Here is a 288,358-nt window from a genome sequence, read left to right on the forward strand (position 1 = left end):
TCTACAAGGTCATCCCTCAGCCTCCAATGCTCCACAGAAAATAGCCCCAGCTTATTCAGCCTCTCCCTGTAGCTCAAACCCTCCAACTCTGGCAACATCCTTGTAAATCTTTTCTGAACCCTTTCAAATTTCACAACATCCTTCCTATAGCAGGGAAACCAGCACTGCATGCAATATTCCAATAGTGGCTTAACCAATGTCCTGTAAAACTGCAACATGACCTCCGAACTCCAATACTCAATGCACTGACCAAGAAAGGCAAGCATACTAGACACCTTCATCACTATCCTGTCTGTCTGTGACTTCACTATTAAGAAACTATGAACTTGCACTCACTCCAAGGTCTCTTTGTTTAGCTACAGTTGCCAGGACCTCACCATTTCGGAACTTCGGAGAACTAGGAAGAAGGCTGAAAAGCAGGATGTCCAGGGTAGTTATCTCCGGTTTGCTTCCAGTTCCTCGGGCTGGTGAGGCCAGAAACAGGGAGATAATGGACTTGAACGTGTGGCTGGGGAACTGGTGCAGGAAGCAAGGATTTAAATTCTTGGATCACTAGGGTATGTTTTGTGGTAAGCATACATTATACAAGAGAGACGGTTTGCACCTTAATAGGTTAGGGACCAGCATTCTGGCAGGCAGGCTTACTACTGCAACACAGCTATGTTTAAACCAAGTAGCTGGGGGGAGGGGACAAACTGCATGTTTAAGAAGGAAATTGAAGAGAAAGTTAGAACAAGGGAAGTCAAGAAAGACAACCGTATCAATGAGGCAGAAAACTCAAAAAGGGATCATTAGCAGAGGGATTGAATTCAAGAGTCGTGAAGTGATGTTGCAGCTGTACAGGACTTTGGTTAGGCCACAGTTGGAGTACTGTGTGCAGTTCTGGTCGCCTCACTTTAGGAAAGATGTGGAAGCTTTGGAGAGGGTGCAGAGAAGATTTACCAGGAAGTTGCCTGGAATGGAGAGTAGGTCGTACGAGGATAGGTTGAGAGTTCTCGGCCTTTTCTTGTTGGAACGGCGAAGGATGAGGGGTGACTTGATAGAGGTTTATAAGATGATCAGAGAAATAGATAGAGTAGACAGTCAGAAACTTTTTCCCCGGGTACAACACAGTGTTACAAGGGGACATAAATTTAAGGTGAAGGGTGGAAGGTACAGGGGAGATGTCAGGGGTGGGTTCTTTACCCAGAGAGTGGTGGGGGCATGGAATGCGCTGCCCGTGGGAGTGGTAGAGTCAGAATCATTGGCGGCCTTTAAGCGGCATTTGGATAGGTACATGGATGGGTGCTTAATCTAGGTTAGAAGTTCGGCACAACATCGTGGGCCGAAGGGCCTGTTCTGTGCTGTATTGTTCTATGTTCTATGTTCTATGTTCTATGCTGTAAGGTTGAGTGAAATAGGAGTTGATGGGAAGGGTGAGGGCAGTAACAAATTAAAAATACTATATATGAATGCATGAAGCATTAGAAATAAGATGGATGAGTTTGAGGCTTTTTTGGAAATTGGCAGATACGATGTTGTGGGGATAACTGAGACATGGCTTCAAGTGGACAGGGCCTGGGAAATGAATATTCAAGGCTACACATGCTATTGTAAGGACAGACTGATGGGCAGAGGGGGTGGGGTGGCCATGTTGGTTCTGTCCCTTGTGAAGGAGGACCTAGAATCAGGGGATGTAGAGTCAGTATGGATAGAGCTGAGAAATTCTAAGGGTATAAAGCCCCTCTTGGGAGTTATCTACAGGCCCCCAAACAGTAGTCTGCATGTCGGATGTAAATTGAATCAGGAGCTGAAATTGGCCTGTTGCAAAGATGTTACTACAGTTGCTATGAGGGATTTCAACATGCAGGTAGACTGGGAGAATCAGGATGGTATTGGACCTCAAGAAAGAGACTTTGTGGAGTGCCTCTGAGATGGATTCTTAGAACAGCTGGTGCTGGAGCCTACCACGGAGAAGGCAATTCTGGATCTGGTATTGTGCAACAAACCAGAATTGATCAAGGACCTCGAAGTGAAGGAGCCATTGGGCAGTAGTGACCATAATATAATAAACTTCAATCTGCAATTTGAGAAGGAGAGGGTAAAATCGGAAGTGACAATATTTCTGTTGAATAAAGGGAACTATGGAGCTATGAGGGAGGAGCTGGCCAAAGTTCAATGGTGCAATGCCTTAGCAGGGATGACAGTGGAGGAACAATGGCAGATATTTCGGTGTATAATGCAGAAGATGCAGGATCAGTTCATTCCAAAAAGGAAGAAAGATCCTAAGAGGAGGCAGGGGTAGCCATGGCTGACGAGGGAAGTTAAGAAACATATAAAGTTAAAAGAGAAAAAGTATAACATAGCAAGGATAAGTGGGAAAACGGAGGACTGGGAAGCTTTTAAAGAACAACAGAGGATTACTAAGAAGGAAATACGCAGAGAAAAAATTAGGTACGAAGGTCAACTGGCCAAAAATATAAAGGAGGATGGTAAAAGCTTTTATAGGTATGTGAAAGGCAAAAAAATGCTTAAGACTAAAATTGGGCCCTTGAAGACAGAAACAGGGGAATATATTACAGGAACAAAGAAATGGCAGAAGAATTGAATTGGTACTTCAGATTTGTATTCACTGGGGAAGACACAAGCAATCTCTCTGAGGTAACAGTGGCTGAAGGACCTGAACTAAAGGGAATTTATATTTGCCAGGAATTGGTGTTGGAGAGACTGTTAGGTCTGAAGGTTGATAAGTCTCCGGGGCCTGATGGTCTACATCCCAGGGTACTGAAGGAGGTGGCTCGAGAAATCATGGATGCGTTGGTGATTATTTTCCAGAGTTCGATAGATTCGGGATCAGTTCCTGCGGATTGGAAGGTGGCTAATGTTGTACTACTTTTTAAGAAAGGTGGGAGAGAGAAAGCAGGAAATTATAGACCAGTTTGTCTGACTTCAGTGTTGGGAAAGATGCTGGAGTCTATTAGAAAGGATGAAATTGCGACACATCTGGGTAGTAGTAACAGGATAGGTCAGAGTCAGCATGGATTTATGAAGGTGAAATCATGCTTGACTAATCTTCTGGAATTTTTTGAGGATGTAACTCTGAAGATGGATGAGGGAGATCTAGTAGATGTAGTGTACCTGGACTTTCAGAAAGCTTTTGATAAAGTCCCACATCGGAGATTAGTGAGCAAAATTAGGGCGCATAGTATTGGGGGCAAAGCACTAACTTGGATTGAAAGTTGGTTGGCTGACAGGAAACAAGGAGTAGTGATAAATGGCTCCATTTTGAAATGGCAGGCAGTGACCAATGGGGTATCGCAGGGATCAGTGCTGGGACCGCAGCTTTTTACAATATATATTAATGATATAGAAGATGGTATTAGTAATAACATTAGCAAATTTGCTGATGATACTAAGCTGGGTAGCAGGGTGAAATGTGAAGAGGATGTTAGGAGATTACAGGGTGACCTGGACAGGTTAGGTGAGTGGTCAGATGCATGGCAGATGCAGTTTAATGTGGATAAATGTATGGTTATCCACTTTGGTGGCAAGAACAGGAAGGCAGATTACAACCTAAATGGAATCAATTTAGGTAAAGCAGCTGTACAAAGAGATCTGGGTGTTCTTGCACACCAGTCAATGGAGGTAAGCATACAGGTACAGCAGGTAGTGAAGAAGGCTAATAGCATGCTGGCCTTCATAACAAGAGGGATTGAGTATAGAAGCAAAGAGGTTCTTCTGCAGCTGTACAGGGCCCTGGTGAGACCACACCTTGAGTATTGTGTGCAGTTCTGGTCTCCAAATTTGAGGAAAGACATTCTGGCTATTGAGGGAGTGCAGCGTAGGTTCACGAGGTCAATTCCTGGAATGGTGGGATTACCTTACACTGAAAGACTGGAGCGACTGGGCTTGTATACCCTTGAGTTTAGAAGACTGAGAGGGGGTCTGATTGAGACATATAAGATTATTAAAGGATTGGACACTCTGGAGGCAGGAAACATGTTTCCGCTGATGGGTGAGTGCCGAACCAGAGGACACAGCTTAAAAATACGGGGTAGACCATTTAGGACAGAGATGAGGAGGAACTTCTTCACCCAGAGAGTAGTGGCTGTGTGGAATGCTCTGCCCCAGAGGGCAGTGGAGGCCCAGTCTCTGGATTCATTTTAGAAAGAGTTGGATAGAGCTCTCAAAGATAGTGGAATCAAGAGCTATGGAGATAAGGCAGGAACAGGATTCTGATTAAGGATGATTAGCCATGATCATATTGAATGGTGGTGCAGGCTCGATGGGCAGAATGGCCTACTCCTGCACCTATTGTCTATTGTCTATTGTCTATTGTCTATTTAGTGTATAAGTCCTGTCCTGATTTGCTTTTCTAAGATGCAGCATCTCACATTTATCTAAATTAAACCCCATCTGCCACTCCCCAGCCCATTGGCCCATCTGTTCAAGATCACATTGTACTCTCAGGTGACCTTCTGCACTGTCCACTACACTTCCAATTTTGATGTCACCTGCAAACCTATCAACTATACCTCCTATGTTCACATCCAAATCATTTATATAAATGACGAAAGCAGTGAACTCAGCACTGATCCTTGTGGCACTCCACTGGTCATAGGCGTCCAGTCTGAAAAGCAACACTCCACCATCACCCTCTGTCTCCTACCTTTGAGTCAATTCTGTATCCAAATAGCTAGTTCTCCCTGAATGGTATGAGATCTAACCTTGCTAACCAGTCTACAATGAGCAATCTTGTTGAATGTCTTAGTTAAGTCCATATTAATTACATTCACCACTCTGTCCTCATCAATCTTCTTCATACTTCTTCAAAAAATTCAATCAAGTTTGTGAGACATGATTTCCCATGCACAAAGCCATGTTGATTATCTTTAATCAGTCCTTTCCTTTCCAAATACATGTGCATCCTGTCTCTCAAGATTTCCTCCAACAACTTACCCATCACCTATGTCAGGCTCACTGGTCTATAGTTCCCTGACCTTTCCTTACCACCTTTCTTTAACAGTGGCACCATGTTAGCCAACCTCCAGTCTTCTGGCACTTTACCTGTGACTATCGATGATACAAATATCTTAGTAAAGAGCTGAGCAAAACTTCTCTAGCTTCCTACAGAGTTCTAATGTACAGCTGATCAGGTTGATTTGCTTTAATTTATCACTGTCACGTGACATGAGGTATAGAGAAAAGTGTTTGTCTTATGTGCTTTATAGGCAGATCATACAATACAAGTGCATCAGGGTAACAGAGCAGAGTGCAGAATATAGTGTTAAAGTTGTCAAGAAGATGCAGAGAGAAATCATCATTAAGACTTGAGAGGTCCATTGAAAAATCTGATAATGGCAGGGAAGAAGCTGTTCTTGAATCTGTTCATAGGTGTATTCAAACGTTTATACGGAAAGGGTGGAAGAGAGTATAAATGGGATGGGAGGGGTCTTTGGTTATGTTGGTTGCTTTCCTAATACAGAAGGAAGTATAGATGAAGCCAATGGATGGGAGGCTGGTTTGTGTGATGGAATGGGCTGTGTCCATTACTCTCTGTAGTTTTTGTGGTCTTGGGAAGAGCAGTTGCCAGACCAAGCTATGATGCATCCAGATACGAGTCTTTCTATGGTGCATCTTTAAAAGTTTGTCTGAGTTGTTATGGACAGGCTGAATTTCCTTTACCTCCTAAGGAAGTAGAGGCTTTATTTTGCTTTCTTGACTGTAGCATCAACGTGGGGGGACCAGGACAGATTGTTGGGAGAAAGTGAGGAATGCAGATGCTGGAGATCAGAGCTGAAAAATGTGTTGCTGGAAAAGCACAGCAGGTCAGGCAGCATCGAAAGATCAGGAGAATCAATGTTTCGGGCATAAGCCCTTTCCTGAAGAAGGGCTTATGCCTGAAAAGTTGATTCTCTTGATCTTTGGATGCTGCCTGACCTGCTGTGCTTTTCCAGCAACACATTTTTCAGCTCAGGACAGATTGTTGGTGATCATCACTCCGAGGAACTTGACACTCTTGACCATGTCCACTTCAGCACCACTGATGCAGACAGATGCATGCCCTCCACTCCGATGCCTGAAGTCAATGACCAGCTCCTTCATTTTGATGACGTTAACGGAAAGATTGTTGGCTTTACACCATTCTGCTAAGCAATCAATCTCTTTCCTGTCCTCCATCTTGTCTTCGTTTGAGATCTAATCTACAATGTGGTGTTGTCAGCAAACTTGTAAATGGAGTTAGTGTGGAATTTGGCAACACAGTTGTGAGTGTATAAGGAATATAGCTGGGGCTGAGTATGCAGCCTTGAGGATTATCGTGGAGGAGGTGTTATCTATTCTTACTGACTGTGGTCAGTAGGTCAGGAAGTTGAGAATCCAGTTACAGAGGGGGATGCAAAGACCTAGGTCTTGGCTTTTGGAGATGAGTTTGTTTGGAATTATGGTGATGAAGGTAGAGCTGTAGTAAATGATTAGGGGTTTGACATAGGTATCATTGTTTTGTCAGATGTTCCAATGAGATGGTGTCTGCTATGGACCTATTGGGCCAGTAGATGAATTGTAAACTAAGTATGTTTTAAATGTTGTAATTATACTCATCTCCAATACTTCTCTGGCAGCTCATTCCATATGTGCATCACCTTCTGTGTAAAAAAGTTGCCCCTGAGGTCCCTTTTATATCTTTCCCCTCTCACATTAAACATATTCCCTCCAGTTTTAGACTACCCTACTTTGGGAGAAAAGATCTTAGCTTTCACCCTATCCATGTCGTTCATGATTTCATAAACTTCTATAAGCACACCCCTCAGTCCCTGACACTGCAGGAAAAAACGTTTTAAGGAGAGTCTCCAGATAACCATTCAAGTCTGTGACTTTTCATCAGAACAAAGAACATAGAACATAGAACAATACAGCACAGAACAGGCCCTTCGGCCCACGATGTTGTGCCGAACTTCTATCCTAGATTAAGCACCCATCCATGTACCCACCCACCCATCCAAATGCTGCTTAAAGGTCGCCAATGATTCTGACTCTATCACTCCCACGGGCAGGGCATTCCATGCCCCCACCACTTTCTGGATAAAGAACCCACCCCTGACATCTCCCCTATACCTTCCACCCTTCACCTTAAAATTATGTCTCCTTGTAACACTCTGTTGTACCCGGGGAAAAAGTTTCTGACTGTCTACTCTATCTATTCCTCTGATCATCTTATAAACCTCTATCAAGTCACCCCTCATCCTTCGCCGTTCCAACGAGAAAAGGCCGAGAACTCTCAACCTATCCTCGTACGACCTATTCTCCATTCCACGCAACATCCTGGTAAATCTTCTCTGCACCCTCTCCAAAGCTTCCACATCTTTCCTAAAGTGAGGCGACCAGAACTGCACACAGTACTCCAACTGTGGCCGAACCAAAGTCCTGTACAGCTGCAACATCACTTCACGACTCTTGAATTCAATCCCTCTGCTAATGAACAGTTCTAAGGCTCCAGCCTCTCCTTATAGCTGGTAGACAGGATAGTGAAGAAGGCGTTTGGTATGCTTTCCTTTGTTGGTCAGTGTATTGACTACAGGAATTGGGAGGTTATGTTGCAGCTGTACAGGACATTGGTTAGGCCACTTGTGGAATATTGTGTGCAATTCTGGTCTCTCTCCTATTGGAAGGATGATTTGAAACTTGAAAGGGTTCAGAAAAGATTTAAAAGGATGGTTGCCAGGGTTGGAGGATTTGAGCTGTAGGGAGAGATTGAATAGGCTAGGGCTGTTTTCCCTGGAGCGTCGGAGGCTGAGAGGTGAACTTATAGAGGTTTACAAAATCATGAGGGGCATGGATAGGGTAAATAGACAAGGTCTTTTTCCTGGGGTAGGTGAGTCCAGAACTTGAGGCAACTTATTCACACAGAGGGTGGCATGTCTACGGAATGAGCTGCCAGAGGAAGTGATGGAGGTTGGTACAATTACAACATTTAAAAGGCATCTGGATGGGTATATGAATAGGAGGGTTTAGAGAGATATGGGCCAAGTGTTGGCAAATTGGACTAGTTTAGGTTAGGATATCTGGTCGGCATGAATGTGTTGGACCAAAGGGTCTGCTTCGGTGCTGTACATCTCTTTGACTCTATAACTGCACTGATAAAAAAAGTCCAGACCTAAGTGGCTACTTGTTTCTTTTGACACAGAAGCTGCCAAGCACTTTTGAGATATCGATGACCAAGTAACAGGTAAGTACAATGTTCCAAGTGATAATACATCCTTTGTTCACAGTAATTTTGAAATATTTGCAGTTGCAATTCTTCATTACAGTTAATTGAAAAGCAATTGAATTTACTTGCAATAAATTCTGCTGCTCTTCAATGAGATGGTAGCTGAGAATTCTGGCTTCAGGTGGCAGTTTCTCACCAGATTCCTGTAATTATGGAGTAGAGAAGAACACTGACATTTCTGTACATGACCGTTCTGTAAAGAGGCACAGGTCATCCTGAACATGATGTGATATGCAATTCAAGCCTTCACTCATAAATCCAAGACCGTTGGTTGATTAGTGATGTTCATCAATACAATTGGAGCATGATCACTCCATGGGCAGATGCCTAGGACCTTTTCAAGTTAGAAACATAGAAAATAGAAGCAGCAATAAGCTGCTTAGAACTTCATGCTCATTCTGTCATTCAACATGACTGCGCCTGATCAACCAACACAAACCCCAAATCTGGTGTCATTTCACATTGCCTCAACCAGCCACTCCATAAAGCAACCACTCCAAGTGATGCAGGCTAACTATTCAAAGAAAATAACAAAGTTTGCTGCCTTATTTATCTCAATTTCATATTTTGCCATAAATTTAGTTCAGTGTTTATTTCACGTTTTTTGCATGAAAGTAACGTTTTGATGACTAGTAGTCCATTGTTTAATGCTTGTGAAGTATGCATTCACAACTATGGCAGTAGTTCTGACAACCATTAATCTACTGCAAATTATTTGCAGAAATATACACTGCCTTAACTGAAAAAGCAAAGGTGACATGAGAGCCAGTGATACTTAACACAGAAGGGCCATAACCTGGCTGACAAGGCGATATTACAGAATTGTTTTCTGTTGTATGACATGAATTTGAGTTCAAAATAAACTTATGGAGGGGAAGGTAATATCAAGGACTGTCTTCAGGTTTAGGCTTCTTTAAAACACTATTTATTACATGTTAAGATTAAATACCACAACACATGGTATTTAGAGATAGACCAGGCTCTAATCTTACTGTCATATTACAGAAAGATTATTCGATAAACTCAACTACCTAATATTAGTGGATCTGCTCCACTAGCTCCTTTACATGGGTTTCTCTCATGTTGTCTTACTAACTCTGCCGACATAATGCTCTTTATGCCCACTGAGGAGCACCACTATGACATAATTGCATTGTTGCTTCAGGATCTTAATGCCTTCACACAACATATGTTACCTGGGCTACGGATTCATCGTGGTCAGCCCACAAAACAGAGTGAGAAACTGTGGACAGAATTTTCCCCTCCCTGGTGTAACATGGGGAATGGCAAGACATATGGGAGAATATGGCAAGAAAGAAAGAAAATCAGATTCTTATCATTCAGAGGTTTCCTCTTGGGCCTGATCGGGTTAAATCAGAATCTCAGAAATTTAGTAATGACTACCTTATTCCCAAACATTTGCATCTTGGAAAGAAATCAACTCACTTATTATACACCACTTCCCATTCTCCATTCCATCACTGAGGAAACAGCTAGCTCAAATTTCTGGCTTGTATCTGGCTGTTGAATGTTTGTCGTGGCCATTATGCAAATGCTTCTGCACAATAAGGTTCCTGCATGCCCTACGGCCTCCATCTACCTTGAAACTTTATCCATACAATTCGGCACTGGCAAACCACCAGCATCACCACCTCCTCATGTCTGCCCTCAGACCAACTCGAAACACTACTTCAGTCCTTCAACATTTCCATTGGAGCTCGGGGCCACCTATGCTAAGTTACTTTGCATGCATGGACAAACATGTAGTCTATGGATCTACACAGGATCCTTTCAAGCTGACATTAACACGTGCACCTTATGGCTCTTAGCTTACTTTCTTGGTGGTCAGTCACTTCAATGTTTACTTTGAGGCTGTCAACCCCTCTGTGGGTCACATTGCTTTTTTTAACACAGCTTTCCTGCTAAGTTACAGGCTGGCAGCTTCCATTTCTTTTTCGGTGCAGAGGAAAAGGTAGGTAGCTTGTGAAAGTAGGTGAAAGTGGGCAGTGAGATTCTCTGCCATCACTGGCTTCTCCCACTACTGACTGAACCAATGTTGCTTTGAGAGCTCCTTATCACCAACTTACCACTGAGCCCCTGTCCAATTTCAAGATGAAGGCCATACAAGGATGACTGCAGCTCGAGGAAGGTTTGCCCTTTTCAGTATGGTCCTTTGCTAAACCCTCAGACTGATGCAGAACAAAGATTTAAACCTTCTCATGTTTCAGTCAGAGTCACAGTGGAATGAACAATAGACCTCCTTAGGATGAGGTCTCAAAATCTGGATTGAATTGAAACCTGCTTCCTGGATGAGTCCATTGAGTTTGGACATGTTTAATTATTTCAGATTCAAATACGAATTCAGCAGACAGCCTGCTTAGTGCATAGGATGTGTGGATATTGCTTTTCTAAATGGACCTTTTTTTTGCTGTCCTTGACATTTTGTTTTGATAGTTACATGTCTCATTGTCCATATAATTTCTGTTTGGTATCTTTGGGTGATCTGACATCAAGGTGTGTGTACATAACATGACCCACATGAGTTAAATATTGCTAAGAGGAGACAAAAAGGTGAAGCTTTCTATCTTGTACTGATCAGAATTCAAACGTGAGAAACAGACCAGTAAGGAGAGACATTGTTGTATACGGCATGAGAAAGGGATGCTGACTGGTTGGGCCAACATTGACCTGTGGATGCAACAAGATCTCCTTTCTGCATTACTGGGTGTTCCCCTTCACTCAGGATATAACACTCACCTAGGCTGCAATTTGTGTCCAGGCCACTTGGTCTGGCGGCCACTATCTCCTGTGGCAGTCTGTATGGAAAAGTAATGGCCTCCTACCACAATCATGCCTACTAACACCTCTAGGTTCCTGTCCATGAAACTGGGAGTGAGCTCTCCTTTCTTGAGAGCCACTTGTTGAGGCTCAAATACTGGTGAGGCGTGGTTCCTGGCTTGCAGCATCTGAAGTGATGTGCAGCTGGGCTGGAAATATGGCGACAGAGGCATGAGTGCTAAAAGGTCTTGCCTCTTGGCTGCACAATTCTGCAAGAATTGCCCCCCAGCCACCCAGTTCAATAATCAATGAGGTAGAAATCAGAAGATTATACGCGAATATTCATCCTGGCCTATGGCTGACGAGATACCTTAAAAATCACTTGTCAGCACCTCATGGGAAAATTCAATCTTATGAGTGCAGTGGCCACATGAATCAGGCATTTTCTCTACTGAAATATCCTCTCATGAATCTCAAAATAAAACTGGGAATTTGTGGGGTTAAAAGTATTTGAGTTGAGTTGCTTTGACCAACTGCCATCCAATATTATAAAATAAATGAAGAGAGTCTTCATTTCTGGCAGCCTCTTAAACATAGAAACATAGAAACATAGAAGATAGGAGCAGGAGGAGGCCATTTGGCCCCTCGAGTCTGTTCCACCATTCATCATGATCATGGCTGATCTTCCAACTCAATAGTCTAATCCTGCTCTCTCTCCATAATCTTTGATCCCATTAACCTCAAGTGCTATATCTAGCTGACTCTTGAATACATTCAATGTTTTGACATCAACTACTCCGAGTGGTAATGAATTGCACAGGCACACCACTATTTGGGTGAAGAAATGTCTCTCACCTCTGTCCGAAATAATCCACCCCCTATCCTCACACTGTGACCCTTGGTGTTAGAATGTTATAAGTCTTTATGAGATCCCTCCCTCCCTTGTCTGAACTCCAGTAAACATAACCCTAATTTCGTCAATCTCTCCTCATAAATCAGTCCCACCATCCCCAGAATCAGGCTAGTAAACCTTTGCTGCACTCCCTCGAGAGCAAGAACATCCTTCCTCAGAAAAGGAGACCAAAACTGCACAAAATATTCTAGGTGTGGCCTCACCAAGGCCGCGTATAACTGCAACAACACATCCCTGCTCCTGCACTAGAAACCTCTCACAATTAAGGCCAACATACTATTTGCCTTCTTTACCGCCTACTGCACCAGCATACCTACCTTCAGTGACTGCTGCACAAGGACACCCAGGTCCCACTGCACACTCCCCTCCCGATTTACAGCCATTCAGGTGGCAATCTGCCTTCTTGTTTTTGCTTGCAAAGTGAATAACCTCATATTTATCCAAATTATACTTTGGCTGCAGTTGAGTTGCCCATTCACCCAACCTGTCCAGAGTATGCCGAAGGATCTCTACATCCTCGTCACAGTTCACCCTCCCACCCAACTTAGTATCATCTGCAAACTTTGAGATGTTACGTTTTGTTCCTTCTTCCAAATCATTAATGTACATTGTGAGACAGTATTGCCACACAGGAGAGTGAGTAGGAGGTTCAATTATAATTCTGTAACACTGGCTAATAAGGCAACATAGCAGGAGATTTACTTTGAAAAATGATTCTGATACCTTTACATCAAATGTTTAGTTACCTAACTGCAGTCTTCACCTAGAGTGGTTCATAACCAATTGTCTTCCCTTAAGTAAAATAGAAACACAAACAGAAACAGAAAATAGGATTAGGCCATTCAACCTTCTCCATCAAACAACATGATCATGTATGATCCTCTCAGTGTGTTGCCACAGTCTTACAAGACCATAGGGCTGCTCTCTCATTAGAGAGAGAGAGACAGACAGACAGACACAGAGACAAAGAGACAACTGATGGTGATTTAACCTGAGGGCCACTATATCTCAGGTGAGGCAAGAGAGGTTGAGAAGGAGAGTCCTTCATGGTACCTTCAGGCGGTGTATGGATTGAACCCATGTTGTTGGCATCTCACTGTTTCACAAACCAACTGAGCTAAAAGTTTCAATGCCATAGTTCCTCTGTCTCCCTACACTCTTTCCTACCTTTGGCTTCTAGAAATCCATTTCTCTGTGAAACATATTCCGTGACTTGGCCTTTGTTTGCTGTCAAATGGACAACTTTGCATTTATACTGCCACTCTTTCTTTCATTCTATGGGTTTTGTTTTTTCTGCCTAGTCTGCACTGTATATAATTATTTTCAAATGCCTTTTGAAATATCATTTGCACCATGTAAATTGCATCACCATCCACCATTTCTGTTACCTCATCAATTAGTCAATCAACTTATTTAAACATGATTTGCTTTAAATAAATCAATTTTTTAACTTAATCTGCCCTGGTCCAAAGGATTTTTAATTATGTTACAGATTGTTCTGACTAAAACATTTGTGTTGACAAAGTTCAGCTGCAGTTGGTGGGGTTTGCATGTATCACATGTATCAGTTGTCCTGTTCACTGGCAGAGGACACAGGACTAGTCTTTAGTGTTGAACAAGCCCTGGCCTTGCTCCAGTGCATCTTGTGGAGGGTATTCTCAGAAGCTGAGAAACACCTGAGATGGAAGGAATGAACGCTTGAGAAGGTGGATGGGAGACAAACCTCAGCCAGTTTCATTGCCTTGACTATGTTAAGCTTCTTGAGAGTTGTTGGAGCTGTGCAGTCAATTCCAGAGTATTCTGGTACACTTTTGATTGTGGTTTAGTTGATCTTGTTAACATGTCAGGGAATCAGGAGCTGCCCAGTACAGGATATTCCAATCTCTGAACTGACCTACAATCCCTGATATGGATGGTAATTTTCTGGGTGAATGGTCACCACAGGGATAGTGATCATCAGGTATTCAGCAACGATAATGCTACTGAGTGCCTGAGGAAAGTGGTTAAATATTGTCATTCCAGATGATCAAGACCTGGCATGTACGTGTCATTCCACTTCCTACTTATCAACCCAGGCCAAAATATTGTCTGGCTCTTGTGTACAGAGCAGACTGCTTCAGTATTTTAGGAATTGCAAATGGAGCTGAATACTATTCAATCATCAGGAAACATCTCCAATTCTGACATATATTATGGTCATTGATGAGGTTGCTCAAAATAACTGGGCCTAAGACAGAACCTCAAGGAACTCCTGCTGTGGTATCCTGGATCTAAGATGATTGACCTCTAACAACCACAAATGCGTTCCTTTGCACTTATGAGGTGGAGGGTTTTCCACAGATTCTCAACAACTTCAGTTTTATGAGTGTTCTTGATACCACACTCAGTCTCCTGCGGCTACAACCTCAAGCAGCTGCTGTTATCTCACATCTGTAACATTGCTCTCTCAGTTTATGTTTAGACCAAGGCTGTAGTGAGATCTGGAGCCAAATCATGCGAATGAAAACCATGGTGAGTGTTAATGAGCTAGTTTTTTTTCTTTTAAATGTCATCATCCTCTCCAAAATACTTATAGCTTTGACCAAATCATATTGGAATAACTGCACAGAGGCTGGTATCCCATCGCCAAGTCACCCTATATTCAAATGTGCACAGTACACTGGCTGTGGCCAGCCTGCTTGGAGTCTGTCCCTGAAGTCAGGAATGAGCTAGTTATTGGTGAGTAATTGCCATTTGATGTATGTGATTAAATCTAAAAGGAAAATGTGATTTCATAGTTCAGTAAACCTGAAGGTTTAAAATGTCTTGAAGAATCTTTATTTGGATTTCAGTGCCAGTATTCTGCCATCATTTAATAAATAATAGAGAACACTATATGATAATCAACTCTAATGTACATTACATTAGTGAATTATAGGTTGTCCTTACTCATGAAGTGCAAATGACATTGTGTGTGTTCCTCTCCCCCAAACATGTGAATTGCCTAGAAAGGTAAAATAAAATTAACTATCAAACCATAAGTGTGTGTAAAATAAGCAATTGAAATGATGGAGCGGCGTGTCAATAATTTATCATGAAATAAAATACATTATGCTATGGAAGCCAAACGTCGCTTGTCCAAGTCACAAATTTAGAGAGATGTTTGTTCATGGACAAGGTCATTGGCTCAATACCCATAAATAACATCAAGGCAAAAAAAGCTCCACAAAACCCATTCATAATTTAACAGGAATGATTGATTTTTGTTTCAAGCATCATTAATGCTGAATGATTTAAAATCCCTGGTATATTTTTAGGCAACAGAAATTCCTTGTATTAATACCAGTAAAGCTAAGAGTGTAAATACTGCACAGCAAGAAACAGCTCTAAGGCACATAATTGCACTCCTCCAAATAAAGGGGAACAATTTACTCACGGAGCTGAATAAATGATGCTAAGAGTAATCTGGAAGTTGCATTGTCTTGATGAATTAAGATCCACTGTTTATTTGGTCAACTAGACAATTAGAGTCATGGAGACACAGAGATGTACAGCATGGAAACAGACCCTTCAGTCCAACCCGTCCATGCCAACCAGATATCCCAACCCAATCTCATCCCACCTGCCAGCACCCTGCCCATATCCCTCAAAACCCTTCCTATTTAAATACCCATCCAGATGTCTTTTAAATGTTGCAATTTGCACTAGCCTCTACCACTTCTTCTGACAGCTCATTCCATACATGCACCACCCTCTGTGTGAAAACATTGCCCCTTAGGTCTCTTTTATATCTTTCCCCTCTCACCCTAAACCTATGCCCTCCGGTTCTGGATTCCCCCACTCTAGGAAAAAGACCTTGTCTATTTACCCTATCCATGCCCCTCATGATTTTATAAACCTCTATAAGGTCACCCCTCACCCTCCGATGCTCCAGGGAACACAGCCCCAGCCTGTTCAACCTCTCCCTATAGCTCAAATCCTCCAACCCTGGCAACATCCTTGTAAATCTTTTCTGAACCCTTTCAAGTTTCACAATATCTTTCCAATAGGAAGGAGACCAGAATTGCTCATAATATTTCAACAGTGGCCTAACCAACGAGTACAGCTGCAACATGACCTCCCAACTCCTGTACTCAATACTCTGACCAATAAAGGAAGGCATACCAAATGTCTTTTTCATTATCCTATCTACCTGTGACTCTACTTTCAAGGAGCTATGAACCTGCACTCCAAGGTCTCTTTGTTCAGTAACACTCCCTAAAACCTTAGCATTAATTGTATAAGTCCTGCTAAGATTTACTTTCCCAAAATGCAGCATCTCACATTTATCTAAATTAAACTCCATCTGCCATTTCTCAGCCCATTGGCCCATTTGGTCAAGATCCTGTTGTAATCTGAGGTAATCGTCTTCGCTGTCCACTGTACCTCCAATTTTGGTGTCATCCACAAACTTACTAACTATACCTCTTATGCTCACATCCTTGTATTGCCTTGGCAAACCTTTCTTTCTTGGGAGATGGGGACAACGTATTATGCTTGACCAATTGTTGGGCGATTTGAACTTCATTTACAAGATGCTATTGAGACCAAATGTCAGTTCTCATACAGTCCTGACCAAGGGTTTTGGCTCGAAACATTGATTTATCTGCTCCTTGGATGCTGTCTGACCTGCTGTGCTTTTCCATCTCCACATCTATTGACTCTGGCTTCCAGCATTTGCTGTCCTTATGTCTCCTAGTCAGTTCACACATACCTGTCAGTGCAGCACATCCTAGGGAGCTATAAGTCTCAGCTTATGCTTTAAAAGATGAATACTAGTCCCGCTCAATTTTAAACTGATGTATGCAAGTTTAGACATAAAACTGAAGTTTCTTTAACTAAAGTCTCTTTAGAAAGTTTTCCTTGAATTGAATTCTAAGTATGCCAAGTGGCCTTTTTTTTAGACAAATAGAGATCCTGAAGTGACTGAATTAATGTTTTCAAGCTAGCTTAAGCTTGTCAAATTCCTGATTCTGATGAAGCATTTAAGGTGAGCATTTAATTTAATTTTTAAAAATATCATTTGAGAAATAAAAGGAAATCAGAAACTTCTGGCAAGGGCAATGAAATAAACATTATTGTGTAAATATGGTGAGGTTTGCAAACAGGATCAGATGAAAGAACTGAACTCCCCAGTTGCAATCCTGACAACTTTGTCTAGCGAGTTTAAACAAGAACATTATATGAAACCATATCTTAAGGAGTTAAATTCATGTATGTGTCCTTAAAGCATTTTTTGACATTGAACAACTATTGATACTGGTCAGTGTGAGGAAGAGTGAGAGTGCTCAGTTATAGTCACTGATTAATTATGAAGCTCCCACTTTGCCAATTTTCATGATAGCACAGTCCTGCAGTGTGGCTCTGAGATATTGGTCTGTTTGCAGAATAGGATTACTGTCATTGTAAGTGAACTGAACATTCTGGTCAATTCAACAAAATAAAGTAAATATTAGAGCTTGTCTGCAAAATAAATCCAAGATGTGAATAATGTGAGAAAACCAGCTTTTAATTATTCAATTTGTGCAAAGATAACCACAATGAAAAAACAAATCAACAAACTAAAACTATTGAAGACATAAAGCAAGGGCTGTGCATTTCTGTTCAAAGTCAGTCCATGACATAGGCACACAGATTAGGTTGTCAATTTTCCATTGAGTTACCCAAATGTTGATTTGTCAATGATCATTGCTGAACAATTGGTTTTAATTAGTCTCCTTTTTGTTAATTCCATAGCATGGAGAATCTAAAACTATTCCCTATATCCTGGTATTAAATCTCAGAGTTTATCTCAATTGGCTTTCTCTCTCTGCAGTTGATCATGCTTCAGAGGCTGGTCATTGCTGGTAATGAAAAGGCATAGTCTGGATTTAGTGTTTCCCAGGTTACCATTGTATCCTACACTCGCCCTCAGATCAAACATGGTAACATCTGCAACAAAAATTAAACACTTGAGTGAAAACCGTTCTCTAATTCCAAATCCCTTTTTTCTAAAAGAATTTCGGCATTTCAACCAACAGAAGTTTTTTAACCAGTTGTTGCGTTTCTTCAAATTGGGAACAAGTTGGAACTATTCAAGAAGCCAACAAGTATAAATAACTATGTATATTAATGACATGTTTGCTATTCAAATAAATAGTTTACTTTTCAACAAAATTAAACAGATATCTTTAAAGTGGCAAAGAGGCTTAAATGCTTTTATTTAAGACAGCGAAAAAATTAATTATCTTGGCTTAAATTCAGAATTATACACCAAAGCTTTAGCCTTAGAGCCTTAACAAGGATGTCCGGGAGATTCGCTTGGAATTTACTGGCACTGGAGCAAGTGATTTGATGAATTGAAATAGTTCTCAAAGTGCTGGAGTTGATGCAATATTCAGTAGACAAATAAGTTGTATCTTATGTTAATTTTGCCAAGTCTCATGGAGGCTTTCTCTGTGTGAGGCCCAGTGAAATTTCTCACTATATCATCCCAAAAGTGCCTCATTGACTGCCCCTTCCCTATAGAGATGCTTTTGTCCAAGGCAAGCCCGATTCTACCCCTCACCGTACCCAGAAAAACACCACTGCTGGGAAACCCTGGACTGGGCTGTCATTTCTGGCATGTGCGCCCTCTTTAAAAAGCCTTGTATAGCAGAACGAGCTCTGTCAGCCTGGAGCTGCCCTGCATGGTGATTCTCATTTGTCACAAATATGGTGGAGAAGGGGAAATTGGTGCCACACTTTATGGATAGTCTCTGGGTTTCTGGTAGGCAGGGTGATGCAGAGGAGGGCTATCCTCTTCCCCCAGGACTGGCAGAGGGGGGCCACAATGTCAGACTCGACTAGCCTTGGGTGTACATGGCTGCCTGGGTCAGGATGGTCCCGGTTGTGTGTGGAGTAATGCACAGCAGGTCAATGACCTTCTTTGTTCCATGAGAGTAAGAGCCGTCATCTTCTCTTTGCTCCCCACATTCACTGTGCCTCTGCTACTGCACACACCTCCCACCAGGATTCCTGCTCTACCACTCTCACTACTGCCTGCAACATCTTCTCCCATTCACTGTCACCCACCTCAACACCACTGACCCTGCAAGCCCTCTGAAGCATTCACTCATTCACTCACTCCCTCACTCACACAGTCACTCACTCACTCGCTCACAGACTCACTCACTCACTCCCTTGCTCACTCACCAATTTGATCCCCTTTGTACTAATACCAACAGCTGTGCAAACCATGTTTACCTCCCTTAATCCCTCCCTTTCATCTTTCCAGGAGAAAACAACCCATAATTAGGCCAAGACTGGTGGTGTTCTGCCTAATATTCAACTCCTCACTCCATCTGAGGAGTGGAAGCATTACCAAGCATCTGGGCTGATATTGGAATTTGCCTTTGACTTACTGTTCTGGGACCCCTTGACTGAAGGCTGTTTCATTTAACTGAGGACTGTTGACGATTATGACTAGCATTCTGGCTTTGGGTCTGTACTAAACAGCAAGGAACGATGGAAGCAATGTGAAGCTGGCAGGTCTCACTAATGGGGAAAGGTGGTAAAAGGCAGGTATGTATGAGCATCCAGGTACCCCCAAGGTGAGTGTGTACCAGGAGAGCAAGTAACCATCCCTGACATGCAGCCTGGTCCAATGAATGAGCTGCACATCTGTCTCTGTGGGCAAAATACCTTTGCAGCGGCTAGTTGCCACTGTGGCCTGAAGCATAGTTTGAAAGTGTCCTGTATGTGGATCACAAAGATGCCATGAGGGTCCCGGGAAGCTGGCAAATGTCAGATGCCAACATCCATAGGGGTGGATTGCAGTTGGCTGGTGATTTGGAGTGTGCCCTGAGACGATATTACCATGTGTTAGGGAGAGTAGCCTGGAGAAACAAGCGACAAGCTGAAGTCAGCAGGCAGCCATTCTGAATTTCCTGTCGGGAATTATCAACATCGAGTTTCCTTGCAGCGGGTGTTAGAATAGGAAGCTGCATATTAATAACGTGAGATTTGCAATTAATGAGGCCAACAGCAAGGAATAATCCCCATTAAAAGGTATCTCACTGCTGCCTAGTGAAAATCTCATCTCGATGCCCAGAACACTGCTTGTATATGCAATGAGTTACTCCCAGCATTGAAAAAGGCCTATCCCATCTCTTATGCAATTCTTCCAGGTTTTGCGCCATTTTGTTTAGGCGCCACAAGATTCTGCCTAGATTTACCAAAATGAATTGACAAATATTGCATGATACAATCAGTAAGTAAGATCCTGAGTGAAAAGGAAGAATAGTCTTATGTGCAAATGACTTATAAAAGAGTCACTCCCATTTTAATCTCCTATGAACAGTTTTCTCAGATACGCTTTTTGAGCTCCTCCATATTTCAAGCAGAACTCCAGTTTATTTGTTGACTGCTACACTGTACACGAAACTAATTCAGTCTTATAGTGTCAGGGGGTAACCAAAAAGATGGAGAAGTGGATAACTAACAGTAAAGAAATGAATCAGGATTAATGGATCATTGTCAAGTTGGCAAACTGTACCCAGTGATAAGTGCTGGGGCTCATCCACATAGAATTCAAATTACAGCGTGACTCAGATGAAAGGATGAATGTATCATAAAGATAGGTGAGAAATCAAATGTGAATGACACCCAAAAGCTTGCAAGAAAGCCAGATACTTCTCTCTCCCTGTGTGAATGGAAAAGAGATTTAATGCTCAAAGACTCTGCAAAGAGAGAAAACTTCTAACTTAAGCTAAGACACAGATCCAACTGACTATCTACTTGAATTGCAGATCATTGCAGTCAACACCAACATGAAATCATCACCTAATGCCAAGAGAACTGGGAGAAAGTCACCTAATTCCACCCCTTTTGATTGGACTCTTGATCCACAGACTGTAATCCTTTTTGCCCTGTATTTTCAACCCATTATTTCCGAAAAACTCATTTGTCTTGTCCATCTGATTTATGAATGAATACACGTGTTTGGATGTAAAGTAGGTATTGTTTAAGTTTACTAATTAGCAATCAACAATCCAATGTTGCCATGCAGAAGAGATCACAGTCGGCATTAATCTTCCTAGTGTTTAGAGTCATTAGGACATAGAGGTGTACAGCACAGAAACAGACCCTTCAGTCCAACTCGTCCATGCTGGCCAGATATTTTAACCTAATCTAGTCCCATTTGCAGGCAATTGGCCCATATCACTCTCAACCCTTTCTATTCACATGCCCATCCAGATGTCTTTTAAACGTTGTAATTGTTCATATTTCACACTTGTGATGACTCATGATTTTCTGTATACTCTTTCCACTAATGCCATTACACATATGAAATACAAATGTTAGCATAAAAGTACAAGAAATATTCTTTACTTATGGAGGGATATTCTTGCATTCTAAGCTCTTCAGAGAAAGGGGAATTGTCTTATGACAAAAAGTTGATGAGATTGGGCCTAAACTCATTGGAGTTTTGAAGAATGAGATGTGATCTTATTGAAACATATAAAAGTCTAAAGACACGACAGACGAATTTCGGACAGGATGTTTCCACCTGTGAGAGAATTTATAGCCAGGAAACATAGTTTCAGAGGACAAGATCATCTGTTTAAGATAAGAATTGGGAGGAATGTATTCTCACTGAAGATTTTAAAACTTTGGAATTCTCTACCTTGGAGAGTAGTGGAGTTAGACAAATTCTTTGAATATATTCAAAGCTACTGTAAATAGAATCTTGAAATATTTGAGAGCCAAATGTCGTGAGAAACAAAGGATAGTTTAGTTAGTATCAAGTCAAATTGGGCATGACCACACTGAATGGTGAGGCAAGCTTGAGCAGCCTAGGAGACCGCTGTGTCTGAGTTCTGAAGCTTTACTGAAGGCAGACCTGCCAGCCACCTTCAGTTCACAACCAATGTTCACATTGTTCATTTATATAAAAAAGGAAGTGTTACTGCAACTCTGTCCCTAATTGCTGTTTTCAGCTAAGATTCGTGCACTATTGCCTTTTAGTCCATCAGGAATTGTCACCTCAGTGTGCTGCAGGCTAGTGACAACAGTAGGAAATGGGTATGGTGGTGAGGTGACTTAAATTTATAGTTTGTGGACATATGAAAATAAGTGAATAAGTGGGGTAGATGAACAAATAGATCTCTGTGTCCAAATCTATTTAAATTAGAGTTAGGTTATTATTAAGCAAAGGAATCTAAACTTATACAGGAACATTAAATTTGGAACATACAAAGATCAGCCATGATCTTAATGAATGTCGGAGCAGGCCTGAAGGGCTGAATGGCCTACTTCTGCTGCTAATTCCAATGTTTTTATTAGCTGTATGGGAAGGAGGAAAGAAGAGAGTTAGCCTGAACTAGAGAGAGATGAGGAAGAAAAAGAACGCCTCTGTGAACTGGAGGAGATGGGGGAATAAGTATTGTAATCCTTCACTATGTAAGTGATGAAGTACTGCGCAAACTGCAGCATACATTAAGACAATCCTGAGTCCCACTGCATCTTTACTGCAATTACATGACTTCAACTTGCATTCAGAACTGGTTTTGAATTGTTAGATGGTGGTATAAAGTTGGCTAGATGACTAGAGTATAATAGTGTGAAAGAAAGAAGACCCAAAATCAAGATGAAGCAATAGGTTAGGTAAACTTTGACAGAAGGTACATATGGTAAATTGGAAATGAAATTTAGAAATATCCAACTAAGAACTTTTCAATCATTTCTGTTTTGTTAGATAATCAACTAACAAAAAAACTGTATTTTAACTTGTGGTTTATTTTGACTAATCATAACTTCAATTGTTATCTTTCCCTTAGCAGTATAAAAGTGTGATCCTGCTTACTTGTCATCGAAAGGCATACTGAAAGCAAAGATCATCAATATACTCCAGAAAATGTAGATGGAGACTTAACTCATTCCAGAATAATCCTGGTCCTTTTGGAATTTATTTATTAATAAATAAAGATCATCATTTATAGAAACAATTAAATTTAAAAAAAGACTGAGCCATCTTGATTTTTGAAAGTCTGTACTCCCTGATTGCTGTTGTGAAAGAATGTCAGTACTGGCTAATACCAGAAGTTGAAACTCATCTACCTTTTGTCTATTTTTCTGTTCAAACCTATTTTAAGTGGTCAGCATTCAGACATCGGGAAAACACAAGCAAATGCAGAGTAAAACCGTTCTCAAGTCCCATGTATCTGCCTCATCTAAAAAAAAGCAGTCCATATTCTTTATGATGCCATTATTTCCTAAAGCAACTATCCTGTAGCATCACTGAGTGAAATAGTCAGATGTATTCCAAGGCTTGAGCACAAGTGTCAAGGCTGACATTCCAACACAGTACTGATGGACTGCTGCACCATTGGATGTGCCATCTTTGGGAGGGGATGTTGAACTGTTGCCCAATCTGCCTGCTGGGGTGGATGTAAAGAACCTATGGTTCTATTTTAAAGAAGACCACAAGCTGTCTCTTTGATTTCCTTTGAAATATTTGTTCCTCAATGTCACGAAACAGATTAGCTGGCCATTATCACATTGCTATGTATGAGAGTTTGTTCTGTGCAAATTTTCTGTTATGTTTCCTACAATAGTGACTACAATTTTTAAAAAAAATAGTTGTTGAGAGCTTTGAAATGTCCACTGAATTTGAAAAGTATTGTTTAAATGCAGGTCTCTGTTTGTAATAGCAAAAGTTTATATTGTATACTTCTCGCCAATGGGAGTCTAGTTGTGACTTTCCAACACTAACTCACTTCAGGACTTACTGCCAGTAGAAATTGGAAGCTTTCGTTCGTCCAGTTTATTTTGAAAATATTTCAGTTCCGTCAGGCTCAATTTCATTGCACCTCCCAGTAGCTTCAGTAAATTGTCTCTTTTCAAATCATGCTAAGCCATAGATTCATGGTATGTAGTAATTCTTGATTACAGTCTTCTATTAATTACAGATTAACCTGCAAAATGGGAACATTCTATGGGCTGCAGACATACACAGAAATGATTAATGTTCAGGAGCCCTCAAGCATTATTTTAACTCTTTCAAAACCTGTTCAATTTTGACTTAAAATTGGGTCCTGAGTATTGGGTGCTGTCACAAAACAAGGTTCGGTGATGTGCAGGTTGATTCATTTGAAGTGAGTTTTTTAATAATATTGGTTCAGCTAAATAAGCATTGGATTTAAAGTAAAAGCTCAATAATATGAAAACTCATTCCACAGGGTGACCATTCTTTGGATGAAAAAAATTTCACCTCATCACACTCCTAAATTGCCTACTCCATATCCTTAGACTGTGGCCTCTGGTTCTGGACCCCGCCCCGAACACCAGGAACATTCTTCCTGCATTTATCCTGTCTCATTCTGTTAGACTTTTATAGGTTTCTATGAGATCCTCCCTTATTCTCCCAACGGATGTCGTCCTATCTGTCTCTATTTATGCATTAGTCCTGCCATTACAGGAATCAGCCTGGTAAACATTTGTTGCACTCTCTCCATTGTCAAAACATCTTCAGGTAAGGAGACCAAAAATGCGCACAACACTCCAGGTATGGTCTCACTAAGACCCTATACACTTGCAGCAAGAAACCCTGCTCCTCCTCTTAAATCCTCTCATTATGAAAGCCAATATCCTATTTGCCTTTTTCTCTGCCTACTGCATTGCAAGCTAACCTTTAGCAACTGGTGTTGAAAGACACCCAGACTTCATTAAACCTCCCCCTTTCCCAATCTATTGCCATTCAGATAATAATCTGCCTTCCTGTTTTTACTACCAAAGTACTACCTGTCATATACATTCACATTCTCCTGCATCTGCCATGTGTTTGCGCACTCACTCAACTTATCCAAATCACATTGAAGCTTCTCTGCACCTGCTCACAATTCGCTCTCCAACCCAGTCTTGTGTCAAGTGCAAATTTGAAGATATTATATTTAGTTTACTCATCTAAATTATTAATGTATATTGTGAATAGCTGGGGTCCAAGCTCTAATCCCACAAGTTACTGGCTGCCACTCAGAAAATGATCTGTTTCTTCCTACTTTTGGTATCAGCCAGTTTTCCATCCCTCTCAATACACTACACCTAATCCCATGTGCTTTAATTTTACATGTTAGCTTCTATATGGGACCTTATCGAAAACCTTCTGAAAGTCCAAGTAAACCACATCTGCTGGCTTCCTCATATCAACACTATGAGATCCAATCTTAAAGAATTCCAGTGGATTTGTCAAGCATAAATCCTTTCATAAATCCATAGCAACTCTGTCCAAACCTTTCACAGTTTTCTAAGTGCTCTGCTATTAAACCTTTTATAATGGACTTTCACGTTTTCCCTACTACTGATGCCAGGCTAATTGGTCTATAATTCCTTTTTTTTCTCTAACCTCCTTTTCAGAATAGGAGGGGTTACATGAATTATCCTCCAAACCAGAGGAATTGCTTCAGAGCCTCTAGAATCTTGGAAGATAACTACCAATGCATCCGTTACTTCTAAGGTCTTTTTTTAAGTGCTCTGGGATATAGATAACCAGGACCTGGTAAGTTCATCAGCCTTCAATCTCATCAATCTCCCCAACATTATTTCCCTACAAAAACTGATTTTCCTTCACCTGCTCTATCTCACTGGATCCTCTTGTCCACAACATTTTTGGGATGTTACTTGTATCCTCCATTGTGAAGACAGAAACAAAACATGTATTTAATTGTCCTGTTTGTTCCTTATGATAATCTCCCCTATTTCTAACTGTATGGGACCCACATTCGTCTTCACTAATCCTTTTCATTTCACACACTGACAGAAATATTTATAATCAACTTGTACATTCCCCACAAACTTATTTATATACTCTGCTTTCCCCTTCTCAATCAATCCTTTTACCCTTTTTAGTTGCAATTTAAACTGTTCGCACTCCCCGGCAGGTGGCTAATCTCTAAGTGTCAACTGTAATTGCATTATGTTTTGTAACAGAAAGATATTAAAACATAAAAATAAGAAATATCTTTCAGCTGATATTAGTTGAAGACAAATGGTGGAAAAATCTTTTCCAGGGCTGGCAGCTGACTTGGGTTGTCTTTCTCTGTCTGGAAGAGGTTTGTTGCTTCACTGAGAATTGAGACTTGGCCAAGGAATATTTGGAACTACAGAGATACTAAGTTTCTAAAGCAGGTTGCATTCAAGAAGCAAGACTGGAAATTCTAACTGAGGCCAGAGGAGACATTAAAGCTATCAATGCTACTGAACAAGGAAGAACTATCAAAAGCAACTGTTACTTAGACCTACATCAGACATGAAGGAACTGAAAAGATTTGAAGAGCAACACGATTTGAAGGAAATTGATGAATGACAAGGTCTCTTCCCTGGGGTGGGGGAATGTAGAACTAGAGGCCATAGGTTTAAGGTGAGTAGGGAATGATTTAAAAGAGATCTAAGTGGCAACTTTTTCACACAGAGGGTGGTGCGTGTATGGAATGAGCTGCCAGAGGAAGTGGTGGAGGCTGGTACAATTACAACATTTAAATGGCATCTGGATGGGTATATGAATAGGAGGGGTTTAGAGAGATATTGGCCAAGTGCTGGCAAATGGGATTAGATTACTTTAGGATATCTGATTGGCAAAGACGAGTTCGACCGAAGGGTCTGTTTCTGTACTGTACATCTCTATGACATTACGACTCTATATAGCTCAAAATGAGTTCAATAGAGCGAATCAGATGAATGAAGAGGAGAGGGGGACACTCATATAAGACTGAACAAAATACAAGTGAGTCAGAGTGTAAGAATAATTATAAAATTAAAATGCAAAACTAATTGATGCACAAGTTGTTGGGTAACTTGAAAAGATTCAGAAAAGATTTACAAGGATGTTGCCAAGTTTAGAAGCCTTGAGCTATAGGGAGAGGCTGAATAGGCTGGAGCTGTTTTCCCTAGACCATCAGAGGCTGAGGCATGACCTCACGAAGGTTTACAAAATCATAAGGGGCAAGGATAGGTAAATAGACAAAGGTCTTTTCCTCAAGGTGGGGAAAACAAAACTAGAGGGCATAGGTTTTAAAGTGAGAGGTGAAAAAATAAAAAGAGATCTAAGGGGCAACTTCTTCATTCAGAGAGTGGTGTATTTATGGAATGAGTTGTTAGAAAAAGTGGTAGAGCTGAATACGATTACAACACTTAAAAGGTATTTTCTTTGCAATTCGCCTACCTGTGCAACTGCTCCAGAGGCTGGTACAATTATAACACTTAAATAGATGAGTACACAAAAGGAAAGGTTTAGAGGGATATGGCCAAATGCTTACAAATGATACTAGATTAATTTAAGAAATCTGGTCAGCATGGACGAGTTGGACTAAAGGATCTGTGTCTGTGCTGTACATCTCTGTGACTGTAAGTTCTTGAAAACTTTTTCCTGTGGAGAAATTATTTAAAGACTCTTAACAAGGCTAAATTGTCACAATAAAAGGAGACAAAAACACATAGAAAATAAGAAAGGTTATTGTGTACATGAGTTTGAACTTTACAGTATCTGGCAAAGAAAAATAGTTGTCATTCCTGAACCACCTTATCACATCGATGAGATATCACAAAGTACTTTGCAATCAATTGATGCATTATGCAATTAATAAATAGATTTTAAAAATCTCATAGTGGGAGGCAACTTCCAGGAATGCATGCTTTTAGAAACAATGCTACAAAAGTTGCAGGATTGATAATAATGATCCTAAAGTATTCAATGAGAACACATGTACATATACTTACATATTCTCATTATGTGCATGTGTCTGTATCCACTATATTGTACATTGTGTTGTCTTTATCTATTTAACTGGTTGAAAGGTCAGCTGCTCAAAATGTTAGCTCTGTTTCTCCCAGATGTTGTTAGGCACGTTGAGTATTTCTTGCATTTGTTTTCATTTCAGATTTCCAGTACCTACACTGTTTTATTTTCCCATACATCCTACTTTGTAGATTGACTATATACATAAGACGTATCGTACCAGTTGCATGCATGACACTGTGATCTTTTGCTATAAATTCTTATGATCCTGCTCCACATCCATTTGATGAAGGAACAGCGCTCTGAAAGCTAGTGCTTCCAAATAAACCTGTTGAGCGATAACCTGGTGTTGTGTGATTTTTAACTTTGTCAACCCCAGCCAACACTGGCACCTCCACATCATTCCCTCAGTAGACCACAAAGCATTTTAGACAGGCAATTAAATGTTTTTAAAGTGTAGAATGACATGACAAGTTTTATACCTATGTCCTAACATAGCATTCCCAGCATAGTTTAATCGGCAGGAAAAATGAGACAGTTGTAAGACAGTTGATCATTCCATCATCGCTCTTTTTCAGACAAGCACGCAGATTCCAACAGTAAGTGGCTTCCTGATTGTGGCTGTAAATCGATCCTTTCCGATGAGGAAGCACGGCGAGCTGATCAATGGATTGAATGAATCCCTGAATTTGGCCCCACCTTTGGGGCTGTTCATGTCTTGTTCTCACGCTGGTGCAGCTGCAGTTTGTCAGCGGGCGGGGCTCAAACTGTTGCACGTCTGATAAGCAGGAACTCTTCCCGAAACTCCGGCGAGAGGCTGGAATGTGGAGCATCTCCTGAGTTTGGGACCAAGCGCCGTGTCCGTCTCAATCGTGGGCTGGGGAATCTCATCCACTGTCGGTCAAAACAGGACGCTCCGCAGAGAGCTGCTCGAACTGCGGGTTAATTGGCAAAGACAGGGGACCTCAAACTGCTGCTGAACACAGAGAGAAAGAGAGAGAGAAATTCCTCACCGCGGATCCAATGAAACTCCCCCTGTGCATGTGACCACAAGCTATTATCTCTAGACCAGGAAACCCCCCTCTTAAAAAAAGAAACGGAGAAATATTGGTTCTGAACAGATTAGATCTGGGGGGGGGGGGGGGTGGACGTTTTATTGCTCTCCACATTGTCCAGCTCCAGGATAAAGCCTCAACCCGATACCCATCACTTCTCCCAAGACAAACGGAAGGGGATGAATCCCGAAGACTCCTCTCAATAAAAGAATGAATCTTCAACTTCAAAGATCCCAGAACGATAAGGTAAGGACAGTATGCCAGGGCTGGAGGGGTGGAATTGCGGGAGAGAGGGTTGCTGAGGAGAACCCTAAGTAATATCCCATCGTTGGATCTGCCCCCACCCCCGTTGTAGTTCACTCGGAGGCTCGCACTTGCCAACATTACTTCTTGTTTGTCTCAGAGCAAATGGTAATGCCAAACTGGTTTGTACGTTTTTATACACAGAGGTACTGGACATGGCCAGTACACAGACACATGCATACACCCAGATCCAGACAGACACACACTGGACAGCACGGCCAGGAGCACAATGACACACTCGGCACTGTCAGGTAAAGCAGCATCCGAGGAACAGGAAAATCGATCAAGAAACCTGGATGAAGGGCTCCGGTCCGAAATGTCGATTCTCCTCGTCCACGGATGCTACCTGACCAGCTGTGCTTTTCCAGCAGCACTCTCTCAAATCTGATCTCCAGCATCTGCTGTCCTCACTGTCTCCCATAGCCAGGTAGACTCGGGCACATACATACTCACGGATACAGACACACACTGACCATATATACCCAAACTTGGACACAGCTAGAATCTCTCGCACAGCCATATACACCCATACACACACGGCATAACCAAGAATACAGACACAGCCGGACATAACCATATATACGTATATATACACGCACACACATACACACCGGCAGGCCCGAGAAGCGAAATGCCATTGAATTAGACACTCGAATGAAAGCAAAATGCTGCAGGTGTTAGAAATCCGACACAAACACAGAATGCTGGAGAAGCTGGAGGTCTGGCAGCATCTGTGGTGGTACAGAAGTAGCATAACGAGTCTGGTATGGCTTTTTCAGAACTGATTGTGTGTATGTATGTGAGTATGTGTGTATATATATACTATATATATATATATATATATATATATAAACCAAATATATATACACTTGAAAGGGTGCAGAAAAGATTTACAAGGATGTTGCCAGGGTTGGAAGATTTGAGCTATATGGAGAGGCTGAACAGGCTGGGACTGTTTTCTCTGGAGCGTTGGAGGCTGAGGGGTGACCTTATAGAGGTTTACAAAATTATGAGGGGCATGGATAGGGTAAATAGGCAAAGTTTTTTCCCCTGGGGTCAGGGAGTCCAGAACTAGAGGGCATCGGTTTAGGGGAAAGATATAAAAGAGACCTAAGGGGGAACTTTTTCACACAGAGGGTGGTACGTGTATGGAATGAGCTGCCAGAGGATGTGGTGGAGGCTGGTACAATTGCAACATTTAAGAGGCATTTGGATGGATATATGAATAGGAAGGGTTTGGAGGGATATGGGCCAAGTGCTGGCAAATGGGATTAGATTAATTTAGGATATCTGATCGGCAAGGACGAGTTTGACCGAAAGGTCTGTTTCTACACATACACTCAAAACACAGGACACTGCCCCCCTCCCCCCCACCACCACCACACACACACGCACACACACTCAAAACACAAGTCACTGCCCCCCCTCCTCCCCCTGCCACCACCACACACACGCGCGCGCACACACACACACACACACACACACACACACACACACTCAAAACACAGGACACTGCCCCCCACCGCCACCACCACACGCACACACACACTCAAAACACAGGACACTGCCCTCCCACACCACCACCACCACACACACACACACACACACATACAAAAACGCTGGACACCGCCACAAACACACATACACAGGCACATATACACTCACACCCAAAACACAGAACATGGCTGGGGGCACGTGCACACACTTGGATACAAGTGATTCCACACAGAAACACACTTAGTCACAACCAGAAGGGTACAAACAAGAGACAGGGATTGTTCAGATCATCTTCCAACTAAACATTTCCCATATAAGAGTTTTTTTTTCCCACTTTCTCCGTGCAGACTGTTCATTCATATCAGTTATTGACCAGTCATGCTCCTAGTAAGGTGGAGACATTGTATCTCTTTAAAAGTAATTCGATCGTGAAATTGTTAAAATCTCGATAGTTGCCTTATCACGGAAGTGGATGGAGACAACGGAGAGACTCTCATTGATTCGAGTTGGGAATGATGCTGTGATGTGCTCATCCTGCTGTTCTTCAGTGACCGTCTTCTTCTGTTCTGGCAGAGCAACTTTACACTGGTGTTCGCAGACCCCTGCTGCCAGTTAAATTGAAATACTTTTTTTAAAAATGGTTTTCCAAAAGGTGTGTACCTTTAGTGAGTAAGTGACCTTCTTACCCTGCACACTAAACCGCTCAGGGAATTTCCTCTGTTGGTTAATTTCAGTGGAGCTGGGAGCACATTGCAAGGAAACCAGCTGGATTGGCGTCTATCCAACACCCAGTCACCTTTCCAAAGGTCTGTGTCTTCTGTAACTGGAGAAGCAGCAGCAATCATGCAGAGAAAATTTAGACTCCACCTGAAATATAGTTCCAAAATCTGATTTGACCCTGCTATGTGAAACATGTAAAATTCCCACTCTGTTTTACTGCATGGTGTTGGGTCACTTGATCTAACCAGGAGAAGTTGAATGGTAATTGTGAGCCAACAGTAACAAGGTAGATTTGAATAACATCTTTGACCAAAACTAGATGTCCCACAGAAAAATTGAGAATCACCAATGATCTGTCCAGATCCACTCACATGAAGACCATGATCAAGAAATAACAACTCCTCTGCTTCCTCAAGAGGCTAAGGAAATTTGGCGTGTGCATAAGGACTCTCAAATTTTTATAGATACACCATGTGGTTTGGCAACTGCTCTGCCCAAGACTGCAAGAAACTACAGAGAATCGTGAACACAGCCCAGACCATCACACAAACCAACCTTCCATTCATTGACTCAATCTATACTTTTTGCTGCCTCAGGGAAGCACCAACATAATCAACGACCCCTGCCACCCAGTAATGCTCTCTCTTCTACTCTCTTCCATTGGGCAGACATATAAAAGTTTAAATACATGTATGGACAGATTCAAGAACAGCTTCTTCCCCACTGTTATCAGACTTTTGAGTGGATCTCTTTAATGTTAATGTTGATCTCTCTCTGCAGCTGTTACACTGTATCCTGAACTCTATTCTGTTACCCTGACACACTTGTATAGTTCGACTTGCCCGTATAGCACATAAGGCAACATTTGTTACTTTACCTCTGTTCAAGTGACAGCAATGAATCAAATCAAATCAAGTCTTGACAAAGTGAGAGCAAACATTAAAACTCTTGGTCAAACAGATTTTAAGGAGCACCTGAAAGGAGGTTAGAGAGGTTGAGGGTGAGGCAGGGAATTTCAGAGCTTAAGGTTTAATTGCAATCACTTCATATCAGCTTTGTATCAACAATACAAACTGAATTTCAAAACAGTTTGTAAACAACTAATTATGTAGTGCTCTTTATGAATTAAACACAAGGTGCATACAGTAAGATGTCACAGAATCAATGAAATGAATAACACATCTAGTTGCTTCCTGGTGGTTCTGGGCAAGAGAGGATTGTTCATCTAGAATCCTGAGAAGCACCTCTCTTTTTAAATTCATTCTATGTGGTGTTTATAGGACAACTGTGATCTCACTTTGCTTGCCGTTCATTGATGGTGAGGTTCTTCTGAGGTGATTGGAGGGTGTAAATGGCACAACATGAAAACAAGGTCTTTCTAATCCTAATCCAAATGTTTTTATGTTGTAGAAGAATCTTTTGTATTACATGAATGAATTAGGAGTCCCGATGATTGGAATATGTCTCATTTGTAATGCAGGGCAGATTACATAGCATCAGTAGTCCAAAGAAAAAGCTATCTTCACACCTTTAATATCTTTAGTCGCCGGTTTTCCTGATGTCGGCATAAGCCCACATAGATCTGCAATACCAGTACTGCAACTGTTTGGTTGTGGCTGGGCTACACAACCAATGGCAATGATAAAACCATCTCTTGATTTATCTTCATCTCAGCGCTGCACAATTTGTTGGACCATGTTACATCAAAGAGATTGGGCTGCTAGAAGCACTGAATTATATGGAGATCCTTGGATGACATTGGAATGAAGATTCAAATTAGATCCACCACCGGGTCCAGGGCTGTAACCAGATAATGGAAGGAAAGAAAGAGTTGCATTTATGTAGCAGCTTTCAGAACTTCAGGACTTTCCAAACCATTAGAGCCAATGAAGTACTTCTTATGAGGGTGTAGGCAGGCATTCATCATTTATCACATGGAGGATGACACAACGCAACTCAACCTGTGCTATCCTGAAACACAAAGGACATGCTTTATGCTACTTAATGTCATTATACATTGTTCTTGAAAGAGAAACTGTAAATTGTAATGAATCCCAATTATAACATTCAATTAATAGACACCTCCTCCATTTTAAATGCAATGAAAATGATTTGCTTGTACAACAAATGTTCCTAATTGAGCAAGTTATAGCAAAACCCATTTGAAATTATTAATGCTGAAACTTCTTTGTAAGTATACTTTGAGAACCTTAATTTAAATGTGGTCTCAAAACTACTCACAGTAACAAAACAATTGAGATTTTTGAAGTAAGACAAAGTCATTTGTGTTGTTTTGTTTATAACTTTTGTTTATAATGTAATCTACTAAATACTTTGGTTTGGTTATGGATGGGGAGGGGTTGTATGGAAGACAGGATTGTAGGTCACAGACAAATTTTGTGTCAAAGAGCCAATCCAAAAGGACTTTAGATCTTTGTTGAAATCATATCTAGTATTCTTTCAGCATGGAAACAGGCCATTCGACATAATGAACCCTCACCAACCCTCTGAACAGCATCTCAACCAGACCGATCCTCTTACCCTATCCCTGTAACCCTGCATTTCCCATGGCTAACACACCTAACCTAGTTAAAAATCACACAACACCAGGTTATAGTCCAACAGGTTTAATTGGAAACACACTAGCTTTCGGAGCGAACCACTAACTGCCAGCTTAAAGTGGAGAGGATTTCCAAGGAGATTGCACATATCACAATGATGAAGGAGCGTCGCTCTGAAAGCTAGTGCTTCCAATTAAACCTGTTGGACTATAACCTGGTGTTGTGTGATTTTTAACTTTGTACACCCCAGTCCAACACTGGCATCTCCAAATCATGATACCTAACCTACACATGCCTAATCAATATGGGTAATTTAGCATGTCCAGTCCACCCAACTTGCACATCTTTGTACTGTGGGAGGAAACTGAAGCATCCAGCGCAAACCTAAACAGACATGGGGAGAACATGCAAACTCCATGCAGACAGTTGCTGGAGGGCCAAATCGACCCCAGCTTCCTGGCACTGTGCGGCATCAATGCTAGCCACTGTGCTGCCCATGTCACTAAGCTGACAATTATTTCATTTCAGAAACAAATTGTGATAAGTATATACAACCTATCTCTGTCTCTGCCTTTTCGTGTGACCCAAAGTTTTAGCTGTAAACATAGACCCTTACTAGTCAGAATGAGAATCCAATGAATTAGTCTCTCCCCTGCTTTTACTCCACTGTTCTGGAAAGTTTTCCTTTTCCAGTATATTTCCAATTCCCTCTTGAAAGTTGCTATTGAATTAGATTCCATGACTTTTCAGGCAGAGTATTCCAGCTTGTAACAATTTCTGGCACAACAGAATTCCTCCTCAGATGTTCCTTTGCTTCTTTTGCCAACTATCGTAAATCTATTATTTGACTGACACACTTGCCAGTGCAAATAGTTTCTTTGAATGTACTGTAACAAAGCCTTTCATGATTTTGAAAACCTCTATTAAATATCACTTGAGCAGTCTCCTTCTCTCAGGAGAACAATCCCAACATCGCTAGTTACCTCATTAATTACGAGGAGTAGTGATTTTGTAGGATTATTTTTTAATTAAAGCGTATCCAAAATAAGTTTATATTTTCAGACCAAAGGTTAGAGTCTGTGAAGAAAATATACTCCTGAGGAATACGTTGCCTGGATTATATCCTGAAATCCCTAGTCTACTTCTCTCAAATTTTCCTCTGCAGTTGTTAGTTTATTGGTAGTGCCAGTACAACATTTGTGCAGTTATGTGAATATGAGATAAGCTGTTTGATCTTGCTGCTATGGTGGGAAATGGGAAACTGGGAATATTTTCAATTGCAAATGGAACTGACTGCCATTGAGATTTTTTTACTGATTTGAAAAGATGCTGAAGAACAGTCAGGTCCTTTCAATAAGAAATAACAGCCACAATAGGAGTCTAGTTGGGATTTCAAAATGGACAGAAATGGGTTTTGTGCTGTCCTACTTTGAAGTAAAATCATTATAAGATCACCTTCATTTGCATTGATCCCGAGAAGATCTTGTTACTAAGATCAACAGTTCTGAAATGCATTTTAGTTACAAGGGCATGCAGCCTTGATCAGCGACATTGTGGTACCACTACTAAAATCAATAATGTGCACACTGTGTGCTTCAGTGCCTTAAACAATATTTCTTTGAAACAAAACCCTTGAGGTGATTAATCCCCTTTGATAGCTAAAGTAATTCTTTTGGTATTAACTTGATCTTATTTTTCATGACATTGGAAACCATTGCAGCGTAACATTTCAACACAGAATTTGAGAAGTTTTTGTTCGGTGAGAATGTTCAGGGCTGTAAAACCAAGGCAGGTAGTTGGAACCAAGATACCGATCAACCACAACCTAATTGAAGAAGGGAATACATTTGAGAGACTGAATGGCTTATGTCTGTTGCTAATATAGTTTATCGTAATGTTTTTACCTAAACATGGTATCTAATATTCAGAAGTCCGATCTGTTACTTCATGAGTAAATATATGAAACATGAACAATATTACTGTGATTGTTCTATTAGCACAAACAAACCAATAACTTATAAACCAGGATTGCAGACATCAATCAACAATACACTGTATCTTAAGTCAATGAGATTGGTAGTGCCCATAGATATTCAGCATCATTTTGAAATTAAGTACCCCCTTTCCTTCCCTGTGCTTCAACTCCAGTCACTTGACATATAATTTGCTCACTTTGCATCATTGATAGCTGCGAATTCAGCTGCCAGAATACCATGCTCTGGATGCCCTTGATTAATGGGTCTACCTCTTCATTTCTCCATCTGCTTTAAGGTTTGCCTGAAAGTTAATTTCTTTGCCCATATTTTGCATAGTGTCTCCTGTCTTGATTAGATGTCCGTGAAGTGTTTTATCAATATCAAAGTACCTCATAGATTACACGCTGTTGTTTGCTCGTTTTATGCAGCAGAAAACATTTGTTGCCCTAAGTATGTTCTAATTTTAATTGATTTTGCTTTTTTTTCTAGAATGATTCCCTGTGGAACACCACATTGCAGCTCAGACAGCTGGATGTATTCTAAGGTTCAAATTACCTCCACAGCTCTTCTCTTACTTCTTGTCACTGTACACCAAGGTAAGAATCAAAGATTATGCGTTAGTACTAATCTTTACCTCAGTTAAATTGCGCTATTTTTATTGAATGTGTCCTGTCAAACAGACAGCTTTGAAATTGACCTCTGAACCCACTATCTTCAACTGGCCCTAACTGGCAGTGCAATAGACTTATTCCAAGATGAAGAAACAATGACAGTTCTAAGGGAGACCTGTTTGTTAGCTGACATGGCCATAATTGATTGAATTTCATTTACTCTTGAGGTGAATGTAGAAATGGAAACATTTAAAAGTTGAAACTGTGCCCATTCAGCATACATTGGCTCAGTAAGTTTACTGAGGATAGATAGTAATGTGCATAATATGCTTCTCTTCATATTTAGAACACCACAGAACGCTGTACAGTAAGGAGAATTAGATGGTCACCAAGTGAGAATGAGAGAACAGATGGATGAATTAGAGGTGAAGCATAACATGTTAGTTTTAAATTAATCATGTTTAATTGTATGCAAGTGATGGTGTTACACATAAAGAGGAAAGTATTAAAATTGGGGTTATTGGGTTAGTAGGTGCATGTTTATAATTTGTGCCTCTATAAAGAAAGTGTTTATAAAACACGCAAGGATTAGTCCTATCCTTTACTGCTTTGTTTTATGGGATAAAATGTGTGAGTGACTGAACTGAAGCAGGTTGTTGAATGCAGGAGGAAGGAAGCAGTGAGGTAAAGTTGAAGTTTCAGATGCGTTTTGATAGATAAGGCTATGGTGACTGAAGACTGACCATCAATGGTGGACTGAGGTGAATTAACCAGTTATCAGAGAAACCAATGTTTGGAGCCACTTTTGGGAGTCAAATTGAGCTCAGAATTGTTTTATTGAACAGGGTGTACATGATGGAATTCTCAATTGATAGTCTCTAATGTGAGAATGTTTACAAGGAGATAGTTTTAGATTAGGTTAGATTACATTCCCTACAGTGTGGAAACAGGCCCTTTAGCCCAACAAGTCCACACCGACCCTCCAAAGAGCAACCCACCCAGACCCATTCCCCTATATGTACTAGTTGTACTCAGATGTTCACCTTGACAGCCAAGGAGAAAAACAGGGTAAAATAAGTTTCACAGGGTGGATGTATGGCAGTAAATGCTTCAGCAGCAAGGAGAAGGTTTCTCTGAGGTGGTGGGAGTTAAAATTGCCCCCATTTAACGTGAGCTATCTGAACAAGGATCAAGGTGGGCAACATAAGAGCAAAGATCAACTGCATACACATGAACCTAGATCCCAAGCCCCCTGCTGGCACCAGGGGAGATTTGTATGCATTGATTTATTATATCGAGATATAGTGAAAAGTGATGTTTTACACTATACAGGCAGAGTATACCATACAAAGTGCATCAGGGTAGCAGAACAGAATGCAGAATACAGTGCTACAGCTGCAGAGAAAGTGTTGAGAGAGAGATCAGTGTGAACATTTGAGAGGTCTGTTCAAAAGTCTGATAACAGCAAGGAAGAAGCTGCTCTTGAATCTGTTCATATGTGTTCAAGCGTTTGGGTCTTCAGTCCAACGGAAGAGGGTGGAAGTTCCTATAACTGGGGTGGTGTGGAAAAGAGCAGGACAGAAGCTTAGTGTTTATGTGAACCTAGAAAGGATATTCTGCACTTTGTTCCTTTTCCTACTCACTAGATCTTTTGCTGGGAACTATCCCCAGCAGCAGGGATTCATCCTTCTGTGACTTCCAGGCCTCCAGCCTCCATTCCATATCCACCGGGAGGCTGATATAATTCTGCCCATGCTCAGGAACTTGAGATGACTGTCTTCCAATGCACCAGCGACTTTGTTTTCTTGGTTGTAGAGGACACGTGTTTGGAAGGTGCTTTTGAAGAATGCTTGGCAACATGGTACACACCACTGCTTCTGTGTGTTAATGATGGAGGAAGGAATTGTTTAAAGTGATGGATCTAGCAGGCTACTTTTTGCTAAATGGTCCTGAACTTCTTGTGTTGCTGGAGCTCCAGCAAGTAGAGAGCATTCCATCATACTCCTGAATTGTGCTTTGCAAACAGGCTTTGGAAATGCAGAAACTAATTTACTCAAAGCAGTATACCCACCCAGTGGACACTGTATTTATGTATGCAGTTCAGTGAAGTTTCTTGGCAATGTGGGCACCTGGGATATTGATGTTGGGTTCTTGGCGATGGTCCTGCTATTGGATATCAAGAAAAGATAGTTAGATTCTCTTGTTGGAAATGGTCATTGTCTGGCAGTAGTGGCACAAATGTTAGTTGTCATTTATCAGCACATGATTGCATATTCCCTGCTCTTGCTGCATGTTGGCATTGACTTCTTTCAGTATCTGAGGATGTGTGAATCATATCGAACACTGTACAGGCAGTCCCTTGATTGTGAACAGGTTCTATTGTTAAATCTGTTCATAAACCGATTAGGGTGCAAGTCAGAACACAATGCAGGATGATATAAAGCAGTGTTTCTGAGTTCAGGAAACATATGCATGTTTAACCTTTAAAACTACACCCTGTATGAGATTGCATTCGTAAGTACAAGCATTCAAAAGTCCAATGTTTGTAAATCGGGGTCCCACTATACGCTTGATTTTGGGAAGAAGGGAAGCTCATTGAAGCAGCAAAATAGTTAGGTTAGGCCTGATAGTGAGACTGGTGTAAGGAACTCCTACTCCTGTATCCTGAGGGAAATCAGATAATCAGCCCACAAAAAATCGCAACCATTTTCCATTGCGTCAGGTGGAACACTGTCATTGGAGAACTTTCCCTGATTTCCATCGACTTTGATTTTATTAGGGCTCTAGATGCCACACTTGGTCAAATATTTCCATAAATCCAAGGACTGTCACTCTCACCTCATCTTTTGAATTCAGCTGCTATGTCTGAATTTGGACCAAAGCTATAATGAAGTGCCAAACTAAATTTGAGTTCCTGCTAGAATCCAAACTGAGCATTGGCGAGCAATTTTTCTATGAGTACTATTTGATAATATTGTCGGTAGTACCTTCCAACACGTTGCTGAAGTTTGAGGGTAGACGAGTGGATAAATGGTGGGATAGATGCCAGTGCTATAGCTGTAATGGAATAGCTTGGCTAGGGGCACAGATATTTCTAGAAAGGCAGAAACATAGAAAATAGGTGCAGGAGTAGGCCATTTGGCCCCTCAAGCCTGCTGTATTATTCATTGTGATCACGGCTGATCATCCAACTCAATAGCCTACTTCTACTTTTTCCCATAATCTTCTAAAATAGAAGCCTTCAGTTCTATGGCCAGGAGAAGGGGTGGGGGAGTGGGCTTTTTTGGAGAGAGTGGGGGCGCTCTACAGCCTTGGCTGATATCCAATGCTTTCAGCTACCTCTTAGAGTCATTGAACAAAATCAAATTGGCTGATCCAAGGCATTGTGATGGTAAGGAGACTGGGAAGAATAATTTGTTTGCCTCTTCTGGCTGAATTGCAAATGCATCAGCCTCATCTTTTGTATCAACTTGCTGGACTCCCCTCCCACTGAGGATAGGAATATTTGTGGAGTCTTCTATAATTATTTGTTTAATTGTTCATGAAAAGTCTTGAATGGATATGACGTAATTGCAGAGCTTTGACCTATGGAACTCCTTTGCTCCATCATCAACAGTTGCCACTTTCTGGAACATGTGTAGCTCCATGTCGCAGTTGCACAAGATGGTGCATTATTTTGCGACATGGATGATGCTGTTCCTGGATACCTCTTCTTCAAGCTCCACTTAATCAGAATTGCTCTCTGCAACTTGATGGAAACAACTGTGAGAAATTTGCCAGGCCATGAGATAAGAGGTCATGATAGAATATAATTCTGGTCTTGCTGATGGTCAGCAATAGTTTAAAGATGTCCAGATTTGAAATATTTAATCTCTTCAGAACCAATTGAAAATAAAATGGTGGTGGTGCTACACAACACAATGGAGACTTTACCTCCAACAAGGCTGTCTGCTGGTCATTCTTACTGATATTGTCATGGACAGCTGACTTACAGGGCAACTTGTGTGCCACCAGCGTAAATAGTGAGTGATAGACATGATTAAGTGATACCACAACCAACGGATCAGATCTTGCCACATCTGACACAAATGGAAGTGAAGAACTAAACCACTCACTGGAGGAGGAAGGTTATTACTGATGGAGGAGTGCAGCACATCAGTACAAAAGATAAGGATGAAGCCTTTGCAAAAGTCTTCAGCCAAGAGGGCTGAATGGATCTATCTTGGATCCATCCAGAGGCTCGCAATATCTATGATGCCAGTCTTCAACCAATTTGATTCGCTCCCTGTAATATTAAGGAATGACTAGAGGTATTGCATACAGCAAAGACTTTGGGCCCCTAACAACAGTCAGGCAATAATACTGAAGACTTGTCTCCAGAACACGGGCACCACGCTGGCTCAGTGGTTAGCCCTGCTGCCTTCTCAGCGCCAGGGAACCGGATTTGATTCCACCCTCAGGCAAATGCCGGTGTGGAGTTTTCACATTCTCCGTGTATCTGTGTGGGTTTCCCCCGGGTGCTGCAGTTTTTTTCCCACAGTCCAAAGGTGTGCAGGTTAGGTGGATTGACCATGCGAAAATTACATGTGTGTTCAGGGATGTGTGTGGAGATGCAGGTTACAGAGATGGGGTAGAAGGAGGGTCTAGGTGGAATGCTTTTCGGAGGGTTGTTGTGGACTTGTTGGGCCAAATGGCCTGCTTCCACACTGTAGAGATTCTAAAAAAACAAGTGGAGCACATTTGTTCAGTGACCCTAACCAAGCTGTTACAGTACAGAAATAACATTGACATCTACACAACAATCCAACTAAGTCTTGAACACAAAACTGGGCGGCACGGTGGCACAGTGGTTAGCACTGCTGCCTCACAGCACCAGAGACCCAGGTTCAATTCCCGACTCAGGCAACTATTTGTGTGGTGTTTGCACATTCTCTGCGTGGGTTTCCTCTGGGTGCTCTGGTTTCCTCCCACAGTCGAAAGATGTGCAGACTAGGCAAACTGGCCATGCTAAATTGCCCCTAGAGTTAGGGCTGAAAATGTGTTGCTGGAAAAGTGCAGCAGGTCAGGCAGCATCCAAGAAGCAGGAGAATTGACGTTTCGGGCATGAGCCCTTCTTCAGGAATCAGCTGAAAATGTGTTGCTGGAAAAGCGCAGCAGGTCAGGCAGCATCCAAGGAGCAGGAGAATTGATGTTTCGGGCATGAGCCCTGAAGAATGTCGATTCTCCTGTTCCTTGGATGCTGCCTAACCTGCTGTGCTTTTCCAGCAACACATTTTCAGCTCTGATCTCCAGCATCTGCAGTCCTCACTTTCTCCTAGACTTAGGGGAATGGGTCTGGGTGGGTTGCTCTTCAGAGGGTCGGTGTGGACTTGTTGGGCTGAAGGGCCTGTTTCCACACTGTAAGTAATCTAATCTAATCTAAAAAGCACATCAAATTACCTGGCTAATTATTGTCTCTATGATGTACACTCAATTTGTAAAGTGATGGAAGGTGTCATCAATAGTGCAATTAAGCAGCAGTTGCTTAGAAATAACCTGCTTACTGATGTCTGGTATGGGTTCTGCCATGACATCTCACTTCCTAATCTCATTGCAGCCCTGGTTCAAACAGGACAAAAGAGCCGAATCCCAGTAGTGAGAAGAATGTGATTGCTCTTCATGTCAAAGCCATATTTGAGCAAGTATGGTATTAAAGAGCATTCGCAAAACCAGTGTCAATGGGGTTTGGCTGAAATCCCTCCTCCAGATGGAGTCATACCTGGCACGTAGGAAGATGGTTGTGGTTGATGGAGGTCAGTCATCTGAGCTCTGGGACATCTCCACAGGAGTTCCTCAGGGTAGTGTCCTAGGTGCAACCATCTTCAGCTGCTTCATCAATAACCTTCTTCTATCATAAGGTCAGAAGTGGGGATGTTTGCTAATAATTGCACAACATTTTCAGCACCCTTTCATGATTCCTCAGATACTGAAGTAGTCTATGTCCAAATGCAACAAGACCTAGACAATATCTGGGCTTGGGCTGACAAATGGCAAGTTACATTCATACCAGACAAATGCCAGACAACGACCATCTCCATCAAGGTAAATGTCGAGTAATAGGTTAGGGAAAGGTGTCTGGGTGGGTTACTCTTCGAGGTTCAATGTGGACTTGTTGGGCTGAAGGGCCTATTCCCACACTGTAGAGATTCTATAAAAAAAACTCTATAAAAAATAAATCCGAATCTAACCATTGTCCCTTGATATTCAATGACATTATCATCACTGAACCCTACATTGACCAGCAACTGAACTGGACTTGCCATACAAATCCTGTGGTGTAAGAGCAGGCCTAAGGCTAGGAATCCTGCAAGTACCTCACATCCTGACCCTAAAAGTTTGTTTGTAATCTACTTTGGGATAAAGCTTGAGTGTGATGAAATACTCCCGACGTTCCATGTTGGGTGCAGCTCCAGCAACACTGAAATAGGTTAGTACCATCCAGGACTAAGCAGCCCTCTCAACTGGCACTCCCTCTATTCTCAATCCTTATCTGCAAGATTACTGCAGAAATTCAACAAGACTCCTGAGTTGGCATCTTCCAAATCCACAACCGCTGTCATCTCGAAGGGCAAGGGTGGTAGATATATGGGAACAATACCATCTGCAAGTTCCACCTCAAGCCAATTGCTATCCCGACTGGGAAATATATCTCCGTTCCTTCAGGGTCAATGAATCAAAGTACTGAAACTCCCTCCCTAATAGTATCGTGGATTTTCCTACAACCAAATGGACTGCAGCTGTTCAAGAATACAGTTCACCTACCACCTTTATCATGGGCAAATAGGGATGAGCAACACAAGCTGACCCAGCCAGCAACACCCATGATCCAGCAATGAAAATAAAATCTGTGACAAGTGGATTGGTGACGTTAAAGTTACATGCATTTTCCCACTTACTGTTCCTTTTACCGTGGGCCATATTCAATCTGATAGCTAAGTCTCAGTTATTTCATTCAATAGTAGCATAACCGATACAGTCTTTTTGATGAATGTTAAGATTTCCCATGCCGTGTAATTTCAATGCTTTGCTCCTATCGATAATTCTCCTGAAAGAGCTTCATCACAGTGGAACTGAGGGAGCGTGATGGTTGGCCAACAGAATCTTGCCTCCCTTTCTATCCTTCCTGTAGCATTTGTATCCTGGAACATTAAGCTGCCAGTCCTGCCCATCCCTGAGCCATGTTTCTGTAATTGCTATGATATCCCAGTCCCATGTTCCTAACCATGCCCTGAGTTCATCTGCCTTTCCTGTTAGGCCCCTTGCATTGAAGTAAATGCAGTTTAATTTATTAGTCCTACCTTGTCCCTGCCTGCCCTGACTGTTTGGCTCACTTCTGTTCTCAACTGTACCAGTCTCAGATTGATCTCTTTCCTCACTATCTCCCTGGGTCCCACCACCATCACCACCACTCCCACCTTACTAGTTTAAATCCTCCCAAGCGGTTCCAGCAAATTTCCCTGCCAGTATATTAGTTACCTTCAATCCATCCCTCTTGTACAGGTCGCTTCTACCCAAAAGAAATTCCAATGATCCAAAAATGTGAATCCTTCTCCCATACACCAGCTCCTCAGCCATGCATTCATCTGCTTTATCCTCCTATTCCTGCCCTCATTAGCTCGTAGCACTGGGAGTAATCCAGATATTACTACCCTTGAGGACCTCCTTTTTAAATTTCTGCCTAACTCTCTGTAACCTCCCTTCAGAATCTCAACCTTTTCCCTTCCTATGTTGTTGGTTCCAATGTGGGCAATGACCTCCTGCTGGTCCCTCTCCCCCGTGAGAACATTCTGCACCCTCTCGGAGACATCCTTGATCCTGGCACCAGGGAAACAACACACCATTCTGCTTTTTCTCTGCTGGCCATAGAAACGTCTGTCTGTACCTCGGACAACAGAATCCCCTAACACAATTGATCTCTTGGAAGCCGACGTACCCTCGTTGCATTAGAGCCAGTCTCAATACCAGAAACTTGGCTGTTCATGCTACGTTCCCCTGAGAATCCATCACCCCCTACATTTTCCAAAACAGCATACCTGTTTGAAATGGGTATATCCACAAAAGACTCCTGCACTAGCTGCCACCTCTCTTACCTTTCCTGAAGTTAACCCATCTATGTGACTGTATCTGAGATTGTCCCCCCTTCCTATAACTGCCATCCATCACATACTGTTGCTGTTGCAAATTCCTCATCGCTTCTATCTGTCTCTCCAACCGATCCACTAGATCTGGTAAGATTCGCATCCAACAGCATTGACGGCAGATATAATCCGCAATAACCCTTAAACTCTCTTTAAACTCCCATATCTGACATGAAGTACATATCACTGCAAAGGCCATTTTTGCTCCTTCACAATCTACAGACCCAGAAAATAACACCGTCTTATTCCTCTACAAAACACTGCCCCAGGTTAAATTAAGAGCTATGGCTTATATTTTAAGTTTAATCAAGAGACTTATCTCCAAAAGCATATAATCAAGATAGAATGCACTGTACTCACTAAGACAGCCTTTCTCTTGGACAGACAATTAACTTAAAACAACAATTAACTTATCTGATTCTGTGTTGTGAACTTCGCCCAAATCGGATCCTCCAAGATTAGTTGTGAAATTCACTGTTTGTTAATTTTCCCAGATGCACTTCGATGTCCAGCGATACATGAATTCAAAAACAGCAAAGGCAGAAACTCTCTCCCCTTTCTCTCTCCTCTCTCTTTCCTCTCTCTCTCCTCTCTCCTCACTCCTGCAGTGTGAAGTATCCTTGCCCCTCTTACTCAGAGGTAAAAACAATAACTGCAGATGCTGGAAACCAAATTCTGGATTAGTGGTGCTGGAAGAGCACAGCCTCCAAGCCCTCCGTTTTTTCCTCTCCAGACGTCCCCAACAGTACCCTTCCACCAACACGCTCATTCGTTTGGCCGAACTGGTTCTCACCCTTAACAATTTCTCCTTTGAATCCTCCCATTTCCTCCAGACCAAAGGGGTAGCCATGGGCACACGTATGGGCCCCAGCTATACCTGTCTCTTTGTTGGCTATGTAGAACAGTTGATCTTCCGTAATTACACCGGCACCACTCCCCACCTCTTCCTCCGCTACATTGATGACTGCATTGGCGCCACCTCGTGCTCCCGCGAGGAGGTTGAGCAATTCATCAACTTCACCAACACATTCCACCCTGACCTTAAATTCACCTGGACCATCTCTGACACCTCCCTCCCCTTCCTGGACCTCTCCATCTCCATTAGTGACGACCGACTTGACACTGACATTTTTTACAAACCCACCGACTCCCACAGCTACCTGGATTACACCTCTTCCCACCCTATCGCTTGCAAAAATGCCATCCCATATTCCCAATTTCTCCGCCTCCGCCGTATCTGCTGCCAGGAGGACCAGTTCCACCATAGAACACACCAGATGGCCTCCTTCTTTAGAGCCCGCAATTTCCCTTCCCACGTGGTTAAAGATGCCCTCCAACGCATCTCATCCACATCCCGCACCTCTGCCCTCAGACCCCACCCCTCCAACCGTAACAAGGACAGAACGCCCCTGGTGCTCAGCTTCCACCCTACAAACCTTCGCATAAACCAAATCATCAGCTGACATTTCTGCCACCTCCAAAAAGACCCCATCTACAGGGATATATTTCCCTCCCCACCCCTTTCCGCCTTCTGCAAAGACCGTTCCCTCCATGACTACCTTGTCTGGTCCACACCTCCCTACGACCCACCCTCCCCTTCTGCCACTTTGCCCTGCCACCGCAGGAACTGTAAAACCTGTGCCCACACCTCCTCCCTCACCTCTATCCATGGCCCTAAAGGAGCCTTCCACATCCATCAAAGTTTTACCTGCACATCCACTAATATCATTTATTGTATCCGTTGCTCCTGGTATGGTCTCCTCTACATTGGGGCGACTGGGCGCCTCCTAGCAGAGCGCTTTAGGGAACATCTCCGAGACACCCGCACCAATCAACCAAACCGCCCCGTGGCCCATCATTTCAACTCCCCCTCCCACTCTGCCGAGGACATGGAGGTCCTGGGCCTCCTTCACCGCCGCTCCCTCACCACCAGACGCCTGGAGGAAGAACGCCTCATCTTCTGCCTCGGAACACTTCAACCCCAGGGCATCAATGTGGACTTCAACAGCTTCCTCATTTCCCCTTCCCCCACCTCATCCTAGTTTCAAACTTCCAGTTCAGCACTGTCCCCATGACTTGTCCAGACTTGTCCGACCTGCCTAGCTCCTTTTCCACCTATCCACTCCACCCTCCCCTCCCTGACCTATCACCTTCATCTCCTCCCCCACTCACCCATTGTACTCTATACTACTCTCTCCCCACCCCCACCCTCCTCTAGCTTATCTCTCCATGCTTCAGGCTCACTGCCTTTATTCCTGATGAAGGGCTTTTGCCCGAAACGTTGATTTCGCTGCTCGTTGGATGCTGCCTGAACTGCTCCCCTCTTACTCAGAGGACTGACCATTGCATTGTGGTTAGTACTGCTGCCTCTCAGTGTCAGGGAATCTGGGTTCGACTCCAGCCTTGTGTGATTGTCTGTCTGTGTAGAGTTTGCACGTCCTCCCTGTGAATGTATGGGTTTCCTCCCGCAGTCCAAAGATGTGTGACTTAGGTGGATTGGCCATGCTAAATTGCCCATAGTATGCAGGGAGGGTGGATCAGCCCTGGAAAATGTACGGTTATGGGGATAGTTGGGGGAGCTGAATCTGGGTTAGATGGTCATCGTACATTCGGTTCAGACTCAATGGGCTGAATGGTATTTTTCTGCACTGAGGGATTCTATGGTTCATATTCAACATTGAGGACTTTCAGGGTCAGTCTGTGATATACCAAATCTTTATCATTTGATGGTATACTACTATGCCACTATCTCTGAGTCTGTTTTGTTGGTGGCAGAGGACATGCTCAGAAACAATAATAAAGGACTTTGGAACATTAACCAAAATGTGTTATTCCACAAACATATCTATGTCTATGACTAGAATATAACAATGTTTAACTACTGTCTGGGACAACCCTCGACATTGACACAAGCCCCAAGATGGTATTGAGGAGGACTCTGCAGGTTTAAAGACATAGAGTCATAAAGCAGGGAAGAGACCCTTTAGCTCATTGACTCTATCAGGTTTTAGCTGACCTATCTACACTTCTGTTTCCAACACTTGGCCCAAAGACTTGAATGTAATGATATTTCAAGTGCTCATCCACTTACCTTTTAAAGATTGAGAGGTTTTCTGCCACAACTACCCTGCATTCCAGATTCACACCACCCTCTGGGTGAAATGTTTTTTTTTCCTCAAATCCCCTCTAAACTTTCTGCCTTCACTTTAAGATTCTGCTCCCTCATATTGACCCTTCAAGTCAGGGGAACAGCTGCTTTCTATCCATGCCTGTCATCATCACATACCCCACAATCAGATGTCTCTTAGCCTTCTCTCCTCCAAAGAAAACAACTTGAGCCTATCCACCCTCTCATTAAAAGAGTTGACACTTCTGGATGTGCCTTTGACTTTTCCAACATTTATGTTGATATTTCTTGGAATATTGTGTTCACCTCATTATAAGAAAGATGTGGAAGCTTTAGAGATGGTGCAGAGGAGATTTACCAGGATGCTGCCTGGACTGGAGGGCATGTCTAATGAAGAAAGGTTGAGGCTTTTCTCATTTGAGTGAAGAAGAATGAGAGATGACTTGACAGAGGTGTACAAGCTGATGAGAGGCATAGATAGAGTGAATAGTCAGAAACATATTCCCATGGTGGAAATGGCTATCACAGGAGGGCTTACTTTTAAGGTGTTTGGAGGAATCTTTAGGGGAAATGTCAGAGGTCAGTTCATTACCCAGAGGTTGGGTGCGTAGAATGCACTGCCAGCTGTGGTAGTAGAGTCAGATTCATTCGAGACATTTAAGCGATTCTTGGATAGGCACGTCGATGACAGTAATATGAAGAGTATGTCGGTTAGTCTGATCTTATAGTAGGGCAAAATGTCAGCGCAACATTGAGGGCTGAAGGGCCTGTACTGTACTGTTCTGTTCTATGTTCTGTGGCAAAAGTGAGGATTACAGATGCTGGAGATCAGCGTCTAGATTAGAGTAGTGCTGGAAAAGCACAGCAGGTCAGGCAGCATCCAAGGAACAGGAAAATTGACATTTCAGGCAAAAGTCCTTCATCAGGAACTTCTCTCCATTCCAGAAGCTCCGTGCCTTCATTCCTGATGAAGGGTTTTTGCCCAAAACGTCGATTGTCTTGCTCCTCGGATGCTGCCTGACCTGCTGTGCTTTTCCAGCACCTCTCTAATCTGTTCTACATTCTATGCTGACTATGTCCATCCAGTTTTATTATTGCCTTTTACAGAGACTCAAACAATCAATTGATTTCCTTAGCCAGACCAGGTAAAATTTCCTTCCTTCGGGAACATCAGTGAAAAAGTTTATTTTTTTCATAACAATCTGGAAGTTTCATCGGCACCAGCCGGTTTTTTTTGTGTGATCTCTTTAATCAATTGGATTTAAATTTCCTATGTGCTGCACTGGATGATTATTCCATGTATCTGTCTGATAGTGGTTATGTTACAGAACTACGCCTGACACTCTCATGGGTGTGCACTGGATTGACTTGCTGAGCCACATTGTATTATCGCTGTAAAGGACAGTATTGTTTCATATTTGTGTTCTAAGGAAGTAAGTTTTAATAGGTCAATTTTCTTTGAGTGCCATGTCTGAGAGCAAATGATGCTGCAGTTTGACCTGACAGTTAACACTAATGTTTGTTAATAGACATCACATATTCTCTCTGTCAAGCAATAAGCACCTGTTCCAAAGACAGGTTAATGACATCAGTGTGATTATGATTTCAGCCAGCCTGGGCTAAAAATAAAAATAAAATGTGTCAGGACCACTCCTCTGACTATTAACACCATCCCAGGAAAGTGATCATTGATTATGCCGAACGTAATGCTGAGGTATTGCCTGGTTAAAATTTAGGAGTGTTTCCATTCACACCCTTTACACAATCTGTAGTTGATGCTCACTCCAACTTGTCTGTCAGCACTTGAGTCCAATGACCTCAGCCATGTTGTCGTAGTTGTACAAAACAATTACAAAACAGAAAAGGAAAACCACAGTTTCCTCCATGTAACAAGTTCTGAAAGTTCATCCCAATGCACACAATTAGCTGTATGAAAGTGTTTTCAGCAGGTCTATTCTCATTCAATTTGAAAACTTGAAAAGGTATGAACATATAAAGCATTAAAATTAGGACCAAATGTAGGCCAATCAGCCCCTTGAACGGCTCTGCCATTCAGTGGTTGATCTCATTGTAGATCTCCTGTCTGCCCCTGTACTCTTTGACTCCATTTTCAGTCAGAAATCTGTCCAACATAACCTTAAAAATACTTAATGACACAGTCTCCACTGCTCTCTGAGGAAGAAAATTCCAGAGTAGCAACCCTCTGAGAGAAAAAATTTCTTTGCAACTCCACCTTAAATGGGAGATCACTCATTTTTCAAACAGCTTCCCCTTTTCCTAGTCTATCATACAAGGTATTAACCCTTTCAGCACCCACCTCATCAACTCTCCTCAAGACTCTATTTGTTTCAATGAGATCACCTCTCCATTTTCTAAATGTCCATTCTTTCTTCATAACTTAATTCCTCTATCCCAAGGATTAGTCAGATGAACCTTCTCTGCGCTGCTTCTAATGCAACTATATTCTTTCTTAAGTGAGGAGTCTGCAACTGTGTACAGCATTCCAGATGTGGCCTCACCAACGTCCTGTGCAATTGTAACAAAACACTCCTACTATTGCATTCCAGTCCTGTCTTAATAAACAACAACATTTGCATTCCTAATCATTTGCTGCACCAGCATACTAACTTCTTATGATTCATTAACTAGAGCATCCATATCCCAATTTTACTGTCACTCTCTAGTTAAATAAAATGTTGCTTTCCTATTCTTCCTGTCGATATGTGGATTCCACTTGCCAAATTTAGTTTGCACATTCTCCCCGTGTCTGCGTGGGTTTCCTCCGGGTGCTCCGGTTTCCTCCCACAGTCCAAAGATGTGCAGGTCAGGTCAATTGGCAATGCTAAATTGCCCGTAGTGTTAGGTAAGGGGTAAATGTAGGGGTATGGGTGGGTTGCGCTTCGGCGGGTCGGTGTGGACTTGTTGGGCCAAAGGGCCTGTTTCCACATTGTGATGTAATGTAATCTAAAAAAAATTTCTGCCTATCTTAACTTACTTAACTCGATTTACAAACATCTGCTCTCGTTACAATTGCTTTCCGACCTATCTTTGCATTATCAGCAAATTTAGCAACAACGCTTCATTCTAAATACGCAGTGAAAAATACTCTGGTGGAAGCTAAATTAGATAACTCTAACAATGGGTACATGACCATGAAATACAAAGAACTTACATCCATTCAATGTATATTTGGGCGAAGGGTCATTGGACTCAAAACATTAGCTCTGCTTTTTCTCCAGACATACTGAGCTTCTCCAACAATTTTTTTTTTGCATCAATTTTATGCTGTTTACTCATTTGTGTCTTTGCTGGGCAGTCTGTGTGGAATGACTAAAAGCTTATGGGAGGAGGAGAAAAAGTAGAATATGTGAGAAAGTGAATGATCAAATATAAAAGCAGATAAGGTGCATTTTGATCCATAAAAAGGAAAATAATTGACTTAGTGAACACAGAAAGTGAATCTGGGAAATTAATAATAGAACTAAGAAGATGACAAATGAATGTGTATAGAATTGGCCTCCACGTTAAAGATAACATAGTCATCATTTTCCCACTCTCTCATTAGAAAAACTGATGCTAAGTTTAATCTGAAAATCATGACACCAAGGCGAGGGTCAGGTTGAGAAGACAGGAGATTTATGGTAACCTGAACTGGTGTGGGAATTGAACTCATATTGTTGATGTTACTGTGTATCATAAACTAGCCAACCATCCAACTGAGCTAACCAACCTACAGTGGATATATGAGTAACGTAGCTGCACAGGGGCACCACTGGTATCAAATTAGCATTTGCCCCTGAAGCATGCCTTGATCTGTTGCCTTGCATTCTTCAGGGAACATTCATTGAAATCGTATTAATGCCTTCATTACTATGTATCTGGCACAGCTCACCTCACAAATAAGCCATGGACACTATTTCAGATCTCTAAGAGAACCCAAAATGTGACTGCCATTGAGCTCAAATTTTGATGTGCCCACAACATCAAGCATTAAGCTGTGTAAATATAAATCATCTTTGAACAGAGGACTGTAACAGTTTTCTATTATGTAATCCACTGGCACTACCTTTGTCTTTGTGTCATTATTAACCCATTTCTTCTAAATGGCTTAATGCCTGCATGACACTGCATTTGGAGTTTGAGTGTAAACACTGTCAGTTGTAATAAATACACCTGCTCAAACAAAGTGCCATATTGCAGTGAGCTTCTGATAATGAGTTGAGTCAGAAAATCACTGAAAACAAAAATGAAAACTTCACAACTTGGTGTAAACTGAAGTTAAGTGCAAGTAATTGGTATACTGCCAGTATTATTAGCAAACAACTGTTTACAGTATTCATTCGTCCTTCGATTATTTTAATGAAGATTTTAATCCACGTTGTTTAAATTGTGTTAAAAGTACTGATCTTGACTATAGCCATTTTGGAACTTCTATCACAGACACCAACATTCAACCATGCATCCTTGTAAGTAATGGTAATACTTATGGAGAAAAGACAGCAGTCACTGAACTGTCCCTATACTAACAGATTTGTGTGAAATCGTCATGCAGACAAATCAAAGTTTCCAGTAATTCAACAGTGGAAGAGCCAGTTATTTTTGAACCATGATACACTCACTGCTTTAAATGAGGCTGTCAGAAACCAGCATTACTTTTTTTAACCCAGAGTGGATACTTATACATTCTCTCCATGACCACACAATACATTATTCCATCTCTACAGCACTATGAACTCTGACCCTACCTTACGCAAATGTTGTTGAAACACATCGAACTTTTGTCGCTTTCAGATTCGATTTTTCCCATCTGCCCCCCCCATTCTTTATATTCTATAAACTTTTAAATTAATTTTAAAAGGTCGTCATATTCGATTGTATATCACCTCCTGCTCACTAGTACAGTATTCATTGGTCTATTCCCCGGAGCACTTACTTCAAAACACTTGTCTTCAACCAACAAGTTATCACAGGCAAGGTACAATTAAGTTCCTATTGTGCACACACTTTCCCAGCAGACCAACCTAGACCAAGAGATGAGAATGGTATTCGGAAGCAGCATTTTTTTCAAATGAAATAGAAATTGTTCTTTGACTTTTGGCTGTTGAGCATTCAAAAATCTTTCTTCTTTGATCTGAAACTCCAATGGCGATGATCACTTGTTAATTTTGTTTTCTTTATCTTCCCATTCCTTCAGGAACATGCGCTTCGCTCAAAGGTCAAAAAGCAGTTTTCCAGCTTAATGCACCAGATGAATATGGAACGCTGTCACCTGGAGCAAACATTCCTTCACTTGGTAGTTTCACACTCTGCATAGACATCAGGCTAAGGCAGAATAATAAAAATGGGATGGTAGCATTTACTTATAATACAGACATGAAACGTGCACGTTCTGTACCCCATCATGAACTTGGCATCATGATAAAAAACAGAAAACCCATAATCTGGTTGTTTCATAAGCAGATTGATGTAGAGAAAGATATTTCCTTAGGTAATTGGCACACTGTGTGCTTAACGTGGGATGGAAAAACTCGTGAAGCACATGTATACTTGAATAAAATACACGTGCTTTCAAGAACACTGAACAGTGCTTACAGCCTTGCCCAAAATGGTAGCTTGGTTCTTGGTCGAAAGCACAGTCGAAGAGCTGACCGGTTGAGATTGGATCGTAAGATATTTGTTGGAGATTTGTATTTGTTCAGATTGTGGGATCATGCAAAAGGACATCTGTCAATATTGCAACTGGACTGTGAAGATGGAAATGTCATCACCTGGAACAGCCGGCAATGGGACTTTGTGGGATCAATATTGAAATATGATCCCTCACTGCCTTGCAGTAAGTACCCCTCCATTCATTAAATCATTAAATTAAGATGTGATCTTTTCACAAAATTGAACAGAACTAGAGTTGTAATGCCACAGTTATGGTAGCACTGTGACAAATTAACATGGCGAAGCATTTTCATTTTATTTCCTCAGACAAAAAATGGTAAATTTCTCCTGTGGTATTTCTGCCCAAATTGGGACCATCAAATCTAATTAGCAATTTTCTTCTTTCTTAAATGTGGGAATTTTTCTCTTTTCCTAATTATATTAGCTAGTATTACAGTAACATTACAAAATCTTTTGCTACGTTTTTGTTTTTTCCACCTATAGTGAACTATGTTTTATCAAGGACATTCTACCAACATTTTTAGCCAATCACAAACTGTGAAAGCAATGTACAAATCACATCCTGCCAAGTTCCACCCAGTCACCTAGTACTGCAGAACAATCCTATCACGTTCCACGAAAATGTTCAAATAAAGCAAAGTACCGTAGATGCTGGCAATAACAAAGGAAAAGTAGAGGGTCCTGGAGAAACTCAGCAGGTCCAGAGACAGAAGCAAAGTTAATATTTCGAGTTCACTCCTTGGAACAGTGGTAGAAGAACAGTCATAGCAGACTCAGAACATTAACTCTGTTTCTCTCTCCACAGGTGGTGCCAGACCCTGTTGACTTTCTCCAGTAATCTCTGTTTTTGTTTCTATAAAAGTGTTCAATCAATTCACAATCAAGGAAAATGATTATCTGTGATGCAGTGGCTATGACTACTTGGCACAGCTCAACATTCACTGCAAAAATGTAATAGTTGTTCCCAAAAACACAAGGAAACTAATTACAAACCTGTTGATAAACTTCATTTCAACAGCTACATATTCTGTAGTCCTTATAAAGTACTTCACTGAATCTTTGAGCATTATGATATATGATCCCACACTATACTGTCCAGTTTCCATCTGAACTGCTGACATCCTGTAAGTATTTCATGTAAGCAATCAAAATCCACGTACAGGGAACCTTGATTATCCAAACGTAATGGGCAAGCACTATCTCGTTCGGATAATCGATTATTTGGTTAATCGATTAAATGCCTTTCCACTGGGGCTCGGAGTTTTTAATGTCTGCTCCCCATTCAGGAAGTGGCAGCAGCACACAGCGCATGAACCCCCACCCCAACACGGACCCGCCCCACCCCATCCCAATCTAATACCGCCCACCCGCCCCCAACCCCGTCCAATACCGCCCCTCCACCCCCAACCCCGTCCAGCACCTGCCCCCTACCCCCAACCCTGTCCAATACCACTCCCCACCCCCAACCCCATCCAACACCTGCCCACCCCCATCCCCGTCCAATACTGTCCCCGCCCCAATCCCCTCCAACACCTGCCTTCCCACCCCCATTCTCATCCAATATCGCCCCCCCACCCCCAACACTGTCCAGTATCACCCCCCCCACCCCCAACCAAATACATACACCTGCCCTGTCCTCCCCCTCCCCCCCCCCCCCCCCCCCCTCCCTCTCTGGGGCAGCTGGACTGTACACAAACAACAAGACTGCAGCAGCTGCCTTTGTGGGGTAAGCCTCCAACTAGCGTGACCATATACACACACACACATATACACACACACACGCACACACACCTATTACTGCAACATTTCTGACAGGTTCCACCTTTGCCCTGTACAGGACAATGTTGGAGCGATTATCTGGGGAAGGGGGATTTAGGGTACACCCCTGTGTAGAACTCCAGGAAAAGTGTGGGGAGAGAGAGCACGCAGGCAGACACTCATTTGGAGACAGTGCCTGTTTAATGACTAAACAAAAGACGCAATCACTGTTGGAAACACATCTTTGATGTAATGTTTCCATCGGGACCTCGAGATCTCCTTCGGATAATCTGATTTTCAGATCATTGGTATTCGGATAATCGAGGTTCCTCTGTACACAAGAGTCAGTCTCCAACACAATGGATGAGAAATCCCACAGCTCGAAAGTATGTCAAAGGATAGTTCATTCTTCATACAATCTGCATCATTCTTGGTGTTCAGATGACCAATACACAAAAATAATGGGACAAAATAAATATTACCAGCTTGCCCATCATGCCTGCTCTTGTCAGACTTTGACATTGCAATCTCTCTAATTTACAAGCATACAGAGAAATAAAATATATTTTTGTCATTTTTATCCTGGGTACAGATATAACCCGCATCCATCCATTTTACTTTGATTTTTTACCAACAGCTTAAGGAAAGCTTAAAATCTTAGGCTTCCAACAAGCAGAGTCCTTGCTGAATTATTATAGTCTGATCACAGTTACTGTAAATACAACCCCTAGCCATGAGTTTGTTTGAACAAAATGTTCAGCTAAGTTTCTCCAGTGATTTTTGTTTTTCTTTCACCTGGTCAATCTGCTTATTATTAAGCTAGCAACTAATTGTTTTGTCCATAGATTATTCTCTTATCTCACACAACCAGCACTTTTAGCCAAAGCTAAACACTACCATCAGCTAAATTGTTCTGCGATGCATGAAATACTCAAATATTCTGGGAATGAACAATGTTAACTAATCTTTTAACAAATCCGCAAGCGATTTAGAACCAAAACAAAAACTTTAATCATACGAGATTATTTTGAATCCCACTAATCCAATGTACATCTGGATATAAGAACATGGCCTAAAGAATGAGTTTATCAGTTGCCATGTAATCTCCTGGGAGAGAAGCGAAAGCATAACTAATTAGAGGCCAATTTAAGAACTAAATATTAGAAAATGTCTGTCTGATTCTCCCCCTGCCTGTCCACCTTAAGTGATTAAAATGTTGACCATGATTTAAATGGCTCAAGTATTACACTTAATGTTTCAAATACCACAAACTTCACTTTAGTTAGGAACAGGTTTAGCTCTCTTTTGTAGGTATGCAGTAAATTACTGGTTTTCCAAAAGTCTACTATCCTCTGTGAAAATAATCTAATCCTTCCCATGTGTAACATATTGACACATGCATTATATAGCTCAACTGAAGGAGCAGAAAGAAGAGCAATATATGTCCTCAGTGACCATGTGAGAGTGGAGAAGGACAGATCCCCCTCTGGAAACTTGGTTGAAGTCAAAGAGGAGAAAGAATGGGAGAGAACCTTTTCTGTTGTGGATGTAGATCAATTCAGTTCTGCTGCTAGTGAAAGGGGAAGTTAAATGTGCCACGTTATGAAATAAACTGGCCTTTGTCAAAGAGGGGAGCAATGTCACAAGGCCCAATTGACCCTCCAAGGAGCAACCCGTCCAGACCGTAACCCACCTGCCCAACACATCCCTGAACACTGCAGGCATTTAAGCATGACCAATTCACCTAACCTGCATATCTTTCGATTGTGGGAGGAAATCCACACAGACACAGGGAGAATGTGCAAATTCCATGCAGACAGTCACCCAAGGCTGGAATCAAACCCAGGTCCTTGGTGCTGTGAGGCAGCAGTGCTAACCACTGAACTAAAGACCTGATTCAGGTGTTATAGTTATACATTTCATGGTTGGTTCAAACGAGGCAAAATTGTTGCTGAGAGGAACGCCCATGGTAGACAACAGACCTAATCATCATTAATGTGAAGCCAGGTAGATTTTATTTGCTAAGTCTTGTTTACATTTTGGCCACCCAGCCAAATTCACAATCCAATTGCCAAAGCAGATTTTTGAGTAGCAAGAAGTTTCCGCTGGTGACTCATGAGATTTGTCCCAGGCACACGGTAAGTACATTGCAGCACTTGGGAATGGGAATTGTGGTTAGTGGGGGGAGCTAAACCTTATCCAAGGAAGGGCCACTGTTTTTTTTTGTGAAGGCAAAGGAAAGCTTGCTGGCCCTTTAGGTCCTCAAAGAAAAGTTCAAAGTAATTTAATTGTCTTTCACTTCCTGTTCTTGGTGTATGAGATCTTAAATGAGGTGTGAGGTCCTGCCCTTAGGTCCCCAATTAACAGAGGATCTGTAAGTATCTGAGAGGGCAGGCTGAAGGTTCATGAGAAAACAGTTATAGTTTCTTCAACACTATGGCAGAAGAATGTCTGTCTGAGTGGCTTTCCTTGGTAGCATTAATAGCCTGATGGAAGTGGGTACTGCAGCTGCTGGAGATTAGAGTCAAGATTAGAGTGATGCTAGAAAAACACAGCAGGTCAGTCGGCATCTGAGGAGCAGGAAAATCGATGTTTCGGGCAAAAGCCCTTCATCAGGCATTAATAGCCATTCAAGTGTCACTTTAGGATCTGCATATTCTAATTGATCATCACCAAAAAATGACTTGTATATAGTACAGGCACACAACGATTTGTTTGTTTAATGTCCAAAATTGATCGAACCATTCATTAAACACGTCTGGAATTCTCTCCCAATAAGGCCATGGATAGTTGGGAACGATTGGATTTAAATTGATAGATGCTGTTTCTTAAGTAAGGATATCAGGGATTATGAAGAAAAGGCAGAAATATGAAACTGCAGATCAGCCATGATTTAACTGAGTGCAGTAGATGCAAGGAGTTGAAATGGCCAACTCCTGGTCCCACTGTTAATATCTCCCCATGCAAGCAGTTATTGTGGAAATGTGGTCTTTAACCATGTACTCAATGTTTAAGACTTGGTTTTGCTCCTAATAACTTCTTACATATAATCAACAGGTTCCAGGTTTGTGCTCCTGCTCTGGGCATTATTCATAAAGAATAAAGTTCCAGGCTTGGCTATGAATGCAAAGCATGTATCTAATTTGAATAAATAGATTAATGCCTGTGAGCAAATGATGGACAAAAACATTTCATGCACAGGTGCTAATTGTGTTCCCAGGGTCAAAAGTGGCCCAATTCTCCAGCACTGTATCTCAGTGATAAAAGCAGTCTTTCTTCAGAAGGATGCAAATCACCTGCATGTTTAGTCACGACAGAATATTGACAACATTCTGATTTTTTAGGTAAAGCGGTTCTCAAATCTCGGTTCAAACGTTCAGGTAAGGAGGGAAACAATATGTCTGCACTTTGGGCACTTCCTCTTTTCATGTTACCTTTCTTAAACTTTCTCCAAACACCTCTAAAGGTCTTATGCAAAGATATATTCTGATTTTAAGAAAGACAGTCAAAAAGGACTAGGAGAATGAAATAAATCAATAAGAAATTTAAAAGGCTTACTTGCAAGGATCAGAATTAATTGAAGAGTTCATATCTCAATCCCCAATTCATAATAGTTCTGGTAAGCTTTGGGAGTGCAAATTACTTCAAAGTATACCATAATAACCTTTGGCTTGTGTCCAAGCATGCTGTCAGTGTTGGCAAGACAGATATATACTTATGATTGGCATCCTTAAATTATACCCTTTTAAAACTATCTATACCCTTGAACCTGACCTCAAATTTGTTGACAACTCTGCGCACCAAATTCATCCTTATTGTTTCTGAAACCCTGTCAGGTCTCATCTGAGGTTTAACTGGGATTAGGGCACAGCTTTTTTGTCTGTTAAACTGGTCAACCTCTAATGAAGGAGAATTGGGGGTTGTAAGCATGCAGCTTGATATATCTTTGAATGGTCAAAAATCATTTGATGTTGTCAAGCCATGACATCCACAGTTGTCTCCTCCTGAGTGATCCAGCCATTCAGGTTTCTGCCAGGTCTCCACTGTCAGAGAAGAAAAGGGAGGACACAAAACCAAAAATTATAAATACGTCTCTTTTCACCTCATAAGAATTGAATAGCATTTTAATCTCTCACGCCAAAGCTAGCCCAGTAACTGCAGTACAGAGATCACATTTGGTAGCTGTTCTAGTGAGATAGATAGCAGCATAGCTGTCCCATCCCCTCACAACTATAAGCTATGCCTCAGGTTTCACATGGAACACTTCACCATGTAGAGCTTGGTCTACCTTAACTATGGGCACACAATGTCCACTGATTGAATGAGCCATTACTTCTAACTTAATTCCCAGTAGGAATCCTTACATGACCGATTGCTTTGAGAGTATGCTCCCCTACCTTGAACCCATTTCAAACAAGGAACAAAGAAAAAATACCAAGAAAATCTGAATTAAAGCCAAGAGGAGAACAGAAGTACATTTTAGACAAAATTACATTTATTATTAGTTAAGTTTTCTTTCATTGATTTGAACGCATCACCAACAAACATTGGGCTTTGAAATGCTTCCAATAAGTTTAATTTTATTCATAATAAAAAACTTTAATCAGAAATACTGACAATATTGTCCTTTTAACCTTGACAATCAGTTAATATACCCAGAAGAGGGATAAATGTTAAAAATTTAAATTCACAGATTCATGCCATTTATTTTAAGGAAAACAGAGAAAATTCTGATATTCCCATGAGCCTCTACACAAGCCGAGGCCATTAACCATAGTTTTGCCTTTCCTCTCAAAATGAAGGGAAATGTGACCTTTGAATCACAGAGTCATCTTGAATAAAATCAACCACTTGGCTAATTATCTCAATAAAAAACAACTCCACTTCAATAAATTCCGTGAAGAGAAAAAATCTTCTCGAGAGCTGATCTCATGTAGGACTCCTCAAAACGAAAGCGCAATTCCTTATTTTAAAAAATACTGTCCGGCTTTTCAAAATAAAACCTTTGCAATGTAAAACAAAACCCTTTAAGATGTGTACTTTTTTAGTTTTACTTCTTTATTTAGAATAAAAAAGAACCTCAGCTGTTCAGTGAAGGCCTCTGAAAAGCTCGATGAAAGTCCGAATTGAAAGAAGATCTCGATCAACCCCTGCAATGTAAAATTTAAAGAAATTTCTTTGAAGCACCTAAGTTATCTAATCGTAGAATCCCTACAATGCGGAAGCAGGTCATTTCAGCCCATTGAGTCCACACTGACCCCCCGAAGAGCACCCCACCCAGAATCCCCCCCCACACCAAAACCTATCCTTGTAACCCTGCATTTCCCATGGTTAATCCATCTCACCTACACAACTCTGGATACTATGGGCAATTAAGCATAGCCACTCCACCTAACCTGCACATCTTTGGATTGTGGGAGGAAACCGGAGTACCCAGAGGAAACACACGCAAATGCTTATATATGTCTGCTGCCTCTAGATTTCAGTCATCCTATGTTCAACATTATTTTAATAAAATATAAGTTCTAAACATTTTTATTTCAATAACACAATAAATTTACAAATCAGTGCAGAGAAGAAACAGCCATAGATTAGATTATTTACAGTATGGAAGCAGGTTCTTCGGCCCAACAAGTCCACACTGACCCGTTTAAGAGCAGCCCATCCAGACTTATTCCCCTACACCTAATACTGCAGGCAATTTAGTATGGCAATTCACCTAACCTGCACATTTTTGGACTGTGGGAGGAAGTCAGAGCACCCGAAGGAAACCCACACAGACACAGGGAGAATGTGCAAATTCCACACAGTTGTCTGGGGTGGGAATTGAACCTGGGTCTCTGGCGCTGTGAGGCAGCCGTGCTAACCACCGTACCACTGTGCCACCTGTTAGGTAATTGAGTGAGAGTAAAATAAATTAACACACTGGATTTTACTATAAAATAGAATACAATAGAATATGAAAAGAGGATATTGCACAATACAACAGAGAATGGATGAATTAGTTACACCACAATAAATGATCAAAGGCAAAAAAATTCAAACATCCAATCTGAAACACAGTATGATATATTGTCGAGTGAAATTATAGGTAGAGTAAGTTAATACATAAAAATGCAGTCGAGCATATAACATTTTAATAAGGATACGCTGAAAATTATAATCATAAAAATATAGAAACTAAGTGCAGTAATTATACAGTTACAGTTAAATGAACTACTGTACATACAATATCATGCAACAACTGGACTTGTAGCAGTTTTGTCACAGCAGTTTGTTAAGGTTATTGTAGAAACATACCTAGCGACTCGCTTTGTCACTGACCATACTGCTCAAGAAAACTGCAGGAGTTCCATGTATGTATCTTATTTATTCTCTCAAATTTCACGGATGTCCTTCCATCCATTTTTGAAAGGCCAGGGATCTCCAGAGTAGAATAGACATCTGAAATGGCCCTATCAGCACTACAATCTACACTCCACAAATTATTACTCCTGTCACCTTTATGTTAAACATTGAAATTAGCAAAGCCAGGAATTTCAGTCCCCTGTCTTTCAATATAAAATATCTTATTCAATATAAGATTTTCAAACAGCCATATTTTGCAGAAAACCTTTACAGTGTTTTTATTTTTACGCACCACTTCGGTAAGCATTTGTTGGGGAAGCATGCTATGTCGCTCCAAATCCAGGCTGTCGTTGATCTGTACATTAATCTGAGTTTGTAAAATCAAAGAATACTGCTCAATACCAACTTGGAATAAATACTGCAGATGTGGGATATTCCTGATGGCCTAAACCTGGAGCTACATATCAGCAAGGTTTCTTTAGTACTGCCGACCTATAGAGACAGAATGGCATCTGACTTTGGTTTTGTTTATCATTGGGGTTTTACTTGAGGGGCTGCTTTTAATGATTCATTCTAAGAATGTGTGCACAACTCATCCATACCCACTTGCCCTTTGAGAGTGGTAGTGGGCTGCCTTCTCGATTGTCACAGTCCATATGACATTCTTCATGCTGTTACATTCACAAGCATCGTTCATCAGGGCCACACAGAGAGCAGGTAAGAATCAATCACCTTGGTGTGGGACTAGAGTCACATAGACATGAAAGAGTTGGGACAATCTGTATTGTAAAAATTCAAATTTTAATTGCCATAGTTTGATTTAAACTCATACTTAATCTGTTAATCAATTAATTAACTGCTTCTTATGTCTGTGAACTAAAGCAAGCTATGTCTTACAAAAGCCCTCCATCGGGAATAAAGGCAATGAGCCTGAAGCGTGGAGAGATAAGATAGAGGAGGGTGGGGGTGGGGAGAGAGTAGCATAGAGTACAATGGGTGAGTGGGGGAGGGGATGAAGGTGATAGGTCAGGGAGGGGAGGGTGGAGTGGATAGGTGGAAAAGGAGCTAGGCTGGTCGGACAAGTCCGGACAAGTCAAGGGGACAGTGCAGAACTGGAAGTTTGAAACTAGGATGAGGTGGGAGAAGGGGAAATGAGGAAGCTGTTGAAGTCCACATTGATGCCCTGGGGTTGAAGTGTTCCGAGGTGGAAGATGAGGCGTTCTTCCTCCAGGCGTCTGGTGGTGAGGGAGCGGCGGTGAAGGAGGCCCAGGACCTCCATGTCCTCGGCAGAGTGGGAGGGGGAGTTGAAATATTGGGCCACGGGGCGGTTTGGTTGATTGGTGCGGGTGTCTTGGAGATGTTCCCTAAAGCGCTCTGCTAGGAGGCGCCCAGTCTCCCCAATGCAGAGGAGACCACATCGGGAGCAACGGATACAATAAATGATATTAGTGGATGTGCAGGTAAAACTTTGATGGATGTGGAAGGCTCCTTTAGGGCCTTGGATAGAGGTGAGGGAGGAGGTGTGGGCACAGGTTTTACAGTTCCTGCGGTGGCAGGGGAAAGTGCCAGAATGGGAGGGTGGATCGTAGGGGTGTGTGGACCTGACCAGGTAGTCACGGAGGGAACGGTCTTTGCGGAAGGCGGAAAGGGGTGGGGAGGGAAATATATCCCTGGTGGTGGGGTCTTTTTGCTGCCTGAACTGCTGTGCTCTTCCAGCACCACTAATCCAGAATTTGGTTTCCAGCATCTGCAGTTATTGTTTTTACCTCTAATCACCAGCCAAGCCACTCAAATGAACAGCCAGACTCATTTGTGAATGGTGTTACCCAGGAATGAACTATGGGCACCTTACATGATATTCAATAAATCATGAGGGTCTGAGACAATGTATATATTATTTATTACATTGGAAGTACAAGGGAAAGGGGGACATGGAGACCGGCAACCTACTGGGAGTAGAGATAGTTGGACCTGCAGGAGACATTTCTATCAGACAGCAGATTGAGAGAGAGGCTCAAGACAGTTACTCACCTTCTGGGAATGGGGACAACTGAGAATGTGGGAAATACCTTCACTCAGGGTGACTCTACAGCCAGGCTGAGTGTTAGTAAAAATCCAGGAGTTACACTGTGGAAAATCTATAAGTGAATTGGATGAGGAGAAGTTGCTGTCAGGAAGTGAATTTAGTTAGCTTAAAATTAGAAGAAAAGTATCATTTATAAAGAAATAAATGAGAAGTATTTGGATTTTAGCAACCAACCATACCAAATAAGAAGTAAAGTTAAAATAAGTTGAAGTGAAATAAAATAATAAAGTAAGCTGAAGGAAAATGAATTCAGTTTATTGAAGCAATGTGAATTTACTGCTAAGTCTTTGTCGTAGGTTTATACTTACTCTCAGTATAAATCATACTTATTATAAAATACATTTTAGAATTATGGGATAGCAGATCAGCTTGGCCAGGTTGAGAATGCATCCTGCAGTTATGTATACAATCATGGACATAACAATAGTGAGAGTCAGAGGATTGCATAGACAGGGTCTATAGGGACGTTATGAAGCTACTAGCCATGTGGGGCTGGGTTACTTCTTTACCATAAAGAAAGTAACGTATGGCCTTAGCACATCGTTACCAAAGTGAAGTAGGTTAAGAAGTAAATTTTTGTTTGGAATTGGATCCTGATGAAGAACACAGATGAATGTTTGTACAAATTGTTAACTTCCATAGATAATATTTATCAAAGATATGCTTTATTGAATGTTTATGAGATGTGGTCAGATTGTATCAAATTGAGAAGTATTGAAGATAGCACCATGGAAGACCACAAAATAGAATTCAGTAGACTGTATGCAGGATTGCAAAAAGTTCATTTGGACATTCCCTAATCTATGCTGACACTTGAGTTTTGAATTGTGCCAAAGTATCCAGTACAGACAAAGAATTAGGTTGCAGATAAATTTATATTCCCAGAACAAATGTCAGAAACACTAAAAAGAAATCCTGGGAAAGCATTCCTTTCGAGAAGTGCTTATAGCACAATGGGTGCAATCAGCATTACATCAAAAATGGCATAAAGTTAACAAAGTGCTGAGACTGTCTAGATACAGTTTGCAGGTTACAGTATGAAAGAAGAACTAAAACTAAGAAAAATTAGGTCAGAAACATCATTGATAACTTTGAGATTTAGAATAAGAGAATAAAACCCAAAAATGCTGGTCAATTGATGTATCTGGTGCAATTCAATGTACATTACACCTTGAATTATGCAACTGGTTTAATATAGTATTCAAAACTAAACAATATAAGATTTGAAGGAAGATGTTAGAGATGCAGAAGCAGATCAAAGACAGGACATTGTTTTGGTCACAAGAGGTTTCACCCAATGGTTGCAGTCTTTCCAAAATGCAGTATTGGCCAGTTGATAAATGTCTGTAATGTGTGGAATTGTGTGGTTAAAAGGCTATCTTGGCTCTCTGGACAATAAGTATTGGGACAAAGTTAAGGAACTTGGGAGTTCAACCAATTTCCGATCTGTGGATGATAACACACTAAAGTCAATGAAAACTTTGGTCATTTCTTGTGAAATGACTGGAATTAATCATTTTGTTAGCACAGATGTAGTGTACAATGAAATATTGCTCTTATTAAGTTGAACAATGATGATGAAATCACAGATGAAAGTGGGTACAGAAAATGACATAGCTATTGTACTTGGAAAAACTGTACATTTGCAATTTACGTCATTTGGACACTATCGTATTCCTGTAACGTAACAAAACCTCTCTGCTACAGAAATTAAATAGATTACATTTCAGTTCTTCCTACCAAAGTGCATAATTCACACTTTCCCACTTTGTATTCTGCCTGCCACTCTCTTAGTTTGTCCAAGTCCTTCTGCAGCTTCCCAGCTTCCTCAACACCCTCTGTCCCTCCACCTACCTTGGTAAGCTTAGCAAAAATGCCATCCATTCCTTTCTCCAGATTGTTAATGTATAATGTGAGTATCGTGAACCTAACACTGACCCCTGTGGAACTCCGCTAGTCACCGACTGCCAATCTTAAAAAGACCCTTTATCCTTACTCTCTGCTTTCTGTCAGTCAGCCAATCCTCTGTTTATGCCAGTACCTTGCCCTGAACACCATAGGCTCTTAGCTTATTTAGCAGCCTCCTGTTTGGCACCTTGTCAAAGGGCTTCTGGAAATCAGTCGTCTGAGTCTGATGAAGGAAGTTAAGATTGTAAAAGATCAAATGAAAAGGCTTATAAAGTTACCAGAAAAGTAGTAATTCTGAGTTTTGGGAAGTTTTCTAAATAGAGGAAAGGAGGAGTAAATAACTGATAAAGAAATGGGGAATGTAATGTGAATGTTATCTCTCCAAAACAAAACATAATAAGATTGTTAAAGCTTCCATATGTGTATAAAAAAGAAACATTTGGCTGATATAAATGTGTGTCCATTACAGGCAGAATTAGGACAATTTATACTGGAGACTTGGCAGAGAAGTAGCAGAGAAACTAAATTATTACTTCATGCCTGTTTTCACTGACGTACATGCAAGAAATCTCCAAGAGATGTAGACCCAAGTGGCTAGAGAGAATGAGGACTTCAGGGCAATTAGTAAAAGCATTTTACTGGAGAAATAAAAGGGACTGAAGGTTGAGAAGTACTTGAGACCTGAGACTTTACATCCCAGAGTGTTGAAGGAGGTAGTTACAGAAATAGTTGACGTTTTGGCTGTCATCTTACTAAATTTTATACATTCTGGAAGGATTCCTGCTGGGAGGTGTCACCCCACTGTTTAAGAAAGGAGCAAGAGAGAAAATGGAGTAGTGTGACTCATTAGCCTTACATCAATTGGGAGAACTGATGGAATCAATTATAAAAAATATGATGAATAGACATTTCATAATAATGATCTGACTCTGCGTAGACAGCATGGATTTGTGAATGGGAAATTGTTTTTGATGTATGTGTTGACACTTTTGCTGCTGTAATGAACAAAATTGATAAAACAGAATCTGTGGGTGGAATATACTTGAATTTCAGAGGGCTTTTGAAAAGCTCTCCACAGGAAGTTGCCTTCCACAAAGGAAATAATGTACCAGCATTGATTATGGATTAGCCAACAGGCAGGAAACACATAAGGAATAAATGGTCATTCTCGCGTTCACAGGCTGTGAGCAGTGAGGTACAGCAAGGATTGGTACTTGAGCCCCAACTGGTCACAGCAAATGATTTGGATTTAGGGAACAAATGTAACGTTTCAAAATTTGTGGATGATACAAAGGTAACAGGGAATGTATGTTGTGAGGAAGATATACAATGACTTCCAGAGGATTTGGACAGGCTTAATGAATGGGCAAGAACATGGCAGATATAATATAATTATGTTAAAGTGTTAATATATCCACTTTGCTATGACTAGATGTGCAGATTATTTTTAAATAGCAAGAGATAGGAAAGAGTAGATGTACAAAGAAACTTAGGTGCCCTCGTCAATAAGAAATCAAAGATTAACAAGTGTAGCAAGCTATTAGGAGGGCTAAGGGAATGGTAACCTTTAACGCAAGAGGATTTGAATATAGGACTAGTGAAGACTTTTTCAATGTTGCGGGGTTTGGTTAGACTGCACCTGGAGAGCTGTGTGCTGCCTTGTTTTTCGTATCTCAGAAATGGTCTTAATGCTATAGAGGAGGTAGTACAAAGTTTCACCAGCCCTGTTTCAACGATTGCCCTACAAAGAGAGATTGGGCAAACTAACCTGTATTTTCTGAAATATTGAAGAATGAGACATGATCTAATTGAAACCAATGAAACACATAGCAGGATAGATAGGGTAGATACAGGTAAGATGTCTCCCCTGTTTGTGGAGACTAGAACCATGGAACTCAATTTTAAAAATAAAGGGGATACCATTTATAACCAAGATGAGACAAATTTCTTTACTTAGAGGCTTGGAATTCTCTATAACAAAGGGTTGCAGAAGTTCAGTCCTTCAGTATGTTTAAAGTAGATATTTAAAAGATTTTTCATTACTGGAGGCATACAGGACTGTGGAATAGGCTGTGAAAAAGCATTGAAGTGTTTAATTAACAACTATCATATTAAATGGGCTGAATGATCAATTCCTGTTCCTATATTCCATTAGACAATTGCAGCCCATAACGCCAATAAAAAAAAACATGGTGATTGAATCTACTTAAATTACTCACTGATAAATAACAACCTCATGGGTCAATTATTGCTCTCTAATATTGAACAACCAGCACCAATAGGCCAGCACTAACTGCTCATTAATTATAAGTAATTCAATTGATCTCGAAACAATTGAAGTTACAATTAAATATACTATTAAGCCATAGACCAGCTCAAACTTTCCATTACTAAATCTTTACCGAGAAGTACATGAAAAGAAAATTCATACACATTTTCAAATTATGTTTTAATAGAAAGTAAGGCCAGTGACCTATTCAATTGATCAACTAAAATTCTCGTAATATTTTGGTTCACTTTCTATTCCCAATAGAATGTAAAGCCATGGATCTTAAATAAGTATTTTTTTAAGAATCCCTACAGTATGGAAACAGGCAATACAGCCCAAGAAGTCCACACCTCCTTTTAAACAGTGACCCCCAAAACCCATTCCACTACCCTATTATCCCCTGACTAATGCATCTAACCTACACACCCCGAGCACTATGGGCAATTTTTGCATGGTCAATTCACCTAACCTAAACATCTTTGGACAATGGAAGGAAATCCACACAGACAGGAGGAGAATGTGCAAACTCCACACAGCCAGTCACCCGAGATTCGAATCAAACCCAGGTCCCTGGCTCTGTGAGGCACCAGTGCTAACCACTGAGTCACCATGCTGCCTTGATTTTCTTATCTCCGAGAAAGTCTTAATGCTGTAGAGGAGGTGGTACAAAGTTTCACCAGTCTTGTTTCCAGGATGGTGAGAGAAACAAATTAAAATAATAAATGAATTGTAAAGGTTAAATACAACAAGTAGTTTTAACATGATTGAATAAATGAGTCAAATATTAATGTACTAGAGCCTCCTGCTGGGAGGGAAGGCATGGAGTAGTTGAGAGACCCTCGTGGAAAAATGGGTGTATTTCGGAAAAGACATCTCTTGGTGGAAAAGGAGGACACAAATAAATGATTCCTGAACTCAAAGTAAACCAAGGGCTTCATTCCATGTTAATGGTTTCTTGTTTATTCTTAACTTCCTCTCAAATTTATAATGACCTGATGGGGGCACTTGTGATACAACAGTAGTGTCCCTATCTCTGAGCCAGGAGGCATGGGATCAGGCCCTCCGTACTCCAGAAATGTACCTTAACAAATCTGAACAAACTGACTAAATATCTATAATGTTCTGATACCACTGTAACAAAGAATCCCTGCTTCGTGACTTTTTTGTCTCTTTGTGTATTCAAATCTCATGTTACAGAAAAAAAGATTGATAGCAATTATTTCAAAAGATGCTCAGTGTGTCCAGTACCTGTACATAGAGTGCTATCTTCTAACCTGTGCAAAACCTGCACTCCAGGCATGTCTTGGCATTGATAAACTTGATACTTAATCTGTAAAAACAGCTTTCTTTCACAAACAACAAGCAGTTGCACTGGGGTCTGAGTGTGGTATCCTATCAAGTGGTTATGCATCAGCATACCATGATGGTGTATTCTTCATAAATGTGGTGGCGAGCTTTATTAGTTTTCCATTGGTCTGCTGTGCTGCACATATGTAATTTCATGACTGAGTGGGAAGCCACATTTCTTTACTCTATGTTGTGAAACTTCAGATTCAGTTACATCTGAATATTAGACAAAATATTGAATCTCACATATAGTTTGTCTAGTGTGTTTGTTCTATATCATAGCCTGTATTAACTGTTCCATTGAATGAATATTTTACTGACTGCAGAGATGTTGTATAATGAGTAAGTCCCTTTGTTGAGATTTTAAAGCTGAAATATATTAACTTTATCTACTCCAATTCTGCCACCTTCACTGCAGTGAACTATGGGCTATAATGACTTTATCTAGTGGAATTGCCCCGTGTGTGGTCAAACAGCGTAGAATATTTGCTGCAATGTTTCTGAGCTGTCAAAGCAAATCTATGTTTAAAGGGAAATGAATTAAATGTGAGTGGGATGGATAGTGTGAAATCTTCCCAGATCCCCAGAAGAAGTGAGGGGAGGGGTGGAATGGAAACTTTGAGCACACTTGTTGAATTAGTCCCACGACGCTATCAGATCCCAGAATTTTATCTGTTGGCTCCTGGTGACAGTGTTTACCCATCTGGCAATGGCGATTAGTCAATCAAAATACATAAAATTAAGCCCTAATTTTCAACACTAGAGATTCTGTGAGTGTCATACGCCATATGCCATTTCTCTTGCTCTATCCGCTCCATGGTAACTGAGGAGGCAGTTCAGGAAGTCAGGAACATGAAACTTCAAATACCAGTGGGTTCCAGATGTCAAGTGAAAATTCAGACTGATTTGGCCCCCTCACTCCAGCCTGAGAGTAGCAGCTAATACAGATTTTTGTCTAGCTTAGATTTTTGTCTATGCTGTCACGAGATACCCTTCCAACTGATTGCTGCTGCATGCAATCAGTACCAAACCTCCTACAGTAGTATAATTTTCACATGTTTAATTTGGAAATACCCCAATTTTGTTTGTCTCGTAAAGTCTTCCAAAGAATGCACCTTTATAGACATGAGGCTTAACATGAGCAGATCCATTTTCTAATGCAACCCGATCCAACAGAGATACTGACAGCTGAACAGATGAGCAATGCTTCCTGATTACTCCTGCTCTTGTGCATTTGGAAATCTTCTTTCATGCTTTTCTTTTGACACATTTCCTACTTTTGATAAAAGAGGGAGTGGAAATTTACTGTGGGCAGGATAAACTGTACAAGTCAAGATAAGAGTGGTTGACAAAGGAATAGAGTTTTTATCAACCTCCAAGATCAAACTGCAAATAAATGACCCAATCTTGCAAGCATGAAAAATGTTAGATGAATGAATTGCAAAGAATCCAAAATTTCTTAATATTTGTGCGGAGGGAAATAGAGTATCAAACTAGAGGCCACAAATTGATGATAGTCACTATAAATGCTCAAGGAATTTACTCATCAAGTGATGTGATAGTGGAAAACATTGTAGTGAATGAGGCAATTAACATTGATGTATATAAGAAGTAGCTTGATCAGTATGTAAGGAGAAATTAATTCAAAGATGTGTTGATAAATTAAGTGCTGTAAGGCAGGAGGAGGCTTGTATGAAGCATACAAGTTAACATTCATCTATTGGGCTGACTGGCCTATTTCTGTATGTAAAATTCTGTTAAGTTCCTTCATGTGATGTTGTTTTTTAGATTAGATTGCCTAGTGTGGAAACAGGCCCTTCGGCCCAACAAGTCCACACCAACCCTCCAAAGAGCAACCCACCCAGACACATTCCCCTACACCTAACACCACAGGCAATTTAGCATGGCCAATTCACCTAACCTGCACATTTTTGGACTGTGAGAGGAAACCCACACAGACACAGGGAGAATGTGCAAACTCCACACAAACAGTTGCCTGAGGCGGGTATTGAACCCAGGTCTCTGGCACTGTGAGGCAGTAGTGCTCACCACTGTGCCAACCTTTTTCTCAACATGACTTTTAATGACTCTTTTTTTACTGTTAATACCAAACTTTGCTAGTGGCATTGTTTTATGCACTCCTGAAGATCAACCACTCAAATGAAACAGTACATTTTATGATAAAGAATTTCATCTGGAACAGATTTATTTAAAAAAGGAAGCTTGGAAGTCTATTTCCAGCCTGCATTTAATTTGACTGTGAAAGATTGTAACAGCACTAATTCACAGCACTACATTTGAATTTTGCAGCAGATCATGCATTGCATCAAGTGAATAATGTTAAATATAGACAAAGGTTTTTAAAGTACCTTAAAAAGCACTTTGAAATTGTCACTTAATTTGTTGACCTCACTTATAGGAGTGACACTGAAGTTCACTGAACAGTTTGGGTCTAGTGTTTTTGAGTACATTGTGTTTTTCAATTGTTGTGAAACATTTAACAGCTATTGCCTCCTGGCAGTAGGTTGCAGGCCAGTATGTAGTTGCGTGGAAATATTGCGTGTCCACACTGACTAGTAAAGGTATATCTGATTTCTCTATCTATTCTATGCGTGCGCACCATTTTAAAGGAAAATTATCCTCATGAGAAGCATTTGGCAAGCCTTTGTTTGTTTCCTACTTTGTAATTAATCTTCTTTTTGTAACTAAATATGAGAAAGGAGATAAAGTTTTGCTGATCACAGATTTGTTGAAAACGATCCCTACTTAGTAAAGATTTGTACCTGCTTTAGTTGCCAGTGGTTTGACTTTGCCCATACTCATTCAAATCTGCCAGGTATGAATTCCAAATAATACCTTATTATAAGAAAGAATGACTTATGGTTCAGATAATGAAGCTGACAGTGCAATGAATTCTGCCATTTTCTTCACCTTTGGAAAATCAGTGGAATGGGCTTACAATGCTGTCAACTAGGATTATGATCTTGTGACAGTGAAGGAACAATAATATCACTGCTTTTTACTGAGTACAAATTATTTCAGTGTGTTATCATAGCTTTCACTCTGTGATAGAGAATTGTAAGCAGATGGTGAAGTATCTTAAATCTCAGTCAACAAACATGGCCCTTTGTATTTTTCGCTAAAGGTATTGCCACTGAGAGGACCTTTTAAAATAGCCAACATGGAATAAGCAGGGAAACTGTTGTAAATACGTGGCAGGCTAGACAGATCATATTTTCCAAATACTGTAAATGTGAAAAATAGCATCGAACTGCCATTTATCTGGCCTCAGGCCATGCTGGATCTTCTCACTCGAGAAAACAACAAAAGCAGGACAGGCATGTGGGCACGCGAGCAGGATACTGTGTTAAAATAACCAGCTACGGGAAAGTCGGGGTCATGCTTGTACATAGACCGGAGGTGTTCTGCAAAGCGGTCACCCAGTCTGCATTTGGTTTCTCCAATATATAGTCGGTCACATTGCGTGCAGCAAATACATTATACAAGATTGGAGGAGGTACAGGTGAAATACAGCTTCATGGGGAAAGATTGTTTAGGCCTTTGGATGGTGCGCAGGGAGGAGGTGAAGGGGCAGGTGCCGTGGGAAGAAGGGGTGCTGTTAGAGGGAATGATCCCTGTGAAATGCAGATGGAGGAGTGAAGGGAAAATGTATTTGGTGGTGCCATTCTCTTGGAGTTGTCTGAAATGGCAGAGAATGATCCTTTGGATGTGTAGGCTGGTGGGATGAAAAGTGAGGACAAGGGGGTCCCGATCACGCTGTTGTGAGTGATGGGAAGGGAAGCCTCGCACTAATGCTTTTAGATTATTGACGAACAGTTTGTCCAATTAATCTGGCTTCTGGCATGCTTTACTGCAGAGCGTAGGATCCTTAATGAACAGTACTTCACAACTAAAAGGGAGGTTATGGCAGTAACATAAAAATGATATTGCTTCGCAATGGATATGTGTTTTGCGTCTGTCGATGTAGAGCAGTAGGAGGTCATATAGCAGGAAATGAACATCAGAGAGTCGCTCTATTTAGGGCTTAGGGCCACCTGCTTTGTAATGTTTGTTGAGGGATAACCATGGTCCAAGTCACGAAACTGAACTGCCCTGCATCCATACATCCACTTGAAAAGGCAGCTGTGGCTGCAGTTTAACATCACTTTTAAAAGCTGACACTCCTGCAATGGAGACCTGCCAGTGCACTGCACTGACACCTGAATAATGTGCACAAATGTTTGGAGTCTGGTGAGTCTTGCAACCTTCTGTCCAAGAGCCAAGAGTGCTGCTGACAGTCAAGGAGCTCATCCACTGCATAGTTCCAGCTCCTTTGTACTTGACTGAAATCAAGGAAGAGGTTAGAAATTTCATGGGGAGTTGAAGTGCATTCACTTGGCCTTATTAAAGGAAGGTGCATGCTGGAAGCAAAACTTTGGCTGAAGACATGAGCTGTGTGTTGAATCTAAACATTAGTAAATATTCCATTCAAAATGTTATATAATGCCTTCATGTCCCATCAGAAGCTTGGAAGCAAAACAATGATAATGAATAATAACTCTCTTAAATCATTTCTGGAATACTCAGTTTGAACATTGTACTAATCACACAGAGCTGCAAGTGACAGAGTTTGGCTCTACAAAGCAGCTGAATTAGTATTATTTTCCAGACACAAAACTGGAATGCATCAATACACTTATTATTTCCACTTGGTACTTGAGCTCCTATCATATTGTCCCGTACAGTAGTGCCTCATGAAAACAATTTTTTCTGCCACCCACAACACTGGGTTGTCCAATGCAGACTCAATACCTTTTGCAACAAATTAGTCTTGCTGGCTTTGGAAATAGATTTGAGGTGCCAAGTTTCCCTTTTTTCCAAATCAATCCTGTTAAGAATGAAACGCCTGAATTCCACATTGGTCAAAGATGTTTTAGTCACTTTCTAAGTGCTTATTTGCATTGTGAAACCTAGCTTGTACACAGGGTGTATTTTAAAGTTACAGGTCCACCTTTTTTTCCAATGTTTCCTGCTGGTGAACGAGATTTCCCATTGACTGGAAGGAATCACAGCCAAGTATTTTTGAATGAAATATGACTTCACATGATAGAGAAGTAAAAGTATTTTATTAATAATCCGTCCAACCCTTATGATCTGAAGATCACCCTATCCAACTACCTCAGAAGTCAATTCTGTGTGTTATCACCACTACTTCTCTATTTTATTGCTATTTCATGTAACTATCATTCTTTTGTTGGGAGCGAGTGGGAAAGGAGTTTCCTGAAATTAGTCTTGAGTTTGCCTTTTGTTCAATTGAAGCCATAGGTCTAATTGTGGTCCAGTGAAATTTGGAATTTTCAAACAAAGGGCTAATTGGACCAGGACCAATTTATGAATCTATTATTGGATTCGAGAAGTAAAAATACAGCAACAAAGTTGTAATTCCACTTGCAAGTGTGATATGATACAATACTTGTACAATTCACCCTATACCAGAATACAACATTCAATTTCGTACACCATTTAAGATATAGACAGTGACATTTATCAAGCTTCTTTACCTTTATAATACTTTATAAGCTTTTAAAATCCTAACTTGACTGCTGCTAATTTAATAGAATCCCTACAGTGTGGAAGCAGGCCATTCAGCCCATACCAGGCCTCTAAACATCATCCCACCCAGACCCACCCCCTACAGCCCTGCATTCCCTATGGCTAACCCACCTCACCTACACACTATGGTCAATCAACCTAACCTGCACATCTTCGGACGAAGAGAGGAAACTGGAGTACCCAGTGAAAACCCACACAGCCACAGCAAGAATGTGCAGACTCCATACAGACACGTCACCCATGGGTTGGATTTGAACCTGGGTCTCCGATGCTGTGAGGCAGCAGTGCTAATCACTGAGCCACTGTGCCACCCCTGTTGTCCCTTGTTTTCTTGATGAAGGGCTTTTGCCCGAAATGTTGATTTCGCTGCTCGTTGGATGCTGCCTGAACTGCTGTGCTCTTCCAGCACCACCAATCCAGTCCCTTGTTTTCTGCCTATTCTCCTCAACCTCCATGTGTTTTAATCTTTCTCCTGATTATGAAAATGAATTGAAGCTCCAATTTTAAGCTAGCTTATTGGATAAGAATTGGCCAGTTTCTCCATCCATTGACTTAAATTAGAGAGTAATTTTGGGTAGAGTGTGAAATCAGGTGTCCCCCCAAACCCATTCCACTTCTGCGATGTGAATTAGATTGAAAGCGGAGATTTTTGTGTCATGAAGCATTCATTTTTATGATGTGCAGTTCCCTCCTAATTTGGACAGTCAGAGGGTGTTTGGTAGTTTCAATATCAGCTGGAATGCTGCATATAGCTAGATGCAGAGAGCCTGTTATTGCTGATCACAGGGGATATTTGTCAATCCTTGCTATCCAATTAACCCTGTCAAATGTTGAAGTCATGATCACTAAAACAACAGTACAATATTAAGAAAGAGTGGAGAGACTGTCACAGAGTGAAAACTAGTTCCACACCACTGACTAAAATTGCTACAGACCTTAGTAAATGTTGCAGCAGTACGTAGGAAAATCTGAATGGAGTAAGTGACTGCTAACAGGGATTCATTAGTTTATCAGGACTGATGCTAGGGGCTGTTCTTCAACATTCTTCGACCTTTCTTTGGAATTAGATGCTCAGTCCTAAATGGCATGCTGTGTATCCAGTTCTAGACTCCGTATTCATGGAAAACATCCTGCTTCAAGACTGTCCAGCCCTTTAGAACTTCATATGTTTCAATCAGATTCCCTCTCATTCTTCATAACTCTAGTGGATACAGGCCCAATCTGTTCCTATATGAAAGTCCTGTCATTCCCAGTGTCAGCCCAGTGATCTTTTGCTACACTCCCTTTATGAAAAGTGAATCCTCTCTTAAGTGGGGAGATCAAAATGGCACACAATACTCCTGGTGGTCTTACTAGGACTACGTAAAATTAGTCAAAAAGCATGGTGCTGGAAAAGCACAGCAGGTCAGGCAGCATCCAATGAGCAGGAAAGTCGACGCTTTGGGCATAAGCACCGACTCTCCTTCTCCTTGGATGCTGCCTGATTTACTGTGCATTTCCAGCGACAGGCATTTTGACCTAATCTCCAGCATCTGCAGTCCCCACTTTCTCTTATGTAAAATTACAGTAAGAGATCCCTAATCTAAATTCAAATCCTTTTGCAATGAAAGCTATTATTTGCCTTCCAAACTGCTGAGTGCACCTGCTTGTTTACTTTCATAGACTGGTTGGTGTACCAGGGTCCTCAGATTCTTTTGTACATCCACATTTCCAAATAGATCACCACTTAAATAATATGTGTCAAACTGATGTTCACACTGAGGTGCATCATGTTTTAGCATGTTATACTGCATCTACCATGAGTTTGCCCAAGCACCCAACATTCTCTCTTTCCAGTTTGCTGATTTACTTTCCTACCCTCAGAGGGATTGTCTTGTTTTATATATTTCCAGCAATAAACCTTTGCTGGAAGCTTTAAAAGTGATGTTGCACTCATTGGACTCCCATAACGTGATCGCTCAGACAGTGATTAAATACGGATGAAACTAAAATACTGGTTACGATTTGGAACTATTTCTTTGACTGAGTCTCTTTTATAGCAGGCCTATAATTTCTTAAATATATGAGTATATGTGCTGAGATGAAGGTGTTGAAAAGCCTTAAGCTGCAAGACTAGCTGTCTAATGCAATTCCCAGGAGGCTAGTCCTCAGATAGACTTGTATTTGGAACATGCTGAGGAGAGTCCTTCTCCCGCTTTATTGATGGCTATTAGTTTGAAGACTTTCTGCTAGTCTGTCCGTGCGTACAGTTTGCTACTTTATGGCTTTGCCCATGTCATCTCATCTCATCCTACTGCTATCAACCGAATGTGGTGGGAATAGAAACATAGAAACACAGAAAATAGCTGCAGGAGTAGGCCATGCGGCACTTTGAGTCTGCACCAGCATTCAATACGATCATGGCTGATCATGCAATCTCAGTATCCCATTTCTGTTCTCCCCCTATACCACTTGATCCCTTTCTGTCATCATGCAGTGTACAAAGTACATAACATCTTGTCGGTTGCTAGTTGTCTCTTGGGATGGAAGTGGGATCCCATCTTAAATACGCTCAGAACCTTAAAGGGACCCAGTATCAGGAAGGGGCTTCCACTGAGAGGCATTTCAGCCCTGGACCCCCATATCCTATGCCCTTTACCATGTGAAAGACTACATTCGAAATGCCATTCGATATTGACACAGGACTAACTCTCCAGACAAATGGCTTGATGTTTACAAGCAAGAGAAGTGTACAGTTACTGTATCCACTTTTCATCTTGTTATTTTCAGGGACAGAACTTGGGGCAGTTTATATGAAAAGTTAAAATGGTGCATTGTTGCCTGATTCCTTTTAGTGTGGGCTTTACAACAAAGAGACTATTTCACATGTACCACCTCTCCCTATTTTACAAGCATGGCTATATTTTAATGGTATCCAATTGATTGTCAGGCACTGAGGCTGTAAAAGATACTGTACAAATGTAACCTCTTCTTCTCTCTTTCTCTCTGTCCTCATTCCATCTCTTCCAAGTGACATCATTGAAGAAGTCAGTAGGGCTCAATGTTGGCTCTGTCTTCAGCTCTACCAATATTTTCAGATTCTACTAATCTAGAGTGGTCGCATGTGATTATTCTGCCTCCCTCCTCCTTGTAACTTGTGAACAGCCAGGAAGACTATTGTCTAATATCCAAATTAGAGTGTGTTGGAGAAATTATGTGAAAAGAAAAAAACAGTGATAATGTTTTGAGTTCAAAAGACTGACATTGATGATTTACATTGACATTTTGTGGTTCCCTCATCAATCCACTATTTTTATTGCTGTTTTATTTCCCTGATCCATGCATAAAAAGCCCAAAATACCAAGGCACCGATCCATGCATTTCTGTATTGAAGTGGATGTTATTAAGTGAGTCCAACATTTGATATACTATGCTTTTATCCAAAAGAACTGCCACACTGACATTTATTAGGGCTGAGGTCATGCGATAAGGTATGTGAAATGTTGATGTTGCCCCTAGAGAGTTAGCCACACGGACGGATGCTTGTCCCTGGTGTCTATTGAAATGGCAGCAATATAAATGTTCCATTGTCAAGTGGTATTTATGCTGTCAACAAAATGACTCACTAACCTGTTTATTAAAACCAGTGACACAATTTTCTAATAATAATCTCTTTATCCACTGTGGAGAATATTTATGAGATTAGTTCATCAATGTTATACATTCTATTTCCGCTATAATACTGGTTCCGTGGAATTTAATGTGTTCTGAACTTCATCTCCCGCCATTGTTAGCTGTAGAATTCTGTCTTTAATTTTCTTCTCCTCTCCACATCCTTCTCCTCCTTTCCCACACTTCTTAAAACATGCCTCTGACCAAGGTTTTGTAGCTTGGCATTGTAGTTTTGAGACAATTGTATTTCGAAATGGTTGCATACTATACATGTCCTTCAAAAGGACAATACCACAGAAGCATATACTGCTAATTCATGTGCAAATAGTGTCCCGTCAAGTACAAGAACTGATTACTCTCCTACACCTGGGGCAGTTCTCAGATTATTGTGAAAGCAGAAATGCTCTATATCATCATAAAAGGTTCTATAATCACAACGGTGAACCACCTAATAAGCTTTAGAAACCAACGCCTACTACCTCTCCCAGCATTTTGGCTCCAGTCCATTGTTGGAAGCAAACTGCATTCCAGCTCGATCTCTAGGGTTAAGCAACAAGCTTGAACCAACTGACATTTAGACTTTCAAAAGAGGAGACACCACCTTCACATTCAAAAATGTCAACAGATTTTTATCCCCCTGGTGGGACCTGAAATACCTGTTTTAGAAATTCCTGAGAAGATTTGTAGCTCATGTTGTAGATGAGGTTGTTGACTGAGCTGGCAGGTACTCACTGATGTTTTCCCACCATTCTAAGTAACATCACCAGTGTGCCTCCGGTGAAGTGCTGGTGTTCTGTCCACTTGCTATTGATATGTTTGCTGAGGTGGGTGGGATCATTTCCAGTTTTGTTCTTTAGTGGTTGGTATATGGAATCTAACCCTATATGTATGTTTATGGAGTTCTGGGTTGAGTGCTAGGCCTCCAGGAATTCCCGTGCTTGTCTCTGTTTGGTTTATTCCAGGATAGATATATTGTACCAATCAAATTGGTGTCCTTCTTTGTCCATGAGTATGGACACAAGTGATAGTTGATCATGTCTTTTGGTGGCTAATTGGTGTTTGTGTACCTGAATCACTAGTTTCCTTCCAGTTTGCTCTGTTTAACGTTTGTGGCAGTCTTTACGTGGTATTTTATATCTAACATTGGTTCTGTTGGTTGTGGATATGAGATCCTTTATAGTTGTTGGTTTGTGGGCTACCATGATACCTATATATCAGAGTAGTCTGTTAGTCATTTCTGATATGTCCTTAATGTATGACAGGGTGACCAGTCTATCCAGCTGTGTTGTGTCTTCCTGTTGTGATCTGTTGTGTAGGTACCGGCAGACTACACTTTTTGGGTAACCATTATTTCTGGAGATACCGAATAGGTGTTGTTCTTCGGATTTGTGCAGTCCCAGGGTGCTGCAGTGTGTCGCAGTTCACTTGAGCAATATTCTGATGCAGCTCCATTTGTGGGTGTTGGGATGGTTTCTGATGTAGTTAACTTGTTGGTCTGTGTGGGTGGCCTTCCTGTATACACTGGTCTGGAGTTCCCCATTGGCCTTGTATTCGACCTCTACATTCAGGAAAAGGGGAGTCAGTTGTTGTTCTTTCCTTTGGTAAATTTTATGCCGGTGAGGATGTTGTTTATGAGTTCGTGGGTTTCTTCCAATTGAGCCCATTTGGCAATGACAAAGGTGATCAGTTCTTTAGTTTTGCCAACATTGAGAGAGAGAGGCTGTTGTCATTGTACTACCTCACCAAACCTTCTATCTCCCTCCTGTATTTTGACTCATACCATACATAAGCATATCAGGGTAATAGAACTGAATGCAGAATATAGTGTTACTGTGACAGAGAAAGTGCAGAGAAAGATCAACTTTAATTTATGAGAGGTCGATTCAAAAGTCAAATATCAGTGGGAAAGAATCAGTGGTTCTTGAATCTGTTGGCATGTGTTTTTCAAGCACTTGTATCTTCTGTCTGATTGAGAGAGTGGAAGAGAGTATAACTGGGATGGGAGGGGTTACTTTCCCAAGGCAGCAGGAAGTATAGAGGGAGTCAATGGAAGGAACACTGTTTTGCATGATGGACTGGGCTGCATTCACAACTCTGTGTAATTTCTCCTGGTCTTGGGAAGAGCATTTGCCATACCAAGCTGTGAGGCATCTAGATAGAATGCTTTCTATGGTGCATCTATAAAAAATAGTAAGAGTATCATGGAGACACTGAAGTTCCTTAACCGTCTGAGGAAGTAGAAGCGTTGGCATGCTTAACCAATTCTGGGCGAGTTGATCAATTCTGGCAGGCTGGCAACACTTAACCTCTACCTGAGCTCGATGAGTTGTGTGTTGTGACTTATGAACAACTTGTGAGCACAGCTTTTCAGGTGATCCAGGCAGTACCTTGTGGCATATGCAGTGCATACAACCTCATTGTTGCCATATTCAGAGAGCATAGCGGAAGGCTTTCAGTTTAGATCTCCAAGCATGAGGCCCCAGCAATGTAGTGTATGTCAGAAACTTGAGCTTGTGTTGCTCAAGAGGTTTAGAAAGCTTGGCACAGTGGTTAGCTCTGCTGTCTCACAGCGCCCGAGACCCGGGTTCAGGTGACTGTCTGTGTGGAGCCTGCACATTCTCCCCGTGTCTGCATGCTCCAGTTTCCTCCCACAGTCCAAAAAAATGTGCAGATTAGGTGAATTGACCATGCTAAATTGCACGTCGTGTCAGGTGAAGGGGTAAATGTAGCGGAATGGGTCTGGGTGGGTTGCGCTTCGGGGGTCGATGTGGACTTGTTGGGCCGAAGGGCCTGTTTCCACACTGTAAGTAATCTAATCTAAAAAAAATCATCCCCTTGACTTGCTTTAGTTCCCTTTAAAAGAGTAACTAGTTGGTTGGGCCTGTACTTATTGGAATAGAGGGGCAACTTACAAGGGGATGCTTAGAGGATTTGACAGGGTAGATGCAGAAAGGTTGTTTCTCCTGTGGTAGAGTCTAGGGCCAGAGGACATCATCTCAGAATAAGGAATCACATATTTAAGACAGAGATGAGGAAGAAATTCTTCTTTCAAACGGTTGCAAATTTGTGGAATTATTTCCCACAAAGGGCTGGCGAGGCTGAGTCATTAAATGTACTGAATGCTGAGAGACACATTTTTAATCATTTAGGGAATCAAGGGTTGTGGGCAGAAAGCAGGAAGTTGGAGTTGAGGATGATCAGATCAACCATGATTCTATTGTATTTATGGTCTAACTTGTCCTTTCAATGATGATCATGTGGATTATATTAAATAAAAACTGAACAGGTGGGTTCGGCTAGAGTGCAGAGGTACTTTTTATTAAAAATCTTTAAGGTCTTGATAGATTCAAAAGGTAAATATTAGATCACACAGAGGAAAATCAGATTTCCTGGAACAAAATAAGAGTTTGGAGCTATGTTTGATAAGATAGGGTGAGAATTCTCTCATCTTCACAGCGAGAATCTCTCTGCTGTACTCGACACTACTCCCAATGAATGTTTAAAAGGTACGATTTTCCAGATCTTACTACATCTCTCTTCATTGGAGTGTGATTGCAAGTTTCAATTTCAGTTAACTCGGAGTTAGATTAGGTTTTTAATTGTCTAGTTTTTCCTGGCCAAGTATTTTCTTAACTGCAGAAGAACTTTCCAAATTCTGATTTAAATGGATACTTTCAGGGGATTTCGAGCCACAAAGGAACTGCCATGGAATTGGAATCTTCAATTTGCCAGGCAATTCCCTTAGAATCTGGGGAGCTGCAGAAATGATACAGAATTGACTTGAAAGTAGAAGACAGAGGGTGTTGGTGGAGGGTTATTTGTCAGACTGGAGGCTTGTGACCAGTAGAGTGCCACAAGGATCAGTGCTGGGACGGCTACTTTTTGTCATTTATATAAATCAATTGGATGTGAGCATAAAAGGAATAGTTAGTAAGTTTGCAGATGACAACAAAGTTGGAGGTGTAGTGGCCTGCAAAGATGGTTACCTCAGATTACAATGGGATCCTGATCAGATGGGCTAATGGGCTGAGGAGTGGCAAATAGAGTTTAATTTAGATAAATGTGAGGTGCTTCATTTTAGGAAAGTAAATCAGAGCGGAACTTGTACACTCAATGTGAAGATCCGAGGCAGTGTTGCTGAACAAAGAGACCTTGGAGTGCAGGTTCATAGCTCCTTGAAAGTGGAGTCGCAGGTAGATAGGATAGTGAAGAAGGCACTTGGTATACTTTCCTTTATTGGTCAGACTATTGAGTACAGGAGTTGGGAGGTCATGTTGTGACTGTGCAGGACATGGGTTAGGCCACTTTTGGAATATTGCATGCAATTCTGGTCTCCTTCCTATCAGAAGGATGTTGTGAAACTTGAAAAGGTTCAGAAAAGATTTACAAGGATGTTGCCAGGTTGGAGGATTTGAGCTATAGGGAGGGGTTGGATAGGCTGCAACTGTTTTCCCTGGAGCATTGGAGGTTGAGAGGTGACCTTCTAAAGATTTATAAAGTCATGAGGGGCATGGATAGGATAAATAGGCAAAGTCATTTCCCTGGAGCGGTGAAGTCCAGAACTAGAGGGCATAGGTTTAGGATGAGAGGGGAAAGATATAAAAGTGACCTAAGAGGCAATCTTTTCATGCAGAGGGTGGTATGTGTATGGAATAAGCTGCCGGAGGAAGTGGTAGGGGCTGGTACATTTATAGCATCTGAATGGATATATAAATAGGAAGGGTTTGGAGGGATATAGGCCAGGTGCTGGCAAATGGGACTAGATTAGGTTGGGATATCTGGTTGGCATGGACAAGTTGGATCAGAGGGTCTGTATCTATGTGACTACCTAGCAGTCAAAAACATACCCTCCCTGATGCATCAATGCTTTTTATTATCAGTTTGAGCAGAATGTCAGGTGTCTCCTCCCCTGACAGTTCCCTTGGTCACTGCTGCAGCTGCCTGATCGGCCTTCTCGAGAGTGAACTGACAGAAACTCACCGACTGGCCCAGGTGGAGTCCCCGACCGCGCACTCAGATCTGGTGCGGACCAGTTTGCTGCGGTACTTACTGACATATTTAATCCCTCCTTGCTAAACTCTGAAGTCCCCACCTGCTTCATGAAAACCACCATCATCCTGGTACCAGAGAAACCATATTCAATTTGCCTCAATGACCAACACCCGGTGGCTCCAACCTCTATTATTATGAAGTGCTTCCAGAGGTGAGTCATGGCTTACATCAATTCTCACCTCCCAGCCTGCCTCGATCCTCTGCTGTGTGCCTACTAGTACAACAGCACCACAGTGGATGCCATTTCCCTAGCCTTACACTCATCCTTGGCACATCCGGATAATAAGGATACCGTGTCAGGCTTCTACTCATTGAGTACAGCTCTACCTTCAACTTATAATCACGACCAAACTAATCTCTCAACTCTGAGAACTAGACCTCTCCTCCTCCATCTGCAACTAGATCCTCCACTTTCTGACCCATGGACCGCAATCAGTGAAGATAGACAACAGCACCCATGTCTGTGTGGGTTTCCTCCGGGTGCTGTAGTTTCCTCCCACAATCCAAAGATGTGCAGGTTAGGTGAATTGATTTTGCTAAATTGCCCGTAGTTTTCAGGGATGCGTGGGTTAGATGCATTAGTCAGGGATAAATGTAGAATAATAGGGTAGGGGAATGGCTCTGGGTGGGTTTCTCTTCGGCGGGTAGGTGTGGACTTGTTGGGCCAAATGGCCTATTTCCACACTATAGGGATTCTATGATTCTATGATGATTCTATGAGCATGTCCTTCACAATAATCCTTAAACTTGTGCCCCTCAGGGATGCGTGCTCAGCCTGTACTCCCTGTACACCCACGACTGTGTGGCCAAATTTCATTCAAACTCCATCTACAGTATCGCTGATGACACCACTGTTGTCAGCTGGATATCAAACAATGGCAAGGCAGAAGGGAGGAATGAGACAAAATTCTTGGTGATGTGGTGCAAAGATAACAATTTCTGCTTCAATGCCAGCAAAACTAAAGAGCTTCTCATCGACTTCAGGAAGCAAGGAGGAGGGTGTTTCTGTATCTACATCAATGGAACTGTGGTAGAGATGGTTGACAGCATCAAGTTCCTAGGGATGGCGATCACCATCAATCTGTTCTGTCCACCCACGTTGATGTGATCATCAAGAAGGCACAGCAATGTGTCTTCTTTCTCAGGAGGCTGAGGAAATTCAGCATGGCCATCAGGACCCTCACCATCTTTTACAGATGCACCATAGGAAGCATACTGCTTGGATGCATCACAGCCAGATATGGCAACTGCTCTGACCAGGACTGTAAGAAGCTACAGAGAGTTGTGAACAAGCCCAGACCATCACGCAAGCCAACTTTCCATCCACTGATTAAATCTACACTTATAGTTGTCACAGAAATGCAGCCAACATTATCAAAGACCGCTCCCACCCAGGTCGTAATCTTTTACAACCTCTTCTGCCAGGTAGAAGGTACAAAAGCTTAAACACATGCATTACCAGGTTCAAGAACAGCTTCTTCCCTGCTGTTGTTGGACTTCTGGATGGACCTCTCAAATTTCAAATGTCGATCTTGCTTCTTGTACACCTTCTTTGCAGGTGTAACCTTGAATTCCTTGCCCTGTTCAATCAGCCTATAATCTTTGTGTCTTTGTATGTTATGATCTGCTGTACTGCAAACAAAACCAAACTTTTCACTGTACAGTGTGTTCTGCTATAATGCGATAGTTGCGCTCTTGTACAATCTTGTTATAAAAATCGTACAAGAGAAATAACAGGGCATGTGGGAAAAACAGGTTTCAGGGTGGACCACAAAAAAGTATCACTTAAAAATCGAAACAAAAATAACAGTAAGCCTAACACAAACAATAGCACAGTCGAAGTAAATGTTAAAATTGTATGTTTGCTGAGTTACAGTACTGTGTTAAGATGAGGGTTATCATCAGCATTATCATTAGTTTCAGATGCAGTTCTGGGTGCAGGGTTAGGACGAAAGAAAATATTTAGTCCAGAAGTGGATCGCTGTGGTTCATTGTCCTCAGACTGTTTCTTGGGGGTTTGCTTAAAAAGGCATCTAGTTTTTGCTGCTTTGCCATCTTTGTTCTTTCATGAAGAAGCTCAATAATGGGTGTCCAGTAAGACTTTCTACTATGACCTGCTATCCTGCTGTGTTCTGTATTGTCTTCTAAGAGCTGCAGCTGTTTCTCAACTTCCTTCAGGATAGAAGACAAAGCAGAAGTGGAAAATTGTTGTGGTGCTGCATCCTGGACGTCATTGTCTTCACCTTGAGCTTCAATTTCCCCTTGGAGCAACAAGTTGTTGTAGATCAGTCTCCACTTCTTCAAATCCAACTTGCTTTGTAAGAGTGACACAACTTTCTTTGATTGCTGGAAGCTCCTCTGACGTTTCAACACCTTTTAAAATCACGAGGAATATCTGGGAGAAGCTTCCATCAAACTGCATGCAAGCAGTCCTCACTGACATCACCCCAGGCCTCCACAACAATGCCAATAGCATTCTTAATGTTAAAGCTCTTCCAAAATTGAAGGACACTGTCTTCATTATCCCCTCAGTAGCTGCAATCAAGTTCCTCAATATGCGCCTTCAGCTTTTTTCCTGAGGTCCTCATAAATTGATAAGGCTTTCTGTTTTATGTTAAGAACAGTGGTCCCAGGTCACATTTTCCCTCAAAGCCATTCCATCTCCTCAAGTTTCTTTGTTTGTGATCTCACAGACTTGCTAGCTTTTGGACTTGTTCCAGCAGTACAGCTTGCTTTAATTCTTTCCACATTGTCTCCAATGGTGCGTAACGTGGACTTTTTTATTCCTATTGTACAAACAATGTCACGTGCTCTTTTATTATGCTCAAAGTGCTTTATAATATCTAGCTTCTGTTCAAGCATTTTGGCTTTTTTTTACGGTCAACACCCGTGACTTTTTCACCTGGATGCTTCCTGTCGACATTCTTGCAACTTTGCCCTTCTGTATTCATGAAAAACAGGACTGAATATTATTGAGTACAGCACTGTACCCTTCAGGAAGCATTCTCCAACAAAGCCCACAGACTGACTAACCATGTCATGTTGACACGAGTCCACGCTTCACACCGCATCACCCAGTGCTGGGGATGGATTTGCTTAACAGCCAATGGAAGTTCCTGTTTTAAAAAGTCGTTCTTCAATTCACTAATCGTATTGCGGCCAAATCACATTGACGAAACGCGCGTTACAGGAGAACAACCCGTACGTACGTACATACGACAATTACAAATCAAATCAAATCAAAGATGATCTGGCCTTTTGAAAATTCTGGCATGTCTGAGCTTAATTCAACATAGAAAGTGTGATCGTAAGACTGTGGTTTAACTTCATACATGTTCTAGGAATGTGATCTTCTTGTCATTGGAAAAAAGGAAATTTTAGTGTGTGAAATCAATTGCATGAGTTGGACAATTAATGAGAGGTATTTCAGGATTATTTCCTATTGAATTAATAAATAACTTAGACAATTGGTCAGGAATTCTCCTTTGGCAATTTACGGTTTTAGTGAGTTAGTGGAAGTGCTTACCATTATCACAATTTCGTACTGTCACTGCTCCTGGGTAATGTTTGTTCATGCATTTTACCTTACAGAGAGGTGAGGATATCAGATCCACAAGTAAAAAGTTGACATTTCATTGCACAGCTAAAACAAATAGAAAAATAACTCAATACATGGAGAATGTGTCGGAAGCAGAAGTCTGTCAGCCAACTGTGCAAATGAAGTATTGACAAGAATAGAAAGTCTCAATCCACAAATACGCACTTGACTTATGGAGCCAAATTCTGAAAGATTGTATATCTCAGTTGGACAGAAGTAAATTGGGAAATGAGAAATTAATTTGTGGGCGGCACGGTGGCACAGTGGTTAGCACTGCTGCCTCACAGCGCCTGAGACCCGGGTTCAATTCCCGCCTCAGGCGACTGACTGTGTGGAGTTTGCACGTTCTCCCCGTGTCTGCGTGGGTTTCCTCCGGGTGCTCCGGTTTCCTCCCACAGTCCAAAGATGTGCAGGCCAGGTGAATTGGCCATGCTAAATTGCCCATAGTGTTAGGTAAGGGGTAAATGTAGATGTAGGGGTATGGGTGGGTTACGCTTCGGCGGGGCGGTGTGGACTTGTTGGGCCGAAGGGCCTGTTTCCACACTGTAAGTAATCTAATCTAATCTAATTGCATGAGTTGGGTAATTAATGAGATGCATTTACAGGCATATAGACTTCTCGACACCTGATGGGAAGCCATTGTGTCACCTAAGGAGGGAGGATTCTTATGTAAATCCATTTCAATGCCCAAATTCTAACTTTTTGGATTCTTGTCCAATTAAGTCATCACACTCACCATTTTACTCACAGCTCAGGGAGCAGAAAATTGGCCCATTGGTCCAAATCATTAGTTCTCACCAAATTGTGGTTACTTGTATCTATATAGTATTTTCCAATAACATGTTAATTGTATTAATCTATCATAAGAATATTGTTTTTATGACTCTTTACCCTGACCTGGTCATGATCTTGTTCTATCTTTTAACAAAATGATTTGGATGTGAACATAGGAGGTACAGTTAGTAAGTTTGCAGATGACACCAAAATTGGAGGTGTAGTGGACATCAAAGGTTACCTGAAAGTACAAGGGAATCTTAATCAGATGGGCCAATGGGTTGAGGAGTGGCAGATGGAGTTTGATTTAGATAAATGTGAGGTATTGCATTTTGGATAGCAAATCTTCGCAGGACTTATAGACTTAATGGTGTATCACTCGCCATTCTGGGGAGTGTTGCTGAACAAAGAGACCTTTGGGTGCAGGTTCATAGCTCCTTGAAAGTAGAGTTGGAGCTAGACAGGATAGTGAAGAAGGTGTTTGGTATGCTTTCCTTTATTAGTCAGACTATTGAGTACAGGAGTTGGGAGGTCATGTTGCGGCTGTACAAGATGTTGGTTAGGCCAGTTTTGGAATATTGCATGCAATTCTGGTCTCCTTCCAATCGGAAGGATATTGTGAGATTTGAAAGGGTTCAGAAAATATTCAGAAGGATGTTTGCCAAGGTTGGAGGATTTGAGCTATAGGAAGAGGCTGAATGGGTCAGGGCTGTTTTCCCTGGAGCGTCGGAGGCTGAGGGGTGACCTTATAGAGGCTTATAAAATCATGAGGGGCATGGATAGGATAAATAGACAAAGTTGTTTCCCTGGGGTTGAGGGAGTCCAGAACTAGAGGGCATAGGTTTAGGGTGAGAGGGGAAAGATATAAAAGAAACCTCAGGGGCAACTTTTTCCCTCAGAGGGTGGTGTATGTATGGAAATGAGCTGCCAGAGGAAATGGTGGAGCCTGGTACAATTGCAACATTTAAAAGGCAACTGGATGGGTATATGAATAGGAAGGGTTTGGAGGGATATGGGCCAGGTGCTGGCAGGTAGGACTAGATTAGGTTGCGATATCTGGTCGGCATGGTCGGGTTGGACTGAAGGGTCAGTTTCCATCCTACATGTCTCTCTGACTCTACGACATCAATTCATCAGTGCTGTTAATTACAAGAGAGGCAAGAAGCACAAATTGCTGTCATGATTTTCAAAGAACTATTGCATTTTGTTCTCGAGCTTTATATGAATAAATTCTGCAAATGAGAATCCTTTTAAAGACTGGGCCTTTGAGTTTTGATTCATCTCTATTACTGAATATTAAATTTGAAATACTATCCCATTTATGTCAGCTAATAACATGATTACAAGTGTTAAAATGAATTAGGAAACACCAGTAGAATATTGCAACATCTGTGATGAGTTGGAATCTTGGCCCTGCAGCAGCTGACAGAAGCAGGAGAGAAAATAGTTTGATCCCTATCATTGAGTTCTTCTGGAAAGTAAGCCACCTACACAGAAAATAAAGAGGATTTGCATTGGGATATAGCACCTCTCAGTCTGGATGGCAGTGCCACTGAAAATAAGCACCAAAATGTGAATCAGATTTTGCCACTTAAATTGGCAGGGCCTGAGAAAAACCCTTTGTTTTTCTGAACACTTTGGAGCTCAAAAACGGTCTCTCCCCAGCTTAATCCCCGATCTTCTGCACAGCTTTTATTCCTGTCCTAGTTTGTCAACAGCTTGACTCCATCCTTGAAACTAGCCGACCTTAGTACTTTATACAGGTAAACTTCACATCGCAGGTCTCAAATGAAAAAAAAACAGGTATTGCAAATATCGCTTTGTGAACTTTCATTCGAAAACTGGTATTGAAGATTTTGAATCTTGTGTTCTGCTTTTAGAACTGAACAAATGCTTTTGTACTGTAATTGTCAGTGTAAATACAGTATTCTTAAATCTTTATTGGATAAATATTGTTATCTACATCCGTAAGTGGCCTTCACGTGCGTGGAACCTTGATACAGACCTGTTGCACACATTATATCTGTTTGTCAATTCCAACTCAGTACCCCGTCTCTGTTTATATTTGTGTAATCCGTCTTTCGTCTGTCTCTTCCTTTCTTTCCCCCTTCTCTCTTTTATCTTCTTGCTTTCTCTTTCTCTCTTCTCTCTCTCTCAAATGAGTTGCACTCTCTGAGATTTGGCATCTGATTATACACTCAGGTTAGTTATACTAAGCTTAACCTATATCCAGATTATCACCATAAACATATTTTTAAATGTTATTTTCTGTCCGTGAACCTTTCATCTTTATCTTTGTCACCTCCAGATTCTTTAGTGGTCAATTGCCCTCTTTCTTTTTCACTGTTTGAGTTCCATTCAAAATAAATTGGAACGCGACTCATACAAAAAAGACTCTGATTTTAAACTTGTGACACTTTTATTGTGATGGAATAAATCTTGGGATGGCCATTCATCCCTCATGGAGAGTTGCACATGAGGCATAAGACTCATGTACCTTGATGGATTTTCATGGTTTAGCTGTCTTCCGAAATTCCTGCAGAAGAGGGAACAACCATTTGCAATTTCCACTGCATTGAACTCTTCAAGTGAGATTGGATTGCTTTCTTTTGTTTTCTGTCTTGAAACCACTTTCAGAAATTATTGAGCACTGTTGTAAACTTTAGGGTACTTTTGAACTATTGGAATCTTCTAGGAGAAAGTGAGAACTGCAGATGCTGGAGATCAGAGCTAAAAATGTGTTGCTGGAAAAGCGCAGCAGATCAGGCAGCATCCAAGGAGCAGGAGAATCGACATTTCGGGCATGTGCCCTTCTTCAGGAATGAGGAAGGGTTTTCCTCATTCCTGAAGAAAGGCTCATGCTCGAAACGTCGATTCACCTGCTCCTTGGATGCTGCCTGACCTGCTGCGCTTTTCCAGCAACACATTTTCAACTATTGGAATCTGTCATATTTGTGTTGAACTTTTTTAGATTGTCAGACTCTATTGCACACTTGGATTGAAAATAAACTATAAGGAATCAGATGAGAAGTGAATTATCCAGCATGTTGGATCTGCTTCAGCATTCAATAAAATCATGGCAGAACCTTTATTGTCCTGCCTCATCTGTAATGTCCTTAAATTCCCTTAGTGCTGGGAATTCTGTAATTTTCAGTCATTGGATTAGTTGAGGTTAAAAGATTAGAATTATAATTAGCCTTTAGTGTGAGGTGATTCACTTTGGTAAGAGTAATAAAAAGATGGGGTACTGGGCTAATGGTCGGATACTTGGTAGTGTGGAAGAGCAGAGGGATCTTGGTGTCCATGTACACAGATCTCTGAAAGTTGCCACCCAGGTAAATAGTGCAGTGAAGAAGGCATATGGCGTACTGGCTTTTATTGGTAGAGGAATTGAGTTCCGGAGTCCTGAGGTCATGTTGCAGTTGTATAAGACTCTGGTGCGGCCGCATCTGGAATATTGTGTGCAGTTTTGGTCGCCATACTATAGGAAGGATGTGGAGGCACTGGAACGGGTGCAGAGGAAGTTTACCAGGATGTTGCCTGGTATGGTAGGAAGATCCTATGAGGAAAGGCTGAGGCACTTGGGGTTGTTTTTATTGGAGAAAAGAAGGTTTAGGGGTGACTTGATAGAGGTGTACAAGATGATTAGGGGGTTAGATAGGGTTGACAGTGAGAACCTTTTTCCACGTATGGAGTCAGCTATTACAAGGGGGCATAGCTTTAAATTAAGGGGGGGTAGATATAGGACTGATGTTAGGGGTAGGTTCTTCACTCAGCGAATCGTAAGTTCATAGAATGCCCTGCCAGTAGCAGTAGTGGACTCTCCCTCTTTATGGGTATTTAAGCGGGCATTGGATAGGTATATGGAGGATAGTGGGTTAGTGTAGGTTAGGTGGGCTTTGATCGGCGCAATATCGAGGGCCGAAGGGCCTGTACTGCGCTGTATTCTTCTATGTTCTATGTTCTATGTTTATTATCACAAATAGTCTTTTAGTATCGTCAAAATTTATACATTGCCACTTACAGTGCTATCTTAGGTACAGTTCCTTTAGAAGATCTTAGAAAATAGAGAAATAAAATATCTAGCATAGCAGAAATAAAAGTTCAGCACAACAGTCTTCCAACCCAAACCACACCGGCACCTTGTCTCCACTCCAAGTTGGGCCCTGGCTCCAGGCTGTGCGAAAGCTTACGGTGAGGATCATGAGACAAAGAGATTGCTTCAGACTGCCATGTTGGGCCAGTAGACTGCCCTGGGAGGCCAGTACAATAGGCAGGGAGGCTAGCACCAGGCTACACCAAGAGCCCGCTGCCAACAGTTGTTGTGGCATCATTGGGTATTGTTATTGGATTTTGCAGATTGTTGGAGTTTATTACATTGTTGGGGGGTTGAAAATTTCAACTGCTGGATATTATTGGACACAGCTACAAAAGGCTTTCTGGAAGACAGTATGAGTAGAAAGACCGACCCACCATTCTCTACAATGGTGGAAGTGGGTGAAGGAGGAAACACCAAAATAAAACAAAGAACGCTGCAGATCTGAAACTAGAACAGGAATTACTGGTGAAACTCAGCAGGTCTGGCAGCATCTGTGGGAAGAAAGCACAGTGAATGTTTTGAGTCCAGTGACCCTTGATCAGTTGGTGTTGAAGAAGGAAACACTCTTCTTCAAAAGCTGCAAGGGTATTTCTAGGTTAGATTTGACAGGGCTGGACACAGAACTGTTTGAAAACATTAGGACCTGGTGCATCTCAGTGAAGAAATGGCTTCTGTTAAAGGATTCATTGTCTGTGGAGCAACAGGGTGAGAATGCCTCTGAAGTTCTCTTCCATTGCTCAAATTGCATTTCACAACACTATTTTCGCCCATGTCCCCACCAAAGTCACTAAATTTGTCCTCTCAGTTACAATAATACACCATTCCTTCTCATTTCATGCACATTCACCTCTTCCTTTCCTCTCTCTATACAGCTCAGTATCATAATACTACTTGTATAGCAACAACTTCTCCAACACTCCTTCTTCTTTACACAATTAGCTTTGCATCTGAAATACATCCATATCCTTATTTCCATTTGCTGTTTCATCGCCTCTCAACACAAACACTTGCTATGCAATTTCCTAAACAACGCTACTCCATGTCTCATTGCACGGCCATTCACTTTCACCCTCTCTGTCTGCAGAAAAAAAAATTACACACATTTGTGAGAGCAGTAAGAGTGGAGGAGAAATGCCCAATGTCCAAGAAGGGGACTCAGGGAGGTAATCTTGCTGGAAGCCACCACTGTCATGAAAGAACAAACAGCTTCCTTCTGTGCTGACGTCGGTTCTGTGTTTGTGTGATCTAATGTCATTTCCAATGTCAAAGCAAAGCAGAACTCTGGAAGCCAAATGCCCAAGCACACCAGCAAGGAAGGTGAGGCTGGTGGTTACCAGAGCTAGCTGCATGCAGATTATACTATAATATTATAATATATTACAATATAGTCTGCCTTCATCTCAGCGGGGATAAAGCAAGCTGTCCATGTTCAAATTATTCTTCAGGCAATTGCCACCAGTGTCTTGTGTCTCTTTCCTACCCTAAGTCTTGTCCCTTTTCCCTTTCCTCCAGATTCATCGACTGATTGTGACAAGAGTGAGGAATGTGGAAAGTCTGAAGGAGGAACACAGACAGGTAGTACAGCCCACCTAGGTACCAATTCAGTCATTGCCACCCCATGTGTATTAGATCGTAAGGTTGAGGAACATGATGCTTGTGCAGCTCAAAGCACCAGTGACAGTACAGGACACAGCCCAAGACATGAAGTGGACGTCTCTCAGCTTTGTTTGGCAGGATGGGTATGGCAATTGCAAGGGCCAAAGCAGGGAGCAAAAGGACACAGACGTTTCTCAACAGCTGCATGCATTGTTGGAAGACCTTCCAAGGGATTTTACCACTGAAGTTCATAATGGAGCAAATCATGTCTGCTTGCACAGAATCAGAACTCTGCATTCTGCCCAGGAAGGTCAGCTTTTGTTTGTTTGACTGCTTTTATTGAAAGCACGAATGGAAAGGGCACATATCCACCTTGGAGAAAGTAACGCCGGTATTGATCATGGGCTGAATAGATCAGGGTTTCGAAAGAACTGCTCAATTTCAGAAGTTTTCACTCCTGCAGATCCCTTCCATATGAGTAGATCACAAAAAAAAGGTGTTTCCTTCAGTTAGTTAAGTTGTCAGATCATCCTCTCCTTCATTTGTATTCCTGTAACCCTCTGCACCTCCCCAGCTCCATAACAATCTCATCCTGATGCAAGGAAGTCAGCTGAGTTTATCTTCCGTTCAAAGTGGGGTCTCAAGCATGGCTTCAGAGCTTCTGCAATTACTCTGCAATGTGTTCCAGTCCTCAAGGAGTCCTCTACTTGGAACAGCAACGACAACACCAATGCCCTAGGAGACCCCAGCTCTGCTGTCACTGCTTCCTCACTGCCAAGAATCCAGGCTCCGGGCCTACCTCAGCAAGGTATCCAGGCTCCGGGCCTACCTCAGCAGGGAGTCGAGGCTTTGGGCTTACAACAGCCAGGATTCCCTGCTCCGAGCACTTCTGCTGTTGAGAGTACAGGCTCAGGGCCTACCTCAGCCAGGAGTTCTCATTCTGGGCACTGCTGCCAGCGGGAGTCCAGGCTCTGGGCACCACAGGGCATCAGATTCGGGTAGTGAACTTATTTATTACCAAAGAGCTTCAAATTAGATCTAAACATAGAAAGGATAGAGCATGAATGGGTTGCGGAATCATTAAACTCTGTTGCTGCATGGCATTGAGCAGAACCCCCTTCTGATGCTTTCTTCTTTCCATCCTTACCTTGTTTGTCTTCTAAAACTTGTCGCCAGTGCTTTGGCTCCAGCAGTTGCATAACTACCTTGCAGAAACTTGCACAACTGGCTGCTTGCTGCCCTTTGATGGAGTGGTATATTTTTTGATGAAGGATTAATTCAAACTGATAGCCTACCTAGATGGAAACATCTGTGCAGTCACTCACCTGCAAATCCTCGCTTCTCTTTTGCCAATTGTTGAGGCCAGTGGGGAAGATGATGTATTTGTCACGACAAAGAAGGCATCAGCATCTGTTTGATGCAAACTCGAATATTTGAGTAATGTAGAGAACTAGAAAGATCCAACATTTGGAGAAACTAGATTATATGGAAACTTTTAAAGGCACTCCTTTATTACTCCTGGTCTAGCAGCATTAGACAACCTTGCAGGAGGTTCCAAATATCTGATAAACCATGTCAATTGTTGCAAGACAGCATGAAGTAAAAATGCTTCTCATTGGTCAGAGAATGTAAAGCTAGGCGATGTGATCTGTAATCTTCATGTGGCCTACTACAATCAGCTGCTTCATTTTCTTTCTATCTTACAAATGACATTAGCCATTGAGGGCTCCCCCAACACCCCTGAAATCTCTCTTCCTCTCATCAGTCCAGAGGCCCCAGTCACTCCTGTTGTAAATGCCAGTTCATTCAATCCTGACGCCCCATTTTTGCTGTCACTCTGACACACTTTCTCGACTCCTGTAGTTCTTGATGCTCCTTGACAAGGTAGATTGGGTCAACATGCAGTACATGCGTTAATAGGGCAGTTAGACACATGGGAGTCTCAGGCACTCTTTTGTGGTGTTGCTACTGTTTCCAGCTGTAGGGCTGTATCAATGGCAACACCTCAGGATTATTATTATTATTATTATTAGTTCAGGATTGGATTTACCTGAGCTCAGACCTGCTGCTCCAGGAGAGGCCTTTCAAAAATGGCAAACTTGCTTGAACTTTGATGAAAGGTAATGAGACCGCTTTATGTGATGCTCTGGGCTCATATTTGCTAATATTGTGGTGCATTGTCTCCCCTAAGTCATGACTCAGGTGGTAGCCCCATTTTCTCTGAGTCTGGAGGTTGTGAAGTTCAGATCCTATTTCTGGATTTGAACAGTACAATCTAGACTGATCCCTCAGTACTTAACCAATGGATTACCGTATTGTTAGGGGTGCTGTCTTTTTGGTGAGATATTAAAATAAAGCTCTGTGTGACCTCTGAGGTGAATGTGAAAGGTTCCCATGGCAAAATTTCAGAGAAGACCAAGGGTTGTCCCTGATGCCTTAGTAAATATTTGCCTTACAATCAATTCAAACAGATTATCAGGTTAGGTGCTGCAATCACATTATTGTTTTTGCGAGCTTGCTACTCTAGCTGTCACTTTTCCGACATTACATACTGGCTATGCTTCAAAAGCTCCCCATTGCCTCAAAATTGCCTTTGGACATCTGGTGGTTGTGCAAGACATTACACAAACATAACTTGCCTCTTTACAGGGGCATTATTATATTCATACTCTGCTACTTTCATTAGACACTGTTGCAGTCTCAGCAGCTTAGTCATTGGAATGTCACCTATTAAGTTTACCTTGTCTTCAATTGATTGATTGCATCAGTTATTGCTTTAGGATGAAGGCATGCCCACCTAAGGGAGAATGTAGCTGTTTCGCTAAAACAGACTCGTCAATTAACTCCTTGAGCATTATCATATTAAAATCATGGTCAATGTCTCATTGTGTTCAAATAATTTGCAGTTACTTTGATAATGAGCCTCAATATCACTTACTTCAATGCACATTAATTGATGGCTTCTTTCCTTCCTAACCCTGACAGATGTGTTACATCCATTAATACTCAAAACAAAGTACTTGCGCAGAGAATTCTTCAATGAAGAAGTTCCTTAGAATCTAGCATCGTCTGAAAACCTACATACTTTTGAAGCACAACTGATTTTGTTTTGTGTTCATTATGAATTGTTTGATCTTATCTAATATCATGTACAAATTCAACAGGCACCACATCTTCTAAAGTTACATTACGACCATCAAGCACAAAAGGTAGTGGCATTATGATTTCTATGAATGTGTTGGTTTAAGTTAGTTATTTAAAAGCAAAGAGAACTGCTGGAATGATGATCCCTTGAAGTCAATTTCACCTGTATGAATTGTGCAGGTCCCATATTGAGGTTGGATCCTTCTTGGCTATGATCATAATCTTATTGTCTGTAATGTCAGCCAAGCTTGGTTTTAGTTGTTAACTATACTTATAACTTGCATGGCATTGAAACAGGAGTCCATGACCTTCGAAATATAATGCAATTGGAGTAATTTGCAATTTCTGCAAAGGCAGAGATGTTGGAGTATCAGATTAACCCCTGTAAAACCTTTCAGATTTACTTCTTCATTGGACTAGTTCTACTTTGACAGTTTGCTTTCCAAGCAATGTAGTTCAAACCTGAGCACAAATGAATTGCAATTATTTTGCAAGGATTTCTTTTATCAACAAAGCCACTTCACTCATGACAGGTGGTTGCAGATCATTATTTGAGACATTTAAATTTTGAAAATGTCAACTGTACAATAATGGACAAAGTTTGTTATTTACCTGAATGCATGAATGACTTTATGTCTTTGCAAGACATCATGCTTTAAGACTTTTACTGTGACAAACACCAAAATCAATATAGTTGAAACAACTGTTACATTAAACTATATAATGCATTCGCTATTATATGTAGAATATAAAGTTTAGAACAAAAGCCCCTGCCCCAAAATGTAAGCCGTAAACCTTTCAAGCAATAAACAACGTAAGCATTGTCCAGTCAGTTGGAAAAGTTCAGTGGGACTGGTAAACATGAGATTTTCAATGTTGAGAGTTATGACCAAGTCTGATTCTTTAACCACATTTCAGCCAGGGAGACAATAATCTCTCCAGTGAGCTGTGAGAGGTTTACTTTCATTCATTTGCATGCATTAGCATGCTATTATAACTGAGTCTTGCCTCATTTATATACATTTTTCCCATTCCCCAACCTCCAGATAGAAACTAGACTGCAACAGTTACCTGTAGATAAGGTACCTCTTGATTCAAGGATGTGGTTTGCTCTTGTGGACATCTTGTACATCAGCATTTTAGGATATGTTCCCTGGGCAGTGAGTGTGCACACCATCCATTAATGCATTGGCTTCAGACACATATTATCTTCATCGCACCTTCATGGGTCTTCTCTGATCCACTGTCGATCATTGTTTTGTACTTCAATGCTAGGCTTTGGAGCAGAGCAGTGCCTTTTTATTGTAACATAGCTGCTTTGCTTTGCCTTTTAACACTTTGCCCTCTCAGCCAGAGCTTAAAGGCTCATGGTACTTCTGAGTTGCCTTGCTGCTCAGCATAGACACAACACCAGGCAGCTTGTTATGGTTGTCAACATTGATCAATCAAGGGACTGGATGTATTGCTGGATGGTAACATCAATGTTTAACCTGCACTATATGGCAGCAGTATTCGCAGCAGAAACCCTGTGGCTTCAACCCAGTGGCCATGCCTCAAAAGTCAAAAGGGAGTAGTCCTCAGTCACAACAAGGGGGCTTAGCCTTTTATCAGGATTCATTAAGTCAATGGCATCATCCAATTCCGATTTAGAGGCTTGGACACAGACAGTCACCCATCTGGGCTGGTAAGGTTCAGCAGGTGCATAACTTCATGGTCAGGCAATAGACTATGGTCAGTCCTGGACATTACTGTAACCAGTCGGGAAAGTCAGCCAGGGCAGTGGGGAACCTGCTCCATCATCCGACAGTGTTAACTGTGCAAGTGTTTCAGAGTAGGAGCAAGCCAGTCCCCTCCCACTACAGTGTACAGTGAAAGGCAAATCCTGGCTGGCAGCACATGACCTGATATACAACTACACTTTAAGACTGGTGTCAGAAATCCCAGGAGGCTCCAGCAATGATGAGTGTCCTGGCTCCAGCAAGAAGGAAGATGGGGATTCAATGTTTTTTTTTAGATTCCCTGCATTACGGAATACAGGCCCTTCAGCCCAACAAGTCCACACCAACCCTCCTAAGAGCAACCCACCCAGACCCATTCCACTACCCTATATTTACCCTTGATGAATGGACATAACACTATGGGCAATTTAGCACGACCAGTTGACCTGACCTGCACATCTTTGGATTGTGCATACAAGTGCTAATGAGGTGAGTTATGGAGAGTAGTGACAGAAACCTAGCTTCGCTGCAAGCTTAATGAAACTCACCAAATTGATACTTAGCTGATTTTTTTTGTAAACTTCAGCTCAAGTTAAAATCCAAAGCTTCTCCTACTTTTAGTTGGATTTGCTCTCCTTACCCCCAAAATGTTGAATATTTTGAACAAAGTTCCTGACAATCACTCAGCTGTGCAGAATAGAATGGAACTCCAATAATAAGGCACCATTTGGAGATGCCTTGGTTTACAGTACTTCACAATTATTTCCTGGAGTAGTGGCTCTCTGCTTGGAGCTCAACAAACAAAATATTATTTTCTTTTGCTTGGCAAAATGCAAACCTGTTGTGGGTCTTCTTAGACCATAAGACCATAAGACATAGGAGTGGAAGTAAGGCCATTCGGCCCATCGAGTCCACTCCGCCATTCAATCATGGCTGATGCGCATTTCAGCTCCACTTACCAGCGTTCTCCCCGTAGCCCTTAATTCCTCTAGACAACAAGAACCTATCAATCTCGGCCTTGAAGACATTTAGCGTCCCGGCTTCCACTGCACTCCGTGGCAATGAATTCCACAGGCCCACCACTCTCTGGCTGAAGAAATGTCTCCGCATTTCTGTTCTGAAATGACCCCCTCTAATTCTAAGGCTGTGTCCACGGGTCCTAGTCTCCTCGTCTAATGGAAACAATTTCCTAGCATCCACCTTTTCCAAGCCACGTATTATTTTGTACGTCTCTATTAAGTCTCCCCTTAATCTTCTAAACTCCAACAAATACAATCCCAGTATCCTCAGCCGTTCCTCATATGCTAGACCTGTCATTCCAGGGATCATCCGTGTGAATCTCCGCTGGACACGTTCCAGTGCCAGTATGTCCTTCCTGAGGTGTGGGGACCAAAACTGGACACAGTACTCCAAATGGGGTCTTACCAGAGCTTTATAAAGTCTTAGTAGTACATCTCTGCTTTTATATTCCAACCCTCTTGAGATAAGAGACAACATCGCTTTCTTAATCACAGACTCAACCTGCATGTTTACCTTTAGAGAATCCTCGACTAGCACTCCCAGATCCCTTTGTGCTTTGGCTTTATTAATTTTCTCACCATTTAGAAAGTAGTCCATGTTTTTATTCTTTTTGCCAAAGTGCAAGACCTCGCACTTGCTCACATTAAATTCCATCAGCCATTTCCTGGACCACTCTCCCAACCTGTCTAGATCCTTCTGATTATTCCTGATGAAGGGCTTTTGCCCGAAACGTTGATTTCACTGCTCATTGGATGCTGCCTGAACTGCTGTGCTCTTCCAGCACCACTAATCCAGTAGATCCTTCTGTAGCCTCCCTACTTCCTCAGTTCTTCCTCAAAACCTCTCAGTTTGACTGGCTCAGCCTAAGAGTCTGATCAGTAGTAAAGCCAGCAGCCTTCTCTATCCTAAGCAGTTGCTAAAACTTGACTTTGGATAAATTCCAGTGTGATTTTCTGTCTTCATAACAAGCAGGTCACATGGAATTTTCTTGGAACAGATCCCACAGGACGTTCCATGATTCTCTCCAGACTTTTCCCTTGAATTGTGGGAGACTGTTTAAAATATATTTGTCCAATATAGCCCATCATTTGTAACACTGATTTACAAATTCTGTTCCTCATTTATTTTCCATCAACATTTCTGTTAATGAGCACAATGTTACACAGGGTAGAAATAGGCAGAAAGCATAATAATTAGATTTAGTTGCATATATCTTAATGCAACTTAGAAAGCTGTCTGTATGGTGGCTTGTTTGCTGAAATGACTAGCTTCGACTTGGAAGGCAAGGGTTAAAATCCAACATGCTCCAGACATGTCGTAATGTGCCTGAGCAAGTTGCTTAAATATATCAGCGTTTGTAGAAATGCAAAACGAACTGCGGGAAGTTGGCTATTGCTCTAAACATTATCAGTTACACAATCTCAATGAAAGGAAGCTTTTTACAGAAATTCCTTAACCATCTCATCAGTGACAGGTAAAGCAAATAGGTATTTGAGAGATTTAAATTATGAAAATGACAGCCAGGTATTGAAATGTGTGAAATTGGTTCTCTTTGTAATGTAAGCTATAACAACTTCCTGGATAAATATAATTTATTCTCTTAAACCTTCTAGATTAGATTAGATTACTTACAGTGTGGAAACAGGCCCTTCGGCCCAACAAGTCCACACCGCCCCGCCGAAGCGTAACCCACCCATACCCCTACATCTACATCTACCCCTTACCTCACACTACGGGCAATTTAGCATGGCCAATTCACCTGACCTGCACATCTTTGGAGTGTGGGAGGAAACCGGAGCACCCGGAGGAAACCCACGCAGACACGGGGAGAACGTGCAAACTCCACACAGTCAGTCGCCTGAGGCGGGAATTGAACCCGGGTCTCAGGCGCTGTGAGGCAGCAGTGCTAACCACTGTGCCACCGTGCCGCCCACTAATAGTACTTACAATTTTTGTCTTGTAACTGCCCTCCAATCATAACAGTGTCCTCCAGATCTACAATAACAACCATAATCACATAAAACTTCTGTTATTTCTCCTGAGAACAGCGGTTGCTTCTGATCAGTACAGACAAAGTTTGTCAAATATGTTGTAAAAGGGAGTAGTTGTATATATTAAACTCAGGAAAAATTGAACATTCCACACTATGGTCCTTAAGGATGGTCCTTGTCTTATTAAAATAATGAACATTACAAATGACAGATTATTATGGACAGATTACAGATGAATGCATGTCCTTTTCTTACAGAAACCAGCACAACACCTACTGGGATATCATCTCCACCAAACACGACAGGTAGAGAAAATGTGACCTTTGCAAAAATTGATAATGTAAGAAAATTGTTGTTGAAATACAGCCATTTAGAACCAGAGGAAGCTCCTGACGTGGTTTATTATTGAATCAGATAGGGCAGAAGGTGGCTGTTCAGACCTTTTGAGCATGTAGAGATTTTTAAAAGAGCTGTTCAATTATTCCTACATTCCTGCCTTCCCAGTATTTACTCAATTCACTTGTGACAATTATGATCAGCAATGTTTCTAACGAGCCATGGTGTTGTGCATTCCGGAACATATCACACTGTCCCATCAACCTGGTCAGATACTGGAAACGTAATTTTTGAGATTGCAGTAGTTCAGTTCAGTTTAAAACCAGAGAACTCCTAGATAAATGAAACCACTCCCAGCTGCGTGAGTTGTGAAAGACGTAGATTTTGAATGGCACTTACAGTTGTAGAAATGCGATCACCACTTTATCGTCTATAATTTCAACAATAATCGACCTGGCACTGTAACGCTTGTTCTCACCCAACAGCTACATTTTACAACATTAAAGGGACAAAATTCTTGGGCCCTGAAAGGTGGCAACATTAAAGAGTTTGGTTAGAAATTTTACAACATCAAAAGATAAAGTCAGTGAACAGGGAAACCGATCCTTTGATCCAACTAGTCCACGCCAACTATATTCCCAAACTAAACTTGTCAAACTTCCCAGTGTTTGGCACACATTCCTCCAATCCTTTCATATTTGTGTTCATATCCAAATGTCTTTGAAATGTTGTTTCTGTACCTGCATCCACCATTTCCTCTGGCAGTTCATTCCTCATACTAACCACTCTTTGCATAAAAAAATTGCCCCATATCCTTTTTAATACTTTCTCCTCTCATCTTAATAATAGAGCCCCCTAACTTTGAACTCCCCCCACCCTGGGGAAAACATCATTCCTACTCACCTTACCTATGCCCCTCATTGATTTAATAAAGTTCTTTAGTGTCACCCTTAAACCTCCTATGCTCCAGTGAAAAAGGTCCCAGACTTTCCAGCCTACCTATATATCTCAAATCCTCCATTCCCAGTAACTTTCTGGTAAATCCTTTCTGAATCCTCTCAAATTTAATAATATCCTTCCTGTGGTAGGGTGACCATAACTGGCCTCACCAACATCCTGTACAACATCAACATAATATCCCAACTCCTATACTCAATGGGCTTGGCAATGAAAGCAAGTGTGCTAAATGTCCTCTTAACCACCCTGTCTACACAGAGAGTTTTCCATATCAGATAAAGATGGAAATTAGTATATTCAAACTGACGGGAGTGGACAAGTTTTGTTTTGTTTGTTTGTCTGAATGAATGTACTTTGTTCTCTTCCTTACTGATGCACATTGATTGACACTTTCCACCCTCTACTTATTTGCCACTAGCATCCAATTTAAGTTGCACTGTGTTTCAAAGGGACAATCTTCCAGAAAGAAAATAGATACTTAACAATGTCCCATCACCCACCAATATCAGTGGGGCAACGGTCTCTGAAAATGCATTCACACATTTGCAAAAATTACAATTGTATTTATGGGACTCTACATCCCTCTAGTCTAGAGATGTAATTATAGGCTTATTGTCTATATTTTCAACAATAATCAAGCTGGCACTGTAAAAGCTTGGTCTCACCTAACAGCTACATTGGAGAACATTGAAGGGACAATAATCTTGGGCCCAGGCAGTTGGCAACATAATGGAGTTTTGTAGTAATTTTACAATATCAAAAGGTGTGGAGAGATTGATGTATCAGACAGGCTGCTATTATATATGTAACAAACAATTTCCTGGGATATTGCTTGTTCCATAAATGACATCTTAACAGATTGTCAAAATTGCAAGTTTTTAGATTCAAATTGACAGCTTTTTGTGGTAGCTTTTTAGCACAAATTCATTTTCCCAATACGATTGTTCCTCTCAAACATTAATGGAAAAACTTTTGTTTTGTTTGTCTGAATGAATGTCCTTGTTCTGTTCCTTACTGATGCACACTGATTGACTCATTCTGCCACTCTGCTCATTTACCACCAACATCTCATTTAAGTTGCACCGTGTATTAGAGGAATGATCTTCCAGAAAGAAAACAGACACTTAACAGTATCCCAGCACCCACCAATATCACTAGTACAGCAGGTCTGAAAATGCCAATAATCACAGAAAAAAATGTGAACCAAGTGCTTGTAAAAGGAATATGTGACATGATATGGCCTCCAACATACTTCACTAAATTCAAACTGGTTCTTTGGAAGGCCATTCCACCAGGTTGTTTTCCAAGTGATGAAAATGAAAATTACCACATCAAAACTATCCTATTGTAATCTTTACAAGTAAATTCCTTTTCCAATTTTACCTCCTAGTATCCATGTCAGAACACATTGATCATTTCAAAATTGAAAATGACAGCAATATATAAAGGACATGGCTTGATTTTTACTTCATTGTATATCAATTCCTTTGTGTTCTTTGTCTCATCATGTGCAATTATTAACATATTCTTTCCCTTCTCTCCATTTGCAAATCCTCTTTAAGGTTCATGATGACCTTGTTAGAACCCAATATTACTGGTGGTAGAACATCAGGAAACATCAATACATTTAATGACAAAAAGCATGTGTCATCAACTCATATAATGAGACTACAGAGGGATAGAGCCCATAGTTAGGATTTATTGTTTGTAGATCTTGATCAGATGGGCCAATGGGCTGAGAAGTGGCAGATGGAGTTTAATTCAGATAAATGCGAGGTGCTGCATTTGGGAAAGCAAATCTTAGCAGGACTTATACACTTAATAGTAAGGTACTAGGGAGTGTTGCTGAACAAAGAGACCTTGGAGTGCATGTTCATAGCTCCTTGAAAGTGGAGTCACAGGTAGATAGGTTAGTGAAGAAGGCGTTTGGTAAGCTTTCCTTTATTGGTCAGAGTATTGAGTACAGGAGTTGGGAGGTCATGTTGAGTACAGGACATTGGTTAGGCCACTTTTGGAATATTGCATGCAATTCTGATCTCCTTCCTATTGAAAAGATGTTGTGAAATTTGAAAGGGTTCAGAAAAGATTTACAAGGATGTTGCCAGAGTTGGAGGGTTTGAGCTATAGGGAGAGGCTGTATGGGATGGGACTGTTTTCCCTGGAGCGTCGGAGGCTGAGGGGTGATCTTATAGAGGTTTACAAAATTATGACGGGCATGGATAGGATAAATAGACAAAGTCTTTTCCCTGGGGTGGGGGAGTCCAGAACTAGAGGGCATGGGTTTAGTGTGAGAAGGGAAAGATATAAAAGAGACCTAAGGGGCAACTTTTTCACGCAGAGGGTGGTACATGTATGGAATGAGCTGCCGGAGGAAGTGGTGGAGGCTGGTCTAATTGCAATATTTAAGAGGCATTTGGATGGGTATATGACTAGGAAGGGTTTAGAGGGATATGGCTGGCTGCTGGCAGGTGGGACTAGATTGGGTTGGGATATCTGGTCAGCATGGACGGGTTGGACCGAAGGCTCTGTTTCCATGCTGTACATCTCTATGACTCTATGTGTGAAATTACATTGGTACAAATTTTTGTTCCTCTGAAAACTGACAGCAGATGGCCTCAATTTGACTGGGAATAGATTTTGCTTTCAATCAGCTCATTGGCTAAATGCACTGTTGGAGGCAATAATCTCTATCTTCTGAACACAAGAAAAATGGAACAAGTGTAATCCTTAATTATGTTGTCTTGTGAAAGTAAATTATCTGTACCTTTACAAAGTTAGTTTGTAGACAGGTGAGGCTGTTAATTGTATGTCTGAACTGAAATTATGATCTTGTCTTACAGAAGTCAGCACAACACCTCCTGAGATATCAAATCCACCAAATACAACAGGTACTGAAATCTGCTCTTTGTAAAGATTAAGAATGTAAGAAAACTGTTGTTGAAATAGTGCTATTCAGAACCACAGGAAATTCCTGTTGCTTGTTATTATTGAATCAGACAGCTCGGTAGGGTCTGTTTAGTTTATTGAGCTGTAAAGGGTTTTTTCGAAAGAGCTATTCAACTATTCCCACTCTCCTGCCTTCCCATGTAATCCTGGAAATTTTGGCTATCTGAGTATTTGTTCAATTCAAGTTTGAACATTATGATCAGAAATGTTTCCAACAGCTCAATGTGCGGTGCATTCTGGATCATTTTCCCAGCAATCTGGTCAGATACTAGAAATGTGAGTTTTGAGCATGCAGTAGTTGAGTTCAGTTTGAAACCAGAGAAGCCCTGGAATGATGGAGCGCTGGAACCAATCTCAGCTGTACGAGTTGTGAAAGATGTTGAGTTTGGATTGCACTTACAGCTGCAGAGATGTGATCACCAACTTATTGTCCATAATTTCAACAATAATAAAACTGGCAGTGTAAAGCTTGCTTTCACCTAATAACTGCATTTTACAAGATTGAAATGATAAGATTCTTGGGCCCTGGCAACATAGAAGAGTTTGATTAGTAATTTTATAAGATCAGTAGATAGAGTCATACAGCATGGAAACAGTTTCTTCAGTCAAACTCGTCCATGCTGACCATGTTCCCAAACTAAATTTGTCCCAATTCCTGGTGTTTGGCCCACATCCCTCCAGTCCTTTTACATTTATGTAATTATCCAAATGTCTTAAATGTTGGAACTGTACCTGCATCCACCCTTTCCTCTAGCAGTTCATTCCACACACTAACCACTCTCTGTGGAAGAACGTTGCTCCTCATATCCTTTTAAAAACCTTCTCCTGTCACCTTAAAAATGTTCGTTAGTTTTGACCTATCTCAGCCCTGGGGAGAACACCATTGCTGTTAACCTTATCTCTGCCCCTCATGATTTTATAAACCTCTATGCATCTCAACGTCCTATGCTCCAGTGAGAATGTTCCCAGCCTATCTTTACATATGAAGCCCCCTCAACATCCTGATGAATCTTTTCCAAATCCCCTAAAATTTAATGATATCCTTCCAAGAGCGGGGTGACCAGAACTGAAATGCAGTACTCCAGAAGAGGCTTCATCTACATCCTGTACAACCTCAGCAAGACGTTCCAATTCTTATACTCAGTGGTCTGAGCAATGAAGGCAAGCATAACCACCCTCTCCACGTGGAGAGTTTGCAGTATCAGACAGGCACCTGCCACATGTCACAACCCATTTCCTGGCTTAAAACTGGTTCCATAAATGAAGACTTCGGAAGCTGTCAAAGATGAAAATTAATAGATTCATGCTGACAGCTTTAAACTTTTACAACAAATTCATTTCTCAATACTAACATACCACCCACACATCAGTGGACACATTTTGTTTAGTTTGACTGAATGAATGTCCTTTATTTTCTTTCTTACTGAACCGGAAGTCACAGGTTAGAGTTCAATAGGTTTATTTGAAATCACAAGCTTTCAGAGTGCTCCCTCTTCACCTGATGAAGAAGCAGCACTCAAAAAGCTTGTGATTTCCAATACTCTTGTTGGACTATAACCTGGTGTCATGTGACTTCTGACTTCATCCACCCCAGTCCAACACTCGGACCTCCACATCATGGCTACTTTCTTATTGATGTACACTGATTGACACATTCTATCCCTCGGCTTCTTTGATACCAGTATCTCATTTAAGTTGCACCATGTTTCAGAGGGACGATCTGCCAGAAGTTAAAGAGACAGTTAGCAATATCGACTCACCCATCAATGTCACTGGTGTAGCAGTCTCTGAAAATGCTAATGTATGCAGAAAAAAAGTCATCCAAGTGCTTGGAAATTGAATATTATGTGATCATATGGGCTCCAAGATAATCCACTAAATTTGATCGGGCCCTTTGAATCCACCAAGTTGTTTTCCAAATGATGAAAGTGAAGATCATGTTATCGAAACTATCCTCTTGTGATCTTTTAAAGGAAATACGTTTTCCACTATTACCTCATTGTGTCCATTTCAAAACACATTGATTATTTCAAAGTTGAAAATGACATATATGTATAATATATTAAAGGACACGGCTTAATTTTTATTTCATTGAAAACCGATTTCTTTGTGTTCTTTGTCTCATTATGTGCAACTATTAACATATCCTTCCCCTTTTCTTCAACTGTAATTTTTCTTTAAGGTTCATGATGACCTTGTTAAATGGCTGGTGCTAGAACATCAGGAAAAATCAATATATTTAATAACGAAAAGCACATGTCACCAACTTGTGTAATGAGACTACAGAGCAATAGGGCCCATTGTTATGATTTATTGTTTGTAGATGAGTGAAAGTAAATTGGTATAAATATTTGTTCATCTGAAAACTGTCAATCTTGCAGCTTTGGAATTAAAAATAAAATACCAAGATTTGCTTTTACTTCATGTAATTTCAATTCAAAAGTGGATTTTTGACAACAGATGGCCTGGGTTTAACTAGGAATAGATTTTGCTTCCCATCAGCTCATGGGTTAAATGCAGTGTTGGAGGCAATGATCTGTATCTCCTGAACACAGGGAAACAAGGACATTTTTCAGTGTAATCCTTAATTATGTTGTTTATTGAAAGCAAATCACGTGTGACCTCTTGCAAGGACAATTTCCAAAGTTAGGTTATAGACAAGGTGAGGCTGTTGACTGTCTGTCTGAATTGAAATCATGATCTTGTCTTACAGAAAGCAGCACAATTGTTACTGGGACATCACGTGCTTTGCATAGAACAGGTAATGTAAAAGAAATGTTGTTGCAATAGAGCTAAGCAGAACCACAGGAAGCTCCTGATGTGTTCTATTATTGAATTAGACAGGAGAGAATGTGACTGTTCAATCTTTTGAGCTGTACAGGTTTTTTGGAAGACCTCTTCAATTATTCCTATTCTCCTGCTTTTCTGGGTAGCCCTGGAAATTTCTGCCTTCTTAGTATTTATTCAATTCACCGTTGACAATTCTGACCAGAAATGTTTCCAACAAGTCATTGCTTATGCATTCTGGATTATATCACATCTTCCCATCAATCCGATCAGATACTGGAAATGTGATTTTTAAGCTTACAGTAGTTTAGTTCAACTTCAAACCAGAGAACATCTGGAAGGATGTGGAGCAGTGGATCCAGTCTCAGCTGTACGAGTTGTGAAAGATATTGGGTTTGGATGGCACTTAAAGCAGCAGCGATGTGATGACAGACTTATTGTCTACAATTACACTGCCACCTTCATTATTGTTGAAAATCTAGGCCTCACAACTACATTTAACAACATTGAAGGGGCAATAACCTTGGACCCTGCCAGTTGGCAACATAGAGTTTGGCAGCAATTTTACAGCATCAGATGTGCAGAGATTGCAGTATCAGACAGGCTGCTATTATATGTCACAGACAATTCCCTGGGTTATAGTTGGTTCCATAAATGACAACTTAACAGGTTAGGCGAAAGTGAGGACTGCAGATGAAGAAATCCTGATGAAGGGCTTTTGCCCAAAACGTTGATTCTCCTGCTCCTCGGATGCTGCCTGGCCTGTTGTGCTTTAGCAGCACCACATTCTCAAACTTAACAGGTTGTCGAAGATGGAAATTAGTACATTCAAACTGACATCTCATAATTCTTTACCATAAATTCATTTCCCTATAATACTTTTTCACCCACACATTAATGGATAAAGATTTGTTGTGTTTGACTGAATGAATGTCCTTATTCTGTTTCTTACTGATGTACACTGACTGACACATTCTCCCTTTGCTTATTTGCCACCAGCATCTTATTTAAATTGCACCATGTCTCAGAGGGATGATCTTCCAGAAGAGAAAGAGACAGTTAGCATTGTCCAATCATCCACCAATGTCACTTGTGAAGCAGTATCTGAAAATGGCCAGCAATCACAGAAAAAAAATTTCAGCCAAGTGCTTACCAACATATGGGCTCTGACGTAATCCATAAAATTCAATCTGGTTCTTTGAATCCACCAGGTTGTTTTCGAAGTGATGAAAATGAAATCACCACATCAAAACTATTCTCCTGGAATCTTTGAGAGGAAATTCCTTTTCCACTGTTACCTCCTTATATCAATTTCAGAATACTTTGATCATTTTAAAGTTGGAAATAACAGCTACATACAAATATGTGAACTGACACAGCTTGATTTTTATTCAATGACTGTCGGACTTTGTGTTCATTGTTTCATCATATGCAATTATTAACATGCCCTTCCCCTTTTCTCTATTTGCAATTTCTCTTCACAACAAACTTGTTAGAACCCCTTATCTCTGGTGCTGGAATATCAGAAAAATCAATTTTACTTAGTAACGAAAAGCAAGTCTCATCAACTCATGAAATGACACTAGAGGGCGAAAGGGCTCAGAAATGGGATTGTATGAATGTAAATTAATGTAAATATTTGTTTTAGTGGTTGAAATTAACTGCATGGAATTAGTAATAAATATTCAAGAGTGTTTTTGTTTGGTCTGATTTCACTTTAAAGGTGGATTTTTGACAACAGAAGACCTGGAGTAGACTGCGTATAGATTTTGCTTCCAAAGAGCATTTGGGTTCAAACACTGTTGGAGGCAATAATCTGTATCTCCTCAACATAAGAAGAAATGATCATTTGTCAGTGTAATCCTTATTTATGTTGTGTTGTGAATGTAGTTTACCTGTGCCCTCTTGTACAATTTACAAAGTTAGGTTGTAGATGGGTAAGGCTGTTGCTTGTATGTCTGAACTGAAATCACAATCTTGTCTTACAGAAGTCAACCCAGCACCTACTGAGATATCATCTCCACCAAATACAACAGGTACTGAAAATGTACTCTTTGTAAATATTAAAAATGTAAGAAAACTGTTGTTGAAAGAGCTATTGAGAACCAATGGAAGCTCCTGTTGTGGTTTACTACTGAATCAGACAGGACAGAAGGGTGTGTTCAGTCCTTCAAGCCTGTACAGGTTTTTCTGTTCCCAATCCCCTGCCATGCCATTTAACCCTTGGAATTGCTGCCTTCCCAGTATTTATTCAATTCATTTTTGACAATAACGATCAGAAATGTTTCCAACAACTCATTGTGTCGGGCATTCGGGATCGTAACATATTTTCCCATCAATCCAGTCAGATACTGGAAATGTGATTTTTGAGATTGCAGCAGTTGAGTTCAGTCTCAAACCAGAGAACTCCTAGAATAATAGACCAGTGAAACTAATCTCAGATGTGCGAGTTAGGAAGAATGTTGGGTTTGGATAATACTTATAGTTGTAAAGATGTAACTACAGATTAATTCAACAACAATCAAGTTGTCAATATAAAGCTCAGTCTCTCCTAACAACTGCATTTTACAACATTGAAGGGACAATAATTATGGGTCCAGACAGTTAGCAACAGAATGGAGTTCTTTCGAAAGATAGAGTCATACAGTCACACGACATGGAAACTGACCCTTCAGTCCAATGCTAAACATGTTCCCAAATTAAACTAATCCCACTTGCCTGCATTTGATCATATCCCTCCAAATCTTTCCTATTCATGTACTCATCCAAATGCCTTTTAACTGTTGTAACTGTTCTTGCATGCACCACTTCCTCTGGCAGTTCATTCCTCATACAAACCACTCTCTGTGTAACCAAAATTGCCCTTTATGTCCCTTTTAAAACCTTCTCCACTCACCCTAGTTTTGAACTCCCCAGCCTAGGCAAAACACCCTGCTGTACACCGCTCGTGATTTTATAAATCTCTCTAAGGTCACCCCTCAACCTTTCACTCTCCAGTGAAAGAAGTTCCAGTCTATTTTTATAACTCAAACACTTCATTCCCAGCAACATCCTGATAAATCTTTTCTGAACCCTCTCTCCAGTTTAATAATATCTTTCCCATAGTAGGTTGGCCAGAACTGCACACAGTATACCAGAAGAGGTCTCACCATAGTCCTGATACAACCTTAACATGAGGGTCCAACTCTTATACCCAAAGGTCTGAATAATGAGGACAAGTGTGCTAAAGCCCTTCTTAACCATCCTGTCAACCTGGAGAGTTGAGGTATTAGGCTGGCTCCTGTTATATATTACAGCCAATTTCCTGGTTCAAATCTGATAGTATAAATGACCACTTCAGAGGTTGTTAAAGATGAAAATTAGTACTTCCCAACTAAGTGCTTTAAACTTCAACAACAAATTCATTTGCCAATGCTATCATATATCAACTATGACAGAAAGTTGTAAATTGTCTGAGAGATTTAAATTTTCAAATTGACACCTGCCCACGAATGGACCAAGTTTTGTTTAGTTTGACTGAATGAATGTCCTTGTTTTCTCTCTTACTGTTACATACTGTTTTTAACTTCCTGCCCTTCTGCTTATATGCCATCAGCATCTCCTTTAACTTGCAACTTATTTCTGAGGGTAGACCTTCCAGAAGGAAAATAGAACTTAGCATTGTCCTGTCACCTACCAATGTCACTGCTGTAGTAGTCACCATAAATGCCAGTAATTACATAAAGTCAAACTAGTGCTTGTAAAAGGAAGATTATGCCATTTTATGGCTCTAACATAATCCACAAAACTTGATCTGATTCTTTGAACCCACCAGGTTGTTTTCTAAGTAATGGAAATGAAAATCACCACATCAAAACTTTCCTCTTGTGATCTTCTAAAGGAAATTCTTTTCCAACTATTACCTCCTTGTATCCATTTCAGAACACATTGATTATTTCAAAGTTGAAAATATAGCTATGTCGGTACATATGAATGGACACAGCTTGATTTTTATTTAATGATTATATGACTGCCTTTGTGTTCGTTGTCTCACCATGCTCAATTATTAATGTGTCTGTTCCCTTTTCTTCATTTGCAATTCCTCTTCAGGTTTCACAATGAGTTTTTTAAGAACTTCTTATTTCAGGTGCTAGACCATCAGGAAAAATTGATACACCTAACAACAAAAAGCAAGTCTCACTGACTCATGTATTGACACTAGAGGGAGATAGGCTCCATAAATAAGGTTGTATTGTCTGTAAATGTGTGAATGTAACTTGATATAAATATTTGTTCCTCTGAAAACTGTCAGCCTAGAACTTTAGTTGCTGAGATTAATTACTTAAAATTAATATTAAAATTTCAAGATTTGGTTTTGATGGGCCTGAGTTCACTCCAGAAGTGGATTTTTGACAACAGAACCCTTGGGTTTGACTGAGAATAGATTTTGCTTCCAATCAGCACATGGTTTATATGCACTGTTGGAGGCAATAATCTGTATCTCCTAACATAAGAAATATTGAACATTTTTCAGTGTAAACCTTAATTGCATTGTTTTGTAAAGTTAAATTTCCTGCATCTTCTTGTGTGGACAATTTACAAAGTTAGATTGTGGACTGGTGAAGCTATTGATTGTCTGAAGTGAAATCACAATCTTGTCTTACAGAAATTAGTACAACACCTTCCGAGATACCACATCCACCGAATACAACGGGTACTGAAAATGTGCTTTTAGTAAATTTTAAGAATGTAAGAAAACTGTTGTTGAAACAGAGCTACTTAGAACTACGGGAAGCTCCTGATGTGTCTTATTATTCAATCAAACAGAACAGAAGTCCTTTGAACCTTTCTGAAAGAGCTATTCATTAATTCCTATCTTCCCACATAACACTGGAAATTTCTGTGTTCCCAGCATTTATTCAATTCACCTTTGACAATTATAATCAGAAGTGATTCCAACAACACGTTATGCCGCTCATTTCGGATCATATCACATCTTCCCATCAATCTGGTCAGATTCTGGAAATGTGATTTTTGAGATTGCGGAAGTTCAGTTCAGTTTCAAATCAGAGAAGCCCTGAAATGCTGCAGCAGTGAAACCAATCTCAGCTGTACAAGCTGTGAAAGATGTTGAGCTTGGACGGCACTTAGAGATGTGGTTACAGCCTTATTGTCTATAGTTTTAACAATAATCAAGTTGGCACTGTAAAACTGGGTCTCACCTAATAACTACATTTTACAACATTGAACGGACTAGGCAGTTGGCAACATCGAATTTGCAGCATCAATAGATGAAGAGAGTTGGATTATCAGACAGGCTCCTGCCATATATCACAGAAGGTTTCCTGGCTTCTATAATGACTGCCTCATTGATTGCCAAATATGGAAATCAGTTCATTCAAGCTGACTGCTTTAAACATTTACAACCAATTAATTTCCAAACACGACCATATCACCTGTACAAAAGTGAACAGTTTTTGTTTTGTTAGACTGAATGAATGGGTCTCTGCTTATTTGCCACCAATATCTCATTTAAGTTGCACCATTATCTTTCTGAGGGAAGATTTCCCACAAGGAAAAGTGACATTTAGCATTGTCCCATCACCCACCAATGTCACTAGTACAGCAGTTTCTGAAAATGCCAATAATTGGGAAGATAAATGTCTGCCAAGTGCTTGTAAAACGAATATGGTACACATATGATGGCATAAATGTAATCCACTAAATTTGATCTGATTCTTTGGAAGGCCATTCCACCTGGTCGTTTTCCAAGTGATGAAAATGAAAATTCACCACATCAAAATTATCCTCTTGTGATCTTTTATGGGGAATTCCTTTCAACTCTTACCTCATTGTGTCCATTTCCGAATACATTCAAAGTTGAAAATGGCAGTTATACAGTATATATAAATACATGAATGGACACAGCTTGACTTTTATTTATTGATTATACAACTGACTTTTTTAGTTGACGCATCATTTGCAATTATTAACATATTCTTCCCCGTTCTCTAATTTCAATTCCTCCTTAAGTTTCACAATCATCTTGTTAGAACCCCTTATCATTGATGCTGGAACATCAAGAAAATTTCAATATACTTAATAATATCAAAAAGTGAGTGTCAAAAACATATGGAACGGCACCAGAGGGGTTTGTAGATGTGTGAATGTAACTTAGTATAAATATTTGTTCCTCTGAGAACTGTCAAATCTGCATTTTTAGTTTGAGAAAGTTTTGAATTAATAATAAAATTTACAGTTTTTGTTTTGTTTGGACTGATTTGACTTCAAAAGTGGACATTTGACAACAGAAGGCCTGCATTTGACCACTTCAGTTTGCTTCCAATCAGCACATGGGTTGAATGGGCTGTTGGAGGTAATAATCTGTATCTCCCAAACACAAGAAAAATTGATCATTTGACAGTGTATTCCTTAATTATGTTGTTTTTGTGAAAGTGAATTACCTCCACCCCCTTATATGGACAATTTACAAATTTGTAGACAAGGTGAGGCTGTTCAGTGTCTGGTTGAACTGAAATCATGATCTTGCCTTATAGAAATCAACACATCACGTACTGGGACATTACCTCGACCGAATAGAACAGGTACTGAAAGTGTGCTCTTCATAAATATTAAGAATGTAAGAAAGCTGTTCATGAAATAGAACAAATCAGAACTGCAGGAAGCTCCTAATTTGTTTTATTGTTGAAACAGACAGGACAGAAGGTGACTGTTCAGTCCTTTGAGCCTGTACACATTTTTCTGAAAGAGCTGTTCCCACTCTCCTGCCTTCCTGTATAACCTTGGAAATTTCTGCCTTCCCAGTATTTATTCAATTCACTTTAGACAACTATGATCAGAGGTGATTCCAACAACTCATTGCTTGGTGCATTTTGGATCACTCCAAATCTTCCCAACAATCCAGTCAGATTCTAGAAATGTGAGTTTTGAGATTGCAGCAGTTCAGTTCAATTTGAAACCAGAGAATCCCTGGAATGATGGAGCACCAGAACCAATCTCAACTGTACGAGTTGTGAAAGATGTTGACTTTGGACTGCACTTGCAGCTGTCGAGATGTGATGACAGACGTATTGACTATCATTTCAACAATAATCAAGCTGGCAGTGTAAAGCTTGGTCTCATCTAATATTTACGTTTAACAACATTGAAGGGGTAAGATTCTTGGGCCCAGGCAGTTGTCAACATAAAAGAATGTGGTTAGCAACTTTACATAATCAGAGGATGTGGAGTGTTTGCAGTATCAGATTAGCAGTTACGTGTCACAGCCAGCCTAGTGCCTGACTTAGAGCTGGTTCAATATATGACCACTTGACAGGTTGTCAAAGATGGAACTTAGTACATTAACTGACAGCTTGTAATATTTACCACAAACATATTTTATTGTGGTGCTGTCTCACCTGTGGATAATGGAAAAGGTTTTGTTGTGTTTGAGTGAATGACATTCACTTTCTGGCTGATGCACATTGATTGACACATTCTGCCCCTCTGCTTATTTGCCATCCCAGCATCTGACTTAAGTTGCATATATTTCTCAGGGACAATCTCCCAGAAGGAAAGTAGACAGTTACAATGTCCCATCACCCACCATTGTCAATGGGGCAGCAATCTCTGAAAATGTCAACAATTACACAAAACATGTTAGCCAAGTGCCTGAAAAAAAATATTATGCCACCCTATGGGTTCCAACATAATCCACTAAATTCAATCTGGCTCTTTGAATTCACCAAGTTGTTAATCAAGTGATAAAAATGAAAATCACCGCATCGAAATTATCCTCTCATGAACTTTTAAAGGAAATTCCTTTTCCACTATTATTTCCTTGACGCTATTTCATAACACATTGATCACTCTGTGGGTGGCACAGTGGCTCAGTGGCTAGCACTGCTACCTCACAGCACCAGGGGCCCGGGTTCAATTCCAGCCTCCCTGTGCCTTTGGGTGCGCCGGTTTCTTTCTACTGTCCACAGGTTTGGTGAATTGGCCATTCTGAATTGCCCATGGTGTGTAGGTTAGGTGCATTAGTCAGGAGAAATGTTGAGTAATGTGATAGGGGAATGGGTCTGGGTGGGTTACTCTTTGGAGGGTTGGCGTGATCTCGTTGGGCCAACTGGCCTGTTTTCACACTGCAGGGATTCTATGATTTCAAAGTTGAAAAGATAGCTATATGTATATACATAATATATATCTATATGAATGGACACAGCTTAATATTTATTCAATGATTATACAACTGCCTTTGTCTCATCATGTGCAATTATTAACATATCTTTCCCCCTCTCTCCATTTTAAATTCTTCTTGCAGGTTCACAATGATCTTGTTAGAACCCCTTATCTCTGGTGCCAGGATATCAGGAAAAAAACAGCATACTTAATAACCAATATACTTAATAACCAAAACCAACTCATGGAGTGACCCCAGAAGGGCTTAAGGCCTATAAATAAGATTGCAGTGTTTGCATATGTGTGGAACGGAACTTGGTATAAATGGTTTGTTCCTCTAAAAACTGTCAATCTTATAGCTTTAGTTGGTGAGATTAATAGCTTAAAATTAATATTAAAATGTCAAGATTTGCTTTCGCTTGGTCTGATTTCATTTCAAAAGTGGATTTTTGAGAACAGAAGGCCTAGGTTTGACTGTGAATAGATTTTGGCTTCTGATGTGTCTGTATATATGTAACTGTCATTTTCAACTTTAAAATCATAGAATCCCTACTGTTTGGAAACAGGCATGGGTTAAATGCACTGTTGGAGGCAATAATGTGTATCTCCTGAACACAAGAAAAAAATTGAATATTTATCTGTGTGATCCTTAATTATGTTGCTTTGTGGAAGTAAATCAACTGTGCCCCTTTGAGTGGACAATTTACAAAGTTAGGTTGTAGACAGGGTGAGACTGTTGAGTGTCTGTTTGGAATGAAATCATGATTTTGTCTTACAGAAAGCAGCAGAATACTTACTGGGACATCACCTCAACCAAATAGGACAGGTAATGAAAATGTGCTCTTTGTAAATACTAAGAATGTAAGAGAATTGTTATTGCAGTAGAGTAATCAGAACCACAGGAAGCTCCTGATGTATTTTAATATTAAATCAGACAGGAAAGAAGGTGGCTGTTCTGTCCTTTGAGCCTTTACAGCTTTTCAGAGATAGCTGTTCAATAATTTCCACTCTGTCACTTTCTCACTTAACCCTGGAAATTTCTGACAAGTATGATCAGAAGTGGTTCCAACAACTCATTGCTTAGTGCATTTTGGATCACACCAATTCCTCTCATCAATCCAGTCAGATACTGGAAGTGAGCTTATTGAGATTGCAGTAGTTCATTTCATTTTCAACCCAGAGAACTCCTGGAATGCTGTAGCAGTGAAACTCATCTCAGCTTTTGATTTGATTTGATTTGATTTATTGTTATCACATGTACCCAAGTACAGTGAAAAGGTCCATGCAGATTGCAACATACAAGGGCATACAGATTATAGGGTGTTCAGATGGAGCGAGGCATACAAGGCTACACCTGCACAGGGGGTGCACAAAAGCAACATTAGACTTGAAATTAGAGAGGTCCAAATGTATGAGTTGTGAAAGATATTGAGATTGGATGGCACCTGTGGTTGTAAATATGTGATCCCAGACATATTGTCTATAATTTCAAAAATAATCAAGATGGCACGGTAAGATTAGTTTCACCTAAAAACTGCATTTTACAACCTTGAAGGGGCAAGATTCTTGGGCCCAGGCAGTTGGCAATGTAATAGAGTTTGGTAGTAACTTTGTAACATCAAAAGCTGTGGAGAGATTGCAGTATCAGACACATCACAGCCAGATTCCTGGTCTGGAGCTGGTTCCATAATTGGCCATTTCACAGGTTGTCAATGATGAAAATTAGTACGTTGAAACAGACTGCTGTTAATTTTTACAACAAATTAATTTGCTAATACTACCGTATCACCTGCACATTAACGGTGAAATTTTAAAGTGTTTGACTGAATGAATGCCCTTATTCTCTTTCTTATTGATGCACACTGATTGACACATTCTGCCCCTCTGCTTATTTGCCACCAGTATCTCATTTAAGTTGTACCGTGTTCCAGAGGAATGATCTCCCAGAAGGAAAAGAGACACTTAGCAATGTCCCATCACCCACCATGGTCACTGGTGTAGCAGTTACTGGAAACTGCCAACAACTGCACACAAAATGTTAGCCAAGAGCTTGTAACAGAAACATTATGCCATCGTATGGGCCTCGAACATGCTCCACTAAATTCAGTCTAATTCTTTGAATCACCGTGTTGTTTTCCAAGTGATGAAAATGAAAACCACTATTTCAAAACTAACCTCCTGCAATTATTTAAAGGAAATTCCCTTTTCACTATTACCTCCTTGTATCCATTTCAGAACGCATTGATCATTTCAAAGTTGAAAATAGCAGCTATGTACATATGAATAGACAAAGCTTGATTTTTATTGAATGTTTATAAGATTATCTTTGTGTTCATTGTCTCATCATTTGCAATTATTAACATATCCTTTCCATTTCTCCAATTTCAATTCCTTTTGAAGTTTCACAATGATCTTGTTAGAACCCCTTATCTCTGGTGCTAAAACATCAGGAAACATTAATATACTTAACAACAAAAAACAAGTGTCACCAACTCATGTCATGACACTAGAGGGCAATACAGGCCATAAATAGTCATGATTTGGAATGCCGGTGTTGGACTGGGGTGTACAAAGTTAAAGATCACACAACACCAGGTTATAGTCCAACAGGTTTAGTTGGAAGCACTAGCTTTCAGAGCGCTGCTCCTTCATCAGGTGGTTGTGGAGGACACAATTGTAAGGCACAGAATTTATAGCAAGAATTTGCAATTCTTGCAATTCTTGCAAATTTGTAACTGAAATTATACATTGAAAAATACCTTGATTGTCTGTTGAGTCTTTCATCTGTTTAAATACCATGATAGTTTCACTTCTTTCATGTGTAAATCACAAAACCTTTTTTTAAAAGTTGCATTCTCAGATTAGCTGTAACAATTGATGTTAGCTAGACAATATGTTGAAGGTGTTAGCCCCCTGTGTTCTCTGTCTATGCCATGATGTTTAGATTGATTCTAACTGAAATTGTGAGATAACAGAGTTCTACATGAATTCATGCAGTTTTTGAGCAAAGTACAATGTAACTCTGAAAATGAATTTGTACTTGAAAACTGCATGAATTCATGTAAAACTCTGAGCTCAAAAACTGCGTGAATTCATGTAAGACTCTGTTATCTCACTTTCTAGATTAGAATCAATCTAAACATCATGGCATAGACAGAGAACACAGAGGGCTAACACCTTCAACATATTGTCTAGCTAATATGGCCCAGTGTTAGCACTGCTGGCTCACAGCACCAAGGTCCCAGGTTTGATTCTAGCCTTGGGCGACTGTGTGGAGTTTGCACGTTCTCCCTGTGTCTGCGTGGGTTTGCTCTGGTTTCCTCCCACAGTCTAAAGGTGTGCAGGTCAGGTGAATTGGCCATGCTAAATTGCCCACAGCGTGAGGTGCATTAGTCAGAGGCAAATGGGTCTGGGTAGGTTACTCTTCAGAGGGTTGGTGTGGACTTGTTGGGCCGAAGAGCCTGTTTCCACACTGTAGGGAATCTAATCTAATATCAATTGTTACAGCTAACCTGAGAATGCAACTTTTAAAAAAAGATTTTGTGATTTATATATGAAAGAACTGAAATTATCGTGGTATTCGAACAGATGAAAGACTCAACAAACAATCAAGATATTTTTTAATGTTTAATTTCAGTTACATCACACTGTAAACTTTTGCAATAAATTCTGTGCAATACAATTGTGTCCTCCACAGCCACTTGATGAAGGACCGACACTCCAAAAGCTCGTGTGCTTCCAATTAAATCTGTTGGACTATAACGTGGTGTTGTGTGATTTTTAACTTTGGCCATAAATAGGATTGTTTGTAGATGTGTGAATGTGACTTTGTATAAGTATTTGTTGTTCTGAAAATTGTCAATCTCATAGCTTTAGTTGGTGAGATTAACTTGGAATTAATACTAACATTTCAAGATTTACTTTTGTTTAGCCTGATTTCATTGGTGAATTTTTGACAATAGAAGGTCTGGGTTTGACTGGGAATAGAAGCACACGGGTTGTATGTACTGTAGGAAGCAAAAATCTGGACCTTCTGCATACAAGAAAAATTGAACATTTAAAAGTGTAATCCTTAAATATGTTGCTTTGAGAAGGTAAATTGCATATACACTGTTGTGTGGACAATTTTCAAAGTTAGCTTGTAGACTGAGTGAGGCTGTTGATTGTCTGAACTGAAATCACAATCTTGTCTTACAGCGAACACCACAACAGTTACTAGGATATCACCTGAAATGAATAGAACAGGTACAGAAAATAGACTCTTTGTACTATTCAGAACTTAAGAAAATTGTTGCTGAAATAGAGTAATATGCTACATAAAGAGCTTGTTTCTGTAACATAAATGTATATGTGCCCTAATCTGTGGACAATTTAAAAACTAATGTTACAGACCTGTAAAAAATGGGAAACTGTTGCATGTTGGATCTGAAGTCATGTACTTCCTTTATACTGAACACCACAAGTACTAGTCAAAAAGTGTGGTGCTGGAAAAGGAGGAGCAGGAGATTTGACGTTTCGATCCTAAGTTCTTTAGAGCTTATGGTCGAAATGTTGATTCTCCTGCTCCTTGGAGGCTGCCTGACTGGCTGCGCTTTTCCAGTACCACACTTTTTGACTCTGATCTTCAGCATCTGCAGTCCTCACTTTCTCCCACACCACAAGTACTACTAGAGGGTCAATTCTACAAATTCTGCCCTCTGTTCATTTGCCATTAGCATCCTCTTTAAGCTGCAAGTAAAGTTCTGGACAAAGGGAGTACTCAGAAAACATCAAGAATAGCAGCAGGAACATTAATCTAAAAGTACTTTTAGAAAGCATGTCTTGTCACATCACAGCCAGTACAAATGAAAATCTCCGACATCCTGCCTAACCACTTCTAATCTTTTCACAGGGAATTCCTTTACCAAAGCAGCCATTTCACCTATGACAGGTAATACAATTAGGTATTTCAGAGGTTTTTTATTTTGAAAGTGATAGCCATATATTGACTGAAATGCATGAAATTGGTTCACTTTATAATCCAGGCCATGACAACTTTCTGAGTAAAATCAATTTATCTTTATCACCTTTCTAGTACTTAATTCTTCTTGGTTATAGAATCCTCTAGACCTACACAGGTAGATGGGGTGGTTAAGAAGATGTTTAACACACTTGCCTTCATTGCTCAGACCTGAGAGTACAGGGGTTGGATTGTACGTTGGTAAGGCCACTTCTAGAATACTGTATAAAGTTCTGGTCAGCCTGTTATAGCAACGATATTATTAAACTGCAGAGGGTTCAGAAAAGATTTACCAGTGCCAGGAATGGAGGGTTTGGAAAGAATAGATTGGAAAGGCTGGGGCTTTTTTCACTGGAGCTTTGGCGGTTGAGGAGTGATCTTATTAAGGTTTATAAAATCAAAAGGACATAAAGAAGGTGAAGAACAAGGGTCTTTTCCCTAGGGTTGGGATGTCCAAAACTAGGGGGCATATTTTTAAGCTAAGATTAGATTCTCTACAGTGTGGAAATAGGCCCTTCGGCCCAATAAGTCCACACCGCCCCTCCGAAGAGAAACCCCACCCAAATCCATTTCCCTATATTTACCCCTGACTAACGTACCTAACACTGTGGGCAATTTAGCATGGCCAATTCACTTGACCTGTACATCTTTGGATTGTGGGAGGAAACCAGAGCACCCAGAGGGGACACACGCAGACACAGGGAGAATGTGCAAACTCCACACAGACAGGCAGGAATTGAACCCAGGACCCCTGTACTGTGAGGCAGCAGTGCTAACCACTTAGCCGTCATGCCCCCCATAAGAGGACAAGGATTTTAAAAAGGACATGAGGGGCAACATTTTTTTTACAGAGATTGGTTTCTGTGTGAACTGAACTGACAGAGAAGTGGTAGATGTAAATACAGTTACAATGTTTAAAAAACACTTTGGTAAGTTCCTGAATAGGAAAGATTTGGAGGGATATGGGTCAAGCGTAGCAGGTGGGACTAGTTTATTTTAGGAACTTTATCGTGCTAGACTGGTTGAACCAAAGGTTCTATTTCAATGCTATATGACTCGCTGACTCTCAAAAATTCTTCAGGATATACACAGGATGAGGTTAAAATGTGAATAGTTGTGTGGTAAAATGATTGATTTAATGAAGTGTAATCAAAGGTTACAATAGCTATTATGTACATTGTTAGTCTGTATCATGAATGACGACAAGTTATGTCAGATCACAAATAAAAACAGAAATGGCTGGAAAAGCTCACCAGGTCTGGCAGCACCTGTGGAGAGAAGACAGAGTTAACATTTTGGGTCAAGTGACCCTTCCGTAGAACACAGCATTTGCAGATTTTTCTGTTTTTAATGTCAGATCCTGGAACCTGCGAGGGAAATGTTGTGATGAATTCAATGCAATTGTTCAACTTGTAAATAATGTCAACATCCAATAAATCTTTTTCTTTAGATTAATGGAGCATTGTTTCCACCTCTTTCACATGCACTCCCCAAAAATCATAAGCACTACTTTCTAAACCTCCGAGACTACTGGAATAAAGGTCCATTGTAGCCAATCTTGATTCCCTGAATTGTAAAAGTGCCATGTTGTGTATTGACACTTCTAAGAGTAGAGACCTAATGACAGAATGTACACAGTGTATAACTTATTACAACTCTTACAGTAAAGCTTGGTGTAACTTAATAATTAAATTCCATGACATTGATGGTGGCACAAATTATGGGCATACCAGTTACCAACAGATGTTGTTTGTAACATCAGTAAAGATGGACAGTTTTCAGAACTGAATTGGAACTGGTGATATATTCTACTTGGTTTCTGCCTTCTTGTCGATTTGATAAAAGGCCATTGCACTAGATGAGTTCTGCAGATTGTCAAGATGAAATCTTCCATATTTAGTCCAACTGTTTATAATTTATTTATTTGCAGGTAACACGTTTTGCAAATTTACCACATCTTCAGTGACAGATAACTGTAAATTATTGACCGCAAATTTAAAATTTGAAAATGACAACCGGGCATCAGTGGATAAAATTGTTGAATGTATATTTTCTCCTTCCTATCAGTGCTCATTGTTTTCCAGTGGCTAAAGTTTCCTCTAGACCCATGAATGCAATCATAATCACCGAAATTGTCTGTAAATTTGTACTGGGGATAGATATTGCATCAAATCAGCACAGATAAATGTTCTTACATGCATGGTGAAGGGAATTGTTACACCAATTAAACTCAAGAAAAATTGAATATTCTACAAAATGGACTTTCAGTAGCTTGTTTTATTTTTTAAAAGTATATTTGTGCACTAACTTTAGGACAATTTACTGATAAATGGTGCAGGCAGGATTTTGCTGTTTATTGTTTGAGGTGAACTCATGTCCTCTTCTTACAGAGAACACTACAACACTTACTGTGACATCATCTCCACCAAACACAACAGGTACAGATTATAGGTTCTTTGTAACTGTTCAGATTATTAGATAACTGTTGTTGGGATAGAGCAATATAATACATTAAGAGCTTGTTTCTGTAAAATAAATTTATATGAGCCTTAACCTGTGGACAAATTACAAACTAATGTTAGAGACCGATAGAGAATGTGAAGTTGTTGAATGTCAGATCTGAACTCATGTACTTCGCTTATAGTAAACACCACAAGCCATGGTAAAGGCACTATAGACATGTGGAGACTGTTTAATGAACAGTTGTTGCAAGTGATGAATAAATATGTCCCTCTGAGACAGGCAAGAAGTGGTAAGATAAAGGAACCTTGGATGACGAGAGCGGTGGAGCTTCTCGTCAAAAGGAAAAAGGTAGCTTACATAAGGTGGAGAAAGCTAGGGTGAAGGAGGATTACAGCTCTAGAGGATTACAGGCAGGTGAGGAAGGAGCTCAGAAATGGTCTGAGGAGAGCCAGGAGGGGGCACGAGAAAGGCTTGGCAGAACGGATTAGGGAGAACACAAAGGCATTTACACTTATGTGAGGAATAAGAGAATGGTGAAAGAAAGAATAGGGCTGATCAGGGATCGCATAGGGAATTTGTGTGTGGAGTCTGAGGAGGTAGGGGAAGCCCTAAATGAGTTTTTTGCTTCTGTCTTTATGAAAGAAACGATCTTTGTAGTGAATGAAACCTTTGAAGAGCAGGTGTGCATGCTGGAATGGATAGAGATAGAGGAAGCTGATGTGCTGAAAGTTTTGTCAAACATTAAGATTGACAAGTCACCAGGCCCGGACCAGATTTGTCCTCGGCTGCTTTGGGAAATGAGAAATGCAATTGCTTCGCCACTTGCAAAGATCTTTTCATCCTCACTCTCCACTGGAGTCGTACCTGACTGGAGAGAGGCAAATGTAATTCCTCTCTTCAAGAAAGGAAATAGGGAAATCCCCGGCAATTACAGACCAGTCAGTCTCACGTCTGTCGTCTGCAAGGTTTTAGAAAGGATTCTGAGGGATAGGATTTATGACCATCTGGAAGAGCATGGCTTGATTAAATGCAGTCAACACGGCTTTGTGAGGGGCAGGTCATACCTCACAAACCTTATCGAGTTCTTTGAGGATATGACTAGAAAAATTGATGAGGGTCAAGCTGTGGATGTGGTATATATGGACTTCAGCAAGGCATTTGATAAGGTTCCCCATGGTAGGCTCATTCAGAAGGTCAGGAGGAATGGGATACAGGGGAACTTAGCTGTCTGGATACAGAATTGACTGGCCAACAGAAGACAGCGAGTGGTAGTGGAAGGAAAATATTCTGCCTGGAAGTCAGTGGTGAGTGGTGTTCCACAGGGCTCTGTCCTTGGGCCTCCATTAGATTAGATTACTTACAGTGTGGAAACAGGCCCTTCGGCCCAACAAGTCCACACCGCCCCGCCGAAGTGCAACCCACCCATACCCCTACATCTACCCCTTACCTAACACTACGGGCAATTTAGTATGGCCAATTCACCTGACCTGCACATCTTTGGAGTGTGGGAGGAAACCGGAGCACCCGGAGTAAACCCACGCAGACACGGGGAGAAAGTGCAAACTCCACACAGAGAGTCGCCTGAGGCGGGAATTGAACCCGGGTCTCTGGCGCTGTGAGGCAGCAGTGCTAACCACTGTGCCACCGTGCCGCCCATTGTTTGTAATTTTTATTAATGATTTGGATGAGGGGATTGAAGGCTGGGTCAGCAAGTTTGCAGATGACACAAAGGTTGGAGGTGTCGTTGACAGTATAGAGGACTGTTGTAGCTGCAGCGGGACATTGACAGGATGCAGAGATGGGCTGAGAGGTGGCAGATGGAGTACAACCTGGATAAATGCGAGGTGATGCATTTTGGAAGGTCAAATTTGAAAGCTGAGTACAGGATTAAGGATAGGATTCCTGGCAGTGTGGAGGAACAGAGGGATCTTGGTGTGCAAGTACATTGATCCCTTAAAATGGCCACCCAAGTGGACAGGGTTGTTAAGAAAGCATATGGTGTTTTGGCTTTCATTAACAGGGGGATTGAGTTTAAGGGTCGTGAGATCTTGTTGCAGCTCTATAAAACTTTGGTTAGACCACACTTGGAATACTGCGTCCAGTTCTGGTCGCTCTATTATAGGAAAGATGTGGATGCTTTGGAAAGGGTTCAGAGGAGGTTTACCAGGATGCTGCCTGGACTGGAGGGCTTATCTTATGAAGAGGGGTTGACTGAGCTCGGACGTTTTTCATTGGAGAAAAGGAGGAGAGGGGACCTAATTGAGGTATACAAGATAATGAGAGGCATAGATAGAGTCGATTGCCAGAGACTATTTCCCAGGGCAGAAATGACTAACACAAGGGGTCATAGTTTTAAGCTGGTTGGAGGAAAGTATAGAGGGGATGTCAGAGGCGGGTTCTTTACACAGAGAGTTGTGAGAGTATATAAAGTGTTGCCAGCAGCAGTTGTGGAAGTAAGGTCATTGGGGACATTTAAGAGACTACTGGGCATGCATATGGTCGCAGAAATTTGAGGATGCATACATGAGGATCAGTGGTTGGCACAACATGTGGGCTGAAGGGCCTGTTCTTTGCTGTACTGTTTTATGTTCTACTACTGGAGCATCAATTCCACAGATCCTGCCTTCTGTTCATTTGCCATTCACATTTCCTTTAAGCTGCACATTGAGTTCTGGACAAAGAAAGTATCTGTCACATAGAAGTATAATGTAAACAGCATGCATTTAACGTGGTATACTCAGAAAACATCAGTGAAAGCACAAGAAAATTAATCAAGTTCATTTACAAAGCATGTCTTGCCACACAACAGTCAGTATAAATGAAAATCTCCTACGTTCTACTTAAACACTTCTAATCTTTCGACAGGGAATTCCTTCACCAAAGCAGCCATTTCACCAATGACATGTAATGAAAATAGATAGTTGAGGGATTTTTATTTTGAAAATGACAGCCATATGTTGATTGAAATGCATTAAATTGATTGACTTTGCAGAGTCAAGAGTGTGTTGCTGGAAAAGCACAGTAGGTCAGGCAGCATCTGAGGAACAGGAGAATCGATGTTTCGGGCATAAGCCCTTCATCAGGATCAGCCCTAATTCCTGTTGAGGGGCTTATGCCTGAAACATCACTTCTCCTGTTCCTCGGATGCTGCCTGACCTGCTGTGCTTTTCCAGAACCACCCTCTCGACTCTGATCTCCAACATCTGCAGACCTCAATTTCTCCTGATTTACTTTGCAATGCAGGCTATGATAATTTTCTGAATAAAAAGAATTTATCTTCATCATCCCTTTACAATATTTGTCTTTAAGGTTGCCCTCCAGAGGTTACAGTATCTACAATTACAATCATAGTCACATGAGCTTGTGTTGGGAATACATGTTTTTTTAGATTACTTACAGTGTGGAAACAGGCCCTTCGGCCCAACAAATCCACACCGCCCTGCCGAAGCGCAAAACAGGTTCTTTGTAACTAATTAGGACCATGCAAATTTTTGTTGAAATTTGAGCTGTTCAGAACTGCTGGAAGTTGAAAGTGTGGTTTATTATCGACTCCGACAAGACAGAAGGAGGCTGTTCAGTCCTTTGAGCTTGTACAGGTTTTTTGAAAGAGTGTTCAGTTATACTCGAAACCCAGACAAGCAAAAAAAAACTTTTCAATAACAAAACAATCAGCTCATGATGCATCTTACAGCCAGTGGACGAAACTAAGCAGTAAACTGAGTGTATAGTTGGGAGATGTCTAGACGACCATCAGACATTGAAACAGAAGTGGGTTGTTTGGTCCATAAAGTCTAATCATGAAATTCCTGATAGTCCTCAACTCCAATTTCCTACCATTTCCCCAACCCTTGATTCCCTTACAGATTAAAAAAAAAGTCTATTTCAGCCTTGAATACATTTAATCACCCAACACTTGCAGCCAGGTCTGTTGGCTTTCTCCAGTACTGTCTGTTTTTACTTCAGATTTCCATTGTCTGCTGTATTTTTTCTTATTAAGAAAGAAATTATTGATTGCTTTATAAACGACCTGTGCCAGCTCACAGATAACCATAAACTGGAGAAAATAAGCAACTAACTTAAGGGACCATGTCCAAGTGAGGTTGCAGGATCAAACATTTTCACAATACTTGCCGTCTGCACTGGATCATTCATTGGCCAAAGCTGTGACGATAGAAGGCAGAATGAACTTTGCAAGCCAAACAGAGCAATTCACCAGACCAACAAATTTCACATGATCTAATTTGTAGAATTAAAGGCTGTTGGCAATACATCACAAGCAGTGAGAAGATGGTGCAGCCATCTCCATTTCTCTGTGTTTAAGTTGAGTCGGAAAAGAAGCATCACAGGCATCCCATTTACTCCAGTATGAATGTGTGCCATAAGAGGGGCCACTTAAGGATGATTTGCTCCAGCGACCATCCATGGGGCATGTATGCGAAACCTGACCATCCCAATCTGCAAGTGTCTGAGAGGTCAATGATACTAAAGAATAAGGTGTATCTTTCTTCAGAAAAATCATTGAACCTCCCAGAAGATTTCTGGTGCACAGATACTCTGGTTCAGGGTAGGAACTCAAGTTTTACATTGGACAAAGGAGGAGGAGTGACTTTTCTTTCAATGACCATATCCTGGCTGGAATATAAACTTCTGCAGCAGACTTCCATTCAAATTCAAAGCACAACAGAATCTGAGGGATTTATACAGATTTGGGTGAAAATATGAATTTTTTTTTCGGAAAGGTGAACGACTCAAGAATGTGTAATTAAAGATTATAATAGCTATTATGTACATTGTTAGTCTGTCTCATCAGTGATGTCAGGTCATGACAGATCACACATAGGTGGAAACTGAGAGGGATGTGATCTGATTAATTCAATGCAACAGGTTAACTGTAAGTAACTGTAAGAACCAATAAATGTGCTTCTTTAGATTAAAGCAGCATAGTTTCCAGATTTTTCATTGGAAACATGTAATAGCCAAACATCATCATAGTGCAGAAGCACAATTTTCAAAACTACCTGCTCCTTGGATGCTGCCTGACCAGCTGTACTTTTCTGGCACCACTCTAATGTAGACTACTGAAGAAGAAAGATTCAAAAATATGCAATAAACTGTTATAATAGCTATAATGCACATTGTTAGTCAGTCTCATCAATGATGTCAAGTCATGACAGACCACACATAGGTGAAAACTGAGAGGGAAATGTTCTGATTAATTCAAAGCAACAGTTTAACTGTAAATAACGTCAAGAGCAAACAAATGATTTTCTTTAGATTAAAGCAGCATAGTTTCCAGCTTTTTCATTGGAAACATGTAATCCCCAAACATCATCATAATGCAAAAGCACTATTTTCAAAACCACTGAGACTACTGGAACAAAGACCTAGCGAAACCAATTTGGTTCCCTGAATTGGGAAAATGTCCTTTTTTTTTAATTAACACTTTTATACAGTAGACATTTAATAGTAGAATGTATTGTCTATAATTTCTTAATGGTGAGCACAAATTATGGGCCCAGGCTGTTAACAAACAGATGCTAGTTTTGCAACATCAGTAAAGGTGGACAGTTTTTAGAACAAAATTGGAACAGATCGTATATTCGACCTGATTTCTACCTTCATGTTGATTCGACAAAAGGCCACTGCACCAGATGAGTTCCATAGATTGTCAAGATGAAATCTTGCATATTTTGACTATCTGCTTATATTATCTTTTTATTTGCAGGTAACAATTTTGCAAAATTGCCACATCACCTGTGACAGATAACTGTAAATTGATATTCGGAAGATTTAAAAGTTGAAAATGACAAATGTACATCAATGGATAAAATTGTTGAATGTATATTTTCTCCTTCCTATCAATGTAAATTGCTTTTCAGTAGCTTCAGTTGCCTCTAGACCCATGAGTGCAACCACAATCACTGAAAATGTCTATACATTTATAATGGGAATAGATGTTGCTTCAAATCAACACACATAAATTTTGTTAAATGTTTTGTAAAAGGGAATAGTTGTATCTATTAAACTGAAGAAAAATTGAACATTCTACAAAATTGTCCAGAAGTACCTTGTATCGTTGAAATAACTTTAGCTGTATCCTAACATGAGGATGATTTACAGATCAATGTTGAGGGCAGGGATTGGCTGTTGATTGTCTGAACTAAAGTCATGTCCTTCTGTTCCAGAGAACAGAATGACACTTAATGGGACATCATCTCCACCAAACACTGCAGGTACATAAAATGGGCTCTTCGTAACTGTTCAGAACATTATATAACTGTTGTGGATGTGGAGTAATATAACATGTCAAGAGCTTGTTTCTGTATAAATAAATTTATATATGCTATAATCTGTGGACAATTTAAAACCTAATGTTACAAGCCTGTAGAAAATGTGAAGGTGTTGAACGTTGGATCTGAAACCATGTACTTGTGTTTCTTGAACACCACATGTACCATTGGTGCACCAATTCCACAGATTCTGCACTCTATCCATTTGCCATTAGCATCTCCTTTAAGCTGCATGCAAAGTTCTGGACAGAGAGAGTATTTGTCACATAAAATTATAGTGTAAAACAGCATGCATTTGATGATGAATACTCCAAAAACAACAATAAAGCAGAAGAAATATTAATCAAGTGTTTTTGAAAAGCATATCTTGCCACATCACAGTCCATATGAATGAAAATCTACATCCTGCCTAACAACTTATAATCCTTTTACAGGCAATTCCTTTACCAATGCAGCCATTTCACCTGTGACAGCTAAGACAAATAGGTAGTTGAGAGATCTTTACTTTGAAGATGACAGAAGTACATTGATTGAAATGCATGAAATAAAAGTAATTCATCTTCCTCACCCCTCTGGTAGTTCAAATACATGTCTTTAGGGCTACCCTCTCGTGGATGTAGTGCCCTCTAGATCTACAATTACAACCAGAATCACATAACGTGTAATTCAATTGTATTGGGAATAGATGTTGCTTTAAATCAGCACAGACAAACTTTGTTAAGTGCTTTGTTGAAGGGAGTAGTTGTTCCAATTAAACCAAGAAAAAGTGAACATTCTGCAACATGGTCCTTTACGAGTTTATTTTATTAATATTATTTGGCCATGTCCTAACCTGAGGACAAATGCTGCAGGCAGGATTCAGCTGTCAAAAAATTGTTTGATCTAACGTTTTGTATTTCCTGACAGTTAACAGCTCAACAGTTACTGGCTCATCACCTCCATGGGACAGAACAGGTACTGTAAATGGGCTCTTTGTACCGAATAAGGACTAAGAAACCTTTTATTGAAATTTGAGCTGTTCAGAACTGCTGGAGGTTGAAGGTGTGATGTATTATCGACTCCAGTAGGACAGAAGGAGGCTGTTCAGTCCTTTGAGTTTGTACAGGTTTTTTGAAAAAGTGTTCAGTTATACTTGAAACCCAGACAAGCAAAAAATATATATCTTTTCAGTAATGAAATGAACAACCATTGATGTATTTTACAGCTAGTGGAACAGACTAAGCAGTAAGCTGAGTGTATAGTTGGTAGATGTCTAGACGACCATCAAATATTGGAACAGAAGTGGGTCGTTTGGTCCTTCAAGTCTGATCATGACCCACCTGATAGTCCTCAACTCCAATTTCCTACGATTTCCCCAACCCTTGATTCCCTTACAAATTAAAAAATAAAGTCTATTTCAGCTTTGAATATATTTAATGACTCGACCCATGCAGCCAGGTCTGTTGACTTTCTCCAGTACTGTCTGTTTTTATTTCAGAGTTTCATTATCTGCTGTATTTTTTCTTATTAGAGTCATAGAGATGTACAGCACGGAAACAGACCCTTCAGTCCAACTTGTCCATGCCAACCAGATATCCCAACCCAATCTAGTCCCCGCGCCAACACCTGGCCCATATCCCTCCAAACCCTTCCTATTCATATACCCATCCAGATGCATTTTAAACGTTGCAATTATACTAGCCTCTACCACTTCCTCTGGCAGCTCATTCCATATATGTGCCACTCTGTACGTGAAGGAATTGCCCCTTAGGTCTCTTTTATATCTTTCCCCTTTCACCCTAAGCCCTCTAGTTTTGGGGTCCCCCACCCCAGGGAAGAGACTTTGTCTATTTATCCTATCTATGCCCCTCATGATTTATAAATCACTATAAGGTCAACCCTCAGCCTCCGATGCTCCAGGGAAAACAGCCCTAGCGTATTCAACCTCTCCTAGGGCTCAAATTCTCAGATCCTCCAACCCTGGTAACATCCTAGCAAATCTTTTCTGAACCCTTTCAAGTTTCACAACATACTTCTGGTAGGAAGGAGACCAGAATTGTACAAAATATTCCAAAAGTCGCCGAACCAATGTCCGGTACAGCCGCAACATGACCTCCCAACTCCTGTACACAATACTCTGACCAATAAAGGAAAGCATATGAAACGCCTTCATCAAACAAAGAAAATATTGACTGCTTTATGAGTGACCTGTACCAGCTCATAGATAACCATAGATCGGGGAGAATAAGCAAGGAACTTAAGAAACCATGTCCAAGTGAGGTTGCAGGATCAACATATTCACAATACTTGCCATCTGCAGAGGTTCATTCATTGGTCAAAGCTGTGACGATAGAAGGCAGATTGAACTTTGCAAGCCAAACACAGCAATTCACCAGACCCACAAATTGCACATGGTCCAATTTGTAGAATTAAAGGCTGTTGGCAATAAATCAGAAGGAGTGAGAAGATGGTGAAGCCATCTCTATTTCTCTCTGCTTCTCTCTGAGTTGGAAAAGAAGCATCACAGGCATGCCATTTACTCCAGCGACCATCCATGAGGCATGTATGTGAAACCTGGCCATCCCAATCTGCAAGGGTCTGAGAGGTCAATGAATTAAAGAATAAGATGTATCTTTCTTCAGAGAAGTCGTTAAACCTCCCAGAAGATTTCTGGTGCACAGATACTCTGGTTCAGGGTAGGAAATTAAATTTTACATTTGTCAAAGGAGGAGGAGTGATCTTTCTTTCGAAGACCATAAATTTCTTTAACAGACTCCTATTCAAATTCAAGGTGCAAGAGAATCTGAGGGATTTGAACAGGTTTGGGTGAAAATGTGAAGTGTTTTTTCAGTAAGAAGAAAGATTCAAAAATATACAATAAACTATTATAATAGCTATAATGCACATTGTTAGTCAGTCTCGTCAATGATGTCAAGTCATGACAGACCACACATAGGTGGAAACTGAGAGGGAAAAATTCTGATTAATTCAATGCAACAGTTTAACTGTAAATAACGTCAAGAGCCAATAAATGGTTTTCTTTAGATTAAAGCGGCATAGTTTCTAGCTTTTTCATTGGAAACATGTATTCCCCAAACATCATCATAATGCATCAGCACTATTTTCAAAACCACTAAGACTCCTGGAATAAAGGCCCAGTGAAACCAATTTGGTTCCCTGAATTGGGAAAATGCCCTTTTTTGTATTGACACTTGTATACAGTAGAAATCTAATGGCAGAATGTATTGTCTATGATTTCTTGATGGTGGGCACAAATTATGGGTCCAGGCTGTTATCAACAGATGTTAGTTTTGCAACATCAGTAAAGGTGGACAGTTTTTAGAACAAAATTGGAACAGATTGTATATTCGACCTGATTTCTGCCTTCATGTTGATTCGATAAAAGGCCACAGCACCAGATGAGTTCCACAGATTGTCAAGATGAAATCTTCCATATTTAGTCTATCTGCTTATCATCTTTTTAATTGCAAGTAACAATTTTGCAAAATTACCACATCACCTGTGACAGATTGTTGTTCAGAAGATTTACATTTTGAAAATGGCAAATGAACATCAATGGATAAAATTGTTGAATGTAAATTTTCTCCTTCCTATCAATGTAAATTGCTTTTCAGTCGCTGCAGTTGCCTCTAGACCATGAGTGCAACCACAATCACCAAAAATGTCTATTCATTTGTAATGGGAATAGATATTGCTTCAAATCAGCACACATAAACTTTGTTAAATATTTTGTTAAAGGGAATAGTTGTATCTAATAAACTGAAGAAAAATTGAACATTCTACAAAATGGTCCTTAAGTACCTTGTATCATTAAAATAACTATAACTGTATCCTAACATGAGGATGATTTACAGATCAATGTTGAGGGCAGGGTTTGGCTGTTGACTGTCTGAACTGAAGTCATGTCCTTCTCTTCCAGAGAACAGAATGACACTTAATGGGACATCATCTCCACCAAACACTACAGGTAAAGAAAATGGGCACTTTGTAACTGTTCAGAACATTATATAACTGTTGTGGATGTGGAGTAATTTATTTCTGTAGAAATAAATTTATATATGCCATAATCTGTGGACAGTTTAAAACCTAATGTTACAAACCTGTAGAAAATGTGAAGGTGTTGAATGTTAGATCTAAAAACATGTACTTGTGTTTCTGAACACCACCTGTACCATTGGTGCACCAATTCCACCGCTTCTGCCCTCTATCCATTTACCATTAGCATCTTTTTTAAGCTGCATGCAAAGTTCTGGACAGAGAGGGAGTATTTGTCACAAAATTGTCATGTAAAACAGCATGCAATTGATGTGGCGTACTCCGAAACAGCAACAATAGTAGAAGAAATATTAATCAAGTGTTTTTAAAAAGCATATCTCGCCACATCACAGTCCATATGAATGAAAATTTACATCCTGCCTAACAACTTGTAATCCTTTTACAGGCAATTCCTTTACCAATGCAGCCATTTCACCTGTGACAGGTAATGAAAGTAGGTGTTTGAGAGATTTTTATTTTGAAGATGACAATGATACATTGATTGAAATGCATGAAGTAAAAATAATTTAACTTCCTCATACCTCTGGTAGTTCAAATACTTGTCCTTAGGGCTGCCCTCCAGTGGACATAGTGCCCTCCAGATCTACAATTACAACCAGAATCACATAAACTGTGTATCACTTGTATTGGGAATAGATGTTGATTTAAATCAGCACAGACAAACCTTGTTAAGTGCTTTGTTGAAGGGAGTAGTTGTATCAATTAAAGCAAGAAAAAATGAACATTCTCCAACATGGTCCTTAACAAGCTTATTTTACTAAACTTATTTGGCCATGGCCTAACCTAAGAACTATTTACAGATGAATGCTGCTGGCAGGGTTCAGCTGTCAAAATATTGTTTGATCTGAAGTCATGAATTTGCCTTACAGTTAACAGCTCGACAGTTACTGGCTCATCACCTCCATGGGACAGAACAGGTACTGTAAATGGGCTCTTTGTAATTGATAAGGATTAAAAACCCTTTTGTTGAAATTTGAGCTGTTCAGAACTGCCGGAAGTTGAAGGTGTGGTTTATTATCGACTCCAACAGGACAGAAGGAGGCTGTTCAGTCCTTTGAGCTTGTACAGATTTTTTGTAGGAATGTTCAGTTTATACCCAAAACCCAGACAAGCCAAAAAAAAATCTTTTCAATAACAAAACAATCAGCTAATGATGCATCCTACAGCCTGTGGAGGAAACTAAACAGTAAACTGAGTGTATAGTTGATAGATGTCTAGATGACCACCAGACATTGGAACAGAAGTGGGTCATTTGGTCCTTCAAGTCTGATCGTGACCCACGTAATAGTCTTCAATTACAATTTCCTACCATTTCCCCAACCCTTGATTCCCTTACTGATTAAATAAAAATCTGTCTATTTCAGTCTTAAATATATTTAATGACCCAATCTTTACAGCCGGGTCTGCTGACTTTCTCCAGCACTGTCTGTTTTTATTTCTGATTTCCATTATCTGCTGTATTTTGTATTACAAATAAAGAGAATATTGATTGCTTTATAAATTCTCTGCACCAGCTCATAGATAACCATAGATAGGGGAAATGAAGTGATAAGCCCATATGAGACCATGTCCAAATGGGTTTGCAGGATCAAACATTTTCACAATAGTTGCCATCTGCAGTGGATAATTCATTGGCCAATGCTGTGACGATAGCAGGCAGATTGAACTTTGCAAGTCAAACAGAGCAATTCACCGGACCAGCAAGTTTCACATGGTCCAATTTGTAGAATTGGCAATAGAGCTGAAGCAGTGAGAAGCTGGTGTTGCCATCGCCATTTCTCTGTGTTTAAGTTGAGGTGGAAAAACAGCTTCACTGAAATGCCATTTTCCCCTAAAATCTGACCATCCCAATCTGCAAGTATCTGAGAGGTCAATGAAACTAAAGGGAGAAAAGGTTAACCCCCTCCCCTTCCCAAAAAAAACAAACAGAAGATATCTCTATGGGACACTCTGATTCATGGCAGGAACTCAGATTTTATATTTGACAAAGGAAGAGAGGTGTCATATCATGGCTGGAGCTTAAATTTCTCCAACAGACTTCCATTCAGTTTCAGGGCACAAGAGACTCTGTGGGATAGAAATAGGGTCAGATAGGGTCAAGTTAAAAGGAAATTAATTGTTTGGTGTAATGAAGGATTTAAGAGTATATTAAAAGAAAAGATTATAATAGCTCTTATGCTCATTGTTAGTCTGCATCATTAATGATGTCAAGTAATGTCAGATCATGTGTCTGTGGAACCTGAGAGGGAAATGTTCTGATAAATTCAATGCAACAGTTTAACTTGTAAATAATGTAAACAGCCAATAAATGGTTTTCTTTAGATTAAAGCAGCATAGTTTCCAGCTCTTTCATTGGAAACATATATTCCCCAAACAACATCGTAATGCATAAGCACTGTTTTCAAAACCACCAAAGCTACTGGGATAAAGCTGCAGCGAAGCCAATCTTGGTTCCATGAGTTGTGAAAGTGTCATGTTGTGAATTGACATTTCTTATACAGTAGCAAAACATGTTGTCTATAATTTCTTAAAACAACCAAATCCTTACAATAAAAGCTTGGTGAAACTTAATAACTAAATTCTAATAGATGGATAGTGGCATAAATTCTGGGCCCAGGCTGTTAGCAACAGATGTTATTTTTGTAACATCAGTAAAGGCAGACGGTTTTCAAAATCAAATTGGAACTGGTTATACATTCCACCTGGTTTCTGCCATCATGTCGATTCGACAAAAGGCTACTGCACCAGATGAATTCCACAGATTGTCAAGGTGAAATCTCCCATGTTTGGCCTAACTGCTTATTATCTTTTTATTTGTAGGGAAGACATCTTGTAATACTACTACATCATGTATGACACATAATTGTAAACTGTTGTTCAGGACATTTAAAATTTGAAAATGACAACCGGATATGAATGGATAACTTTTTCCACATTGTTGAATGCATATTTTCTCCTTCTGATCAATGCAAATTGCTTTCCAATAGCTACAGTTTCCTCCAGACCCATAAATACCACCATAATCACCTAAATAGGGATAGATGTTGCTTCAAATCAGCACCAACACACTTTGTTAAATGCATTGTTGAAGGGATTAATTCTATCAATTAAACTCAAGAAAAATTGAACATTCCACACAGTGGTCCCTCAGTAACTTGTATATTAAAATTATTTTAGTTGTATCCTAACTTGAGGACAATATACACATGAATGCTGCAGGCAGGTTTTGGCTGTTGATTGTATGAACTGAAGTCTTACACTTCTCTTACAGAGAATACCACAACACTTACTGAGACATCATCTCCACCAAACACAACAGGTACAGAAAATGAGCTCTTTGTAAAGCATGACTTGCCACATGACAGTCAGTATTAATGAAAATTTCCTACGTCCTTTACTTTACCAATGCAGCCATTTCACCCATGACAGGTAATGCAAATAGGTGTTTAAGGAATTTTGATTTTGAAAGTGACAGTTGTATGTTGATTGAAATGCATGAAATTGGTTCTCTTTGCAACCTGGGCTATGACAACTTTCTGAATAAAATTAATTTATCTTTCACATCTTTCTACTACTTAAAATACTTGGCTTCAAGGCTGCCCTCCAGTGGTTACAAGGCCCTCTAGATATATAATTACAACTACAATCACATAAACTGTCTATCACCTGTACTGGGAATGTTTCCAATTAGCACATCTGGTCAGCATGGACGGGTTGGACTGAAGGGTCTGTTTCGGTGCTGTACACCTCTATGACTCTAATTTGGCCATGACCTCACCAGAGGACAATTACAGATGAATGCTGCAGGCAGGGTTCGGCTGTTAATTGTTTGATTTGAAGTAATGTATTTCTCTTACAGTTAACAGCTCAACAGTGACTGGCTCATCAACTTCTCAGGATAGAACAGGCACTGAAAATGGGCTGTTTGTAGCTATTAAGAATGTAAGAAACCTTTTGATCAAATTTGAGCCAGAAGCTCAAGGTGTGATTTATTATCAAATCAGACAGGAGAGAAGCAGACTTTTAGTCCCCTGCACAGGTTTTTTTCAAAGAACTCTTCAATTATACTGGATTCCCAGAAAAACAAAAGCTGTACCTTCTAAGTCATGAAACAATCAGCTAACTGACTTTAAACGATGCATCTTGCAGCCATTGGAGGAGACTGAGCAGTAAATTGAGTGTATAGTTGGTAGGTTTCTAGAAGACCATCAGACAGAGGAACAGAAGTAGATCATTTGGTTCTTCAAGTCTGATCACAACCCATCCGATAATCCTCAACTCCACTTTTCTGCCATTTCCTCAGCATTTCACTCCATTACAGATTTTAAAAAGGCCACTTCAGCCTTGAATATATTTAATGGCCCAGATCTGCTGATTTTCTCTGACACGGTCTGTTTTATTTAAGGTTATCATTATCTGCAGGATTTTATCTTTATTAATAAAAAGAATATTGATTGCTTTATAAACGAGCTGCAGCAGCTCATAGCTAACTGTAAATAGGGGAAATGAAGTGATAATCTCATAGGGGACCATTATCCATGTTGGTTTGCAGGATCAAACATTTTCACAATACTTGCCATTTGCAGTGAATCTTTCATTGGCCAAAGCTGTGACAATAGCAGGCAGATTGAACTTTGCAAATCAAACAGAATAATTCACCAGACCAGCAAATTTCACATGGTCCAACGTTGGCAATAAATCAGAAGGAGTGAGTAAATGGTGCAGCCATTGCCTTAACTCCATGCTCAAGCTGAGGTGAAAGAGTAGCATTATAGGCATGACATTTGCCACAGTGTGAATGCTGCGTGCCATGAGATGGGCCACTTGAGAATGTTTTGCGAAAGCAGGAGGAGACTACTGTCCATGGGGCACGTATGTGAAACCTGAACCTTTGCAATCTGCAAATGTCTAAGAGATCAATGTTTATAAGTAGTGAGACCTATCCTTCTTAGGAGAAGTCGTTAACCCCCCAGAAGACTTTTGGTATGTAGAACCTCTGGCACATTGCAGGAACTCCAATCTTAAATTTTACAAATGAGGAGGAGTGTCTTTTCTATCAAAGACCATGTCATGTTCCAAACTCAGGGGCATTTGTTAAGATGAGGGAGACAGATTTTAAAATGTGTTGAGTGGCAACTTTTTTACATTAAGAGTGGTTCGTGTCTGGAATGAAATGCCAGAGTAAGTGGTAGATGCAGGTACAGTTAGAACATTTAAAAGATATTTGGATAAATTCATCAATAGGAAAGGGTTGAAGGCATATGGACAAGGTGCAATTAGGTTGGACAGTTTTATTTTGGGGACATGGTCAATGCAGATTGGTTGAACCGAGGTGTCTGTTTCTAAGTTGTTTTTCTCGATGACTTTAAGAGACTGTGAAGGGCAAAAATAGAGTTAGGTTAAAATGTGAATAGTTGTTTGGGAAAACAATTGACTTAAGGATATGTAATCAAAGATTATAATAGCTATTATACTCATTGTTAGTCTGCATCAGCAATGAAAGAGACCTTGGAGTGCAGGCTCATAGCTCATTGAAAGTGGAGTCGCAGGTGGATAGGATAGTGAAGAAGGCGTTTGGTATGCTTTCCTTTATTGGTCAGAGTATTGAGTACAGGAGTTTGGAGGTCATGTTGCGGCTGTACAGGACATTGGTTAGGCCACTGTTGGAATATTGTGTGCAATTCTGGTCTCCTTCCTATTGGAAAGATGTTGTGAAACTTGAAAGGGTTCAGAAAAGATTTACAAGGATGTTGCCAGGGTTAGAGGATCTGAGCTACAGGGAGAGGCTGAACAGGCTGGGACTGTTTTCCCTGGAGCATTGGAGGCTGAGGGCTGACCTTATAGATGTTTACAAAATTATGAGGGGCATTGATAGGATAAATAGACAAAGTCTTTTCCCTGGGGTCAGAAAATTCCAGAACTAGAGGGCATAGGTTTAGGGTGAGAGGGGAAAGATATAAAAAAGACCTAAGGAGCAGCTTTTTCACACAGAGGGTGGTGCATGTATGGAATGAGCTGCCAGAGGAAATGGTAGAGGCTGGTACAATTGCAACATTTAAGAGGCATTTGGATGGGTATATGAATAGGAAGGGTTTGGAGGGATATGGGCTGGGTGCTGGTGGTTGGGACTAGATTGGGTTTGGATATCTGGTCGGCATGGACAGGTTGAACCAAAGAGTCTGTTTCCATGTTGTACATCTCTATGACTCTATGTCAAGTAATGTCAGATCGCGTGTAGGTGGAACCTGAGAGGGAAATGTTTTGATTAACTCAATGCAACGGTTTAAGTTGTAAATAACATCAACAGCAAATAACTTCTCTTCTTTAGATTAAAGCAGCATGGTTTCCAGCTCTTTCATTAGACACACATAGTCCCCAAACAACAACATAATGCATAAACACTATTTTCAAAACCTACGAGAATAAAACTCCAGTGAAGCCAATCTTGATTCCATGTCATGCAGAAGTCTTATGCTGTGTGTTAATATTTCTTATAGAGTAGAAGTGTAATGACAGAACATATTGTCTACAATTTCTTAGACCAATCAAACTCTTACAGCAAAACATGGTGTAACACAGTAACTAAATTCTACGACATTGTTGGTGGTATAAATTATGAGCCCAGGCTGTTACCAACAGATGTTAGTTATGCAACATCAGTGAAGGTGGACGGTTCTCAGAACCAAATTGGAACAGATTGTATATTCTACGTGATTTCTGCCTTCATGTCAATTTGATAAAATGCCACTGCACCAGATGAATTCCATAGATTGTCCAGATGAAATCTTCCATATTCAGTCTAACTGTTTATAATCGTTTTATTTGTCGGAAATGCTTTCTGCAAATTGCCACATCATCTGTGACAGATAACTGTAAATTGGTGTTAAGCAGATTTAAAATTTGAAAATGACAACTGTACATCAAGTTATCATTTTCAAACTGGTCCAGTTGTCATTTTCAAATTTTAAATCTCCTGAACACCAATTACAGTTATCTGTCACAGATGATGTGGTAATATCGCAAAAAGTGTTCCCTGCAAATAAAACGATTATGCAGTTGGGCCAAACATTGAAGATTTCATCTGGACAATCTGTGGAACTTGTGTATTTTCTCATGTCTATCAATCTAAATCATGTTCCATGACCTCAGGCTCATCTGAGAGAATGAGATCTTTCTGGACAGGACCTTCAGCGAGGTTATTACACCAAGCATACCAGAAGAGAGTAGAAGGGAGAAGACAATGAGGAAGGCAGAGATGAGATAAGTGCAAGAGACCCCAGGGGAAGTACCTGTCAGGAACAGGTTGAATCTCTTGGAAACCGTAGAGACAGACGTCACTTCTCAGTCCGAAAGGCGGTCAGGTCTGCCAATCAGAAATTGGCGTGAAGGCAGAGCCGAGGAGTCAGATATCACACAGAGCAGTGGTAATAGAGGACTCCATAGTGAGAGGGACTGAAAGGGGTTTCTGCGGCAACAGGCGGGATTTGAGGATGGTGTGTTGCCTTCCTGGTGCCAGGATTAAGGACATCGCAGGCAGACTGCAGGAAATCCTCAAGGATGAAGGTGAAGAGTCAGACATGGTGGTGCATGTCGGCACAAATGACGTCGGGAAGAAGAGGAGAGAAAATTCTACAGCGGGACTTCGGAGAACTCGGAAGAAGGCTGAAAAGCAGGACATCCAAGGTGGTTATCTCCTGTTTGCTTCCAGTTCCTCATGCTGGAGAGGACAGGAAGAGGGAGATATGGACTTGAATGTGTGGCTGGGGAACTGGTGCAGGAAGCAAGGATTTAAATTCTTGGATCACTGGGGTATGTTTAGCGGTAAGGATAAATTATATTTGGGGGACGGGTTGCACCTTAATAGGTGGGGGACCAGCATTCTGGCAGGTAGGTTTGCCACTGCAACACAGCTGCGTTTAAACTAAACCGCGGAGTGGGGGGGGGGGGGGTACAAACTGGAAGTTTAAGAAGGAAGTTAAAGGGAAAGTTAGAACAAGAGAAGTCAAGAAAGACAACGGAATCAATGGAGCAGAAAACTCAAAAAAGGATCATGCCGTGAGGTCATGTGAAATAGGGGTGGATAGGAAGGGTGAGGGGAATAACAAATTAATAATATTATATATGAATGTACGAAGCGTTAGAAATAAGGTAGATGAGCTTGAGGCTCATTTGGAAATTGGCGGTTACGATGTTGTGGGGATAACTGAGACGTGGCTTCAAGTGGACAGGGCCTGGGAAATGAATATTCTAGGCTATACGTGCTATTGTAAGGACAGGCTGACTGGCAGAGGGGGGTGGGGTGGCCCTGTTGGTAAGAAATGATATTCAGTCCCTTGCACAGGGGGGACCTAGGATCAGGGGATGTAGAGTCAGTATGGACAAAGCTGAGAAATTCTAAGGGTAGAAAGACCCTAATGAGAGTTATCTACAGGCCCCCAAACAGTAGACTGGATGTAATGTGTAAGTTGAATAAGGAGCTGAAATTGGCCTGTTGTTATGGCGGATTTCAATATGCAGGTAGACTGGGAGAATCAGGATGGTACTGGACCCCAAGAAAGGGAGTTTGTGGAGTGCCTCCAAGATGGATTCTTAGAACAGCTTGTGCTGGAGCCTACCAGGGAGAAAGCAATTCTGGATCTGGTGTTGTGAATGAACCGGATTTGATCAAGGACCTCGAAGTAAAGGAGCCATTTGGAAGCAGCAACCACAATACAATAACCTTTAATCTGCAGTTTGAAAGGGAGAGGGGAGAATTGGAAGTGACAATATTTCAGTTAAATAAGGGGAACTATGGAGCTATGAGGGAGGAGCTGGCCAAAGTTCAATGGTGCAATAGCCTAGCAGGGATGACAGTGGAACAACAATGGCAGGTATTTCTGGGTATAATGCAGAAGATGCAGGATCAGTTCATTTCAAAAAGGAAGAAAAATCCTAAGAGGAGGCAGGGGTGGCCGTGGCTGACAAGGGAAGTTAAGGACCATATAAAGACAAAGGGAAAAAGTATAACATAGCAAAGATGAGTGGGAAAACGGAGGACTGGGAAGCTTTTAAAGAACAACAGAGGATTACTATAAAGGAAATACGCAAAGAAAATATAAGGTACGAAGGTAAACTGGCCAAAAATATAAAGGAGGATAGTAACGGCTTCTTTAGGTATGTGAAAAGAAAAAAAAATGGTTAAGACTAAAATTGGGCCCTTGAAGACAGAAACGGGTGAATTTATTACAGGGAACAAAGAAATGGCAGAAGAGTTGAATTGGTACTTTAGATCTGTCTTCACTGGGGAAGACACAAGCAATCTCCCTGAGGTAACAGTGGCTGAAGGACCTGAACTGAAGGGATTTTATATTAGGCAGGAATTGGTGTTGGAGAGACTGTTAGGTCTGAAGGTTGATCTCTGGGGCCTGATGGTCCCAGGGTACTGAAGGAGGTGGCTTGGGAAATCATGGATGCGTTGGTGATTATTTTCCAATGTTCTATAGATGCAGGATCAGTTCCTGCGGATTGGAGGGTGGCTAATGTTGTCCCACTTTTTAAGAAAGGAGGGAGAGAGAAAACAGAGAATTATAGACCAGTTAGTCTGACCTCAGTGGTGGGAAAAATGCTGGAGTCAATTATGAAGGATGAAATTACGACAAATCTGGGTAGCAGTAACAGGATAGGTCAGAGTCAGCATGGATTAATGAAGGGGAAATCATGCTTGGCTAATCTTCTGGAATTTTTTGATGATGTAACTCTGAAGATGGACAAGGGAGACCTAGTGGATGTAGTGTACCTGGACTTTCAGAAAGCCTTTGATAAAGTCCAACATAGGAGGTTAGTGAGCAAAATTAGGGCACATGGTATTAGGGGCAAAATGCTGACATGGCTTAAAAATTGGTTGGCTGACAGGAAACAAAGGGTAGTGATAAACGGCTCCCTTTCGGAATGGCAGGTGGTGACCAGTGGTGTGCCGCAGGGGTCAGAGCTGGGACCACAGCTTTTTACAATGTACATTAATGATATAGATGAAGATATTAAAAGTAATATTAGCAAATTTGCTGATGACACAAAGCTGGGTGGCAGGGTGAAATGTGGGGAGGATGTTAGGAGAATACAGGGTGACCTGGACAGGCTAGGTGAGTGGACGGATGCATGGCAGATGCAGTTTAATGTGGATAAATGTGTGGTTATCCACTTTGGTGGCAAGAACAGGAAGACAGATTACTACCTAACTGGAGTCAAATTAGGTAAAGGGGCAGTACAACAAGATCTAGGTGTTCTTGCACATCAGTCAATGAAAGCAAGCATGCAGGTACAGCAGGCAGTGAAGAAAGTTAATAGCATGCTGGCTTTCATAACAAGAGGAATTGTGTATAGAAGCAAAGAGGTCCTTCTGCAGCTGTACAGGGCCCTGGTGAGACCGCACCTGGAATATTGTGCGCAGTTTTGGTCTCCAAATTTGAGGAAAGACATTCTGGCAGCGTAGGTTCACGAGGCCAATTCCCGGAATGGCGGGATTATCTTACGCTGAAAGATTGGAGCGACTGGGCTTGTATACCCTTGAGTTTAGAAGGCTGAGAGGGGATCTGATTGAGGCGTAATAAGATTATTAAAGGATTGGACACTCTGGAGGCAGGAAGCATGTTTCCGCTGATGGGTGAGTCCCGAACCAGAGGACACAGTTTAAAAATAAGGGGTAGGCCATTTAGAACAGAGTTTAGGAGAAACTTCTTTACCCAGAGAGTGGTGGATGTATGGAATGCTCTGCCCCAGAAGGCTGTGGAGGCTAAGTCTCTGGATATTTTCAAGAAAGAGTTGGATAGAGCTCTTAAGGATAGTGGAATCAAGGATTATGGGTATAAGGCAGGAACAGGATACTGATTGAGGATGATCAGCCATGATAATAATGAATGGTGGTGCTGGCTCGAAGGGCAGAATTGCCTACTCCTGCACCTATTGTCTATTGAACACAACAATAATCACCTAAATTGTCTGTAAATTTGAACTGAGAATAGATGTTGCTTCACACCAGCATAGGTGAACTTTCGAACATGCATTTTTGAAGGTAATATTTGAATCAATTAAACTCAAGAAAAATTGAACATTCCACACAATGGTCCTTAAGTAACTTGCTTTATTAAAATAATTTTAGCCATGCACTAACCTGTGGATAATTTACAGGTTGATATTGCAGGCAGGGTTCAGCTGTTGATTGTCCTAACTGAAATCAGGTTTTTTTTTAACAGAGAACAGCACGACACTTACTGGGATATTATCTCCACAAAACACAACAGGTACAGAAAGTGGGCTCTTTGTAACTGTTCAGAACATTCGATAACTTGTTGAAATAGAGTAATACGATACATAAGGAGCTTGTTTCTGTAAATATAAATTCATATGTATCCTAATCTGTGGACAATTTAAAAACTAATGTTACAGATAAGTAGAAAATTTGAAACTGTTGAATGTTGGGTATGAAATCCTTATATTGAATGCCACATGTATGGCTGGGGCGTCAATTCTACAGATTCTGCCTTCTGTTTCTCTGCCATCAGCATTGCCTTTAAGTTGCATGTAAAAGTTCTGTACAAAGAGAGTATTTGTCACATAATATTACCTCATAAAACAGCGTGCAACTGGCATGGCATATTCAGAAAACATCTATAATAGCAGAAGAAATATTTATTAAGTGCTATTAGAAAGCACATCTTAACACACCTCAGTCAGTACAAAAGAAAATCTCCTACATCCTTCCCATCTACTTGTAATCTTTTTTTTACAGGGAATTCCTTTACCAATGCAACCATTTCACCTATGACAGGTAATGCAAATAGGTATTTGAGAGATTTTTATTTTGAAAATGACAGCTGTGTGTATTGAAATACATGACATTTTGAAATCTAGGTCATGACAACTTTTCAAGTAAAAATAATTTATCTTCATCACCTTTGTAGTACTTAAAAGACTTGGCTTTAAGGCTGCCCTCCAGTGGTTACAGACTCCTCTGGATCTACAGATACAGTACAACCATAATCACATAAACTGTCTATCACTTCTATTGGGAATAGATGTTGCTTCCGATTAGCACAGACACATTTTGTTAAATGCATTATTGAAGAGAATAATTGTATCAATTAAACTCAGGAAAAATTCAACATTCTACAACATGGTCCTTAAGGACCTTATTTTATCAAAATAATTAGGCCGTGTCCTAACCTAAAGACAAGTTACAGATGAAAACTACAGCAAGGTTTGGCTGTTAATTGTTTGAACTGAAGTCATATATTTCTCTTACAGTTAACAGCTCGACAGTTACTGGCTTATTACCTCCATGGGACCTAACAGGTACTGAAAATAGACTCTTTGTAACTATTAAGAATGTAAGAAACCATTTGCTGAAGTTTGAGATATTGAGAACTGTCTGAAGCTCATGGTATGATTTATTATTAACTCAGACAGGACAGAAGGAGGCTGTTCATGTTTTTTAAAAGAGCCTGTCAATTATACTGGATACCCAGAAAAACAAAACTATATCAGTTAAATAATGAAAAGATCAGCTAATTGACTTTAAACAAGTCATCTTACAGCTAGAGGAGGAGACAAAGCAGTAAATTGAATGTTTAGGTTGGAAAGTTTCTAGATGACCATCAGACATAGGAACAGAAGTGGGTCATTTGATCCTTCAAGTCTGATCACACCGATAGTCCTGAACTTCACTTTTCTACCATTTCCCCAACTGATGATTCCCTTACAGATTAAAAAAAACAGTCGATTTCAACCTTGAATATATTTAATGGTGCAATAATTACAGCCAGGTCTTCTGACTTTTTCCAGCACTCTCTGTTTTATTTGAAATTTCTGCAGTATTTTGTCTTTATTAACAAAGTGAATACTAATTGCTTTATAAACGAGGGAAATCATGTCTCACAAACTTGATTGAGATTTTTGAATAAGTAACAAAGAGGATTGATGAGGGCAGAGTGATAGATATAATCTATATGGACTTCAGTGAGGCGTTCAACAAGTTTCTCCATGGGAGACTGGTGAGCAAGGTTAGATCTCATGGAATACAGGGAGAACTCACTATTTGGATACAGAACTGGCTCAAAGGTAGAAGACAGAGGGTGGTGGTGGAGGGATGTTTTTCAAAGTGGAGGCCTGTGACCAGTGGAGTGCCGCAAGGATTGGGGCTGGGTCGACTACTTTTCAACTTTTATGTAGATGATTTAGATGTAAGCAGAAGAGTTATAGTTAGTACATTTGCTGATAACACCAAAATTGGAGATGTAGTGGACAGCGAAGAAGGTTACCTCAGATTACAACAGGATCTTGATCAGATGGGCCAATGGGCTGAGAAGTGGCAGATGGAGTTTAGTTTAGACAAATGTGAGGTGCTGCATCTTGAGAAAGCAAATCTTAGCAGGACTTATACACTTAAAGATAAAGCCCTCAGGAGTGTTGCTGAGCAAAGAGACCTTGGAGTGCAGGTTCATAGCTCTTTGAAAGTGGAATCGCAGGTAGATAGGATAGTGAAGAAGGTGTTTGGTACACTTTCCTTTGCTGGTCAGAGTACAGGAGTTTGGAGGTCATGTTGCAGGACATTGGTTAGGTCACTGTTGGAACGTTGTGTGCAATGCTGGTCTCCTTCCTATTGGAAAGATGTTGTGAAACTCGAAAGGGTTCAGAAAGGATTTACAAGGATGTTGCCAGGGTTGGGAGATTTGAGCTACAAGGAGAGGCTGAATAGATGCTAGGGCTGATTTCCCTGGAGCGTCGGAGGCTGAGTGGTGACCTTATAGAGGTTTGCAAAATTATGAGGGGCACGGATAGAATAAATAGACAAAGTCTTTTCACTGGGGTGGGGTAGTTCAGACTAGAGGGCATAGGTTTAGGATGAGAGGAGAAAGATAGAAAAGAGACCTAAGAGACAACGTTTTCACTCAGAGGGTGGTACGTGTATGGAATGAGCTGCCAGAGGAAGTGGTGGAGGCTAATACAATTGCAACATTTAAAAGGCATCTGGATGGGTATATGAATAGGAAGGAATTGAAGGGATATGGGCCAGATGCTGGCAAATGGGACTAGATTGAGTTGGGATATCTGGTCGGCATGGACAAGTTGGACCGAAGGGTCTGTTTCTGTGCTGTACATCTCTATGACTCTATGACTTGTACCAGCTCACAGGTGAACATAAAAAGGGGAAATTAACTGATGAGCTTATAGGTGATCATGTCCAAGTGAGGTTGCAGTAACAAACATTTTCATAATACTTGCCTTCTGAAAAGGTTAAAACGTGAATAGTTGTTTGGTAAAATGAAAGGGTATAATAACTATCATGCTCGTTATTAGTCTGCATCATCAATGATGTCAAGTAATGTCAAATCATATGTAGGTGGAACCTGAGAGGGAAATGTTCTGATAAAGTCAATGCAGCAGTTTAATTTGTAAATAATGTAAACAGCCATTAAAGCTTTTGTTGTGGTTCTGTTCGCTGAGCTTGGAATTTGTCTTGCAAACGTTTCATCCCCTGTCTCGGTGACATCCTCAGTGCTTGGGAGCCTCCTGTGAAGCGCTTCTGTGCTGTTTCCTCCGGCATTTATAGTGGCCTGTCTCTGCCGCTTCCGGTTGTCAGTTCGAGCTGTCCGCTGTAGTGGCTGGTATATTGGGTCCAGGTCGATGTGTTTGTTGATAGAGTCTGCGGATGAGTGCCATGCCTCTAGGAATTCCCTGGCTGTTCTCTGTTTGGCTTGCCCTATAATGGTAGTGTTGTCCCAGTCGAATTCATGTTGCTTGTCGTCTGTGTGTGTGGCTACTAAGGATAGCTGGTCGTGTCGTTTCGTGGCTAGTTGGTGTTCGTGTATATGGATCGTTAACTGTCTTCCTGTTTGTCCGATGTAGTGTTTTGTGCAGTCCTTGCATGGGATTTTGTACATTACATTAGTTTTGCTCATGTAAAGTTTTTCTTTAGATTAATGCAGCATTGTTTCCAGCTCTTTCATTAAAAACATATAGTTCCCAAACATTATCATAATATGTAAGTGCAATTTTCAAAACCACCGAGACTCCTGGGATAAAGATCCAACAAAGCCAATTTTGGTTCCAAGAATTTTGAAAGTGTCATGTTGTTCATTGACATTTCTTATAGAGTAGAAGTCTAATGACAAAATGTATAGTCATATGTTAAGCAAGTTAGGCAAAGAGTGGGGTCATGATCTATTTGGATTTCCAAAAGGCCTTAGACAAGGTTTTGCACAGGAAGATAGGATCCCATTGTATTAGGGGCAACATACTGGCATAGATAGAACATTGGCTGACTGGCAGAAGGCAGAGTGTGGGAATAAATGGATCATTTTCAAGCTTGCAGCTGGTGACTAGTAGACTTCCACAGGGATCAGCGTTGGGACCACCATTATTCACGTTATACATTAACAATTTGGTCAAATGAACTGAGAGCATTGTGGGTAAGTTTGCAGATGACACAAGGATAGTTGGAGGGGCAGGTCATAATGAGGAAGTTGGGAGGCTGGAGAAGGGCTTGGACAAACTAGGAAAGTGGGCAAAGAAGTGGCAGATGGAATACAATGCGGGAAAGCACGAGGTATGCACTTTGATAGGAAGATAGAGGCATTTCTATTTCTAGGCTATTTTGTACACAGGAAAAACCTTCAGAAATTTGAAGCACAAAGGGACTTTGGAGTCCTAGTTCAAGATTCTCTTAAAGTAAATTTGCAGGTACCATTGGCAGTTAGGAAGGCAAATTCACTGTTAGCATTAATTTTAAGAGGACTAGAATACAACACTGCTGAGGCTGTATAAGGCTCTGGTTAGACTCCATTTGGAATGTTGTGAGCAGTTTTGTGCTCTGCATCTAAGGAAGAATGTGCTGGCATTGGAGGGATCCAGAGAAGGTTTCAACGATGACCTTGGGGGTGAAGTGCTTGTCATATGAGGAGCAGTTGTGAATTGTAAGTCTGTACTCAATGGTGTTTAGAAGGATAAGGGGGATCTGATTGAAACTTACAGAATATTGACTGGCCTGGATAGAGTAGATGCAGAGAAGATGTTTCCACCAGTAAAAGAGACTAAGACTTGGGGGTACAGCATCAGAGTAAAGTGATGATCTTTAGACTTGAGCTGAGGAGAAATGTTTTCAATCAGAGGGTAGTTAATCTGTGGAACTCATTACCACAGAGGGCTGTGGAAGCCAAGTCATTGAATATATTTAAGACAGATATATTTAGGTTGCTGATTAGCAAGGGGTTCAAGGGTTATAGGGAGAACAGGGCTGAGAAACATATCAGCCACGATTGTATGATGGGGCAGACTCAACTGGCCAAAGGCTTATTCCTGCTCATAGATCTTATGATCTTATGTTCTAATTTATAACATTGATGGGGCCACAAGTCATGGGCCGAGGGAGTCAGCGACACCATTGATATTCCCAATGAATTGCTCATAATCTTTTTAACATCAGAGTTAGCAGTATCTGACTAGTTCCTGTTACATATTGTGGTCAAGTTTCCAACATAAAACTTGTTCCATAAATGGCCACTTTACAAGTTATCAAGATAGAAATGAACTCATTCAAGCTAATTGCTTGTAATATATCACCACAAATTCTTTTCCTAACACTGCCACACCATCTGTGATGGATAACTGTGAATTTTATTTTAGAATTAGAAATGTTCAAATTGACAACTGCACATCAATGGACAAAGTCTTTTTTTATATACAATTGAATGACTGCCCTTATTCTCCTTCTTGCTGATGTACTTTGGTTGATGCATTCTGCCTCCCTGTTTATTGGCCACCAGTATCTAATTGTACTGTGATACAGATGAAAGAGCTCCCACAAGGAATAGGCACAGAGACAGGAATGTTCACTTAGCATTGTCGAATCACACCTCAATGTCAATGGAACAGCATGTTCTGAAAATGCCAACAATTTCAGGAAAAACATCAGTGAAGTAGTTAAACAAAGCACATCTTGCCATCATATGTACTGATGTAATCCACTAGCTTCGATTTGAGCCTCTGAAAGGCCATTTTCCAAGTGATGATGATAACAATCTACCACACCAAAACTATCCTCCTGTAAACTTTTAACATGGAATATCTTTTTCATTTCTACAACCTTATATCCATTTCAGAACTAACTCTATGACTAATTCAAAATTGAAAATCGTAGTTATATATAAACGAACAAACATTGATTTCTATTTAATGAAGATACAAATGCCTTTGTATTCATTTTGTGCAAGTATTGACAACCCCAATCCTTTTTTCCATTTGCATTTCATTAAAGGTTCCTAATGATGAGCCACGAGATTAATAGTCAGGTCATATTGTCTTGTTAGAACATGCAAATATCACCAGCTCATGTAATGACACCAGGGGGGAGTGGGTTCATTAATATGATTTGTATTGTTTATAGAAACATGCATATAACCTAATGCATATGTTTTATCCCCTGAAAACTGTCAATCTTGTAGCTTTAGTTGATGGGGTTAACTCCTTGCCATTAGTAGTATTAAACTTTCAAGAGTTGGTTTTGTTTGGCCTGGGTTTCAATTTAAAAGTGGACTTTTGACAACAAACAATCTATTTTTGATCAGGAAAAGGTGCCGTTTCCAATCAGCACTGACAAACTTGGTTAAACACACTGTTGGAAGGAATAATCGGTATCTCTCGAATTGATGAAAAGTTGAACATTTTCATTATAATCCTTAATTTTGTCATTCTGTGAAAGTAATTTACCTGTGTCCTAATGTGTAGATGATTTATAAAGTGTAGTTGTCAACAGGGTGAGGCCATTGATCTGTCTGATCTGAAATTATCTCCCCTTATAGTGAACACCATGACTGCTACTGAGACACCATCTCCACAGAACACAACAGGTACTGCAAATGTACTCTCTGGAAATATTAAGGATGTAAAAAAAATTGTTGAAGTTGAGCTGTTCAGAACCACAGGAAGCTTCTGACCTCTTTATTTATTGAATAATACAGAAGGCACTGTTCAGTCCATTGAGTCTAAAGATTTTGAAAGAGTCGTTCAACTATTCCCACTCCTGCTCTCCAGCTCTTTCTAATAACTCTAGATGTTTCTCCTTTCCCAGTATTCATCCAATTCACTTTTGACAGTTAGTGCCAGTATTGCTTCCACCAGTGCAACATGTCATGCATTCCAGATCATATTCCCATCATACTGGAAAAGTGCCATGATAAGTTTTGATTTTTCTCTCTTACAATAATCAAGCTCTTATAGTTGAACTTGGTGACCCCAGTAACATGTTGACTGTATCACACCATGGATGTTGATGGGATTATTCAATTGGACATTTTGCCACTACACTACTATCAGATTGGAACAGTTTAAGCTCCTCAATTTTCTTATTCTTTGACCTTCAGCTGTTTGTCAAAACACCGCTCTACCAGGTTCACCTCTTTGATTGTCAAGGTGGAACTCTACACACTTAATCTAACCACTAGTCATCTTTTACAGGGAATTTCATCAGTGATATGACCACCTCTCCTGAGACAGGTAATCACAACTAGACCTTTGAGGCATTTACATTTTGATGGTTACATCTGCACATCTATGGTCAAATTTGATTCTTGTTTACGCAACTTGTAGAAATGTACATGCGCTCCTTCTCGCTAATGCACATCAATTGAAAATGAATTGGTGATGTGTCATGTGGGTTTGTAGAGATTGGCACCCAGTATGTGTCAATGTCCATCAATGCAGAGTGCGTATGGCTGGTATCTGGGGGGGTGTACCCCTTTAGATGCTGGTCCCTGATGACCAACAAGGAGGCCACTCAGAGAAAGTGGTGAGTTGAATTTGCCAGGTGCCAATTCTGTATTGCATATTAGGTTTTGCTCCACTGCAACGGAAAATTGCAAATCATCTGAAAGATTTAAATATTCAAATTGACAAGCAGATATAAATGGGCAGTTTTTTTTATGATTGAATGCTCTTGTTTTCCTTCTCACTGATACACTTTAGTTAATGCATTCTGTCCCGCTGTTTATTTGCTGCCAGTCCCCTAAGTCTTTTCTATGTTTCAATAAAGGCACGTCTCTTGCTTCTAAAGTCCAATGAATACAAGTCTAAACTACTCGACCTCCCATAACAAAATCCTTCCAAGCCTGGGATCAATCTAGTGAACCATCTCTGGACTGTGTCCAATACTCAGAAAAAGCAGTTATTTTTCTGCAGATTAACATTTTTGAAGGAGAGATCATGCTGCATAGAGGCTGAATGGGTGGCACAGTGACTCAGTGGTTAGCACTGCTGCCTCACGGCTCCAGGGTCTTGGGTTCAATTCCAGCCTCGGGGGACTGTCTGTGTGGAGTTTGCACATTCTCCCTGTGTCTATGTGGGTTTCCTCCTATGATCCAAAGGTGTGCAGGTCAGGTGAATTGACCAAGGTAAATTGCCCATAGTGTTAGGTGGATTAGTCAGAGGGAAATGGGTCTGGATGGGTTACTCTTTTGGAGGGTCGGTGTTGACTTGTTGGGCTGAAGGGCCTGTTTCCACACTAAAGGGAATCTAATCAGTCTCTTAGAATTTATATCCAACACTATTTCTCTTTGGGACAGATTCCATTTCAAATATGGACTTGGAAGGAATGGTTCAGAACTCATCAATGCATGAAAAATTATACCATTTTGCAATCAAATCCCCAAGTAGTTTATATTTTGGCATAGTTTGCAAAGTAACACAACAGTCTGCATGAGGCTGTTGATTTCTGATCTGAAATCATGTACTTCCTTTGGAGGGGATTCCATGCCTATTAGGCATTAGCTCCACAGAACACAACAGGTACTGTAAATGTGCTGTTTGGAAATATTACGAATGTAAGCAACCTGTTGTTAAAACAGACCCATTCAAGATATGTAGGAATTTACTGTTGTTTTATATTAGAATTAGACATTAAAAAACATGACTCTTCAGTCCATTGTGCCTGTAGAGGTAATTAGAAAGCTCTTTTATTCCCAAACTTCTGCACTTACTGTGTAATCCTGGAAATTTCTCATGTCCCAGTGTTTATCCAATTTCCTTTTAACAGTTCTTCCCAGAACTGCATCATGTAGTGCATTCCAGATCATATCACATTTTTCCATCAAATAACTCCAGTACAGGAAATGGGATTTCTGTGATTGCAATAGTTCACTTTAGTTGTTTCCAGTCAGAGAGAACTCCTGGGAAAATGGTGCAGTGAAGCCAATATCTGCAGCATCGAGTAGTGAAGGTACCAGGTTGAGTTTTAGATGGCTTTACAGCTGTAAAGCCTGGAGTTACAGACTTATTGTCTATAATTTTCAACAATAATCCAGCTGGTACTGTAAAGCTTGGTCTCACCTAAGAACTACAATTTACAACATTACTGGGTCAATAATCATGGCCCAGGGGGTTAGCAATTTAACAGAGATGGTAGTAATTTTGAAATTTCAGAGAATGTGGAGTGTTTGCAGTATCAGGCTGACTCCTATTATATATCACAGCCATTATTTTTAATCATTCCACCTAACAAAACATCAGGGTCACTGGCTGGCCAGAATTTATTGCCCATTTTTAGTCGCTCTTCAGAAGATGGTGGTGAGCTACTTTCTTGAACTGCTGCAGTCCATCAGCTATAACTAGACCCACAATGCTGTCAGGGAGACACTTCTAGGAGTTTGGCTGAGCAACAGGGAAGGATCAGCAATATATCTCCATGTCAGGACAGTGAGTGAGTTGAGGGAAACTTGCAGGTGATGGTCTTCCCATATATCTGCTGAAATTGTCCTTCTAGATGGAAGTGATTATGGATTTGGAAGGTTCTGTTTCAGGATTTTTGGTGAATTTCTGCAGTGTATCTTGGAGGTAGCACACACTGCTGCTACTGAGCGTTAGTGGCTTCCATAAATGACCACCTCACAGTTTGTCAAAGACGGAGATTACCACAACCAAACTGACAGCTTGTAATCTTTTATCACAAATTCCTTTCCTAAAAGTACCACACACCTACACAGAAAATTGCAAATTGAGAAATTTAAATATTCAGATTGACAACTGCACGCTAATGTTTCTCCTCATTGATTGACACATTCTATCCCCCTGTTTATTTGGCTCCAGCATCTCATTTAAATTGCACCGTGCTCCAAGAAAGAAAAGACACACAGTCAGTTATGTTCACTTAATGTTGTCCCATCACCAGTGCAGTCAGCTCTGGAACTACCAATATTTGCAGAAGGAAATGTCATTTCTGATGAAGGGCTTATGCCCTAAACATCGACTCTCTTGCTCCTTGGATGCTGCCTAACCTGCTGTACTTTTCCAGCACCACACTCTCGACTCTGATCTCCAGCATCTGTGGTCCTCACTTTCTCCGGGAAGGAAGTGTCAGCCTAGTCTTTGTAAGAAGAGCATTAAACCATCATATGGGCTCAAACATTATCCATTAAGTTCGATCTGGTTTTTCTGGAAGGCAGTTCCACCAAGTTGTTTTCTAAGTGATGAAAATGAAAATCACCAGAAGATCAAAACTATCCTCCTGTAACCTTTTTTTAAAGAGGAAATTCCTCTTCCATTTCTACCTCCTTGTATTCATTTTGAATGCATTGATCATTTTAAAGTTGAAAATGACAGGTATATACTGATGGACGCAGTATAATTTTTATTTAATTATTGTACAAACACATTTATGTTTACTGTCTCATCATTAATCTTCCCCTTCCATCCATTTTGGTTTCCTCAATCCCTTAAAGGTTCACAATAATGAATAGTAATATAAAGGTAAAGTGCTAATATCCTGTGAGATCATTAGGGTAAGGGTGTTGATTGTCTGATCTGAAATCATATCCTTCTCTTACAGTGAACATGACTATTACTGGGACATCATCTCCACAGAACACAACAGGTACTGCAGATGTGCTCTTTGGAAATGTTAAGAATGCAAACAAAAACCAGTTGTTAAAATTAAACAATTTAGAATCACTGGTGCATTTTGTTTATCAAATCAAACAGGACAGAAGGAGTTTGTGGGATTTATTAAGCCAATATAGGATGTTTGAAATAGCTGCTCAATTATTTGCACCCTCCTGCTCTTTCCACACAAACCTGGAGATTTTTCCTTTTCCAGCATCTATCCAATTTCCTTTTCACCTTTAGCATCAGAACTGCTTCTGCCAACTTATCATGTAGTGTACTAAATAAAAAAACGGAAATAACTGCTGGCAGTCAGAACATAAACAGGAATTGCTGGAAAATCTGAACTCAACTTGCATTCTGAAGAAGGGTCACTAGATCCGAAACATTAACCCTGATTTCTCTCCACAGAGGGAAATCTCAGTAGGTTTGGCAGCATCTGTAGTGAGAAATCAGGGTTAATGTTTCAAGTTTAGTGACACTTCTTCAGAATGCAAGTTGAGTTCAGATTTTCCAGCAATGTCTGCTTTTATATCATGTGTGCATTTCAGATCATATCACATTTTCCTTTTAAACAGAACACACCTTAGAAATGTGATTTCTGAGATTGTGTCTGTTCACTTTATTTGTTTCAAAACAGAGAGTACAGATGCTCTGATGATACAGAGAAGCCAAACTCCCATGGCATGAATTGTGAAAATGTAATTTTGAGTTTGGATTTTTCATATAGATTAGTCAACAGTGTCATGTCATGGATAATTTTATGGTGTTAGTTTTTTGGGGATTCATTTACCACTATAGTTGTTTTTTATTGCTAGCACAATCAAACTGAATATTTAAGCTGCTCAGTTGGTTTTCTTGTCTATGTCAATGTGCTAATATATAAAACTCAACTCAACAAAGTTAGTCCTTTCAGCTACCAAGATGGAAATAAGCATATTCAATCTAACCATTTGTCATTTTTACAGGGTATTCATTTACCAAAATGACCATCTCATTTGGGACAGGTAATTACAAACTGATGTTTGAGGGATTAAGTTTTGTAAGTTGATTCTATACGTTAATGTACAAATGTGATTTTGTTTCTATGACTGCATAAATGCATATGAACTCCTTCTCACGAATGCACATCAATTGACAAACTCTGCCCACTCTCTACATATGCCACTGGTATCTCCTTAAAAATGCACAATGATAGAAAAGGGAAGACTAGATAGAGAGGAAGTAATTGTCAGATTGAAGCCCCTTGACGATCACACAAGCATAATCAATTGTGTTAGACATCCAGAAAAGCTGTGGTGGTAATTAAGTGTTAATGTGAGTGTGTAAATGGTAGATGTGCAGAGATCTTAAGATGTAGGATCAGCAAAAGGCCTTTTCATCCAAGCCATTGTGATCATAGTTGATAACCTTCAACTCCATTTTCCTGCCTTAGTCTCGAACCTTTGATTTCACTTTAAGATTAATAATCTGTCCATCTCAGCCTTGAATATATTCAATGACTCATATTGAACCCTTCAGTGATAACGAACTCCACAGAAGGACAATTCTCTGGAGAATAATTTCTTCCCCATCTCTGTCATAACTTGGTGACCCCTTACTCTGAGATATGCCATTGCATCCTAGATTCTCCTAGAGGCAAGCAGTCTTTCAAGCATCTTCTTTGTTAAGACCCCGAGGAATCTCCTATGTTTCAATGGTTACCTCTCATGCTTCTAAATTCCAATGACTACAAACCCAAGCTACTCAACTGCTCTTCATAAGAAAATTCCTCTAATCCCAGTATTTATGTGGTTTCCTTTTCACATTTGTCAGAACTGCTTCCACCAACTCATCGTGTAGTGCATTCCACATTCTATCAGATTTTCTCATCAAACTGGGCACATTGAGTAATGTGATTTCTGAGATTACGTTAGTTCACTTTATTTGTGTCAAAGCAGAACACCTACTGCTGAACTGATGGTGTAATGAAGATAGTGTCAGCTGCATGAATTGTGAAAATGTGATAGCAAAATTGGACTCTTCATGTAGATTATAATATTAATGATATTAGTTGTGGATCCTTTGCCATTATGGTGGATTTACAGAGCTTCCACTATCAGATTGGAATATTTAAGCTCCTCAGTTAGCTATGACATTGTGCTAGTTTATAAAACCCCATTCCACCAGGTTATCCCATCGGGTTATCGAGGTGGAAATCAAGCACATTTGATCTAACTGTTTGTCGTCTTTTACAGGAAATCCTGTTATCAATAAGACTGGCTCTTCTGGGACAGGTAATAACAAATAGCTATTTGAAGTAGTAAGTTTTGAAAGTTGTTTCTATATATTAGTGAACAAATTTGATTTTTGTTTCTGTGTAAGTATATTTGATCTCCTTCTCCCTAATGGACATCAATTCACAATTTCTGCCTACTCTCTAAATTAACCATGAGTATCTCCTTTAAGATGCATGATGTTATAAAAGCGTGTTCTATGATAGAGAAGTAATTGTAAGATTTACATCCCTTAATTATCACATGACCATAGTAACTAGTTGGACACCAGAAAAACAAAAGTATAGCTTTTATAATAATAAACCATCAGTGAATTGTGTTTAAAACACACCTCTTAGGAATTCTTGATCAAATTGTGAGTTTATAACTGGCAGTGCACTGAGCACCCTAAGATGTAGGCCATTCAGCCATTTGAGTCTGTTCCACCAGTGAGTTCATGACTGATCTGATAATCCTTAATTCAACATTCTCTCTTATCCCCTTCATCCTTGATTTCCCTTAAAGATTAAAAATCTTTGTCCCTCAGCTTTGAGTATATTTACCAACCTAGCCTCCACAATCCCCTCTGGTCAAGAATTCCACAGAATGACTATTCTCTTAGCGGATAAATCCCTCATCTCCATTCTAACTTGACAACCCCTTATTCTAAAATTTAGGTACCTGGTCCTAGATTTTCTCACAAGGGGAAACAACCTTTCCTCCCTTTCCCCATTAATTCCCTTAAGAACCTTCTATGTTTCAAATTAGTCACCTCTATTGCTTCTCAACCTCAATGAGTACAAACACAACCTACTCAACCTCTCCTCAAAAGAAAATCCCTCCAAGTCTGGAACCAACCTAGTGAACTTCCTCTTGCACTGCCTCCAATACCCAGAGAAAGTAATCATTTCTCAGAAGATCAACAACTTTAATGAGGAGGTTCATGACTCTTAACACTCAAATGAAAATTTCTAACATTATTTCTCTTTGTGTTGAGTCCATTTCAAATAAAGACTTGGAAGGAAAGGTGCAGAAATTATCAATTCATAAAAAAGTCATACTTTGCAATCAAACCCTCAAGTAGCTTACAAAATTCTATGTATAATTTACAAAGTAATGCCATAGTCAGCCTGAGGCTGTTGAGTTTCTGCTCTGAAATTATGTTCTTCCATTCCAGGGGACCCCATGCTTACCAATGGGACATCGTCTCCACAGATCACAACAGGTGATGCACTTTGGAAGAAGGAATAAGACAAGGGGGTACTCAATCAATGGCCAGACACTAGGAAGCTCAGAGGGACAGAGGGATCTAGGGGTGTTTGCCACAGATCCCCAAAGGTGGCAGAACAGGTTAATAGGGTAGTTAAGAAAGGATATGGGACACTTGCCTTTATCAGCCATGGCAGAGATTATAAGAGCAGGGAGATTTATGTTGGAGTAGTACCGAATTCTGGTTAGGCAACAGGAAGAGGACTGTGTGCAGTTCTTGTCACCACGCTATCGGAAGGCACTGGAAGAGATTCACCAAGATGTTGCCTGGAGTAGATCATTTCAGCTATGAAAAGAGACTGGCTAAGCTTGGTTTGCTTTCTTTGGAGGCACAGAGATTATGTGGAGGCACAGACAGGATGAATAGATAGCAGCTGTTCCCCTCAGTTGAAGGGTCAGTAACAAGTGGGCATAATTCTAAAGTGAAAGGCAGGAGGTTTACAAGGAATTTGAGGAAAACCACTTTCACCCAGAGGGTGGTAGGAGTCTGGATGCACTACCTGGGAGGGCAGTTGAGGTGGGAAAACTCTCAACTTTTGAAAGGTACATGGAGGAGTGGGGCAACATTCAAGGCTGTGGGCCTAGTGCAGGTAAAGTGGCATCACATACAGATAAGGCAGTACGGACTTGATGCTCTGAAAAACCTCTCCTGTACTGTAAGATTCTATGATTTTAAATACTACAAATGTGCTGATTGTAAATATTAAGAATGCAAGAAGCTTGTTGTTGAAATAGACCCCCTCCCCACCAGAAAGTTCTTGATATGTTTTATTATTGACTTAGTCAGTTCACATGCCTTTACAATGAATCCCATTTCCAGCCATGATCGACCAGTTTTCCCCATGGTGCCTGATGAACTCCCTGATCATTAAAGGCTTGAGTTCCACTTCCCACCCTCTGGAATGACTTAACACAACAGGACCAAGTTACTGTGAGCCACCCCATGGAGCCTACCGATATTCCCTGGTCTGCTTCTATTTGATCTTGGACTCTCTGATGCTCAGTCCTGGGTTGCACGATCATTTACCTTTGGACTCGTAAACTCCCTGACTGATGGTGGCTAGCTCTCCGACTGGTATCTGACCAGGTGCCTGGCTGCTGTGGTACTTCCTGACTGACATTAGGCTCCCTTAAAAGACACTGAGTGATGCTGCCCTTTTCACTTCCGCACATGGTCATTTGCTTCAAGCAGCTGCAGTGTATACGCTATGAACACTTCTGATACATTGCTGGTATTGACTTGGCTCAGTGACATGATATACAATGATGTGCCCACCTCATTGCTGATCGATAAATTCAATTTTATTTGTTTTCCATCACCATAACCTTCTGCCTCTTCTTCTGCACTAAAAAGCAAATGCACCAATAGGAGTCAATAAAAGTTCTGCAGATGCTGGAATATCTAAACTAAAAACAGAAAATGCTGAAAAATCATAGCAGACCTGGCAGCATTTACAGAGGGAGAAATGTAGTTAATGTTTCTAGTCTGAAATGAGATGTTGCCAGGGCCTGCTGAGTTTCTCCAGGACTGAACACAACAAATGCCAGAGATCACAATGCGTCAGAAAGCATCCATGGAGAGAGAATAAGCTAATGTGTCGAGGATAGGTGACTCTTTGTCAGAGTTTCTCCAGGGGCTTTCTGCAAGATTATTGAAACCACAGAAGCTGCTTGGCTGTATCATAACGCTAAAGAGTTTTTGCCCAGTAAGGCAAGCTAAATGTGTACCCCTATCTCAACAATAAAAGCCCCTGTACAGATGTACAAGTGCTTGGCTGTCTCAGTATAAACTGGCCTGCCACAAGCATACAAGCCCTACCACCTAAATAAACCTAATTAGAGACAAACAAATACCTGCAGATGCTGAATTTCAAAGTAGGAGCTGGAAGAACACAGCAAGCCAGGCAGCATCAGGAAGTGGAGAAGTCAATGTTTCAGGTATAACTCTCCTTCAGGAACGTCAGCTTCTCCACCTCCCAATGGATTGATGCCTTCTTCCAGCCTCCTGTTGGTCTAATCTAAATAAACCTACCAGAGCTCTTCAAGTAAACAGAATCTATGTGCCTCATTTGTGTTACGTTTCAGTAACTCATGACTTTTATTACATGATGTGCAGTGGATTTCTCCTTTAAACTAAAAGCAGAACAAGGGAGAAACCAGCATTACCAAGCTTGAAGGTTAAGGAGAATTGCTGCATATAAAGGATAACAGCAATGCAGAACTTCCCACAGTGCAGAACCTGACAAAACTAGGATTTCCTTGTAAACTGCATTTCAGAACTAAGTCATATCAGCCCTATCTAAAAGCCCATTTCAAATTTGAATGACTGACAGCAGTCAGCCTCACGCTGAACCACTAGAAATTGTATCTAACTTAAAATAGCAAAGACATTACAAGCTGCATGCAAGAACAGCATAGAGCAGACAAGAGAACTCATAAGTTTCAAGCCAATAAACAGAAAAGGAACAGAAAGTACTGTGCTGAAAGTAAAGAGGGTTGGACCTCAAATCCAGGAGAATTAACTTGAAGGACATTAATCTCCTATGATAGGTCAAACAGAAAAAAAGACATTTTACAATAAAATGATAAGTAGATCGTTCTGTGAAAATAAATGCCTGTTCAATAATGCATGGACAATTTACTAAGTAATGTCTAGGACACAGTGAAGCTGGTGATTGTCTGATCTGAAATCATGTCCTTCTCTTGCAGTGAACATTACGACAAACACTGAGACATCACTTCCACAGATAACAACAGGTACTGAAAATGTGCTGTTTGGAAATATTTTGAGTGTAAGAAACGTGTTGAAATTCTGAATCATTCAGAACTGCAAGAAACACCTAATATATTTTATCAAAGATCTGCTGGATTAATCCCATTCTGCTGCTCCTCCCATATAAACCTGGAAATTACTCTTTCTCCAGTATTTATACAATGCCCTTCTAAATAATTACTATCAGCACTACTCTCATCAACTCATCATGTTGTGCATTTCAAATCAGATCATATTTTTTCATCAAATAGGGCAGGTACTGGAAATGTGATTTGAGCTGAGGCCCGTCACAACATTGCAAAACTGGTGTTAATTTACCACTTCAACAGATTTAGAGCTTGCACTATCAGATTGAAACATTTAAATTCCTCAACTGGTTTTCTTAATCACTAACATTGGGTGGTTAAAAAAAAACACCACTTCACCAGATTTCCCACTTTGAATGTCAAGATGAAAATTAAGCCTATTTGATCTGACTGCTTGTTATCTTTCACAAGAAATGCCTTTACCAAGATGACCATTTCACCTGGGGCCAGTAATTACAAATAGGTGATTGAGAGATTTTGAAAGTTGATTTTGTACATTAATGAACAAATGTTTGTTTCAATGTCCGTACAAATGTAATTGAGCTCCTTCTCACTAAGGTGCATCAACTGACAAGATTATGCTCACTCTGCCATTCATGTCTCCTTTAAGATACATGATGACACAAAAGGAGGACTGAATAAAGAATAATTGTTTGATCTAATTGCCTTAATTATGGCAATCTCAAACTGGCCACTCAGAAAAACACTACTGTAATTTCATCAAAAAAAAGATTAGTTAACTAAGATGCCTTTTACAACCTGTTGTGGTAACTGTCACTTTATAATTGATAAATGGTGGTTAAACAGTCAATTCTCCTCATGTTACCAGTGACAACATTATTACTGGGGAGATAAGCAACTCTTTGAATTAATGATTAAAATTTCTGAGCTTATTTCTCTTTAAGCTATGTCTCAATACTGAATCCCACAACTTCAGAACCTAATGCATGATGTTTAGACTACATTTTCCTTACATTCTCCACCCAGCTTAAGTCTTGGCTTGTCTGTGTCCTGATCACTTTTGTTCTCAGTCGAGTTCTCTCCCTTCACACCTTAATTTGCACCCATTTTGTGGCTCTTTCTCACCTCCATTATCATGAATAATCCCTTTGTCGTTTGCACTGTGCCTCTACACCATCCATTCTCTGCCTCTGTCACAAAAAATACTTTCCAATACCTTTCAGTTCTGAAGAGGAGTCATGCTGGACTCGAAATGTTAACATTTTTTTTCTCCAGCATTTCTGTCATTGTCACTTTGAGCTGATTTAATTTAAAAAGGATTCAGAAGAAATGATCTGGGTTTATTCAACTCAAATATATAATGGTTAGCAATTAAATCCTAACATGATTCCAATTCTTTGTACAAATACGATGCAATGTTATGGACAAGGTTAGGCTAATCGACTAATCTGAAACAGGATACTTTCCTTGCAGTGAACAACAGTCTTGCAGATGGAACATCCACTACACAGAACACAACAGGTACTAAAATCAGCTTTTTGAAAATAGTAAGGATATAAGAAATCTGATGTTGTAATTGAGCGCCACAGAAAATTATTCATGTTTCAGCAGACAATCATAAGGTGGCTATTTAGCTCTTTATGTCTTGTGCTATTCAATTGGTCTTACTGCCCAGCTCTTTCCCAATAAGCATGCGCATTTCTCTATTTGAAGTATACATTACAGTACGATTCAACCTGCTCCAATTTTTCATTCACTTCGGTATAAACAATAACAACTGATTGAGCATTTTCTTCTCAACCCCCGCCGTTTGGACTTTTGCTGATTATTTTAAATCTGCATGGCCCAGATACCTACGATCTGTCAGGCATCACTGATGTGATTTTGCCTCTGGCAAGGTGTTTACACACAATACTTACTTCATTACCTGGTGTGCATATTAAGATATTACATCTCCTAATTGGTCAGCAGAACCTCTTTTCCTAATCCTAGCTAAGTTGTTGGCATCTACATGGACTATGACAACCTTAACCCCCCACCCCACGCCCCAATCCCAAGTTCCTACTCAGCTGAGAAGATATGTCCTTGGCATCAGGCAGGCAAACAGCCTTCAGGGTTCTTTGCCTTTCCTGTAGAGGACAATATCCATGCCCTAACATGGTATCCCCCTACTAATACCACATTTCTCATGTCCTGCCTCACTTGAATAGGACTTTGGAATATGGTGCTGTGGTCAGTTCACTCATCCTCCCTGCAGTCTCCCTGTCCACACTGAGAGCAAGAAACACATACCTTTTAGAAAAATGGCCGAGGCTTCTCCAAAGCTAAATTTTAGATCCTCATACCTGCCTGACTCCCAGACATATCCTCCTGTTCCTGACCTTAACCAAATTTGATGCAATTAAAAATCTCTCTCCTGAAATACACTGTATTGGTACCTCACTCCCCCTCCCTGACCTGTCACAATGTCTCCGGTTTAGCCTCATGACTGTCATCTTTGAGCTGATGTTGCTGGAGCAGCCAACAGTTGCTGCAGCTGTGGCCACTGGATTGCACCAGCATCCATCAGCTCCCACATACTACAGCTGCAATGCATTACCCGCAGAGTTATTTCTATCCTATTTAGTTAATTCATTTGGATGTTAAATATTTTTTCAATGTCTTTAAATTGTACTCTTCTGCAGCAATAATGTATTCTAATTTAAACCATTTGGCCAATCAAAAAAGACATTGAAAAAATACCCAGCATCCTGTTTTCCTGTAGACTCACCCTTTAGCTCCGAAGGGGTCTGGGATAATATTAAGGTATTAGGTTAAAACAGAGGTGCATGCTTCCAGTAAAGTGTTGTGCTTCAAATGATTCAAAGTAAGATCGAATATGTGACTTTAATATTCAGAGATTCTTTGTTAAAAATGCACTGCCCTGGCTTGGGTTTGATTTATTGTTGTCACATGTACAAAGATAAAGTGAAAACGGTATTTTGCATGATTTACAGGCAGATTGTACCACACAAAATGCATTAGGGTAGTAGAGGAGAATGCAGAACAGAGTGTTACAGCCGCAGAAAAGGAGCAGAGAGAGAGATCAGAATTAGCAGTTGAGAGGTCTTTTCAAAAATCTGATAACAGTGGGGAAGAAGCTTTTCTTAAATCTGTTCATATGTGTATTCAAACTTTTATATCTTCTGCCATGATGCAAGAGGACAGAAGAAAGTATAACCAAGGCTGAAGGTGTCTTTGATTATGTTGGTTGCTTTCCTGATGCAGCAGGAAGTATAGATGGAGCCAATGGATCAAAGCTAGCTTGCATGATGGGCTGGGCTGTGTTCATGACTCTCGGTAGTTTATTGGTCTGGGAAAGAGAAAATGCCATACCATGTTGTTATGCATCCAGATAGGATGCTTTCTGTGATGCACCTATAAAAATTGTTAAGATTCTGTGTGGACATGCGAAATTTCCTTACCCTCCTGAGGAAATATTGGCATTGTTGTGCTTTCTTGACCATCATATTGACGTGGGTGGACCAGGACAGATTGTTGATGATTATCACTCCCAGGAACTTGACACTGTCGACCATCTCCACCTCAGCACCAGTGATACACACAGGGATGTGCCCTCCACTCCACTTCCTGAAGTCAATGACCAGCTCTTTTATTTTGCTGTCATTAATAGAGAGATTGTTGGCTTTACACTAAGTGTAAAGTGCCGCAAAGCAAATCTCTCTCCTGTATTCTGTTTCGCCATTGTTTGAAATCTGACCTAACGTGGTGGTGTAATCACCAAACCTGTAAATGGAGTTGGGTGGAATTTGGCCACACAGTTGTGAATTTATAAGAAGTATATAGGGGGCTGAGCATGCAGTTATGTGGATTATGGTGAAGGAGATTAGATTAGATTCCCTACAGTATGAAAACTGGCACTTTGGCCCAACAAGTCTACACCTACCCTCCAAAGAGTAACCCACCTAGACCCATTCCTCTTCATTTACCCCTAACTAATTCACCTAACACTATGGCCAATTCAGCTGACCCGCACATCTTTAGACTGTGGGAGGAAACCAGAGCACCCAGAGGAAATCCATGCAGACACGGGGAGAACGTGCAAACTCCACACAGACATCACCTGAGGCAGGAATCGAACCCAAGTCCCTGCACTGTGAGGTGGCAGTGCTAACCACAGTGCCATTGTGCCACCTAGATGTTGTCGTCTATTCTTACTGATTGCAGTCTATGGGTGAAGAGGTTGAGGATCCAGTTACAGAGGTAAGGAGCAAAGACCTAGGTCTCAGAGATGGGTTTGTTTGGAATTATGGTGTTGAAGACAGAGCTGTAGTCAATAAGTAGGAGCCTGACAAAGGGTATCCAGATGTTCCAGGGGTGAGGGTAGGCTCGGGGGATGGCGTTTGCCATGGATCTGTTGTGGCAGTAGGTAAATGGCAAAGGATCAAGACTCACCAGATGCTATTGGGACAGGTGACATTAGTTCACTCAGCTTCTGTTCAAAGCAAGCTGAGAAAGCATTGGGTTAGGGTGTATTGTTGCCCGTGATTCCATTTAGCTTTATTTTGCAGCCCATTACATTGTGAAAGCCTTCATGTAGACTGTAGTGGTTTAAGAAGACTGCTCACCATCACCAACATCAAGGACAATTAAGGATGGTCAATAAATACTCAACAAAGGGCATACACCATGCACAATTATAAAAATAAATCAAACCTACCTGGCTGTAATCATTTCACAGGGAATCCCTTTACAAATGTTACCACCTGTTCGATAATTGATTTATACATTTGAATATGAAGAAAGCTATATATCAATGGACAAAGCTTGATTTATTTTACTATTTCTATGAATGCCTTTGAGTTCATTCTCTCACCAGGAAAAATAAGTGGCAAATCCTTCCCCTTAATTTTGCATTTCCTCATCTCCAGTAAAGTTCACAATGATGAATAGTGAGAGTAATAGTCAGATCATATTGTATTTTCACACCCCTTATCACTGGTGCTAATGCATTAGGAAAACATCAATGAATGTGAACCACAGAAGCAAGCTGTCACCTGCTCATGACTGGCTTGTACTGACACCAACAAAGGAAACGGTCCATCAGTGTGAGTTCATACTTTCTTGATGTTTGGAGGTTTCTAGGTAGATATCTGTTTCTCTGAGCATTGTTATTCACACAGTTTTAAATGATAAGATTAATGACTTTTAGAATTAATGTTAATATTACCAGACAATGTTTTGGCTGATTACAATTGAAAATTGATATTTGATGACTGGGAATAAATGTGCCTTCCAAACAGCACAAACACACTTGTTTGAGGAAATGGGACAGAACACACAATTACATTTATGAAAAATTGAAAATTTTACTATCTAATCTTTTGGAACTTCTTTTTGTGAAAACAGTTTACCGGTGCCCTCATGTGTGGCTGATTCATAAAGTAATGTTGCAGACAGTGTGAGGCTATTGATTTTCTGATCTGAAATCATGTCCTTCTCTTACAGTGTACACTACACCATCACCACGGAATACAACAGGTACTGAAAATATGCTCTTTGGATTTATTAAGAGTGTACGAAACCTGTTGATGAAACTGAGCAATTCAGAACCACAGGAACTCCTGATTTGTATTGTTTTCTAATCAGATCTGATAAGAGGAGACTGTCCAGTCCATTATGTCCCCTCAGTTTTTGAAAGAGCTGCTCAATTATTCTCTACTGTTTCCACATTGATCCAAAAGCAAAGCATGTTGATAATCACAAAGGTGAGGTGGAATGTAGCGAATGCCTTTCTTTTGTCATGTGGTTTTAGGGCCACACCCAAGAGTTTGGGTTCAAGACAGACTGGTTGAGAAGGCAAGTTAAGAACTTTATCTTCAGGCTTACTGTTCTGTAGAACTGTTTATTGCATATTAACAACATGGCTTACTAAACATGGTAATCTGTGAGATGCTAAATTCTAACCTTACCTTTACATTGTTAAGAGACTGTTACGTACGTGTGCTTCTCACCTCAAAACTATACTTATTCTAACAAACCCACACTGTGCTACTTACACCCAATGGCGAGCCACTCAGTTCAACTGCACTGAATACAAATCAAGTCTATCCAACCTTTCCTGATAAGTCAGCCCACTCATTTGAGGTATCAGTCTAGTAAGTCAAACTCCAGTAAAGCCACCTCCAATGTATTTACAACCCTCCTTAAGTAAGGAGATCATAACTGCACACAATATTCAAGATATGGTCTCACTAATGTGTAAGTGAAGCATAACACCCTTACTTATTTTACACAATCAATTCGACTTGAAAATAAGAATTGCATAGCATTAAACCTTTAATTGCTTGCTGTTCCTGCATACTAACATTTTGTGATTCAGACACTAAAACATCTAGATCCCTCTGCAATTTACAATGCAGATGTTCTCCATTTGCTTTTAATATGCTTTTTAAAAACTTCTTGCTGTCCAAGTGAACAATTTCACATTTTAGCACATTTGCATTTATTCCAAATGCCAAATTTTTGCCTCACTCAAACTAACCATATCTGTCTGCAATCTCCATATGTCCTCTTCGCAACATATATTCCAAATTATCTTTATGCCATCTACCATGCATCTCTTCATCTTGGTTACTGATGTAATTTGTAAGAAATCTGAGGCCCCAGCACAGACCCAAACAGAACTGCATATATCGCATTACTGCCAAGCAGGAAAAGAGCCATTTATGCCTATTTCCTGTTTTCTGCCAGCCAGCCAGTTTTCTATCCATGCCAATATGTTACTCTCTACACAATAGCCTTTTTTTTGTGTCACCTTGTCAAATGCCTTATGGAAATCCAAAGATAGTACATTTTCACATTGCCCCTTATTCACATCACAGGGATTTCAATATGATTTCCTCATCACAGTATCATGGTGACTTTTCCCAAATGCCTGAACCTTTTTGGGGGTCAAGTAATAGCCTCCTTAATGATCAATTCTAATACTTTCTCCACAACAGACCTCAAACCAACTGGCCTGTAGCTTCCTGTTTTCTGACTCCCTCCCTTCTTGAATAGTAGGGGTTATATTTGCTACTTTATGGCCTAATGGGCACTTTGCTCAATCTAGAGAACTTTGGAAAATTAACAGCAACACATCTATACCTGACTAGCCATCTCTTTCAAGATCCGAGGACAAAATCCATCAGGGTCTTGCAACTTCCACATTGCAACTCCATTGATTTGCTTAGTACCACTTCCCTACTGTAATGTCATCAAGTTCCCCACTCCCTTCCACCTCCTTGTTTTTAGCTATTATTGAAATGTTTTTGTGTTTTATATAGCAAAGTCAGTAGCAAAATGTTAGAGTCAAAGAGTCATCGAGATGTACAGCATGGAAACAGACTCTTCGGTCCAACTTGTCCATACCGACTGATATCCCAACCCAATCTAATCCTACCTGGCAGCACCCAGCCCATATCCCTCCAAATCCTTCCTATGCATATGCCCATTCAGATGCATTTTAAATGTTGCAATTGTACTGGTCTCCACCACTTCCTCTGGCAACTCATTCCACAAATGCACCACCCTCTGTATGAAAAAGTTGCCGCTTAGGTCCCTTTTATATCTTTCCCCTCTCACCTTAAACCTATGCCCTCCAGTTCTGGACTCCCCTAACCCAGGGAAAAGACCTTGTCTGTTTATCCTATCCATGCCCCTCATGATTTTGTAAACCTCTATAAGGTCACTCCTCAGCCTCCAAAGTTCCAGGGAAAACAGCCCTAGCCTATTCAACCTCTCCCTATAGCTCAAATCCTCCAACCCTGGCAGCATCCTTGTAAATCTTTTTTGAACCCTTTCAAGTTTCACAATAGGAAGGAGACCAGAATTGCACACAATATTCCAACAGTGGCCTAACCAATGTCCTGTACAGTTGCTGCATGACCTCCCAATTCCTGTACTCAGTACTCTGACCAATAAAGGAAAGCATACCAAAAGCCTCCTTCACTATCCTACCTACCTGTGACTCCACTTTCAAGGAGCAATGAACCTGCACTCCAAGGTCTCTTTGTTCAGTGTAATGACTTATACCATTAAGTGTATAAGTCCTGCTAAGATCTGATTTCCCAAAATGCAGCACCTTGCATTTATCTAAATTAAGCTCCATCTGCCTTTTGTCAGCCCATTGGCCCATCTGGTTAAGATCCCGTTGAAATCTGAGGTAACCTTCTTCGCTGTCCACTACACCTCCAATTTTGTTGTCATCAGCAAACTTATTAACTATACCTCTAATGCTAACATCCAAATCATTTATACAAAAATGATGAAAAGTAGTCGACCCAGCAGCGATGCTAGTGACACTCCACTGGTCACAGGCCTCCAGTTTGAAAAACAACCCTCCACCACCACCACCCTCTGTCTTCACAGTGCCAGAGACCCGGGTTCATTTCCCGCCTCAGGCGACTGTGCGGAGCTTGCACATTCTCCCCATGTCTGCATGGGTTTCCTCCGGGTGCTCTGGTTTCCTCCCACAGTCCAAAGATGTGCAGGTCAGGTGAATTGGCCAAACTAAATTGCCCGTAGTGTTAGGTAAGGGGTAAATGCAGGGGTATGGGTGGGTTGTGCTTCCGTGGGGTGGTGTGGACTTGTTGGGTCAAAGGGCCTGTTTTCACACAATAAGTAATCTAAAGATCTAATATTGATCACCAGTCTCCCATGGGGAACCTTGTCAAATACCTTACTGAAGTCCATTTTGATCACATCTACCACTCTGCCCTCATCAATCCTCTTTGTTGCTTCTTCAAAAACCTCAATCAAGTTTATGAGACATGATTTCCCATGCATAAAGCCATGTTAACTATCCCTAATCAGTCCTCGCCATTCCAAATACATGTATATCCTGTCCCTCAGGATTCTCTCCAACAACTTGCCCACCACTGACGTCAGGCTCACTGGTCTATAGTTCCTTGGCTTCTCCTTACCACCCTTCTTAAACAGTGGCACAACAATTGCCAACCTCCAGTCTTCCGGCACCTCGCCTGTGACTATCAATGATACAAATATCTCAGTAAAAGACCCAACAATCACTTCCCTAGCTTCCCACAGAGTTCTAGGGTACACCTGACCAGTTCCTAGGGATTTATCCATTGTTATGCTTTTCAAGACAAAAACCACTTCCTCCCCTGTAATATAGACATTTTTCAATTTCCCTACATTCTATTTCCCTACATTCTATATCTTTTTCATCTGCCATTTCCTTCTTATCTACTATTAACTCTCACAATCCAGAGGGCTAACACTTACATTACTTCCTCTTTTCATTTCTAATATCTTTGACAACTCTTGCTATCCACATTTACATTTCTAGCTAACTTCTTCTCATGGTCTAATTTCCTTCTCATGATTAAACTTTTTGTCATTCTTTGCAATCATCTGGCCTGCTATGAAAAGTAAAGATAAAGTCACCACCATCTCACTCGAGAGCAAGATGATTTAATCTGAGGGTCACCACACTTCAGGTGAAGAGAGAGGTTGAGGAGGAGGATCCTTCATGGTAACCTCAGCCAGTGTGGGAACTGAACCCACACTATTGGCATCATTCTGCATTGCAAACTGACCATCCAGCCGATTAAGTTAACTTGGCATAGGTTTAGGGTGAGAGAGGAAAGGTTTAAAAGGGACCTAAAGGGCAACTTTTTCACGCAAAGGGTGGTGCGTGTATGGAATGAGGAAATGTGGAGGCTGGTACAATTACAATATTTAAAAGGATTCTGGATGGATATATGAATAGGGAGGGTTTGCAGGGATATGGGCCAAGTGCTGGCAAATGAGACTAGATTAATTTAGGATACTGGTCGGCATGGACAAGTTGGACTGAAGGGTATTTTTCCATGCTGTGCAGCTCTATGATTCTATGACCCTCTGCTTCTAATGTTTGTGCAATTGTATGCTTTTTTCCTTAAGCTTGATACTTTCCTTAAATTCTTTGGCTAACCACAGTTGGTTAGAATATTTTTTTCAAAGTAGGAATACACTTATTCTGGCTATTTTGAAAAATCTCCTTTGATTCTGCCATAACTTTTCTTTTGACCTATCCCCTAGCCTACTGTTACAGCTCACTTTAGTAACTCAGCATTTAAGCCCACATTGACGCACTGCTTAAAATGTCATTCTTCTGACCCACTGTTCAGATTGGATGCCTCATAAATAGACATTGATTGCAGCCTTCATTTCCATAAATTCTCACAATAATCAAGCTCTTACAGTCAGTGTCATCTGAAAACTGCAATTTATAATGCTGAAAAGGCATCATGGTGTGGGCCCTGAATCACATTTTGCAGCTTGGGATTAATTTGCCACTTTGGCAACTTTCAAGAGCTTGCTTTATCAAATGAAAAATTTTAAACACCACAGGTTTTTGTAGTTCTACTGAGTTTGGGCTGTTTTACAGAAGGCCACTCCACTAGCTTCACTTTCATATCAAAATGAAAGCCGACCAGCTGTAACTATTTGTCACCCTTTACCAGGAATTGGCTTCTCAATGCTACCCATCACCTTGACAAATACTTGCAAAAAAAGTATTTAAAGTTTGGACTGAAAAGTTGTACATTAAAGGAAAACATTTGTTTTTATTTCCATGACAGAAGAAATGTATTTGACCTCTTCTCACCAATGCATAGTGATAATCTTTTCCCCACTCTTTGACTTTGCCATCATTACCCCCTTTATGACAGACAATGATATAGAGGGAAGGACTGGATAGAGAAAGTAATTGTCAGATCTAATTGCCTTAATTGACACACATCCTTTGTTACTGACACTGAAAATACAGAAGAGTACAAATTCAATTTCTCCAAAAGGAAAAGGATGAGTTAATTATTTGTTAAAAGATGTTTTTTTTAACCACCAGATAGAGAAAAATTGCAGGCATTGTTTGTGGCTTTGTAAACGATACTTACAATAAAGAGGAATCCCTCTGAACATTCTGATTGGCATAGTCTTTAATGGGAAGGTCAGTGACAATTAGAATTAGTTCTAAGGTTTCTGAAAGTATATCTCTTTGGGTTGATTTTAATTTATGTGGGGTTGGAAAGAACAGTCTGATTCTTCTCTAATAATTAAAAAGTTCACTAAAGCTGCCTCTGTCCACAATTTATTGTCATAGATAGGTTTAAGCTATAGATTACCTGATCTGAAGTTATGTACTAACAGCAAAGACCAGTTTTGCTGATGTGGCATTATTTTCAGAATCCATTAGATACTGAAAAGATGGTCTTTGAAAGTATTAAGAATGAGATAAACTGGATATTGAAATTGATCTGTTCAGAACCACAGGGAGTTCCTGATGTATTTATTATACACTGGATTAGTGGTGCTGGAAGAGCACAGCAGTTCAGGCAGCATCCAACGAGCAGCGAAATCGACGTTTCGGGCAAAAGCCCTTCATCAGGAATAAAGCAGTGAGCCTGAAGCGTGGAGAGATAAGCTAGAGGAGGGTGGGCGTGGGGAGAAAGTAGCATAGAATACAATGGGTGAGTGGGGGAGGAGATGAAGGTGATAGGTCAAGGAGGAGAGGGTGGAGTGGATAGGTGGAAAAGAAGATAGGCAGGTTGGACAAGTCCGGGCAAGTCAAGGAGACAGTTACTGAGCTGGAAGTTTGAAACTAGGATGAGGTGGGGGAAGGGGAAATGAGGAAGCTGTTGAAGTCCACATTGATGCCCTGGGGTTGAAGTGTTCCGAGGCGGAAGATGAGGTGTTCTTCCTCCAGGCGTCTGGTGGTGAGGGAGCGGCGGTGAAGGAGGCCCAGGCCTCCATGTCCTCGGCAGAGTGGGAGGGGGAGTTGAAATGTTGGGCCACGGGGCGGTTTGGTTGATTGGTGCGGGTGTCTCGGAGATGTTCCCTAAAACGCTCTGCAAGGAGGCGCCCAGTCTCCCCAATGTAGAGGAGACCACATCGGGAGCAACGGATACAATAAATGATATTAGTGGATGTGCAGGTGAAACTTTGATGGATGAGGAAGGCTCCTTTAGGGCCTTGGATAGAGGTGAGGGAGGAGGTGTGGGCACAGGTTTTACAGTTCCTGCGGTGGCAGGGGAAAGTGCCAGAATGGGAGGGTGGGTCATAGGGGGGTGTGGACCTGACCAGGTAGTCACCAACACTTTCCACTCTGACCTTAAATTTATCTGGACTATCTCTGACACCTCGCTCCCCTTCCTGGACCTCTCCATCTCCATTAGTGACGACCGACTTGACACTGACATTTTTTATAAACCCACCGACTCCCATAGCTACCTGGATTACACCTCTTCCCACCCTATCTCTTGCAAAAATGCCATCCCGTATTCCCAATTTCTCCGCCTCCGCCGTATCTGCTGCCAGGAGGACCAGTTCCACCATAGAACACACCAGATGGCCTCCTTCTTTAGAGACCGCAATTTCCCTTCCCACGTGGTTAAAGATGCCTTCCAACGCATCTCGTCCACATCCCGCACCTCTGCCCTCAGACCCCACCCCTCCAACCGTAACAAGGACAGAACGCCCCTGGTGCTCACCTTCCACCCTACAAACCTTCGCATCAACCAAATCATCCACCGACATTTCCGCCACCTCCAAAAAGACCCCACCACCAGGGATATATTTCCCTCCCCACCCCTTTCCGCCTTCCGCAAAGACCATTCCCTCCGTGACTACCTGGTCAGGTCCACACCCTCCTACGACCCACCCTCCCATTCTGGCACTTTCCCCTGCCACCACAGGAACTGTAAAACCTGCGCCCACACCTCCTCCCTCACCGCTATCCAAGGCCCTAAAGGAGCCTTCCTCATCCATCAAAGTTTCACCTGCACATCCACTAATATCATTTATTGTATCCGTTGCTCCCGATGTGGTCTCCTCTACATTGGGGAGACTGGGCACCTCCTAGCAGAGCGCTTTAGGGAACATCTCCGAGACACCCGCACCAATCAACTAAACCGCCCCGTGGCCCAACATTTCAACTCCCCCTCCCACTCTGCCGAGGACATGGAGGTCCTGGGCTTCCTTCACCGCCGCTCCCTCACCACCAGACGCCTGGAGGAAGAACGCCTCATCTTCCGCCTCGGGGCGGCACGGTGGCTCAGTGGTTAGCACTGCTGCCTCACAGCGCCAGGGTCCCAGGTTCGATTCCAGCCTTGGGCGACTGTCTGCGTGGAGTTTGCACATTCTCCCCGTGTCTGCGTGGGTTTCCTCCGGGTGCTCCGGTTTCCTCCCACAGTCACAAAGATGTGCAGGTCAGGTGAATTGGCCATGCTAAATTGCCCGTAGTGTTAGGTAAGGGGTAAATGTAGGGGTATGGGTGGGTTGCGCTTCGGCGGGGCGGTGTGGACTTGTTGGGCCGAAGGGCCTGTTTCCACACTGTAAGTAATCTAAAAAAAAACACTTCAACCCCAGGGCATCAATGTGGACTTCAACAGCTTCCTCATTTCCCCTTCCCCCACCTCATCCTAGTTTCAAACTTCCAGCTCAGTAACTGTCTCCTTGACTTGCCTGGACTTGTCCAACCTGCCTATCTTCTTTTCCACCTATCCACTCCACCCTCTCCTCCTTGACCTATCACCTTCATCTCCTCCCCCACTCACCCATTGTACTCTATTCTACTCTCTCCCCACCCCCACCCTCCTCTAGCTTATCTCTCCATGCTTCAGGCTCACTGCCTTTATTCCTGATGAAGGGCTTTTGCCCGAAACATCGATTTCGCTGCTCGTTGGATGCTGCCTGAACTGCTGTGCTCTTCCAGCACCACTAATCCAGTATTTGGTTTTCAGCATCTGCAGTCATTGTTTTTACCGTATTTATTATACAGACAGGACAGAAAGAAGCTGTTCTGTCAATTGTGTTTCTACAGCATTTTTGAAAGTGCTACTCCACTATTTACACTCTTTCTGCTCTTTCCACATAAGACCTAGAAATTTCTCCTTTAACCATATTCATCCAATTCCCTTTTGAGAGTTACTTTCAGACCTGCTTCTACCAACTCATTATGTAGTGCATTCCAGATGATGGACAGAATTTTACCCATGTGATGTATTGAGAATAATGGAGTTTGAGATGACCACATGGGGCAAAAGTGAAAAACAAATCCATCTTCTCAATAATGAGAAATTTGCCCAAATCAGTCCTCAAGCCTTAGATGCTGATGTCAGAATCTAACTCACGAGTGAAGGCAAACTAATTTCCATGCATTTTGCATCTCAGTAGTGCCTTAGCCCACTGTATCACCATCATAATTCTAATCTAAATCTGAAAGAATTGCGGATTCTGTAAATCAGAAACAAAGCAGAAATTGCTGGAAAAGCTCAGCAGGTCTGGCAGCATCTGTGGAGAGAGACCAGAGTTAACGTTTAGGTTGAGTGACCCTTCTTCAGAACTGATGGTAGGTTCTGAGGAACGCTCACTCGACCCGAAACTTTAACTCTGCTTCGTCTCCACAGATGCTGCCAGACCCACTGAGCCTTTCCAGTAATTTTTGTTCTTGATACTTCTAAGCTTCCTCTCCTTGATCAAGAAACAAAAGTGTGCAAAAGCTCCAACAGTAAACGTGATGTGGGAAGATACTTAACTCAGTGAGTATTTGGAGCATGGAATGCACTGTCTCGAGGTTTGACGGGAGCAGATTCAAATGAGTTATTGAAAAGGGTATTGATTAATTATTTGGATTAGAATAATGTACAAGGATAGATGTAAAAAGCAGGACATTGGCAGGAGGTAATGATGGTCATTTGAAGAACTGATGTAGAATGGCCAAATAGCTTCCTTCTGAATTGTAATTTTTCTGTGATTCTCTGTTTTTGTAATACAACATGGGTACCTGACAACTTCTCTCATCTGCATCTATTGCAGCTCACAGATTGGTTTTGCTGGCTGTCTCATGTCTTAATATATAGGACTACTTCTTGTGCACAAGGTGTTACAGTAATGAATGGCTTCAACCATTTACTTTGGAACTAAAGGACTTGCGGCTTTTGCCAGGTCACTTTGCGTTCAGGGACAGCCTGGCATCTCACTATTGAGGCAGAAGTTTTCACACTGACATGTTCTGGGTCTTAGTTTTCTTTTTAACATACAGTGCCTTTAGTGCTTACTCAGAAGTAACCAGCCTCTGAGGGTTCACTTGCCTTTTTAGTGCAGAAGGAGAGGCAGACTGCTGTTAGCGATGGGAACGCTAAACACTTTATTAGGGGGCAGAGGGTGGATATGTCACAATATGGTATCATGTCATCATTAGAGCTGCAACATATGCCAGCAGATTTAGGTGGCAATCACATTGCGTGAGCTTGAAGTAGTTGGCAGATAATCATAGGGGAGCAGTGCTTAGTGGAGTTGGAGTGATATACAGTCAATCAAGGGTTGCCATCACAGTCAGTCCATAGGGGTTGGCCATGGTTAGTGAGGTGCTTGGTCCCAGGTAATTCCAGAGATCCATCCCCTTGCAATCCATGGATTGGGACACAGTCAGTTCTCAAATTCAAGTGCAAACAGAACAGGGCATGTAGGATGACATTGAGAGATCAGTCACTAATTGTCAGGGGCCTTTTCATGGTACAATCCATGGTGGCCTGAGAAAAGCAGGCAGCTCAAGCCTAGGGATGAATTTCACTGATTTGGGTCACTGAGGGAATTGTCACCGTGATAGGGACATTTGAAGTAATAAGGTGAGTCCACTTGTTAAATGGGAGAAACTAGAAGCTCTCAATATGGAGGTTTAAGCAAATCATTGACTCTCTGGCCTCTACATGGGGACTAACAAAGGCATCCTATGGACTATGCAACTTTTTGAACTTTGGGGGGTAAAGTGAACACATGAATAGTATTGTAAATGTACTCAGACAAGGGGAGGTGAAACGGTCTTCAGGGCATTGGAACAGCAGCACAACAAGGAATATGAGAAATTATGGAAAAGCCATGGGGCTCGAGTGGATTGTGCAGGTCACTCTGCAATGACCTTAAAATTACATAGCTATGAAACCATCAGGGAGGATATGACATCTGAATGTGTGTGGTGCAGCCTGTCATGACAACCACGGGTTTTTGCGAAGTCTGAGGAAGATGCTTCGACCATTGGCAACCCTTCAATGCTTCAGAGAATGTGCAGACTGTTCAGGTGTGATGATACATGTGAACAATCTATGTGGCAGGTTGGAGAGTATAAGTGAGCACATTATCAGTGCATCCTGTCACGGTCGACAGGATTCTACCTCCGAACTAGAACTGAAGGTCTGAGGCTGATACCCTCTCAAAGTTCCCTGGATGCCGCTAGCTTGCCTGCATAAGAGCAGAATAGAAATGTGGACCTCTCAGCCCAGTTGTGGTCCAGTCTGTCCTTCAATGAGACAAAGAGATAAATTCAGTACATTAGAAGTACCTGCAATAGCACTTAGTTATCATGCATGACGAGAGAGGTGGTAAGACCTCCTCAATGAGTGAGTGGTACATGTAGAAGATAGGAAGGGTTAGTATTTGTTAAGAATGAAGTGGGTGAGAGACCTTGAGTGGACATGATGCATGTGATGATGAGGGTTGTAGTCCATCATCTTTGGTAAGGATGGCCTCTTTCTACATCAGCTAAGAGGAGGTCTGACCCTCACTTCTTCATGCCATCGACCAGCACATCAAGATCCATCCCAGGAAATGTGGACCCAGCTGAGCTTTTCTCAGGGTCATCTGTTCACAATGTAGGGGCAACACCACAGCCTGAGGGGCCATGTCTGGCCTGCAGTATTGAAAGTGGTGTCAAGCTGGTCCTTGAAGAGAGTCTCAGACCTGGAAGCTGGAGGGCTGTGGAAGTGGCAAGAATTTCTCGGCAAGAGATTCAGCGGCTGCACTTGCTTTAACAATGAGGTGAAAAAAGTGCAGAATCTTGTGAGATAGCTCAACCCAACCCATGGAAGTCGTTGTATCATGGAACCTGCACATCATCACATTTTAATAGCAAATTCCAACCAATAAACCTAATTTGAACTCAGAATAGACTTTAATTCCAATCAGCAAAGGCAAACTTGATTTGAAGAGCCTCCCTAATGAAGGAAATAGTTTATAACTCACAAACAATTTAATGTTTAACATTCTGATCCTGACACTTCTTATGAAAGCAATCTCCCTGTACCTAACTGTGAGTAATTTATAAAGTAATGCCACAGAGAGGGTTTGGCTGTTCATCATCTGATTTCAGAATCATGTTCTTCCCTTACAGCAAGCACCATGACTACTAATGAGACATTATCTGCACAGAAGATAACAGGTACAGTGCTGTCAATATGCTGTTTGGAAAAAGTGGTTGCTTGGATTTTCCACAGGCCAGATAGTCCTCCCTGCAGAATATTTGGGAAGAGTACATTGAGTTCCTGTGGAATTCCTCATTTAGGGCATTCTGAGGGAATGGCCTGGGAGAGTGAAGATCCTAAAGGGTCAGTCACCTGCACCTGAAGCCGTCCAAAAATATCCATTTAAGCCAGAGAATCTGGAGGGCTGCTCTGCAGTTAGGTGAATAGTTATTTTGGAAAAAGAAATATGCTATTAACTATCCAGTCTAACACCTGGGTAATAATAAAAGTGACCCCACCAACTTACCACACAACCCCAATACCCGTCCATTGATCCCTCACTTTCCTCATAACCTCCCCACTCAACTCGGGGTCCAGCACCACTACAACCCTAGCCACCATGCCAGAAATCCACCTGCACCTTGGAACCTAACGTACACCCTTCACCTCCTGGGACTGAAACCCCTCCCTCGCTGGACCAAATATCACCTGCTGTTCCTGACCTACAGTAAACACTCCATCATGCTAAACCCCCATCTTCTCCTTCCTTTGCTTTAGGCACCCTACGCATCTGATGTCCTACCAATCTGGCACCCTGCGCTCCCCACCCCACACAATTGGCATTTTACTTACCTGGCACCCTGACCCCACAGTTACCTTATGTACTTAACCTTTCACAAGAGCTGTCAAAGTTGTTGTCTGTGGTGCTGGACATTTAAATCTCAGAATACTTTGAGAAAAGGGGCATGGTTTGACTTTACCCCCAGCTCACCTGCACTACAAGGGATCTGTCCAATTCAAAGTACACTCGCATTTCTGGAGGAGCCTTGATCAATATGCCTGTAAATACAGAGCTCTTTCTTGTGGTAAGAACTTCAGAAGGGAATGGCAATTTGACTCTGATTGTTATCTGCTACCCAGAGAAATCTGGCCCATTAAGAATTGAAGTAACCTGCTGAAGTTATACTGCTCAGAACCACAGAAAACACTCGGTGTGCTTTATTATTAAATCAGACAGGAGTAAAGATGAATGTTCAGTTCATTGAGCCGCGACAGATTTTTCTGAAAATGCTACTCAATTATTCTAACTTTCCTGCTATTCCCACATAAACCTCCTTCTCCAGTATTTATTTCTGTTTAACAGTGTTTTGATTGTACTGGACAAGTCAGATCAAAAATAAAAAAGAGGCTTGATAGAACTGAAGTTGGATATTTGCAGTGTTTAACATGGTGGTTAGTCACTGAAACATAGTCACACAAGACTCCAGATGTTTTTAACAACAAAACATACTTATATTACACAAAAGAAGAAAACAAACATTGTTTGGATCTGTCTAACTGTGTATATTATATATAAAACTAAGTATTAAGCTGTTTCCAATACTGTCCCCTACAGAAACTCAATCCCAGAGCATTATCACTTCTATCTCAGTTTTTTAAATCGTTATTTAATTCACTTTTCCCTACTTTTTTTTTCCCTTTGGATTGCTGAGACCATTTTAAATTATTCTTTTTGCATCTGCTGACAGAAATTTTTCACAAAGCTGATAGCCTATAATCTCCTAGTTCTAGTAGTGTGATGCCTTTTTATCGAAGCTGTTCCATGTTAGCTGAGGTGACTGGTTTCCCTGAACCAGCCTGTTTTTCTTCCTGCTCTAAAGTCAAAACGAAATGCACACTGATCTGTTTACTCTGCCTGTCATAGACCCAGCAGTATAAACATTTCATTCATTAACAGTACAGTTGTCTGCTATGCATTTAACTCAAGTCACTTGCCTTCTTAGGCCTATTTAGATCACTTTCCAAATGACTTTTTGACTTTCATGAGACAAATCAAAATCCATTTATCTTCATTTTTAAAAAATCCCAACAATAATGATAAAGTTATACATGATTATCACAACATTTACTGCCAGGTATGCTTCTGTCAAATCATTATGTAATGCACTCCTGGTTATATCTGATATTCCCATCAAAGAGGACAGATGTTGGAAATGTGAGTTCTGAGATGGTGGTTTTAGTTGCTAAAACTCGCGATTAGTGTCAGAATGATAGTGCAGTGAAGTGAACCTCAATGAAAGGGTTAGTGGGGGTGGGACGGGCTTGTGAGGAAATTTGTCAACCACTGAGCTAGAGAACTTGTCCTATCCATTTGGTTTTCTTACCTCCTGACATTGGACTGGTTTGTACACACACCACTTTGCCCTGTTAGCTCCATTGATTTTCAAGCTGGAAATCTACCATGTGCATTCTAACTACTTATCATCTTTTACCAACATCAGAATCCAACCTGGGACAGGTAACTTGCAAATAGGTGCTTGAGGTATTTCAATTTTGAAAGCTGTACAGCTGTACATAATTGGATAAATTTGATTTTTCTTTTCCTGAGTGTACAATGGTTTTGAAAGCTCACAATGCTCACTAGTTGGCAAACTCAGCCCAATCTGTTAATTTCCCATCAGTATCTCTTTTTAAGTTGCATAATAATACAGAGGGAAGCACTACATAGAGAGACTAATTGTCAGATCTAATTGCCTAATTCTCACACACCCACTTTGTTGGTCCCAAATGCAGAAGAACACCAAGACAATTTATCGTAACAAAATGATCAGTTGAATGTCTTTAATATATGCTTAAATCTTGTGGAGGAGGCTGAATATCAAAGTGAGTCTTACTTTGGCAGATTTGCTGATAATACTCTGGGTGAATGATCATTTCTCTGAATATTATATGAACACAGTTTTAATGGGGAGATCAGCAACTCTTAGAATGAATATGGACATTTCTGAGATTATTTCTCTTCAAGCTAATTCCATTTTAAGCATGGACTCAGAAGGAATGGTCTAGATTTATTCATCTCATGAGAAGATGCAAAACTTTGTAATCAAATCCTTAAGCAGCTCACCGGCTTTGTAGAATGTACAAAGAAATGTTATGGATATAGTGAAGCTGTTGATTGATTGACTGTGCTGAAGTTATATCTGACCTGAAGCCCACTTTCCTTACAGTGTACATCATTACTATGAATAATACATCCATTGCACAGAACACAACAGGTACTGAAAATTTGCTGTTTAAAAATAGTAAGGATATCAGAAACCTGATGCTGAAACTGAGTATTTGATAACTTCAGGAAATTGCTGATGTGCTTGATCAGAGAATCATACAGGATAAAAGGAGACATAGACCATAAGTGTAGAAGACACGGGAGCAAAAGTAGGCCATTTGCTCCATAGAATTCAAAGAGATCTTGGCTGACCAAATAATTCCCAATTTCACTTTCATATCTTTTCCCCTTAACCCTTGATCCCTTACTGGTTAAAAATATGTCTTTGCCTTGAATATACTTCATGATCCTTGTGGTAATCTACTCCACAGATTCACTACCTTCCAAGAGAGTAAAGTCCTCCTCATCCCTGTCCTAACTGGTCATATGTGAAGTTAAAGCAAAAAAAGAAATTGCAAGAGAAACTCAGCAGGTCTAGCAGAACCTGTGGGAAGAAATCAGAGTTAATATTTCAAGCCTGGTGACTGATTAAAAGAGTCAGCAGACTTGAAACGTTAGCTGTTTTTTCAGCAATTTCTGTTTCAGATTTCCAGCTTCCATAAACATTTATTTGAAATTTTACTCTGAGATACCTTTGCTCACTCTTGCTATTCAATTAATTCCACCGCCCTGCTCTGTCCCCACAGACCTGCAAATGTCTCCTTTTCAAGTGTATAGTTAGAGTAGAATCAACTTTCACCAAATTTTCAATCACTACAACCTAAAAGATGAGATAAATTTACTGAGTAATTTCTCCTTAACTTACCTATACTGCGTTTTTTGTAATTCATTCTTGGCATGTGGGTGTCACTGGCCAGCCTAACATTTATTCCCTATTTCAATTTTCCCAGATGGTCTGTGGGTCTGAAGCCTCACATAGGTTAGACTGGATAAGGATGTTCTTCCTTAAGAGACATCAGTGAGTCAATAATTGACAATGGTTGTCATTAGATTCTTAATTCCATATATTTTATTGAATTCAAATTCTACAGTCTGCATGACAGAATTCAAACCTGGATCTCCCAGAACATTGCCAAGGTTTCTGGATCAACAGTCTAGTGATTAACACCACTCCACCGAATGTTAGTTATGTTAAATCTATATATTTTGGCTACCCTGCATCCTGTTGGAGATTATAGTTTCCTGCACTTACCTCACATGGACTGCAAACAGTTCAAGAAGGCAGCTCACTGTCACCTTCTCAAGGGCAGTTATGGAGGGGCAATAAATGCTGATTTAGTCACTGACATTGCTATGTCACACATTAATGTAAAATCAAATCAAACCTATCTATTTGGAGTCTATTTACACTGAATTGCCTTGCCAAAGCTATCACCTGATCTACAAGGCATCTCACAACCTTTTCATAATTTCCAATTTGAAAATGATAGTTATATGTTTCATTCACATTTAAGCAAGATACAAATGTCACTGTCTCACCATTTGCAATTATTGAAAAGTACTTCACTTGTCTGTACATCCATTTCCTCATTCCCTTTAAGTTTGGCAGTGTTGAATGGTGAGAGTAATAGTCAGATCATGTTGTCTTGCCACACCCCCTTATCTCTGGTACTACAGCATAATAAAAAGATCGGTATACTTAATAACACAGAAGCAAGTTGTCACCTCTCATGACTGGCTTGTACTACAGTAGCGAGGGAAAGACTCCATCAATGTGAGTTCACAGTTTCTAGATGCATGGAGATTTCCAGGTAGAGGTCTGTTTCTCTGAACATTGTCAATACACAATTTTAATTAGTAAGATTAATGACTTTTAGAGTTAATAATAATACATGTTTCTCCCTATTTTGGCTGACTACAGGTCAAAGTGGATGTTTAATCACAAAAAAAATGTTTAGTTGGAAATTAACATAGCTCCAAACAGCACAGACAAACATGTTTGAAGAAATTGGAGGGAACACCTGGATTACACTCATGAAATTGACATTTTTACAGGATAATCCTTAGGAACTTCTTTGTGAAAGTAATTTGCCTGTGCCCTAACCTATTTACAATTCACAACATAATCAAGATGTTTATTGTCTCATCTGAAATCATATCCTTCTCTTACAGGGATGACCACTGCTACAAATAGGACATCACCTTCACAAATCATACCAGGTAACTAAAATGTGATGTTTGAAAATTTTGGCTGTTATTGAAATTGAGCCATTCACACTCACAGGAAGTTCCTGTTGCATTTTATTATTGGATCAGACTGGACAGTAGGACACTGTTCAGTGCATTGAGCTTATAGTTCTTCAAAAACATTTGGGCAGTACGGTGGCTCAGTGGTTAGCACTGCTGCCTCACAGCACCAGGGACCCGGGTTTGATTCCAGCCTTGGGCAACTGTGTGGAGTTTGCACATTCTCTCTGTGTCTGCGTGGGTTTCCTCCCGCAGTCTGAAGAAGTACAGGTTAGATGGATTGGCCATGTTACATTGCCCATAGTGTCCAGGAATGTGTGGGTCAGCCGTGGAAAATGCAAGGTTCTTGGGTGGGATGATCTTTGGAGGGTCCAAGTGGACTTGATGGGCCGAACAGCCTGCTTCCACACTGTAAGAATTCTATGATACAAGTTTGTGTTTGAAAGAGTTGCTTGATTAGTTCCACAGTCCTGCTTTTTTCACATAAACCTGGACATTTTTTCTTTCCCAGTACTTATCCAATTTTCTTTTGACAAGTTACTGTTAAAATTGTTTCCACAAACACATCATATATTTATTCCAGAACTTATTATGTTTTACCATCAAACAGGCCAGCTACTAGACATGTGATTTCAGGGTTTACAGTGTGGAGACACATTCCTTTAACCATTTGTCATCTTACACAAGAAATTGATGCACTGGCATCGTATTCTGTCCACAATTTACAAATCCTATTTCAACACTTAATGTATTCAATGTTGTGAACAGGATGACATGTGGATTGTCTGATCTAAAATCACATACTTTACTCGTAACAAATATCACTTTTGTTCGTGTGACGTATGTCTCTACAAATGCATTTTTTGAATATAGAAAGAATATAAGACTAAAAGCAAAATATGGCAGAAGTTGGAGATCTGAAATAAAAACAGAAAGTGCTGGAGAAACTCAGCAGGGCTGGCAGCACTTGTGGATACAGAAACATTTTGAATCCAGAATTATTATTCTTTGGAAGAATGTAAGAAACCTGACTGTGAAATTGAACGATTAAAAACAGCAAGAAATTACTGATGTGATTGATCAGAAGATTATACAGGATAGAAGGAGACTGTTTTGCACATTACACTTGTGCATTTCATCTTCAATTAATCTCAGGTGTTTCCCCATTAGCTGAGAATCATTAAGAACTATACTCTTCAATGTTGCTGATATGATTAACCATTTGCCTGAGCTATTAGTCATTAGTTATAATTAAAATAATTTGTACCTTCAACAGAGGTGGAGAATTTGCATAGCAGGGTTGATTCCTGCTATTATATGCAGCAGTAAAATTTTTCTTAATCCATTTGTTCAAACGCTGCTCCACTGTCTTTGAAAGTGCTGTGACTCATTGGGTAGTATGCTGGAAACCGAACCTTGCTATTCCTTGAGTTGTCACAAAAGTTAAAGATTTTATAAAGTACACCAAAGCTCTCCAATTTACTTGATCTTCGGACCCAAGTTGACAGAAAGCATGGACTAGGTTTCTGTACTGAACAAGAGTTATCATTTATTAGAAATACCTAGACTCAGTAAGGGAATCAAAGGTTACAAGGAAAAGGCAGAAAAATGCAGTAGAGAATTATCAGATCAGTCACAACCTCATTGAATGGTGGGGCAGATTCGATGGGCTGAACGGCCCACTTCTTCTACATCTTCCTTTTGGCACTTACTTCAGTAGATTTGCTGCTGTCTATGTTGAGATGGAAGTGTACCATATACAACTGAACTTATATAGTATATAGTATAGTATAGTATAAACAACTATGCTACCATATACAACTTCTTTTACAGGGAACACTATGATCATCTCACTTGGGACAGGGATTTGCAAATCATTATTCAAAGAATTATATTTTGAAAACTGATTTAGACACTAGTGGACAAAACTGACTTCTGTTCCTGTAGCCGTACAAACGCATTTAAGCTCCTTTTCACTAACACATATTGATGGATTAAATCTGCCCACTATAATTCTGTCAGTATCTCTTTTAAGATGCACAATGATATAGAGGAAAGTACAATATAGAGAGAGAAATTGTCAGATTCAATTACCTCAGTGTCCACTCAGCCACTGTAATCTAAACAATAACAACTTGCTGAGTAACTTCTCCTCAACCTCCCAAGAGCACATATGGTAATTAGCTTTAATCTATAAAGTCTGGATATCCAGGATCTTGTTGTGTTTACAGTCTCTTCCATCTCAGTTATCCAAGCCCTTAGTCTTGGCATAATTTGCAACTTCAGCAGAGCTGGACAATTTGTGCTGTCAGATTGCCATGCACTAGATTTTTCTTTAGTCCATTACTTTTGAACTTTTTCTTTAAAAAGCTAGAAGGCCATGAAAGTGGTGAGAATGCCCGTCACAATTGTTGTGAGATCCATCAACTGCTGCACTCACCTTGATTACTCAATTACCGAGGCGGAAATCAAAAAGGAAACAAGAAATGACTTGCCTTGGTCAATGACAAAAACTTACTTGTCACCAACACTTCTTTTCATGCAAGTTATTTACCTGTGATTGAATTGTCAGAAAAGTTAAAAAGTAATGTCACAATCAGGGTAAGCATATTGATCATGTGATCTGAAATCATATACTTTCTTTACAGTGAACAGCACAATTATTATGATGACACCGCCTCTACAGAACACAACAGGTACTGAAAATGTGCCCTTTGGAAATAAATTGAGCACCCAGGAATAAGATTGATCAGAGAATGATAGGGGATAGAAGCAGGCTATTGGACTCTTGTAATGCAGTGGTAATGTCCCTACCTTCTAACTAGAGGACCCTGGTTCAAGTCCCACCTGCTGCAGAGATATATCTTAACTTCTCTTTGAATAGTTTGATCAGAAAATATCTAGAATCAGGCTAATTCCCTTATTATGCCTGTGTTGGCTCCTGATATTCAATCTGTCTCATTGACCAGCTCTATTCCTCCTTTATTAAGTATATCTGTAAAGTAGAGTCATAGAATCATAGAGATTTACAGCACGGAAACAGAGCCTTTGGTCTCACTTGTTCATGCTGACCAGATATCCCAACCCAATCTAGTCCCACTGGCCAGCACCCAGCCCATATCCCTCCAAACCCTTCCTATTCATATACACATTCAGATGCCTTTTAAATGTTGCAATTGTACCAGCATCCACCTCTTCCTCGGGCAGCTCATTCCATACGCGTACCACCCTCTGTGTGAAAAAGTTGCCCCTTAGGTCTCCTTTACCCCTTTCCCCTCTCACCCTAAACCTATGCCCTCTAGTTCTGGACTCCCCCACCTTAGGGAAAAAACCTTGTCTATTGACCATATCCATGCCCCTCATGATTTTATAAACCTCTATAAAGTCACCCCCCCAGCCTCCAATGCTCTAGGGAAAACAGCCCTGGCGTATTCATTGTCACCATATTTTTTTCAACCACCAAAATGCAAATAGTATTAACTCATTGAGCAATTTCTTATTATTGCCACCCTGGTAAATATGCCAATTACCTTGAATCTATACACCCTAGTTGCCCAGAATCATGTCAGCGATTAGGAATTCTGCAGCGATTAATTCACCTTTTGTGGTAATATTGTAACGTGCAAGTTCCTGTCGAAGCCACACCGTCCTGACTTGGAACTATATTAGCATTTCTTCACTGTCACACAGTTAAAATCCTAAAATCCCATTTCCACAACTCTCTGGTCATATGCCCCTCACATGGACTGTAGGAGTTCAAGATGATAGCCCACGACCATCTTCTCAAGGACAATCACGGATTGGCAAAAAATAGTGACCCAGCCACTCCTGCTCATTTTTTGTCAAGGAATATGAAACAAATCAAATTAATCTGCTTATAATCTTTTCATAGAGAATTCCCCTGGCAATGTTACCACCAGATCTACAATCCATCTCAGAACTATTTCATAATTTTGAATTTAATGATGACGGTTATATACTAATGAACAAACCTTGGTATATACTTAGTGATCATAAGAATCCTTTCCATTCACTGTCTCACCATGTGTAATTTTTGACAAATCCTTCCCTTTTCTCTATTTCTATGTCCTCATGTCCTTAAAGTTTGAGGTGGTCAATCGTGAGAGTGACAATCAAATCATAATGCTTGACACCCCTCAACCCCAATACACTTAGTTGCTGCTAGGGCATCAGGAAATGATTGATATTCTTAATAGCACAGAAGCAACATGTTTGTGACTGATACAGGGGAGAGGGGTGAGTTTATAGTCTGTTGACATGTGGTAGTTACTGGGAGAACAGACATTTCTCTGAACGTTGCCAGTCACTCAACTTTAGGTGGTAAATTTAGGGACTTAGCATTAATAATAATATTACTAGTTTATTTCTATTTTGGCGGGTTACCCTTCAAAATAGATAATTAGTAATAGAAATACAAATTTAACTTGGAATAAAAATTAGCACGAACTTGTTTGAAGAAGCAAGGTGGAATACATAACATTACAATTGTGAATAATTGCAACAGTGCTGCATCATTATAGTGACTTCTTTTTATGAAAGTAATTTACCTGTGGACCATGTACAAAGTGATGGCACAGAAAGGGTGAGACTATTGATTGATTATTTGATCTGAAATTGTGCCTTTCCGTTTCAGAGAACGGTACAGAGACATCACCTCCACAGAACACAACAGGTACTGGAAATGTGCTCTTCCAAATTATTAGGATTATCAAACACCAGATTCTGTTATTGGGAAGTTAACAACCACCAGAAATTGTTGATGTGATTGAGACAGGAATCATTGAGGAGAGAATGGGACTTTCATTGTGATTGTCAGCTGTTTGAAAGCCATGTGGTAAAGAAGAAGAAATAAACTGTTCTTTTTTATTTCTTTATACTGATGAATTAATTAAAAATATACTGTTGTTAAAGAAAAATCCACATGTAAATGACTCTGGCAGCAGGGGCTTTATACAGTGATATATGTTTTGGGTACGTTATAAGAGCAATAGCTTAGTATTCCCAACTAATCAAATTTAAGGTGTTGCTTGTTCAGTTCTGTTTCTGGAAATTTATATGTGTAATTTAAATTTTATATACAAGGTGTTTCTTGTTATATGTGGAGGAAGTTTAGTGTATCACAAGACCTGAGCTTATTGTTGTACCAAACTAGCTCAATATTAACTGCTTACGGGGATTCCATACGTTGAGTTTCTTTCAGTGCAATACATAATAACAACTCTCAGACTATCTATCTATCTACCTGCCTGTCTGTCTCCTTGGAGTGCTTTCTAGTTCCTATCACATTCCCAATTATCAAAGGTGCTGGAAATGTAATTTCTGAGATTCTAAGACAGTGGAAAAACATAACAGGTCATACTGAGCAGTTTCCTGGCAGGTTGTCTTATCAGCATCCATTGCAACTTGCAGAATGGCTAGCCTCTCTTTACATCGATTAACTAGCCTCTCTTTACATGGAATTGGTGCCTCCATGGTCAATGGCTCCACTCTTTTGGGATTCTATGTTCATGCAACTCAGCATCAGCAAACAGAGCTTCAGCATGTCATTGTACTTATTGCTGACCCAACTTCACCACCAGTAAATGGCTTTAACCACCTACTTTGGAGCTGAGGGACACCAAAGACTTGCAGCATCTGGTAAGGTCCTCAAGTATCTATTCAGGATGGTTTATACTGTCATGCAGGTAGACATTGGGCTTCACAATGGAGAATGCAGGGTTGCAGATGGCCAGTTTCTGTGGGTTGACTTGTGTTTTAATGCATGAGAGAGGCAGGCAGTTTGTAATGTAAGAGTAAATGTATCAGATAGAGGGGGGAGGTTTGGACAAGTTGAACAGTGGCCTCATAGTACATCAATATCAGAACTGCAGCAAATGCCAGCAGCTTCAGCAGCAAACCAACTGCAGAGCCTTCTTTTTGTGAAAGTTATTTAGCTGTGCTTGAATTGTCAGACAAATTAAAAAGTAATGTCACAATCAGGGTTAGCATGTTGATCATGTGATCTGAAATCATATACTTTGTTTACAGTGAACAGCACAATTATTACGATGACACCGCCTGTACAGAACACAACAGGTACTGAAATTGCGCCCTTTTGGAAATATTTACAATAAATTGAGCACATAGGAATAAGATTGATCCGAGAATCATAGAGGATAGAAATGGGCTATTGGGCTCTTGTAATGCAATGGTAATGTCCCTATCTTTGAACCAAGGCCCAGGTTCAAGTCCCACCTGCTGCAGAGATATATCTCAACCTCTGTTTGAATAGTTGGATCAGAAAATATCTAGGATCAGGCTAATTCCCTCATTAGGCCTGTGTTCACTCCTGCCATTCAATCTGTCTTATTGACCAGCTCTATCCCTATACAGCTGCAAATTTCTCCTTTTATAAGTATGTCATTAAAGTAGAATCAGTTTCCACCATTATTTTCAACCATTAAAATCCACATAGTATTTTAATCCACATAAAATCCACTGAGTAATTTCTTCTCAATGTCACTGGTATGTATGCAATTACCTTGAATCTATACACCCTAGATTCCCAGAATCATGTCAGTGATTAATTCACTTTTGTGGCAAGACTGTATCATGCAAGTTCCCATTGAAGCCACACCATCCAGACTCTGATCCATTTTGGCATTCCTTCACAGTCAGTCAGTCAAAATCCTGAAACCCCATTTCGACAACTCTCTGGTCGTACCTCCCTCACATGGACTACTGCAGTTCTGGATGATAGCCATCTCCGCCTTCTCAAGGACACTCATGGATTGGCAAATAAATCCTGACCCAGCCGCTCCTGCTCATTTCTTGTCAATGTGTATGAAAACAAATCAAATCAACCTGCTTGTAGTCTCTTTGCAGGGAACTCCTTTAGCAATGTTACCACCTGATTTGCAATTCAACCTCGAACTACTTCATAATTTTGAATTTGAAAATGACAGCTACATATTAATGAACAAATCTTGATACATACTTAATGATTATAAGAATGCTTTATGTTCATTGTCACACCATGTCCATTTAATTGGCAATCCTTCCCTTTCCTCGACTTCCATGTTCTAATCTCTTTTAAGTGGTTAATCGTGAGATTGATCGTCAGATCATATTGTCTTACTATGCCCCATCTCCTTATCATTGGTGCTAGTGCACCAGGAAAAGGTAAATACACTGATAGAAGCAATGTGCCACTTGTTTGTGATTGACACACAGAGGGGGAAGTGTGTATCAGTGTGAGTTTATAGCATGTTGATGTGTGGTTGTTACTTGGAGAAGAGCCATTTCTCTGAACACTGCCAGTCTCACAACTTTAGTTGGTGAATTTAAGGTGACTTAGAATTAATAATAATGCTATTAGCTTGTTTCTGTTTTGTCTGGTTACACATCAAATAGATAATCATTAACAGAAATGCAAATTTAACTTGGAATAAAAATTAGCATGAACTCGTTTCAAGAAGCAAGATAGAATACTTAATATTACAATTGTGAATAATTGCAAATTTACTGCATTGTTGTCAGTGATGTCTTTTTGTGAAAATAATTCACCTGTGGATGATGTACAAAGTGATGGCACACAAAAGGTGAGACTATTGGTTATTTGATCTGAAATTGTGCCCTTCCGTTTCAGTGAATGGTACAGAGACATCACCTCCACAGAACACAACAGGTACTGGAACAGATTCTGATACTGGGTAGTTAGCAACCACCAGAAATTGTTGATGTGATTTAGACTGGAATCATTGAAGACAGAAGGACTCTTTCCAGTCCACTGTAACTAGCAACATTTTGAAAGCCATATCACAAAGACAAAGGAATAAGTTGTTCTTTTCATTTCTTTATAAATGATGATTTTACTTAAAAAATACTGGTGTTAAAACATATCCACCAATTCTTCTCAGCCTTGGTTATATACAGCGGTATATGTTTTGGTTATGTTATAACAGCAATAAGTAAGTATTCGCAAATGTTGAAATTTAAGGTGTTGTTTGTTCCATTATATTTTTGGAAATTTACATGAGCAATTTACATAGACAGGTTGCTTTTTGTTAAATGTGGGGGGAGTTTAGCTTATCACAAGACTGGAGCATTCTATTATAGAAACACATGAATTAGTAATAGGAGTAGGCCATTCAGCCCCTCAGGTCACCCCACCATTCAATGAGATCACAGCTGATCTCTTTGTGTTTCCAAGTCCACATTTCCACCTCCCCCAACACACACACACACCTTAGCTGCTGCTTAGGCAAGGGAATCAATCTAGGTTAGATTCCCTACAGTGTGGAAACAGGCCCTTCAGCCCAACAAGTCCACACCGACCCTCCAAAGAGTAACTCACCCAAACCCATTTCCCTCTGACTAATGCACCTAACACTATGGACAATTTAGTGTGACCAATTCACCTGACCTGCACATCTTTGGACTGTGGGAGGAAACCAGATCACCCAGAGGAAACCCACGCAGACATGAGGAGAATGTGCAAGCTCAACACAGACAATTGTCTGAGGCTGGAATTGAACCTGGGATCCTTGTGCTGTTAGGCAGCAGTGCTAACCACTGAGCCACTGAGCCACCATGCCACCCCAATCTAGCCCCACCTTAAATATCTTTCATGACCTTCTGACCTATACTGCCTTCTTAGGCAGAGAGTTCCAATGTCACTCAACCTTGTGAGAGAAAAATAAAATCCCAAGTCTGTCCATAAAGGGAGATATCAAATTTCAGACTCCCCAACAGGAGGGATCCTTTCAATGTCTATCTTGCAAGATCATTCAGCAACCTTTACATTTCAATCAAATAACCCCCTCATTCTAAACTCCAGTGGAAACAAGCACAATCTGTCCAACCTATCAAAATAAGATAATCCACTCATTGTATATCTTCTATGAGCTGCCTCCAGTACATTTTTAGCCGTCCTTAAATGAACCACCGTATTCGATGTTCAAGGTGTGGTCTCATCAGTACCTTGTATAACTGAAGTATAACTTTATGTCCATTTCCTCACAGTATAAAGAAAGGCATTCCATTAGCTTTCTTAATTACTTGCTGTATTTACAAACTAACCTGTTGTGACAGGTGCACTAGAACATCATGATCCCAATGTGCTTCAAAATTCTGCAATTGTTTTCCATTTTGGTGAGACCTTTCTGTTTTATATTTCCTCTTGAAGTGAAAAACCTCACGTTTTGTCATGTGGGATTCTACTGGCCAGATCTTTGCCCAACAAATGTATGCTCTATCTGCAATCTCCTTAGGTGTTCCTTGTAGCATTCTCTCCTATTTATCTTTGGGTCATCTGCAAGTTTAATCAGCATGCCTTCAATCCTCTCATCTGCATATTTCCTAATCAACCTGCTCAGAGATGTTATTCCACATGTCTAGAGCAGTTGGGATTTGAACCCAGACCATCTAGCCTAGAGGTAAGGACACTACCACTGTGTCATAAGAACCCTCCTGGCTCTCATCTAAATATTTTCTAATCAATCTGTTTAAAGATGTTATTACACTCCTCTGGAGAAGGTGGGACTTGAACTTGGAACTCGTGGCTTAGATGTAGGGACACCACTGCTGCACCACATGGACCCACTCCCACTCCTCTCGTCTCAGTCATTGAATTAAATTGTGAAAACCTGAGACACCAGCACAGATCCCTGCCACATGTTAGCCCTCTGTGTTGGAAGGTGTAAATAAAGTTTAGTCAATATCAGCTGCTTACTGTGAATCCATAAGTCGAGTTCCTTTCAGTGCAATACACAAAACAACTCACAGGCTTTTTCTTCACTTAGTAGTAGATATCATTTGGTGTTGAAAGTCCCATGCAATGAACATCTCGAACAAGAAAGGTTCTAATTAGTGGGCGGCACAGTTGTTAGCACCGCTGCCTCGCAGTGCTAGAGATCCGGGTTCAATTCCCACCTCAGGCGACTGACTGTGTGGAGTTTGCACATTCTCCCCATCTCTGCGTGGGTTTCCTCTGGGTGCTCTGGTTTCCTCCCACAGTCCAAAGATGTGCAGGTTAGGTGAATTGACCATGCTAAATTGCCCGTAGTGTAGGTGAAGGGGTAAATGTATGGGTATGGGTGGGTTGCGCTTCAGCAGGTCGGTATGGACTTGATGGGCCGAAGGGCCTGTTTCCACACTGTAAGTAATCTAATCTAAATCATGCTTCCATGATATGCCAGAGCATTGCCATCAACTAAAATCCTGGAATGTTATATCTAACCCTATAACTGGGCAAACCCTATAAGTACTGCGATGACAAGAGCAAGTCAAAGGCTGGGAATTTGAGTGAGTGAGTTACCTCCTGTCCACTACCTACATGACACAGCTCAGTAGTATGATGATATACCCTTCATGTGCCCAAGTGACTGCAGTCCCAACACTCAAAAGATTCAGCATCATCCATGACGAAGCAGCCCACTTGATTGACACCCCAATCATCACCTCTTGCAAGCATCAGCCTTATCCCAAAAAATAATGAGTTGTAGAAATTATATGTCATCAGGCTTTTAGAAACCCATTGGAGGTTCAGAATTTTAAATTCAGAAATCTTTATCATTGTCATATTTTGAAGCAATAACACTTACTTATGAAATGATTAGATTTTGAGGGAGTCTTTCTGTTCTACTTAGTTCTCTTGAAAACATTGTAAATCTTAATCGTTTGATGTCTGAGAATGAAGACTTTTAGATTAGCCAAGAGAAATGCTATGAAAGAAGCTATAATATTCCATCATCATTCCATTGTCTTTGTCATTTCAGAAAATCCACTCATGATTAGTCCTACAGATGCAAGTGCTGTTGCTTTAATTGTGAGCCAACTGGAGAAAATATTGCAACAGGAAAGCATAAATGAGGGGCTGGCAGTAACACTTATTAACACGATAAGCAACCTCATCAATGCTTCACTTGATGCTGTTGCCTCATCTTCCAATCAGTAAGTTAATTTGACAGAACACATTCAGTAATGCAGCCATTTTGTTTATTTTTCAATTGCTAATATACTTTCCAGGACCATATCTATACAATTTGCACTTATTTAAGGGGTTATTAGGACAGGTGAGCAAAAGCTCATCAAAGGGGTAGGTTTTAAGGAGCATTTAAGGGTGGTGAAAGGAACACAGAACGGGGAGACTTATGGAATAAAGTACAGAGCATAGGTCTTAGACAACTCAAGACATAAGCATCAACGGTAGAGCAAGTGATGTCAGATTGAAAAAAGAGACCAGAATATCCTTCAGGAGGGTAGTTGAATTTGAAGAAGGTCATGGAATTAAAGAGAGATCTGTAAGTGAGTATTTATTTTCTTCACAGTCGATGACCATAATATTTATGGGGAGGTAGGGAGGGACCTAGGAGTGTGTCTATGGCCCGGAAGTGTGTCTGGGAAGGCAAAATCCTGGTGATTTTTAAATTAAAATTTCTTAACTCTGTTTCCCATCTGGCTATTGATCAGGAAAGCACACGGAGAAAACACCAGCTCTTGAAAAGATCAAGAATCAATAGAAATTGAGGGAGTTGAACATAGGAACAAAGGATTATTAAATGGTAGAAGTTGGAAGAATTGCAGCATGTTTGATTGAGGGGCAAAGAAAACCCTTTGCTTCTCTCACCCCATAAGCAGTGCTGGAAAAGCACTTGCACAGAGTACTGGAGTGTTTGCCTCCCTTTAACTCTGGGAAACTCAGCCTGCAGATGTTAAATTCAAGTGGTTGTTAAAATATGAGAAATTGAACCTCATTAGCATAATTTGTGATCTGCTTTGCAGAGTTGGTTGCTCAGGCACCCAAGTGTGTAACATTTAGACCAGACATCAGCATTTTCATGATTGGTTGGGTTTCACAGTTTATAACAAATGGAAATCCCCACTATTCCCAACCTTACCATTGTGGAAGGTCAACATTCTTCCTTTGTATTGACTGAACTGCGTGAAGAAGATTTGATGCAGTTACCTCCTAAATTAAAACCGAAAGATGCTGTCAATGAAAAACAAAAACAGAAGTTGCTGGAAAAGCTCAGCACGTCTGGTAGCATCTATGGAGAGAAATCAGAGTTAATGTTTTGGGTTTGGTGATCGCAGAACTGGGATTCTAAGGAAGGGTCACTGGACCCAAAATGTTAACTCTGATTTCTCTACGTAGATGCTGCCAGACCTGCTGAGCTTTTCCAGCAACTTGTTTTTATTTCTGATGCAGTCACTTGTTTGCTTAATGAATCCTTATCCATTATCATACCTACCAGAGTAACTGTCTCATCTTTGTGACCTGTTTGACTTTCTAATGTAGGATGTGTTTGACAGTGGACTATTACACAAAAACATAAAACACTGGAGCAGAAATGGACAATTCAGCCCTTTGAGCCGATCATTTAATGGGATCATGACCAATCTACTTTTTTTCCTGCGCTGTCATATCCTTCAACATTTTCAAATGCATAGAAATCGGTCTGTCTCAGTCTTGAACCAACTCAATGACTAAATCATCTCTAAAAGACTCACTGCCTCCTGTTTTTTCTTTAAACGGAGAGGACTGGGCATGTTTAGTCAAAGAATAACTTCAAAATAGAGTTTGATAGAGTTTGGACCCTAAAAGGGGTGTTTGCAAAGGGTGGGAAAGTGGATTGATGTCAAAGCTATGATCTTACTGAGTGATGGAGGAGCAATGTATGGCCCATTACTTCTCTTTTGTTTGATGTTATTGATCAAACTTATTGAGAGAGAGGATGCACAGAGCCAAGCTTCCTTGGATTGGTACATTAGAACAGACCCTAAATTAGTCTTACTAGTGAACAGTTCTCTGCCTTTTTCTAGATGTTAACAAAGTACAGTGAAATCCAGTAACTTGCCCAGAAACAGTACTTAAACAGAAGAACAAAAGGACCTTTCTTGTGTGGGTGTCTGTACTCATAATAAGATGCATGAACATCTACCTCCATACCTTTCTCCCTATGTTATTCTTACACGATAAACCGTACTTCTAGTTATTGATTGTGCTTTATTTTAAAAATTAGGATATTGGATATTGTGGACAGAATTGGCGAGAAGCTGCAATTTTCAACTGAGTCAATAAACATCACCTCCCCTTTCTTGGCTCTGGCTGTGAACAAAATCAATGCTACTGCCTTCGGCGGGGCAGACTTCAGCATCAGCAACATTACCAACCTGCAGGTACAACAGACCCAATCTTTCCACTCTGTTTATCAATGCGGTTGTTCCAAACCTATCTGGCTGGGTTCTGCAGTAATGACAGTGAGGTTAACAATGTTTGTTATCATTAACAAATACATTGAATGGCATGACGTTCTTATACTTAGGTAAAAACAATGACTGCAGATGCTGGAAACCAGATTCTGGATTAGTGGTGCTGAAAGAGCACAGCAGTTCAGGCAGCATCCAAGGAGCAGTAAAATCGACGTTTCGGGCAAAAGCCCTTCATCAGGAATAAAGACAGAGAGCTTGAAGGGTGGAGAGGTTCTTATACTTATCTCAATTGCATGCTAACCTTGTTCACAAATGTTAGAGTGTGTATGTATCATTGTAAATCTCCTTTCAACAATGTATTTATTACGAAACTGCCCTCTCCGGGACTGAAAATTAACTTTGAGGTGTGGAAAAATCTTTCAGATTTTACTGTATATACTCAAGTAAAAATCGATCTCATGTAAACATCAACCCCCTAGTTTTGGCCAAAATATCAGGAATTTTCCATATGTCTCGTAAAAGTCAGCCCTAGTTCTTCACAGATAACAGATTCTTTTAGGAATAAAAGAATGACTAGGGTAGGAATAGGTCCAATCAAGGATAGTAATGGGAAGTTGCGTGTGGAGGCTGAAGAGATTGGGGAGGCACTGAATGAATATTTTTCGTCAGTATTCACTCAGGAACAGGACATTGTTGTCGATATGAATACTGAGGCACGAATAAGTAGAATGGATGGCTTTGAGATATGTAGAGAAGAGGTGTTGGAAATTCTGGCAAGGGTGAAAATAGATAAGTCCCCTGGGCCTGATGGCATTTATCCTAGGATTCTCTGGGAAGCAAGGGAGGAGATTGCAGAGCCATTGGCCTTGATTTTTGTGTCCTCTTTGTCTACAGGAGTAGTGCCAGAGGACTGGAGGCTAGCAAACGTGGTTCCCTTGTTCAAGAAGGGGAGTAGGGATAATCCTAGTAACTATAGGCCAGTGAGTCTCACTTCTGTTGTGGGCAAAGTCTTAGAGAGAATTGTAAGGGATAGGATTTATGCACATCTGGATAAGAATAATATGATCAAGGATAGTCAGCATGGTTTTGTGAAGGGCAGTTCGTGCCTCACAAACCTTATTGAATTCTTTGAGAAGGTGACTAAGGAGGTAGATGAGGGGAAAGTGGTAGATGTGGTATATATGGATTTTAGTAAGGCGTTTGATAAGGTCCCCCATGGTAGGCTACTGCAGAAAATACAGAGGTATGGCATTGAGGGTGAGTTGGAGGTTTGGATTAGGAATTGGCTGGCTGGAAGAAGACAGAGGGTAGTAGTTGATGGCAAAGGTTCATCTTGGAGTGCCGTCACTAGCGGTGTTCCGCAAGGATCTGTTTTGGGACCATTGCTGTTTGTCATTTTTATAAATGACCTGGAGGAAGGGTTAGAAGGTTGGGTGAGCAAGTTTGCGGATGATACGAAAGTCGGAGGAGTTGTAGACAGTGAGGAAGGATGTGGCAGGTTACAGCGGGATATAGAGAAGCTGCAGAGCTGGGCAGAAAGGTGGCAAATGGAGTTCAATGTAGCTAAGTGTGAGGTGATTCACTTTGGTAAGAGTAACAAAAAGATGGGGTACTGAGCTAATTGTCGGATACTTGGTAGTGTGGAAGAGCAGAAGGATCTTGGTGTCCATGTACACAGATCACTGAAAGTTGCCACCCAGGTAAATAGTGCAGTGAAGAAGGCATATGGCGTACTGGCTTTTATTGGTAGAGGAATTGAATTCCGGAGTCCTGAGGTCATGCTGCAGTTGTATAAGACTCTGGTGCGGCCGCATCTGGAATATTGTATGCAGTTTTGGTCACCATACTATAGGAAGGATGTGGAGGCACTGGAACGGGTGCAGAGGAAGTTTACCAGGATGTTGCCTGGTATGGAAGGAAGATTCTATGAGGAAAGGCTGAGGCACTTGGGGTTGTTTTCATTGGAGAAAAGAAGGTTTAGGGGTGACTTGATAGAGGTGTACAAGATGATTAGGGGGTTAGATAGGGTTGACAGTGAGAACCTTTTTCCACGTATGGAGTCAGCTATTACAAGGGGGCATAGCTTTAAATTAAGGGGGGGTAGATATAGGACTGATGTTAGGGGTAGGTTCTTCACTCAGCGAGTCGTAAGTTCATGGAATGCCCTGCCAGTAGCAGTGGTGGACTCTCCCTCCTTATGGGTATTTAAGCGGGCATTGGATAGGTATATGGAGGATAGTGGGTTAGTGTAGGTTAGGTGGGCTTTGATCGGCGCAACATCGAGGGCCGAAGGGCCTGTACTGCGCTGTATTCTTCTATGTTCTATGTTCTATCAATATATATGAGTCAAGGTATGCATAAGTGTGACACTGAGGGAATGAATTCTTTTTCTCATCTATTAGGTGTTCTGATGTACAATTAACACCAGTATTAGGCTACGGATTTCTTAAGTTCATTATCGGATAAGCACTATAATTAGTATAACTAGTGTGATACAAAGTTTATCACACCATCATTTTCTATATAAGTTAGGACCATATGCATTTCCTTCACTAGAACTACCATGCAGCTGTTGACTATTTCTCATGGCTACAGTGAGACTTTAAGAGTCAAACGTCTGATAACTTTCTTTTAATCAGAAATGAAAGCTTAAAATGTTATTTTGAAAAAGTAAAACAGCAGTAGATAAGAAGAAATGGAAGGAAATGGAAGAATTTGCTGTGAAAGTTAAAGATGCATCAGATCCAAGTCAGGTGACAACGTCCCTTTGTGAGCTGCTCAGTGGGGGTCAGTTCCCCTGTAGCACTTGTGAAATCACCATATTTCGTTGTGTTTTTTTAAATTTGTTTTGAAGTCCATTGGGCTTCTTCTAATGATATGGTATTTTGGACTGTAGCATGAATTTCAGCCCCTCAAAAATAGTATCCAAGTAATAGTCAACCCCATAAATTTAGCCTTAACAAATAGTCTAAAAAATTCAACTTTTACACTAGTATTTACGGGGTAATTATCGTTAGAGATTTTAAATAATTAAAAGTGCTATTTTACTTTCTCTTGCTATCCCTTTCAACTTATTCTTTTAATTCAATCTTCTATTTATCTTTCAATTTCTGTGGGGGACATAAATTTGCATTAAATCTTCTAATATTTCGGTTCACACTCTTCTCATTCCTGAACTATTCTACTGAGGAACCTTGACTATCCAAATGGCATGGGGGGAGAGTAGTTTGTTCAGATAGTCGAACCTTTGGATAATCAAATGCCGGATAACACAGTTTAGTCAAGCATCAGAACCTTGCGATCTTCTCCAGATAATCCGAAACTCGGATAATGGGATGCTGGATAATCGAGGTTCCTCTATACTCAGTTAAGAGGCTGCACAGTTCCTTGTGCTATTCATGTAGGTTCTAGACTCCCAGTAGGAGACAAAGGGGGGAAATGGGTTGAATTTATAATATGATTACTTTTCCTCTCTTAACCCCCCAGCCAGTGAAGTAGTTACTCCCATTCTTTACAGAGGTAGGCCAAAAGATGTTCCCCGTACCCTGATTTGTGGATTCAAATTTTTGAAATGAACCCACATTACAGTATTTTAAGATAAAATTAAGAATAGTGCTGCTCTAACCTGAGAGCTTCTGATATTAAGTAAACCTACTGGACTGTAATGTGGTGTCATGTGTCTTCTGACTAAAAACAAGGAAAGCAGGACAGGAGTGGTAATAAATTAATAAATTACAAGATTTAGTATGAAAGGAATCAGTTCATGTGAGTTACAACTTCCTGGATGTTCGTGTCCAATAACAGTTTTCTCTGTGAGTTGGAGCCAATACTATTTCCTTCCTGCAGGCAAAGAGCAGGTCTCTTTCCAGCTAACAACTTGGAGATAGAGAAGGAGGTTTCAAGGCACATTCTAATGCAGAGTCGAGAGTGTGGTGCTGGAAAAGCACAGCAGGTCAGGCAGCATCCGAGGAGCAGGAGAATCGACGTTTCAGGCGTAAGCCTAACTTGGTCTGGAATCCTGCTGTCCCTCTGGAAGTGACTGAGAATCAGAGAATGGGAGTAGCAAACAATTCAACAAGCAGGGATTTCAGTCACGTGATAAAGCTGGGCGTAATAAAGAAGTGATAAAGAGGAGCTACTAGTGGGCTAATTGTAAGGTCATTAAGACAACAGTGTCACTTTACCTACCCCCTGTTAGAGTTGCACTGCAAATTGATGAGGTCCTATAATAGCATTAACATCTATTTTAGCAATAACGTATTTTGATGTTGTCCTTTATCTGGAGCTGGTTGGTATTATATCTTGGAGTTCAGCCAACTCAGGAATTCCATTAGGTGTACTCTCGGCTACTGAGGCATGCAAAGGTACTGGACAGAGGCTGACGAAACTTCTGTTTAAAAATAAAAGCTGTCATATTGCCCTGATAGGAGAAACCCTTCAAGCAAATCACTGAAGGAGCTGTCTTCCTGCTCCCTGCCAACCTTTGCATAAAAATAGCACCAGCCTCTTCTCCCCTGGCTCACGCTGAGGTGCCACTTGCACTCAGCTGACAGGAGGAGGGCTGTCATTCTGCTAGTTACACAATTCCAAATACTGCCATATGTAATCATCACAGAGAATGCTGGGAAAACGCTGGCAGTGTTTGTAGAGAGAGAAAGAGAGTTAACATTTCGTGTCCAGCATGAGTCAAAGGGTGTGGCATTGGAAAAGCTCAGCTGGTCAGGCAGTATCCAAGGAGCAGGAAAATCGATGTTTCAGGCACAAGCCACTTATCAGGAATCCTGATGAAAGGCTTATGCCCGAAATGTTGATTCTCCTATTTGTTGGATGCTGCCTGACCAGCTGTGCTTTTCCAGCAGCACACTCTTCGACTCTGATCTCCAGCATCTGCAGTCCTCAGTGTCCGGCATGACTCTTCTTCAGAGTAGTACAAGTTAAACATATGAGTATAAACCCACTTCCTGCTTTTCTATGGCAGGATACTTGTCACTAGCCAGTCCTGTCTTTGGTAAAACCCTCGACTGGTGGGACAACATCAGGGACTCAGTTCAACCCAGCTTCCCATAATATTACAACATAGAAGGGATTTGGGGATGAGGATTTTGGAGATGAGGCAGGTTGAACATGGTACAGCCTCCATGTGCTCCTCCCTACCTGATCTTCCTGTATTTACTACATTGAGACAATCCAATAGCCCCAAAGGAAACTGAGGATGTCCTGTTTCCCTCCTTCAGCATTTTGTTAAAAGGAAACAAAGAATTTATCTCTCGACATTCTGTGTATCCACACTCTCTTTTCCTTCAGGACTCTCTAGATGAAGGATCACCTCAGGCAGGTTTTGCAATGATTGAACTTCCATCCTCCCTATTCAAGAATCTCTCTTCAGAGGAGCTGGATAGCGTTTCAAGAATTCAATTCTCTTTCCATGAGAAACCAACATTGTTCCAGGTATCTTTCTATTTGTTGATTTTGTTAAACATTTTTGTATACACTAGACCATACTGCATCCTCAAGAGCGTCACATTAAAATTAAGAATGAGAAAGAATTGGGAACAGACATTTCAAAGTCCCTGAATTTCCTGGAGTCTTTCACCATTGGAATGGCACTACATGGTATTGCGTAAGACCTAAGAAATTATTATAGAGTCATAGAGAAAACAGACCCTTGGGTTCAACTCGTCCATGCTGACCAAATATCCTAAATAAATTTAGTCCTATTTGCCAACACATGGTCCATATTCCTTTAAACCCTTCCTATTCATGTTACCCATTCAGATGCCTTTTAAATGTTGCAAATGTACCAGCCTCCACACCTCATTTCATACACACACCACTCTTTGCGTAAAACAGTTGCGCCATAGGTCCCTTTAAATCTTTCCCCTCTCACCCTAAATCTTCTGTCCTTTAGCTCTGGACTCCCCCACCCCAGGGAAAAGACTTTGTCTATTTATCCTATCCATGCCCCATATGATTTTATAAACCTCTATAAGGTCACGCCTCAGCCTCCAACATTCCAGGGAAAACAGCCAAAGTCTATTCAGCCTCCCCTTCTATCTCAAACTCTCCAACCCCGGCAACATCCTTGTAGATCTTTTCTGAACCCTTTCAAGTTTCACAACATTCTTCCAATAGCAGGGAGACCAAAATTGTGCACAATATTCCAGAAGTGTACAAGTCAAGCCATTACTCATAGTACCTTACTTCTTGTCACATTTGCCCTGCCAATCCAATGCCCTTTCTGAAACTGTACAAAATTGATTGTTAGTGGCAGATTGTCCAAGATTCCTTCACCTATTTTTTTGTAATTGATCGGGGAGCAATGCATCTATTTTTTCTGATTAGGTTTACTGTTCTTCTGGTTTTGAACAAATACGTTTTTTTCGTTTCAGGATTTCAACATTACCAACACATCTATGTTGAATAGTCACATCATTGCATCCAGTGTTAATGCAAATATCAGCATCAGTGACTTGGCGGATCCAGTCAAAATCACATTCAAGAATCTTCAGCTCGCTCAGGTATAACTGAAATCCGGAGCTCCTGTTCAATTCACACAAATGCCAGACATTATATTGCTAGTCAGTACAATGTGATCATTTGCTTTCAGTTGTGAGGGATATGATTCAAATATTAAATTAAGAAAGCTTATTAGTGGCTATAAGACATTTTTTAAGAATCCATACAGTGCGGAACAGGCCATTCAGCCCATGTCCACACCAACCCTCTGAAGAGTAACTCACCCAGACCAATTACCCTAACTAATGCACCTAACCTACATATCTCTGAACACTGTAAGCAATTTAGCACAGCCAGTTGATCTAACCTGAATATGTTTGGACTGTGGGAGGAAACCAAAGCAAACCCACGCAGACACGGAGAGAATGTGCAAACTCCACACAGACAGTCACCCATGGCTGCGAATTGAACCTGGGTCCCTCACATTGTGAGGCAGCAGTGCTAACCACTGAGCTACCATGCCACCCCAAATTGCTACAAGATGGTAGGTTATGTGGTTATGTTCTAGGTGGATTAATAGCTAAGGGAGTTTAATGTGGACAAATAAAATAAGAGAGCTTAAACAGGAGGAATATATACACCATGGATGGCTGGGTATGAATTTTCCTAGGGGGCCTATTGAAATGGCTGAGAGGCATTAGCTGACATGTTGTTGACCATGCCTGCAAAATATAAGGTGGCAAGAAAAATGGCAAATATCAATCTAAGGCAGGTATCAGATCGCATCAATTCAGCCAGAAATCATATGGCATCCATTTGTCTCTTTTCCCAATATGCCCAATGGAAAAATTGTACAATGTTATGCATGTTTAACTCTGTATAAACCAAATACACGGTACCTTTTATTTAATTACTAAAAGATTAATTATTAACAATATGTTCTGTAATTACAGGATAATCTTACCGTAGAGTGTGTATTCTGGGATTTCCTGAAAAACAGTGAGTAATTCAGGCAACATTTAAACAGGCAAACAATATTATATTGATTTAGCATTTGTTATTGTCTCGGGCTTTCCCAAGTGCTCCATAACTAATCCAGTAATTTTGGGGGTGTAGTTGTACTATGGGCAAGAACAGCAGACACAGTTTGTATGTGCTAAAATCTCACAAACAGCGACATGTGGCACGTGTTCATATAATTGGACAAAAAGCCGAAAGAACTGTGAACGCTGGAAATCTGAAACAAAAGCAGAAATTGCCAGAAAATCTCAGCAGCTCTGGTAGTGTCTGTGAAGAAAAATCAGAGTTAACATTTCAGGGTTCAGTTGGACTTCTTCAGAACAGATGTTAGCCAGAAAAAGGATAGTTTTTTTTAACAGAACATGGGATGATGGGAAGGGGAGAGAGTAACCAATAGGTGGAGTTTGATTCATAAGAGAGAGAAAAACAGTTGGACAGGAATGTTTAAAAGTCAGTCTGGAGGAATGAATAGCTGCTACTGGAGATAATTAGCAGCTGACAATGAGTTGTGTGCGGTAGCAGCTCGTATAATGACAAGACCTGGCATGTGGGTGTGAAGGAAAGTAATAATATTGTTGAACTCTGGAAGGCTGCAGGGTTTCCAAGCTGAAAATGAGATGCTATTCTTTCAGCTTTGTGTAGAGCTTTGCTGGAGCACTGCAACAAGCCTGAGACAGAGATGTTGGCTAAGAAACAGGGTGGTGTGTTGAGGTGGCAGGCAACGTGAACTAGCACCTGACCAGCACCGACCAATCAGAAACTGTGCTCCCTTTTCCCCTCTGTGATAACAGCAGGAGGCTTTCCCAGAATGGGTGGCTGTTGGCTCATTGTGAGAAGAATGTGCCTGAACCAAAACTAGGCCCGAAAACCCACCACACTCGATTTTAAATCTTCATTAACTCTGATTTCTCTCCACAGATGCTGCCAGACCTGCTGAAATTTTCCAGCCATATCTGTTTGTGTTTCAGATACTTGGGGGCTGGACTAATAGTTGAAATGGGTGGGGCTGCCTTATGAGGAAAACTTGAGCAGATTAAGCTGGTATTTCCTTGTGTTTATAAGAAAACAAGAAGCCTTGGTTGAAATGTAGAATATCCTGAGTGCTCTTGACCAGGCTAAGGTGGAGACAATATTTGTGTTTGTTGGAGAATCTGGAACTAGGAGTCACTGTTTCAAAATAAGGGCTGTCTATTTGAGAGAGAAATGAAGAGAACATTTTTTTTCCACAATGGTTCGTGAGTCTTGGGAACTGTCTTCCACAAAAGAGAGTGGAAAGCAAACGGGTGAATGATTTTACAGCAGAGGGTGATGACTCTTGATAAGCAAAGGGGCAAAAGGTTATTGGATGCAGGTGGGAATATGGAGTAATTGGCCAGCAATGATTTCACTGAATGGTGGAGTCGACTCAAGTGACTCAGTGACCTACTCCTGTTTCTAAATCATATGTTTGTCTAGATCTGCATTGAATGAAGACTGATCATCATTCCTAGAAGCAGGTTGCACCATTGACTACTATCTGCACTACCTGCATGGTATTATTTGAGAATGCACAAAAGTAGGTTCCCTGCTGAAAGGATTTGAATCAGAGCCATCCTCGTTGTTGCATAGTTCATGGCTGATATAACATTAGGATTCCAAGTTTGCACAATGTATATGCAGGCCTCCTCTTTGCTATTTACTCTGCCTGCCAACAACAGGTGTTTGGCTGTGAGATGAGCCCCACGCCAGCAAGGTTAAGCATCCATTAACTGCAGAATAGGACCTTTTCATTTTTACGAAGTACTCTGGATTGTTATTGGAGGTGCTAAAGTGATTTAGAATCTCTACAGTTGGAAACAGGCCATTAGGCCTAACAAGTCCACACCGACCCTCTGAAGAGTAACCCTCCCAGACCCATTCCACTGTCCTACTACTCTACATTTGCCCCTGACTAATGCACCGCACATATCCCTGAACACTGTGGGCAATTTAGCATGACCAATTCACCTGACCTGCACATCTTTGGATTGTGGGAGGAAACCGGAGCACCTGGAGGAAACCCAGAGAGACACAGGGAGAATGTGCAAACTCCACAGTCACCCAAGGTTGGAATCGAACTGGGGCTCCCTGGCACTGTGAGGCAACAGTGCTAACCACTGAGCCACCGTATCACCCATCATGTCCATAGTAGACAAATTTCTTGAATTTGCAAGAGACTGTGCCATGTTCGTGAGTGGGGGTGGTCAGAGGTGCAGGTGACCTGGTAAAACCAAATACAACCGTTATGGTGGTGACAGTGGTGTTTCCTCTGTCTGCTACATGAGCATGAGCAAACTGGCTGAATGAACCGCTACCACTGCTCAATGTGCCCATTACAATTGAAGATGTTGCCATCTTCAATTGTAATGGGCCCTTTTTGACACAAATATAAACTTTCCATTTGATTTTGCTTTCCCCCTCTCCTTCCTTTCCCTGCATCTGTTCTTCCTGTAAATTAAAAAGGTTAAACCTCTCACTTTTTCCAGTTCTAATCAAAACCATAGGAGAAGATTAGTTAATTTATTTTAACCAGTTCAGAGTTGACAGGCCAAAAGGGCTTTTTTCTTGTGCTGTACATCACTGTGACATTCTATCTTGCTTTGCCTCCCTTCAGTTCTCCAAACAATTCTTCAAGAACTATGTTTGCTTTCTAATCAGATTTCTTGATTATTCTACTACCAGTATCTTTTTCTCCTTCCATTGTTGTAATATATTTGGAAAGTCTGCTGCGTTAAAGCTGTTAGAAATCCAGATAGTTGTGGTAGCATGCTATTGAACACTGACAAGCAATTCTCTCAGAAGCAGCCAATCTAATCATAGAATCCCTGCAGTGTGGAAATTGGCCATTCAGCCCATTGAGTTCACACTGACACTCTGAAGAGCATCCAGCCAGACTATCCCACAACCCTAACCCCATAACCCTGCATTTCCCATGGCTAATCCACCCAGCCTGCACATTCCTGGAAACTATGGGCAATTTGCCATGGCCAATCCACTGAAAGTACACATCATTGGACTGTGGGAGGAAACCCATGCAGACATGTTGTGAATGTACAAATTCACTTAGACAGTCGCCCCAAGCTGGAATTGAACCCAGATCCTTGACACTGAGGCAACAGTGCTAACTACTGAGCCACTGCTGCCCAGTGCTTGATCAGTTACTCCGTACTAGTCATGCTCATCCCCATTCCCATAATGCAGCTGTTCACTGAACTGACCTGTTACTAAAGTTCACTGAACCTAGTCTCATGTCTCTGCCTCATGTCACATATCAATTTAGACCTTCTGTTGTTGCTGATCCAGAGCAGAATTATGAAAATACACGCTGGCCTCAATCAAGCAATTTGATAGCCTGGGATCATTTTCCTGAGAGATCCCCTGATCTTCTCTGACGAGGCTAAGAGTGGAGACAAGGAATGGCTGTAGCAGCAGTCTCTATTGCTGTATTGTAGTTAACAATATAAAACACCAGGACTAATTTTACACTAAACCTGGCAGCAACTTCGTAGGCTCTTGGACCATGTCATTTTTAGTGTTGTATACGGGTCTGAAGCATTAACACTTAATTGACAGCAATACCCACCGTCCACTGTAAAGATGAACATAGATCACAGAACAGTACAGCACAATACAGTAGAGGCCTTTCGGCCCTCAATGTTGCGTCAACCTTTTATCCTACTCTAAGATGCAAACTAACCTACATACCCTTCATTGTACTGTCTTACATGTGCCTATCCAGGAGTTGTTTAAATATCCTTAATATATCTGACTCTACTACCACTGCTGGCAGTGCATTCCACACACCCACCACTCTCTGTATAAAGAGCCTACCTCCATCTTCCAATTCTCAGCCCAGTTCTGCATCCTGTCAACGTCCCGTTGCAACCTACAACAGCCTTTCACACTATCCACCACTCCACCAACCTTTGTGTCATCGGCAAGCTTACTAACCCACCCTTCCAATTTCCTCATCCAAGTATTTATAAACATCACAAAGAGCAGAGGTCCCAGAACAGATCCCTGCAGAACACCACTGGTCACCAAGCTCCAGGCTGAATATTTTCCATCAACTACCAACCCTCTGTCATCTTGAAGACTTGGTGGAGTAAAGCAGAATAGACAGAGGTAAAACAAGATCTTCCTGACTGTCTTTGTAATAATGGAGAGAATATTCTTACAACTGGCAAGTAGTTATTTACAAGACCAGAATATGGCTACCCTTTTGTACATGTTAGGTCATAAACTCTTAGGCTGGAAACATAAACAACAGAGAGCAACAGCAGTCTCACATGTGGAAAGTATTGCCAGGAGTCAAAAGGAGTTATATATAAAGAAAGAAATTAGATGTTTACAAAAACAAAAATTGAGGAAGTACTGACTGACAGATTGTGGCCATCTCTGTTATGCCTAACTGAGCTACAGACAAGATTGTTGTCATGAAGTGCATCCATCAGGATACCCTATGTAGCCAATCCTGCTCGGTTGGGAACAAAAACATTGTTAGAAATTGTTAGAAAGCTTAGCAGATCTGGCAGCATCACTGGAGAGAAATCAGAGTTAACATTTTGGGTCAAGCAATCCTTCCTCAGAACCAATCCTGCTCAGTTGCAGTTAGCCAAATATCTGAACCCCACACCCGCAATCCCAGGGTCTTAATTCTAGTTGCAGACCTGCTGGTGGCCTCACTACTGCCTTATTGGCTTGTGGTGTGGACAAATGAAATCCCCAATGTTCCAACAAGATTTTCAGCTGACATGCTGAGCTTTTGATGTCCAGCTTTTCTTGTATTTTTATTACGGATTTCCTGCATTTTGCCTGGTGGGAGGGCAGGCAAGAACTGACCCTCTGACAGTTTCAATCATTATACATTTTGGTATATTTGCAGATGGCAGTGGTGGATGGAATTCGCAAGGTTGTACAACAGCACAGATCACATCAAATCAGACTGTATGTGAATGCAATCATCTGACCCATTTCGGTGTCTTACTGGTATGTAAACTGTATGAAAGAATCCCCCAGCCAGCTTTTGTTGAAATTGGACTGATGTTAAATATGGAGAAATGAAGACTGTAGATTCTGGAGATCAGAGTCGAAAAGTGTGGTGCTGGAAAAGCACAGGTGGTCAGGCAGCATCTAAGGAGCAGGAGAGTCGACATTTCAGGCATAAGCCCTGAAATGTCAGGCATTCCTGATAAAGGGCTTTTACCTGAAACGTCGACTGTCCTGCTCTTCAGATGCTGCCTGACCTGCTGTGCTTTTCCAGCACCACACTTTTTGACTCTGATGTTAAGTGGAAAGTTCAAAGTCCAATAATTCTGTCTCATTAGACATAAGCGGTTCAACCTGAACTAGTATGGAGCATACAGTGCGGACTAAAAACATATTATTTTTCTTACATCCAGTAAGAAGAAATAGACAATAGACAATAGACAATAGATGCAGGAGTAGGCCATTCAGCCCTTTGAGCCTGCACCGCCATTCAATATGATCATGGCTGATCATTCCCAATCAGTATCCTGTTCCAGCCTTATCTCCATAACCCTTGACTCCACTATCTTTAAGAGCTCTATCCAATTCTTTCTTAAATGAATCCAGAGACTGGGCCTCCACTGCCCTCTGGGGCAGAGCATTCCACACAGCCACCACTCTCTGGGTGAAGTAGTTTCTCCTCATCTCTGTCCTAAATGATCTACCCCGTATTTTTAAGTTGTGTCCTCTGGTTCGGCACTCCCCCATCAGCGGAAATATGTTTCCTCCTGCCAGAGTGTCCAATCCTTTCATAATCCTATACGTTTCAATCAGATCCCCTCTCAGTCTTCTAAACTCAAGGGTATACAAGCCCAGTCGCTTCAGTCTTTCCGTGTAAGGCAATCCTGCCATTCCAGGAATTGACCTCGTGAACCTACGCTGCACTCCCTCAATAGCCAGAATGTCTTTCCTCAAATTTGGAGACCAGAACTGTACACAGTACTCCAGGTGTGGTCTCACCAGGGCCCTGTACAGCTGCAGAAGCACCTCTTTGCTTCTATACTCAATTCCTCTTGTTATGAAGGCCAGCATGATATTAGCCTTCTTCATGACCTGCTGTACCTGCATGCTTGCCTTCATTGACTGGTGGACAAGAACACCCAGATCTCTCTGAACAGCCCCTTTACCTAATTTGATACCATTGAGGTAGTAATCTGCCTTCCTGTTCTTGCCACCAAAGTGGATAACCAGACATTTATCCACATTAAACTGCATCTGCCATGCATCTGCCCACTCACCTAACTTGTCCAGGTCACCCTGTAATCTCCTAACATCCTCATCACATTTCACCCTACCACCCAGCTTTGTATCATCAGCAAATTTGCTGATGTTATTGCTGATACCATCTTCTATATCATTTACATATATTGTAAAAAGCTGCGGTCCCAGCACGGATCCCTGCGGTACCCCACTGGTCACTGCCTGCCATTCCGAAATGGAGCCGTTAATCAGTACCCTTTGTTTCCTATTAGCCAACCAATTCTCTATCCAATCTAGTACTTTGCCCCCAATACCGTGCGCCCTAATTTTACTCACTAACCTCTTGTGTGGGACTTTATCAAAAGCTTTCTGAAAGTCCAGGTACACTACATCCACTGGATCTCCCTCGTCCATCTTCCGAGTTACATCCTCAAAAAATTCAAGAAGATTAGTCAAGCATGATTTCCCCTTCATAAATCCTGTTACTATTATCCAGATGTGCCGTAATTTCATCCTTTATAATAGACTCCAGCATCTTTCCCACCACTGAGGTCAGACTAACTGGTCTATAATTTCCTGCTTTCTCCCGCCCACCCTTCTTAAAAAGTGGCACAACATTAGCCGCCCTCCAATCCTCAGGAACCGACCCCGATTCTATTGAACTCTGGAAAATAATCACCAGCGCATCCACGATTTCCCGAGCCACCTCCTTCAGTACCCTGGGATGCATGCCATCAGGTCCCGGAGACTTATCAACCTTCAGACCTAACAGTCTCTCCAACACCAAATCCTGGCAAATATAAATTCCCTTAAGTTCAGGTCCTTCAGCCACTGTTACCTCAGGGAGATTGCTTGTGTCTTCCCCAGTGAACACAGATCTGAAGTACCCATTTAACTCCTCTGCCATTTCTTTGTTCCCAGTAATGTATTCCCCTGTTTCTGTCTTCAAGGGCCCAATTTTTGTCCCTTGAATGTGTTTCACAATCTCAGAACTTTTCTAAGGAGGGACGTTTGAACTGTACTGTAAAATGGTGGCCAAGTTTTGGATCATAAGATCTCACAAAATGACAATTTGTTGTTTTGTGCCATTGGTTACACAATAAATGTTTGCAGCAATTGAGGAAAATAGATGTTCCCTATTAGCACAACATATGAGGACCTCACGCTGCTCCTCTTGGCCTGGCTGTGTGTCCTCCATGCCTGTTTTTTCCGAAACAACTATGGACATCATTCACTATCCCTGAAAGTGAGGAGGACATTTGCCAAATACAATCCCTAGCATGAACTTGCACATGGAGCTCTTTACTCTGAGGAGGCTATTGAACTCCATGGTGAAAGTGAGGACTGCAGATGCTGGAGGTCAGAGTCAAGAGCGTGTTGCTGGAAAAGCACAACAGGTCAAGCAGTATCCGAGGAGCAGGAGAATCGACGTTTCGGGCAAAGGCCATTATTGAACTCCATGGTCCAGGCTGACTAGCTGACAGTGCTTCAGTTGAGGCATAGGCTTCTTTTGCCCAGAAGGTTTTTATTGAAGTACTTAACATTTGTTTTTGATCTATTGAGTATAAGCCCTTAACCTGACTAGGTTTGGTAAAATTCATTGATCAGAAAATGCCAGCAGTCTGATCAGACATTTCAATTAAACTATAGATTGTTTGCTGTCAGATAATCATGTTGCAAGGCACAGCAGGATATAATCAGCAGAAAGATGGTCAGGACCAATATAAATAAATGCTTCCATGTGTTAGATTGGTCTAGAGACTTAATATCTCAGTACCTAAAAGCTACTATGATAATTTAAAAGACAAAAATAAAATTAACTACTTACGTTTCCAGTTTATTCAGATGTTATTAGTAGGGAACTGTATTTAATATTGAGCCATAGAGCTGTACAGCACAGAAACAGACCTGTTGGTCTCACACATCCATGCTGACCAGATGTCCTGAATTAATGGAGTCCCATTTGCCAGCATTTGGCACATATCTCTCTAAACCTTTCCTATTGATGTAGTATCCCATTGCCTTTTAAATGCTGTAATTGTACCAGCCTCCATCAATTCCTCTGGCAGCTCATTCCACACACCCGCCACCCTCTGCACAAAAACGTTGCCCCTGAGGTCCCTCTCAAGTTAAGCCTATGCCCTCTAGTTTTGAACTCCCCTACCCTGGGAAAAGACTTTGGCTGCTCACCCTATCCATGCCCCTCATGATTTTATAAACTTCTATAAAGGTCCCCCCTCAGCCTCCGACACTCCAGGGAAAATAGCCTCAGTCTATTCAGCCTCTCTCTAAAGCTCAAACCCTCCAATCCTGGTAACGTCTTTTCTGTTAAATCTTTTCCGAACTCTTTCAAGTTTAACACCACCTTTCCTATAACAAGGAGGCCAGAATTGAAATGAAACAACATCACCAACCTGTTAATTGCTTGATTGTATCCAACAATCAGCTATCTACATCAGGTAAATTGACTGGACAACATACCAGAGATAAATTCAAACTGATTTATTGCCTTACTAATGTTTTCATTGGGATGAATGTTGCAATTCATATCATATAGATGCCTGTGCATTGAGTTTGCATTCCACATTGTTTCTTATCTAACAAACTAGCAGCTAATGGAGGAAAAATTGTGCAGAAGGTGAACTAGGTGCAATGGTACATCCTTCTGAATCCCTAGCCATCCTCTCACACAGCCAGGGTGTGTAAGACCTCAACTATCAGTGTCCTTTGCCTCTGTGTTACCACTGCATGGTCTGCCTATTCTCATTAAAACTACTTTTGCCCTTATCTGAAAATATACTGTCAAGTTTATACCTACAGCATGAACATGTGCTTAAAAAGAGTTGTTAAGATCCTCAAATTATATTAAATATGAAGTATTTGTGATCAAATAGCAATTGTAAATAAGAACATATGAAGTACATCCGGTTAATAATTAATATTAATTGACAGTCAGATTTGATTTTGATGTAAATTCCAGAGTTATTATGGAGTCTCTGGGTGCTTTCCATGAGTACTTATACTTTTTGATAAGAACCCGCAGTATGCCAGCATTTTTCCTTCTTAAACCCTCTTTTCTTCCCCCTCTTTTGGGTTACCTTATGTACACATAGTTCTCCAGAGCTGCAAACATGGGCTCCCGGTCTCCTGCAACCTATTAAAATGATGCAGCAGTCGAGACAGAATCTAACTATAATCTGTCATGGCTCTCTGTTTCTCTCACTTTCCTGGGAGGAATTCAACATACTGGCAAAAAGACATGACTCTAAAAACAAAAGCTCAAGACATGCTTATCCATGGCTTACTAAACAGGCTAAGTGTAATACAGCAGAAGAGGAGACTTAGGATGTTGCAAAGGTTAGTTGTAAATTTAGGAATTGGGAGGATTTTTGAAATCAACACAAAGCCATCAAAAATTGATAAAAACGAAAGAGTAAATTGAATGAGAGTAATCTAGTTATGAACATAAAAACTGACTGTGAGAGTGTTAGAGGTATACAAAGGATACGAACTAAAATAAATTTTGGTCACTTATAGAGGCAGGGTCAGGAGAAATTATTTGGAATGAGGAAATAGCAGAGACATTGAACAGATATTTTGTGCCTCTTAGACACAAGGAATGTAAGGTGACCTAAGGGCCAACTGTGAAGAAATTAAGGTGATTAAAATCAGCAGAGGAAAAGTATTCAAGAATAGGAGAAAGATAGAAAATACAATCGAGTAATTCATTTCCACCTGCAGCCCACTTCCAGCAGCTTGTCGATGATGCAGACCACATGTGGAACTCAGTATGTGGGGAAGAGGGTAGGGAATTCTGATGAAGTTGATTCCTGATGAAGGACTCTTGCCCGATCCATCAGTTCTCCTGCTCCTCAGATGCTGCCTGACCTGATGTGCTTTTCCAGCACCACACTCTCGACTCTGATCTCCAGTATCTGCAGTCCTCACTTTCTCCTGGTTGGTAGGGAAACCAATAGTTATGGGAAGTCAAGAAGAAGGGAGGGGAAAGGAGCATGGTTCCCACATCCAAGACCCTGCAAATTGGGGAAGACCGTAGTCCTGAAGAATTTAACATTGGAAACAGATAATCATTTTCTTCTTCCATTTCCCTCCCAGGAATTGGCCAGATGGACTGGCTGACTGGTCAGGAAAAACAATACAGTTGGGAATAACAGAGGATATTCCTAAGTAAGTTGGGGGAGAGAGAGAGAGAGAGAGAGAGAGAGAGACCCATGGGTTGGGATAAGGTTTGTGCTATGGGGGAGGTTCCGATCCTGGTGGCAATGAGAGACAATCCTTGGCAGGAAGGATCCACTGAGAAAGCCAGGAAAGCCTTCTAAAGAGTGTTCTTCCCATTGCTGGATTTCCTGAGTCTAGCGAAATCCAGCCAGTAGCAGGTAAACCTAACCCTAGGCTCCTAGATGCATGGTGGTGCCCAGGTTAAACACATCCGCAAAGAATTCCATCTGCCAAAGTGGGTCACAGGAAGACATCTTACCTGCTTAAAAAATGGTGGTTGATGCATTGGCAGCTTTTTGAGATGCAAAGTGTTTGATTTTGAAATCTCCTGTGCACTCTAATGCTGAAACCAAGTGTGGACAGCCATGCTATCTGGACTCATAAAGACCCAGATCAAGGAGCCAAGGGAACAAGAGGCTGAAAGGTGGGTTCTTTGGGCAAAAGGGAAGTGATATGGGAAGTACGACATCCTGGGATGGGTGTAGGAGTAGAGATTTGCACAATATGCATAGGGGACCCACATAAAGGTTGTAACCAGCCCCTGATCCCTTCCTTCCCACTTTTTAACCAGTGATAATACTCAGGGTCAGTTGGCATGTTGCCCGTTAATAATACTTTTTAAAGTGGCGGGCAGATTGCAAACTTTGGCATTCATTATAGGTCGAAAATGGGTGGGAAGGAGATGAACTAGCAGCTCTACATATCTTACATGCCCCCCCCCACACCCCCACAGCGGTAAATAAAGTGCTTGATGGAGGCTGTAAAGTTCATCCCAGGGTTTTACAATGCTGTATATTGATTCCTGCATTGGTACAATGCATAGCTTGTTCATCTGAGATTCATGTTAAGTGTTTAGCTGCTGTTATCACCAATCGTGATTTCTAGGCATATTTGTGCTTAACGTGTAACTTTGCTGTTGCTGTATTTAATTAGATGAAACAAGAGTTCTAACAGACAAAAGTGCTTTGCTGCCAGAAGGAACATCTACACACATTACGCCTGTTCCAGCTAAACAAAATAGCAACAGTCATTCTCTGATTTATTTCTCAGGACCAATCAATTTAAACATAGCCCGGCCATTATCTATCATTCATTATCAAACTGGTGTGTTGCCCAATAAAATTCCTCTGCCAGTCAGAATCTACCAATTGGCACTTTCCTCTCATACTATACATAAAACATACAAAATATTATTGATTTTTCATTGCAATGGTATTTCTTGTGAATTGTCCTCATAAATACAGGGTGAAAGGTTTTGATGAAATGTGTCTTTTTCGTCATCGATATAAAAACTAAATAATTCCAATGTAACCCTACATTGAATCGTTTACCTTTCTATCTCTTTCATGTGTGAACTGCAGACATTCGCAGCTTTCTGCTTTATATTCCAGTTTCGCAGGATCGTTTTCTAACCTCCAATTTTGTGGCATTTTGTAGGCGATTTCCAGAGAACCTATAATTGATCGTGTCCAGCAGCGAATTCTTAGTTTCATCACCTACGTCGGATGTGGCCTTTCTTCGATTTGCTTGGCTATGACCTTGGTGACATACCTTATTTTTGAGTAAGTTTGCCTTCCTTGTTTCAAACCATCATTAACTCAAACACTGAGAGATTCCTTTCCAGAAACATCATGTTGCGGTTTGAGATGCACTTGAAACAAATCTCAGCTTCTGACCTGTTTTGCATCTGTAATATGGCATGGGTTTGTTTGTTTTGCTGTCAGGGTTGGCTTGGTCCTGTAATAGTGCTCACATTTCTTAAAAAGGTTGAGGTTTCCAATCTATAGCAAGACTTGAGCATTAAATAGGAAGTTAAAAATCACACAACACCAGGTTATAGTCCAACAAGTCTATTTGGAAGCACTAGCTTTCAGAGCACTGCTCCTTCATCAGGTAGCTGTGGAGCAGGATTATAAGAGACAGAATTTACAGCAAAAGGTTACAGCTGCTCCACATCTACTTAATGAAGGAGCAGTGCTCCAAAAGCTTCCAAATAAACCTGTTGAACTAGAACGTGGTGTTGTGTGACTTTTAACTTTGTCCCACCCCAATCCAACACCAGCACTTCCACATCATTAAATAGGAAGTGTAAATTTCATGTTTAAAAGAGGAGTTAAACCCTGCCTCCCTAATCAGGTGGTTGTAAAATATTCTCAAGGTACTTTTCTTTTAAAGATGGCAAAGAATAACATCACACCTTATATTTATGTCATGCCCCGACAGTAAAATGATTTGAGGCTTTGGACATTGCAAATGTTGTGGGCAGGGGTGGGTGGTGGTAATGGGGTCTGAAAGCCATGCCTCTCAGATCCCTTGCTCCTTCCCAAACCACTTCCATGTGATACCCATTCTACCCTCCCTCACCTCATTCTAACAATCCAAAAATCTGATTGGCCAACAGCTCTCGGAGTGGGGGCAGATTATTATGATTTCCGTCATTAATCCTGAAGAAAGCCCCGCTTTCAGCCACTTTCCACAATCTTTCAAAATTTAAGTCTCCCAAGCAATGTTAGATATGAACTATCTTCATTACAAAATTGATTCAGGATGGTCTGGCAGCTGAGTCCGCAAAAATGCTTTCATGAGAGATTCTTGGAACAATATCTTGTGGAACCAACTAGATTAGATGAGATTCCCTACAGTGTGGAAACAGGCCTTTCGGTCCAACAAGTCCACACCGACCCTCTGAAGAGTAACCCGCCCAGACCCATTTCCCTCCTGACTAATGCACCTAACACTATGGGTAATTTAGAATGGCCAATTCACCTGATATGCACATCTTTGGACTGTGGAAGGAAACCAGAGCACCGGGAGGAAACCCGCACAGACACGGGGAGAATGTGCAAACTCCACACAGACAGTCACCCAAGGTTGGAATCAAACCTAGGTCCCTAGTACTGCGAGGCAGCAGTGCTAACCACTGAGCCACTGTGTCACTCAGCTAGAGATAAAGTAGTTTTAATTTCATACTTTGCAATGCAACAGGTTAATTAGTGCTTGCATAGTTTAACATTCAGTGGGAAACAGAACAAAATTCCATTTTAATTGTTTTAAATTCTCCAATCACAGAAGAAAATATTAAACATAAACATAGCCAACTGCATAGTTCTGAGGGAGGAGCTGATGAAGTTTGATTGGGTAGATGGAATAAAAATGTATTGTAAATAAACAGTAGGTAACATTGAGAGAAACAATTCAAAATATTTGCAAAAATATATTACTTTAAAAATAAAAGATCAAGAAATATACCCACGATTTACTAAAGAGGTTAAGTGTAATACAGCGGAAGAGGTGGATTATGATGTTGCAAAGGATAGTGGTACACTTAGGGATTGGGAGGATTTTAAAAATCATCAAGGCCACCAAAAATTGATAAAAACAAAAAAAAAATTGAATGAGAGTAAGCCAGTCAGGAACATAAAACTGATTGTGAGAGTGTTAGAAGTATACAAAGAGGAGGATACAACTAAAGTAAATTTTGATCCCTTCCAAGCAGGGTCAGGAGAAATTATTTGGAATAGGGAAATAGCAGAGACATTGAACAGATATTTTGTGCCTGTTAGACACAAGTTTTCTACCAGCAATGTAAGATGACCTAAGGGCTAACAATGAGAAAAGTAAGGTAATTAAAATCAGCAGAGGAAAAATATTCAAGAATAGAAAGAAGTCACAAAGTTCAATAGAGTAATTCACTTCCTCCTACTCCCTGCTTCCAGCACAGGTGAATGTTCTGTGATATTACAAAGAACAGAAAGCATTTAGCATCACATTTGCCTTCTATTGATGCAGTTCATCAAATGATGCATGTTAACAAGTGTCATTCTAAATCTAACTACCATGGTATTAAACATTGAATGTGAAAATGCACTAAACGTTGTGGGATTGCATACATTAAGTGATGAAAAAGGAGCATTTTCTGAAGTTATTTGCCCCCATCTGTTGATGAGGAGATTGAGAGTACATTGATAGGATTATTGGGAGAAGATTTGTGGGTGGCATGCCTGCAAAGAGCTGATAACTGCTTGCCAAGATAAACCTTCCCATCAGCAACCTGACCACAACTTTATAAGGATATCTGTAACCTATTCAAAATCTAATATGATTTTGATACATACTGGAAGATGCATTTAATATCTGACCTTCTGTCATGCAGAAATAAGGTACTACTTGATGTGCTCTAACCTAGCTACTTATTCAGTCTATATTTAAATCCCACGCAATAACTAATGGATATGAGATTGCAAATTATTGAATGGCAAATTTCTGGTAACTGAATAACTGTGTTTTCTTTAAGAAAACTTCGCAGAGATTACCCTTCAAAAATCCTGATAAATCTTTGCACAGCCCTGCTGTTCCTCAATATGGTCTTCCTTATTGATTCCTGGATTGCTGTCTATAATATCGAAGGTCTATGTATCGCTGTAGCTGCCTTGCTCCATTATTTCCTGTTGGCCTCCTTCACCTGGATGAGTCTTGAGGCTCTCCACATGTACCTGGCTCTGGTTAAAGTCTTCAACACTTATGTGCGCAAATACATATTGAAATTCTGCATTCTTGGTTGGGGTGAGTAAGCTTTGCAGATTTCCCGATAAGACAATGTCATACAAAACTGTGGTGCTGACAAGGAACATAGGATTATTGTGTGGGCAAGTGGAACTTCAGACAAGAGTATCAACATTCTAATTAATGTGTGCATTATTGAGCTCTAGAACATCCAGCAATGTATGGCCCAGGGCTTCAGAGGAAAAAACAATGTGCCTCAGTGTCCACTCTGCAGCTAAGGATTGACATGATAATCACAAATGGGAGGCATCAGCATGGATCCCACTCTTGTTTTCACTTAATATCCACCTGCTTGGTTATGAACAGTGGGGCGATTGACGCAAGGCAGTCAAGAATTGTAAGCTTTCAAACTCAAGGTTACTACCACCAAATATTTCATTCTGCTGCTCCTTCAGGCAAAGGTCAGCTAACTGATCCCAGACAATGAATATTACAGCCCTTTATTTATTCCCCAAAGAGATTCTTTAAAACTTGAAACATTTGGAACACATAGGCACACCTTTACTTCACTCCTTTTCCATCTTAGCTGCAAAGTTTCCTACAACTATTTTGATTTCCATCAACTTCAGTGAAAACAATTAAGGCTAATGTTATGTAACACCAGCAGTTGATTCCATGATGTTTGAGTGGGATTCTAGTCTTTGAAAAAATCCAGTTGCTTTATGGTGCAGTGTCTTCAATTCTGCTATTATCATCAAGTGTTATTTTTAAAGTGTGCCTTTAAGATACGATAATATTAAACATGAAATGAACTTTATTGTGCATGGAATCAACAAGGGCCACAAATGATGCATAGGTGTAGTCCACAACTATGAAGATACAGTACATTGAATGCACCACACCACATAAGACCATAAGAAATGGGAACAGGAGTAGGCCATTCAGCCCCTCGAGCCTGCTGTGCCACTCAATAGGATCATAGCTGATCCAATGTTCCTCATGTCCACTTTCCTGCCCTTTCCCAGTAACACTTGATTCCCCAATTGGTCAGACTTAAATATACACAAAGACTCTGCTCCCACAGCTGTCTGTTGCAAGGAATTCTGACAACTCTTAACTCTCTGAGAAGAAATTCCTCCTCATCTAGGTCTTAAATTGGTGCCCTTTATTCTGAGACTGTGCCCTCTGGTCCTAAACTCTCTAGTGAGGTGAAACATTCTCTCAGGCTTAACCCTGTCAAGCCTAGTAAGGATCATATTTGTTTCAATGAGATCATCTCTTATTCTTCTAAACTCCAATGAGTAGCATCCCAACCTGTTTAGCCTTTCCTTATAAGCCAGTCCCTGTATTCTGGGGTCAACTTATTAAACCCTCTCCAAACTGCCTCCAATTAAAAATACCTTTTCTTAAATAAGGGGACCAAAAGAATTCTCCAGATATGGCCTCACCAGCAGCTTGTCCAGTTGCAGTAAGACTTTCCCACTCTGATACTCCAAACCTCCTTGAAATAAGGGATCCCAGCATTCCATTAGCCTTCCTAATTACCTGCTGCCATTGTGTGCTGGCAATCTGTGTTACATGCACAAGTACCCCCAAGTCCCTTTGTGCTGCAGCTCTCTGCAACTTTCCTCCATTTAAATGACACTCTGTTCTTAAGTTCTTCCTTCCAAAACGAACAACTTCACATTTCCCCATATTATACTTGTTGCCTACTTACTTAACCTGTCAATATTTCCCTGTAAATCATTTGTGTCCTCCTCACAACTTGCCTTTCCACCTACTTTTGTGTCATCTGCAAATTCGGCTTCAGTGCATTTGCTTTCTTCCTCCAAATCACTACTATCGATTGCAAAAAGTTGGGGTCCCAGTTCTGATCCCTGCGGAACCCCACTGATGATAGGTTCTCAATCTGAAAAAGAACCCTGTATCCCTTTTCACTGTTTCCTGCCCTTTAACCAATTCTCCATCCCTTTTAATGTACTGCCTCTAACACCATGCTCTCTGATCTGATGAGGTAATCTTTCATGATATACCCAGTCAAACACTTTCTGGAACTCCAAATATAATAGTTCTCCTGGTTTCCCTCTACCCACTCCAGTTGAGATGTCCTCGAAAAACTCTAATAAATTAGCAGACATGCTTTCCTTTCCATGAAGCCATTGACTGACTAAATGACCAGCAAAAAACCCCCCAGAAATTCCACTTTACCTTAAGGCTCACAGAATAGCCTAGGCTATTATCCTCCAGCCATTGCAAAGTAACTCTTAACAGCAGCTGGCTTATTTAGTTGTTCCTTTCATAGCTTCTTTGAGGTAACTTCTAGATGCTGAATGGACTTGCAGTGGACTTACTCTGGACATTCCTCACCTAAACTAAAGTAACACAAATATTCAAATCTAATTCAAGTCCTTACAAATGCAGTCTTTCGATCAGAGTGCAAGTTTCTGCCCACAATAGTGAATGGTTGCTTCTATCTCCTGCTTCCTTCTTCTCAGATCCTTGCACAGTATCTATGAGGTTCAGTAATATTTTTAGGAAAGCCTGCAACTCAATCTGACAATGACCTCCTATGGATTCCTCCTCTCTCTCAGCACAGTGCCAAGGTAATATGAATAACACGGTCTTCTAGCCAGGTATAAAGGCCAATTAGCTTACCCTTAGACTCCCAGTTTCATTCTCTCTTGAAATTATGACAGTTTAATGTATACATTTTACAAAATTTGACATTTCTACCAAGTCTTTGGAATTGCAATACCCTCAGCATAGATGCTTTTGCAATTGTCTACAAAATAAAGACTTGGCACAATATTCTTTGTAAAATAATTGCCCCCCAAACTTTCATCTTTAGCATTTATGTCACCCATAAGCTGACAGCAAATTCAGAAGATCTCTAAATTACGCTCTTCACTATTCTTTTTCTCACTCATATTACTGAAACTTAATGATATCAAGCCTCCTTTAAAAAAGAGCATTACATTCAGAGAAATGTCCCAATAGATTTTTATGAATAGGAATGGATTGACATGGGTTTTGGGCAAGTTGTTGGAGGGAATCCTGAGGGACAAGATTTACATGTATTTGAAAAGGCAAGGATTGATTAGGGATAATCAACATGGCTTTGTGTGTGGGAAATCATGTCTCACAAACTTGACTGAATTTTTTTGATGAAGTGACCAAGAGGATTGATGAGGACAGAGCGGTATGGCAGTCTTATGTTTTATGTATAGGGCTTCAAGTAGTAGGAGTGTGTTTAGTGAGTTATTCTTAGCTTATTTTAAGATTGATTCACAAAATAATTCACTGTTCAGAATAGAATTGTTATTGAAGTACTTGGCCTAAACCTCTGCTGAACAACTGAGAATTATCAGAGCAGTTTGCTAATAACTTTCAACTACCTGTTTGAAATAGGCATCCCCATCGTGGTGGTAGCCATTATACTTGGTACTGGTGCTAATGGACAACACAACTATGGATCTGGATCATATGGAAGGGATGCCAATACTACCTTGGATGAGTTGTAAGTACACATGCATGAATTTCAACAGCTCTTGCTCTGTTGGAATGTTTTTGAATGCTAACTTTTCATTTCAGATGAATAGCAAAACAAGCTCGTTCTGTATCCAGTGGCTAGTTCTCCCTGTATTCCATGAGATCTAACCTTGCTAACCAGTCTACCATAAGGAACCTTGTCGAACACCTTACTGAAGTCCACGTAGATCACATCTATCGCTCTGCCCTCATCAAATCACTTCTTCAAAAAACTCAATCAAGTTTGTGAGATATGATTTCCCACGCACAAAGCCATGTTGATTATCCCTAATCAGTCCTTCCTTTCCAAATACATGTAAATCCTGTCCCTCAGGATTCCCTCCAACAACTTGCCCACTACCGATGTCAGGCTCATCGCTCTATAGTTCCCTGGCTTTTTCTTACCCCCTTTCTTAAATAGTGGCACTACATTAGGCAAGTTTCAGTCTTCGGCACCTCAGCTGTGATTATCGATGATAAAAATATCCCAGCAATGGGCCCAACAATTACTTCCCTAGCATCCCACAAAGTTCTAGGGTACACCTGGTCAGGCCCTGAGGATTTATCCACCTTTATGGTTTTAAGACATCTAGCACCAACTCTCTGTAATATGGACATTTTTCAAGATGTCATCATCTATTTTCCAAGATGTCCCCACATTCTATATCTTCCATATTCTTCTCCACAATAAACAGTGATGCAAAATACTAATTTAGTATCTCCCCCATCTCCTGTGTCTCAAAGGTAGAAGTGGTGGTGGAGGGTTGTTTTTCAGACTGGAGGCCTGTGACCAGTGGACTGCCACAAGGATCGGTGCTGGGTTCACTGCTTTTCATTATTTATATAAATGATTTGGGTGTGACCGTAGAAGATATTGGTAGTGGGTTTGCAGATGACACCAAAGTTGGAGGTGTAGTGGACAGCAAAGAAGTTTTCCTCAGAGTACATTGAGATCTTGATCAGAAGGGCCAATGAGCCAAGGACTGGCAGATGGAGTTTGGTAATTTAGATAAATGTGAGGTGCAGCATTTTGGAAAGGCAAATCAGAGCAGGACTTACACACTTAATAGTAAAGTCCTGGGGAGTGTTGCTAAGCAAAAAGACCTTGGAGTGCAGGTTCATAGTTTCTTGAAAGTGGAGTCTCCGGTAGATAGGATAGTGAAGGTGTTTGGTATGCTTTCCTTTATTGGTCAGAGCATTGATATAGGAGTTGGGGGGTTATGTTGTGGCTGTGCAGGACATCGGTTAGATCACTGTTGGAATATTGTGTGCAGTTATCACCTCTCTCCTATCGGAAGGATGCTGTAAAACTTGAAAGTGTTCAGAAAAGCTTTACAAGAATGTTGCCAGGGTTGGAGGATTTGAGCTCCAGGGAGAGGTTGAATAGGCTGGGGCTGTTTTCACAGGAGTGTTGGAGGCTATGTGATGACATCATAGAGGCTTATAAAATCATGAGAGGCATGATAGGATAAATAGACTTGGCCAGGGGAGTCCAGAAGTAGAGGACATAGGTTTAGGGTGAGAGGGAAAAGTCAGAAAAGGGGCAACTTTTTCAAACATAGGATAATGCATGTATGGAATGGGCTGCCAGAGGAAGTGGTGGAGTCTAGTACAATGACAACATTTAAAAGGCATCTGGATGGGTATATGAAAAGGAAGGATTTAGAGAGATGTGAACTAAGTGCTGGCAAATGGGACTAGATTAATTTGAGATATCTAGTCGGCATGGACGAGTTAGACCAAAGGTCTGTTTCTGTGCTGTACATCTCTACGACTATGACTCTAAATATTATTTTTGTCTCGCAATCACATGTGTTTTCATGAAAGGTTTCCTCTATAATGCATGTCATGAAATTGTGAATGCATTTAGAAAAATGCATTAATAATCTTGTAACAGAGTATGTTGGAACATGCCCCTTCTGGTTTATTATTATTTAATTTAGTTTTTAATAAGGATATTGTCAGTTTTTGGAAACTAACTAGCCCAATAAAAACATTAAATTAATTACTGTGTACATTCAATATTATAAAAGCTTTACCTTATGATTAGCTAAGCAATTCAATTCCCCTTGACTACAATTTATTCTTAATCAAGTGAGGGAAATAAATGCAATGAATACAAATTTTAATGGTTGGCCTCAATTTGCTTTATTGAATTTTAAAGGGGCCACTTTAAAATTAATGGAGACAAATGTTGTGCCAGATCCAAAACAGATTTTGTGACCATTGAATGGGTTAGGGTTCAGTCTGCGAAAGGATTTGATAGGAAAAGCAAACTGCTAGGACCAGTAAACTCACCAGCTTCAGTTCTCTGAACCAATGAAACAATTAAATTTGGGCAGCCACTCCTGATTTCTGTTCAGAGTGTTATTGCATGTATAAATGCTCAGATTCAGTCATGATGCATCATTGGACAGCCATGTGAGCTGGGAGACAAATCTCTGTGTTATTGCCTCATAAGTGTTCAGTCTTATTTCTGGAACTATTCTAGTGCTAGTTGCTCAATGACACTGGGAAACATGGAATTAAATGCTCTAATAGGCTTGTTTGATGTTATGTTTCTTGAGTCATGCCAATGCATCCTCTTGGGATGGCGAGTTGCATTAAGAGGTCCTATACAAATATCAGTTCTTGTGCAAATAAAATATTTCCATCTTGGATTTTAAGGCCATCTTTTCATTCTTTTTGTTCTTTCCTCCTGCATTTTAGCTGCTGGATCAACAATGACACAACATTCTATGTTGCCGCAGTTGGGTATTTTTGTATAATGTTCCTTGTGAACCTTAGTATGTTTATTGTGGTGTTGACTCAACTCTGTCAAATAAAAAGCAAGAAGCACCATCGGAATGCGCAGAAGAGTGTGTTCCGAGACATGAGAAGTGTGGCTGGCCTCACCTTCTTACTTGGAATCACATGGGGATTTGCCTTCTTCGCATGGGGCCCAGTAAACCTTCCATTTATGTATCTCTTTGCCATCTTCAACACTCTGCAAGGTACCAACTTCCATTCATTTTAGTGCCTCAATTGAATGAAGACCTCTTGGATATTAAGAAACGATTCCATTCTTTTCTGTTTAATTTGTGCAGGAACCTTTATCTTCATTTTCCATTGTGCAATCAAAGAAAACGTCCAGAAAGAGTGGAGGAGGCATTTGTGCTGTGGCAAGTTGACGTTGCCTGAATATTCAGGTGAGATAATGTTTAAAACTAGGCGCACATTCACAGTTATATGTCAATGCTCCTCAACCAACCCCCAGTTGGATGGGCCCCTCAGTGGAATGGTGTATCACTGTGTGATTGAATATGCTCTGTAACCTCAGTTTCCCAAGCATAGGAAGGGCATTTTATTTTTTCACTTCATACAAAGGTCTGACTACCTCAAGTATCAAACTAGGCAATGGTTACAGAATTCACCAATGAAGTAAAAATTAGGACTCCTAGGTTAACACACAATGTTAGGCCTTACATACAACTCTTTCTCTAACTGCCTGATATTTATGAGTTTTTTTCGCACTGTGAAAGAACTAAATCCATTAGCTCCTAGGGTGAACTATGTAGGAGCCAGATACTTCTTTTTAAAAAAAATTCATGCATAAAAAAAAATCTCCATGTAAATGAGAAGATTTATTTCATGGTAGTCAATCCACTTGCCATGTTTAACACTCATTTATTTAGTAAAGTATTGCAAAGCACTCATCTAACACACAGTTTGCCAGAACGTTTTGGCCATTCGAGGCTAACCCTAGGAAGTGAAATGAGCAACTGGTTGATTATTTGCTGCCCAGGAGCTCAGTGTAAATAGAAACATTTAGAGTACCTCCATGTCTGTCTTCCAAATTTAAAATTTCTCACCCCAGACTCTTTAAAATACAAATACTGAAAATCTAAATCGAAGAAACCTTTTCGATATAGCAGCAGGTCAGTTGGTGTCTAAACCTATGTTTTATTCAGCTCAAATGCTTTGGGTTTATTTTTCATGGGCTTTACCTGGTATATCAAGACAGTAATTGTCTCAATCTTCAGTCTATCAAGGAATCAAAGGTGTAATGTTGAACCAGAATAATAATGTAAAACACTATAGCAATTTATCCATCCATTAGACACTGTTCTCAATGCCTTAATAGGTGATGGGATCATTACTGCAAATTTCAGACCAGTCTCCAAAGGCAAATTACTCTGATAAAAATTAGCAAAGTTTTTTAAGAAAAAGGAATGGGAAGCATTTCACAAATTATCTTGTGGTAAAGCAAGGATACATGTTTTAAAAGGACACTGTTCTTTATCCTACAGATTGGAGCATAACAGCAACAAACAACACAAAGAAGCTGCAACCTGTAGTCCAAGGCATGTCTCTATCTTCAACTTCCAACAACTCCTTACAGTCCACCTCCCCGCTTTATCCAGCCCGCGACTACTCCTGTCACCCCAATGTAAATGGTGAGGATAACCCGGAAGATAAATACATATCCAAAGCTATTTGAGTAAGATTTAATAAAATAACAGGCATCAGCTTGCTGATTTGATGGTCATGCTATAACCTAGGAAGCAATGCCAGAAAGGGTAGTGCAATTGTAGCTTTCAAAAGAAAATTAGGTATGTACATGAGAAGGAAAGTTATTGCAGGGGTGATAAGGAAAGAGCAGGGAAGTGGAACTATTCAAGTAGTCTTTTCAAAAATGACGAAAGACAAAAATGAGACCATACATCCCTACAGTGCAGAAAGAGGCCATTCGGTTTTTCAAGACCTTTTTGAAGACTCATCCCCCATTCTGTCCCCATGAACCAACATTTCCCATGGCTAACCCTCCTGACCTCACATCCCTGACCACTCCGTGGCAATTTAGTATGGAAAATCCACCCAACCTGAACTTCTTTGGATTGCGAGAGGGAATCAATACAGTCACTGGGAGAATGTGCAAGCTCCACCCAGACAGTTGCCAGAGGCTGGAATCGAACCTGGGTCCCTGATGCTGTGAGTTAACAGTGCTAACCATTGAACCACCATGACGTCATGTATTGAATGGGCTTCCTCCTGCACTGCTATAATTCTTTAATTATAATTCAGATTCCAATGCTATATTGTCAGTTGCTTCACTCTAATGATACAGGTACACAATCCTTTATCCAAAACCCTTGGGGCCAGCTGGTTGTCGAAAGTTTTCAGATTTTGGAGTAAGTGACAGTTTATCAGTGGAATTTTTTTAAAAACTCTTACCGGACAGCAGACACACCTGTGAGTACTACAAGCGCTGAGACATAATTGATGCCTGCCAGTACTGGGCCACTCCACCATGTCTCATCTGAGTGACGTGGGTCGAGTGTATGTGGAGTTGGGTTAACTGCTTGCACGCCAAACAACCTTGTTATGGAGAAAAAAATTTCACGAGAAAGCTTTGGATTTTGGAGCATTTCGGATTTCGGGATTTCAGATAAAGGATTATGTACCTGTAATAGGACGGAACATCGGAAGGACCAAATCCATTTTATCTTTCCTTTGCTACACTAATTCCCAAACCAAAGCATGCAAACCCAATATTGAAGATATTGTGTTAAATTTGTCGTTGCTTAAAAGTCTTGTAAATGAGTTTTCAAAAAAAAACCATGGAGCTAGTTGTTTTGTTTGCCTGGGATGGTTGGAGTGGGGGAGGGGGTGTTTGGGTGCAATTAAAACAGCCAGGTGAGAAATAACCTACTCTGGTTGGAGCCAGTTCAATGATAAGGCAACAAATATCTTTGGTCAGGTTCTGTTTGGCATGGATTTTGCTGTGATTAATGGGTGAGAATGGACTTGGGCATAGGACCCAAAGCATCCCCACCTCTTTGCTGTAACCAACCATCATCAGGCTATGAATAGACCATTGACTCATGTGTTTTCGACAGTTGAGAATAGCTCCACTATCAGACAATTCAAACAAATGGGCCTTAACTTGCCCGAAACCTCAATGTGCTGTTCAACTGTACATCCTGGTTTTCCTCAAGGGAAATGGAGAACCTTAATGTTTGATATTTTACATGAATTCTCTGCTACTGTGACAATTTCCCAGGGCGTTAATGTAAACATCATTTTCTATTCAAACTACGCAAGCAGACAAAACACATCAGAACAAAATATAGTTTGCAGTTTCTGATTTCAAAACCCAGAGGTTATAAACATAAAAGAAAATGTATTGCTTCCATTACCATGCATTTATAAACCAGTTATTCAAAATAACCATGCCAGTGTATTGGGTGAATTCACTGTTCTGTTCAGTTCACCATTCATTTGGTCTCATTAATTGAGCTATGTAAAGATTGAACTATTGTTCAGCATTATTGTAGGTGGGTCTGGATTGGTTTAGTTGCTATTAATTAGGCTAATAAAATCTGATAGATCAAATTTTCCCAATGGAAAACTGCAGCAATTAATACTACTTTACTGAAGAAATAAACAAAAAAAAAGCCAAGTTTTAAGACAGCTCTTTGTGAAAATAGAACAAATTCCTCATTGCTTTGACAGTGCACCAAAGCTTTCTATTGCTACAAAATCCCCTATGGTTGAAGTATTCAAATCAGCTGGACTTGTACCACACACATCCACTCAGAACAATCATTTTCAGTCTGTTGTTGGAACCTTCACAGACCATACCCCTCTGAATTACTTTCTCAGTTTGTGGACATCTGAAGTTCGTATCACCTTCCAAAACCAGAGGTCAATGCATCAGCATGGCAATTGATGTACACAGCACAGCTGTTTGCACGTTAAATTTCTTAAAGATTTAGCTGCAGTTCAACAGTAACATTACAGTTTTGAGTGTAGAGATCTGGGTACAAATCCCACTCCAAATACTTAAGCACAAATACAAGGCTGATGCTTCCATGCAATACTGAGGAAATGCAGTATCAACAATGCAGCCTTACAGATAAGACATTAAACCCATGTGCAGTTTGCTATCTCAGGGAAGCATAAAACTCCCAATGCACTACTTGAAGAAGAGTAGTCAAGATTAGAGTGGTGCTGAAAAAGCATAGCAGGTCAGGCAACATCCACGGAGTAGGAAAATCAATGTTTCGGGCAAAAACTCGTCATCAGGAATGATGCAGTTGATGCCATGGGAATTCCCTGGAAATTGGAATACTCTGATGGGTACTTCCTTGTGTCATGAACCCATTGAACAAGGCTCTGCAGAATGTAAAAGGTTCCACATTACTTATGATTAAAATTGTCCAAGGTGATTTTAGAGAATTAAGAACGTACTCGAATTCCTGTGTTCAAATTGGTTCTGATGGTAAAGGGAATATCTGTGCCTTTGATTGTAATGTGTAATACGTGCACACAACACAAAATAATGGGTAAAGCTTTAGCATGAAAATATGTTTTAAATATGGGCTTATAAGAAGCATCAAATATTAATCATGTTCTCATTTATTCCAGTCTTTTATTTTGTGATACTAATTTACTTATTACAGGCATGATGCAATTGTCTCATTACAAATACTTTTCGCTTCTGATTCCATTTCTATAGGTGCTAGGCTTTAAAGTTGCAACCTCACATCTCTCAATCATGTAAGTTCATCTGCTTTGCCTGGATTTAATAATAATTTTAGGATTACTGTAGAGAAAGTGCCTGATATCCTTCCAGAAGTCATTAGATTGGAATTTTTAACATTGAAATGTAAATACATAGTTGTGAAAGTAATACTTCAAAATTCACCCTCCAGTCATTTGATCAGGCTTTTCAAAAACTGAATAAAAATGTTGTTTGACCAAACACATGTCTAGCTGGCTGAGCACTGTCCTTTAGAAAATATGTCCTTAAAATTTAGATTCTTTAGGATTTTTAAAAAAAAATAATTTGTGCGATCTAGGCATCATTGGCCAAACCAGTATTTATTGCCCATCCCTAGTTAAGTTCATTGCTGTGGATCTGGAGTCACATCTAGTCCAGACTGTTTCCTTCTCTGAAGGTTATAAGTGAACCAAATGGGGTTTTTTTCCCAACAATCAACAATGGCTTCATGGTCATCATTAGACTCCTAATTTCAGATATTTGTTGAATTCAAATGGTGATCTGTCATGGCAGGATTCAAACCCAGGTCCACAGAACATTACCAGGATCTCTGGATTAACAATCTTGCGATAATACCACTAGGTCATCACTGCCTCACTGAAAATAATCACCTCTAAAAGAATCAAGGATTGTGCTCAAGTAAAAATTCTTCAAGGTTGTGATTTGCTGAACAGTATTCAGTAAATAAATGCAGTTTGAGTGCGTTCACGGTTTTATAAACCAGAAAGGGTCAATGCCATGCCTGGACTGGATCAGGATATTGGGAACAGTGACCTTGGCTATCAGGGAGAAAATCCACTGATTACCATCTCTGGTCTTTGACCAAAATGTTGAGAGGGGATGGGTGCAGTCAGGAGTTTGAAAGAGAGAAGGCGAAATCTGATGTAATGGTGTTACAGTTGAATAAAGGTAATTATGAGGGCATGAGAGAGGAACTGACTAAAATAGACTGGAAGCAGAGGCTAACCGGGAAGACACTAGAGCAAAAATGGCAGGAGTTTGTAGGTATAATTGAGGACACTGTACAGAGGTTCATTCCCAAGAAAAGAAAGATTAACCGGGGAGGGATTAGACAACCTTGGCTGACAAAGGAAGTCAGGAAATGTATTAAAGAAAAAGAGAGATCCTATAAAGTGGCTAAGAACAGTGGGAAATCAGAAGATTGGGAAGGATACAAAAGCAAACAGGATAACAAAGAGTGTAATAAGAAATGAGAGGATCAAATATGAAGGTAGGCTAGCCAGTAATATTAGAAATAATAGTAAAAGTTTATTTCAGTACATAAGAAACAAACGACAGGCAAAAGTAGACATTGGGCCACTTCAAACTGATGCAGGGAGCCTAGTGATGGGAGATAAGGAAATAGCAGGAGAACTTAACAAGTACTTTGTGTCAGTTTTCACAGTGGAAGACATGAGTAATATCCCAAACATTAAAGGGTGTCACGGGGCTGAGTTGAGTATGGTTGCCATTACGAAAGAGATAGTGCTAGAAAAGTTAAAAAGTCTTAAAATTGATAAATCTCCTGGCCCCGATGGGATACACCCTAGAGTTCTGAGAGAGGTTGCTGAGGAAATAGCAGAGGCATTGGTTGAGATCTTTCAAGAGTCACTGGAGTCAGGAAAGGTCCCGGCTGATTGGAAGATGGCTGTAGTAACCCCCTTGTTCAAGAAAGGATCAAGGCAAAAGATGGAAAATTATAGGCCAATCAGCTTAACCTCGGTTGTTGGTAAAATTCTAGAATCCATCATTAAGGATGAGGTTTCTAAATTCTTGGAAGAGCAGAGTCTGATTAGAACAAGTCAACATGGATTTAGTAAAGGGAGGTCATGCCTGACAAACCTGTTGGAATTTTTTGAAGAGGTAACAAGTAGGTTAGACCAGGGGAACCCAGTGGATGTGGTCTATCTGGACTTTCAAAAGGCCTTTGATAAGGTGCCACACGGGAGACTGCTGAGCAAGGTGAGGGCCCATGGTGTTCGAGGTGAGCTGCTGGGATGGATTGAGGATTGGCTATCTAACAGAAGGCAGAGAGTTGGGATAAAAGGTTCTTTTTCAGAATGGCAGCCGGTGACGAGCAGTGTCCCGCAGGGTTCGGTGCTGGGGCCACAGCTGTTCGCATTATATATTAATGATTTGGATGAGGGAACCGGGGGCATTCTAGCGAAGTTTGCCGATGATACAAAGTTAGGTAGACAGGCAGGTAGTACTGAGGAAGTGGGGAGGCTACAGAAGGATCTAGACAGGTTGGGAGAGTGGTCCAGGAAATGGCTGATGGAATTTAACGTGAGCAAGTGCGAGGTCTTGCACTTTGGCAAAAAGAATATAGGAATGGACTACTTTCTAAATGGTGAGAAACTTAATAAAGCCAAAGCACAAAGGGATCTGGGAGTGCTAGTCGAGGATTCTCTAAAGGTAAACATGCAGGTTGAGTCTGTGATTAAGAAAGCGAATGCAATGTTGTCTCTTATCTCAAGAGGGTTGGAATATAAAAGCAGAGATGTACTACTAAGACTTTATAAAGCTCTGGTTAGGCCCCATTTGGAGTACTGTGTCCAGTTTTGGTCCCCACACCTCAGGAAGGACATACTGGCACTGGAACGTGTCCAGCGGAGATTCACACGGATGATCCCTGGAATGACAGGTCTAGCATATGAGGAACGGCTGAGGATACTGGGATTGTATTCGTTGGAGTTTAGAAGATTAAGGGGAGATCTAATAGAGACGTACAAAATAATACATGGCTTTGAAAAGGTGGATGCTAGAAAATTGTTTCTGTTAGGCGAGGAGACTAGGACCCGTGGACACAGCCTTAGAATTAGAGGGGGTCATTTCAGAACGGAAATGCGGAGACATTTCTTCAGCCAGAGAGTGGTGGGCCTGTGGAATTCATTGCCACGGAGTGCAGTGGAAGCCGGGACGCTAAATGTCTTCAAGGCCGAGATTGATAGGTTCTTGTTGTCTAGAGGAATTAAGGGCTACGGGGAGAACGCTGGCAAGTGGAGCTGAAATGCGCATCAGCCATGATTGAATGGCGGAGTGGACTCGATGGGCCGAATGGCCTTACTTCCACTCCTATGTCTTATGGTCTTATGATATGGCTCAGTGTTAGTGTTGCCCACATTTAGGAGTTTTGTCACCATTAACTGCTGATATTCACTCAAGAAAAGTGGCACTTTGTAGAGGGTTGCTGGTGCATGTGACACTTGACCCAGCACAAGTCACAGTAGGTAAGGAGAGGCAAGAATGAAAATGGAGTTCAATGGGAGAGGCTAATTTCCAGTATTAAGAAGATGTGTTCATTATAATAATAATTTGAGCAGTCTCCACTATTATATTTGTCCAGTACAATACTGTATGGAGTCTCGGTTCATGTCAACAATATTTCCACACTTGTACAGATGCATGAAATATACTAGCCTCTTATAACGATGGAGCAATGGAAATAGCAGGTAAATGCATTTGCTCAAATCGATAGAAATGAAAATGTGGTGAGATGTCAAAGCACAGTCACCAGGTGATCACCCATCTAAAACAATCACCCAGTCACCATCTACCCCCAGCTCCACTATCTACATTTTTACATAAGCCTGTTAGAAGTTATGTGACAAAAGTAGATAGTTAACCTAAATGCTATGGAATAGTGCACAAATGAAACAAAGCACGATTACCATATGACAGTTTTTTTTAACTCTGCCTGCATTAGCTTTAAGGTTTTTGGAACTAGACACATTTTAAAGTCATTTAACATGGTATAGTTCCATCCTTTCACATCTGCTACATTTCCTTGACTTCAGCTTTACATGTATTAATAGTTGTCACCATAATAAATGTAATTTTACTGAAATCGGACTAAACTTTGTTTAAAGAGGCAATGCAGTAAAAGGGAGGGGGTTTGTGATGTGACAGTGATGCAGCAGTCAATAGCTCCAAATTGGTTTTGAATTTTTTTTATTGTTAGATGCTTATCAGCAAGTTGTCACGAGTGCCAGCAAACTAATGACAATTTGAAAAGCATTATAAAATTAGCATTAGATGAAACTGGGGAGGGACATAAATTTTAATCTTCCTTGCCCCCTCCACAACCATGCAGGAGATGGTGGGGATTTACTCCACAGAACCTGATTCTAACCTACCATGACAACATCAGTTCTAACTGCCGTGGGCTTCGTACATTTGCAAGTAACAGGTTTTTGTGGAGGTCATTGAGTGATTATGATATGCTGATGAAACTTGGTTTCCTTGAACGCTGTGATTTTATCACTGGCCCTGGCTCTGATTGCCAAGACCTGTCAGCTAAATTGAAATGGGTGATGCTCAAAATGACATGATAATGTGTTTTAGAGTGTGTGTGAGCGAGAGAGAGAAAAGCAGGAGAAACAGGCTGCTTCCTGACTCCCTCAAACAAATATTCTGTCAACTTTGGACAACAGCCCATTTCTAAAACCAAAGATTGTACCCAGGCCATCCACTCACCAAATCCTGAGTGATGATCTGACTCCATTGATCCCCAGCGCTCCAGACGCTGTTGACTGTGCCCAATGCCTTATTGGTTTTGCCATCCAGCAGCCATTAACTCGGATAACGTTTTGTTGGTAAATTTGATAGGATCTCTCCATTTCAGGTATTTCTTGGCTCAGCCCTCCCTTTTCTGTCAAAAATAAACCTGCTCTCTTTACACTTTCCACCAAGTATTGGGGTCTGTGTACTAAATCAAATTGCATTACATAATAACACTCCCTGCATTATAAACTAATTCCATCTCAGCAGTGGCACACTGACAATATCTCAAATGACATGATGAAATAAATGTCAAATCAAGTGGTTACTAAACTAACAAATACTAACTCAAACTCTAAACAAACAGTGGCTGAAAAGTGGAGCAATATGCTATTCATTAATCTGTGCCTTGTAAGGTTACATATCTTTGATAAAATAAAGACATCAGATTTTGTCTAATGTACTGCTATCTGTAATTTTATTTTCTTTTTCATTTAGGGACTTTCAACTTGACTGCATTATGAACCCTCCTGATTTAAAGGACAAACGTTGAATGAGACAATATTCAACCACCCTGTCTGAAATGGAAACTAAGCAACCATTCACTTTCAGAAGTTCTTAAAAATACTTTAAAATCTATAGATAGCTCAACTGTATCTACCTAATGTAACACAGAATTGAAGTTAATAGTATTTGCAAAACTAACAAATATACTTTGAAGGCCTGAGATCTGTTCTGCAAAGAAATTTTTGAAGTGAAGATTTGATTGTATTCTTATGTTTAGAAATGTTTCTACATGATGATCCCGTGGATATGAAGATCATATAAATGTCAATGCAATACTATTTAAAACACAGCCTAATGCAGCTTGTATCAGTTGTAATGAAAATTTAGGCTAAAGATAAACCAGGTTTTCAGTAATTTATTGCAACTGATTTTATCAGAGTGATTGTTTTTACTGAAAAATAACCTCTAGTGAAGTTGCTATTTTTCATTCAAGCTTTTCTGAGGTTGAACACAATTACAGGTGTATTGCACAAGGTTTTAAACATATGCGAAGTTGATCATGTTATGATGTCATATTAAATTTATTTTATTGCCTGATATTTATTATTTTGAACCTGAGTTGAATGCCTGAAGAATTGAGTAGTATCTGTGTTTTCTAACAGTACATTGGAATATAATTAATTATGTAAAGCAATAGTGCTGCTATCAAGACATCCAAAACTGAATTGCTGTTTCTACAAGATCCACAGCATTCCTTGGCACAAAATATACCCTGTAATGGCTTCCTTCAACGCAGTAATGAACAAAGCCCATGAATAGAGACAATACTTGAGAAACCAACCTTGTTAGCTTTGTGTTTGTTAATGGAAAATTGCCCGCATAACTTTCTATGCACTGGATTATTTGAAATTTAGGGTTGATTATCCAGATACCCAAATCCAAACTGCTAAATTATGAGTGACAGAGGATTATTATGTCCATTCTGAAACTTGTAAATAGCAATTACATATTTTTTTCACATAATTTGGAATCACGCAGCACAGAATATGTACTTACATATGTATCATATAAAGTATGGTACCTTCAATATCATTCTATTAATTGGTGCCTATAAAACTATACTGGAAAACAATACATGAACTATATCGCTCTTTCAAGTGTGTTTTCTTCTACAAGTATGGAGTGTTATCTTGGTTATTATCGAACATACATGAAGAAAACATGACATAATTCAGTCCCACAATTGTAAATAGGTATAACAATGTTTGACATGCCATGTATATTGCAATAGTAAGACACTGCTTTTAGAAAAAATGCTATTTGCTTCATAAATATGCAAGAATGTAAAAACACAGAAAAGTCCTTTAATCCATGCAACCTACATTTGCACTATATCCTAGGCTTTCATTAGCAAGAGCAGTTAAATCTCCATGTGTTACAGATGGATCCACGTTCACGTTATTCACCACTTTCACCACTCCACGTTAGTATCCACCATAATTTAGCATGTATCATCCATTTTCTGATTACGTGACAAGTCTCCATTATTACAAAATTACACACAAAATGTCACAACGGTTGTGATTACAAAGATGAGAGACCAAGCTGCAAAACCAACACCCACAATGAATTCTTTTGTTCAGATCTCAGTTTCCCATCTGTTTTTCATTCCAATAAGATTGCTTGTACTTATTTTAGAAGCAGTGTGCTATCAGCTAAGTTTAAAGGCTACTATAGCTATTTAGCCTCTTATTCTATGTGACGGCATTACATTTTATATATTATGTTGTGTCAAGCTGTCCCTTCTCTGAACAAAGAATCTGAAGGAATAGAACAAAGTAACAACAGTTCAGTTTCAGTCCTGTTGTTTGGCACTATGTGTGCTCGTGCATGTTCAGAAGAAACATTGCCTTTATACTCTTACCTTTATACAGCACCTTTCATAATCTCAGTATCTTGCAAAACATTTCACAAGCTTTGAAGTACTTTTGAAATGTGGTCACTGCCAGACAAGCTGAGCAGCCATTTTTTTTTGCACTGCAAGTTCTAACAGACAACACAGTATTGACAGTTTGTGTTTCTTCCACAATCAATGGCAGATTTTTTTTTAAAATTAGGATAAGGCTGACCAGAAACCACCTTGTTTGAAAACACAGAAAGTTTGCATTGCACATTGCTTTTTTAAAAAAACAGACCAGAACATGTTATTTTTCGTTTAATTGTCCCATCCTTAAAATGGTCTCTTAGAAATGCTGATAAAAGTTGATCAGAAGCCAAGTGACATGATGGGTCTATGTGCCGTTACTAGAATCCACATAGTGTCACAAATATCCAGACATGGATTTACAAATCTTAAGAAGTTGTGAACTACTGGTACAGTTATGGTACATTTTCAGTCGATAATCCCATCTGATTGGTACCCATATGTTGAAATAGCACTTTCACTATTCTTTTAAAAATTGTACTTATCACAGGCAGTAGGCAGCTTTCATTAATTTTGTGCTTCGATCTTATGTATGTCAGCCTTGGTTATGTAGACATGCGGTCTCTCTGATTGCAGTATTGGGATTTGCATTTTTCATTTGCATTTTCTGAAACTTTTAAAATGTAAAGCCGTTAATTTAAGTGGCATTTTTGCATGTTATTCTGGTAAAATGTTGTAGAGCTGCCAACCATGCAGAGCCAAGCAAGACCACATGCCTTCTGCCACATCGGGTGAAATTATGATCTTACACACTTTCATAGGTTAGTATGAATTTGCATCCATTTTCAAATACAGGAAGTTCTCCCCACTGCCTCTGAGCTAGAACTGTTTACTTTGACAGTTGCAGGCGTGTCAGTTGAATGACTGACAGCCAAGCAGATAAGACTTGGAGCATTCTAGTCTGTACTCCAAGTAAATAGCTAATCTGGAAGTTTTGTACTTTAATGACAATTGCAGCATTAAAATACCTTGATATTTCTTTACATGGTCAATAGTGAACTGCAGGAGGGTAAGGAAATATTAAGCTTACAAGATGAAAGGATCGTACGTTCTGTGAACAAAGATAGAATTATCTGAGAGGGAGTCATTTTGCCCTTGAGTGACAATATAAAATGCGCAATAATGAAGCAGCCACCTGAATCTCTCTTGAGTGTTATTTCTGTTTAACTCGCTGGAAATGAACATTGGGAGAGATGGACATCAGGATAGATATAGTGAAGGTGGCTATGTGATTAAGTCAATATAGTAATTCGTTTGATCATAATCTGTTTAATATTATAGTGATTATTTTAATCTTTAATAATTTACAGATATTTAGCCATAAGTAATATTATTACTTGTTCAGATAAGTGTTATGACAGTAAATAGTAATTATTTTGTCTGTTATAACAAATAATGGTAGAGTGAGTTCAATTTGGTTAGACTAATCCAGCAGTCTAGATGATACTGTAGCATAATGCCAATCAAATACCTCAGGGTTAGAATTGTTTTATGTCTTATCAGTATCCGAGATATATTTTCTAGATTGTATTAATGTCAATCCAGTGCAACTGGAAGCTTAGCCATTATTGCAAGCTATCAGAAAATTGTACTTTTCCAAGGATAAATAAAATAATTAAATGATAGGTCTGTTTAAGACATTTTATGCTGCAAAGGATAATCTTTACAAAGTTAGTCAATGAGATATAATGAACTAAACATGTGTGACTTTTCACATTCAACACTGTCATTTTATATCATTGAATTAATTCACTTAATGTTGCTATCTGTAAACCTACAGAGTGCATCCTGTTAATCACCTGTTCCATTGATCATTTTATGCTGGGGAAACAGGCAGAAGGCTGGAAGAACACAGCAAGCCAGGCAGCATCAGGAGGTGAAGAAGTCAATGTTTGGGTGTAACCCTTCTTCAGGACTGGGGCTAGGTGTGCGGTGAGCTGCAGACAAAGGGGGTAGCAGGGGCAAGGTGGTGAAGTGGGGATAGGTGAAGACAGGTAGAGGGTACCACCTGGTTGATCAACGGGCGGAATGAATCTGGTTGGTGGCAGGGAGCAGTGGAAGTGAGGGCAGGGGGCTGGAAAGGAGTCAGTGGATTGGGGAAGGAGGTTATTTGAAAGTGGAAAACTCAATGTTGAGTCCTGTGGGCTGTAGGCTGTCCAAGTGGAAGGTAAGGTGTTGTACCTCCAATAGGAGATGTGGTTTGTTTTGGCAAAGGAGGAAGCCTAGGATTGTCATGTTGGAAAGGGAGTGGGAAGGGGAATTGAAATAGGCAGTGACTGCGAAGTCCGGTCAGCCCCTGCGGGCCTGGCTGTGATGCTCGGTGAGCCGATCTCTAAGTTTATGTTCAGTCTTCCCAGTGTAGATAAGACCACATCAGGAACACCTGAAGCAGTAAACGAGGTTGGAAAAGAGGCAGGTGAACCTTTGTATCACCTGGAAGGACTGTTTAAGGCCCTGGATGGAGGTGACAGGAGTGATGTACTGGCAGGTTTTGCATCTTTTCCAGTTGTAGGGGCAGGTACCTGGGGGTTCAGTGGTGGGGTGACTTGGACCAAGCACTGTCGAAGGGAACTTTCCTTGCAGAAGGAAAGAGGGGTGAGGAGGGGAAGATGTCCTTGGTAATGGGGTCTATTCGGAGTTGGCATAAGTGTTTAAGGATGATGCATTGGGTGTGGAGACTGATGGGGTGGTAGGTGAGGACAAAGGGTCTCTGTCATTATTGCATGGGGGGGGGGGTTAGAGCAGTGGAACGGGGAATGGAGGTGGTGCGGCAGAGGGATATCTGAATTGTGGAGGGAGGAAAAGCACTTTGTCCAAAAGAGGTGGACATCTGGGATGCTTGCAAGTGAAATGTCTCCTCATCCAAGCAGATGCGGCAGAGGCAGAGATAAAGCAGCCCGCTTGATTGGCACCCCCTTAAAGACTCAGTTCCTTCACCATTGACATATAGTGCGTACTAACTATGAGATGCACTACATTGGGAAGAAGAGGAACAAAGCTCTGAGGTAATGAATATAAGGAGAAAATGGTAGGAATTGCAGGAAGCAGGTATCCTAAATCCTATGGACCTGAAAGCCATGCCACACAATGGATTGAGAGCCTCTGCTTCAAACTTCTTCCCCCTCTGAGTGTGGAATCACTGATCACCAACCTCTCATCCATTTTTCATTCCCCAAACAAGTAATAATCCCTTCTGTAATATGAATATTCATTTCATTACCTTTATGCATCCAATTATATAATCAACAATTAAATACTATGCATTCCCTAGTGCGTGTTTGTGAATGTCTATCTGTTCTGGTTCTCCTATGCAGAACTACCTTAGGTGGCTGCAGTGTAGCCTGTGGAATAGTACTAACATTCACTAGAGCAGACAGCAGATGGATTTGCAGGATATGATTTAGCACTCTTGGACCTTGGTAGCCTAGCTTCAGATTGCATCCAATCTACTAAATGATGTTTACACATGCTTCTGTAGAGATCAGTGGATTTTGCTTTACATACTATCTGGAACTCCAGATCTTAATTCTTCCCATAGCATTGGGCTGTCAGCCTAATTTATAATCTTCGTATAAGTATTGTTCCATCATATAATTTCAACCTCACCTTCAAGTGCTTCATGTTTGTGTCACCAACCTAGGCCACTCTTCATCGATCTGCATAGCTCTTGATATACTTCCAGGCCATCTGCCATAATGGAAAAAAAACCTATTCAAGAAGAGTGTGATATTGAAATTTGCAAGAGACATCAATTACAGCCACCTATAACATACAAATAGGGGAGGCGACTGCCTCATGGTATTCAGCTGGACTGTTAATCCTGAGATCCATATAATGGTTTGGGGCGGCACCGTGGCTCAGTGGTTAGCACTGCTGCCTCACAGCACCAGGGACCTCGGTTCAATAACAGCCTTAGGTGACTGTTGTGTGGAGTTTGCACAATCTCCCCGTGTCTGCATGGGTTTCTTCCGTGTGCTCCATTTTCCTCCCATTGTTCAAAGATGTGCAAGTTAGGTGAATCAGCCATGCTAAATGGTCCATAGTGTTCAGGGATGTGTAAGGTTAGGTGCATTAGTCAAGAGTAAATGTAGAGTAATAGGGGAATGAGTCTGGGTGGGTTACTCTTCGCAAGGTCAGTGTGGACTTGTTGGGCCAAATGGCCTGTTTCCACACTTGTAGGGCTTCTATGAATTACATTCCTCAGGCATGTGTGTTTCTGGCTAATGTTACACTATTACTTACTACAGAGGAGAAAATTTTCAGTAGAGTGTCATGCTTCAAGAGATCGGAGGTAAGATGGAGAATGAAATCTTTGTATCTTCTGGTCACATATTATCATGACACCGTGAGCATATCTCTTTAAATTATCATTACCACAAAGCATAACAATAGATACTGTTGTTGATTCAAAGTTCTAGTTTACAAATAGAACTGCGGGGTAGCTGGGAGTGTGGGCTATTGTGATTCTTCGATGCTGAATTGATCTGTTTCATGACAAAACACCTTGGAGAGAGTAGTTACTGTTCCTAATATGTATGAGTCGAGAGTGTGGCACTGGAAAAGCACAGCAGGTCAGGCAGTATTTGATGAGTAGGAGAATCAACATTTTGGACAAAAGCCCTTCATCAGGGAGTCTTCATCCTTCCTGAATAAGGGCTTTTGCCTGAAACGTCAATTCTCCCGCTCCTCGGAGAAGCACCTGTTGTGCTTTTCCAGCTCCACACTCTCAAATCTAATCCCCAGTATCTGCAGTCCTCACTTTATCCTAATATGTATAACTCCACTTGCACAAGTCCAGTGCAAAATTTTAAATTAGGCCTCATCTAAAAAACATAAATAAAGTACTACTTGAGTGGATAATCTGGACAAGGAATGGCCCCACTTTAGTTTTAATTTTGACAGTCCTTAAGTATATTCTGTGATAGATCCGTACACTTTTCCTGCGTCACAGAGATTTCCAAAAGCAATGAGAACAACTGTTTAAAAGAAAACGATTAGTTTGTTTACACTTCAAAGAATTGCTGGCAGTTGAGTTTTCACCTTGTTTATGTTCATTACATTTCAAGCTATTAAGGTACGAGCTCTCTTGTACTTTCATGTTCATGTGTCACTGTTAAATACTGCAGAGTTCGAACATTTGACAGAGAAGGGTGTTTTGAACAGTCCACAGCCCCCAGCACAGAGTTATACCACTATCACTTTGATCTCTGGTCATACAATGTGGAGCTCGTAATGAAACTGGCCTTTTTATAAGCTGTTTATTCAGGTCAAGAAACACCCTGTTTCAAATTATGTCTACATTTCTAAAACAAAATTGTTTAAAATGATTGATTTAATTGGGCAGTGTTAATATTAAAAAGATTCCATATTATTTCTTTCAACCACTAATGTGTCAGCTCACAGACCAATCAGGCTAGGACAATGGGAGACTTTGTTAAGCATAATAGCAAAGCAAAATTCAATTTGCCCAACCTTCGATATGTGATGGGTATTAACCCCAAATTCTATTCACTGTGATAGGAATATTTATTTGCCACAGTTATCTGATTTGATTACGCAATAATTCAGTATTGTTTGATGATATTGAAACGCAAACGAAAAATACATATTGCATTGTTTAGCTAGGCTATTAAGAGAGTACTGAGCTAACAATAATCAGATTAACTGCCCATTCATGATCAATTGGTGCATCTAAGGCAATTAACAAGGTTTATTATATTTTATACTGAAAAAATGGTTTCTGTAATAAATAATGTCACAAAAAAGTGGTAGGTGGCATTCATCGCCAATGTATCTGCCAGAGTAAGCTACATGCAACACTGCTCTGCTATCATCTTACGGAGAGTTCATTTATCACAGCATGAGCAAGATATTCAAAGTGATGAATTAAAGCTGACAACTTAAAACCAGACACTCACTTGTTCAATTGTATCTCATCTGCCGGAATTTTTATTTTTTTTGCCAACAGTGACTCCTTAATGAGGCTCAATTAATGCTTTTGTTCTGGTAGACTCACCAAATGGCCATGAGGAGTCAGCCACAGCTCATTGGCAATATGTCTTTGATTCAGGATTGTTAGGGTTAAATCCTCACTCCAAGGTTCTGAGCATACAACCTAGGCTGACACTGAGTGGGTCCACATTTGCAAAGCTACTGTCATTTGGATCAGGCGTTAAACCAAAGCCCTCTCATACCCTCAGTTCGACTTAAAAGATCCCTATTTTGAAGAAGAGCATTATAGATATCCCCGGTATTATCAAATTACTAAAGCCAAGTATAGGACCTAGTTATTTTCACATTGCTGTTTGTGGCCTCTTGCTGTGTACAAGTTGACCGCAGTGGAGGTAGCTCCATTTTTTTAAGTGACTATCTGTCAGAAGTGCTTAAAGAAAAGAGAAAAGTACTGTCGATGTTGCAAATTTGAACGAAAGCCAAAAATTCTGACAACAACTAATTCAGGCAACATAGTCAGTGACTCAGAGAGATGTACAGCACGGAAAGAGACCCTTCGGTCCAACTCATCCATGCTGACCAGATAATTAATGTAATCTAGTCCCATTTGCCAGCACTTAGCCCATATCCCTCTAAACTCCTCCTGTTCATATACCCATCCAGATGCCTTTTAAATCCTATCCATGCCCCTCATGATTTTATAAACCTCGATAAGGTCACCCCTCAGCCTCTGACACTCCAGAGAAAATATCCCCAGCCTATTCAGCCTCTCCCTGTAGCTCAAATCCTCTAACCCTGGCAACATCCTTGTAAATCCTTGCTGAACCCTTTTAAGTTCAAGTTTCACAACCATCTACAGGGAAAGGAATAGGTGGGAAGGGAGAGGCTTTGTTTTGACTAAGTGTCACATTTGTAGATTTTCATGGAGGGCTTCTCTCCATGTGCCATGGTGATTATTCCTCACACGATTCTCCACTGGGCACCTCATTAACCATGCATCCAGGCCCCAGGGTGGGCCCTTCTTATTTAACTGTCCAAGAGCAGGGGCAGGTGAGCCACCTGCAGCTGGGCCCTTCCCGTATTCCTACCATGGGTACCATATTTAAACTACAGCTGCATATCACTTCAGGCACTGCAAGCCAAGATTCGCCATCCACAGTCTGTTGCTCAAGGGAATGGCTGAGAAATCCTGGACAGGGACCTGGAGGTTCTGGTGGAGAGGAGGGCTCCACCACCAATGAAGGTGCTATAATTGTAAACAGCACCTATGATTATATCCAGATGTTGCTGGCCTGCACCAAGATAGCCACCTGGGTCAATGCAGTGTGCAGAGTGAGGAGAAATATCCAGCAATGTAGAAAGGTCAATGATCTTCTGCACTCTGCAAGGTTAATTGCTACCATCTTCTCTCCAATACCTCACACTCAATGTCATTATGCCATACAGACTTCTCCCACAAAGGCTAATGGCCTAACATTCACTATTGCATGCAGCATCTACATTCAATGGCTCTCACACACAACACCCTCCCAACTTACTCCCCCTTGTACCCTCCGTGCTTCCGACCCACTCACCCAGGACATCTCAATACCTCTCTTGCTCCTGCACTGCTGCAAACAATTCCTCCAGTCACTTTCCTCTTGTTTGGTTCCCCTACTGGCCAGATTGGGAGATGACATCCGAAATAACCTCCCTCTCCCAAGTCTCGCATGCCCTCAGGCCAATCTCCACAATGGAGATCAAATGGTGGCCTTGACTGATCTCGCTTCTCCCAACTGACCATAGTACCCCTTCGCTGAATGGAGGACTCCTCCCCTTAGACCTTCAGACATGGCTATTTGCTTAAACCATATGTATGTGTCACTGGCTGCTGCCACATGTTGTAGGTGTGACAGTAATGTAGCACAGCGGCGTACAGAAACATGTCCACAGCCTTGACTGTTGCATTCTGGCAAGAATAACAAGCTGCCTTACTTTCTGCCCATGCTAAGAAGCAAGTAAAACCAGAGATACTGTGAGCCTCCAAGTCAACTCTAAAGTGAAGGAGTCATGAAAGACAGTCAATTAAGGCCATACAAGTGTGGATATTTGGATGTCCATTTGCGCACAGTGACCTGGCAGCACTATCACAACATCAAGTGTGATGAGCTGAAATGCCTTTTAGTTTGCTCAAGATTGGCTACAGTGGAATGGTGAGGCTGGTATTTTGTCAATGCCAACTTCTGTAGATAAAGTTTGGGGGCAATCGCTACCCATGAAAGCATGCCATGTGATATATGGTGAATGGAGGTCAACATGGAGACCCAGACAACCAGTAAGTTTCATCCACGAGATAATTGCTCAGACTTCCAAGTCAGGAATTGGCATGGTCTAGTTTCTCACTCACAACTGAGAGTATCCCAGACTGTATTAGGATTAGCTAACGGCCTGCAAGTACACAGAACTAAGGTCTCTCACTGCTTGCTAGCAAGATTCGCATCCATCCATTGAAACCTTATAGGAAAGGTCAGAACTTCTTCTCTAAACATCAAGAATCTCATTGTTTCATTCTCACTCTATTCTGACAAACTTCTCACCATGGCTCATATTGCTCAAGAGCTGTGAAAATTCCACCAAATGGCTCACAACGGTGATCTTTCATCAGGAGCGGAAGAAAGTGGAGATTAATTGATTTACAGGAGGCAGTAGATGTCAGGCTGGTTTTTAAATGGAGGCTTTCCCCTTGACAGCTTCTCACTAACCAGTCTTCTTACTGAGCAAAACACTCTTCCTCAAGCAAAACTCCTGGTTCTTCCAAAGGCGATCTCATGGAGTCCAGTCGTCCAAGTGCAAGCAGCTCTCCAGATTTGCAGTGCTTTGTTGCTTTCTACAACACTAAGTCATTTAGGAGGTCACATTCTACAGGGCAATTCTACAGGGCCAAGAGTAAGAGTGAGAAGAGAAGAGAAGGAGGAAAGAAAAACAAGATTTGAAAATGTAGATAACAGTGTTCCAAGGTAACAGATTACTGAACAGAGATACGTTCCAAATAACAATCCTCCCCATTCCTCACCCTAGCAATCTCATCATTTGCCCCATTCTCTCCATTTCCCTTCTGAATAGTCTTCAACAATACAAGCTCACTGCAAGGAATATGAGAACAACAGCAAAGACAATCAAATAAAGACTGTTTGCCTTTTATCATGACCCTTGTGGGGCTCATTCTGACTTTCGGAGAATCGGTTTCACTTAGTTCCCACTATTTCACAAAGTCAAAATACTTGACAGTTTTTCCCTTCCCTTCTGATTGAAACCAACCCCCATTAGTATGATAAAGTTGTGCCTAGTTTCTGTGTTTATCGGTCGAATGTGGTGCTCCCAGATGTTCCTCTGTTGCAGGAGCCTGAGAAATGAAATGTTATCTTTCAATTGCTTCAGTCAGTGTCCCTTTGCCTTTAAGAAATACAGGTAACCTTTAAAAAGCAGCAATAACATGAAATTGAACCCCCTGACTGGGAAACCCGAAAATCAGCAAGAAGGTTAATCCTAACTGTCTACCTACTTAATTATCTTTGACCTTTCAACCAATTTAACGATCTTGTTCCACTGGTGATTAGATGTGCAATAACTGTATTTTGCAGCTCTCAACCTGAAAATAAGCTCACAGGACTTTCCCTGTACACTTCAGCGAATCACTGCATAGAAATGTGCAACAGAGAATCTTGGTTACTTTAATGTCTGTAATTTTTTTTATTTCAAAAATATACTTTATTCATAAATACTTTGATGATCTATACAACTGGACATGCCATACATATGTAAACATTCAATTTCTTTGCATACCAAAACAGAGTAATCATTCCTATTTACAGGTCGGTACAATTACATTTTTAGCTGAGGTGTCAGCAGAGCCCAAATGACTGCGTGGGCCCCCTGTTCTTCTTAGGCAGGCAGATGTTACATGGTGGTCTTTCCCCACCGCACCTTGGTGACAGCTGCCCCAAGCTTCAGCGCGTCCCTCAACACATAGTCCTGGACCTTGGAATGTGCCAGTCTGCAACACTCAGTCGGGGTCAACTCCTTCAGCTGGAAGATCAACAGGTTTCAGACCGCCCAGAGAGCGTCCTTCACCAAGTTGATGATCCTCGGGCACAGTTGATGCTCGTCTTGGTGTGCGTCCTGGGGAACAGGCCGTAGAGCACGGAGTACCCCGTCACGGCGCTGCTCAGGACGAACCTCGACAAACACCACTGCATTCCTCTCCAGACTTCCTCTGCATAGACACACTCCAGAAGGAGGTGTGTGACAGTCTCATCCCCCCCACAGCCGCTTTGAGGGCAGCATGCGGTGCGGCAGAGAGTCCGGGCGTGCATGAAGGATCTCACAGGCAGAGCCCTTCTCACCACCAGCAAAGCCAAGTCTCGGTGCTTGTTGACAAGTTCTGGCGATGAGGCATTCTGCCAAATGACTTTGACAGTCTGCCCAGGGAACTGCTCGACAGGATCTGCCCTCTCCTTTTCCCGAAGGGTCTCTAGAACACTACGTGCTGATCACTTCCTGATGGACTTGTGGTCAAAGGTGTTTTTCTTCATAAATTTCTCCACGAAGGACAGGTGGTACGGAACGGTCCAACTACTCGGAGCGTCCAGCACAGCGAGGCCAGGCCCATCCTTCACAACACCGGGGACAGGTTTTTTTAAATTTCAAAATATACTTTATTCATGTAAATAAATCTCTGGTACTTGTACAATTTTCCATGTTGTTCATAGTTATATACATTGCATGTCTTAACGTTACAAAGAACATATTGAATTAATTGAATTCACAGTTATCCTATTAACAGTTACCTTTATTAACTATCCAGTCTCTTGGTATTTGGCTGTGGCTTCAGCGGAACCCACCTAAAGAGTGGGTCCCCTGTTATATGAAAGCAAATGAAACTTCTTTAACCCCCAGTTTATGGGGTTACCATTGTTCATTTGACTGTCCTGTCTCTGGGGTGGCTGTCTACATCCCCAAGGTAAGCACGAACTGCTGGACCTTCGCTGGGCTGAGGTAGCTATCCAGCTCCTCACTGGGGTCATTTACCCGCTCTGGTGTCATTGAGCCAAGGCAAGGGACCTCCCTGTCCAGTTCTGTGTCTGACAATGGGACTGTCAGAGGATCACAGCTCTCGGTTGCCTGTCGTTGTGGGGCAGTGGGTACCCCCTGGTTCTCACTGGGTGGAGGGTGGACTTCGGGGGGTCCATTGTTTCCTGGTTGGGAGGAAATGCCCTCCTCTTTACCGACGGCGCTCTGTCTCTTCTTCTGGTGGTGATGGCCTTCTTTGCGTCCATCTTCCCCCTCCGAAGAGCTGGCCATCTCTCCCTCGTGCAGCTGTCTTTTCCCCCTTTTGCTGGGAGGCTTTGGGAGCCTGGCAAGATTTCCTCTTCCTGTTTTTAACAGGTATCCACTCCTCTGCCTGCTTGATTACCTCCTCCTCCATTTCTTCCATCTGCTCGGCTAGAGCTAGGATCAGCTGCTGTGTCTCTCCGCTGGCTGCCGCCTCCTCCACTCCAGCCTGTTCTTCTTTCTGGGTGTCACCAGACTCCGTTTCCCTGCTGTCCGGGTGGACCTTACTGGTCTTTGGGGGTCCATGACTCACATTGCCACCTCCAGCCATCTGTGCGTAAGTGGGGCCCCCACGTCTTGGGCAGGTCTTATACATATGGCCCGCCTCTCCGCACAGGTTGCAGCTCTTTTCTTCCTGACAGTCCTTAGTCAAGTGACCCTCCTGTTTGCAGTTCCTGCAGATGGTCACTTTGCAATCCGCCGCCACGTGCCCCGACTTTCCGCAGGTTCGGCACACTTTGGGCTGCCCTGCATATGTCAGGTAGCCTCTGCTCCCTCCGATTGCGAAGCTCGAGGGCGGGTGGAGGATGTTCCCACTATCATCGGCCCTCAGAGTTACTCTGACCTGCCGCTTACTGGTCCAGATCCCAAAGGGGTCGATCACATCAGTGGCTTCTCCCTCAACTTGGACATACCTTCCCAGGAAGGTGAGGAACATAGGGGTTGTACATATGGATTGTAACAACCCGATTCCTCTGTGCAGGAAGCACACACAATGGGGTCGCCGACAGGATGGAAAACAGCAGCTCCCCTTCCTTCTCCTTGAAGACCTTCAGGAGCTGTTTGCACTGCTTCACGCTTCTGAAGGTCACATCAAAGTAGCCTGCCCCAGGGAAATCCTGCAGGGAGTACACATCCTTTTTTTTATTTCAAAATATACTTTATTCATGTAAATAAATCTTTGGTACTTGTACAATTTTCCATGTCGTTCATAGTTATAGACATTGCATATCTTAACATTACAAAGAACAAATTTAATTAATCGAATTCACAGTCATCCTATTAACAGTTACCTTTATTAACTATCCAGTCTCTTGGTATTTGGCTGTGGCTTCAGCGGAACCCACCTACTGAGTGGGTGCCCTGTTATATGAAAGCAAATGAAACTTCTTTATCCCCCAGTTTATGGGGTTACCATTGTCCAAACACACTTTTTTTTTTTTTTTTTCATATTTCAAAAATATACTTTATTCATAAATGATTTGATGGTCTGTACATTGGATCATGCCATACATATGTCCATATTTACAAACACAGATTCGACTTTATTCTTGTCCTTTACAATCCTGTGCATTTTTTCAATCTTGTATATATACATATATTTGGCTGAGGCATCAGCAGAGCCCAAAAAAACGTCTGTATGGGCCCCCTGTTCTTCTTTCGGCAGGCCGATCTTACACGGTGGTCTTTCCCCACCGCGCCTTGGCGGCAGCTGCCCCAAGCTTCAGCGCGTCCCTCAACACGTAGTCTTGGACCTTGGAATGTGCCAGTCTGCAACACTCGGTCGGGGTCAACTCCTTCAGCTGGAAGATCAACAGGTTTCGGACCGCCCAGAGAGCGTCCTTCACCGAGTTGATGATCCTCCAGGCGCAGTTAATGTTCGTCTCGGTGTGAGTCCCGGGGAACAGGCCGTAGAGCACGGAGTCCCGCGTCACGGCGCTGCTCGGGACGAACCTCGACAAGCACCACTGCATTCCTCTCCAGACTTCCTCTGCATAGGCACATTCCAGAAGGAGGTGTGTGACAGTCTCGTCCCCCCCGCAGCCACTTCGAGGGCAGCGTGCGGTGCGGCAGAGAGTCCGGGCGTGCATAGTCCAAACACACCCGCTGCAGCAAACCCACAGCATCCCAACAATACCTTTTTAATAAACAGGGTGCGGTCAAGTGGTGTATGATCCTCAATCTTCTTCACAGTCACCCAGACTGTGTTCCGAACCCCCTGCCCAGGGCTGCGGGCAGCTGTCGAGGCCATAGCTCTGAGGTTGGCTGGTCCCTGAATTGGCGTTAGGCCGAAGCCAGCATGAAGATCCACCAAGAGCAGGTCAGCACAACCAAACGATCCTCCAACTTCCAATCACGATTGAACTGCTGTGCTCTTCCAGCACCACTAATCCAGTATTTGATTTTCAGCATCTGCAGTCATTGTTTTTACCTCCGCACTAGCTCTGATGACTCGCAACTCGACACCTGCCCTGATAAGAACAGGCACTTGATCCTAGCCTCATCCTGGAGAACCACCTTGGTGATCATGATATCTCCCCTGCCAGGTAAGTATGCGGCAAACCCATAGCTTTTTTTTAATTTCAAAAATATACTTTATTCATAAAATGATTTGGTGGTCTGTACATTTGGTCATGCCATACATATGTCCACATTTACAAACACAGATTCAAATTTATCATAATCATATACAGGTCTGTGCATTTCTCAATTAGATTAGATTAGATTAGATTACTTACAGTGTGGAAACAGGCCCTTCGGCCCAACAAGTCCACACCGCCCCGCCGAAGCGTAACCCACCCATACCCTTACATCTACATCTACATCTACCCCTTACCTAACACTACGGGCAATTTAGCATGGCCAATTCACCTGACCTGCACATCTTTGGAGTGTGGGAGGAAACCGGAGCACCCGGAGGAAACCCACGCAGACACGGGGAGAATGTGCAAACTCCACACAGTCAGTCGCCTGAGGCGGGAATTGAACCCGGGTCTCTGGCGCTGTGAGGCAGCAGTGCTAACCACTGTGCCACCGTGCCGCCCACTGCCACCGTGCCGCCCACAATCTTATGCATATATTTGGCTGAGGCATCAGCAGAGCCCAAAAAACATCCGCATGGGCCCCCTGTTCTTCTTTAGGCAGGCCAATCTTACACGGTGGTCTTTCCCCACCGCGCCTTGGCGGCAGCTGCCCCAAGCTTCAGCGTGTCCCTCAACACGTAGTCTTGGACCTTGGAATGTGCCAGTCTGCAACACTCAGTCGGGGTCAACTCCTTCTGCTGGAAGATCAAAAGGTTTCGGACCGCCCAGAGAGCGTCCTTCACTGAGTTGATGATCCTCCAGGCGCAGTTAATGTTCGTCTCGGTGTGAGTCCCGGGGAACAGGTCGTAGAGCACGGAGTCCTGCGTCACAGCGCTGTTCGGGACGAACCTCGACAAGCACCACTGCATTCCTCTCCAGACTTCCTCTGCATAGGCACATTCCAGAAGGAGGTGTGTGACAGTCTCGTCCCCACCGCAGCCACTTCGAGGGCAGTGTGCGGTGCAGCAGAGGCTCCGGGCGTGCATGAAGGATCTCACAGGCAGTGCCCTTCTCACCACCAGCCAAGCCACGTCTTGGTGCTTGTTGGAAAGTTCTGGCGATGAGGCATTCTGCCAAATGGCTTTGACAGTCTGCCCAGGGAACCGCTCGACAGGATCCGCCCTCTCCTTTTCCCAAAGGGTCTCAAGGACACTTTGTGCTGACCACTTCCTGATGGACTTGTGGTCAAAGGTGTTTTTCCTCATAAATTTCTCCACGAAGGACAGGTGATACGGAACGGTCCAACTACTCGGAGCATTCCGCGGCAGCGAGGCCAGGCCCATCCTTCGCAACACCGGGGACAGGTAGAACCTTAGTACGTAGTGACACTTGGTGTTTGCGTACCGGGGATCCACGCACAGCTTGATGCAGCCACACACAAAGGTGGCCATCAGGGTGAGGGTGGCATTGGGCGTGTTTTTTCCCCCATTGCAAAGGTCTTTGTACATTGTGTCTCTTCGGACCCGGTCCATCTTTGATCTCCAAATGAATTGGAAGATGGCCCGGGTGACTGCGGCGGCACAGGTCCTGGGGATAGGCCAGACCTGTGCCACATATAGCAATACTGAGAATACCTCACACCTGATGACCAGGTTTTTTCCCGCGATGGAGAGCGACCGTTGCCCCCATCTGCCTAGTTTCTGTCTCATCTTTCTGATCCGCTCCGCCCAGGTCTTGGCGCACGCCCCAGCCCCCCCGAACCAAATATCCAACACCTTCAGGTGGTCAGTCCTGACGGTGAAGGGGATCGAGGATTGGTCGGCCCAGTTCCCGAAGAGCATGGCCTCGCTCTTCCCTCGGTTTACCTTGGCCCCCGAGGCCCGTTCGAACTGGTCACAGATGCACACGGACAGTGGATCTGAGCAGAAAACAGCGACGTCATCCATGTACAGGGAGGCCTTGACCTGTAGGCCTCCGCTGCCAGGAATAGTTACCCCTCTCAGGCTCGCATCCTTCCTGATGGATTCGGCAAATGGCTCTATGCAACACACAAACAAGGCAGGAGAGAGAGGGCATCCCTGCCTGACTCCAGATCTTACAGGGAAGCTATCTGATTCCCACCCATTGATTGAGACTGCACTGACAATGTTGGTGTAGAGCAGTCTGATCCAATTTCCGATTCCCTCCCCAAAGCCCATTTTGGAGAGGACATCCCTCATATATGTATGCGATATCCTGTCAAAGGTTTTCTCCTGGTCCAGGCTGATGAGGCAGGTGTCCACCCCCCTGTCCTGCACGTAGGCGATCATGTCCCTGAGGAGTGCAAGACTCTCAGAGATCTTCCTGCCCGGTACAGCACAGGTTTGGTCCGGGTGGATCACCGATCCCAGAGCAGACCTGACCCGGTTGGCGATGACCTTTGACAAGATTTTGTAGTTTGTATTTAACAGTGAGATCGGTCTCCAATTTCTAATTTCCTCCCTCTCCCCCTTCCGCTTGTAGACGAGGGTGATGATGCCTTTCCTCATGGATTCACTCATGGTACCTGCCCGAAGCATACTGACATACACCTCCAGTAGGTCCTGGCCGTTCAAGTCCCAAAGAGCGGAATAAATCTCGACCAGTAAGCCGTCGCTTCCAGGAGTTTTATTCTTTTCGAAGGACTCGAGGGCCTTGATCAGCTCGTCCAGATATAGCGGCTGGTCCAGCCTCTCTCGTGTTCCGTCATCTAGGACCTCCGTGATAGAGGACAGGAATGACTGGGAGGCCGCGCTGTCGGTTGGCTTCGAGTCATACAGGCTGGCGTAGAAGGATTTGCTGATCCTCATGACGTCAGCCTGAGATGACATTACCGAGCCATCTTCTCTCTTCAGGCTGCTGAGCACGGAGCTCTCTTTGTGCACCTTCTGGAAGAAGAAACGTGAGCACGTCTCGTCCTGCTCCACCGAGCGGACCCTGGACCGGAAGATTATCTTGAGGCCTCCGAGGCAAAGAGCGAGGCTTGCTGGCCCTTCACCTCCTTGAGGTCCTCCGTGACATCCACCCCCATCGTCTGCAGCAGGAGCAGGTTCTGCATACTTTCCTGGAGCTGGGACAGTTTTCCCCGCCTCTCTCTCGCCTCCTGGACACCTTTGAGGATAAAGAACCTCTTGATGTTCCCTTTTACCGTTTCCCACCAGTCCGCTGGAGACTCAAAGAGGGGCTTCACGGTTCTCCAACCTGCGTAATCCCTCTTGAGCTCTTCGATGTTTCCCGGGGTCAACAGCTTAGTGGCCAGTTTCCACGTTCCCTTGCCCGCCCGCTGTTCGTCCTGTAGGTGACAGTCGGCCAGCAGGAGGCAGTGGTCAGAGAAGAACACCGGCTTGACGTCGGTGGATCTGACCGAGAGCATTGGGGAGACAAACAGGTAATCTATCCTTGAGTGGATAGACCCGTCTGCCCGTGACCAGGTGTATCTACGCTGCGCTCCATCTGCAGGGGTGCTGAAGACGTCGTGCAGCTTGGCGTCTTTGACCGTTTCCATCAGGGCTCTGGACGTAGCGTCCGGTTTACTGTCCCCCCCGCCGGATCGTCCATCTGCATCAATGATGCAGTTGAAGTCTCCGGCCAGAATGACCGGCCTGGACGTAGCCAGCAGCAGTGGAAGCTGTTGCAGGACGGCCAACCGTTCACTCTTACCCACTGGGGCGTACACGTTGATTAGTCTCACCGGAGCGTTTCTGTATTTAATGTCCGCGACAAGGAGGCGCCCGCCCACCACCTCCTTAACCTCAGAGATGGTGAAGTTGCCTCCCCGCAACAGGATACCCAGGCCGGAGGCGCGGCTATCGTTGCCCCCCGACCACACTGACGGCCCATGGGCCCACAAGCTCGACCATCTCCTGTAACTGCTGAGGTGCGGTATCCCACACTCCTGCAGAAACAGGACAGCGGCTTTGACGTTGGCCAGGAAGGCCAGCGTTGAAACACATCGCGTAGCCGATTTGATGCTACGCACATTTATGCTGGCAATTTTAAACCCCATTTTACCAGTTTACGGGGTTACCAGTGTTCATTTTCTTCTGGTTTTGCTCCTGTGGGGTAGCTGCGTGCATCCCCGTGGTGACGGCAAACTGCTGGACCTTCCCAGGGCTGAGGTAGCTGTCCAGCTCGCTGGAGTAATTTCCCCGCTCTGGTGTCATCGTGTCAGACCCAGGGTCCGCATCGCCCCGTTCTCCATCTGACAGCAGGGCTGTCACTGGGACGCTGCTCCCAGTTCCCTGGAACTGTGGACCGGTGGTTACCCCTTGGTTCTCACCGGGTAGGGGGAGGCCTTCACCCATCCCCTCAGAGGGATCGTCTTTTCCTTCTTGGGCGGTGCTGCCCTCCTTTCTCCCCACGGTGCTCTGCCTCTTCCTCAGATGGTGACCCTTCTTGCGTCCATCCTCACCCTCAGAGGAGCTGCCTGTATCCTCATCTTGGAGGTGTCTCTTCCCCCTTCGCTGGGTGGCTTTGGGGCCCTCGAGAGGTTTCCTCTTCCTGTTTTTGATGATAATCCACTGCTCTGCCTCCTTTGATCCCTCCTCTTCCATTTCCTCCGTCTGTCTTGCAGGAGCTTGGGTCGGCTGCTGCATCTCCCCGCTGTCTGCCGCCTGCTCCTCTACAACCTTCCCTTCCTTCTGGGTGCCTCCAGGCACCGTTCCTTTGCTGATTTGTGGTACCTCGCTGGACTTTGTCGGTCCGCGGCTCGTGTTGCCACCTCCGGCCATCTGTGCGTAGGTGGTGGCTCCTCGTCTTGGGCAGGCCTTGTACATGTGGCCCGCCTCTCCACACAGATTGCAGCTCTTTTCTTCCTGACAGTCCTTAGTCAAGTGACCCTCCTGTTTGTAGTTCCTGCAGATGGTCTCTTTGCAATCCGCCGCCACGTGTCCCGACTTTCCGCAGGTTCGGCACACTTTCGGCTGCCCTGCATATGTCAGGTAGCCTCTGCTCCCTCCGATTGCGAAGCTCGAGGGTGGGTGGAGGATGTTCCCACTGTCATCGGCCCTCAGAGTTACCCTGACCTGCCGCTTACTGGTCCAGATCCCAAAGGGGTCGATCACATCAGTGGCTTCTCCCTCAACTTGGACGTACCTTCCCAGGAAGGTCAGGACATCAGCCGCTGGGACGTAGGGGTTGTACATATGGATTGTAACAACCCGATTCCTCTGTGCAGGAAGCACACACAATGGGGTCGCTGACAAGATGGAAAACAGCGGCTCCCCTTCCTTCTCCTTGAAGACCTTCAGGAGCTGTTTGCACTGCTTCACGCTTCTGAAGGTCACATCAAAGTAGCCTGCCCCAGGGAAATCCTGTAAGCAGTATATTTTTTTTAATTTCAAAATATACTTTATTCATGTAAATAAATACTTGTACAATTTTCCATGTCGTTCATAGTTATATACATTGCATGTCTTAACGTTACAAAGAACATATTGAATTAATCAAATTCACAGTTATCCTATTAACAGCTACCTTTATTAACTATCTAGTCTCTTGGTATTTGGCTGTGACTTCAGCGGAACCCACCTAAAGAGTGGGTCCCCTGTTATATGAAAGCAAATGAAACTTCTTTAACTGCCAGTTTATGGGGTTACCATTGTCCATTTGATTGTCCTGTCTCTGGGGTAGCTTGTCTACATCCCCATGGTAAGCACAAACTGCTGGACCTTCGCTGGGCTGAGGTAGCTATCCAGCTCCTCACTGGGGTCATTTGCCCGCTCTGGTGTCATTGAGCCAAGGCAAGGGTCCTCCCTGTCCAGTTCTGTGTCTGACAGTGGGACTGTCAGAGGATCACAGATCTCGGTTGCCTGTCGTTGTGGGGCAGTGGGTACCCCCTGGTTCTCACTGGGTGGAGGGTGGACTTCGGGGGGTCCATTGTTTCCTGGTTGGGAGGAAATGCCCTCCTCTTTACCGACGGCGCTCTGTCTCTTCTTCTGGTGGTGATGGCCTTCTTTGCGTCCATCTTCCCCCTCCGAAGAGCTGGCCGTCCCTCCCTCGTGCAGCTGTCTTTTCCCCCTTTGCTGGGAGGCTTTGGGAGCCTGGCAAGATTTCCTCTTCCTGTTTTTAACAGGTATCCACTCCTCCGCCTGCTTGATTACCTCCTCCTCCATTTCTTCCATCTGCCCGGCTAGAGCTAGGATCAGCTGCTGTGTCTCTCCGCTGGCTGCCGCCTCCTCCACTCCAGCCTGTTCTTCTTTCTGGGTGTCACCAGACTCCGTTTCCCTGCTGTCCGGGTGGACCTTACTGGTCTTTGGGGGTCCATGGCTCACATTGCCACCTCCCACCATCTGTGCGTAAGTGGGGCCCCTCCCCCATCTTGGGCAGGTCTTATACATATGGCCCGCCTCTCCACACAGGTTGCAGCTCTTTTCCTCCCGACAGTCCTTAGTCAAGTGACCCTCCTGTTTGCAGTTTCTGCAGATGGTCACTTTGCAATCTGCCGCCACGTGTCCCGACATCCCGCAGGTTCGGCACACTTTCGGCTGCCCTGCATATGTCAGGTAGCCTCTGCTCCCTCCAATTGCGAAGCTCGAGGGTGGGTGGAGGATGTTCCCACTATCATCGGCCCTCAGAGTTACCCTGACCTGCCGCTTACTGGTCCAGATCCCAAAGGGGTTGATCACATCAGTGGCTTCTCCCTCAACTTGGACGTACCTTCCCAGGAAGGTCAGGACCTCAGCCGCTGGAACGTAGGGGTTTTTTTTTTTAGATTACTTCCAGCGTGGAAACAGGCCCTTCGGCCCAACAAGTCCACACCGCCCCGCCGAAGCGTAACCCACCCATACCCCTACATCTACATCTAGATCTACATCTACCCCTTACCTAACACTACGGGCAATTTAGCATGGCCAATTCACCTGACCTGCACATCTTTTGGACTGTGGGAGGAAACCGGAGCACCCGGAGGAAACCCACGCAGACACGGGGAGAATGTGCAAACTCCACACAGAGAGTCGCCTGAGGTGGGAATTGAACCCGGGTCTCTGGCGCTGTGAGGCAGCAGTGCTAACCACTGTGCCACCGTGCCGCCCATATGGATTGTACATATGGATTGTAACAACCCGGTTCCTCTGTGCAGGAAGCACACACAATGGGGTCACTGACAAGATGGAAAACAGCAGCTCCCCTTCCTTCTCCTTGAAGACCTTCAGGAGCTGTTTGCACTGCTTCACGCTTCTGAAGGTCACATCAAAGTAGCCTGCCCCAGGGAAATCCTGCAGGGAGTACACATCCTTTTTTTTATTTCAAAATATACTTTATTCATGTAAATAAATCTTTGGTACTTGTACAATTTTCCATGTCGTTCATAGTTATAGACATTGCATATCTTAACATTACAAAGAACAAATTTAATTAATCGAATTCACAGTCATCCTATTAACAGTTACCTTTATTAACTATCCAGTCTCTTGGTATTTGGCTGTGGCTTCAGCGGAACCCACCTACTGAGTGGGTGCCCTGTTATATGAAAGCAAATGAAACTTCTTTATCCCCCAGTTTATGGGATTACAATTGTCCAAACACACCCTTTTTTTTTATTTCAAAAATATACTTTATTCATAGAATGATTTGATGGTCTGTACATTGGATCATGCCATACATATGTCCATATTTACAAACACAGATTCGACTTTATCCTTGTCATTCGCATTTACAATCCTGTGCACTTTTTCAATCTTGTTCATATACATCTATTTGGCTGAGGCATCAGCAGAGCCCAAAAAACGTCCGCATGGGCCCCCTGTTCTTCTTTCGGCAGGCCGATTTTACACGGTGGTCTTTCCCCACCGCGCCTTGGCGGCAGCTGCCCCAAGCTTCAGCGCATCCCTCAGCACGTAGTCTTGGACCTTGGAATGTGCCAGTCTGCAACACTCGGTCGGGGTCAACTCCTTCAGCTGGAAGATCAACAGGTTTCGGACCGCCCACAGAGCGTCCTTCACCGAGTTGATGATCCTCCAGGCGCAGTTAATGTTCGTCTCGGTGTGAGTCCCGGGGAACAGGCCGTAGAGCACGGAGTCCCGCGTCACGGCGCTGCTCGGGACGAACCTCGACAAGCACCACTGCATTCCTCTCCAGACTTCCTCTGCATAGGCACATTCCAGAAGGAGGTGTGTGACAGTCTCGTCCCCCCCGCAGCCACTTCGAGGGCAGCGTGCGGTGCGGCAGAGAGTCCGGGCGTGCATAAAGGATCTCACAGGCAGAGCCCTTCTCACCACCAGCCAAGCCACGTCTTGGTGCTTGTTGGAAAGTTCTGGCGATGAGGCATTCTGCCAAATGGCTTTGACAGTCTGCTCAGGGAACCGCTCGACAGGATCCGCCCTCTCCTTTTCCCGAAGGGTCTCAAGGACGCTACGTGCTGACCACTTCCTGATGGACTTGTGGTCAAAGGTGTTTTTCCTCATAAATTTCTCCACGAAGGACAGGTGATACGGAACGGTCCAACTACTCGGAGCGTTCCGCGGCAGCGAGGCCAGGCCCATCCTTCGCAACACCGGGGACAGGTAGAACCTCAGTACGTAGTGACACTTGGTGTTTGCGTACCGGGGATCCACGCACAGCTTGATGCAGCCACACACAAAGGTGGCCATCAGGGTGAGGGTGGCATTGGGCGTGTTTTCTCCCCCATTGCAAAAGTCTTTGTACATTGTGTCTCTTCGGACCCGGTCCATCTTTGATCTCCAAATGAATTGGAAGATGGCCCGGGTGACTGCGGCGGCACAGGTCCTGGGGATAGGCCAGACCTGTGCCACATATAGCAATACTGAGAGTACCTCACACCTGATGACCAGGTTTTTTCCCGCGATGGAGAGCGACCGTTGCCCCCATCTGCCTAGTTTCTGTCTCATCTTCCTGATCCGCTCCTCCCAGGTCTTGGCGCACGCCCCAGCCCCCCCGAACCAAATACCCAGCACCTTCAGGTGGTCAGTCCTGACGGTGAAGGGGATAGAGGATTGGTCGGCCCAGTTCCCGAAGAGCATGGCCTCGCTCTTGCCTCGGTTTACCTTGGCCCCCGAGGCCCGTTCGAACTGGTCGCAGATGCACACGAGTCTGTGCACGGACAGCGGATCCGAGCAGAAAACAGCGACGTCATCCATGTACAGGGAGGCCTTAACCTGCAGGCCCCCGCTGCCAGGAATAGTCACCCCTCTCAGGCTCGCATCCTTCCTGATGGATTCGGCAAATGGCTCTATGCAACACACAAACAAGGCGGGTGAGAGGGGGCATCCCTGCCTGACTCCAGATCTTACAGGGAAGCTATCTGATTCCCACCCATTGATTGAGACTGCACTGACAATGTTGGTGTAGAGCAGTCTGATCCAATTTCCGATTCCCTCCCCAAAGCCCATTTTGGAGAGGACATCCCTCATATATGTATGCGATATCCTGTCAAAGGCTTTCTCCTGGTCAAGGCTGATGAGGCAGGTGTCCACCCCCCTGTCCTGCACGTAGGCGATCGTATCCCTGAGGAGTGCGAGACTCTCAGAGATCTTCCTGCCCGGTACAGCACAGGTTTGGTCCGGGTGGATCACCGATCCCAGAGCAGACCTGACCCGGTTGGCGATGACCTTTGACAAGATTTTGTAGTCTGCATTTAACAGTGAGATCGGTCTCCAATTTCTAATTTCCTCCCTCTCCCCCTTCCGCTTGTAGACGAGGGTGATGATGCCTTTCCTCATGGATTCACTCATGGTACCTGCCCGAAGCATACTGACATACACCTCCAGCAGGTCCCAGCCAATCAAGTCCCAAAGAGCGGAATAAACCTCGACCGGTAAGCCGTCGCTTCCGGGAGTTTTATTCTTTTCGAAGGACTCGAGGGCCTTGGTCAGTTCATCCAGAGATAGCGGCTGGTCCAGCCTCTCTCGTGTTCCGTCATCTAGGACCTCCGTGATAGAGGACAGGAACGACTGGGAGGCCGCGCTGTCGGTTGGCTTCGAGTCATACAGGCTGGCGTAGAAGGATTTACTGATCCTCATGACGTCAGCCTGAGATGACGTTACCGAGCCATCTTCTTTCTTCAGGCTGCTGAGCACGGAGCTCTCTTTGTGCACCTTCTGGAAGAAGAAACGTGAGCACGTCTCGTCCTGCTCCACCGAGCGGACCCTGGACCGGAAGATTATCTTGAGGCCTCCGGGGCAAAGAGCGAGGCTTGCTGGCCCTTCACCTCCTTGAGGTCCTCCGTGACATCCACCCCCATCGTCTGCAGCAGGAGCAGGTTCTGCATACTTTCCTGGAGCTGGGACAGTTTTCCCCGCCTCTCTCTCGCCTCCTGGACACCTTTGAGGATAAAGAACCTCTTGATGTTCCCTTTTACCGTTTCCCACCAGTCCGCTGGAGACTCAAAGAGGGGCTTCACGGTTCTCCAACCTGCGTAATCCCTCTTGAGCTCTTCGATGTTTCCCGGGGTCAACAGCTTAGTGTTCAGTTTCCACGTTCCCTTGCCCGCCCGCTGTTCGTCCTGTCGGTGACAGTCGGCCAGCAGGAGGCAGTGGTCAGAGAAGAACACCGGCTTGACGTCGGTGGATCTGACCGAGAGCGTTCGGGACACAAACAGGTAATCTATCCTTGAGCGGATAGACCCGTCTGCCCGTGACCAGGTGTATCTACGCTGCGCTCCGTCTGCAGGGGCGCTGAAGACGTCGTGCAGCTTGGCGTCTTTGACCGTTTCCATCAGGGCCCTGGACGTAGCGTCCGGTTTACTGTCCCCCCCGCCGGATCGTCCATCTGCATCAATGATGCAGTTGAAGTCTCCGGCCAGAATGACCGGCCTGGACGTAGCCAGCAGCAGTGGAAGCTGTTGCAGGACGGCCAACCGTTCACTCTTACCCACTGGGGCGTACACGTTGATTAGTCTCACCGGAGCGTTTCTGTATATGACGTCCACGACGAGGAGGCACCCGCCCACCACCTCCTTAACCTCGGAGATGGTGAAGTTGCCTCCCCGCAACAGGATACCCAGGCCGGAGGCGCGGTTATCGTTGCCCCCCGACCACACTGACGGCCCGTGGGCCCACAAGCTCGACCATCTCCTGTAACTGCTGAGGTGCGGTATCCCACACTCCTGCAAAAACAGGATATCGGCTTTGACATTGGCCAGGAAGGCCAGCGTTGAAACACATCGCGTAGCCGCTTTAATGCTACGCACATTTATGCTGGCAATTTTAAACCCCATTTTAACAGTTTACAGGGTTACCAGTGTCCATTTTCTTCTGGTCTTGCTCCAGTGGGGTAGCTGCGTGCATCCCCGTGGTGACAGCAAACTGCTGGACCTTCCCAGGGCTGAGGTAGTTGTCCGGCTCCACGCTGGAGTCATTTCCCCGCTCTGGTGTCATCGTGTCAGACCCAGGGTCCGCATCGCCCCGTTCTCCATCTGACAGCAGGGCTGTCACTGGGACACTGCTCCCAGTTCCCTGGAGCTGTGGGCCGGTGGGTACCCCTTGGTTCTCACCGGGTAGGGGGAGGCCTTCACCCATCCCCTCAGACGGATCGTCTTTTCCTTCTTGGGCGGTGTTGCCCTCCTTTCTCCCCACGGCGCTCTGCCTCTTCCTCCGGAGGCGACCCTTCTTGCGCCCGTCCTCACCCTCGGAGGAGCTGCCTGTATCCTCCTCTTGGAGGTGTCTCTTCCCCCTTCGCTTGGTGGCTTTGGGGCCATCGAGAGGTTTCCTTTTCCTGTTTTTAACGATAATCCACTGCTCTGCCTCCTTTGATCCCTCCTCTTCCATTTCCTCCGTCTGTCTTGCAGGAGCTTGGGTCGGCTGCTGCATCTCCCCGCTGTCTGCCGCCTGCTCCTCTACAACCTTCCCTTCCTTCTGGGTGCCTCCAGGCACCGTTCCTTTGCTGATTCGCGGTACCTCGCTGGACTTTGTCGGTCCGCAGCTCGTGTTGCCACCTCCGGCCATCTGTGCGTAGGTGGCGGCTTCTCGTCTTGGGCAGGCCTTGTACATGTGGCCCGCCTCCCCGCACAGGTTGCAGCTCTTTTCCTCCCGACAGTCCTTTGTCAAGTGACCCTCCTGTTTGTAGTTCCTGCAGATGGTCACTTTGCAATCCACCGCCACGTGTCCCGGCTTCCCGCAGGTTCGGCACACTTTCGGCTGCCCTGCATATGTCAGGTAGCCTCTGCTCCCTCCGATTGCGAAGCTCGAGGGTGGGTGGAGGATGTTCCCACTGTCATCGGCCCTCAGAGTTACCCTGACCTGCCTCTTGCTGGTCCAGATCCCAAAGTGGTTGATTACATCAGTGGCTTCTCCCTCAACTTGGACATACCTTCCCAGGAAGGTCAGGACATCAGCCGCTGGGACGTAGGGGTTGTACATATGGATTGTAACAACCCGATTCCTCTGTGCAGGAAACACACACAACAGGGTTGCCAACAAGATGGAAAACAGCAGCTCCCCTTCCTTCTCCTTGAAGACCTTCAGGAGCTGTTCTCACTGCTTCACGCTTCTGAAGGTCACATCGAAGTAGCCTGCCCCAGGGAAATCCTGCAGGCAGTACACATTTTTTTTTTTAATTTCAAAAATATACTTTATTCATAGAATGATTTGATGGTCTGTACATTTGATCATGCCATACATATGTCCATATTTACAAACACAGATTCGACTTTATTCTTGTCCTTTACAATCCTGTGCATTTTTTCAATCTTGTATATATACATATATTTGGCTGAGGCATCAGCAGAGCCCAAAAAAACGTCTGTATGGGCCCCCTGTTCTTCTTTCGGCAGGCCGATCTTACACGGTGGTCTTTCCCCACCGCGCCTTGGCGGCAGCTGCCCCAAGCTTCAGCGCGTCCCTCAACACGTAGTCTTGGACCTTGGAATGTGCCAGTCTGCAACACTCGGTCGGGGTCAACTCCTTCAGCTGGAAGATCAACAGGTTTCGGACCGCCCAGAGAGCGTCCTTCACCGAGTTGATGATCCTCCAGGCGCAGTTAATGTTCGTCTCGGTGTGAGTCCCGGGGAACAGGCCGTAGAGCACGGAGTCCCGCGTCACGGCGCTGCTCGGGACGAACCTCGACAAGCACCACTGCATTCCTCTCCAGACTTCCTCTGCATAGGCACATTCCAGAAGGAGGTGTGTGACAGTCTCGTCCCCCCCGCAGCCACTTCGAGGGCAGCGTGCGGTGCGGCAGAGAGTCCGGGCGTGCATAAAGGATCTCACAGGCAGAGCCCTTCTCACCACCAGCCAAGCCACGTCTTGGTGCTTGTTGGAAAGTTCTGGCGATGAGGCATTCTGCCAAATGGCTTTGACAGTCTGCTCAGGGAACCGCTCGACAGGATCCGCCCTCTCCTTTTCCCGAAGGGTCTCAAGGACGCTACGTGCTGACCACTTCCTGATGGACTTGTGGTCAAAGGTGTTTTTCCTCATAAATTTCTCCACGAAGGACAGGTGATACGGAACGGTCCAACTACTCGGAGCGTTCCGCGGCAGCGAGGCCAGGCCCATCCTTCGCAACACCGGGGACAGGTAGAACCTCAGTACGTAGTGACACTTGGTGTTTGCGTACCGGGGATCCACGCACAGCTTGATGCAGCCACACACAAAGGTGGCCATCAGGGTGAGGGTGGCATTGGGCGTGTTTTCTCCCCCATTGCAAAAGTCTTTGTACATTGTGTCTCTTCGGACCCGGTCCATCTTTGATCTCCAAATGAATTGGAAGATGGCCCGGGTGACTGCGGCGGCACAGGTCCTGGGGATAGGCCAGACCTGTGCCACATATAGCAATACTGAGAGTACCTCACACCTGATGACCAGGTTTTTTCCCGCGATGGAGAGCGACCGTTGCCCCCATCTGCCTAGTTTCTGTCTCATCTTCCTGATCCGCTCCTCCCAGGTCTTGGCGCACGCCCCAGCCCCCCCGAACCAAATACCCAGCACCTTCAGGTGGTCAGTCCTGACGGTGAAGGGGATAGAGGATTGGTCGGCCCAGTTCCCGAAGAGCATGGCCTCGCTCTTGCCTCGGTTTACCTTGGCCCCCGAGGCCCGTTCGAACTGGTCGCAGATGCACACGAGTCTGTGCACGGACAGCGGATCCGAGCAGAAAACAGCGACGTCATCCATGTACAGGGAGGCCTTAACCTGCAGGCCCCCGCTGCCAGGAATAGTCACCCCTCTCAGGCTCGCATCCTTCCTGATGGATTCGGCAAATGGCTCTATGCAACACACAAACAAGGCGGGTGAGAGGGGGCATCCCTGCCTGACTCCAGATCTTACAGGGAAGCTATCTGATTCCCACCCATTGATTGAGACTGCACTGACAATGTTGGTGTAGAGCAGTCTGATCCAATTTCCGATTCCCTCCCCAAAGCCCATTTTGGAGAGGACATCCCTCATATATGTATGCGATATCCTGTCAAAGGCTTTCTCCTGGTCAAGGCTGATGAGGCAGGTGTCCACCCCCCTGTCCTGCACGTAGGCGATCGTATCCCTGAGGAGTGCGAGACTCTCAGAGATCTTCCTGCCCGGTACAGCACAGGTTTGGTCCGGGTGGATCACCGATCCCAGACCAGACCTGACCCGGTTGACGATGACCTTTGACAGGATTTTGTAGTCTGCATTTAACAGTGAGATCGGTCTCCAATTTCTAATTTCCTCCCTCTCCCCCTTCCGCTTGTAGACGAGGGTGATGATGCCTTTCCTCATGGATTCACTCATGGTACCTGCCCGGAGCATACTGACATACACCTCCAGCAGGTCCTGACCGATCAAGTCCCAAAGAGCGGAATAAACCTCGACCGGTAAGCCGTCGCTTCCGGGAGTTTTATTCTTTTCGAAGGACTCAAGGGCCTTGGTCAGTTCATCCAGAGATAGCGGCTGGTCCAGCCTCTCTCGTGTTCCGTCATCTAGGACCTCCGTGATAGAGGACAGGAACGACTGGGAGGCCGCGCTGTCGGTTGGCTTCGAGTCATACAGGCTGGTGTAGAAGGATTTGCTGATCCTCATGACGTCAGCCTGAGATGACGTTACCGAGCCATCTTCTTTCTTCAGGCTGCTGAGCACGGAGCTCTCTTTGTGCACCTTCTGGAAGAAGAAACGTGAGCACGTCTCGTCCTGCTCCACCGAGCGGACCCTGGACCGGAAGATTATCCTGGAGGCCTCCGAGGCAAAGAGCGAGGCTTGCTGGCCCTTCACCTCCTTGAGGTCCTCCGTGACATCCACCCCCATCGTCTGCAGCAGGAGCAGGTTCTGCATACTTTCCTGGAGCTGGGACAGTTTTCCCCGCCTCTCTCTCGCCTCCTGGACACCTTTGAGGATAAAGAACCTCTTGATGTTCCCTTTTACCGTTTCCCACCAGTCCGCTAGAGACTCAAAGAGGGGCTTCACGGTTCTCCAACCTGCGTAATCCCTCTTGAGTTCTTCGATGTTTCCCGGGGTCAACAGCTTAGTGTTCAGTTTCCACGTTCCCTTGCCCGCCCGCTGTTCGTCCTGTAGGTGACAGTCGGCCAGCAGGAGGCAGTGGTCAGAGAAGAACACCGGCTTGACGTCGGTGGATCTGACCGAGAGCGTTCGGGACACAAACAGGTAATCTATCCTTGAGCGGATAGACCCGTCTGCCCGTGACCAGGTGTATCTACGCTGCGCTCCGTCTGCAGGGGCGCTGAAGACGTCGTGCAGCTTGGCGTCTTTGACCGTTTCCATCAGGGCCCTGGACGTAGCGTCCGGTTTACTGTCCCCCCCGCCGGATCGTCCATCTGCATCAATGATGCAGTTGAAGTCTCCGGCCAGAATGACCGGCCTGGACGTAGCCAGCAGCAGTGGAAGCTGTTGCAGGACGGCCAACCGTTCACTCTTACCCACTGGGGCGTACACGTTGATTAGTCTCACCGGAGCGTTTCTGTATTTGACGTCCACGACGAGGAGGCGCCCGCCCACCACCTCCTTAACCTCGGAGATGGTGAAGTTGCCTCCCCGCAACAGGATACCCAGGCCGGAGGCGCGGTTATCGTTGCCCCCCGACCACACTGACGGCCCGTGGGCCCACAAGCTCGACCATCTCCTGTAACTGCTGAGGTGCGGTATCCCACACTCCTGCAAAAACAGGATATCGGCTTTGACATTGGCCAGGAAGGCCAGCGTTGAAACACATCGCGTAGCCGCTTTAATGCTACGCACATTTATGCTGGCAATTTTAAACCCCATTTTAACAGTTTACAGGGTTACCAGTGTCCATTTTCTTCTGGTCTTGCTCCAGTGGGGTAGCTGCGTGCATCCCCGTGGTGACAGCAAACTGCTGGACCTTCCCAGGGCTGAGGTAGTTGTCCGGCTCCACGCTGGAGTCATTTCCCCGCTCTGGTGTCATCGTGTCAGACCCAGGGTCCGCATCGCCCCGTTCTCCATCTGACAGCAGGGCTGTCACTGGGACACTGCTCCCAGTTCCCTGGAGCTGTGGGCCGGTGGGTACCCCTTGGTTCTCACCGGGTAGGGGGAGGCCTTCACCCATCCCCTCAGACGGATCGTCTTTTCCTTCTTGGGCGGTGTTGCCCTCCTTTCTCCCCACGGCGCTCTGCCTCTTCCTCCGGAGGCGACCCTTCTTGCGCCCGTCCTCACCCTCGGAGGAGCTGCCTGTATCCTCCTCTTGGAGGTGTCTCTTCCCCCTTCGCTTGGTGGCTTTGGGGCCCTCGAGAGGTTTCCTTTTCCTGTTTTTAACGATAATCCACTGCTCTGCCTCCTTTGATCCCTCCTCTTCCATTTCCTCCGTCTGTCTTGCAGGAGCTTGGGTCGGCTGCTGCATCTCCCCGCTGTCTGCCGCCTGCTCCTCTACAACCTTCCCTTCCTTCTGGGTGCCTCCAGGCACCGTTCCTTTGCTGATTCGCGGTACCTCGTTGGACTTTGTCGGTCCGCGGCTCGTGTTGCCACCTCCGGCCATCTGTGCGTAGGTGGCGGCTCCTCGTCTTAGGCAGGCCTTGTACATGTGGCCCGCCTCCCCGCACAGGTTGCAGCTCTTTTCCTCCCGACAGTCCTTTGTCAAGTGACCCTCCTGTTTGCAGTTCCTGCAGATGGTCACTTTGCAATCCACCGCCACGTGTCCCGACTTCCCGCAGGTTCGGCACACTTTGGGCTGCCCTGCATATGTCAGGTAGCCTCTGCTCCCTCCGATTGCGAAGCTCGAGGGTGGGTGGAGGATGTTCCCACTGTCATCGTCCCTCAGAGTTACCTTGACCTGCCGCTTACTGGTCCAGATCCCAAAGGGGTCGATCACATCAGTGGCTTCTCCCTCGACTTGGACGTACCTTCCCAGGAAGGTCAGGACATCAGCCGCTGGGACGTAGGGGTTGTACATATGGATTGTAACAACCCGATTCCTCTGTGCAGGAAGGACACACAATGGGGTCACCGACAAGATGGAAAACAGCGGCTCCCCTTCCTTCTCCTTGAAGACCTTCAGGAGCTGTTCTCACTGCTTCACGCTTCTGAAGGTCACATCGAAGTAGCCTGCCCCAGGGAAATCCTGCAGGCAGTACACGTCTGCAGCTCCAAGGCCACAACACTCCAGCAGAACTTTCGTCACAAACACCGTCGGATCCACCGGTGTGTGCTCCTCCACCTTCTTCACAGTCACCCTGACTGTGTTCCGAATGCCCTGGCCTGGGCGGCGAGTGGCTGCTGAGGCCATAGCTCTGAGGTTGGCTGGTCCCTGAATTGGCGTTAGGCCGAAGCCAGCATGAAGATCCACCAAGAGCAGGTCAGCACAACCAAACGATCCTCTAACGGCCAATCACGATCCAGCAATGGTCTCCAGCAGCTACGACGCCTCGCAACACGACCCCCGCAGTACTTCCCCCGCCAGCACGCTTCTGCTGCGTCGAACCTCCAACACTCGAGCAGAATCTCTTCCTCTGGTCCTCAGGAACAACACATATTCCGAGCCAAAAGGCCGAGAAGCGATCTGTAATTTACAAAGACTCAGACCAATTTTAATGTCCCTCAATGCATCCATGGCTGGAATAGCATTTTGTGCTCAGACTTGGACTGTGGCCAGTAATACATTTCTGATTTATAGTTACACTTAATTTGCTTATATTTGAGAAAGGAACATTGTTGCCTCTTTATCTTTTACAAACTCATGCACAGCGAGCTCCAGTCAGCAGTTTAGGCAATGTGGTTATTTATAGACATTAATTAAATCGATTGCATGTGGTTCAGGTACCAAATGAGGTGATAAAACAAAACTGTTTGTATCTGTGCATAAAACCGCCTGTCATCCAATCAGAAACCTACACGACTATACAGCTTTGGAAAGTGCTAACTTAGTCTATTCCTGTGTCTGCGTCGAAGCAACAGGAATAAATTTGGGAAGGGATTTGGCATCAACGCAAGGAGGCAAGTGGAGAAACCAGTCACAGTAGTTCCTAAAGGTTCATGTATCTGAGAAATCATGCTCAATGTTAAATCCAGGCGTGGGCACCCTGTAACTCATGTACAAATCACACAACCAGCTTGTGATGCTTTTGATAAATGAGGACTGGACATCTTATGATTGCAAAGTATTGAACATGCACTTCTGACTTACAGGGACATTGTTGTGTCAGACTCCATGAGAACCTTTTTTCCTCAGGCCCCCTTCCATATGATCTAATCTCTCTGATGGTGCACCCAGGGGTGTGAGTTTAACCTCTTCTGCTCCACCTAAACCACAGACTATGTAGCAAATAATGTTTACCACACCAGCAGCAAAGAAATTCATTCTCCTGAAACAAAAGCTCTACCCCATTGAAATGCTGAACAACAAACAAATGGGCACTGTGGATGGTTAAAATGCCCAGCAATAAATTTCCTTCTTTTACGCTGATGTTTTCACAAGAAGCCAGACTCTGTCAGGAGAATTGGGTGGAAGAATTGCACTTGGAACAGACCTAGAGTCTAATCAGGGTTTGGACAGACCCTTGTCAGCTAGAATAGGGAGTTATAGGTCTTTTCAGGGGCCTGGGACCTAGCCATCAATCAGATCAAAGTCCAGAGATCAGAGCGAGCCCCTTCGGCCTGGTCCTGGTCAGACGTCTGTCAGCCCTTTCAGCTGGGGCTGGGTGGTGGCAATCCGTGATAAAATTAAGGATGCCCAAGAGACTGTGTGAGAACCAGAACTCACTCACAAATCAATCAGCCTGAGACAAAGCCTTGGAAACAAGAGCAATTCATTACAGTCTTGCAAGAACCGGACGCTTCTGCAATCAAGCAGAAATGCGCGCCAAAACAGAGCATGTAAGCAATCTTATTCATTTACAAGTTGCGGAATCACATCTCCCTTTTCCCATCCTATCATAAGCCGATTACCTCACTTGTTTTTTTCTCTCTCGTTATTTTCTTATCTGGTCTTCCTGCTGTCCTTGTCTGCATTCTTTGTTCCTTGTTTGTTACAGCTTGTTCTTCTATCCAGTTTCTCTTATCATACTATAAGCTTTATTGTGAAATGTCCCTGCTGCTTCTTTTTGTGGTCAACTACAATACTTTAAAGTTATTTCCTAGCTTAAAACTATTTTCTTTAAAAGACCCTCTATATTCATTAAAGTCTTAGCCTTAAGTATGCTACATGCTGCATGCTACAAAATTCCCCGACCGTTTGCATAATGTTCCCCTTCCCTTCCCCCACTACACCCCCCTCACCCACCTGCAAAAACAACATTTCTAATCTCCCACAATTTCCCCTTTTTCTTTTTCTCTAACTGTTGTTTTTGCACTTATTAAGTCTCCTTTAATTCATTTTCTCATGTTCTGCCCTCTTACGCCTTTTGGCGATGAGGTTCATAATCTTACATTTTACGGTTGTGCTGTGCATCCCTTGAAGTCTAGGAGCATTCTTTGACTTTCTCTTTGTTGCATATCACTTGCTGATTGTAAAAGCATCTGATGATGTATTTGGGTTCCTTCCCAAGGGATGTCATCAGTCGGATCATTACCCATTTTAGGACATTGAACCCTACCACCAGACCCACTAATATCAATAATCCATAGATAGCTAGATTGTCTAACCACCTTCCCCAACCAGTCAATCCCCAATTCCCCCATTCCCATCCTTTTTCATTCCGGTACCGATTACCAGCTTCCCTTATCTTGGCCATTTTGTCTTGCACGTGCTTGGAGATATCAGTAATGTTAGAGGAGATCTCAGGTATATACATACAACATTCCTCTCCAATTAGTGCACAGGTACCACCCTTCTCTGCTAGAATATAATCCAGAGCCATCCTGTTCTGAAGGGTCATTAGCCTAGTGGCAATCATTTCGGTTGTTATGGCTGCTACTTGGGATTGGGTTTCGGCCAACGCATCAGCAGGATTGTTGGCCAACTCTTCCAGGGAAGCCGCCAAGTTTTGTATTTCTACTCCTGCTCGAGCGGTTCCATACGTAGGTATTAAAGTCCAGAGGAGGCGATCTCCTTCAGTTACTTTCCAGGTTACTCGCCTTCCTCCCTGTTTATTCCGAGGTATTTTTGGGGCTCTCTTTAACAGCCTCAAGTGGGGAATTATATAGCGAGGTAGCAGCAGCCACTCCAACCTTTCTGGTTTTGAGGTAGCGTCTGAACTGGATGGTCCCGGCACCCATTCCCGTTACATCCGCCACTCCAACCGTACTTCTCGCTGGGGATGAATGAGTAGGCCTTTAATCCACCCACCCAATATGTCCCATTCAATATTCGGGGAATGGTCGCAGCAGTGGCTTGGCTGGTGTAGACACAAGATGATTTTCCTAAGGGGAAGGGCAGAAACAAGTGGTATTTACTGCCCCTTTTGGTGGGAAACCCTAAGGCCATTGATAGCACCCAGAGTTTTCGGGGCTGGTCGAGGGAACCATCCAGCAAAGTTATAATTACCCCTTTCAAATGTCCAAGTTATACCATTTGAGCCCGAGTCAAATTGTTGTACACTTCTTCTTTGGTAAGTGGTATTACCATGAGAGGAATTCCAGATTCCCCATCGTGTGGGATCTCCGCACATACCCAACAGTCAGTATGCCCCTTTAGTTTAGCATAATTCTGACATAAAGTGGTAAAATGATTTTTCCCACCTCCCCCCTTGGCAGCTAGCGCCAATATTATTGTGACAACATAAAGCTGACCACTCATTTCAGCTCACAACCCTATCTGTCTATTCCCTAACCCTTTAAATACCAGGGAGGAGTGAGTCCATGCAACACTTACAATTGTTTTGGGATACAGTTTTTAATCAATTCTTAATAGTCTCTTATCTCAGTCCATTCTTTTTGCTGAGCTTGATTTTCACAGGGTTGTCTGTAGGATGTGCTTGCCACTCTGCCGGAGGGGAAGGAGCGTCCACCGGGCCCTTAACATGAGTGTGATGACTCCACCCTTTTTCAGCAGTTCGGAACAGCTGTTTCAATAGTCAGGAGGGTCAGGAATGGTCCCTCCCAGCTTGGGTGCAGCTTGGTATCATTCCAGGTCTTTATCAGGACCCAATCACCCGGTTGTATTCGATGTACAGCGAACTCAAGTGGAGGTATCTGGGTCAACAGACCCTTCTTCCTAAGGACAGACAAAAAAGAGCTGAGCACCACAATATAGTTCTTTAAAAACTTATTATTGAACTCTACAGTTGGTAATTCCCCTCTTCCACCCAAGAAAGGTAATCCAAACATCATCTCATAAGGAGAGAGGCCTGTGTCACGTCTAGGCTCAGTCCTAATGCGTAGCAACGCGATAGGTAAACATTTTGTCCATGGTAATCGAGTCTCTAGGACTAGCTTAGACAATTGCTTCTTTAAAATTTGATTCATTTGTTCCACCCGTCCAGAGGAAGGCGGGTGCCAAGGAGTGTGGAATTCCCAAGAGATTTCTAATCCCGCCATTACTTCTTGTAGGATCTGAGAGGTAAAATGGCTACCTTGGTCTGAATCTATACTTTCCACCACTCCATATCGAGGAATTATATGTTCTAAAAGAGTTTTCACTACTCCCTTCGAAGTAGCTGAGGACATTGGAAATGCCTTCACCCACCCAGTTAGGTGATCCATTAGGACTAATAAGTACTTTGTTTCCCTACTGGGGGTAATGCTGTGTAATCTACCTGTATTTTTTTGAAAAGGTCTTACCCCAGGGTTTCTTCCACCTCTTGGCCCCCCTCTCATTACTTTCTTATTAATCTTTTGGCAAGTCAGGCATCCTGCACATACCTGCTTGGCTAATGTGTACATCCCTTTACATCCGTACTTCCTTAACACTATGTCACACATAGCTTGGGAGCCCCAGTGACTGCCTTGGTGCAAGGTGGTTAGGATGTTCCTCATGACTGGTTTACTTAATAACTCCCTTCCATCCGGGAGGATCCATCTTCCTTGGGTTGTCTTTGCCATCATTGCAGTTACTGCACTATCCACCACCCCAATTTTTAAGCTCAGCAATATAATCAAATCCCTACCTAATAGATTACTTCCAATGTCAGGAATATATAGTCATTGTCCTATCACTTCCTCATCAATTTCTTCTAATTAGGGTTGGTTCAAAAATAGGCACCAAGACTTTTTTGCCTTTTACTCCGGAAACCTGAAGATACTCCTTAGTCAATTTAACACCGGTAGGTCTAAAACTTAGAGATGACCGTGCTGCTCCTGTGTCCACCAAAAGTATTGCCTCCTCCCCTTCAGATCCCACCTTTAAATTTATCAAGGGTTCCCGGTGGGTCTCAGGAGGAAGGAACCCCTGACTCCCCTAATCTTCATCTAAGGTCATTAGGGAAACGGCTTCCCTTTCTCGTGCTAATACTGGGCATTCCAGTTTAAAATGCCCCACTTTCCCGCAATGGTAACACCCTGCCTGTTGCCTCCTTTCCCGGGTATCTGACCCTTGTCTTTCGTGTCCTCTCCTACCCTTCCTGTTATCCCTTGATTCCATTCTCCTTTTAGTTATTTCTTCTACTGCTGCCACCATCATTTTGACTTTCTGTTTCTGCTTCTCGTCTTCCCTTTTCACATACACTTTCTGTGCCTCACATAACAGTTCATCCATCTGTCTTTCACTCCATCCATCGAATTTCTGTAATCTCTTTTGTATGTCTGGCCATGATTTAGTTACAAACTGGACCTTTAAGAGTCCCTGTGCTATCGGATTATCGGGATCCATTCCCGAATACTTCCTTGTGGCCTCCTTGAGCCTTTTAAGAAATGCAGAAGGGGTTTCATCCTTCTCTTGTCGTACTTCAAAGGCCTTAACAAAGTTTTATGATCTCGGTGCCGCCTCTTTAATTCCTAATATTACCATTTCTCGTAAATCCTGCATTGCCTCCCTATCTCTTCTGTCATTATTTTCCCAATGAGGGTGAACATTTGGGAATTTCTGTTCTGCTGGGGCCCCTTCTTCCCCAACTGGGTGCTTCTTTTCCCATTCCTATAAAGCCGCTCTCCTAATCATACCTCGTTCTTCCCCTGAAAATAACGTTCCTAAAATTGCCATCAGTTCTCCCCAGGTATATAAATTAGGCACTAGGAATTGCTCTAATTGTTCAGCTAGTCCAACCGGATCCTCTATTAAACTTTTCATTTCCTTTTTAAAGACCCTAACTTCACTGCTATTTAAGGGAGTGTTTACATATCCGATTGTACCTTCCCCAATCGGAACCTCTCGTAAGGGACATAATTTACATTTTCCATTATCTCTGCCCCTCCTTTACGTGTGGTGGCTCGAGTGACTCTGGGCACCCCGCCCCCAGGCTCTGTATCATTTAGTTCAGAGTCCGTTCCCCTTTCTGTGTCTGGACTCGGTTCTACTTCGGGAGCTGTAGGCTCATTCTGGGGAGTAGTATATGGGGGCGGCAAACACGTTAAGGGATCCCATTGTGGCTTCCCTTTTTCATTCTTTTTCTTTTCCTGATTCCTCCATATTCATGGGACATAATTTTACTCCCCCGCTCCCTATCCAACAAGCTGCACAATCGGACTCTTTTTGAATGTACGATTCTTTCCGATTGACATATATATTAAGATCTTGACACAGCCAATCCTCATTAGACCCATATTTGGGCCAAAAAAAAACAGGCGCCTTAATACTTTCTCTAGTCCAAACAAAACAACAATAGTTTATCGTTGTAGCCTTATCTTTCTCCCGCATCCAGGAGTTGTGTTCCCAATTACCCAACATTCTCCCCAAAGAACTGTCGGGTGGGATATATCCCCTTTAACATTATTTACAGATCGATCGTTACACAGGCAACTCCCCATGCCTCCCATTGTTGCTAATTTAATTAATCTTAACGAGGTCTGGTGTCACCTTCTTCCACACCCCCTTCAGGGACCTGACTAGACATCTTACTCATCCGATTATTCTGACCAATTATATGCTTTTTTTTGAGACTTCAACTGTTCTCCATAAATCACTTTTATGTAAGGATAAAAGAGATTAGTTAGAAGCTGATAGTAAGGCAGTCAGGACCTGTAAAAAGAACAGGAGTTAACATTTTATTTCATAATCTGTAAAATCCTTAACCTTAAAAGAAATCATTTAAAAATTTCCATAGTAGAAATCAGATTCAAAACAGTTCCTGATCTCAAGCTCCAAGGAAGAAAGCACAAAGATTCAATCACCAACAAACAAATGTGCATTCAAACCGAATCACAAAGGGTTAAACTTTCAATTACTGGACACCTCTTTTCTCTCTCTCTCTCTCTCTCACACACACACACAGAGGTGGGCGGGAGCACAGTGGTGAATAGGGTCAGACATAAGAGAGAGTGTGGAAGTAGGGGTGGGTCTGGGGGAGAGTGAGTTCGAAGGAATCTTCTGACTCCTGGTCCCTCACTCTCCACCCCAATTCCCTTCGCCCCACCCTCCACCATTAAACCCATTTGAAAAGTGTGAAGCACAGTGAGGCCTTTGTAGACCATAAGACATTAGAGCAGAAGTTAGGCCATTCAGCCCATCAAGTCTGCTCCACCATTCAATCATGGCTGATAGACTTTTCAACCCCATCTGTATGCTTTCTCCCAGTAACCTTTGATCCCATTGGCAATCAAGAACTTATCCGTTTTAAATATAATCAATGACCCTGGCCTCCACAGACTTCTGTGGCAATGAACTCCACAGATTCACCACTCATTGGCTGGAGAAATTCCTCCTTATATCCAGTCTGCTTTCTAATTTAGCCTGGAACTGCTTGTAATCCATCAGTGGAACCTCGTTATTAATCCTAGCAACCTACATGGACCACAATAACTGGAGTCTTTCCTCCCATTTCAACTTCCTCTCTAGCGTAGAAGAGAGGTCCTTAACCTTGGCATCCAGTAGCCAGTCCATCCTTCATGGTTCTGTTTTAGCTGCAGAGGACAATTGACATCCACCTTTCCATGCTGTCACCTATTAATATCACATTTCTCACTTTTCCAGCAGCCCCAACCCCCTCCCCCCACTTGAATGGGACTTTGGATTAGGATCAGTTCACTTATTGTCTCTGCAGTCTCTGTGTCCCTGTCCACTCTGAGAGGAAGAACCATGTACCTTTTAGATAAGGCATTGGCTGAGGCTCCACCAAACACAAACTCTGGATCACCATATCTGATTCACATGCAGTCACACCACTGTCCCTGACACAGAGCAAATTTGATACAATTAGTCTGAGGGGTACGACTGCCTTCTCAGAGTGTTTGGATTCTTCTCCCCCTCTCTGATGCACCTTAGCGTCCACAGCCCTGGCTCCAGTTTAACGACACTGAGCTGCTCCTTGAACAGCCAACACTTGCTGAAGATGTGGTCACTATGGATGATACCAACATTTAGCAGATCCTACTTATTACACTTGCAACACTTCGCCTGCCCAGCCAATCTCTTCCACTCAACTAATTCATGAGGGTATTAAGTATCTTAAAAGTAAATTTCTTTACTCTTCATATGCAATAACGACTCCTGCTTTAAACAACTTGGCCAATCAAAAGTGACATGGAAGAAAATTTCACCAATTATACTTTGGCACTCATAGGTAAAAGCAGTTGAACGACTCTTTGCCATCCATTTTTATCTCCCAGTACCATCTCAGACAAGTCTGCTTCTTTCTTTCTGAAGTTGCCATTCCTGCATTCTCATGTTGGTAAAGAAGTGTTAACCCCATTCCTTTTCACTCTCTGTCACACTATTTTAAAAAACTGTTAACCCCACTCTCTCACACTTTTTATGAAACTGCAGTCATTGCACTCTCTCAGGCTGTTTCAGGAAAACAGTGTCCTCTCTGTTATTCTGTTTCTGATTAACAGGTTCTACTCTCTGGGTATATCTCAGAGGGTTATGGCTGTTGTACAAGGCAATGGTACTGATAGGATTAATGCTGGCGACTGCATTAAGCTCCACCCATCTAATGATATCAATAGGATGGTTGGGAAAAGGCAGAGCAACTTAGGATCTTGTGGACTAAAGACTTATATCTATATGCCTCTCAATGCTCTTCATAACAATGATTAACTTACTGATGTAACTTTTACCTGATTGCTATTTTGTAATAAGTGACATCTTGTTGAAGACAGATCCTTCCTTGTTAACACTCACTCATGATGTTCCTCTATCATTGCAAATAAAGTTGCCCTTGAATCCAAGAAAAGAAAGAGAATGAAGGTGGTAGCAAACATCCATAACTAGATGTGTGTGGAGAAGAGTTGGCAGTAGTTGGCATTACAGCACAAGAAAAAGTGACACTGGTAGATGAGGAGAAATAGTTTATCCTTGTCATTGTCACATAGCTATCACTTGTTGTCGTTAATCAGAGCTTTCTCAGCATTATGGATTGAATCTTTGCAAATTGCTTTTGAAATTTTGCAATTTGTTGGGGCTTTTTTGGTAATATTGTTCATGTTTTATCAAGTGCTCTTAATGGATATAAGCAGCTGCATTTTTTAGTTTTCTGTATTTTAAGGTGAACTCAAATAATTAAAGGAAATGATATATACTGAAGACTGTCAGCCGACTGATGAAACTTCAAACCTACCCATCGGAAAAGCCATGTAGTCTTTGAGGTTAAAAGGAAGCATTACCCATGGAGAATTTGATAAAACCAGGAGGCTTTATTTTCCTTACATTGTGTCAGACACTTGGCTGAATGAGAGAACAACACGCAGAGCAAAATAATCATTTTAAGCCCAGCTGGCTGAATCCTATGCTTAAATGTTTGTGCATTTGAGAGAATATGCATGGGAATATGAAGCCATGCTTCTATAATACAGAGAAAAGGTCAGGGAGTTAGGAAGGCCAAAAACCTGTCTGTAAAGAGAGTGGAGTGGGAGAATATAAACTGTGATTGGAGCTTGAAGCCTTCACAGACCTGGAAGTCAAAGAGCCTCTCTCCCGACCTCTCCCTGTCTCTGTCTCAATCCCTCACAAAGACACAGGCAGTCACAAAGAATCAAGTTTGCAAAACTGTCAGTTATGTCAGAGCAAAGTTGCATGTTGATCAGGTGGTGAGTATCTAGTGTAAGTGTCTGTTTGCAAAGAACTAGATTCATTGAATTTGATTGGTGAGTAACTTTACACAACATCCCCGTGTCCAGGTAGGAATAATCTAACAGCAGGCTTAAGGAATGCCCATCCTGTGCCAGTGTTACATGTCAAATTGTGGATGATCGTATGTGCAGTAAGTGTCTCCAAATGCAAAACATTTAAGCTCTTGGTTTGGAAATCTGTGCATTCACGAAACTAAAAACTAAATGGGCGGTACATTTACCAAAGTAGTCACACCACAAATTAAGGCCAAGTAGACAGAGAAAATGGGTGACTGTGGACTGTCTAGATAAACTAGGCTGTGCAGGAGCCCATGAAAACAAGCTCACCCAATAATTGACTTTGCATCTTGAACACTGATGAGGGCAATGGTTCATCTGAGGATTGCAGCAAAAGCTAGATTTATGGGACCACAAGTAGCCCACCTACACAGGTTAGGGTTTGAGGGGGTGTGGAGAAGAGTAGAAGAGCCATAGTGCCATGCTATTCAATTGTTGGAAAATAGGTAGGCATTTCTGTGGTCATAGATACGACTCCAGGATGTATGTTACCTTCCTTACCAAGCATGTCACAGAGGACTGCAAACATTCTATTATGGGAGGGTAAATAACCAGGGGTCATGGTGAACATTGACCCCAACAACACTTGGCACACACACACACTCTCTCCCTCTCTCCAAAACACACACACATACACACACAAATATATATAAGTCTCTGGTATGAATTTGCATCTTCAGATTTGTATTTGCAGATACATTCTATTTTGTTCAAAAAGCGCACAATCTGTAGGAAGTCAATCAATGTAACATTGCATAAATTCCTACTTTGGAAATAGAACCAGTCTGACTCCAGGTTGGGATACAAACAGACTCTAACCTCACACCTGTAATGCATTATCTGAGCTGAAATGTCACTTTTTTTAATCCACTGATAAAATCTTAAGTGATCTTGAAAGAAATTCTAGGATTTACATATTAATCAATCGAAACCTGCAGCCCCGTTCTAAGTGATTATAGACTTAACAGCAATCTAGGTTTGTCTAATACATTGCATCAGTTGAATGACAGTTTGATCTTTTACTATGAAGTCTGTGTCCTATGTACCTGCCCCACTAGCTACTCAATGAAGGAGCAGCACTCCAAAAACTTTTACTTTCAAAACTTGTTGGACAATAACCTGGTATTGCATGATTTTTAACTTTGACCAACAATATAGGTAGAAAGAGGAATAGGATGGTAAAAGCAGAATTTAGAGGGCATGGAAAGAGAATGAAAAGCAAGACCATGTGATGGTGAGTGTAGAAACAGAAGAGTTAGTGAATGATGTTTAACAAAAATGTTTAAGGAGGAAAGGCTTTAGACTTTTGGAGCATTAAGATCAGGTCTGGAGTGGTACAACTTGTACAAAATTGATGAGTTGTTACCTAAACAGGATGGGGAAGTCGTAACAGAAATAAAGAATGCATTGGTGATCATCTTTCACAATTCTATTAATTCTGCCACAGTGCCTGGAAATTGGAAGATTGTAAATGTCACTCTGCTGTTTAAGAAATGAGGCCAAGACAAAATTGTGAACTGCAGATCTGTTAGCCTGATACAGTACGAGGGACAATACTATAATCTATCATTAGGAATATTGGAAAATAATTATCTTATTCAGGAGAATCAACATGGATTAATGAAGGTGAAATTGTTCTGACAAATCTTTTAGAGACTTTGAGCATACTCACAGCAGAGAACCTTGTACAGCTGCGATTTATTTGGATTTCAGAAGACTTCCGGTAATGTGTCACACAAGTTTCTATATAAAGTTAAAAGAGAAAGGATTGAGAGCAATATACTAGAATTGATTGATTCATACAGTTGTAATAAATGAATCTTTCTCAGGATGGCAGGCTGTTAGCAGCAGAGTGCCACAAGGGTCAGTGCTTGGTCTATAGCCATTCACAAACTATGTAAATAATTTGGATGTGGGGACTAATTTTCTGAATGACACAAAACCTGGTGGGAATGTGACTTGTAAGGAGGATGCAAAGAGGTTTCAAGGGGTTTTAGATAGGCTGAGTGAGTAAGCAGGAGTATGTCATACAGAAATTAATGTGGGTATCAACTTTGGAAGGAAGAATGAAGGTGCAGAGTATTTTTTACCTGTGCGAAATTGGAAAGTGTTGATATTTAAAAGGGACCTAAATGTTCTTGTTTCTTAATCACTGAAATGTAGTTATATGGAGAGGCTGGGACTTTTTTCACTGGACCATAGCAGATTGAGCAGTGACCATATGGAGGTTTATAAAATCATGAGGGGCATTGATAAGGTTAAGGGAGGTTAAAATTAGACGGCATAATTTTAAGGTGAGAGGAGGAAAATTTAAAGGGATCTGAGGGGCAACTTTTTCATACAGAGGGTAGTATATATATGGAATGAATTGCCAGAAAGTGATAAGTGCAAATGTGGTTACAATATTTAAAGAACGTTTAGACAGGTACATGAATACAAAAGGTTTAGAGGGGTACAGACCAAATACAGTAAAAATGGAACTAGTTTAATTTTGGAAATTTGGTCAACATGTACAAGTTGGACTGAAGGGTCTGTTTCCATGCTGTATAACTCCATGATTCTATAATTGAAAAGACAAACCACACGCTCACCTTTATTGGAAAGGGATGTGAGTAGAGGAGCAAAGAAGTCTTGCTTCAGTTGTATAGAACACTGGTTAACCTGCACCAGGTGTATGCAATCTTGTCCCTTTACCTGCGGGAATGCGTAAGACATTCATCAGACTGAATCTGGGACAAGACTTGTCTTGAGGCAAGACTGAGAAGAATCAGCCAACACTTTCTGATTTAATTGTCAAATGAGAGGCAATCTCATTGAAACTTATTAAAGTCAAAAATACACAATACCAGGTTATAGAACTTTCAAGAACATTCAGCCTTGGATCTTCGGGTGACCGCCCTCCAAGGCGGACTTTGGGACACACAAAAACACAGAGTCGCCGAGCAGAGGCTGATAGCCGTACTTGGTACCCATGAGGATGGCTTCAACTGGGATGTTGAGTTGATGTTACACTACAGGTGACTCCACTACACTATACACTTTCACACTCGGACACATACGCACTCTCTTAGACCCTCTCTCACACACACACTCGCACTCAGACCCTCACACGGGCATATACTCCCTCACACTCGCGTACATTCTCTCAAGCACACACACTCTTGCACATGTATACTCCATCACACCCCACTTGAGCATACACACACTTTCTGTCTCAAGAGCACATGCACACACCTATGCACACTCTCCCCTGCATACACACACCCCCTCTTATGCACACAGACTCTCTCCCTCACACGTATAAATCTGTGGGGTGAAATTGCATTTATGGATTTGAATTTGCAGGTACATTCAATTTTGTTCAAAAAGCATACAAGCTGGAGACAGTCAATGTGGCATTTTATAAATTCCTACTTTGGAAATCAAACCAGTCTGGCTCCAGGATGAGACACAAACAGACTTGAAACAAGGCCTCACACCTAAAGTGCATTGTCTGACCTAAGGTGTCACCTTTGTTCTGATAAAACCTGAAGTTATCTTGGGCCAGAGATTTACATATTAATCAATGGAAACCTGCACCTCCATTCTAACTGATTAAAGACTTAATGGCCATCTAGGTTTGTTTAATACATTCACATAAGTTGTATGACCCTTTGACATTTTACTATAAATGCTGTGTCCGATGTATTCTCTCTCACTAGTTACCTGAGGAGGGAGCGGAGGGATCCGAAAGCTTGCAATTTCAAATAAACCTGTTGGACTCTAACCCGGTGTCATGTGATTTTTGACTTTGTCCACCCCAGTCCAACACCAGCAACACCACATCAAAACTTGTAAAAGGACATGACAGAGTGGATGCAAAAAAGTTGCTCCCTTTGGCTGGTGGATTTGGAACCAAATTCTGGATTAGTGGTGCTGGAAGAGCACAGCAGTTCAGGCAGCATCCAAATAGCTTCGAAATCGACGTTTCAGGCAAAAGCCCTTCATCAGGAATAAAGGCAGTGAACCTGAAGCGTGGAGAGATAAGCGAGAGGAGGGTGGGGGTGGGGAGAAAGTAACATAGAGTACAATGGATGAGTGGGGGAGGGGATGAAGGTGATAGGTCAAGGAGGAGAGGGTGGAGTGGATAGGTGGAAAAGAAGATAGGCAGGTCGGACAAGTCCGGACAAGTTATGGGGACAGTTACTGAGCTGGAAATTTAGAACTAGGGTGAGGTGGGGGAAGGGGAAATGAGGAAACTGTTGAAGTCCACATTGATGCCCTGGGGTTGAAGTGTTCCGAGGCGGAAGATGAGGCATTCTTCCTCCAGGCCGTTGGTGGTGAGGGAGCGGCGGTGAAGGAGGCCCAGGACCTCCATGTCCTCAGCAGAGTGGGAGGGGGAGTTGAAATGTTGGGCTACGGGGCGGTGTGGTTGATTGGTGCGGGTATCCCGGAGATGTTCCCTAAAGCGCTCTGCTAGGAGGTGCCCAGTCTCCCCAATGTAGAGGAGACCGCATCGGGAGCAACGGATACAATAAATGATATTAGTGGATGTGCAAGTAAAACTTTGATGGATGTGGAAGGCTCCTTTAGGGCCTTGGATAGAGGTAAGGGAGGAGGTGTGAGCGCAGGTTTTACAGTTCCTGCGGTGGCAGGGGAATGTGCCAAGATTGGAGGGTGGGTTGTTTGGGGGCATGGACCTGAGCAGAGGGAACGGTCTTTGCGGAAGGCAGAAAGGGGTGGGGAGGGAAATATATCCCTGGTAGTGGGGTCTGTTTGGAGGTGGCGGAAATGGGAACCAAGTAATACAATTTCAGAACAACAGACAAGCCACTTAAAACTAAGATGAGGAGAACCACCTTCACTCAGAAATTGGTGAACTTTTGGCATTCACAAATTCAGAAGGTGGTTGAAGCTTAGTCATTAAGTGAGTTCAAGATAGAAATTAATAGATTTCTAATGACGAATGACAATAGGGGATGTGGAGATCACATAGGAATATGGCACTGATGTACATAATCTAGAATGGTGGGACAGAGACATGATTGAATGTTCCTGTTCCTATTTACATAATAGAGCACAGAATGGAATTTCAAATGGCCAGACATACAGTGAAATGAAAAGTACTTTTTACACATGAACATAAAGTTGGTGGCCATAAAAGACTAACTGGAACATAACTACATCATGATAGCTAGGACATGGAACATTTCACAGTGCCCCCTCCCAGACCAAATAATCTCCAATAAGGGGAAATCCCTGGAACCATGGAGGAACAAACTGTCTGGATTAATCCTCCCTGACCCTCGCCAGTGAGCAAAATCACATAGTTTTTTTTCGACTTTACCTTCTGAGAGGAATCAAACTGTTTCTAAATTTACCCACCTAAAAAATATGAAGAGTTCTAAAAAAAAGTTAGTTCTTAATTTCTTCACCAAAAGGTTGAGCAATATCTTTCAAAATCCTTTCAGTTTCTATGTGCATCATGTTTCTCTTGCATTACTAAAGTAACAGGTATCAGACAGCACTCAGAACACATGTATTAAGATAAATTATAGTAGCCATCTTAATCTGAAAAGTTAACTCAAACTGGCAAATTGTTAAATTTGCATAATTATGCCAACCGTCAAATAAAAGTTGCTCCAGGAGACAAGACATAAATCAATATAAATCATTGAAGTCAACATGAGTAGAAGTCTGAAACGCTAGAGTATAATATTTGCATAGTCAATATTAGTCATTTTAAGTGCAAGAGGCTAAGTATATATATTTATAACAATGGGCAATGTTATTGTGCACAAGTACTCCCTTGCTACTTCATAGCACCTTAATTTGCTTGGTAGGTCACACACTGAGACAAACAATGACTGTGCTTGGAGAACCATCAACTTAGTGAAAGATGCTCTTTGGTCTGCCTGAAACTCGCTGGTCTTCCAAAATAAGGAGTTGAACCCAGTGGAGTGTTGCTAACTGGTACACTCCAAGGATGAGGACTACGTGCTAAGGGATGCACTAAAGCTTGGGGCAGCTGCAACCAAGGTGCAGTGAGGAAAGATCACTGTCTGAAAAGTTAACCAAAGTTAAATGGGGGTGTGATCAGTTATTGGACTCTCTTCATGCCTCCAATGCATGCAATTACAGTCTGGTTCAAGTAAGAGATGCCTTTGGTTTGTTTGGATAGAGTCAAACTCCAATGTGTGTTTGTTTCCTTAATGTGCTACTGCATAGAGCAAACCTGTGTTTGTGACTATTTATTTTTATGAATAAAGTACATTGTCGAAATTTTTAAAAATTTTCTTGGAATGGTAAATGAGCCACATTAAAAGGCCACACCTTTCCATTTGCCTCTCTGCTGTACGCTTTAACATACTGTATACAATGGCTTGCATTTGTCGTGTTAAACATGAAACAGCCATGCATTGCTTGCATTCAGTTTATTTCCTTTTCAGTCACATACAAGGTATAAGCACAGTCCCAACCAATATCATGACTTACATTTCAAAGCTTGTTGCTATTGTTTCCCTAGTAATTGGCTAAGACATATTTTTGAATATACACTTGTGATGGATCTGATGGCCTGTTACATTTTTGAATGAGGTTGGCAATTTCAGTAGAACCTCAATTATCTGAAAGAGATGGACGGGGAGTATTTTGTTCAGATAATTGATTGTTCAGATAACCGATCTGAATGTAAACAAGCGATAGTGTATGAGTACTAGCTATCTGAACATTTCTCAGTTATCCGGCCATAATGCCGTTTAACCGATAACTGGTCTATCATAAACAAGCAGTAATTTGAGTGGCGATTATCGAACATTTCTCGGTTATCCAGCAATGCACACCATAATGCCATTTTACTGATAACTGAATGCTGAGTTGCCAAATGCCATTTTTACAGGACCTTGAGATCTTGTTCAGATAATCCAAAATTCAGATAACTGATGTTTGGATAATCGAGGTTGTACTGTATATGTTCATGACAAACCTTGGCAGCTGGCTCACAGTGTAGGAAGGAGCAAAGTAAATTTGTTGAATCAAACAAATTGCAATCCTATCAGAAGAATTAAGTGGTCATCATAGATTGTCAAGAAGACATGGGGAAGCAACACACACGGAAGTTTTTAATAAGTAAAAGAGATACAAGTCACAGCATTTTCCGAAATCTTGACAGAAAAAGAACTGAATAAGAAAATGGTCAGTGACTTCATTTCAACACAACAAAGATACAGAGAGGTAAGAAAGAGTACATTTGAGGAAAGATTTGGATCTGAGGACAAATTTGAAAAATTCAAAAGAGCATCAATGGTAAACAGTATGATTGAAAGTACGAAGCTAAAATTATTGAAATTACTTAATAACATACATAGAAAATGAAAGAATTCCAGAGTCCTGATTGCCAATAGATTGAGTTTATTGCATCTTTGCTCAGTGGCAGCAAGTACAGCAAATCAGACATTGCAATTCAGTAAAAGATCAATATTGAGCCAAAATAGTGAAGAATTCCTGCCAGTTTATAAATCAGTGTGGCATTCGGCTCAGAGTATTGCACACACTCCTGGTCTCCAGAGTACAAAGTAACATGGCAGCTATTGCAAGGACAAGGCAGAGAATGATTGAAGGGAATGAAAGGGTCAGATCATTACTAATAATGACACAAATTGAACATGTCCCCATTGGAAGAAGTGAGAGGTAATATTGCCATTTTTTGGATTATTAGGCTGGATAATGCAGGTCACGTCAGGAAATTTGAATATATCCAGAATCGTGGAACAAGAGCCGACATTGAATGCCTAAGAAATGCAGCTGTGCCTGATGTTTAAGCTCTTCTTTGATTTAATTAGGACATTTCTTGACAACCGCTAGGTGCTAAGAGCTAAATTGGCAGTTACATTAGGAGCACTTGATGAAATGCAAAAGCCCATTGGCTGAACATGCACCATTTTCCAAAACAATCTCCCTGAAAAGTTCCATGTGTCTTTACAATCATAAAACCTCTCAATCAATGCGCTTTGGAAAAGATGCGTTTCTGTACAATGATGAGTGTGTTTGATTAATTGGAATTAGAGAACGATAATGATAAAATAAGGATTAAATGTGATACAGGATTGTCACTCAAAGTTCACCTTATTGTATGTGCTTCAAAACCTATTATTTCAAGAAAATTCTAACTATTGCTTAGTCACTAAATCACAACAGGTTTGTTTGGCAGATGATACTTATAGATTTTCATTTTCATTATATCCAATACCAAGGGGGAAACGTTAGAACATGATGTCATCCCAGGAGTTGTTGACAAACTTTTCAGCAAACATTTGGTATTACAAAAAGAAATGACAAAATATTGACTGTGAACAGGCAAAAATATCAATGTAAAAATTAATTACCAGAATGTTTAACCTGGTTGAGAGGGAAAACAGTATTATCAGTGTCAAATAAAGTCAACGCCTGGCTGAAAGTAAAGCTTGGTATAATCCATATA

General features: G+C 41.8%; 1 protein-coding gene across 19 annotated transcripts; it reads left to right on the plus strand.

Annotated features, from left to right (window-relative positions):
- Nucleotides 1-28,640: 28,640 nt before the first annotated feature.
- On the plus strand, nucleotides 28,641-237,445 carry LOC140485969 (uncharacterized). Of its 19 annotated transcripts, none has more exons than XM_072584407.1 (55): nucleotides 28,641-29,006; nucleotides 36,307-36,413; nucleotides 52,927-53,565; nucleotides 58,505-58,540; nucleotides 93,418-93,480; nucleotides 96,666-96,710; nucleotides 101,632-101,679; nucleotides 105,508-105,555; nucleotides 108,327-108,374; nucleotides 110,389-110,436; nucleotides 113,046-113,093; nucleotides 114,937-114,984; nucleotides 117,339-117,386; nucleotides 120,758-120,805; nucleotides 121,452-121,490; nucleotides 123,950-123,997; nucleotides 130,208-130,255; nucleotides 131,219-131,266; nucleotides 134,232-134,279; nucleotides 134,754-134,801; nucleotides 135,238-135,285; nucleotides 137,640-137,687; nucleotides 145,597-145,644; nucleotides 146,133-146,171; nucleotides 146,648-146,695; nucleotides 152,200-152,247; nucleotides 152,855-152,893; nucleotides 156,216-156,260; nucleotides 157,237-157,275; nucleotides 158,506-158,544; nucleotides 159,701-159,748; nucleotides 162,502-162,549; nucleotides 164,086-164,133; nucleotides 168,121-168,153; nucleotides 179,825-179,872; nucleotides 182,903-182,950; nucleotides 185,014-185,061; nucleotides 187,737-187,784; nucleotides 189,743-189,781; nucleotides 191,137-191,184; nucleotides 192,737-192,775; nucleotides 195,867-196,041; nucleotides 198,114-198,270; nucleotides 203,608-203,751; nucleotides 204,693-204,821; nucleotides 205,713-205,758; nucleotides 210,683-210,786; nucleotides 217,702-217,826; nucleotides 220,559-220,827; nucleotides 224,176-224,284; nucleotides 227,005-227,288; nucleotides 227,382-227,483; nucleotides 228,585-228,731; nucleotides 231,797-231,837; nucleotides 236,840-237,445. In XM_072584407.1, exons 2-54 carry the CDS (start codon nucleotides 36,308-36,310, stop codon nucleotides 231,808-231,810), a joined length of 4,293 nt encoding a protein of 1,430 aa, XP_072440508.1. In that variant the 5' UTR covers nucleotides 28,641-29,006; nucleotide 36,307; the 3' UTR covers nucleotides 231,811-231,837; nucleotides 236,840-237,445. The 19 variants fall into 19 exon arrangements, with proteins under 19 accessions (XP_072440508.1, XP_072440521.1, XP_072440509.1 ...); XM_072584420.1 differs by having other exon boundaries at nucleotides 228,585-228,638; XM_072584408.1 differs by having other exon boundaries at nucleotides 134,754-134,792.
- The last annotated feature ends 50,913 nt before the right edge of the window (nucleotides 237,446-288,358 follow it).

This window comes from Chiloscyllium punctatum, chromosome 15 (assembly GCF_047496795.1).
Source record: "Chiloscyllium punctatum isolate Juve2018m chromosome 15, sChiPun1.3, whole genome shotgun sequence".
NCBI lineage: Eukaryota > Metazoa > Chordata > Chondrichthyes > Orectolobiformes > Hemiscylliidae > Chiloscyllium > Chiloscyllium punctatum.

Bases quoted from the DNA above. Each gene is read 5' to 3' on its own strand.
- LOC140485969 (XM_072584407.1), top strand. From the start codon at position 36,308: ATGATTCCCTGTGGAACACCACATTGCAGCTCAGACAGCTGGATGTAT. The intron at 152,248-152,854 runs GTACTGCAAATG...CATCTTTTACAG, and splicing joins ATCTCCACAGAACACAACAG to GGAATTTCATCAGTGATATG. The intron at 189,782-191,136 runs GTACTGGAAATG...CTTTGTTTACAG, and splicing joins ACCTCCACAGAACACAACAG to TGAACAGCACAATTATTACG.